Source organism: Genypterus blacodes, unplaced genomic scaffold (genome assembly GCF_046128005.1).
Source record: "Genypterus blacodes isolate CSIRO-AG114 ecotype Tasmania unplaced genomic scaffold, CSIRO-AGI_Gbla_v1 ptg000015l_1, whole genome shotgun sequence".
Taxonomy (NCBI): domain Eukaryota; kingdom Metazoa; phylum Chordata; class Actinopteri; order Ophidiiformes; family Ophidiidae; genus Genypterus; species Genypterus blacodes.
Genome location: NW_027466829.1, coordinates 3054634 through 3326703, shown reverse-complemented (window position 1 = coordinate 3326703; position 272070 = coordinate 3054634). Strand labels below are relative to the sequence as shown.

General features: G+C 45.1%; 30 protein-coding genes, 3 long non-coding RNA genes and 1 pseudogene across 58 annotated transcripts in view; 17 read left to right on the top strand and 17 right to left on the bottom strand.

Annotated features, from left to right (window-relative positions):
• The first annotated feature begins 4808 nt into the window (after positions 1 to 4808).
• Positions 4809 to 8507, top strand: LOC143015642 (uncharacterized). Of its 2 annotated transcripts, XR_012965459.1 has the most exons (4): positions 4809 to 4957; positions 5500 to 5602; positions 7005 to 7149; positions 7404 to 8507. It is a non-coding gene; the product is annotated as an uncharacterized LOC143015642 (long non-coding RNA). The 2 variants fall into 2 exon arrangements; XR_012965458.1 differs by lacking the exon at positions 7404 to 8507 and having other exon boundaries at positions 7005 to 7268.
• LOC143015651 (uncharacterized) lies at positions 7971 to 9138 on the bottom strand. Its single transcript, XR_012965461.1, has 3 exons — positions 8899 to 9138; positions 8366 to 8481; positions 7971 to 8108 (listed from the first exon to the last, which is right to left on the bottom strand). It is a non-coding gene; the product is annotated as an uncharacterized LOC143015651 (long non-coding RNA).
• Positions 9139 to 16705: 7567 nt separating this feature from the next.
• Positions 16706 to 28217, bottom strand: slc25a22a (solute carrier family 25 member 22a). 2 transcript variants are annotated; one of them, XM_076169719.1, is made up of 11 exons: positions 28055 to 28217; positions 23031 to 23205; positions 22796 to 22921; positions 22619 to 22674; positions 22187 to 22277; positions 21571 to 21625; positions 20853 to 20913; positions 20540 to 20684; positions 20298 to 20452; positions 20132 to 20207; positions 16706 to 20028 (listed from the first exon to the last, which is right to left on the bottom strand). In XM_076169719.1, the coding sequence occupies exons 2-11, from the start codon at positions 23048 to 23050 to the stop codon at positions 19875 to 19877; spliced, it is 939 nt and encodes a 312-aa protein (XP_076025834.1). In that variant the 5' UTR covers positions 23051 to 23205; positions 28055 to 28217; the 3' UTR covers positions 16706 to 19874. The 2 variants fall into 2 exon arrangements, with proteins under 2 accessions (XP_076025834.1, XP_076025842.1); XM_076169727.1 differs by lacking the exon at positions 28055 to 28217 and adding an exon at positions 26169 to 26480.
• Positions 28218 to 30280: 2063 nt separating this feature from the next.
• Positions 30281 to 34817, bottom strand: pidd1 (p53-induced death domain protein 1). Its single transcript, XM_076169711.1, has 13 exons — positions 33831 to 34817; positions 33085 to 33498; positions 32828 to 32980; positions 32694 to 32745; positions 32391 to 32592; positions 32101 to 32250; positions 31803 to 31976; positions 31564 to 31711; positions 31347 to 31482; positions 31081 to 31231; positions 30882 to 31005; positions 30664 to 30797; positions 30281 to 30564 (listed from the first exon to the last, which is right to left on the bottom strand). The coding sequence occupies exons 1-13, from the start codon at positions 34486 to 34488 to the stop codon at positions 30403 to 30405; spliced, it is 2658 nt and encodes an 885-aa protein (XP_076025826.1). The 5' UTR covers positions 34489 to 34817; the 3' UTR covers positions 30281 to 30402.
• A 940-nt stretch (positions 34818 to 35757) lies between these two features.
• Positions 35758 to 40517, bottom strand: LOC142989437 (1-phosphatidylinositol 4,5-bisphosphate phosphodiesterase zeta-1-like). Its single transcript, XM_076138965.1, has 11 exons — positions 40401 to 40517; positions 39875 to 40076; positions 38897 to 39041; positions 38633 to 38785; positions 38419 to 38538; positions 38115 to 38271; positions 37832 to 37948; positions 37149 to 37321; positions 36500 to 36626; positions 36131 to 36280; positions 35758 to 35913 (listed from the first exon to the last, which is right to left on the bottom strand). The coding sequence occupies exons 1-11, from the start codon at positions 40465 to 40467 to the stop codon at positions 35831 to 35833; spliced, it is 1494 nt and encodes a 497-aa protein (XP_075995080.1). The 5' UTR covers positions 40468 to 40517; the 3' UTR covers positions 35758 to 35830.
• A 2179-nt stretch (positions 40518 to 42696) lies between these two features.
• pnpla2 (patatin-like phospholipase domain containing 2) lies at positions 42697 to 47972 on the top strand. The gene is made up of 9 exons (XM_076140773.1): positions 42697 to 43201; positions 43399 to 43631; positions 43787 to 43852; positions 44731 to 44940; positions 45071 to 45131; positions 45432 to 45635; positions 45906 to 46038; positions 46292 to 46414; positions 46656 to 47972. Exons 1-9 carry the CDS (start codon positions 43015 to 43017, stop codon positions 46972 to 46974), a joined length of 1536 nt encoding a protein of 511 aa, XP_075996888.1. The 5' UTR covers positions 42697 to 43014; the 3' UTR covers positions 46975 to 47972.
• Positions 47973 to 48628: 656 nt separating this feature from the next.
• LOC142990867 (protein phosphatase 1 regulatory subunit 12A) lies at positions 48629 to 60995 on the top strand. Of its 7 annotated transcripts, none has more exons than XM_076140768.1 (25): positions 48629 to 49003; positions 51399 to 51529; positions 51619 to 51737; positions 52183 to 52339; positions 52751 to 52895; positions 53058 to 53132; positions 53233 to 53312; positions 54433 to 54677; positions 54768 to 54868; positions 54950 to 55144; positions 55278 to 55363; positions 55540 to 55635; positions 55808 to 55909; positions 56003 to 56104; positions 56184 to 56274; positions 56598 to 56723; positions 56818 to 56920; positions 57019 to 57122; positions 57332 to 57391; positions 57490 to 57512; positions 57629 to 57689; positions 57779 to 57883; positions 58154 to 58204; positions 58473 to 58523; positions 59637 to 60995. In XM_076140768.1, the coding sequence occupies exons 1-25, from the start codon at positions 48728 to 48730 to the stop codon at positions 59721 to 59723; spliced, it is 2772 nt and encodes a 923-aa protein (XP_075996883.1). In that variant the 5' UTR covers positions 48629 to 48727; the 3' UTR covers positions 59724 to 60995. The 7 variants fall into 7 exon arrangements, with proteins under 7 accessions (XP_075996883.1, XP_075996887.1, XP_075996886.1 ...); XM_076140769.1 differs by having other exon boundaries at positions 48630 to 49003; positions 54457 to 54677; positions 54947 to 55144; XM_076140767.1 differs by having other exon boundaries at positions 48630 to 49003; positions 54947 to 55144; positions 55281 to 55363.
• Positions 60996 to 63292: 2297 nt separating this feature from the next.
• pgghg (protein-glucosylgalactosylhydroxylysine glucosidase) lies at positions 63293 to 67623 on the top strand. 2 transcript variants are annotated; one of them, XM_076140778.1, is made up of 14 exons: positions 63293 to 63523; positions 63850 to 64115; positions 64248 to 64458; positions 64541 to 64976; positions 65064 to 65183; positions 65299 to 65430; positions 65513 to 65624; positions 65798 to 65870; positions 65954 to 66090; positions 66177 to 66310; positions 66457 to 66552; positions 66637 to 66734; positions 66829 to 67052; positions 67190 to 67623. In XM_076140778.1, the coding sequence occupies exons 2-14, from the start codon at positions 63866 to 63868 to the stop codon at positions 67264 to 67266; spliced, it is 2100 nt and encodes a 699-aa protein (XP_075996893.1). In that variant the 5' UTR covers positions 63293 to 63523; positions 63850 to 63865; the 3' UTR covers positions 67267 to 67623. The 2 variants fall into 2 exon arrangements, with proteins under 2 accessions (XP_075996893.1, XP_075996892.1); XM_076140777.1 differs by having other exon boundaries at positions 63293 to 63617.
• A 462-nt stretch (positions 67624 to 68085) lies between these two features.
• Positions 68086 to 74891, top strand: incenp (inner centromere protein). 3 transcript variants are annotated; one of them, XM_076140748.1, is made up of 21 exons: positions 68086 to 68275; positions 69269 to 69417; positions 69537 to 69647; positions 69731 to 70362; positions 70453 to 70492; positions 70616 to 70676; positions 70760 to 70883; positions 71002 to 71035; positions 71217 to 71304; positions 71424 to 71564; positions 71879 to 71896; positions 72449 to 72558; positions 72646 to 72766; positions 72862 to 72975; positions 73069 to 73232; positions 73333 to 73453; positions 73632 to 73712; positions 73839 to 73886; positions 74002 to 74064; positions 74151 to 74301; positions 74420 to 74891. In XM_076140748.1, the coding sequence occupies exons 2-21, from the start codon at positions 69278 to 69280 to the stop codon at positions 74599 to 74601; spliced, it is 2544 nt and encodes an 847-aa protein (XP_075996863.1). In that variant the 5' UTR covers positions 68086 to 68275; positions 69269 to 69277; the 3' UTR covers positions 74602 to 74891. The 3 variants fall into 3 exon arrangements, with proteins under 3 accessions (XP_075996863.1, XP_075996862.1, XP_075996864.1); XM_076140747.1 differs by having other exon boundaries at positions 70450 to 70492; XM_076140749.1 differs by lacking the exon at positions 71879 to 71896 and having other exon boundaries at positions 68087 to 68275; positions 70450 to 70492.
• A 268-nt stretch (positions 74892 to 75159) lies between these two features.
• On the bottom strand, positions 75160 to 78589 carry best1 (bestrophin 1). Its single transcript, XM_076137690.1, has 9 exons — positions 78438 to 78589; positions 78121 to 78215; positions 77798 to 78031; positions 77348 to 77502; positions 77180 to 77257; positions 76737 to 76889; positions 76569 to 76649; positions 76345 to 76496; positions 75160 to 76261 (listed from the first exon to the last, which is right to left on the bottom strand). Exons 1-9 carry the CDS (start codon positions 78587 to 78589, stop codon positions 75199 to 75201), a joined length of 2163 nt encoding a protein of 720 aa, XP_075993805.1. The 3' UTR covers positions 75160 to 75198.
• Positions 78590 to 79767: 1178 nt separating this feature from the next.
• On the top strand, positions 79768 to 86693 carry rab3il1 (RAB3A interacting protein (rabin3)-like 1). 3 transcript variants are annotated; one of them, XM_076140122.1, is made up of 11 exons: positions 79768 to 80098; positions 82162 to 82330; positions 82489 to 82584; positions 83043 to 83120; positions 83238 to 83474; positions 84072 to 84200; positions 84288 to 84400; positions 84612 to 84635; positions 84994 to 85093; positions 85190 to 85256; positions 85358 to 86693. In XM_076140122.1, the coding sequence occupies exons 1-11, from the start codon at positions 79881 to 79883 to the stop codon at positions 85441 to 85443; spliced, it is 1317 nt and encodes a 438-aa protein (XP_075996237.1). In that variant the 5' UTR covers positions 79768 to 79880; the 3' UTR covers positions 85444 to 86693. The 3 variants fall into 3 exon arrangements, with proteins under 3 accessions (XP_075996237.1, XP_075996245.1, XP_075996253.1); XM_076140138.1 differs by lacking the exon at positions 79768 to 80098 and adding an exon at positions 81135 to 81493; XM_076140130.1 differs by lacking the exon at positions 84612 to 84635 and having other exon boundaries at positions 79769 to 80098.
• Positions 86694 to 87268: 575 nt separating this feature from the next.
• epx (eosinophil peroxidase) lies at positions 87269 to 91591 on the bottom strand. Its single transcript, XM_076137676.1, has 17 exons — positions 91574 to 91591; positions 91385 to 91472; positions 91206 to 91296; positions 90934 to 91109; positions 90602 to 90734; positions 90354 to 90483; positions 90047 to 90253; positions 89622 to 89973; positions 89379 to 89539; positions 89051 to 89309; positions 88796 to 88966; positions 88472 to 88709; positions 88160 to 88371; positions 87782 to 87946; positions 87612 to 87695; positions 87418 to 87517; positions 87269 to 87326 (listed from the first exon to the last, which is right to left on the bottom strand). Exons 1-17 carry the CDS (start codon positions 91589 to 91591, stop codon positions 87269 to 87271), a joined length of 2643 nt encoding a protein of 880 aa, XP_075993791.1.
• Positions 91592 to 93835: 2244 nt separating this feature from the next.
• On the bottom strand, positions 93836 to 101900 carry hps5 (HPS5 biogenesis of lysosomal organelles complex 2 subunit 2). Of its 2 annotated transcripts, none has more exons than XM_076170849.1 (23): positions 101708 to 101900; positions 100385 to 100514; positions 100171 to 100281; positions 100000 to 100064; positions 99699 to 99891; positions 99291 to 99421; positions 98991 to 99206; positions 98817 to 98888; positions 98628 to 98716; positions 98335 to 98513; positions 98033 to 98191; positions 97758 to 97917; positions 97205 to 97322; positions 96776 to 96928; positions 96563 to 96631; positions 95882 to 96477; positions 95674 to 95794; positions 95441 to 95590; positions 95238 to 95357; positions 95023 to 95136; positions 94824 to 94930; positions 94464 to 94717; positions 93836 to 94303 (listed from the first exon to the last, which is right to left on the bottom strand). In XM_076170849.1, exons 2-23 carry the CDS (start codon positions 100490 to 100492, stop codon positions 94220 to 94222), a joined length of 3369 nt encoding a protein of 1122 aa, XP_076026964.1. In that variant the 5' UTR covers positions 100493 to 100514; positions 101708 to 101900; the 3' UTR covers positions 93836 to 94219. The 2 variants fall into 2 exon arrangements, with proteins under 2 accessions (XP_076026964.1, XP_076026956.1); XM_076170841.1 differs by having other exon boundaries at positions 94426 to 94717; positions 101708 to 101897.
• Positions 101901 to 102021: 121 nt separating this feature from the next.
• On the bottom strand, positions 102022 to 106512 carry gtf2h1 (general transcription factor IIH, polypeptide 1). Its single transcript, XM_076170860.1, has 15 exons — positions 106350 to 106512; positions 105823 to 105978; positions 105545 to 105737; positions 105233 to 105404; positions 104977 to 105070; positions 104632 to 104781; positions 104475 to 104554; positions 104240 to 104370; positions 104061 to 104148; positions 103877 to 103965; positions 103617 to 103734; positions 103419 to 103509; positions 103158 to 103273; positions 102778 to 102870; positions 102022 to 102692 (listed from the first exon to the last, which is right to left on the bottom strand). The coding sequence occupies exons 2-15, from the start codon at positions 105974 to 105976 to the stop codon at positions 102606 to 102608; spliced, it is 1656 nt and encodes a 551-aa protein (XP_076026975.1). The 5' UTR covers positions 105977 to 105978; positions 106350 to 106512; the 3' UTR covers positions 102022 to 102605.
• A 530-nt stretch (positions 106513 to 107042) lies between these two features.
• Positions 107043 to 119037, bottom strand: LOC143016541 (uncharacterized). Its single transcript, XM_076170929.1, has 19 exons — positions 113565 to 119037; positions 112848 to 113086; positions 112406 to 112577; positions 112071 to 112315; positions 111719 to 111902; positions 111437 to 111632; positions 111159 to 111337; positions 110990 to 111059; positions 110724 to 110863; positions 110593 to 110624; positions 110345 to 110513; positions 110050 to 110154; positions 109896 to 109936; positions 109612 to 109734; positions 108677 to 108781; positions 108456 to 108584; positions 108256 to 108295; positions 108000 to 108123; positions 107043 to 107878 (listed from the first exon to the last, which is right to left on the bottom strand). Exons 1-19 carry the CDS (start codon positions 118768 to 118770, stop codon positions 107701 to 107703), a joined length of 7677 nt encoding a protein of 2558 aa, XP_076027044.1. The 5' UTR covers positions 118771 to 119037; the 3' UTR covers positions 107043 to 107700.
• LOC143016556 (uncharacterized) lies at positions 119027 to 120510 on the top strand. Of its 2 annotated transcripts, none has more exons than XR_012965535.1 (3): positions 119027 to 119102; positions 119553 to 120110; positions 120447 to 120510. It is a non-coding gene; the product is annotated as an uncharacterized LOC143016556 (long non-coding RNA). The 2 variants fall into 2 exon arrangements; XR_012965537.1 differs by lacking the exon at positions 120447 to 120510 and adding an exon at positions 120222 to 120292.
• A 274-nt stretch (positions 120511 to 120784) lies between these two features.
• Positions 120785 to 131165, bottom strand: LOC142988477 (mucin-2-like). The gene is made up of 31 exons (XM_076137664.1): positions 131030 to 131165; positions 130803 to 130841; positions 130455 to 130716; positions 130219 to 130333; positions 129763 to 129841; positions 129571 to 129677; positions 129274 to 129487; positions 129052 to 129177; positions 128777 to 128894; positions 128507 to 128645; positions 128301 to 128405; positions 128140 to 128209; positions 127906 to 128043; positions 127659 to 127823; positions 127440 to 127534; positions 127197 to 127323; positions 126858 to 127113; positions 126636 to 126685; positions 126429 to 126529; positions 126189 to 126340; positions 125966 to 126104; positions 125767 to 125874; positions 125506 to 125685; positions 125186 to 125425; positions 124931 to 125087; positions 124575 to 124703; positions 124233 to 124383; positions 123975 to 124018; positions 123591 to 123785; positions 120923 to 123428; positions 120785 to 120818 (listed from the first exon to the last, which is right to left on the bottom strand). Exons 1-31 carry the CDS (start codon positions 131106 to 131108, stop codon positions 120785 to 120787), a joined length of 6420 nt encoding a protein of 2139 aa, XP_075993779.1. The 5' UTR covers positions 131109 to 131165.
• Positions 131166 to 132135: 970 nt separating this feature from the next.
• Positions 132136 to 136190, bottom strand: LOC143016550 (intestinal mucin-like protein). The gene is made up of 17 exons (XM_076170942.1): positions 136049 to 136190; positions 135690 to 135937; positions 135394 to 135577; positions 135095 to 135305; positions 134813 to 134988; positions 134539 to 134608; positions 134251 to 134351; positions 134134 to 134165; positions 133852 to 134029; positions 133597 to 133701; positions 133464 to 133504; positions 133215 to 133337; positions 133023 to 133125; positions 132785 to 132909; positions 132659 to 132698; positions 132450 to 132573; positions 132136 to 132349 (listed from the first exon to the last, which is right to left on the bottom strand). Exons 1-17 carry the CDS (start codon positions 136188 to 136190, stop codon positions 132136 to 132138), a joined length of 2217 nt encoding a protein of 738 aa, XP_076027057.1.
• Positions 136191 to 136339: 149 nt separating this feature from the next.
• LOC142988468 (uncharacterized) lies at positions 136340 to 139733 on the bottom strand. Its single transcript, XM_076137655.1, has 4 exons — positions 139706 to 139733; positions 138288 to 139545; positions 136692 to 137285; positions 136340 to 136559 (listed from the first exon to the last, which is right to left on the bottom strand). Exons 1-4 carry the CDS (start codon positions 139731 to 139733, stop codon positions 136340 to 136342), a joined length of 2100 nt encoding a protein of 699 aa, XP_075993770.1.
• A 3302-nt stretch (positions 139734 to 143035) lies between these two features.
• muc2.1 (mucin 2.1) lies at positions 143036 to 152383 on the bottom strand (the record flags this gene model as incomplete). Its single annotated transcript, XM_076137646.1, has 27 exons — positions 152328 to 152383; positions 152171 to 152196; positions 151691 to 151946; positions 151485 to 151599; positions 151123 to 151213; positions 150873 to 151006; positions 150557 to 150773; positions 150041 to 150166; positions 149826 to 149940; positions 149595 to 149745; positions 149399 to 149512; positions 149237 to 149306; positions 148995 to 149132; positions 148515 to 148676; positions 148298 to 148392; positions 148085 to 148211; positions 147715 to 147970; positions 147422 to 147474; positions 147238 to 147338; positions 146959 to 147110; positions 146711 to 146849; positions 146415 to 146525; positions 146099 to 146278; positions 145576 to 145815; positions 145321 to 145477; positions 144767 to 144895; positions 143036 to 144651 (listed from the first exon to the last, which is right to left on the bottom strand). Coding segments are annotated over exons 1-27 (5127 nt in total), but the record flags the coding sequence as incomplete, so codon positions are not given.
• A 3552-nt stretch (positions 152384 to 155935) lies between these two features.
• Positions 155936 to 157141, top strand: LOC142988451 (uncharacterized; annotated as a pseudogene).
• A 1656-nt stretch (positions 157142 to 158797) lies between these two features.
• On the top strand, positions 158798 to 162459 carry saal1 (serum amyloid A-like 1). The gene is made up of 13 exons (XM_076140787.1): positions 158798 to 158928; positions 159101 to 159303; positions 159452 to 159553; positions 159682 to 159765; positions 159895 to 159974; positions 160060 to 160119; positions 160198 to 160313; positions 160549 to 160729; positions 160851 to 160933; positions 161022 to 161207; positions 161292 to 161464; positions 161576 to 161668; positions 162053 to 162459. The coding sequence occupies exons 1-13, from the start codon at positions 158898 to 158900 to the stop codon at positions 162128 to 162130; spliced, it is 1470 nt and encodes a 489-aa protein (XP_075996902.1). The 5' UTR covers positions 158798 to 158897; the 3' UTR covers positions 162131 to 162459.
• A 5842-nt stretch (positions 162460 to 168301) lies between these two features.
• Positions 168302 to 172902, top strand: tph1a (tryptophan hydroxylase 1 (tryptophan 5-monooxygenase) a). The gene is made up of 11 exons (XM_076138186.1): positions 168302 to 168448; positions 169822 to 169956; positions 170083 to 170266; positions 170388 to 170488; positions 170591 to 170658; positions 170749 to 170945; positions 171038 to 171173; positions 171262 to 171388; positions 171485 to 171580; positions 171714 to 171847; positions 171953 to 172902. The coding sequence occupies exons 1-11, from the start codon at positions 168359 to 168361 to the stop codon at positions 172125 to 172127; spliced, it is 1443 nt and encodes a 480-aa protein (XP_075994301.1). The 5' UTR covers positions 168302 to 168358; the 3' UTR covers positions 172128 to 172902.
• Positions 172903 to 173308: 406 nt separating this feature from the next.
• On the top strand, positions 173309 to 179703 carry sergef (secretion regulating guanine nucleotide exchange factor). Its single transcript, XM_076140730.1, has 11 exons — positions 173309 to 173338; positions 173605 to 173743; positions 174078 to 174230; positions 174308 to 174402; positions 174490 to 174550; positions 174700 to 174813; positions 174893 to 174955; positions 175416 to 175574; positions 175648 to 175802; positions 176740 to 176776; positions 178866 to 179703. Exons 1-11 carry the CDS (start codon positions 173315 to 173317, stop codon positions 179054 to 179056), a joined length of 1191 nt encoding a protein of 396 aa, XP_075996845.1. The 5' UTR covers positions 173309 to 173314; the 3' UTR covers positions 179057 to 179703.
• A 1455-nt stretch (positions 179704 to 181158) lies between these two features.
• On the bottom strand, positions 181159 to 190641 carry kcnc1b (potassium voltage-gated channel, Shaw-related subfamily, member 1b). Of its 3 annotated transcripts, none has more exons than XM_076138606.1 (4): positions 190072 to 190641; positions 186173 to 187091; positions 185330 to 185503; positions 181159 to 181625 (listed from the first exon to the last, which is right to left on the bottom strand). In XM_076138606.1, the coding sequence occupies exons 1-4, from the start codon at positions 190639 to 190641 to the stop codon at positions 181516 to 181518; spliced, it is 1773 nt and encodes a 590-aa protein (XP_075994721.1). In that variant the 3' UTR covers positions 181159 to 181515. The 3 variants fall into 3 exon arrangements, with proteins under 3 accessions (XP_075994721.1, XP_075994713.1, XP_075994729.1); XM_076138598.1 differs by lacking the exon at positions 181159 to 181625 and adding an exon at positions 184041 to 184263; XM_076138614.1 differs by lacking the exons at positions 181159 to 181625; positions 185330 to 185503 and adding an exon at positions 184041 to 184263.
• Positions 190642 to 192714: 2073 nt separating this feature from the next.
• LOC143015866 (CD81 protein-like) lies at positions 192715 to 200281 on the top strand. Its single transcript, XM_076169985.1, has 8 exons — positions 192715 to 192936; positions 194423 to 194537; positions 198336 to 198433; positions 198566 to 198640; positions 198755 to 198868; positions 198952 to 199050; positions 199316 to 199399; positions 199593 to 200281. The coding sequence occupies exons 1-8, from the start codon at positions 192871 to 192873 to the stop codon at positions 199653 to 199655; spliced, it is 714 nt and encodes a 237-aa protein (XP_076026100.1). The 5' UTR covers positions 192715 to 192870; the 3' UTR covers positions 199656 to 200281.
• Positions 200282 to 203391: 3110 nt separating this feature from the next.
• On the top strand, positions 203392 to 218531 carry pkp3a (plakophilin 3a). 2 transcript variants are annotated; one of them, XM_076169971.1, is made up of 14 exons: positions 203392 to 203471; positions 205777 to 205951; positions 209197 to 209282; positions 209769 to 210646; positions 211276 to 211399; positions 212323 to 212527; positions 213338 to 213512; positions 214415 to 214532; positions 214796 to 214960; positions 215061 to 215243; positions 215409 to 215562; positions 215651 to 215846; positions 215966 to 216053; positions 217416 to 218531. In XM_076169971.1, the coding sequence occupies exons 1-14, from the start codon at positions 203454 to 203456 to the stop codon at positions 217455 to 217457; spliced, it is 2607 nt and encodes an 868-aa protein (XP_076026086.1). In that variant the 5' UTR covers positions 203392 to 203453; the 3' UTR covers positions 217458 to 218531. The 2 variants fall into 2 exon arrangements, with proteins under 2 accessions (XP_076026086.1, XP_076026078.1); XM_076169963.1 differs by lacking the exon at positions 203392 to 203471 and having other exon boundaries at positions 205609 to 205951.
• A 249-nt stretch (positions 218532 to 218780) lies between these two features.
• On the bottom strand, positions 218781 to 225003 carry sigirr (single immunoglobulin and toll-interleukin 1 receptor (TIR) domain). The gene is made up of 10 exons (XM_076139577.1): positions 224744 to 225003; positions 222668 to 222955; positions 222186 to 222393; positions 221978 to 222105; positions 221265 to 221405; positions 221023 to 221166; positions 220791 to 220893; positions 220468 to 220618; positions 220049 to 220238; positions 218781 to 219510 (listed from the first exon to the last, which is right to left on the bottom strand). Exons 1-10 carry the CDS (start codon positions 224802 to 224804, stop codon positions 219338 to 219340), a joined length of 1587 nt encoding a protein of 528 aa, XP_075995692.1. The 5' UTR covers positions 224805 to 225003; the 3' UTR covers positions 218781 to 219337.
• Positions 225004 to 225369: 366 nt separating this feature from the next.
• LOC142990870 (anoctamin-9) lies at positions 225370 to 232634 on the bottom strand. Of its 2 annotated transcripts, XM_076140774.1 has the most exons (24): positions 232378 to 232634; positions 231578 to 231652; positions 231324 to 231446; positions 231072 to 231208; positions 230721 to 230770; positions 230551 to 230609; positions 229785 to 229864; positions 229399 to 229533; positions 229221 to 229314; positions 229075 to 229135; positions 228874 to 228956; positions 228682 to 228786; positions 228419 to 228583; positions 228302 to 228338; positions 228052 to 228163; positions 227798 to 227855; positions 227623 to 227720; positions 227304 to 227497; positions 227065 to 227217; positions 226841 to 226988; positions 226624 to 226746; positions 226199 to 226289; positions 225985 to 226097; positions 225370 to 225882 (listed from the first exon to the last, which is right to left on the bottom strand). In XM_076140774.1, exons 1-24 carry the CDS (start codon positions 232396 to 232398, stop codon positions 225867 to 225869), a joined length of 2331 nt encoding a protein of 776 aa, XP_075996889.1. In that variant the 5' UTR covers positions 232399 to 232634; the 3' UTR covers positions 225370 to 225866. The 2 variants fall into 2 exon arrangements, with proteins under 2 accessions (XP_075996889.1, XP_075996891.1); XM_076140776.1 differs by lacking the exon at positions 231578 to 231652.
• Positions 232635 to 234626: 1992 nt separating this feature from the next.
• Positions 234627 to 251118, top strand: ano5a (anoctamin 5a). 5 transcript variants are annotated; one of them, XM_076136974.1, is made up of 22 exons: positions 234627 to 234857; positions 237548 to 237606; positions 238249 to 238386; positions 239200 to 239241; positions 242932 to 243039; positions 243936 to 244004; positions 244183 to 244467; positions 244548 to 244667; positions 244844 to 244959; positions 245045 to 245179; positions 245280 to 245385; positions 245469 to 245529; positions 245878 to 246029; positions 246856 to 246930; positions 247308 to 247536; positions 247631 to 247809; positions 247902 to 247999; positions 248120 to 248250; positions 248411 to 248616; positions 248743 to 248942; positions 249113 to 249218; positions 249333 to 251118. In XM_076136974.1, the coding sequence occupies exons 1-22, from the start codon at positions 234788 to 234790 to the stop codon at positions 249561 to 249563; spliced, it is 2916 nt and encodes a 971-aa protein (XP_075993089.1). In that variant the 5' UTR covers positions 234627 to 234787; the 3' UTR covers positions 249564 to 251118. The 5 variants fall into 5 exon arrangements, 4 of the variants coding, with proteins under 4 accessions (XP_075993089.1, XP_075993061.1, XP_075993073.1 ...); XR_012960555.1 differs by lacking the exons at positions 238249 to 238386; positions 239200 to 239241 and having other exon boundaries at positions 249333 to 249979; positions 250061 to 251118; XM_076136946.1 differs by lacking the exons at positions 238249 to 238386; positions 239200 to 239241.
• A 148-nt stretch (positions 251119 to 251266) lies between these two features.
• LOC142987985 (succinate receptor 1-like) lies at positions 251267 to 253525 on the top strand. Its single transcript, XM_076136986.1, has 2 exons — positions 251267 to 251583; positions 251893 to 253525. The coding sequence occupies exons 1-2, from the start codon at positions 251512 to 251514 to the stop codon at positions 252931 to 252933; spliced, it is 1113 nt and encodes a 370-aa protein (XP_075993101.1). The 5' UTR covers positions 251267 to 251511; the 3' UTR covers positions 252934 to 253525.
• Positions 253526 to 254821: 1296 nt separating this feature from the next.
• slc17a6a (solute carrier family 17 member 6a) lies at positions 254822 to 260739 on the top strand. The gene is made up of 12 exons (XM_076139092.1): positions 254822 to 254907; positions 256361 to 256616; positions 256891 to 257009; positions 257840 to 257954; positions 258843 to 258930; positions 259073 to 259159; positions 259258 to 259400; positions 259493 to 259642; positions 259772 to 259904; positions 259988 to 260098; positions 260191 to 260318; positions 260410 to 260739. Exons 1-12 carry the CDS (start codon positions 254822 to 254824, stop codon positions 260737 to 260739), a joined length of 1746 nt encoding a protein of 581 aa, XP_075995207.1.
• Positions 260740 to 267066: 6327 nt separating this feature from the next.
• fancf (FA complementation group F) lies at positions 267067 to 268668 on the bottom strand. Its single transcript, XM_076138625.1, has one exon. The coding sequence runs from the start codon at positions 268306 to 268308 to the stop codon at positions 267265 to 267267; it is 1044 nt and encodes a 347-aa protein (XP_075994740.1). The 5' UTR covers positions 268309 to 268668; the 3' UTR covers positions 267067 to 267264.
• Positions 268669 to 269126: 458 nt separating this feature from the next.
• gas2a (growth arrest-specific 2a) overlaps positions 269127 to 272070 on the top strand; it is a 14934-nt gene continuing 11990 nt past the window's right edge. Inside the window, exon 1 of one of the 3 annotated variants that reach the window (XM_076172056.1) lies at positions 269127 to 269301. The gene's annotated coding sequence lies outside the window, so the exon portion shown is untranslated. Of the gene's footprint in view, positions 269330 to 270296; positions 270379 to 272070 lie in introns of those variants that run through there. The other 2 variants (XM_076172055.1, XM_076172057.1) reach the window with 2 other exon arrangements.

Here is a 272070-nt window from a genome sequence, read left to right as displayed (position 1 = left end):
GAGGCAGGGGAACAAGGAGAGGAAGGAGGGAGAGGAGAGGAGAGGAGAGAGAGCGAAACACACAGGCAGCCAAGCCGAGGAGATGGCAGCCATACAGTCCAATCTGTCAGTCTAAGCACCTTGCCAAATACAGGGTGCCTTACACAAAATCACACACTTTCTGCTAAATACCAAGAGACGGTCCCGGCTACACACAAACACATATAACCATACTGCGCTCTGCACACACACGTGTACACACAAATACGCTCGGCACCCACACCAAGTCTTGGAACAGGCTGTACTAAAGCAAACAGTGCCACACTTCACCTGCACACACACACAGAGATGGATGGGAGAAACGGACGCTCCCCTTTTTCTCACCGCACGTCTTTCATTCCTCAAAATGTCAGCGTTTTAATTTCTACTTACATCACCTGACAGTGTTTTAATGACCCGTTTCATCCGACCAGTCAATACCTTTTTTTATTCAAAGACGAGAACAATCCCAGTGTTCCTCTGCGAGTCCATTGTCACGGTTACTGCTGCTCTTCATCTGTGCACAATGGCGGCATGGAGAGATGAATTATACTTTGGGAGGATAATGATATCTGACAATTTTTGCTCGAAGTCGAACTGTACGCGATTATGTGACGGCGGGGAGATTAAAGGGAGGTTTGGTTGCGTCGGAAGCGATTGTGTTTGAAGTGATATGAAATTTAATTCACCGCCACGCTGGAGAAAAGGCCGCGAATACGTGAGAACTGTGACACCAATCTACAGCGGTGGAGAGTCTATAAGAGCCCGGAGTGACCTGAGGGCAGACAAACACATGGTGAACTCTTGACCGCCCTGCAAACAAAGTCATCGTACGTTATCGCTGCTCCACACACCGTTGCGGAGGGGAGATAACGTCACCCGGCGCTGGAAACAATCTTACACATCGGCACCCAGCTGTGCCGCATACAGACGCTATGGCAACTGCTCCGGCACATAATCCTCCTCTCCTGGGTGTGAGACGCAAACAGGACTAATGTGTTTGAAGGAGACGGCAGCGTTCTCAAAGAGACTCGTCAAAGCTTCCTTGATAAGTGAGTGAGGAAGAGGCACATCATGCTCCATCTCTCCCTCTTCATCGCTAAACAAAACTAGAGCGAGATACTTCTGCTGAAGCATTTGGTGCTGAAATGTGAACAATAATGCTCGATTTTTGGCTGAAAACTTAACAAACCCCTAGATTGAGACCCTTTATTCTATATTTTCCGCAAATAGTGTAATTAAGTTATCTGATTTGAAAATGAAGTGAAGTTAAGTGCATCAAAATAACATAATTGTGGTGGAAATTAAAGTGCATTGGAGTCATTTTTGTTTGTAAACCCATTAAAGCAAAACTGCTGAGTAAGACAAACACGTGAGTGGACTTTATAGGATTCCATAATTTACTCAAGGTGAGGAAACGCGGCATGTGGTGTTTGCTTCTGCCAACTGGGAGATAAAGGAGTAAATGGACTCACAATCACATCATCTCTGGAGTGCACCGACGTCGATTTATGCAGATTTGGATCAGATTGCGGTGTTTACATGACGCAGTTTGTTGCTTTAATCCGAGGGAGATCGAAGCGCAAAGTAAACATACAGAGTGGCCACTGCCACACGACAGCAGAGGTCACGGAGGAGCCAAACAACAGGGAACGGAGGAGAACACAGAAGATTACGCAACAGCTTCCCCTACATGGAAGGGTCCCTACATACACACACAACATGAGCATAAACATCACATACGCCTTTGACCCCTGCAGTGACTCAGTTTAGGTTTTTGAGAGAGAGAGAGAGAGAGAGAGAGAGAGAGAGAGAGAGAGAGAGAGAGAGAGAGAGAGAGAGAGAGAGAGAGAGAGAGAGAGAGAGAGAGAGAGAGAGAGAGAGAGAGAGAGAGAGAGAGAGAGAGAGAGAGAGAGAGAGAGAGAGAGAGAGAGAGAGAGAGAGAGAGAGAGAGAGAGAGAGAGAGAGAGAGACTACTATGGCTCTGTTGTGTTGTGTGTAAGCAGCTCCTTTCATTTCGGGCTCTCTCTCGTTTCCTCCTCCCCTTCCCTCATCCCTCCCCCCATAAAACCCTCAGTGAAACTGTCACCAACCATTCATTCTTTACTATGTAGGTCTCCCATCCCCACTGTTTGCCTCTTTGCTTTCTTTACACACACACACACGCACGCACACACACACACACACACAGACACAAACACACACGCACAGGGCTTCCTCTCCTCTGTGTGACCTTGACTGGTTAGCACTCCAGGGCTTGCTCTTTCCTCTCCTCTCTCCCTCCATCTTTTCCACGTTTTCACCTTCTTCCTCCTACTTCCCTGCGAGCCAGGGCAGCCCTCTTCCTCCTCTTCCCTCATAGGACAACAGAGGAGAGAGAGAGGGACAGAAGATGGCAGAGGAAGGAGGGAATGCATGAGAGACCTCCTCCCCCTCTCTCCTCTCCTCCCCCTCTCTCCTCGCCTCCTCTCCTCTCCAGTCAGCTGAGAGGGAGTCCGGCGTAAAAATAACCACCAACCCTGTGGAATTGTTTCAACAAGTCTCCTATATGATATGAGAGTACTTTCATCTGTTTAATAACCTCAAACTGATCTTTGTTTTTAATCCTTAGAGGAGTGACGTGACTTTTCACACGGCAACCGTATAATTTATGATTCAAAAGTGTGACACGACTTTGCTCTAATCACTCCATATCTCTCTGTCTCCTCTCCTCCTAGTGTGGATACTCTCTCTCTCTCTCCCTCTCTATCTCCCTCCCCTCTCTTTCTGTGCCTCTCTGTCTCTCTCTCTCTCTTTCTCTCTCTCCCCCCCTTCTCTCCCTCTCTTTCTATCTCCCTCCCTCTCTCTTTCTGTCCCTCTCTCTCTCTCTCTTTCTCTCTCTCCCCCCTCTCTCTCTCGAGGCAGAACGGTGAGCAGCAGGTCTAAATCCGTATCTCCTTGCAGGTGTTCCTACAAAAGCGTCTAATTGCCTCCCAACGCTGCATTGTCGCCTGATCCACTGACTCCAGCGATCCTTGAGATTCTCCTCCGCGGCTTAGCTGGCGCCATAATAAATTGGAGCGGTTAACCATTTTGACTATCCATTGAAAGCTAAATAAACTTAAGCTGAAGTGCTGGAGCGATCTATTAAATGTCAAAAGCCGGCTGATTAAGCCGGCTCTACAATTAAACTATCCCCGCGCCCATTTATGCACCGTGTGTGTCTGAGGCCCCCTGCTGTGATTGTGTTTACACATCGGAAGGCGCACGGGGCTGAATTTGACGCGTTTAATTCGAGCCTTGACAAATAATGTGACATGTTTCATCTGCGTCTGATAGCGACTGGAGGTTTCCTTTGCTTTAATCAATATCAGCCGCAAGGAGAGAAAATGGAGGGGATGGTGAACAGTCGTCTTTAGTCATTTCAGCGTAATAGCTGCGATACCTTTTATCTCGCAAACATCCAGCCGACTGCAACGAGAACAATCCACCCAAACAATTTCCCCGTCCCACATTAGTCAAATAGCCATGACGCAGAAAGACGCCGCCAATTTTCTACAGGAGGAATAATCACAGAGACATTCAAAACAAATCACAACCTTTTCTTATTCCCATTTCGCAGGTGAAAAACCTTTCCTGATGTTACACCCGGGAATCTATCCAGAGGTGTCAAAGTCCAGGCAGTAACAGAGAGGAATCACTCCTTTATATTCCCAGTGTGACTCCCGTGTGACCCGACCCGCCGTGTGAACAAGTCTCAGAGGATCAATATCAGTTCACTGCCCACAACTGAAGAGGCTACTCGTGATACGCCGTCCAGACTTAAAACAGCAAGTCGCACAAGCATTGATCCGACACTAGAAAGCCAATGAGCTGCACGATTGAGAACCTTCACACAGCTGCACACATACACATGGGCTGAAACCGCAAACATCTCCACTGTAGGTGAGCAGAGGGCAAAAGAAAATGCCCGTGAATAAATCTTTAAAGCTTTATTATCTTTATAAGGTGCTCTTACGGCGCTTCTCTTAGTGTAATTGTGTTTACTCTTTGCTTTTTCATCTTTTATGTTGAACATTTATCTTTCCAGCTGTTCTAAAAATAAACTCTACCTCTCTCCGCCGGTGCCGCTTGCCAAACTCACGTCGTTTAGATTGGTGGCACCGAGCGGCGGTTTGGACCGGAGCCCAAACCCAAGGCTGCCATAAACTTAAATCTATAGTACACTTGACCTTCTTTATTGTATATCATAATCAAGTGGTTGGCAAAGTGGGTTGCCAGGCAGTGTTTGGAAGCCACACATCAAATACGTTTAGGGCAATTTGTCACTGATGCACAAACCGGTCTGCTGAGTGATACCAAGGAGACGGAGCGGCGTGGGTTTGCAGCAATATCTCTATGTGTGACGTTGGGTTTAAACAAACTAATGATTTCTTCATTACACAATACGTAAACGGCATCCAGCCTGAGCCGCACTCGGTCAAACCGGATTGATCTGGACGGTACGACACGAAGACCTGGAGGAGAGAAATGTCCTCAGATGACATTGGTTCACCTAAGAGGGACCATAAAAGTATATTGCTGAGCCACCTCTGGATGACACCGGGCCAAGCTCTGTCACTTACTACGGTGGCCGAGAACCGCCACCGCTGCAAATAAAAGAAGCGCTGCAAAAATAAAAAGCTGGTGCAAAAATAAAAAAGGCGATGCAAATAAAAGAAAGTCTGCAAAAAAGAAACGCTACTGCAAATAAAAGAAAGTCTGCAAAAATAAAAAAGTCGGTGCAAAAATAAAAACGGTGATGCAAATAAAAAAGCCACAACGGAAGTGGGTTACCGGGGACTGTTTTTGCCGATGCACCTGTGTGAGTAGAAGACGACGCCGACGCACCTGTGTGAGGAGAAGAAGACGGCGACGACGACGACGAGAAGAAACTACGAGTAGGAAAACGAACTAGAAAGTAAGTGAACATGATAGTGTTTAATGTCGCTACGTGTACTTTTTAATGTGTTATTTGGTTAGGCCAGGTAACCCCAGGTTTGAAGGTGAACTGGAGAATGCCGGTGTATTGTTAGCTTCGGCTAACACGGGGAGACCACTAACCAGATGTCAGTTTGACATCATAGCTGGAGTTTGAGTTATTGGATGACATCGTTTTGTTAGCGTGATGCCATCACACTCATTTATTTAAGTAGCTTCAGATTCAAACAGCTTCAGCAGCATTGGAGACACACTTTCTGGACCAACATCTGACTGTGACTCTGTGAGTGAGCTCGTTTTGTGGTGACTATCTACAGTGAAGACAGCTTATTACTGTCGTTGTTGTTGTTTGTATCATTAATAATCATGCTAACAATAATCTAAGGCGTGGGTAACAGAAGTTATGTGGATGAATGTGAAGTTTAAGCTGTGTGGGGTGGCCAGGGACCTTTGAGAAAGAACCATGACCATAATGTCAGATTGAATCCTAAACTTGACTGTTTTTGCTTTGTCATTTACCAGGTCATGTTTTGTCCATTCTGTGGGGTGAACCTTCCATCCGTCCTGGTATATTGTGGCTCATGCTGTAGAAATGTCAGGTTCCTAAGGAGTCTTCAAGATGAAGGTACATTTCTTTCTGACAGTTAATGAGGTTCTTAAACATGATGGATTGCTATGCTTTTTCAGAGAATATACTGTCTGTTAATCATGAATATACCACTTCATATGGTGAAATCCATAACAGAGGCATGTGGAATACAATGAATTTGAAGACATGAAAAATTAAGAAAGTTTCTTAGTCTAGTAGGCTACTGATCCCTGTAAAAAAATCCTATGCAACAATTTTGAGTGTTTTGCACTATGCTACTTTTATATAAAGACATTTTCAATTAATTAACTTTAACGAGTGCATTGAATAGCTTGATTCCTCAATAACTAATCACTAACTACCATGTCACCCACACATGATAATCTTAACAATCTCATTTATTCACCTCTGTAAAAATTGAAAATGTTCATTATGCAGTTCATCATTTAGCCTCTAATATAGTGTCCTCCGTCCTACCCCTCAGGTCCTGAAGCTAGTACTCCAGTGGATGAACTTATCCAAAAATATTTCACAGAGGGCCATAGTTATGAAATAATAGTGGACTTACTGAAAACCAAACACAACACATCAGTCAGTTTTCGCAATCTACAAAAAAGACTAAAACATGCAAGCCTGACCAGAAGGATCAACTACACTCCAATTGCTACTGTGCAGGCAGCTATTTCCGAGGAGCTAAAGGGATCAGGCCAGCTTTTAGGGTATAGAGCGATGTTGCAGATTCTGAAACGGAAACACTCTCTTGTCGTCAGACAAGACGATGCACCTAATGGCAGAGCTGGATCCATGTGGAACAGAGAATCGCTGCAGACGTAGATTTGTTCGAAGGGCATATCATTCAATGGGACCAAACGAAACCTGGCACGTTGATGGGTATAATAAATTAAAACCTTTTGGAATTGGCATAAGTGGCTGCATTGATGGCTTCTCCAGAAAAATTATGTGGCTGAATTGTGGAAAGACGAACAACGACCCTTCAGTAATTGCTCAAAACTACATCAACTGTGTAGTTGAGCATGGAGTTTTTCCAAAGCGGCTCCGCACAGATTGCGGCACTGAAAATGGAATAATGGCCGCCATTCAATGTACCATGAGATCAGAGCATGCAGACGAGTTTGCAGGAGCTTAAAGCCACATGTATGGCACTTCAACATCCAACCAGCGGATTGAAAGCTGGTTCCGGAAACAAAGGTTTCTGTCACTTTTAATTCATTTATGTTTTACTTGACCCTGGATTATTGTATTTGCTGTATGCATTTATATTATTTCTCAGTTTAATGTATATTGCTGTGCTTTTTAAAGGAAAGGGTATATTGTAGTGAAATCTCCAAAAGGCATGAGTCAGTAGTAAGTGGACTTGTACATTAATCTAAACCTCTTGAAGAACGATGACCTGGATGAATTTGTGTTTTCTATCTAGGAGCCAATTTTGGATGGATCTGTTCAGTGACTTGAGGGAGAGGCATCTCTTCAATGGCAGCCCTGCAAACACAAAGTTCACCTCCTGGAGTCACCTTATTTATTATTAATTACGTAAAAACTGAAATAATGTGGTGCTCTAAAATGTGGGTACTTAACTGCACTTGAAAATATTTTGTAACATTTTGATTATAAAATTTAAGATTCACAATAAAGTTTTCCCTCATGTGCAATGCTTTCTCTAATATTTGATACTTAGTTTAACCTAAGATCATTGCTTGTCTTTGGGTCTCTGCATCCTTGTCCTGTAAGAAACTCTGGAGATAATTGTAATGACCATGAAAGTGAAACTTAATTGATGTGTTGCTCAGTGTGAACACTTTCCTGTACTTGCTCCTAGCAATTGTGGTTTCCCAGCATCTGCCCAAACCCTGAACCACATCACCAGCATCATGCCAGTGCCAGCAACTCCTGCTGGGGATGAGCATGAAACTCTTTTTGGAGAACTGCAACGACAGAGTGGTGTAAGAGCTCCTTTGCAGTGGGAATCAGCTGTAGAGAACTACATCACCCTGAAAAACATGGCTGGTCTGTAAAAATTTTAGGGACATATTTGTGTTGTGACAACACCAAAACAAACTTCTTTTTATGTGTCGTATTTGCTGCTGCTGTATATTGCTGCTGTCATTTTCTTCTCTCCCCTGTCATTTGGCAGAGGCTTTTGTCCAAAGCAACGTACAAATGTCTGTAATAAAGTTGTCTATGCCTGAAAAAATCTTAAAAAAAAAAAAAAAGAACAGTCTGTAGTTTTTTTATTTATTTTTTATTTAAAGAAACAAGCTGAAGCTGCAAGCACATTCCTGATATCAAATACAATAAAAATGTGCGGTCTTGACAACAGTCTAAAAATGAAATGTTTAATATAATGTACACAAACATGGATCTCTAGGTCAGAGCGTGACACATTCTTTTAAGTAGTTTAAGCCTTGATTGTGTGACAATATTTTCAGACAAGGCTAAGTGTGAACGATAGACTATGTTTCGGAGCTACAATTACCAGAGCTGCTGAATCAGTGCTTGACTCTCCATCTGCAGGTTCCCATATCTGGAAGTAAAAAACAATATATCAGTGAGCACTTCAAATTTGATTGACAGAACTAGAGCTGAACAAATTTGAACATAAATATTGAAGTTTGTAAAATATGTGTAGGCCAGGACACTGCAACATTTACTGTAATTTAAAATGCTATTTTGGCACGTTTCATCAGAAACATGGCTTCTATGTAAAATCTAGAAACATTTTCATTTTCAGACAGAACTTACAATATAATCAATGTAAGACACAACAAATGTGGCACTCACCAATGTATCAGCTGCACTGAATTCTGCAGAGCTTGGACTCATGATGATCACCTCTGAATCCGACAAAGTAGTTTCGGAGGCTGCTGGTGTCCACAAAAAGGACAATTCATTATGATCTGCAAAAAACAAACAAAAAAAACAAGTATCATTAGGTTGCTTTGGACTTAAATTGCATGAACATTTTAGCCGTCAGTTCAATACCTCAATCTGACATTATGGTCATGGTATTTTCACAAAAGTCCCTGGCCACCTCACACAGCTTAAACTTCACATTCATCCAAATAACTATTGTTACCCACGCCTTAGATTATTGTTAGCATGACTATTAATGATACAAGCAACAACAACAACGATAGTAATAAGCTGTAGCCGTCAGTTGCTTCCACTCTCGTTAGTGGTCTCCCCGTGTTAGCCGAAGCTAACAATACACCGGCATTCTCCAGTTCAACTTCAAACCTGGGGTTACCTGGCCTAACCAAATAACACATTAAAAAGTACACGTAGCGACATTAAACACTATCATGTTCACTTACTTTCTAGTTCGTTTTCCTATTCGTAGTTTCTTCTCGTCGTCGTCGCCGTCTTCTTCTCCTCACACAGGTGCGTCGGCGTCGTCTTCTACTCACACAGGTGCATCGGCAAAAACAGTCCCCGGTAACCCTCTTCCGTTGTGGCTTTTTTATTTGCATCACCGTTTTTATTTTTGCACCGACTTTTTTATTTTTGCAGACTTTCTTTTATTTGCAGTAGCGTTTCTTTTTTGCAGACTTTCTTTTATTTGCATCGCCTTTTTTATTTTTGCACCAGCTTTTTATTTTTGCACACCAGCTTTTTTATTTTTGCAGCGCTTCTTTTATTTGCAGCGGTGGCGGTTCTCGGCCACCGTAACTTACACAGATCAAGGCGATTACATGCATAATACATTAAGTCGAGTCACGTGTCCCCCTCCTGGACCGTCTCTACACAGTCCCAACCCGTTACCTGCACCGGCCCACTTCACTGGAATTAATCAATAAAGGCGTCGACTCCTGTCCAACAAATCTATTAGAGCCAGTTCATCAAAACAGTGGACAGTAGATAAAGCTGGCAGCGGCTTCGTTTACCGAGCGCCTGCGGGTTGGCGAGTCCACCTCAACGGTGTGAATCACCAGAGAGGAAACCTTTCATCGCACGGGTTTGGAGGTTGAGACAAAGAGGCGAGACTCACGGTTCTCACACGGTGCGGGCATTTCACGAGTAGGCAAGTCTTCCGCTTGTGCACGCTGCCGCTGCGCCAACCTGGCAGATTCTCCACGCTTGCCGGTGACATTCAGGAAGGAGAAAGGAAACACGTGCAGCCACATGAACTTACATTATAGATACCAGCGAGTGACCGGTAAAAGAAAGTATTTGGTCGATGTTGGGTGATTCCATTCTTTGAAACGAACGAGAACTCGATAAAATGTAACTAATTCTGTGTAAGCCACCTTATCTCCATAACACCAAACACAACAGACCTGTAATTAACTCTCTAAAAACCATTAGAGCCTCTTTCTCCTTTTATTATGCCGTTTTTTTTAAAATGGTATCAAAACCACTAATGCCCCTTATCAGTACTATAATGATTTCAATGGTTAAAGGCTGTGTTAGTGCTTCACTGACATCATCCTAAATATCACACACGTACACACACGTACACACACCACAGAGTCCGTACTCTAAGGGCAAGACGTTCGAGTTCCGTATTCAAATGAATCACTTATTTCTACATTAACGACGCACAGGATCGGGAGCGGTTGCATGTGGGATAGATGGTCCGAACATCTGATATAACCAATTGCCGTTAATGGCCTACAATCAAACCCTGCTGGAGCAGCGTTCCAACATCACTAAGTAGTCTAAATAGACGCTGAATGCTTTCCAGTGGGTATAAATAACAAACCATTTAGCTGTCAGACTGAAGAGACCATAATATGCAGCTATACTATCCCCAGCGTTCATCCCTCTCTACAGTTTACCTTTTCCTTAATTACAATACTGACCAAAAAGAGAAATCTTATAATTCCGAGTCTGATATCAGATGTGTGTGTGACAGCAGCTGGCAGTTTCTGTAATCGTCAGGCTCACATGTGATCAACCTGTTCGTCCTCACGCCCCTTTAATCCTCGGAGGCCATAATCAATACGTCCGTGGTAGACCTCTCTCGCTCTCTCCACCTTGAGACGCCTTGTGAATTTAAAGGCCACGGCGCTGCGGTGAGGGAAACACCCGGAAAACACAAACGCCCACTCAACAAAATCAATTACGGGCTGTCATTCAAGTCTGGAGCTCTTCAGTCAGTACAGTTACTCTTTAGCATAGCTCGTATTCGTCACACAGGTGCTGCTTCCTCACTACTGTGCCTGTATGAGAATCCAACGATGAAGGATCTCCTCACATAAAATGAGAAAAGTCATGTAAACTCGTGTAAATACGGAGCTAACTGTCACTTTTCTGAAGAATTATAGGCAAAGTTGCGACGCAACTGTTAGTTCCTTGACTATACACAATCATGCAAGCTGAAGATGTGTGTGTTGTGTTTCACTGTTATGATCAAATGAGTGCTAGAGCTTCACAAAAATAAAAACAAACAAAGCACTCAGAGAGCAATCACCCAAAACACACATTTCTGTGCACATCTGACAACTTTACAATCTCAAGCCTCGACCATAACAATGCACCCGGGGGACTTGAACTCCAATCAAAAATGTGTTTCTGACCATCTGATCCAGATCCAACAGCAGTGAGTGTTTTGGTTTGGATGCTGCCTGCACTGTCTGTGGCCTCTGCTACCATCTAGTGGTCACACAGTGTTAGCACAGGACAAGCAGTCTGAATGGTTGTCTATGGTTCCAAAAATAGTAACAGATTTTCTCCAAAATCTATCTTACTATTCCTTAGACTCCGACCCCAAACAACACAATCACACCTCCTTCTTAGCAGATGTGACTATAGATTACATCGACACGTTTCGCTGACAATGTATGTCAATAGACAAGCACTCTCCAGAACACGTGCCTCCGCCAAGGCCAGACAATCAGATGTGTGAAAATGTGTATGAGTGCTTGTAGAGATTCATCTTCCTCTGGATCTGACGCAGGTTTTGTGTTTCTAGCCATAAATATGAGACCTTTCCAAGCGTGAAATTTAATCCCCCCAGATCCAGATCAATACTTGGATCTGGGCTAAATTGCACCTGTTGATAGTCCGTCACAGGATACACACGGCTGGGTTTCTTTTCACACAGATTAGTGGATATATATTTTCACTCGATGTTGAGTCTTGATGTAGATCTACTAACGAAAAGCCTCCGAGCTACACAAGTTCATCAGAATCTGTTTCCTCTGACATATCTGCTGAGAGACAAACAGGCAAAGCAGAACAAACCTGGACAAAATGCATCTTTATCTCTTCACAATCTGACCTATGGAGAAGATATTAGTGTCCTGGAACTCTTCATTATTCAATCCAAACCGTGTTTATGACTCTGAATGCTGAATCTGACAAACAGAATTCTGAATCCTGAGCAGCAATTGCAGTAATGCACCAGATGTTTGTGCAGATCTGAACCAAGCTGCAGCTACTAACAAGTCTATCATGGAGCAAACATGGCAGAATGAGGCATCGCTTCGGAGGAAAATGACAACAAACACGCCAAAGCCATTTCCTACACAGACACGGATCTATACATTGAACTTTCGACTGTCTGGGATTCGATAATAGACGCTGCAACAATGTAAACAATGTCAACAACATGCATGCCTCTCTAGAAAACCCTTCTTTGTCTTTAATGGCCGACCCTGTTTGGGAGACAAAAACAAACAAACCAACCAGCAGATGCAGGTGAAAGCTAAACCTCCTCCACAGAGGTAATTATGTTTGTTTCCCCTTCAGCGTTACGCAACAGGTCTGGTGCTGCTTTCTAATGCTTCCATATTTACGTGCTTGTGTTAATGCATGTAACAGTATGGAAGCTGGTGATGCTCATGGAGCCGACGGGGGTGAAAGCTAAAAAGTCCCTCCGTCCCTGGACGCTGCAACATTTGGAGCCATTACCAGTGAGCACATACAGGCTGCTGTCATGTGGTCACAGCCAGCGCCCCCTCCCTGCACACACACACACACACACACACACACCTCAGTACAGTATCATGTCATTGCTTGTGTGTGTGTGGAGAAATCACATTATCTCACACATCAAAGGGAAATGAACCAAAAATGGCTCCACCCACTCTGCCTTTTGCCCCCCTCCCTCCTTCCCCCCCTCCTCTTCCTCCTCTTCCTCGGTAGCAGCAGGTGTTATTCAAATATAACCTGAAGATTTAAGGTGGTAATTATTAGCTGTATGACTCTTTAGCCCCAGAGAGTTATTACGCCCTCACGGTGACAGCAGGAGGGGAGGAAGAGGAGGGGGACACGCGCGCACACACACACACTCACACACACAGAGACACACACACTCTCTCTAGTTGTTGTGTGGGGTGTGTTTGTGGGCATCGGGGATGGTGGGAGAAATCACGCCTCACCAACACGTGGGAGCTCCACTCCAACATGCCCGCCTCGTCCCCTCTCTGCGCCCCGCATGCAGGGCTCTGTGTGCGGACACGCTGCCCCGCTACTCCCGGTGTATCGTAGGCTGGATGGGGGGCATGATCGGGATATAAATAGCCCCCCCCCCCTCCGTACACACTCCACTTAGGTTCGCATCGTAGCAGCGCGGCTTTGACCTTGTGTTGTGCTGTGTGTTGCCCCTGAACTAGGACTAGGAAGACAAACGCAACTGTGTCCGCGTCCGGGGCTCTGACATCGGTCACAAATCCGGGCTTTGTTGGCGGGATGGAGCTCATGACCTGCAGCCTTCCGTCAAGCAATTAACGGCACTGATCTGTTACATCATGACGAGGAACCGACACTTTCAACCCAAACATCAACCGGAGAGACGAGGCTCCTCCGCTCAATGTGACATTCAGTGATCAGCCTCAAAGAGAAGCACACACATTCACACACACCTTCACAAACTGTCAGGATATCAATAAAGAAAGAGTGACAATTACCTTTGCTGTTGTCTTCCTCCCTGTTCAGATACATGGCTGTTTGTGCGATGGCGTTTCTTCTTCTTCTTCTTGTTCTTCTTCTTCCTCTTCTTCTTCTCCGGTGCGCGTCGGTACTCCTGCGTGCAGCGCCGTGAACTCCGCGGTTATGTGTGTGTGTGTGTGTGTGTTCGTGCGTGTGTGTAGTAGCGGCTGTTTATTGTCTTGTTGCTCCTCGGCAGCCTCTCCTCCCCTCCTAGTGTGGATAGGTAAGCTCAACCAGTCTCTCCATCTCTCACACACTCTCTCTCTCCTTCCCTCACTCCCTCCCTCTCTCACACACACACTCTCTCTCTCCCTCCCTCTCTCTCTCTCTCTCTCTCTCTCTCTCTCTCTCTAATAACCCCTGTTGGTTTCCTCAGTGGCTCAGAGGACAAAATGGGTAAAAAGTGACTTCTGGGTTGGAGGAGATTCAGTCTAAGAAGTCTCTGAGCTCTGCTGCCTCTCCAGTTCGATTCCCGTTGATAGATGGAGTGATCAATTATTTGGAAATATTGCCCCCGGGGCGTCCAAGCCATTGATCTCCTCTTCCCAACAAGCCACATCACCATATAGGAGGAAACGGGAATCCTGGACTAATGCAGACCGGGATCAGCCTGAAGCCCATATAGGGACGTAACAGCAGCAGCAGGAGGAGCAGAAGGAGCAGTTTGCATGTTAAATAGTGGTTAAATCTGTGTATCCAAGGCGATAAGAGCTCTTAATCTCTGGCCTGCGCCCCTAATAATGTGGCTGGTAAAGTCCCCTGAGTGTGTGTGTGAGAGTAATTGGGTGCATCCACTAACACTGTGAGATGAGATGAGATGAGATGAGATGAGATGAGATGAGATGCGACTGCAATGCAAAAATACTCCCGCCAAGTCAGATGAGCAGGAGTGATCGTCCCGTTTGGCAATCAGGCTGGATTACGTCACATCGTCACAGCGTCGCTCCCCATTTCCTGTTTCCTGCTTCTCTGTGACCTTGACTTAGTCCCCAAGAAGGAGAATCCAGTCAGAATGTAATTTAACACATTTTCCAATTATTGTTATTTTTGTCCTCAGAGGGAAAATGTTCAATTTCTTTCTGAACTTTTTCTCTCTCTCTCTCTCTCGCTCCATGTAAAGCCTATAGACTGCAGGCGTGGAACATTAGGAAATAAATGGACAATTACTGAAATGACTCCAGGAAGAGTCGGAATCACTGCGCTGACATTTGAGAGAAAGAGTTGAATTATGAGTTTGAGGTTTAATCTTCATCATTATATATGAAGCCAATCAAGCAATGACCTCTGACCTGGAAACTGTACAAATGAAACAGTCCTTCACTTTGGAGTTGTTGTTGTTGTTGTTGTTGTTGTTGTAGATAACAAATTTGCAGATCAGCCTACAAACCTGCAAAAATAGAAAGATGATATTGAATTGGATCTCGTGCTTCTCTCATATTAAACGTCACAATCCCGTTATGAGCAGGACTGTGGCACAGATGGGAACGTTCGGAGCGTTTGAAGCGTTTGCCTGCGTTTCCTCAGCAGAGGCAAGAAGGTCATTTGCTCGCACCATCCTGTAGTGATTTCCATTTGATTGTGTTTGGTTTTTGCAGCGCTCTTCATTCGATTTCCTTCTGTTTTTTTGCCACTCGCCCATGAGAATTCCCAGCAGACTCATTTGACCAGCACACTCCATTCCCAGATTTTTTTTCTCCTTCTTCTTCTTCCCTCCTCTGCTTCCAGCATCATTGTGCCTGTCACTGATGCATCTGTCTCCACTGGTATCTATAAATACCCTCTTCTCTCCCCTTCAAAAACCTGATTCCCATTGATTTAGTGACCTATATACTCATCTCCTCCATCCCCTCTCTCTCCCTCCCTCCCTCCCTTCTTCCCTCCAGCTCTCTCCTTCTTCTATCGATGGTCCTTTTACTGTCTGCACCTCTTGATTTCCTTTCCCCCCCATCAGTTCCTGTCGTTAAACTCCACCTCGGACTGCCTCACCTTCGCTCCTTCTCTTGCCGGAGAGCACGGAGGAGCTATTAATAGTTGATTGTTAAGTCCATGCAAGGGATTTGAAAAGAGCGTTTCTGTAACTTCAATTTGGTAAACTGAGCCGTAGCTGCGTCTCCAGTGTGAGTAAACAGTGGAGTAGATAGTCTGATGAAAGGAGTCGCTCTCAGAGGGAGAAAATTCAATATGAAATCTGACTCTGGCTGAAATGAGACCTGCTTACAACCGTGTGTGTGTGTGTGTTTGTGTGTGGGGTTATATGAAGGTGGTATGATGTAATTATCCTGCTGGGTGCTACAAAACAGCACCCAGCTTTCTACAGGGGGTTAATTATAAATAACCCCCTGGAATAACATTAGTTCTAGCAACACATGCAGACCTCAATGACCCTGGACCTCATGTGTGTTAATCCACAAGAGAAAGAAACACATTCCCACCATCTTATCAGTCTGATTACTCCCACAGAGAAACATTTAAGTTATCAAATCAAAACTGCCAAGATCATATGGAAAAGCAGCATGACTGTGAGAGAGAGTGTGTGATGAGTCAGAGAAAGAGAGACACACGGTGAGAGTGCATTGTGTGCGTGTGTGATGGATCCCACCCAGGCTGAGCAGCACACCTGTAGTGTAAAGTACAGTTGATGCTCTCTCTCTCTCTCTCCCGCAGCGTCTGAGCTGCAGCGCTCCTGTGACCCTACAGCGACATCTGGTGGTTAAACTCTGCAGCAACACATCAGCTCGTCACAGCAATCAGGTGAGTTTCCCCCCCCCCAATTTTTCAAAATATGTCTTTGCTTTTTGTTTACAGTCTAAGCTCATTTATTTCATATTTAAACTTCATATTCTTTCATAAATCAACTGAGCCTTGAAAGCAAAGAAACGACAGCAGGCGACTTAAGGACAGTTAGTTTATTGAACAGCAAATTGTGACAGGGAACAAAACATCACGTTTTTTATTTTTCATTTTTTTCATTGCATTGTAAACCTTGTGTAGGACCGCTGTGTCGCTCACTATACATTGTATTCCCCTCTGAGACATAGAGACTTTGTACTTCCAAAGTGGGGTGGGGGCCCCTGGTTTAAAGTGCACAATGCACACTTCCTCTTGGAGGAAGAGAGTAGAGGCCCTGCAGAGATCTGAGACCCCCGAAGGCCTCCAAGGTCCCCGCTTGCATTACTCATGAATTGTGTAACGTTGTGATTGACAGGTTGTGTTCAAGTTGTATTTTCATGTTGTAGTTATTCTGTGTGTGTGTGTGTGTGTGTGTGTGTGTGTGTGGCTTCTATTTATTGCATATCGGTGAGCTGGTTCACGTGTTTTTCAATGTGTGTGTGTGTGTGTGTGTAAAGCTTTGGACTAAAATCTATTAAACTCTTCCCTATAATTATAATACATCTTATAATATCTAAGTTACATTCTTAAATCTGATTCATTTAGAATATGTAGGCAATATATATCTTGTGGCTAACTGCTAATGGGTAACATAGTGGACCTCATCCACAGTTCATTATGGCTCTCCCATGATAAACTGGCGCCTTAGCCCTGTGTATCAAGTTTTACAGACATAGATTTCATTTGTTACAAGACTAAAAAGAGTTTCTCTGCAGTGAAATCAATCTGGGGGTCAGACTCAATGCATCTGTGCACAACGCAGCAGCACATTGTTGCTCTCCTCTGTCAGGGTTCACACCCGAGTACAAACAAACTGGGCCACATGGTCTCTTGTGCCAAGTAATCCTTTGTGCTTTCTTTGATTGTATACACTCTAACGCATATATTTGGTGAATTTGAAATGGTGTTTAACCTGCACGCTAAATACGCATGGCAGAGGATTGTGACAGAAGGAAGAGGAGAGAGAGGAGAGGAAGAGTAGAGAGTAAGAGAGTGAGAGAGAGAGCACATGGGTCTGACAATCAAAGAGGAAAAATACCGCAGTGTCACACTAACAACTACACGTCAACTATAGCACTACACAATCAGACACGCACACACACACACACACACATACACAACCGAATGCACGACGTCTGGAAAACAAAAATTCACAGCTAAAACTGAAAAAGACTTGCACGACATTTTCATGATTCAAACCAAAACACAAGATTTTTTTTTCGAAAAATCCGAAAAAAACAAGGATGGGAGGGGGGAGGGAGGAGGAGGAAGGGGCGGGGCTTCATATATCAATCATACGTTAAGATTTCACAACATAAACAATCTGCATCAGGATCACAACACCAGCATAGAAATGAGATGACGACTGACAATAGGAATGTTTTGATAAAAGCTACAGTAGTAACTTAAAGAGATGACATCACACGGGCGGGCGTGTCGTGTTGTGTCGTGTGCCGTTTGGTGTCTGTGTGCTGGAGGGCCCGTCAGTCTGGAGCGGCGCCCTCGTCCCTCTATGGCTTTCACTTTATACATTAACAACGCTGATACGTCTGCAATTCAATCATCAGAGCTGCCATCATCATGTTCCAGCTAAATTACATTAAAGAAGCACCAATTGTGGATATAAGATATAAGATATAAGTTAAATATTCAGTCAGATTCCCTTCATTTACTGTTTAGACTGAGTCGCTGTCATGTTTAGTTTGGTTGTATAGTTGTTGACTGGCAGCAGAGTGTGAGAGAGAGAGAGCCTGCCGCCGCTTTGCATTCAGGGCCAAAACCTCCTCAGACATCGACTTTGTTTCTCGTTGCATTAAAATAAAAACACTTTCCTTCATCTGATATGTCCACAGCATCACAACGTAAAATCACTACAGCGTGGTTTGAGGTGGGCGGGGCTAGGAGAGGAGGTAGATGTGCAAATAAGCCATCACGTACAAAAAACAAATCAGAACTCCTACAACAAAAAAACAGATTTCATATCCTCTGCATATATACAATAAAGTCATGTGGACACTTTGACACAGAAAAAACGACACATACAAATATAGAACGCTTTAGCCACTATAGAAAGGAATCTGGATAAATAGGTCTCACTCCCACGAACGAGCTGCGGGAGTGAGGAAGGAATGTGACAGAGCGACACGCGTGAAGCGGCTGCAGAGCGGGGAGCTGCTGACGTGATGGGCAGCAGCTTCCCTCTCAGCTTTAAAGCAAAAATAAACCTCTAAAGCAAACAAAGCAGAGATGTTTGGGACGAAGCCCAGCGTGTCCAAAGAACACTGAAACACATCGATCCGCCCAGACGGAAGCTTTTTTTCATTTGCTCTTTGGATACTGCCACTGAATTCATCTTTCATGATTTCATCTGTAAACAATAATGATCCCATCTGGTTGAATAGTTCAGGTCTTGCTGGCTCCACAATGGCTGACTGCTGCGGCCTTAGAAGGCTTTCATGTCGACTCTTTTCATTCATTTAGTATTAGATTCAAATTCATTTCAATTTTCCAAAGCAGGTGCGTTTGTGTTCCTTACGCCTCCTCCAGACTGAACCCCGGTGAGCAGAAAGCTGCTGTTGTGTCCGGTCACAGCCCAGTCAGCCGCGTCCCAGCAGGAGCTTCCTCCCCACCGCTGTGACATCACTGTTTGTTATGTGACCAGACGCAACTTGAAGGTTTGCAGCCACCGAGCTCAGCGTAGCGGCGCCGCTCTGTGATTCTGTACGGCTCTTTGCCCTCTGTGCGCCGCATGTTCCGATCCTACGCCGACGGCCGTGAGAGAGAGGGAAGCGACCTCTCAGGGAGGGAACAGTCGGGACCATTGTGGCGCCACCAAACATCAGATGGAACCTAATCTACCTAAGCAGAGAGGCAATCTAAGAGTGCGAGGAGCGAGGCTGAATGGTTGAGTTCATTACAGCCGTTTTACAGGCATGGGGTCGGAGCTTCCCAGGGAAAGATCAAACAGGGGTGTGTGTTGCTATCACATAACACATTCCCTGGGTTTGTCTAAAAGCTTAGGCCTGTGTTTTGCTCCCATTCAGAGCATTCTATCGTTTAAGACGCCAGACCTTGAGCTATTCATTCAATTTCATCCTTGGTAAAAAAAAAAAAAATCCTATCCCAGATCTTCTGTTCTCTGCGGGGCTCAGAGTTGTGATCTGTTTGTATAATTTATGATAGCGGCTGTTTGCAAATCTCAATGGCCAAACGCTGCTTTAATAAAAACCGAGACCTGCCAGGCCGAAACGTCTGCCTCATGATTCTACAATCTCATTTTAAAAGTGATAACATCTTCTTCTGACTCAGAGGCGTCTTTTCAAACTTAAAAACTGATATTTGTGGCTTTGTTTTGCGGCGAGCTAGGCTTCCTCCTAACTACGCTCATGTCTCAACGTTCCACAGGGCAAATTTAAGATGACTGATCGCTCCTGCTTCCAAACCAAATAAGTCAGAATGAGATGAGTCCTGATGTGGTCGGTGCAATGCATTATGGGGGGGAAAGGCAGAAAAGACGTCGCTTCGCTTAGTTGTCTCTCTTAGGCAAGTGGCTGAGGATAAATTCACCCACGCCTAGGAAGTAGATCACCTGGGCGATGCCAAAGAGAGGCGCTATCACCAAGGCTCGGCAGTACGCTCCCTTCAGGAACGCAGACGGACCCTCATTACGCAGAATTTTCCTAAAATGCAAACAAAAACTCATTAAGTATACGCCAGAAACAACAGAATGAGAAAGGTGAAGGGAGTTGTTTAAAGAGCAACACACAGAGAAAGAGCCGTTACCTGATACAGTCGGTCACGCCGCTGTAAGTGTCCTCTGTGCTTCCTCGGTTCAGGGACTGCAGCCTCGTCTTAATCACTGCAACACAGAGCTCAGGTGAATACGCGCACGAGTCCATTATTACTTTGCATAATAACGTGGAAACATGCTCATTGTTCCTCTGCTCACCATCCACGGGGTTGACAGCCACAGCCGCCGTGCTTCCTGCGGCGCAGCCTGATAGAAAAGACACATAGAAGGGAGCGGGACCTTCGGCGCCTCGCTTGCCCAGGTTATTCAGGTTGGCGAAGAGGGGGAAGTAGATAACGGAGAAAGGAACATCCCTGTAAAAAGAGAGAAACAACCTCAGGAAACGTTGAGCGCAGGGAGTATCGACAGGTTGATCATGGCCGTTTCCAGGTGTGTTGTACCTGAGCAAGGTGGCACCCAGGCCTTTGTACAGCCCTGCGATGCCTTTTTCCCTCAGTAATTGTCGGGTGAGCTGCATGGCAGTTTGGGACTTGGCCTCCACGGTGCCTGGTGCCACCGTCTCTGGCATCAGTTTCCTCTGAGCAGCTGTGAGGCACAAGCAGGACAAGAAGGATCAATAAGAGCAGAGCTACAGTGGAGGGAGGGAGGCTGCTGCTGTTGTTATACATCTTTCCACCACGTGAGGCCACCATTTCTCCATTATACCACTATGCTGTTTCTCTGCACGACCGTCTGCTTTGAATTTGCTCTTACCGATTCTTCCAGCATCTTGGAGCTGGATTTTCAGCATCTCCATAGGAGTTGTGACAATAACCTACAGAAATACAATAAAAGGATTCATTAGAAATGCTTCATCACAGTCACAGACACATGTATGTTCAGGAAGCCGCTGCCTTTTCCTCCTTGTGCATGAATCTGGGTTGGATTCTTGAGGCTCTGTGCCCGTCAGACACCAAGTGTGCTGAGTTTAAATCTATTAGCTCAATCTCAGCTCCTCTTTCCCTCTGTAATCCCTGCAGTGGTCACCAGTTAACTAGATTAAGGATGAGACGGCCATGTTTTCAGTAGCACCCTTAATCCAAAGTCTGCTACTCTTAATCTAATCATGTTCCCACTGTTTGAAGCCTTTGCCCCCGTTGACAACAAGTATGACTCACTTACACACACACTCACACCCTCACAGGTCGTTTTATCTGCTCAGGACACAAACTACATAAAATACATTGGGATGTTAGGCGGGACTGTCTAATCGCTGATAAGAGACAAACAACACACAGGGCAAGGTCGTTTCTGTATCAACCCCCTCTGGTTGCCACGGCGTCTGCAGGCAGAGACAAATGAGGCGGCGGCTACGGCTGCGGCCCGGTGGCTTTTGCGTGTGTGTGTGTGCTGACACCAGCGGTGCAAAAGGCAGCAGCTTCCAGATGGAGGACGGGAGGATGCAATTAGAAGCGTTGCCTGTCTCACTCACCTGGCATGTACCTGCCCCGCACCCTGCCAGCATCTCTTTGAGCAGAGTGAGCTTCCTGCACCAAAACAAGAACAAAGAGAGAGAGAGAGAGAGAGAGAGAGAGTGAGAGGAGGAAAGAGCAGGGTGAGATGAAAGCATGCATTAATGTTTGACAGCCTGAGTGATCGTCTTCACACACACTTAAAAAAAAGGTGACATCACCGCCTGCACCCGTGATGCAAAGCTCTGTCTTCCGTTTCAACACTTAGGCAGCTGCAGATTAATAATTCACAAACTGGGCCGCGGGTCCAGACCAGTCAATCATTGATCAGTTTAGATGTTTGTCACCACGGAGATGAAGATAAATGCCCCAGAAATCATGGGGTTCAGGACACTGGGTGCTTACAGAGAGATGTAGCCGTTTATGTAATGCCTTCAGGTGATTCTGTACTTTTAAACCCAACAGTTAAACGCCTGCGGACGTGACAGCGCGGCGGAGGATTAACTGGAGCTGTTGGTGAGAATACAAGACAGCTCATGTGTCAGGTTCCATGTAAGAAAACACGCCAGCTAATCACTGTGTGAGCCAGAGGAGTGGGTGTGTGTCAGTCAGGCCGCATGCAGCCTCCTGCCTCACCCGTCCTTGGAGAGGTGGTGCCTGAAGAAGTCATTAGCGGCCAATTTGATGGCTTTCTCCGGCGTGACTAGTGTTAAGTTCACCGCCGCTCCTGTAGAGACGGAGAGAGGACGGAGAGCCACAAAGAAACAAAGCGGGAGAAAGAGAAGGGGGGAGAAAGAGACGGAGGGGAGGAAGGGGGGGCACACAATGGCTTCAGTATTCAGCTCAAAGTACAAAGGCAAAGTGCTATTAAACAATTTTGATACTGTCCTCTCTGCCTCGGCTCGGCATTCGGCCAGCACACACACACACACAGACACAGACACAGACACAGACACACACACACACAGACACACACACACACACACACACACACACACACACACACACACACACACACACACACACACACACACACACACACACACACACACACACACAGAAGCTTACCCCGGTACATCCCAAAGTACCCCTCCGACCGGATGGTCTTAATAAGGCAATCGGACCTGAAATACAACAGAAGGGTCACATGAGTCCAAACAGAGCAAACAAACGGTGCAGAGCGTTTAGTGACGGTGATGCACGGTGTCTGCGTCTGCGTCTGCGTCTGCGTCTGCGTCTGCTTACATGCTGGTGTAAAGGCGAGATCCATTTTGCTGGTTCTGCAGACGAGTCTTGGCCAGGTCAATGGGAAACACACAGGTCACTCCGATTAGGCCGGCGACTCCCCCATTGATCAATTTGGCAGGCAAACTGGACGACAACAAGGGGAAGAGGACAGAGACAGAAACATGAAGGTGTCAGAGGGAAAACCTGCAGGAAACATTTGCGCTCATTTCCTCTTCTCCCTTCTTCTTCTTACCTGATCTGCTTGTCAGCCATTTATCTCAGGCCCCGGCTGGTCAAACGCGTGTGTCAGCTAGTACTCGCTCGGATCTCCTCGTCCCTGTCTTCGCTCGTCTCGTCTCGTGGCAGCAGTGGGACTCGTGACTCTTTTTTTTTTGGCAGTTCTTTACTAGATCCGGGTTTGAGTTAATCTGTGAAGAAACATAAAGAAAGGGGGGGGGCTCACGTTAAACACTCATCGCTCAGAGACTGACCTATAAACCCACAGGATGAGTCCCTGATAAGAGCGACGATAAGGCCATCGCGTCAAACCCTAAGGCAGAGGGGCGGCAGAGACACGACCTCACTGCTGCGGAGCATCATTTGGCAACATTTGCTGACAGCGTTTTAAAAATAGAGCTGAGGGATTAAATCTATCAGACAAATCCATCCCCGCTGAAACATCTGTCTGCCTGTGTGTCCTTGACCACCCTGACCGTGCAGCGTGAGGGATCGTCCTGTTTTTAAGGGGAAAATCTAAAGGCTGAATGTTAGGTGCAGAATATAGCAGATACAGGATCGTTTGCAGTCCTTCGATTTGGCAGAAAACACACTTCATTGTAGCAAAAAAAAAGATTTTTCCCATTTCCCCTTTGATTCTCTCCACCCCCTCCATCCACCAATCATAGCCCGCCTCCTCCTCCTCCTCCTCCTCCTCCTCCCTGCTCTGCACCAGCCCTCCCCCCATCCGTTTCCCTCAGTCACGAGTCACGACGCTCAAACACACAGATTTCCGCCTCATATCTTTGCTGACCCGTCTCCTTTTTCTGTTGTTGTTTCTAAGACAACCCGTCAGCTCTTTCAGCAGACGTGTTGGATCGCCCCTGACGTCACAGCGGGGAATGCAGCGGTGGCGTGTGGCGAGTTTCAGTTTGGGATTGAGGCTTTGAGGCCCCCGCTGCTCGCTGATCCAGAGGTTGAGGAGGGGAGGGAGGGGGAGAGAGAGGGGGAGAGAGAGGGGGTCAGTGGGCTCTGTGGTCTCTGCTGGGTGGGAGTTCTCTTCTCTGCTCCCCGGTGCTTCACAGACCTTCTCCTCCCTGTTGCACATATCTCTCTCTCTCTCTCTCTCTGTCCTCCCTCTCCCCCTACATCTACATCTACAGTCCCTCTCCCAGGAGGAATAACTTCTTCTTCTCTTCTTTTTACTCTCTGCTATATTTGTTTCCCCCCCCCGCCCCTGTTTCCTGTCACAGACTTCCTCCTAAAATCTGTCCTTAGTTCTGTGATTTCACTTCTCTTTAAAACCGTGTTGAAGATAGATGACGGCACATAATCTCAGTAAAGAGCTCGAGGAGAGACAATGTATGCCGCCGCATTCTCCCAATGAGTCACCGATCAACGTGACGTCTCTCTCCTGCTTCGCTGACCCGCTGGCTTCGCTTCTCCTCCTCATCCTCACCATGCGTCTGCGTCAGCACCATGACAGTTAGAGGCCCGGCTCCACTGTCTTGTCGTGACAATTGGAGTCTTTGTGGAACCGAATGGCTTCAGTGTGCAGCGTCAACAGCTTGGAGGCATCACTCACCAACCAGGCCACCAGAATTCCTTTTCTTCCGACGGCACAAAGAGGAAATAACAAATAGGCAGGAAACCCCAGGATCTTTGGTCTCCACATAATGGCTCAATATGAAAGACGTCTTTATCAAAGTACACGGCCTAAACCATGTGTGGTTCCACACACACACACACACACACACATTTTGAGTTTGCACCTCTGTAGTAGATAAGCTGTGCTGACGAAACGATGGAAACGCTGATTGTGCAACTCGACTCGCACAAACAACCTTGAACTTACAAAGTGAGTCTAAGTGAGAAAGGTTAGCTGACTGACTGATCCTCACTCAGACTATCAGCTAATGAGGCAATAAACAGAGCGGCACTGACAGGAATGTAGAACTCATGCAGCACAAAAAGAGTCTGGAGCCTGGAATCCTCCTCAAATGTTTGTTTTCCGAAAACTGTTAAGTGTCAAATCAAACGTCTAAATACTTAAGGGGTATTTAAGGGGTTAGACTTCTTGCACTTAAAGGTTTCTGGGTCAATGTTCAAGGTGAAATGTTTAATGGCGTCCTTCAGTCCAAGGTGAGACCAAGGGTGAGTACAGGACTCAGCACAGCTGCACGGCTGCATTCCATTTCAGGTGACACTTTAAGGGAACGCAGACATTCCATTAAGGTTATTAGTGAATCAAATGTTTTGGGACGCTCCCCAGTTGTTCACATTGATTTGAAAACGTTGTAGTGACATTTTATGGATATTTGTGTTGTCACTGATGGGTAGAAAAGCCTTCCTGCTCTTTAAATTTATTTGGAAATTGTCGATATGATATAAACATTAAAGAGACGGCTGGAAGCTTGAGGGGAATTTATAACGGCTCGACATTTAGAACGATGATGTTTCTGTTATTTAAACACCGACACACAGTTTTGCATTTTATCATCACAGAAGTGTTGCTGTACTGAGTGTGTGCTGGCCTGATTAACACAAAGCTTAAGTGCCGAGCATGGATACTTATCTGATTATTTACTAAGCAAAACCCGAGCAAATGGAATTGGGATTTTACATTTACACCTCAGCTGCCTCCATGTACACCAGGACACATTCCAATAAGAGAAGTGAGAGTTTGGTGAAGGATGAAGGTGATGAAACTGTTCCGTTAAGCAACGAGGCTCACATGACCGAAGTGAAAAGACGGCAAAGGATGACAATCACACGGCTCCTCCTCATAAGCCACCGGCAGGCTGTTGTTGTTTGCGACCCATCTGTCTCACATGAGCCGCTACAATTAACACGCTTCAGACAACCAGGCCTGAACACAGAGAACTGCACTGAGGAATGTTCCTCACCACGTTTGAGTGGTGTGTTTCTGGGATGTGATGAAGAGTGTGGAGGCCAGAATTTGGTGAAGTCCACTGTGTTATTTTCCTAATGAAATATCTGTTAGAAGGTGATTTCATGTTGGAACTAGACCCGTATATTACAGCCCTTGTGGGGTTTTGAGGCATCGGTTATATCTAAATGAATATCTACATCTAACTACATCTATACAAGGGATGGAATCTAATTATAACTCCTCCTCTTCTATGCAAAAACATCAAGATTACAAACCTAATACCTATTTCTAAAAGCTTCCACCCTCCGGCAGCTTCTTATCCTTGCAGACTTCATCCTGGCTCTTGGTCTTGCCTTTGGTGCATCACTCCGTGGAGCAACTCTGGCTTTGGATCGCTTCCCCCTCAGACGTTTAATTAGAAAGACGTAGAACTACAACGTCAAACATACTGGTCAACTAAACAGTGCTGCTCCTCTGTTGCTCCATGGTCCAACGCTTGTTACGCATATAGACGACAGCGACATCATCAAAACAAACAATGTTGTCATCAGGCTAACGTAATGATGTCATCGAAACTAATGGAATTACAATAACAATGATGTTGCATTTCTACGTTACTAAATGGTTTATCTTAGAATAATGTGAACCTTATGGATTACCGGTTCGTTCTTGACTCTTACACACAGCAAAGTGTTCACACAGCAGCATTCTTGCGTTCTCCTGCTGTAAGTCTGTACTAACTGCATGCAGCCATGGCGTCCCTGCGGCGCCCAGGTGCTGAGGTGTCTGACACGCCCCTCCTCCCATACCTCAGGTGTCCCTTGTGGCCCAGTTAGTCCGCTCCCCTGGGACTCGTCTCTTGTGTCTTCCCTACTTTCCCTCCTTCTCAGCTTTCCTACATCTTGCATGGTGAAATAATAGAAGAGTGTGAATAGAATTTCCTTTAACAGAAGAAAATCAAACGCAGCATTGAAGCATCTGGTTACGATCTGCAGCCGATCGCACGGCTTTGAAGGTTAGAATGAGAGAACGTCTTTCTCCATTCAGAGCAGTGACAGTTTACAACCCCTTAACCATGAGATTCGACCTTTGCTTTCACAGAATGAGCCACTATATGATCCTCACCCTGCATGCAGACTAAATGGAACATAAGCACATATAATGACATTAGATAAACCCTCTTGTTCTTGGCGTGCTTTGAATCAGGACGCACAAAATGTCACCCTACACCCATGGAAGGCTCAGCTCATCAATTATTCGAAGGTTGCAGGAATGCTTTATTACACTGCTGGTTCCTATTATAACCAGGCCAACACACACACATACACACACACATAAGGGCCTCATCTGAGGGTACACACTGCTGTACACTAAGTTTGCATCTGTAACCTATAGATTACTCAGCACTTAAATGTTCCCTTATGTGAACAGGGTTGCCTGGCAGCTTCACAGATGTGTGGAATTTAAATAGTTTACAGATGCAGATCCTCTTATATGCTCCAAGGTATATAAGATCAGTATTAAGGGGTAAATTAAGGTGTTTTTGGTTGGAGGTAAAGGGATGGAGGGAGAGTTAAAGGGGGATGACAGCACAACCGACATCCACATCATCACAGCTGAGGCCGGCTGGAGACAGAGACGGAGCCGCTTAATCCGCGATCACATCCCGCAGCTAGCAAGCTAACACCCGCACGCACGCACACAACTCAGGCCGGTACATGGAACACTCGATCCACGGTGTAAACGGTCCACCTGCGCTGTTTACAACACGCAGAATCTGACAACCGTCCGCGTTCACACATCACCGTGACGTAACGCGAACCGTAACGCCGCACATGTGTGATTAGTGATCGTAAATATTGATGAATCTATAGTCGATAACAGGCGCGGCGTCCCGTTTGAAGCGCCGCTACACCCCGCAGGGATGGGAAAGCGGAATCTTGCCACATAACGGAAAACGATCTGCTGCTGCTCCTCCCGACGAGGCAGCTAGCACACACACACACACTCTCTCACACACACCGCACTGAAACACCGCACGGCTTCTTCATCTAACACTACCTGCACTTCATTTCACTATTCCGTATTAAAACATACATATCTGTGTTTGTGTCATCATAGGTTCTCACCCCGCCGCTCTTTACGTCCCGTTATATGTGTGTACGTACCGCGCGTGCAGGATCCCACCGGTGTCTCTGAAGATGCGGCTGCCGTATTGAAATCAAAGCTTACACACACTCACACACATACACACTATGGCTGACACGCCGAACGAAGGTAACCTGCCTACCTACCGGCGTGACTAGCGTTTGAGAATGGAAGGGGAGGGGAGGAGGGAGGAAAGGAGGGAGGGAGGGAGGGGGAGGATGGAGGAGGCGCACTGGAAAGAGGGATTTAAAGGTCCTCTAGTGGCCTGTGGGAGGAAACGCAAGAGGTGGCGGGGGCGGAGATAGGTGTGCGGGTGTTGAGGCGACGTCATCGTGACGATACCACCCCCCCCCCCCCATTTCTGACCCCGTGACCTTGAGCAGTGAAATATCAAAACCGAGATGAAACCCAAGGGGACGTGATGGAGGGCAAAGCTGCTCGCTCGCGCACGCACGCACACGCGCGCACGCACACACACACACACACACACACACACACACACACACACACACACACACACACACACACACACACACACACACACACACACACACACACACAGAGAAGTTTACTATCATCTAAACTGCAGTGTCAGCAGGAGGAAGAAACAGAATGAGCTGAAACGTTCTTTTCCATGACCCAGTTTTACTTCACACGATTACAAGACCTGGACTCTTTCACAGGGATGTTATCAAAATGTGTTAATGCGGCTAAAACATGGTTGCTTGGCGACGCATAGAGGAAATGTAATGAGCCACCGGATCAATAAATACAAACGGCACTTTGTGTCATTCTATGGAGGAAAGGCATCATGATAAAGTGACTTTGAGGCACAGAAAGCATTTCCTATATAAATATACCTCTGTAACACCTGGTGACTTCCTGTCTCCTCTGGTGTGACCTCAGTGGGAACGCACGTTGTAGAGCTGCACACTGTCCTGATCTGTATGCAGCTCCTCTGAGGCGGTCACCTGTTCCTCCTGCCAGCGTGTAGCCAGCTACAGGCCTGATCAGGAGATGTTTATGTACTCTGGGGCGCTGTGGACAGCGGGGAGAGATGAGTGCTGCATCCTAAGCAAACAGGTTACTGGAGTGCGAGGCAGCCATCTGTGCTCAGCGTGAGGCCCCTCCATCTACCGCCGTGTGTCGGGGAGAGGCTCGCCCTCCGCCTCCAGGCCCGTCCTCCTCAGTTTTTCTCTGTAATTCCGTGTTCCTATCGCCACTATGTCCTCGATCTCCTCCGCCAGCTGTGTCATGTCGCTCTTCACCATAGCAGCCACGAGCCTGGACACGGCTCCAGGACCCGCATGCTCCTGCCTCTGGGCCCAGCTGAAAAGCATGGTCAGCACCATGTTGCCCAGGTCATCCCTGGTAAGGAACAAGCAGAACACAACACAACATTCATTCAACCACAACCACACAGTAAACTCCATACTGACTCATACTTGAATATCACATTATAATAGTAGAAAGTTTTGCTAAGATTTATTACTTTTACTTGGCATTAGTCAGATTTTTGGCAGTCACCATAATCTTCCTTCAAAATACAAATTATAACAACAACCAATGAGATCTATTAGTACACGTGTCTGCATTCCTACTTCAAATCCATCTACTGATATCAAATAATGGATTCCTTCTGCTCTCTGCCTCCAGGATGCATCGTGAGAGGTTTCCTGAGTGAAAGGAGCAGGGGGAGGGATGAACATCAGTCTGTGTGTGTGTGCTTGTGTGCTTGTGTGTGTGTGTGTGTGTGTGTGTGTGTAATCTCCTGCAGCGTCCCAGATGGCTCCGTGACAGCTCGCACTGCAGATTAAAACCATCAAAATTCTCTAACTGTTCTCTCTCACTGCAGTTTGCCTCGGTGGCGTCACATCCCTCTCTCTCCATCTCGTCCCTGTGAAGGCTCAATCTAAATCCCTTGTAAATTAAATCAATTTCGTGATGATTGAAGGTCTCAAATATAATATTAGATTTGTCTAAATACATAAAAATCTGTTGCTTATTTCATAACGACAACACTAGCACACTAAATTCCGGGGCTGAAGTTTCTCTTAAATCTGCACTGCAGTTGTCGTCAAAGCGCCCTCAGACAGAACCTGGCCCGGTCCGTCGTGCCCACCTGTGCTTAAATTGGATGCGATCCAGTTCCGGTACGCTTAAACCGAGATTTATGCCAATGTCCCTCCATTCCTTTCCGATCTGGCGAGAGATGACCCACAGGTTGACATCTGTGAGGTAGCCGCTCTCAGGGTCTCCCAGGTTCAGAGGAGGGTACTGCATCTCCTCCATGATGTACCTGTTGTCTTCACCTTGAGCCTACAACGGAAAAGGTTGGTGTGACAGTGGAACAAGCAGGACAACTGAATCAAGTATGCATATAAGTCCCAAGAGCAACCAAGAAAATGCCACAGTCACTGACAGGAAGTTTTAGAGGTAAAGTTGCAAGCCATTGGTTGTGGTGTCCTTTCCTCTTTCTTGCCACTTCCTCTGGTAGATTGCTGGGAATGTCCCCTCTATAAAAAGACACCTGGAGCAGAGGTACAGAATGTATTGTTGTTGTGTTATCTGGTCACACACTCACAGTCCGATGGAAATGTTACTTTTTCTTACATCATATGTCCCTTACCTCTCCCCTTACTGGACCCTTTGGACCCTTTGGACCCTTTGGACCCTGAGCTGGACAGATGAACACTTCCTTCATATTCATCACGCTGGAGCAGAACACAAAAGACAGTCGTCCCTCCACACAATCCGGTCTGCCTGGAGAAAACAGAATAACGAGACTGTAGAACACATCAGAGACATCATAAGAGATAGAGAAGAGTCCTCAAAGGGGATTCAAACCTGTGCTGATGTCCAAGCCCCTCTCAAAGCCGGCAAAGAACTGCTCCCCCTCCAGCAGGTCGCACAGGTCTGAGGGCTGGGGTCCGTCGTAGTTGGTGGACAAAGACAGAACTCTGCTCTCCACCTGGGCAACAACCAGCGTCACAAAATCTGTCTGATCCATGCGTGAACAGAGGACAGACGGAGGGAATAAACAAACCTTATTAGAAGGTAAACACTGCAGCAGAACGTGTGAGGGGTCCGTCTTCTTTTGAAGGACAAGGAACTGGACTTTAAACTGTTTTAGCTTTTGATACACTCTCCTGATGACCCCACTCACACAGCACTTAGTCGTGTACCACAGCCAGTACCTGGAACACAGCCAGACATGAATAATAATAATAATAATAATGGAACAATACAATGTGGTTATTTTGACGCACATTTATAATATGAATCACATTTTAGGTCCTTGTGTGAACTCACCATGAAAAATGAGTGATGTAGAAAATGGCATAGACATGAGTGACATAGAGAGACACTTGTGATGTGATGTCAGTCCAGGTTTGGGCGGTCGGGTCTCCATGTAGCACATACAGATGGGACTTATCAACCGTGTGACCTGCAGAAATAACAAACATGATGAAAATGTCAATATGGTGGGTCCTAAACATATAAGAGAGGTGAATATGGCATGTTGTACCTGTGATTCCAGGAGGAAGTGGGATTTGAACTTTAATAGGCTGCAGGAAATGTATGCTGGGGGTCTGGGAGAGGCAGAGGAGGGAGCTGACGCGGGCCTGAGGATCACCACACAGCGCCTGGACCTCTGAGACGGACACCTGCAGCACCTACACAGAGACAAACAAAGACTTGCAAGCCACCGGACCACAGAGACTGACTGACAGAGTGAAGTTACATGTAGGCCTGACGTGTGTTTACCTGTAAAGTTACAGTGCGGCTTTGCAAAGTGGAGTCTGGAGGGAAGTGAAGCTTAATCCCGGGGTCAGAGCTGGACACCAGCAGAGCTCCAGCTGGTGTAAGACAGCAGCTGTCCTTTATAGGACAGGACACTGCTATAAACCAGGAGAACTGTGCAACAGAGCAGCAGGCCAGCTACAAGCACAGCAAGAGGACGAGAGTCAGGTTCATCCTAATCACTCACGCTACCAAGAAATGAAAACAGTGATTCGTCACGGTGAGGTAATGTTCTTTTGAGGTGGGAGGTGACACACATTACCCTGGCTGGACGTCCTCCAGGGTGACTGCTGTGGCCCTCACTTCCTTTCCTCAGAGTGGTAGGCAAGGTGCTCCATGACTGTCCATCAAACTTCCGCACGAGCACCTCTCTTCTTTTGGCCCGGTGGTATGGAACACACACTTCCACTGGCTGCAAGATGGAGAAGCACAAATACTTCAATTAAATGCACACAAAAAACATAAGAAATCTCTACATGTTCACAACATATAGGGATGAAAACGTTGACATAATAAATAGGCAAACTTAGTTTAATTAGAGCATTTTCATACCTTTAAAAATGAAATTCCATGAGGACTAAGTTCCAGTGGACGGCTCAGTAGGACGTCGTGCTCCTCCAGCCACACCAGCTGCTTTTCTGGCCTCTTCTCCACCCACTTCAATCGAGTGCTTGTTTCCACGCAGCCCGGGGGGAAGAGCAGCTCGGCCCCCCCCGGGAGGAACACATGACACCCAGCAGACGAAACACAGAAACTGAGGAACACAAGACATAAAGAAGAAAGTCATACATTCAGAAATTATAAAATTGTTGTCATCACTACAGAAATTCAGAAAATGTTTCTGTTCTAATTTACCTGTGTTGATTAAATGCAAGATGCAACTCTGGTAGTTTTGTTTCTGCTTGAGCTGAAAGAAAGCAGTGATATACTGTCAGTAAGTAGGTAAACAATGTCAGTATCTAAGACTATCTTTCTTGATCTGAGCTCACCTGGTGCTGGAGGCAGAGGAGGAGGGGTCGGGGGTCGTCCTAAAGGATTGTTGCGCACATCCATCTTCAGTAGAGGAAGATCATTCAGAGACTGAGGGATCAAGCGTAGATCGTTGCTGTGGATGACAAGCTCTCTGAGGGAGCGCAGAGAACCTGGAGGCCAGACAAGACATTTGATCACATTTAAATGTTGCATTGATTCATTTACTGTAAACATAAGTGATATTTCAGGATTGGGCTCACCCGTTAACCCTTACCCATGGTCTCTGGGAGCCGCTTCAACCTGTTGTGGGACATCTCCAGCTTAACAAGCTTCTCCAAACTACCAATTTCCTCAGGAAGGTCCTGGAGATTGTTAAGTGAGATGTCCAGGGTCTGTAGTGCTTTCAGGCGGCCCACACTTGGAGGGAGAGAGTCCAGCTGGTTCCCAAACAGGGACAGGTAGGTGAGGGAGGACAGCTGACCTACATCTGAGGGCAGAGCTGAGAGGAGATTGTGACTGAGGAGCAATTGGGACAGCACAGGCAAGCTGAGCAGGCAGGGCGGCACGCAGGAGAGGTGGTTAAAGGAGAGGTCCAGGTGCACCAGGAGGGACAGGGAGGACATCGATCTGGGCAGAGTGGTGAGGAGGCCAGGCAGGGGGTCACCTTGAGAGTCATAGAAACAGTGGCCTAGAAATAGAGACAGAGAGAGAGAGAGAGAGAGAGAGAGAGAGAGAGAGAGAGAGAGAGAGAGAGAGAGAGAGAGAGAGAGAGAGAGAGAGAGAGAGAGCACCACCAGAATGCATAAGGGAGATTGGAATCAGATTGGGAAGGAACAGAGAAATACAGATTAGAATGTAGAACTATATGTATTTATATGTGGTCATGTATGTGGACAGCACGGGCTATGTCAGGTTTGTGAAAGTAAATATGTAACAACACAATTAAGGAAACCAAACCATGCATTACCAAGGCCAACTCAATACTACACTCAAGTGTGAACAGCAAGTTAATAGCAGCACCTCGAATTGCCAACGACCGCAGCTGTGTCAGGTGAGGAAGGACATCCAGCGCTCCGTCCAGTCCTGGTTGATCCTCAGAGCCCAGTCTGAGGTACTGTAAGTCCCTCAGCTGCTCTGGAACAGACCCCCAGAGCAAAGGCAGAGCAGCCGCCCCTGCCAGGTAAACATCCAGGGTCAGCCTGACATCAGTCAAAACAGCAGAGAGCTCCACAGAGGGAGGCAAAGGTGGAGTCAGAGACAAGACAGAGGAAGAGGAGGATGGCGACGGTGAAGAAAAGTCTCTGAGATGATGAATAGAGGAGGAGGAAGAGGAGGAGAGGCTAGATAAAGAGGACCCACAGGTATCCAGGAGGGCGGCTGCTGGAGAGGTGACTGTGTTCTCCTCCCCATCAGAATTCACAAGTTTGTTTTGATCTTGAAACATCAGAGCACTCTTCCTGAGCAGACCTGAAGCTCTGTCTGCAGGGTTTACCCTCAGTGCATCCTCCCCTCCGGATTCCTCCTCATCCTCTAAGAACAGTCCTTCACAGCGGCTGAGGAAACCTGGGGAAAGGTCTGAGGGTCTTTCTTCATCTTGGCACCTGCTTGGCCTCATCCAGTTGCCTGCCTGGTCACCATCCTCTTCATCCCCAGCTGCCCCTTGGTTGCTCCTGTCCATTGGAGCCTCTAGGTAGGAAATTAGCAGCTGCCTGTCTTGTTACCTAAATGTGCTGTGTCCATGTTGTGCGCACTCTGCACTCGATGGGACAGGCGTTCCAGCTTTGGTTCACATTACTGCATATTTCAGATTTCGTATAGCGCCGTAACCAAACATCGGGATTTTAACATGACTGTCTTAACTTTACCAACCCATTTGTCATATTTACGTTTTCTCCCCGATAATTCGCTTGACTCGGGTTAAAAGCTCGTTGTATGTCCAACTAACTTTGTTCTTCTGTCCTCTCAGTCGTGCTCACTTCCTTGTTTTGCCCCAGTTTTTTCAAATCAATGCCAGCGTCACAGGTGTATGTTTGTTTTAAGTCACATTTCTTACCGGCAAGTCTCAGTATCTGCTCTCTCAGTATTAGCTCGTAAAGCTCCGCCTCTCTGGCTGCTCTGGTGGTCTCACCGCGCGCCTCCAAACTGGCGCCGCCAAAGTTTTAACTCTGGGCGGGACGCGGGTTGGAGCAGCGTGTCCTCTTCCTGCTATCCCCTTACTTGACCATCGAGTGGCGCTGTTTGACGCTACAATTCAACAGAAAGTCCGTGTTTCACGCTTTATGCACATTTGTACGGTAATACAAAACTGATAAACGAAATAAAATATCCTTTGCTCATTTTACTTTGTTTCTTATTTTGAACGGTGCATAGGTAATCTTTAGAACTTGACAGAACATTTCTCATTCATAGGATGTGGCCTCCTGGGTATCTACAACGATTTGCCAGCTGTCTCTCCTTTGTGTGCACACACACATAGATTGCAAACCCAAATAGTCTTTCTGACTTAAATTGTACATTTAAGTACACAGTAAGTTTGCTTCTGGCCTGATGAAGAGGCTCAAGGAAAGGAAAACCGATCCCCCAGAGCCCCAGCACCACACACACATCCAACATCCACGAAGCAGTCACCCACGTATACACCAAAAAGAGGAAGGATGTGGCAAGGCTGCATGATATTCTTTGTATTGTTCAACTGCCACCAGCTGGCAGTATACAGCGGGTTGACAACTCTTTGATCAGAGGAGGTGCTCTTATGTCTATGTGTGGCACAGACGAGCACCCTGTATCTGAAGCCAGAAATTGGGTTAAAAGTCTGTTTTATAAACTTAATTAGCACTATTCAGTGGTTTAAAATAAGGACACACAGAGCTGTTTGAAATATATACATATAATATAACATAAACACAATCTACTGTTAATATGCAAGCTTTAATTTCTCTGCAGCAAGGTGTGTGTGTGTGTGTGTGTGTGTGTGTGTGTGTGTGTGTGTGTGTGTGTGTGTGTGTGTGTGTGTGACTGATTTAACTAAGGTGGACAAGGATGAAGAGGGAGGCTGGGTCCAGTCTGCATCCGTCTTTGGACAAGAGAGGCACCCAACGGTAACCTGGGGGTGAAGAGGAGACAGTCACAACACATGCAGTCACATACCTAAGCTAATGTAGCTGATACATGTGTAGAAACATGTGCTCTATGTTCAAAAACACAGGAAACACACCAATGTTTTTGTTGAATCTCAGAGAATCTAAGTCGATACTTTGGTAACACTGACATGTCGCAATGTCGCATGATGTCATTTCACTTCTCATCTCACCCCCGCTCACCTTTCTTCATACTGGTGAAGGGCAGAGTGTACTGGCCCACAAACTCACTCTTATCAAGGGCAACCTGGTCTCGTACACTAAATCGGACAAGGCAGAGTTCAGGCACACTGATGTCGAAGCTCATATCAACTTCCCAGGAAGGAGCCAAAGCTATAAAGACAACAAACTGAATCAATCAAATACAATCCACATGAAATGAACCAGAATAATTCCTTTTCTGAATTTGAATAGAACCTGAAAAATAAGAAGTGAATGCAGGCTTCTAAATGTAAACAGTAGCTCATAGCTTTGACAAAACTGATGAAAGTAGAACTGAGTACTGATGTGTCTCAACAAGGCCACCGTGTGTTTGTTTGTTGCATTACTTACAGTTGTTTTTAACAGAATGTGTGTGTTTTCTGACGGAGTCGGACGGGATTCCCTCAATATCCACTCTGACAAAAGGGTCCAGAGGTTTGCCAGTTCTAGGCAGAGGTAGGTTTGATCCACCGATAACCTAAACGACGCACAATCACATACCACACACAAACACACAAATACGCACAAATTGGGTGTGACACGGGAATGGATTTTAGAAGGTGACTGAAGAGGAGAGCCTAGATGAGCAAAGACGAAGCGGAGAAGGAGGAGGGCTGTAATTACACTGGTCTGAGGAAACACAGGCTTATCTGCAGTCCCCTCACACTGAGCCTTTCCTCCCCTGATCAAAGACACACCTGCATATGCTCATCACAACATGTCCTGCTTGGCACTGATGGAGCTTTACTGTGTCCGGTCCCCGACATGTACAGTTCCTTTCCTCTCCTCAATGATCTCATGCCAAACTACGTATGCTGCATTGTTGTAATAAATCATTCATACGATCAGAGAAAGCTGAAAATCAATCACTTTTTGTTGATTTTATGGTAAATAGGCTCAAGGGGAAATATTTGTTCTAAGGAGATGAATTAGGAAGTGTTTACTGACTGAAATTACAAAACTCGGTTAGAATACTGAATGTGATTGATGACAGCTGTACCTTAAGCATCAGCTGTGTGGGCGTTTCACTGGGCTGGTATTGGTTGGGATCAAAACTCTCGTCACTGGACATGAGCACTGGTGGCTTAAGGACATAGCCACAGCCTCCGTTGTCCTGGAAACGACCATCATTGAGGTTCATAGCCAAGCCTGGAGTCTGGAAATTGAGAGCCACTGCAAAACACCAAGAGGCATATATAGTTCAAACTAAAAATATGAAAACAAAGAGCAGGTGCAAACGTTCGATGGAAGCCATGTTGCAATCGCCTAAAGCTTGTTTAAATAAAAATGAGTAGTACGGAGGGTTCAACCTGCAGGAAGGAGCTGCATTATTCAGTGCCTCACTGTTCCTACACCAATTGCTGACATTGCATCAGGGTCATGTTCCATGTATCCGACTGTGCAATAAGTGCACATTGAAAGGTTTTTCTGTGGTTTAAAGCTACAGTATGCATTGGTGTGTGAACTGAATACAACATGTCTTCAGTATGTGTCAGTGGGGGAATCAGTCCATGTCGGACCCCATGCCTGAGCTGGTGAGAAGACAGGTGGACTGACAGCAACACCAGTAAGGAAAGACATGAAAGTGAATCCATGAGAATATAAAGGGTGAAATCATCTTTTCAAAATTTGAGAGGAACGTCTGCACTGTGGGATGTGTGAATCTGCTCTCGTCATCCTCACCTAACTGTGAGCCCACATTCCAGAACTGCTGGGGGTTGTAGTTAGTGGACCAGACCCTGGAGCCTGCTGGGTAGATCCTGGTGAGGAACTTCTGGTTGTGTTGAACAAACTCAGCACCTGGGTCAGAGGGCACCACAGTGAGCATCAGTCTAATGTCTCCACTGACACAGACACTCGTGAATGAGAGAATCCACAAATACAGATTTTAAAATCTGACTTTAGTACAATAACGACATGCATCTTGAGTGTAGACTTTGTCGTTGGCCCCCTGGACAAATCTTACCTGAAGTTTGGGCTAGCTCGCGAGACTTCTTCTCATCCATAGATGTGTTCTCGTAGATGCTTTGGTATTCCTGGGAATGACTGAAGGTGATGAACTTGACTGAGCCGGTGTATATGACCAGGTCAGAAAGGCCCTCTGCCACCATCACCCTCCTCCTCTAATCATTACAGTCAGGGGAGAAAGGGAGAGAATAAAGGGAAGACATTGAGTGGCTTCAGCTTCAGCTACATGTTTCTGTATATATATATTAAACTATGTTGATGTAATCTGTTCTTCCACCTAACTGAGTTAACCACTGACTTACTTTCAGCTTTGCAGACTTTGATTTGGTTTGAGAGTCCTCCTCCTCTGTCTGCTCTGTACTTTCTCCAGGCTCCTCTGTCTTTATCTTTTTATTCTTGATGAGGATCTTGTACTTCAGGTCCTGTTAGTACCCCGCACATCCAATCACATACACATGGAGGTCAATGCAACTTTCCCTCTGGGCAAACCACAATTTTGGCTTGTAAGATACTTACGTTTGGACTAGGAAGTTCTCCAGATGTTAGGTGATCACAAGGAGTTTTCAGGAGCTTGTCCCCCAGGATGGAGTCGAGGTACTGGGCCATGACCTCCTGCTGCTCCAGGCAACAATGGTTTTCCAATGACAGGATCAAGGGGAAGGGAGAAACCTTCAACCAAATAACCACAAAACATGATTCAACCCATATTTTCAATAATTGTCATTAGTCTGATTAGGATGACACTCAATATATTTCTTCCAAAATACTAAGCACTGTTACATCGAAGGCATGTTGCTCCACAGTGGTGACGACATCCTTGAAGAGAAGTCTCTTGGTGAGGGTGTAGCCGTGGTAGACGATGGGGTCTGCATTTGGTCCATCCCAGCAGTCGATCTCCAGACAGCGACAGCCTTTTGTGAGCGCACTGCCACCATCAATGAATTGAGTCAGGAAAAAGGTACACAAAATTAATGCCCATACAGGAACCACATTTCTGTTGAGAACACGTGCTATCCATCTATTTTACAACAGTGACCATAGTGACGGCCCTTATTCTCCCCTTAGCCATGCCTCTTCGTCTAGTTTACCAGTAGATGGCAGTGGCTTTCATATGAAGCTCCTCCTAATGAACCCTTCCGTGGCTGAAACACTTAATGCCTCAGAAAGCTTCATTGCACTATCACTACGTTCCTCTCCCTTTTGTCACCACACCACGTGAGAGAAATGGCTATCAGGTTAAAAAGGTCACCTTTTCCGACCACTACGTTCTCCTCTCTTGATGACCTTTCATTAGCTACCCAGAGTTTCCACTGGGTTAGCGTCTTCCACCAGACCAGCCGGCCAGGAGTTCAGCACTTTGACAGAGACCATAAACACACCCCATCTGCTGCCAGTGGCCCCTTCTTTAATCATCACATCACGGGACAACGTCAATTTCACTGTCGGGCCCAACACATGAGTGTGTCAGTGAAATCAGAGAGAAAAAGATTATGCAGAAAACACTTTCATGTAGGTCTGATAGGACTCTTCAGTGAGATTCTAACTGTACATTTAGGGGTAATTTAGGTTTACAAATGTATAAGACTTCGAAATTCCACCAAATATAAGCCATTAAGAGTTATCTAAGTACATGCTTCCTGTAAGATTTTTGCATTTTGCAATAGGTGACTACAAAGGTAAACATGTTTACAATTTTAACAGTGCATAGATCTTTTAATGACAGTAGGACTGTCAGATGAACACATAAATATAGCTTACCTAATATAGGCGCTCAGGTGACTCTTGCTTGTCAGCTGATTTCCTGTTAGGTAAGTGTTGTGTGAAGAAGAGATGAAATAACTGGAAAGAGGCTTGTCCATATCTTGGTACACAGTATTGTGTGACTGGTCAAACACACAGCAGTCATTGGACTCCATGTATCTCAGGAATCCTTCAAAGGTCATGCATTTGCTTTGTATGGCTGCCAGGGACAGGAACAGAGTCACATTCTCACTCATTCAATACCATCAATAAAAAATCCTATCACCAATTGTAAAATGTAGGCAAAAAGAACAACAAACTGCTGTGAGGAGTAGGTAGAAAAGGTATTTAAAATTTGGCTCGAGCGTATCTAAAGTAAATAGAGTGAGCTGCATGGTTGAGTAAGATTTCCAGGTAAACAGTTGTGTCTGAATAAATAGTAGTAGTAATAGCAGTAGTAATAGTAATAGTAGTAGTAATAGTAGAGGTTGGAATGAGCACTAAGCATTCTGAGGAGACATAGGGCCGCTTTACTTTCACTCACCTGTAGGATCAATCTCATATCTGTCGATCAAAGCGTCTGCGGTCTCCTCAGTTGCTGTGAGCTCCATCTGCTCCTCATGCAGGAACTGGAGCAGAGCACTGAGGGGTAAGGTGCTCTGGCCTGCACAGTAGGTTTCGTACAGATGCTGTATTAAGCCTCTTCTGGTCAAGGACATGCTTTTTCCATATGCCAACCTCTTCAACTGTTGATGGTGACAACAGTTAGCTAACAAGCTACCATAAGCTCCTAAAAGTTCATGATAAAATGGTTAAAAAACAAATAAGGTGGCAGAATGTTGTTCTAACAAGTATTAAACGATTATAATGATGGAATAAAGTTTACCATCGAGGCTATAATGAATATATAACATTTAATAACTTACTTTAACTGTTAAAAGTTAACCGTTTAACTTTAACAGCTTGCAAACCTACATTATGTTGTTATTATGGTAGCAAGTTTGCTGACCTTAGCATTAGCATTAGCAAAAGAACTATCTAACAAAAAAAGAAACAAAAACAATGGCAATATCAATATTAACAAAAGAAATTCACTACTACCTTTTTTAGACAGCAGGTCCACTTCTTGTGTTGTGTTCTCTAACCATAACAACTGTTGAACTGTCAACTGATTCAAGATGTGAAGATGAAAGTGTTGCTGTTGTTCAGTTAAACAATGCTACAGAAGTTAACCAACTGTAGATGAGATTCTGGAATGTTAGACATTTAAAATTATTATTTAAAATTATTATACATTTCAAAGTCAATTTTATTTTACAATTTTCAAAAACAAAACACATTACGGCGTGTGTACGTGCATATTGAGCTGCAACAAGCACCGTTCCTCCATTCCTCCAATCAGCTCCAAACTTGTCAAAAACATTTGTTCAGGGCTCTGCGATATACAAAGGGTGCTTTGGATTTAATTCAAAATTAAAATCAGCAGTATTATTTTTTATTTACACTAGACATGAATGGAAGCAGCCTAGCTCCCCCCATAATGACATCAAGAATGATGTCACAGTTGAAATGAATATAACCACCCTAGCAATCCTCCATCATGAATGACATCACTATTTTTTCCAAGGTTCGGCTGGGTTTTCATTAGTAGAAACCTTAATCACGACATCACCCACAAAATGACTACGTGTAATTGAGGGATGAATTTGGTCTGTTAATGGCCAGTTTCTATTCAAAGTTTCCAAAGTTTAATAGTGATCATTGTGGGTGTGCGTGATTTTCTCTGAGCTGTTTCATACAGTGTGCTTGCAACCACAAAGCTGTCTCCAAACAGACAGACAGACACACACACTCCAATTATAGTGAAACAAACAAACACTCACTCTGCAATTATAGTTTAATTATACTTTTTATAATTATATAAGATTGGTGTACTGATACAGAACTGACAAAGAAAATGCCCCTTTCTCATACCAGAAGGAATGATTTTATATTTCGGGGGTTCACGTGATCATTTTCGGACACAAAAAGCTTGATAAGTTAGTCAAAAATGACAAACACAAAATCCCTGGTATAGTCATCACAAAAATAAGGTTTGCTTCTGTCTTATAGCTAAGTGAGCATTGGGAGTGACCCTACCATACCTGATGTCTTCACCTATCACTGTATCCTTTAATGCCATAGGAATCATCATAGCTTTTGAAAGGATTCACTCTTTTCTTACGCTCACATAACTGCAGCTTATATCTTAACGTGGTCGTAAATCGATGTGTTGACTTTGATGATATGCCAATAAAGGCTGCATTTGAGTTCACTGCAGTTCCATGAAAACTTCCCTCTCAGAAACACCAGAAGTGCAGCTCCTCCTGCTCACATTTCACTGTTAAGCTTATGAAACTGCACTGCTTTCATACATTAATTCAGACTTGATGAGGAATGATACACACAGGCACACTGAAAACACACACACACACTAAATATTCTTCTATTTCTTTTTCAATCACTGTCACTTTGGAAACATGCCAATTGTATCTGTTTTGCAAACAGGACAATATTTTATTTTGCTCACTGAACAAAGTTCTTCAAAGATAATATCTTATGGTGATGGATACATCGAAAGTATTTTTGTTTAGGGTTGTAAACATTTTGTGGACCGGCTGTCAGGGTGAATTTGATTTGACTGAAATGACCTTTAATTGATTTGAGGGTGTTTTCCAGCGATGTAGGCTGTGATTGGGCATAGGTCCATCAACATCGTTTATGATTGGATAGCGTGGTTATCAGTGTGGATTGTGATTGGACATATCAATTTAGACCACGCCTTCTTCCCGGTACAGCTCCAGGCGACAACAACATTCCCCACAACTCTGTAGCTGGTCTGTTGTCAAAGTAACTCTAACTTTTGCGAACAAGTTTCGCCTCAACTTAAATGAACATTTGGTTTCTCAGTTTTCATTATTGTCACGTTAACATCTGTTTTCAGCAACGGAGGACAAAAAGTGCCGTCTCGTAGTTAACAAAAGCAAGCGAACCAAATCCACGTTTACGTAGCAAAACAAAAACAACAGCTGAGTGATGACGAGCTGATTAAAATATCATTTCCTTCGCGGACTTGGACCTCGGATTCAGTCATTAGAGTTCAAGAGTTGTTCTCCGGTATGTTTCCCTTAGACTCGCCGTGGAACATTTCCTTCGCAGGCTGTGGCTTCCTGGGCATCTACCACGTTGGTGTTGCCAGCTGTCTTCTGGAACGAGCCCCCTTTCTGGTGCAGAACGCCCGGCACATATATGGAGCATCCGCTGGAGCTCTCACCGCCGCTGGTCTGGTCACTGATGTGTGTCTTGGTAGGTATTTGGGGGTAAAAAGAAAAGTAGATTATTCCACTTAAATAAAAATATTGTAAGACATTAGGAAAAATAAGACAATAGAATAACAAATGCAGCTTTAAGGGTCTGTTATTATAAGGATGAAACAACAATAAATGGCCTTTGAATGTGTCCTTCTCCAGTTGATGCTCTCCTTTTCTTTGTCGTGTTCACAGGAGAAGCTGGTGCACACATCATTGCTGTTGCCAAAGAGGCGAGGAAGAGGTTCCTGGGACCCATGCATCCTTCTTTTAATCTGATGAAGATTGTGCGCCACATGTTGGAACGCACTTTGCCTGCTGATGCCCACCGTCGGGCATCTGGGCGTCTGGGAATCTCCCTAACTCGGGTGTCAGATGGAGAGAATGTCCTGGTGTCTCACTTCAACAGCAAAGAGGAGCTGGTGCAGGTGTGTATTGTGTCTTGTGTGTGTATTTATTCTGTTCAGTAGATTATTATTAGCAGTGTAAATATGTAAACATGTGTGATGGCCAAAAGGATTGAGGCAGTATTGTTGTTTTCACATTTTATAACAATGCACTAAGTTAAAACTCTTTTATTTAGGCTTGTGTCTGCAGTGCCTACATCCCTGTATACTGTGGCCTTATTCCTCCTACCCTGCAGGGAGTGGTGAGTAGTTTGAGTACTTTCAGCCCGCATGCCTTTTCCTTGTATTGTTAAATGACAGATTGCAGGGTAGATTGACCCGTACGGTCACCGATCTTCTTTGCTGCTTCGTTTCAATTGTGTATTTCCTTTCATTGTGTTCTGTTGTGGTTTCTTGTGGCACTTTTATATGGTAGAGGCCACCCTCATCAAAGACCACCCTTCCTCGAGAATGTATTTGCTCTGAACAACACTTTTGTGGAAGTACTAGTTTAAATTTCCTCAGGAGTGCGTGTTTGTCAAACATGTCCCATGACAACGGGAAAGCAGAACATGCAGTTTCACTCGTCACATCTCTTGACACGGTGGCATTCTACGAACTCCCATTTATTTGTTCATTTATAACTGGCATTGAGCAATCCTAAGGCCCCCACAGCCCCGCCCCTCCCTCGGTGGCCTTTGCAGTTGTTTTCTAAGAGCTTGCAGGCTGTTGTTTGCATGCAGGGCTTGTGACCAAAATGTTCGACATGGCAGAAGCACATGGTACAATGTTGGCTGCGTCTCTGTGGATGTTCTGTCCCCATACCCTCGCTGGTTAAATTTCAAAGAATGATGTCACTCCAATGTTATCTGTTGACAAGCACTCATGTCACCCAGTCAGGGTTTAAAAGTGTGTCAGCTTACAGCTTAACAAACAAAGCAATACACAGGGTAGTACCATCATATCCTGTGTATTGATTCAAGTGTTCCCTTTTTCCATTCATGCCACACACACACACACACACACACACACACACACACACACACACACACACACACACACACACTTTACTCAAAGGAAGGTTATGAAAAGATTACAATGAGTTCTTGCTTTCTGTTGATTGGATCTATGTATTATTCAGAGATATGTGGATGGAGGAATCTCGGACAACCTGCCTCAGTACGAGTTGAAAAATACGATTACCGTGTCGCCGTTCTGTGGAGAGAGCGACATCTGTCCCAGAGACACTTCAACCAACATACACGAGCTGCGCTTCACCAACACCAGCATCCAGTTCACCCTCACCAACCTCTACAGGGTCTCCAAGGCACTTTTCCCCCCAGACCCAATGGTGAGACGGTTGATTACATCGTCCTTTCACACTACACACACAGAGACACATGCAAGGATTTACTGATTAGTAACCGTCTGGACCTCATTCTTGAAGCAATAACAAAGAAATGTGTTTGTTTTGGGTGCAGACAATGAAGGCCATGTGTAAACAGGGATATGAAGATACTCTGCTATTTTTAAAGAGGAATGGTAAGAATTGGTGGTTGGGTTGCAAACAAGTGTGTTGTGCTCAGTTTGTTCATAATCGGGTCCCTAGCACCAAGAGCAATCGACCACTAACACACTGGCCAGTGATTTGGCGAGGCGATGTTTGCTTGCATGCCAATGCTGATACGCAACCAGAATTTCTGCTTCGTGTGCCAACACGCCATCAAATAGACTGACATGGTTTCAAAGCTAGTTGAGTTGAGTCAATTTAGAAAAAAGTACTTGCGGAACAATTTGCTTACTTTTTTTGTCCAACCAATGCACATTTTCTTCTGTATTCAGGTCTGCTTAATTTCAACGGCCCTCTTAGACATAGACCCATGCTTCTCAAGAGAGAGGAAGGGGATGATTGTGGTGATGTTGTTGATAAAAAAAGAGATGGAAAGGAGGAAATGCCACATGTTGAGGATGAAGCATTGATCGCTCATTCCAGTCCTGCAGCAGAGGAGCATGTCGTTGGATGCCTTCCACCCACCCTGCACAGAGGTAACAACACATTCCTGAAGAGCAAATGAAAGAAGAAGCATTCACAGTGAATTCTGAAGTCCAAATGATCACTGGTGTTCACCAAATTGAATTGACTTTATTGCAGCTAAATGTCATGTTCTGATAACAGTAGAATGTGTTTTGTGGACTGAATAGTATCTATATGTAATTTGTAACACACATTATGTCCAGCATTGTACCTACAATAGTAGTGAAATTTAGTATCTCCTCATTAGAATCCATTTTGATTCTCTTTGCCTCCCTCTGCAGCTCTTTTAGAGGCCTGCATGGAGCGGAGGAGCCTGGCGCAGTCGCTAAGCAACCTGCTTCCTGTCAGGATGGCTTCAGCGATGATGCTCCCCTATACTCTCCCCCTAGAGTCGGCTGTGTCTCTGATTGTCAGGTACTGTAGGAGTTCATTCAGTCTAATAAACAACCGCAGCAGGACATTCGTTTCATGAGGGATTTTTTGTAAATACATATAGTTTATTTTTAATGTTTACAGGAACTTACTCTCATTTAACAGTTTTTTAAAATTTGATAAAAAATGTAACCAGCAATCTGCAGCTATAACAGGACAGGACTGATTAAGGTAAGTAACATTGAAGGTATTTTCCAGTACAGCCATGACGTAGTAATGGTATGTCCATCTGTAGACTCTTGGAGTGGCTGCCATATGTGCCGGAAGATGTGGAGTGGATTCGAGAGCAGATCATCAAAGTGTTGAAGCACATTTTGCGCCAGGCTTCCAAAAACATCTCCCAGCATGTGTCTGCCCGGTGGGTGACACACATACACACACACACACAACATATATTTTCAGATAGAGATTTTTCCCAGATATCAACAAAGGAAACGGTTTTCTCTTTCAAGGCAACTATTACAATGGCCAGTTTAATTCTCTGATTGGATCTAGATCACACAGCATTCTTTCATCACAATAGCTGCATTGAAAAGACAACTGTCACAGTCAAAGCCAACGCCTCCTTCAAACCTGTCTGCTGATCACGGTTTCTCCAGGTTTTCCTGTCAGCTGGTGCTGCACCATTATCGGTCCCTCCCATCTAGGATCAGCTCCACCAACCTTTTTCCCATGTGGGTGAATGAAAGCAGCTCCTCAGTCCTTGATGCTTTCATGCGGTTAGACCAGTATAAGAGGCAGCTGCTGTCTGCTGGGCTGTTTATCAACATGGACCTGCAAGGCTCCTTCAAAGCTGGATCACTGTCACCTGACAACCGCCCGCCATCCATCCTCTCATCAGAGGGCCTCACCATGGACACCAGTTGCCTTAACACTCCACCTGCTCCTGATTCTGGAGAAGGTAGCAGCAGCTCCTAAGAACTGCTGACATTGAGTGTCAGAGCTACAATATTAACAGTACATACAGAAATATTTTTGATTTGTAAATCGATTATACATTCTAAATCTGCCGTGAAATGAAATCAACCTCTCCAATGAAATGGATGTAGATATGATGATTATAATACTATGTATTAACTTAATATGGTGAAATAAGATTTTAACTACAATATGATGTACATGTACTCAAACAGTCCTGTGCAGACTCAACAACATGGCATGACAAACATGAATGCACATAGTAAGCATTTATGTATTATGTGGAATGTAGTCAAACCAGTAGTTAAGTACACAGGTGCTGTTGCGTGCAGTTCTGAGCTCAAAGCCTCTCCTGCTCCCAGCATCTGCCACACAGCCAAACAAGTGGAGAGCGACTGCTGAATAAAGGTAGAACTCTGTTACAGGTAGTTAGTGGCACTCCATATTTTATGCAAGTGTCAATGCCGTGTTTTAAGCCAATACACAGTTTGTGTTATTTCCATGTGTATAAATGTCAGTTTATCTTAAAAGTATTATCTTATTTTTATTTATATGAATCTGTTTGCCGAAACAGTTAAGTGATATCATTTATTTAATAAGGTTGGAATTCTTGAAAGTTTGAAAGTTTTAATTTCTTTTAAATGTATGTTTTGTGTTTTGACACTAATGTGAGTTTTGTGCTGTGTTTAAGGACATCAATCAAAGGTGAAATTGAATCTTAATTTATAAAAGAGACAAAGATAGGAATATTTTTTTCAATTTACTTATTTGACAAGTCATATTGCTCAGGTAATAGCTTGCCTAATTCTTTAAAAGCTAGTCTCTCTCCCTCTCTCTCTCTCTCTCTCTCTCTCTCTCTCTCTCTCTCTCTCTCGCCCCTGTTGTTTGTACAAATGGAATTTTAACTATTTTGCAACATTCACTGCTGGAGGCAGTCGAGGCTTACAACTAATTTAGTTTAATTCTATATGTAAATCGATAATTGGGGATTTCGATGCCATACCATAGTTGTGCTTCATACTCATACATCCGTTATTTATAGTTGCATTTAGGATGGCTGCATTGCAGGCAATAATGTTTGCATGATCATGAAATAAACTGGTGTTTAGTATGAACTGTGGGATAAACTGAGTCATTTCTTGTTGCTGTTCAAACTTTCTGCTAACTTATTCAAGCAATCATACACAACGATTCAAACTTAATTTACAAAATACCCTTCATACAGTTAATACAGTGATGTGATAGTCTGTGGAACAGTAAACACGACAATCTAATCATATCCATCCACTGATTAGCAAGGACCTTTTAATCAAATATAAAACAATGCTCAGCCTGGCCTCTTCAAGTACAGTATATCAGGACGGGAAATACGGAAGCTTTCTTGAACGGGGCTTTTTACATGAAAAGCTACGTCCTTTCTTGTTATGTAATCTGTTTGGAATTAAAGACAAATATTAAGGTTACCTTCACTTTTAACTTAAATTGTGACATTTGCATTTGATTTGATTTTGCATTTGTTCATTTACAATAAACTAATATGTTCGGCGAAGCTGTCAGGACATTGGTTTAGGGATTTACGAAGAGCACCTGAAGGCAGCACATGACATGACTGCCACAAGTATGTTCGTGAAGTTCCTGCCTCCGTTTCCAGTGTTTCTCCACCAGGGGGCGCAGCCCGTCGAGAGCTCCATCCAAACCATCCGCTACGTCTCTCGCCGCACAATGAGCTGAATCTCGGGACAGACCAAGGAAGATGGCGGCCACTGACCATTCCCGGTCCGAAGCTGCCAAACAACGTCGGCAGGATCAGCTGCAGCGATGGTTTGGTTCAGAAACGGACCGGACGGGATCGGATACCCGGGAAACTATGAGCGGTTCGGGGACGCGACGGGCGAAAGTCCGGTTCGCCCAGGGAGCCGTGTTTATGGCTGCCTGCTCCGCCGGAGACCGGGAGGAGGTGGCGGCGCTGCTCCGCCAAGGAGCTGACATCAACCACGCCAACATAGACGGGCTGACAGCGTTGCACCAGGTAAGAAGTTTACAGTCAAAACTAAGTTGACTTGTGCGTGTATAAGTAAAACACTGGAGCCGCCTGTTGTCTGTCTGAGCATCAAACTACAGCGACACAACCCAAACTAAGTTACTCCTCCAGGAAAGTCACATAAACTTAAGTTTAGCGGGGAGGAATTGTCGATAAGAGGCACATAAAGCTTCCCGTTACCGTCCACGCGTGTCTTCGCCCGTTTTTGGTTTTGTTTTCGAAAGTTCTTCAGTCTTTTCTGGCTTGTGTTAGTTAATTAGCGTGTTGCTTTGAAAGTTGTGTTTGTTCCTCTCGGGGTGAGGAAAGTGGAGCAGGCGGTCTAAGCGGGTCACCCTGGAGCATGTGGGACCGTTTTAGACCCGAACAAGCTCGAAGGGTTCGGTTTGTTGTTCCTTTATTGGGCCCATCTCAGTGAATATGTTCATAATCTCATCTGCAATTAGTTTCTACCACAGGAATTCACTTAGAACGACATTGTTCAGACACTCATAGGGGCTTATTGTGACAGAGTAAACAATTGGTCACATTTATCATTCAGTCAGAGCCATTTGAAGTCCTAAACACCAGCATGTCCCAAATAGGCTGCAGTCCTCCAGCTCGTCCCTCCTCCTCCTCCCCTGCACCTCAGTCATAACACAGAGGAGCAGCTCCAGTCTGGACAACATCACTGTCACACAGGCTCCTGGTGATGCACTATTTCCTCTGCTTTTATGATGCCGCTTGTCATAAACACATGGATGTCCCCCCCCCCCCCACACACACACACACACACACTCACACACACACACACTGGGGTGGATTTGACTGTAGAATAATGCTATTTGACAGCACTTGACGATGTGAAAGATTGTGTGCTGTTCCTGGTCACAGGAGCTGAACGGTGCAGCTGGCCCGTTTTCACTCAGTGATCTCATGCTCAGATGAGTGTCTTTTTCCTCCTGATCGGCACCAGAAGCTCTGATGTGATGGAGCTGTGAGCTGAGCCAGCGAGCGAGTGAGGGACTGTGGCCGTGCCTTGTGTCATCCTATGGTTGATCCACATGTTGGACCTTAGTCACCCAGTGTGGTCCCCTCTCCTTCTGCCCATCCCTCCCTCCCCTGTTGCTCATTGGTTGCCTGGCAACCAGAATTAAATATAGGCCCACACTCTCCAAACTTTCCATCCTCTCCATCCAAAGCCTCTCTGCCCCCCCCCCCCTCTCTCTCTTCCACCTCGTTCTCCTTTACCCCCCTGCTCCTCCTCCTCCTCCTCCTCCTCCTCCTCTCTGTTTCTCTCTCCCTTTCTCCCGTGTCTTTCCATCCCTTTGCCAAATCCCCATGGTAATGACTTTGGGGATTTCGGGTGAAGAAATGGAAAAAATTCCTCAAACAGCATAGCCTGTCGTTGTTAAGGCCGATCTCCACAATGAGTCACTTGATGAACCAGTGAAGGATTCTGCAGGGACGCCGTGCGTGTGTGTGTGTGTGTGAGTGAGTGAGGGTGCGAGTGGCGCCTTCTGTTCATTCATTCAGCTCTGAGCACCCACTTGTTAAGAGGGTCCCCCCCCCCGCCCCCCTCAGCTGCATGATCACAGCCGGTTTGGCTCCTGAATATACTTCTGCAAACCTCATTTTGAGGCTTTTTAAATGGAGCCATTCTGCTTCACGCACAGCAGCACCTGGGCCCACAGACCGGCTCATCTAAGAGGGGGGGAGGGGACTAGAAGCAGCTTTGTGATTAGTTGATTTAACTCCAAAGCAAAGCCTCTTATGTGGCCTTAGTTAGGCCTGATGGACATGTGCAGACACACACGGGAACTAGCTGTGATCCGTCGCAGTGTAATTGATGAGCTGCTGTCACTTTCTCACACTATAGTCGTAAAATCACAAAAACACAAATGGTCGTCCATCATGGGTCGTTCTTCTTCTGCTGTTGTTCTCATCTGGGAGACACGTGCAGTATTGTCATTTATTGTAAGTTAGAGCTGTTTGAGCTGTTTATGTCCTCTTGTACACACACTGATTTCCCTTTTGCTTAAACTCAAGCATCCCGTCCCAGCACACCGCCCTCATGGGGTCCATGTTGTTGGACGGAGCTTCAGGGAAAACTGCTGAAGAGGAACGTTGCTCAAACTGAATGTTTTGGGTAGCACTTCAGGGCTTTTAGCAGCACTCCACAAAGATACATGAAGACCAGTCGACAGTATAGACTCGGTTTTGCTTTGCTGGATTTCTAATGTTTTAAAAAACAAGTGAGGGTTTCGGTGTGGAAACGGGATTCTGACTCACATGTGTTGTGTTTTCTGTGTGTGAGCTAATGGAAACGATGACGATAAACAACAAACAGAAAACACTTGTAAGCCAGTAAGCTACCAATCGTGTGTGTGTGTGTGTGTGTGTGTAGGCCTGTATTGATGAAAATGCTGAGATGGTGCAGTTCCTGGTGGAAAGCGGCAGTGAAGTTAACAGAGGGGACAACGAGGGCTGGACTCCTCTGCACGCCGCCGCCTCCTGCGGCTTCATCCAGATCACCAAGTGAGTGGAGACGGTTTGAGCAGACACGTCGCATGGACTGTAAGTGTCATGTTGTATGCACACAGACGGTGTGTGTGTTTGTGTGGCAGATACCTGATCGAACACGGTGCTCACGTCGGGGCGGTGAACAGCGAAGGAGAGCTTCCTCTGGATGTGGCTACAGAAGACGTCATGGAAAGACTCCTGAAGGGCGAAATCAAAAAGCAAGGTGAGGCTTCACGGGTTCAACTCCCATATCATGGGAGTGTCACTGTCAAGTGTCACTGTGCTGTCCTATTATCCAAAATAAGTAATGAGTCTGTGATGGATGCAGTTGATGCTCAGTGGTTCTCTGGAGCTTTGGCATCTATTGGTCAATTGTTATGAGGAAATGTTTAAAATCCTACTTCCAAATTCCAAACCTCCAAATCGCCGCCCTCCATCTTTCCAGGCCGTGACATTATGAAGTATATGTTTAGCTCCCAGCAGCACAGATAGAACCAGACGAGGACGACCGCAAACAAACTGTGACCTTCATCGCTCTGAAGCGCACTGAGCTTTCTGGCTGAATACACACGAGATAGAGCGACTCTGACAAAACAATATACAGCCTAAAGTATTTAATCAAATTTTCCGTTGACCTTTGCGGCTGTGTGTTTGTGTGTGTGTTACAGGAATAGACGTAGACAAGGCCCGCAAGGAGGAGGAGAGGATCATGCTGCAGGATGCCACGGCCGTCCTGGCAGGAGGCGGCACGCTCACTCCTCACCCCAACACCAAGGCCACCGCTCTGCACGTGGCTGCCACCAAGGGTTACATCGAAGTGCTGAAGTGAGCGTCAACCTACACACACACACACCAGAGCCAACCGTCAGCTCTTATTCTGCTCTTTCACCAAGAATCTCTATCGAAAATCCCTAAAAAATCAAACCTACAACCTGCTGAGCCTGCTTGTGTTGCCTGTTGCTAGGACAACGCATCGCTGCAAGTGTAAATGTTCTAGACGGTGCCTGGCGGACAGCAGTGATTTAGAGACAGCCGTCCCACCCACAGCTCGTCTTCAAACATGACAAACCGACGGCGCTGGAAACACACACATGCGAAAATAGCCGTCTGCACAAACACAACAAAGGGAACAAAACTAATAAAGAGCAAAATATGGGTTTGTTAATCCACTTATTCATCTCTCGTCTCCCCAACCCATCCTTTGTCCCCCCCCCCGTTCTTGCTTGCGGCGCTCAGGGTGCTGTTGCAGTGCAGGATAGATGTGGACAGCAGAGACACAGACGGCTGGACATCCCTGCACGCGGCGGCTCACTGGGGTCAGGAGGAGGTGTGCAGCCTGCTCGTCGACAACATGTGTGACATGACCGCCGTCAGCAACGTGGTGAGGGAGGGGAATGAAACCACACACACACACACACACACACACACACACACACACACACACACACACACACACACACACACACACACACACACACACACCCATCCTTTGCCCCTGCCAGTGGTCACATGCTCTGATTATGCACTGTGAATGTCCTTGTAGGGCCAAACGCCTCTGGATGTGGCGGATGAGAACCTAGTGGACGCTCTGGAGGAGCTGCAGAAGAAACAAAATGCAGTACGCTCGCCGCCTCACCCGGTCAGATAAACCTGTTGTGATTGATGGCACCACAGCGCTGAATGTTCTCTGTTTGTGTGTGTTTATATTCCTCCTTCAGTTACGCAGCGAGAAGGAGAAACAGACTCATGTTATTGAGACCAGTCCGCCAATCTCCATGGTACCAGTCCGCACACGCAGGTCAGTGCCAATGTGATGGTGTGTGAGCATGCGTATGGGTGTGTGAATATGTGTGTGTTTTTTTTGGGTCGGGGGGGGTCACGTGCTAGGCTGTTCTGAGATCAGTGTGTGCCAGTAGTTTGCATGCAGGTGTAACGTCCACAGTGCCAGGATTTCAACGTACTAACTGTAACTGTGTGTGTGTGTGTGTGTTCACTCAACAAAGTGTAATAGAGCAAAATACTAACATGCAATCTAAAACCAAAAATGTTGTGCATCACGCCAAGAAAGTAAATAGAAAGAAAGTTAATGTTTATGGCGACAATCAGGGATCATAGAGTCCTGGAATTAAATCCTGGAATTAAGAAATCCTGTATTCCCGACCTGTGGGAATAAAACAGGAGCGCCAAAGTCCTGGAATTTTTCAAAGATAATGATTCGTATTCATATGAACCGTTCAGGATTTATTTATAATTCCATAGGCTATAATTGGATGTTAGAAACAAAACCAGGGGGCCAATCCCTGGCGCCTGTGTGCGTCACCATAGTAACGCCGTCTCGGGTCATCTGTCGGCCGCGATACAAAGAGGACAATGAGCTCGCGCACAATTAGGCCAACAGTTTGAACCAGAAATGCCAGGCCAACACGTTTGTAAACCTACTTCCAAATGTAATATCAAAGTTTATGGGTAGAAACTTTATTTAAAATGCAACAATGGAATTTTAGGTTTGCATGTTTAGGTTAAAACTCATTGGTCAACATCTGTATGAATAAGAACGATGTTAGAGCAGTGGACAGTCAAGTACGCAAACTAGTGACCTAATAAACTGGCAATGGAGTGTATTTCTGTGTCTGTATTGGCTGGGACACACTTACTGCTTCTGCTGTGTGTGTGTGTGGTCGTTGTGTCGCTGTCGAGTGTCCCGTTGTCACACACGTGTTGCGTTGAAGTACCATACAGCTAAAACAGTGATGGAGCGTTCAGAAAGTCCCAAAGCGCCCAGGCGCCGCCCCGCCCACTGATTCGCTGTCTGGCACGCGCTGGCTCTAACTTGGCTGCACGTGGAATGATCGCCCGCACTGATCGGCTCCTGCATGCCACCTTGTCGTTCCACCTCCACCTTGGCCCCGCCCCTGCAGGACCTCTATCTCTCGTATGAGCAGCAAGGAGAAGATCTGCCTCCACGAGCGGGAGAAGCACCCTCCCCCCGCCCTGCAGAGCAGCCCGGCCGAGGAGGAGGAGGAGGAGGCGCCGGGAACGGCGGTGTCGGCGGTGTCGGCGGCGGCAGCGGCGGCGCCCCCCCCAGCGGGACAGAACCAGACGAAAGCCTCCAGCAGCTCCAGTTCAGAGGAGGAGAGCGAATCTGAGAGTGACGCCGAATCTGGTGAGGGAATATTTGTTGCGCTATCAGTATTTATCAGCTTTACGAGGCCCTGAATGATTTCTGAATTGCTGACCTTTTGTGCGGTTGCAGAGAAAGCAAAGAATCGAGAGATCATAAACAACTTGAACAACAAACGCAACACCACTCTCCACGCTACCTCCATGTCAGCCAGCACCAACCAGGGGAAGAAGGTGAGACGCTCGGTGTGTCACTCATACTCCTCGCTGCTCTGATTGACAGATAAAATATAACTGAGGTTTGTTTTGTAGCAGGAAGCGAGCAAAGCTGCTCCCAGCGAGGCCCCGGGCTCCTGGAGGACGTCCCTGCGGAAGGCGGGCAGCTCGGTGACTCTGGGCACGGCCGGGCTTTCCGACTCCAACCAGGACTCCAGCAGGCCGGCAGAGTCCGGATTAGGCATGAGCCGCTCGGCCTCCAGCCCGCGGCTCAGCTCCGAGGCCGACACCAAGGTACACACACACACACTCCCACACAGCAGGCAGGCACACGCGTGATCCCGGGAATTACAGCCGTTCTTTCATAACATCCAACATGACGGGCCAATATCAGACTAATTAAAGAGGAATTTTGCTCTTTGATTAGCAGGAGCCAAAACTCGCTCGGGTCCCGCCCATCCCGACACGTAGGCTTTTCAGTATTCCAGACAACAGCCCTGACAACACCAACAGGTGAGCCCACACTCCCTCACAAACACACACACACACATGCTCCAGAAGCCACAATGTGTTTATCCACCTCACTCCAAACGTGCCCTCGTCACCCTGTCTGTCTGGGTGTCTGTGTTTATGTCTGTCTGGGTGTTTGTCTGTCTGTCTGTCTATATATCTGTCTCTCTCTCTCTCAGCTGGCCGTACGTAAGCCGTAGCTCCTCTTACTCTCGGCGCCTCCATAGTCAATCAGGGAATGAGTTCACTAGTTCCAACCCCGCTTTGCCTCACAGGTCAGTCACGCCGCTCACTGCCCATCTTAAACTTATTCTCTCTCTCCCTCTTTGTGTGTGTGTTGGAGAGAAAGACAGAGTGTGTGTCACAGCTTAATGCATGTGCCGCTGTAAAAACCAAACAAAAAGGCTCTATGTTCACAATTTCAACTGGCTTTGGTCTCATGTCCAGCTCATCCTATGGAAAGAGACTGGACGACCCCACCGTGACCTCAGCTAGCACAGGAACGACCTCTGTCGGACTGAGCCGCCTCAATAACGTCGTCCCCCAGAGGTACTACACTTTCCTCCTGTTAATCAGACAGACCAACACGTCCTCTCCTCCTCACCGGTCTCACCGCTTGTCCCTCCCTCTCTCCTCCGTAAGACTTCCTCAGGAACAGACGGAAAAGAAGGAGCCGTCCGCCATCACCACCTTCAACTCTCAGAGCACGACGGCGGGCGAGACCGAGACCAAGCAGAGGCGCAAGTGAGTCCGTGCAGACGCAGTTATACAAACGTGAGAAGGGGCCTTTGGTTTAAACGGCGTGTGATCTGATGACGTGCAGGTCCTACCTGACGCCGGTGCGCGACGAGGAGGCCGAGGCGCAGAGGAAGGCTCGATCCCGACACGCACGGCAATCCCGCCGCTCCACTCAGGTACCAAACGCCGACACGAGCAGCCGACCAGGCGCCTTTGATTCTGTGTGTGAGGCTCTGGGCTGTTATCTCTCCTTCATAAGCACGCAAACATACCTGGAGGAGTAACTGAATATTATAACGTTCTGTAACCAGGATACAAAACAAACAGACACGCTGATGAGGGGCCGGCCCAGAATTTGCTATTTGAAATTAAAGTAAAGTCGTCTTATTGATATTTGTTCTCGTCTTTTGCGTATTTGACATTGACGTAACAGAAAGTTTGATATTGTGATTCGCCGGAATACATATTTGAAGTAACCCTCCCCAACCCTGATAACAAGGGGGTCACACTAACAGAGCTGCAGGAGGCGGAGAAGACCATGATGACCATGAAGATGGACAACAAAGGGAGGGAAAAGAAGGAGGAGGAAGAGAAGGAAGCCAAGGCCAAGAAGGCCGAGGAGGGGGTGAGAGCCATATTTCACGATTCATAAGTCTGCCTTGTCTGCTCTTACATCATCTCGGGCGATATCACATAGCGGGGGAATACTGTGTTAACAGGAAGTGAGCTGGAGGTCTCGCATTGCCAGTCTGCAGAAGTCCGACCTGCTGGGCCTCACGCAGCCCGCTGGAACTCCGCGACCTCAGACCGCCGACAGGAAAGGTACGTGCTGCTGCCACGTCTCGGCGCAGTTTGCTCCACTTGTTTTTAAGAAAGGTGATTTTGGACTGACATGACGGCTGTCTGGCTTCCTCTCCCAGACACGGAGGCCAGCACGGGGGAGAGCGAGACGGAGCGATGGGCCCGGGAGCGCCGGGAACGCAGGCTGGCTCGGGCCAGCAGGAAGCCGCAGAGGACCGGAGAGGTGAGACGGAAAAGGCCGATTTACGATTCATACGTCTGGAAAAGTGATGCAGCATAAATAACAAAGTGCTTCGTTCCAAATGATTTTTTACATTGAATAGAATAACAAATACAAAAACGCAGCAGCAATAAAAAAGCACATAAAAAGGGAGCGGACGCGTTTAAAGCTAACTGAGTGAAAACACGCTGTGCTCCCTCTGTTATGTCCAGAATGATGACAACTATCCAAGCGGAGAGGAAGAGTTCTCATGCAGTGGACTGGAATCACAGGTGTGTGGGTGTGTGTGTGTGGGTGTGGGTGTCGGTCTCGGTCTCAGTGGACTTTGTAACTTCAATTTGTAACTCAATGTCTCGTGTTGTGTTTACAGACAGTGCAGCGCTTGAGCTCCAGGTATGAATCCAGACTTTAGACCTCCTCCATCAGCCCTCTTTTCTTCATGTTGTCAGCACAGTGACTATGATAGCAGTATCTCTGACCTCTGACCTCTGACCTCCACATCCACACAGATCAGACATATCCTGTAACGACTGGATCCAAAGAGGCTCTGAGACTAAGGATTACAAGAAGGTCAGCAGGCAGACTTTGGACTTTAAATCAATTTTCCATAGTCATCCCTGTTATTTATGTCTGTGTGTGTGTGTGTGTGTGTGTTTCAGTTGTTTGAGGAGGTGTCCAGAGAGAACAGCCAGCTCCAGTCTCAGCTGCAGGACACTCAGCGGACTGTCGGTCAGACCAGGTTGGATCTGGAAAAGGCCACACAGGTGAGTCGGACAAGTGGAACAGCTGTTGCTATGACTGTTGCCATGGTCACACAGCAATTCAGAGTAAAAACAAAGAGAACAGTTATCTGGCTATAAAAGGGATTATGACAGCGTCACCATCTGGTTGACTGGTACTGAAATGTAATGTTTTTCCAAATAATGCTCCACAAACCGACATGGCTGAAAACATGATGATGATGATGATGACGGTGATGATTATGATGATGATGATGATGATGATGATGATACCCGGTCTGTTCTGTCCCACAGAGACAGGAGCGCTTCAGTGACTGTTCCGCCAAGCTGGAGCTGGAGAGAAAGGTAATCCCCCCTCCACACACTCACACACACACACACTAATATAGGAGTCATGCCGTTGTCGTAGCTTCATCCTCCCACCCCACAGCCCACCCCCTGCTTTCTGTTGACTCTCTCTCTCTCTCCCCCCTCTCCCTCACCACTTCCTCACTTAACTCTGCCATCTTTGCTCTTTTTCCCCCACCCTCCTTCCCCCCCTGTCACTTCTCTCTGCTGCCACCCCTACACATCCCCACCCCCCACCCACCCACCACCACCCGGCCGGCCTTAGGAGCGGAGGATGTTGGAGCGGCGCATGGCGGAGCTGGAGGAGGAGCTGAAGGTGAGGAGACGAGCCTTTCATGGCCACACCACACACTTTTTCCGCATGCTCCCGCCTTCGCTTGCGCAGCCATCGGCGGTGAAAAGGCGCGTTGGAGCAGCTGAGCCCCGTGCAGCCGCCCTCTATCTATCCACAGCCCTGCTCGCTCCTGCCGCCGTGTTTACGTTTCGCCTCGCAGGTTCATTTGGCCGTATATCACATTAATAGCTGTTTCCGTTCATCGGGGCCTAATGGCTGCCTCCTCATATGGATGTTTCTGCCGTGACGCGTCCGCCCCCGCGCGCTCATAATTTTGGATGTGAAATGACACGGCGGCTGCGGAGACGTAAATCGTCTGTCGGCTTTAATTACACAGGCATGTTGGATGAGAGCGTAAATTCAGTTTTGTTTTTCCAGGTTCTAGTTTCATGTGACATCTTTCCATTAAGGCCCGTGTCCTGCTAAACAACTCCTCCATCCCTCCTCCAAGTCAGCATCCAGAAAGTTTAGGTTGTCCGTGTTTCTGCTTGTTGTTCTCGCAGCATTCCACGACCAAAGTTACGAGACCGTGGCAGTTATTTGTCGTCAAACATCATAGTTTTGGGCTCGTAACAAACCTTGAGTGGCCCTTTAATTACTTTACCTGATCACTCATGTCTGCTGACCTTTCTTTGGCTACTCCATATTACGTAATCTCCAATATGTTAACTTCTGATGGCTTGAAAGCAAAGCAGACTGTTCAGGTTAGTTTTATATCTTTTTTCATATGTTTGAAGTTTTCTACTCACTAAATAAAGGCAGAATAAAGCAACAATCCCCCCCCAAAGATGATAAGGGAGCGTATACAAGTAAAGGGGTTCACCTACTCAGGCAAAGTGCAATGGAGAAAAGCTAGAGGGAAAAAATTTAAGAGATAGAAAGAGAGAGGAAAAAAGGGAAAAGCAGATCCTGCAGCGCTTCGTTAATGTACACAGTAATACTATCTGCAATAAATATTTAAGAATTTTACAAGAAGGTGTGACAAGTGAGCAGAAACACAGAGTCCAGAGCTATCAGGAGATTAGTTTGAGATTCGTCTTGAAGTGGTCCCAGTTATGCGTTTGTTTTAAGCTGAGCTCCATTTCTCGCCACCAGGTCCTGATCGACTTGAGAGCAGACAACCAGCGTCTTAAAGATGAAAATGGAGCACTGATCCGTGTCATCAGCAAGCTCTCCAAATAGAGGGAAAGGAGAGAGAGACAGAGACACCACGAAGAGCAGGGAATCCCCCCTTCCTCCTTCCACACATTCCTCCCAGTGCCAAAGAGCGAGCAAGCGAGAGAGAGAGAGAGCGGGAGAGAGAGGGAGAGAGGGGGAGAGAAGCAGCAGATTTGTCCTACGTGATTCCTCTCTGTAGTCCTGAACGGTTGGAGTGGCTTTGGTGTGCCTTCACGTCCCTATCTGGCAGCGACGCCTGCGGCTACGGTCGAAGGCTCCCACAGTAGCATCATGAGATTTGACAACGTCCAAACGCCCATGGATGGTGCATCCACACACACACACACACACACACACACACACACACACACACACACACACACACACACACACACACACACACACACACACACACACACACACACACACACACATCTGCAACTGTGCGTCAGGGGAACGCTTAATGTGCACACACATTCCTATGCGTGCATCACGTACTTCCTCAATGCACATTCCACGAACGCACAAGGCGACGTCGTCCTTAAAGCTCCCACTTAAAGTGTTTAATCGTTTGTGAACACATTCACGTCACACGTTCACGAGTTGACCCCACAGCCCCCACTCACAGTCGTAACCCCCGTCCAATGTCTCGACAGTTGCAGTAGAGGTTTTGTTGTATTCACCAATACGGAACACATTTCAGACTTTACATTCAGCAGTGTCCCAATGACGAGGGAGGTCCATGAAGCTCTGTTGGGTAGTTTGAGTCCACATGCAAGTGTTTGAACCCACCTACCTCTCCACCTTTGCACTTCCCCACATACTTTGTATTTTTGTGACACACTCCATGCTCTTAAATGACCACAGAACCAGGTCAGTCGACCGCAGCACTTTACTCTCTGCAAAGCAATAACGGATCTGTGGGGCCTCGCGTCCTCCAGACAGACGGCCTTGTTTAGAGCAGCACCTTCTCACATCTGCTTGTCTTGAAGCAAGCAGAGGGAGAAGTTTTGCCAACCATAGCTGAAGGTCAATGGTCATTGCACAATATAGAAATTGCTGTTCTATCAAAGCCTATTATGCTATGCAATGTTTTAAGTATTATCATGTTAAAGATATTTTCATTGTCAATTCCTCTGTTGCAGGGGAGCATGGTTATGTATATTGTATGTGTATAAATATTAGTCTTGAATAATAACCGCCTGAATAAATTTCCATGTAGTCTGTCTTCACATGTTGGTTTTCTAATATATTAAATGGATGTCTGCACCGTAATAAAAAAAAAGTGTGTTTGTAGTGACTGGCTGGTTATTAACTACAAATTAAGGTTTTGTATCCACCCCCACATCATGAGCAGTTAAGTTAAGTATTTATATTAACTTCAGTCATTTCTTATATTAAATTCCTCTTTGTGAGAGATGCTTTATGATGATGTTCCCAGGGATTCATGGCAAGACACTGAGTGATGAAGGCATCAAATTACTCCTTTTGTGATTGGGGATCTCCTGGCACGTTGCTTCGCCCGCACCACTCGTCCCCACTTGTATCGCCTCTGCAGTCTCAGTCGCACAGTTTTCTGCACGCCAGATGTTCTGCATCACCGGGGAGAAAAAAGAGAACTAAACAGCTGCAGCACTGTGACGTTCACACACAAAGAGCCTAACATGGGAATGCTGCAACGCAGATAGAGTTACGATTTGTTTGGACTGTGACGTTGATCCAGGTGTTCACTACTTCATGAGTGACTGACATGATAGAGATTAGTGGTTACGTCTGTTGGGTGAACAGCCAGGGAAGCACAGTGGACTTGTGGGTGAAGTTGCGAGGGTCCGCAACCTGGTGTCTTGTGAGCTCCCATCCATTTACAGCACAGTATAGAAACGCCAGTCATCCATCTGTTTGTCTCATCTGAGCGCAGAGAAATGGACCACTGTCCTGTAGGGACAGAAGTGCTGACAACAAGCTGAGCTCCTAATAAGGTAGGGCAGTCTGGCTGAGGCGCTCTCTCTGTAAATATCCCTTTGCTCTGAGAAAGACAGAGAGGAAGGAGCCGGAGAGGAAGAGGGAAGCGGATGGATTGCAGCCTTATATGGACAAAGCACTGCTTTTCCCAGGGTTTGTGGCTCTGACCCCCGGCATGTTGCCAGATGCTACACAAACAGCTCCTCACTGCCACCAAGAGGTACGACCACAGCAATGCTACAGTTCAAGCAGAAAAACAGATCCCTCCTGTTAGTTATTGCATTTCTGGCAACAGGTTAACTACATTTTTTTCTAGGTTGAACAAAGACAATACCCTTCTATGATGACCAGAAAGATCATAAACAGTTCATATAAGACACAAGCTTAAGGAGTGTCCCTCCCCATGGACTCCTGTTTGATGTAAAAGGTCTAAAATAAGTTAGGAATACTTTGAGCAGTGGACACATTATATGATTTCATTTGGAGAGAGTGATGTGACATTTCTTCTTGGAAAGGATGAAAATGTAAACACTGGCTGTGAACTGGTATTCCACTTTCTCAGCCAAGTGGTGCTGCTCTGATAAATATGTACACATAAGGTGGCAGTTTTTCAGCCTGTAACAAGTGGGCGGCTGTCTGTCCAAACTGCCCGTCTTTAAAAGAAGAGCTGTATGATGTAATGATTTACCCAGGGTCAAGATCCATCTCATATTTTCTTGATCTATCTTCAAACTGTGATGACCTGGAAACTGGCATCCAAAAGACTTCACAGCCGTTTAACCGTTGAAATATTTGCTGTAAATAACAGTTAGAATGCAATAAATATTAGACAAAATAAGAAATACATAAGGCATTTAAGTTTGGGGAGAGGCAATGTGAGGCTCTTCTCAAAAACAAACCACTTGCCACAAACATTTTAGAAGCGCAAACTGGCCTATAGCACCTCCCTGAGGGTAGAACAAGAGCTATTATTATTCTTTGTGGTAAACTTTCAGCATTTCTCACTCAGTTTTTGCAATTTGCATTTACCATTCAGTTTACCATAAATCATGTTGAAAGACAAAACGATTTCATTCAATTTCATCATTCTGTGTAATTGGTTGTGATTCTGATGTGATCATCTTAATGTTCAGTATATGTAACAGCATTAATAAATATATAATCATGGTAATAATGTAGTATGTCGTATAACTGAAATGTTTATACAAAATCAGGTAAACTAAGTATTATGTCTTACAGCCTATACCCACTGAAATAACTTTCAAACCCCATTGAAACACCAACATTTTCACCACATTTAGGATATTATTGTGATGATATATGGTTTTATATTATTATCTTTTATAATTTTGGAAATATTCTGAAAGTTTGTTGTAGTTGTTGCAGATAAAAGTAAATATATGCATAGAATTAATTCATTTACAAGATAAAATTGTACATAATATTAAAATTGTCAGATTTACAATAATAAATAAAATGAATAAATATCTGTTTAAAATTAAATAAAAGTTATATAATAAAATACATATACAATTAATTCATTATTAATTAATATATACATCAATTAATGGAGAAATGTCGTTCTATCCAACATTGTGCGCTCAATAGCTCCAGATGAAACCGGTTCAATCCTGCACATAAATTCCATGACACGTTTTCCACAGACCCAGAGCTCGTCCAGGTTTTCCGTGCAGCGCACAGATTTACTGGCCTCATACAGTTGTGATATTCGACACTTGAACTTGGATCCATTTGCCGCGTCAACATTTGAGTTCCTCGTCTTGACCTGAGGCATGAATTCGAACACATAAGCTGTCGGGAGGTTAACGGCGCAGACCGAGCGGTGCTGTGGACTTGTGCAGGTTTTTTTTCCATGACTTTGTTGTTTCTCTGCTTTGATGTTCGGACCTCCTCACGTGACACTGAAACGCTCCCTTTGTAGAGCAGACATCAAAGGTGATTTTAGCTCAATGTTGACTTTTGTTAACAATGTTTACTCTTTGTCATCATGCAGGAGGCCTTACCTGCATAACAGATGTATCCAAAATGTTGATAACATTAGTGTGTCTGTGTGTGTGTGTCACATTGGAAACTGATGTGTGTGTGTATGTGTCACATTGGAAACTATGAATAATATTGTGTGTCAAGTTGGTGACTTGTGAAAAGTTCCCTTCCATATCCCTTTCAGTACAGACTGACTGACCATGGCCTGTGAATCCGACCCGTACATCTTCTCCACCCATGCGATGCCCCATGACCACCGCTTCCTGCCTCCGATGGCCAACGGGCTTTTGGGATGGAGAGTGTACAACAACATCATGCACATGGGCGGAGTCTATAACGGGGAGGGGGGGCGTTGTCACCGAGCTGACATCCCCTGTCCACTCGCCGTCACCGTCACCCCGGATACAGAGGAGCCCACCGTGCACACCTACAGTCTGGACACACACATAGGTGCAGTATTCTCCGCCATGGTGCCACACACACACACACACACACACACACACACACACACACACACACACACACACACATTCGTCTGGTTTCTTCTGTGAAGCTTGATCTGTGTGTCCTCTCCTTGTCCAGGTGTGTTCACTCACACTCTGAGCACAGCCAGTATGACAGCCTCACAGTCTCTGTACACACACCGACACTGTCCCAACTTGATGGTAATGGAGATCATGTTGGCGCGTGAAGGGACATCGGAGGAGCCAATCACTGTAAACCTGCTCAGTACATTCACACCTGAGAGCCAAGACATCGTGTTTGCGGCGGCCCCTGATTACAAGGGAGGGAGGTAATATTAACAATAACACACGCGCTCCTGCTTAAACCCTTTTTGACTACTGGGTTACATTGTGTATTACTGTCTCCTTCAGACACATACAAGGACAGACCACCGCTGCCGAGATCCCAGGGGGCCCCGTTCCCACTGTTCACCTCATCTGGACCCCCATACCACCAATTCTGACTCTGCTCTCAGGACAAACCAAGACTCGCTGGGGCTTCATCCTGGTTGCAGCTAACACCTCAGAGAGTGCAGAGGCCAGTTTTGATGAAGGTTTGAATCTGATGTCCTCTGGTACCCTGCGTCCTTCTCATGAGCAATCCTGGAAAGAGCTTTGGCTGGAGAGCTCCATCGAGCTGGTTGGGTCAGAGCCTCTCAGTAAGGCTCTGATTGGCTGCTTGTTCTACCTGCTCAGTGCCTTCCCTTCCTTACATAATGCTTCCAGGGCTTTTGGTGGGGTCAGTCCGGGTGGGCTGTCTAATGGTGGGGACGATCAGGACTACTGGGGCCATGTTTTCTGGGACCAGGTGAGTCTTGATGATATTTAATTCCCAGCCATGTCCATTGTAATTGTTTATTGCTTTGTATAGAATATATGTATCTTCCTGTGACAGGACATCTGGGTGTATCCTGGCATTGCTCTTTTCTACCCCAAGCTAGCTCGAGCTGTGCTGGAATACAGGGTGCGGACTACTGATGGTGCCAAAGACAACGCCCAAAAGCAGGGCTACAAGGTATGATTACAGGGCCATTATAGCAGGGAGGGAGATACTTTTGATGTTGTATTTGTGCAATTTTCCCTATTGTAAGAGACAATGAAACTGGGACGAAATAATTCTATGTGTACAGGGACTAAAGTTCCCATGGGAAAGTGCTGTGTCGGGCAGAGAGGTGTGCCCAGAGGACATTTATGGACATCAAGAGATTCACATCAATGGCGATGTCACCTTAGCCTTCCAGCATTATCTCTACCTCACTGAGGTAAGCCTTTATCGCCACCTGCTGTCATATCGTTTCACTGTGCCTGATGGCCTTTCATAGCTGTGCTCCTCGACTGTTGCAGGATCTGTCCATGTTCACAGAGGGCCAGGGCAGCGAGGTGATTTGGGGTGTGGCTGACTACTGGGTTTCCAGGGTAACCTGGAACCATCAGGCCCAGAACTACAACCTCTTAGGTAAAGACCAGCCGGGACAGACAGGCAGTACTTTTACCTGGAGATGAGATCAACTGAGTAGATTAAGCACAATCAAAGTCTGTGACCTATCTACAGATGGAAAAACTTACCTGACATCAGACAGACTTCTGACATGTGTCTAGTCGTGAATTATTTCCCTTTGTGCCGTTCAGGTGTCATGCCACCTGATGAGTATTATCGTAATGTCAACAACTGTGTTTACACAAACACAGTAGCCAAATTCAGGTACTGGTATTAGTACTTGAACATTGTTCTCCATATTTCTTAAATACAAATACCGGTAATACAAAATGTTTCTTATTTGTCAGTCTCCAGTTTGCTGTGGAATTGGCTGAGCTCCTCCAGTATCCTGCACCAAAAGAATGGCAAGAAGTGGCCAAACACCTCAAAATACCTTTTGATGAAGTATCCCAGTACCATCCAGAGTATGATGGCTATATCAAAGGTACATCTTTGAGAACTTTCTGAGAGTGACATACATAAGAGGTCTAGTCAGTAACCTGATGTGAAACTGTTGCTGACCTGTTACAGGTCATCCTGTGAAGCAGGCCGACGCAGTAATGTTGAGCTATCCTCTTGGATTGCAACTATCGCCTGAGGTCAGAAGAAATGACCTGGAAGCTTATGAGCCGGTAACAGACCCTCAAGGTCCAGCTATGACATGGGTAAGACAGATATTGTGTTACACTCAGTTTAAGTTGGTTGAGTTTATACAAGGACAATCATTGAAGATCCACTGTTGCTTCTGTGTCTTTGGTAATCAGTTTGTGCACCAATGCCAGTTACTCATTCACATTGCATCTGTTCGTAGGGTATGTTTGCAATTGGCTGGCTGGAGCTTGGAGAGGCAGAGAGAGCTCAGCGTTTACTTGAGAAGTGCTTTAACAACATCCAGGGACCGTTCCAGGTGCCACTTTGACTCAGCCACCCCTATAAAAACACACACACGCCTCTTTATATCAACTGAATGTGTGATGACCTCTGCTCACAGGTATGGAGTGAATCATCCGATGGCTCCGGTGCTGTCAACTTTCTCACGGGTATGGGAGGCTTTCTGCAAGCTGTGCTGTTCGGTTATACTGGATTCAGGTCTGTTATTAAACCTTCAACCAGCACACTGAAAAACACCCCTTTGAATGCACAAAAGCAATGATTCAGGTGTTTTTTTTACTCTTACATCCAGAGTTCAGAAGGACTGTCTGGTCTTCTCCCCACATCTTCCCAGTTGCATAAATGAGCTCCGCATCCGAGGAGTGAGCTACCTAGGCAGGAAGATGGACTGGCTGCTGAGGGGAGAAGAAGTCTGCATTATACTGCGGGAGCAAGCAAGTGGGGCCATGAACACCAAGCCCTTTGAGTTACAGGTTGTCCTGAAGGCTTCTGGGACCAAGATTCCTCTCATTACAGGTAATAAAGAAGCCAACAAATGCTATGCCCTGCAGTATGAGGTTTCATGACTAAAGTGTTACTATTGCAGCCTTTTATAAATATGTAGCACTCAACTATGAATTAACTTGTACTTGTGTATTCCTTTGCATTTTCAGGGCAGCCAGTGACATTTCCTCAAGCGCCTGGGTGTATTTGTAAACAGGAGTCATCATTTCCCTGCTGGCCTGTCTGAGATGGGTGCCAGTGACCAGTGACCTTTGAACCATCTCAATATTTCTCAAAACACACTGTATGGTAGCCAAGACCTGTTTATATCTAAGCTTCTGCTATATTGTATGGATATTTAACTCCACAAAGCAGGGGAACAGGTCGTCAGTGTTGTTGCCTATAACCAAATCTATGCTCAGGAAAACAATTCCATATTTGATTTTCCAGCTTTTCCTCATTTTGATGCACAAGATAACCTGTAGCAAACAACTCTTGGATTGTAGTGGGATATTATTTATAGTTCACTAACTACTTTTTTCTGTATGACACTATAAAACCAAGGAATTTATGACTTGTAAATGTATTATTCTCTAATAAAATTGTTGACATTACATGCGAAGCTGGTTTACATTTCCCTCCATTGTTTACATGTGTCATCACTGTGGCTTAAAGTGAGCAAACTTTAATAAATGACCTGTGAGGAGTAGGGACTAACAGGTCAATCCCCTTCCTTGTCCTACCATAAATGTATTTCAAGATACTTTTGTAATATCTATTTGTAATTGTTCGTATCACCAGCAGTAGAAAGCAGAAGCCATGTGTCTGTGTACTGCCTGCGGTTGTATTTCCTGGGCGGAACGCTGGAAATCCTGCCGGAAACCGATTGGTTGATTTAAATTCCGAGCAACACTGTGACTCCGCCCCAAGATACGAGTGCGTTATTTGAGTCTATTGCGTCTATCGGTCTGACTGTGAGCTCCGCCCTCGCGGAGTGTCGGTATCACGCATCGAGCGACGCCCCTTTGAGCGCGGCCTCGTGATTGGCCAGTGGAGTTTTGAACGAGTTAAACGGTTTCAGCGGGCAGGCGGGTGACGCTAGGGTGGGCATAGCTCGCAAAGACTCGAACTCGAAAGGAAGACGCTAACTCCATTATTTTAGCAGATTTAATATCACAGCACTATGCTACATATTTAGCTTGAATATCAGTGGAGCAGCGAGCATTGGATTCTCTCCTGAAAGGCGGATATTAAAGGTATTGTTCGATTTTTTCTGCATGACAAAAACATTATCGGTGTTAGCTAAGCTGACTGGTTAGCATTGTTTGTTTTCTGAAGATATTTCACAAACGCTGCAAATAAAACATCTTTCGCTCACCAAAATGATTAAATATCAATGTTTTTTTCATTTGTAGTCGTGGAAGTGATTGTTTTCGATCGACCATAGGTACTGGCCAAGTTAATTGCAGCATGCTATTCAATCGATGAAAGCTGTGTTCACATTGTAACTACTCGAGTGTCTATAACCTTATAACTTTATCTATTATAGAACTTCATGTTAAACTGCACTAAATGGTCTTTAATCGATCACGTTGTTATATGCTTCCTTCAGCACAAACGCATGGACTAAATGTGTGATGCTGCACACACTGTTACATTTGTTAGTCATGTCCGATTTTGCAAAGTTTTCCTGGTATTTAATTTAAAACAGACAAAGTCACACATTGTTTTTGTTATTAGAGTCGTGCTATTGTGAAGAGGAAGATCATGTAGCTGTCTGCTTTCATCAAGTCGATTGAAGACATTTTGTGACATCACATTTAAGGCTGCCAAGAATGATTATTGTCATTATTGATAAATCCATCATTCACTTCTTCAATCAACAACAACACGGTGTCAAATGTCAGAGATGTGTGATCAGATGTACTGCCTTGTCTTTCCACAACAGTTTAAAAGCTCAGTGGGGTTCAATTTACACTCACAGGAGGCAGAGGGGGAAAATAAATCTACAATAATGAATCCTTTATTTCAATAGTTTATCAATTTCTGGATTAATGAAGAAGAATGTTCCATTTACATACCCCTCTTATAGTTTTGGATAAAAAACTAAATAGAGGCAGTCATTGTACTTGGCATGGTTTTGTGTGTGTGTGTGCTTTCATGACTCACTGTGTTTTAGTCGACGCTCCTTACTGCTTGGATGAACTTCAGGTATTCAGGTTGATTTAACACCGCAGCCTCTCCCACAGGCAGCCACCATGAATTCCGTACTTGCATCTGTGCGGACCCTCATGCAAATGTTTGATGAGAAGACGAACGACTTCATCAGTGACATTGATAATGTGCACATGGTTTGGCTGGAAGAGATCCAGCAGGAGGCCAACCGTATGTTCTCAAGGTACGTCCTGTTTATGCAATCCATCATTTGCTGATCAGAGCACTGCTTCCTTATACTGTCTTGTGTTTTAGAAAGGAGAGATTGCTAGAAATGTTGTATTTCTGTTGTTTTCTATTCAGGGATTTTAGTGCTGAACCGGAATTGATGCCAAAAACTCCATCCCAGAAAAAGAACAGTCGCAGGAAGCGCGTCTCTTTGGGACGCCAAGAAGAAAATCCAACCAAGCGACGGTTGGTTTCTGTAAAGGTTCTTTTTTCCACCCATTTGTTGAAACGATATAAAACTTCTGTAACACAATAAATCCCTGTTTCAGGTTTTCAAAGGGAAGGCGCAGCAACCTCCGTCGCTCCTCAGTGAAATCTCTGAACCACATTGCTGAAGAAGAAGCTGTTCCTGAGGCGTCCACCTCTGAGGACATCCAGCAGCCTAAGCGGAGCGCGCGCAACAACAGAAAGGCCAAGCCGGAGGAGGCAGCAGATGAAAGCCAGTTGCCTCACGGCAGCTGCACACCTGAACAGAGAGTGGTGCAGAATAAGAAGCCGGTGATGACTGAGGAGGAGGAGGAAGAGGCTGACAAACATCAGACTGCTCCCAGCACAGAAGTCAAGGAAGAGCCAGTCGAGGCGCCGAGCAAGCCCCCGTCTCCGCCTAAGTTGGTCTTACCTGAGATCGCGGTGAGCATCTCGTCGTTGGACCGCTTGTCTGCAGAGCAGGCTCAGTATCCCGAGGCCTCTCCCGGTCGGACAGCTGCTAAGATCGAGATCGCCGGCGCCGCTCGGAGCTCCCGGAGGAGCTCGGTGCGCTGCTCCCTCAAGCTGCGTCACTCCCTGGCTGGACTGCGGCACAGCATGACCCAGGAGTCCGTTCGGCGAGCGTCGAGGCGCTCCATGCTCAAGAATAAGGCGACGCGCTTGGGCAACTCCACGTGCAGCAGCAACGTTAGCGGTGAGGAGTGAGCTGTAATGTCTCTGCTTTGAAAAACGTTAACATCTGGTTGTGGTTTTTGATGCGAATGTTCCTTCCTCATGACAGAAGACGCCTGCATGGACTCAGTTGAGGAAGATGATGGAGAACCGTGAGTAATGGTTTAAATTGTTTTTAATGCGTTGATCTCTCCGCACAATATTGTCATTTAGTTGTCTCACCTCTCCCCGCATGTGACTGGAGATGAATCCAACTTTCTGTCTTGTCCCTGTAGGATGCAAGCAGCAGAGCCCGACATCAACGCTGAATTTGAGGAACTTGAAGACAGTCCAGAGGTGAATGTCATCATATTCTATGTCACAGTTTAAGTAGACGATGAACCGTTTGAGTTGTTGACCAGCTCTCGTTGTGTCTGCAGGTGGTGAGCACACACCGCTCTATCGGACGTGTCACTCGCTCCGTGGCGGCAAACTCTCCAACGCTGGCACCGCCCGCCTTGTTTAGCAGCAATAATAAAGGAAGCGCCTCAAGCAATAGATCAGGTAAGGGCGTCTTTATTAGCCGCTCTTTTAAAATCTACATTAGGTTTGGTTTGTAGTGCAGCGTGGGTGAATTGTGTGCTACAGTTATTAAAAGTATTTTTTTTATTTGTGTTTACAGTTGCGGCTGTAAAGAAACAACCTTCTCAGTCCAGGTGAGCGGTTAGTTATAGAGTTCTTGAGTAATGATTTGGTCCTTGAGAGCCGTGTGGTCTTTGTCCTCTCAGCTGTCAGCACAGATGGCCTCATGAGTAAATGTTCAGCCTGAAACAAGAGTTGTGTCTCTCTCTCTCTCTCTCTCTCTCTCTCTCTCTCTCTCTCTCTTCGCGTCTTCAGGTCACGCCAGAGTACCAAACGTAAAGCGCCGGACACCGTCGAGGAAAGTCCCACTAAGAGAGTCTCCCCACCCAAGAAAAGCCAAAGTGTGAGTGCAACACCTGGTCGGGTGCTTCATGAAATTGTGGAATAGATTGAGTAGATATGACGAGTCCAGAGTTTCTTAACCATGTGGTCGGTAGTGATTGTTATTGTTCTGATAATTAGGCAATCAGACCCCACATGAAATCCTTCCTGCACACCGTCCAGAAGAATCAGATGCTGATGATGACCCCGTGTTCTCTGGGCCGCACCGCAGTGGTGAAGTCCTTCATCAAATATGCCACTCCAGTGAAGGTCAACACCAAGGTGAGACGCCTCAGAGCTGCTCAGGAGAGGAGGAGAGCATTATTCAAACAGTCATTAGTGTGTGAAATATGTGGTGCATCGTATTTCCCGACATGGACGGGGCAGGAGACGATCCGTTTGTCACATTTCGGGGCTTTTAAACACACGGGGACACTTTGAAATACAGTTGGCAGTGGAGACTCTGGGGTGTGTTTATGGTCGAGGGACAGAAATGTAGGGTGCAGGGTAGCGATTGTTGCCCCGGTTCATGTCTGGACTGGAATGCCATCTTGATTTATTTCTTTTCTTGTTTGGCTCCTTCTCTTCTCCCCCAGCCGAGCTCTGGTGTGGTGGTAAGTGTAACGACCCTCACTGCACTGGCCTTTGGTGCTCTAATGTCCTGCTGGGCCACCTAATGAAATGTCCATCGGTGCTCTCTCGCTCTAGCTCTCGCCTTCTCTCTCTCTCTCTCTCTCTCTCTCTCTCTCTCATATATATATGAGCAGTGCTTCATGCTGTTTCATAGCTTAGGTTCAGCTAACGTTAGTGTTTCGCTCAGTCGTGCAAAGACGCCTAGATACATTTACCTCCCAGTTTATTTGAACCGTTTCTCCCAATTTGGACACACTTTGCAACTGCGACACAAATAATTTAATAACACCTGGCCTGTGGTTGGTAAAAGGACTCTATAATGTTTAACTTTCACATCACTGGGTGCACTATAGTGTGAACACCACTTCTTAACAACACTGAAGAGACTGATTGTGTCCGGGTGGATGTTTGCTTGGTCTAACAGCTTCACTGGTGTGGTGCATTTCACACTGTGCCGTCGTTGTTTGTTTGTGCGTTCATACACTCGCACGCCAACATGCAGCCTCCTAACTGAACCCACTTCCCTCACACAGCAAAAGGAACTCCTAAAACTGGAAGCTCTTAAAAAGAAGCAAGAGCAAGAAGAAGAGAGGATGAAGAAAATGGAGGAGGATAAGAAGAAGAAGCAAGATGAGCTGAGAAGGTAAACGCCGATTGTGACATGAACCCTGAACGCAACTGGGAGTGTCCAGGATCTGATGCTGATTGATGTATTTTGTTTATGTTCCAGGAAGCGGGATGAGCGAATGAGGAGAGTGAACGAGGCCAAAGTAAAGGAGGAGCAGAGGGAGGAGGAGAAGAAAAAGAAGATTGAGCAGAAAATGGCTCACCTTGACGAGAAAAATGACAAAGTAAGTGCGTTTAAATTTGATGGCTCAGACGCTGTCGGACAATAACAGGACTCTGTTGGCTTGATGGTCATTGGCGTTGTTTCCGTTCCTCACAGCTCCGCCTGGCAGAGGAGAAGGCAAAGAAGAAGGTGGTCATGAAGCGCCAGGAGGAGGTGGAGCAGAGGCGGAAACTGGAAGAAGAGATTAAGAAGAAGAAGCTCCAGCAGGCGGTAAGAAATCAGCCGCCATCACATCACTTAGATTCAGCTCTCTGTAGGTGAAGGCAACTTCACTTCATTCTGTCCATTTTTTTTAATCCAAAGGAGGAAGAGAAGAGGCAGCAGGAGTTGCTGGCCAAGAGGAAGATGGAGGAGGAAGAGCGAGCTCGCAAACTGGCCGAGGCGCGCAGAGCTCTGGAGCTGAAGAGGGAGCAGGAGCGCGAGCGGGAGAAGGAGCTGGAGAGAGAGCGAATGGCTGCTGCTGAAAGGTCTCTGACTGTCTCTGATCTGATGATGTCACTGTGTCGTGTTGATGGTAGATTAGTCCAGAAGTTAGACCTTTACTTTAATGACTGTGTGTTTTTACAGGGAGCGAGTGGAAAGATTGAAGGCTATCACTCTGCAACGGGAGCTGGAGAGAGCAGCACGGGAGAAGCAGCAGAGAGAACTGGACGAGAAGAGGAAAGAGCTTGAAGAGAGAAGGAGACAGGTGAGCAATGCTGAAGCTGATGTAGAGGCAGCAGAAACTTAAAACACACAACACAATATTTTAGGGTGTATACCATAACTCTGGTAGCTCTGCATTGAAAATATCCCACTCTGACTTTTTCAAATGGAACCAAATCCTACTTTGAGCAGCTCCTCACTGTGTTTCTTTGCTTCACCAGGAGGAGGTGCTGCTGCAGCGTATGGCTGCAGAGGAGAAAGCTGCTCAAGACAGAGAAGCTGCTGCTAAACGTGCGGCTGAGGTGAGCAGACGGCAAAAATAACATTTAACAGTTTGGTGTCAGTAAAAGTGAACCAGACGCTCAGGTGAATTCCCTTTGGGTGATGTTAAAGCTGAACTGATTCCATTTTTTCTTTTTGAAACGAAGGCGTCTGCAAGCAAGGCCGCTGCTCTGAATGTGACAGTGGACATTGAGGTAAGTGTGCGTCTGTGATGAAGCAGTCAAACCAGTTCTATTAAGCATGAATGAAAACGTGCTGAATGGTGATTAACATGCTGACACACACCATCGTCCCTCTGAATCCTCTCAGCGCTCTGTGATGCACACGCCTGTGGGCAAAGGCGGCGGACTAAACGTGACGGTGGATATGGAGGTAAGCAGGTGGTTTGTCACACTTTAAGACGTCTCCTGTTTCTTGTTTGGGTGTTTTCTCACCAGTGGCGTTGTCTCCCTGCGCAGCGACCGTCTCCACAGTCGTACAGCATCACTCCAAAGGGCGGCAACAAACCCGTGAGCAAGAATCCCGAAGATTATGGGATGGACCAAAACAGCGACGACTCTACTGATGACGAGTCGGCGCCAAGGAAACCAATCCCCTCATGGGCAGAAGGTCTGCACCAGCCTTTTATGACTTCACCTGAATGTGGAGTTTTGTTTGTTCTCGATCTTGAGCTTTTTGTGTTTATGTTATGTGAGTTAATGTAACATTTCTCTCTTCTCCCTTCAAGGTCACAACCTGCAGCAGATCATCATGAAACAGTACTTCAACCCTCCAGATTTGGACTCATTCTTTGGAGACATTGAACCCCCAAAACTTGAGAACATCTTCTACAAGACCAAACCTCGCTACTTCAAACGCACCAGCTCGGCGGTTTGGAACTCGCCCCCACGGAAGGGTAATCACTACTGAACTGCTGAAACAGGGGCCAGGGGAGCCGGAGGTTAACTTGTACTTTCTTTTATTCTTGTCAGATTTCCTGTATAAAGATCTGTATCAATGCCTTTTTTTTGTTTTGTTTTGAAATAAAGTAGAATGTTCTTCTGAGTTGGTTTTTAAGATTTTAAGCTGTTGGGATTTTAGTATAATTTGTAAAATATAAAGAATTCCGGTGATGCATGAGTGTAAACTGATGAATACTTTATGAACATCAGAGTGCGTATGTGTTTTATTATTATTATAATAAAAAAAGGTGAAAAGTTTTTGCTCCTTCAGTCTGAGTGTTTGCCATGAGGTCATCGGCGAAATCAGGGGTTCAGAGGTCATCTGCTTTCAAAAAAATACACAGTTTTGAAATATTCTTTGTATATTCAATGATTTGTAAAGAGGAGCTGAGTGTTGAGCTAAACACCTAAAAGTTCTTGTTTCAGTTTTAGGTTAAATTTCAAACTTTTCACAAATCTCATAATAAGCTTGTTACACCATAAATACAGCAGATTAACTTCTACAAGATTAACTTGACGTCTGAGTGTGTGATTATATAAACACGGTGTGTCTCATCTTGTTTCCTCAGTCCTGCTCCCTTCCTCCAGCTGCCTTGTTCACTCCACTGTCCACTAGAACCCCCAGCAGGTCCCCCTCAGCCAATGAGATTCCAGAGTCATTGGGTGAATGTTGCTGATTGGCCTCTTGCAGAGATGACGATGAAGTTGAAACTGTGTTCGTGTTGTTACTCAACCCGCCGTTTGCCCCCCCGTTGCTTGCCCTCGTGCTGCTGCTGAAATTCCCGTGGCTACTAAAATTCCCATGTCCTGCGGCGTTGCACAGGCCGGCCGGCGTGCTGGAGCTGTTGCTGCCTGCTGCGTTGATGCTGCTGGAGCTGCTGTTGGGGTTGTTGAGAATCGGCGGCGCTGTGCGAGAGGGAGTTGTGAACGAGAACACCCGCTCCCCTCCACCTCCTGCCCCACGAGCGCTCGGGGGCCCGGGCTGGCCGTCCGTTAATGGCAGTGTGTCCAGAGTGAGGCGGGGAGGTGGACGACGGGACAGCAAGCCGTGTCCTGGTCTGAGTTTAGCTATTGGACAGAGTTCGGGTGGCGGGTCGGGGAAGGAGAAGGCGGGGCCAGCGGGCACCTCGCCGTTTTCACTCAGCCAAGGCAAAGCAGAGGAGGGCAAGGGAGGTATGTGGTTGGGGGTGTCAGGTGGTAACAACTGTGAGCCCACTATTGGAGGGGCCAGCGAGGCGCAGCTGCGATCCCAGTCACATTGCTGACGGCGGGGGGGCCGAGGGCGGTGCAGCGTGGGCGGCATGCAGTGGATGGGTGTTTGAGGGCAACTGTAGAAGCCAGGTCTCTCGTACAGCGGCACGGTGGAGAAGGCGTAGTCTGTATCTCGCTCTTGGTTTAGGCCCTGGCGCACTTGGCCCGGAGTTGGCGCCAGGTAAAGAGGGAAGCGGCTTAGAGGCGCTCCTGGGCGGCGGTGCAGCAGGGACACCCGGGAGGAGCGGGGAAAGTTAGGAGGCTGGACACCAAGGAAGCGACTCAGACCTCCCAGCAGCGGGGTGGAGTAGTTGGCCTCCTCGTTTTCTTTTATCTGTCCCAGATTGGACTGAAACTCCATCTCCTCCTTGGGAACACTGATAGATGAAGTAAACGGTTAGAGAACATTCCTTAGCACCATGTAACAGCAACATGGTGGAGACTGAACTCATAACTGAACCTGATATCCAACGCAGAGCCCATGAAGGAGGGTTTATGGTGCTCAGCGCTGGCAGCAGTATAGGGAGGCTGAGGCTCGGACTCGTCCCAGTACATGTCCCTCTCAACCACTGGCAGGCTGTCATACATTTCGTCCACACATAGCAAGGACACCTACAGGAGGCAAGAGGTACATTAAGACAGTTACTGTTGACACTGGAACAAGAAGTTCAGTTCGAACCAAACCTGCAAATTGCGATCAACTAGCCAGTTGGTTTCAAAGTCGTCGTCATCTTCACCAAAGGGATTTATAAGTTGCTCGGCCACCTGAGAGCGTCAAGAGAAAAGACTTGAAATGAAGGCTTAGAACTGAGTGGGCGGGTAAGAGCGAGATCAGAGAAGCAACCGGTTCACCTTCAGCCAGCCCATATAGAAGAAAAATTGCAGAAGGGTGAAAACGGGCAGGTAGAAGTCCACATCGTGACCCGGGTACCCTTGGGCCGGATCCAAGAACTGACGGCCAATCAGACAAGCCAGGAAGAAGCTGTAGACGGCCACGGTTGCCACCTAATTACACAAAACACTAATTAAGCTTCACACAACACAACTTCCTCTGAGAAAACAAATCTTACAATCTGAAGTCGAGTTTTTTAATCATTGTGTTGATTAAATATCAGCAGGTCAAGAGACTAATTAAACCATCTCAGGCACATGATGATTATTGAAGGACTTTGAAGGATGATTGTCGAGTAGTTGTGCAGCATCATTCGCATTTCTAATCTAATACCTAATCATTGCAAAGTTAATAATCATTTCTACTGCTAACCAAAAAACTCTAAACAGTAATTCAACAACACCTGTGTATAGACAAGAGGCAGGCTGATCCAGTCATAACCGTACAGCTTCATACACTTTGCCCGTAAACTATTTAACTCCTACACAGATGAGAGAGAAAAAAAGAGCAGGAGGTGCCAAAGGGGTTAAAAATGGTTCTCAAGATGTTCAGACTTGTGTAGCGAACCTACAGTGAGAATGGCTGTGAGTGCCACGTCGTTGTTAATGCGACCATCCGTCCGAGCTCTGAGGGCCAAGCTCACAAACCACATACAAGGGACCCAGAACTTGTTGTGAGGGGAGGGCAGGTCCTCCAGGTGCCTCAGCTCCTCTGAAGTCATCAAACCTACAGGAACAGATGGCATCAAATCTAAGGAACAAGTGATCTAAAGCCTTTAAGATGTTTGTTCCATACAAGTGCCAGAACTTGGCTCCTAATCTCAGCCGTTGCGTCACGGAGTAACAGCGTGTACTGTACAAACAGGAACACGCTGAGCCTGACGCTGTGCCGTGCCGGGTCAAAACCACCAAAAATCTTCCTGTTTGTTCGAGACCTTTGAACGGTTCTAACAGAGAGTAATTTATGCGTAAATGTGAGATGGCAGAACAATGGTGGTGGTGATTGTGGTGTCACACCGTACCTGCCTGCACCAGATGCTCCATGGTGGGGAACCTCTTGTAGACGGCCGTGCTGACAGAGCGGTAGATGAGCACTCCAGAGAGGTTGGCGTACCGCATGAGAGTTCGTCGAGTCAACCTGGAAACCTCATCTGCACCTCGGACATGTCCCCCCACTAGTGCTGCTAGACGGTCTGGCCAGGGTACGTTCTCAAACTGGCCCCACCAACGGGACACCACCAAGGTCACATAGAAACCTAGCAACAAAAACCAGTAAACAGAAAGATTGAGAGTCTTTGACCTAGAGATGTTCCACATTTAACTGACATGAGAGAATACAGCTCACCTAACACAAAGGACACAGGGATGAGCTCAGCGTAGCGGTCACAGTACATGGTCAGCTTCTCAAACAGCCTCTTCTGGTCTTCTTTTAACACAAACCTGGGGTTGGAAATATCAGCAAAGTTCCTTCCATTACAACTGAATAGGTTGAACCGGTCCTGAACGTTTTCACACACTTTCACATCAAGGACCCCAAGAGACCTCCACAAGTAAATACAAGTTTTGTCCTTAAAGAATCACCCCATTTGATTCCCAACAATGTCTCTGTGCCTATAGCCTGGATACCAAGATGCAAATATATTAGGAATCATGATGCAGTACCTATAAACAACACTGAAGAAATAGTAGAGAAGAGTGAAGATGATCAGCTCTCTGTAAAGCAGTTTGTAGATGCTGCCCTTCCATCGCAGCAGCAGGTGGAAGAAGGTGCCCAGACCTGCATTAGCAACCCTGCGAGAGTAGGTAACGGTCATTGCTGCTACTTCCTGGCCAGAGCGGGCCGACTGTGGCCTGACATGAAGGACCCAGCTCCGACTTTGTCTCGGTGCCAAATCACCAAATCTGGACGTCCGACGTGGTCACCCAACTGAAAAGGAAAAGCAACAGAAGACGGTAGACTAAAATGACACAATGGGGTAAGATTAAATACAAATCACTTATATCTAAAACATTATCAATACACAATAGGACCATTTCACAGAGGTGCACAGACTGTAAAACAGAATTCAGAGTAAGACGAGGACTGGTCAGCGTACTCACTGTGGTTGTTGACGTGTGTGGCGGCAGTCTCCATGGGGAAAGGAAATAAGGCTAATGGACTCCTACACCTCCGGTCACTTGATTTGTTAATCTGTTTCACTAACAAAGCTGTATTGTGTGACCAGGTCCTGTTAATCTGAGCAAACCTTGGGCAGCAGAGCAGATCGTGTTGTTCAGGCATAAGCACTGTGTCCACGTCAAATTTGGGATTTGAGCTTCTGATCAAAGCATTCTCATAATTTAAGGAACTTCTGTCACTATCAATGTCCCTCTTTTCTGGCATACACTCAGCTTTTGCCCAACACGTTTTCATTTATGCACTTCAATAGACTCACAGTGGGAAAAGTAATATTCTGAGATGAAGCATCCGTCATGGAAAACTCTTATCTAGGTGGAACTGTCTGTCTCCCCCTGCTGGAAGAAATGTACACATCTGCTTCTAACTTGGCCAGAAGGTGTTAGTGATTAACCCCTCCTGTGTAAGCATAAGACTGACACCAGGGCGAAGTACACACACAAGGTTGAGCCTGTTTAACTCTCAAGGTGGACATGTTTTAAACTGGATAGGAGTGGAGATTCTACTGGTTTATCTATTTTGATGCTCTGACACCAGCTGGGAATACAAGTTTGGCTGCTTTGGTAAGTAGAGCTTTGTCATTGGGTCATTACAGCATAGATTATGTCACACCTTGCATCTCTAAGGGTAATGTCAGATCACCCTTCAAAATAAGAGCATGACCTCTTCCAGCTCTGTGATGTTTAGAAAAGGAATAAGTATGTAGGATACGACAGTCATGAGTCCTGCTGTGGCTTTTGAAGGACTATAAATGAATGATTTGTTGCTCCATAACTCATCTCTTCTCTGCATTTTAGGTGCACGAGACCTGCAGGCATCATTGTCCTCAAATACCACCCACCTAACAAACTGCCTGAGGAACTCCAGGGGAGATATCCAACAAAGACCAGATCCTGGAGTGGGTGATGCATTTTCAAACTGCCTAAAACATGGATGCTTTTGAGGGACTTCACACAGTCCAGCTCTCCTCCTCTCCTCCATCTGTACCCTCAGCCGGTCCAGGATACGAAGTCCTCAAAACCGGAAGATCTGGAATAACAGTATACGCCTCGTCAGCCTTTTACAGCGCACCTGCGGTCCTGAGGCAGCCAGCAGTCAGACTCACGTCCAGCAGAGAGACTGAGGAGAGCGGCTGTGCTGTTGGAAGGTACGATACCAATATGAAATCATAAAGATGCATCTATACAATCCAAAAGAAGGTCCTTGTTGTAAATCTTACCTCTCTGAAACTGACACTGTTTAGCATCTGTTGCCATTGTGTGTTAGACAGCTGATGATTCAAAGGTAATTGTTGTGACCATAGATATGAATGGGTTTGACCCCTTTATGGCTTCCACACTTAGCACTGCTGTCAATCAACACAATGTCAACAAAAACTAAACATCATCAGCTTCACAAAGGTAGAATCAAAACAAAAGTATCATTATTATATCAGATTTCACTGGATTGTACAGGTGTGTCTTCTCAAGTAGTGAATGAATGAAACACAGCTTTGTTGTTAAATACAGGTCAACATCAGATTTACCCTGAAGATCAAACAGTAAATTAAACCTTGTTTCAGATTTGTTACCAACTCGTGACCCCTGGTGTTTAAGGTGAATTTGGTGGCACAGCGCCGAACAGTAGCGAAGTTATTAACCTTTATTTCCAATAAAAGTATTACAGCATGACCTGATAAAGAACCCTGGTGAGTTTCGTAACGTTTATTGCTGGACACAAGCTGTGAAAGTATTGATTGTTTCTCTTCGCTACTGTACCTTTTTCCAAGGTCCCTAAACGCTCGTCTCAAAGACAACAAATCGATCACCCCGGAGGAAAGAGAGGCTAACAATGTGATCGAAACTTTATTTGTGCTTTTATTATGTTTGGCTTTTTAATGATTGATTTTGGACGTGCTGATGTTTGAATCTATTGCCAACTTCCCCCGCACTGGCCCAGGAACGCAGAGGAGCACAGACAGATACTCCAGGTAGCAAACAGTCCGTCCAGGTCTGAGGTACAAACCCGTCGTGATGATCAAACCTGGACCGGGTGTATACTGAAGCGTCAGGCAATAAATCGGACCGTGATCCAGATCAGTGAATCCTCGTATTCTCTTAGTCAAATCAGTGTCGGGGAAGTGAAACATGATGCTTCAGCTCTTTCTCCCGCGGCGTTGGGGAGCGGATGCCGGATCATGTGACCGGGGAGGAGGAGGAGGAGGAGGAGAAGGACGCTGTGTTACTAAATCACACAAGATGTGGAGCAGAAAAATGAAAACAACAAGCGCCGGGACAGTAAAAGCGCTAAAGCATCAGGGGAAGTGTAAGTGATGAGGTCATCGCTCTTTACCGTCAGACCGCTGCTGTTTGCCTGCGTCAGCGTCCGCATTCCTCTGACTGAGTGACTGACTGAGATTGAAGCCTCTGATATCAGCGCCGTTCCACTTTATTTATCAGTGTAAATTAAACAAACACCGGAGCCAAACAGCAGTGAGAGCCGCGGGAGGCTGGAGGGGAGCAGCCGGAGGACGGAGCGGGAGGTTTGGCTGAACGCTGCCCGGGTGAGTGAAGTTTAGGGCGGATACGCGGAGGGTAGAAAGTTGGGGCAAGTCGCTAGCTTAGCTGCTCCGGCGACAACAACAAACTGGTTACAAAAGCTACAATTAGAACAACGAGGTGCGGGACATTTGAATGGACATCAACTTGTAATTTCCTCCACAAAATGTGTAACAGAGGAGTTCCATAGAGTGAATAAGCTTTGGAATGGGAAGTGTCAGTCTGCAGTATTCATTTAAACGAGGCGTGTAAACTTAAAGCTGCACTGGGGCGAGGCGGTATCGATCTGAAATCGATAATAATCGATCCATAAAAACCTTCCGCCTTAAAGCATTATTTAAACAAGTATTTGAACACATGTGTCTACTACTACACCGGATTGAGATCTTAGTATTTCACATTATTTGAGCTCTAATTATATTGTCAAATTCACTTCCCACATATGTAAATTGAAAAACTTGAACCAGACTTATGATGGAAATGTGATATTTGTGATGCACTGAATTGTTCCCTAAATAATCAAACACACACCCTCATCTCAAACTTATCGCCCAGTTCTGCTTAAAATGACAAATACTGGATCTTCAATTGGAACTCAAGGCAACTGAAAGGAGGCAGTCTTCATGGGCCATCCCTCCAAATGTTGATTCTTCTGCTTGTGATCCTCTTGAAGGTTGGTAGATCTGGATCCAGAGCCAGAGCCTAGAATGGAGGGTGGAAGCCAGGCAGGGTCCACCTCAGGCAGGGTTCACGCTAGCCTCGCCCGCCTACGGAGCTCCTCGCTGGAAATCAGAGAAAAGGGCTCTGAGATCCTTCGGGAGCAGCTGGACACGGCCAAGAGGGTGAAGTAGCCGACTTTACCATAGCACACACACACACACACACACACACACACACACACACACACACACACACACACACACACATGACCTGAGCTCAAACAGGGTCACACTGCAACACCCTCGATTGTCCAATTTCTCAATATCATCTTACGTTCCAGGAGCTGAAGCTGAAGGATGAAGAGTGTGAGCGTCTGTCGCATGTCAGGGATCAGCTGGAGGAGGAGCTGGAGGAGCTCACTGCCAGTCTGTTTGAGGTGAGCAAGCAGCCATTATTAAACCTGGAGCACACATGTTCCATGAATTATGTTCTGTGGATTCCATACAGGTCCATTCTATCGACTTCAGACCGGAACTGAACGCCAAATATCTCAACAATGCTACAACTTACAGATGTCAGTGACCTAGTTTGGATGTCATGTTCCCCAAAATCCTTAGATTCTGTACGATCCCTGGCGTATCACTTACATTTGAGACGCAGGAACAAGCAGACGTTTGGCCTTTGTACTTCATAAGTGACTACAATGACTTTATGCCTTCAGTAACCAGAGAATCATTGAAAAAGCTGGGATGCAAAATACAGCAAACGTCATCAGTTTGAAGTTTTTACATCAGTGTGCCTGAACGTATATAAATGTCTTCTGCTCAGAGGTTTCATGCTGTTCTGATGAAGACAGAGCAGAGTGATTTATATTCTTTAATGTCTCTACAACAGGAAGCTCACAAGATGGTGCGTGAAGCAAACGTGAAGCAAGCAGCAGCAGAGAAGCAGCTGAAGGAGGCTCAGGGGAAGGTCGGTCCCCTCGCCATGTTTGCTTTCCTCTTATAATGACACAGGTTGACGAATTGATTGATTTTCCAGCCGTCAGTCAGTCTTTCATCCCTTCCTCTCCTCCTCTGTGTTTCGTAGATCGACGTGCTGCAGGCGGAGGTGACGGCCCTGAAGACTTTGGTGCTGACGTCCACTCCCTCCTCACCAAACCGCCAGCTGCACCCACAGCTGCTGTCTCCAGGTAACCGCGGCTCCCACAAACGTGGCGGTCACACCCGCAACAAGAGCACCAGCAGCACCCTGGCACCCGGCGGAGGAAGGCTGGAGTCTTCCTCATCGCCCGCTCATCCTGCCGACGCCAAAGAGGACAGCGAGGTGACCTGGCAAACATCTTCATCGCCCCTCAAACTTGTTTTCTGTTTCTGCCACCTTGGACGCTTGCATTCTGGGCTCCAAACCCTTTTTCCTGATTCCAGTCCCTCTCGTCTGTTACTACAAACTAAATGTTTCCTTTTTTCCTCTCTATGCTTTTCTCTTTTTCCTCGCTACTAATCCTTCCCCTGTCTCCTTGTTCTTCTCTCCCTCTCTCTCTCTTCCTCTGTCAGCCTGCTGTTCCTGCTCTCCTCTCTCTGATTCTCTGCCTGGTTCCTGGATACTCTGTCAGTTTGACCTATGAACCCTACTGGCAGGGGGAAGGGATAGGGACTGTGAGTAGACAGGTAACTACATCTCATCAACCTGGTTGGCCTTGTTGCTGAGTGGACCTGAGTGTTTGTGTCACGTCAGATTGGGAAAGAATTTGTAAGATCAGCGTCATTTATTGCTTTATTGGTGTTGTTGCAGTTCCTACATGCTGCCACTAGAAGGTCTGAAAGGATTCATTCAACTACTTCACTCTTGGTTCCTTTCTGTGAGGTAATCAACCAGTAGCCTCGACACTAAAGCCTTTAGTTTTCTGTCTTCTCTCCACAGATGGACCCGACTCTGTACGCAGAGTTTCTGGCCTGGAATGAGCGTCCCAGTCTGGATCGATCGTCTGTCTTCCTGACCCGCGTCTACAGGGAGGACATCGCCCCCTGCCTGTCCTTCACCAGATCTGAGGTAAAGGATCTCACCTCACATTCATTTGTGGTAACACAGACGTTTGACCCTAAATGTGAGGTGACGTGTCCTCCTGTCCTCCTGCAGCTGTCCCAGCTGGTGCAGAGCGCGGTGGAGAGCAACTCTTTGACCATCGAGCCTGTGGCCATGACGGCGTTACCCGTGGTCAAAGCCTCAGCTGTGGAGTGCGGAGGACCTAAGTGAGTGAAGCCTGCATGAGCATCACATGTAACTCTTCATTATTCACTGCCAAATAATGATCCTCACTGTGATTCCCCTCTCACCTGGTTGTGGTTTCACCTGTTTGTTCACTGAATCACACACGATGCCTTCACTGTCGTACTGTGTGTCTGAGTGGTGTAATCAAAGGTCAAACTTCTAATCAGTCTGATTTTAAAATCTTTCTTCCAGTGGCTTTAGGGCAGCAGTGGAGACGTAAGTCCACCCAGGAGTCATACAGTCGTCACTCTTTAACCGTTTCACTAACGAGCACGATGTGAACGCATTCCAGCCTTGTGAAAGAGTTTGTCAAAGGAAATGTGACTAAATCTGTTAATAAACGACACAGATGAGTGTCCTGCACGCGTTCGGCTTTAACTTATATAACCATATTGACAAAACTCACCGTGCTGCTTTTCTGTTGCTGCTCCTCTTATACTTCTCTTCGTCTCTGTTGAAAGTCTGACATCTGTCCCTGTCATTTTAATCCTTTTAACCGTATTTAACATCAGTGTGGATCCATAGGTTGACGCTGCAAAGCTTGACGCTCCCATTTGTTTCCCCCCTTTTGTAGAAAATGTGCGTTAAGCGGCATGTCTCGCCTCTGCCGCCATCGCATCAAACTGGGAGACAAGGGGAGCTACTATTACATCTCACCGTCCAGCCGAGTGCGGGTACGGCTCCACTTTATCTCTCTGACGTCCTTCTGCTACATCGCTGCTGCTGTCTGTGTCCTGACGTTCCACCTTGTCTTTGTTTCAATCTTCTAGATCACAGCTGTTTGCAACTTCTTTACTTACATCCGCTACATCCAGCAGGGCCTGGTGAGACATGACGGTAAGAGAATACTGACACCCACTCTGTTCACATTTAAATTTAGCAATTTTTATCATATTATCTTATTTCCTGTCTTTGTCGTCCGTCTCTGCCCCCTCCAGCCGAGCAGATGTTCTGGGAGGTGATGCGTCTCCGCAGAGAGATGACCGTGGCCAAGTTAGGTTTCTACCTCACTGATCAGGGTTAAAGAGGCTGAACCATGCTCAAGTGACCCCCAACCACTGACACTAACAGGTTCTCAGGAATGTGTTAACAAAGTGATTCTCCTCGACTTTACAAACAACGTAATGATTTTTGTCCGAACTACGTCACTGAAATTGTTTCTTTGTAAGTTGAAGCAATTTTGGAAAACATCTAAGAGCTCCTCATCTTGAAGTTCTAAGTTTATTTAGATACAAATATGTTAACCACAGAATGTCTTTTGACTCTGGGAAACTATTGTAAGAGATAGTAGCATAATGCTCCATGAAGGTCCATTTAAAGTGAACTCCAAAAATCACCCAAAATGCTCCAACTTAAGAAAAAAAATCATTATATTTTGTAAAAAGGTTCAGGTTTTGTTGTATTTGACCTCTGGGGTCTGGCTGAGGTCGACAAACAAGGGAAGCATGAACATGCTTAGTGCCACTTTATAGATATGCAATAATGCAGTGTGGTTTGATCTGCACTGCTGGAGAGGAAGAGGAGGAGGAGGAGGAGGAGGAAATATAAAAGGAGGTGTTTGTGATAATGTACAGGGCAACACACCTCCAGTCCTTCTCAGCTGGTAGGAAGGACTTTGTTTTTTTTGTCTTTGATCTCTGCAGCTCCCCGGTGGAGCACCGCAACACAAGTTCTCAAGTTAACCGAATAAAATCACCTCTATGAATTATGTTTCAGGCCTTCTGAACAGTGAGTTTAACAGAGTGAAGGCAGAACAGAAGAGTTTAGTGTCTTGCCTCACAGATCATGTGATGATTTCATGCCATCATCAGTTTTACATCAGACGTTTCCTCTCAACACAGCGGTAGTGCTGTCCATGTACTCTTGCACTTCCTATTCATGATGCCTCGTATAGAAACAACCACCAAACGCCTGAATTAGGTGACATTTGAACATAACAAGCTTTAATGCAGGTGAGATGCAATCTGAACAACTCTAGTTCTGCATGTTTGCAATGCACAATATATACAAACAGTATAAGCCATAAATAACTTTGCATGAATGCAGTACGTAGCCATATTATGCAATTTAAAATGGTGGTCTTACCTCATAATGTAGAGTTTATATTAGCCCATTTGTACACAGGTGGGAGTTTGAAGGTGAAATGAAGAATATTAAGTGTCGGTGCAATAACTGCTTCTGAAGCCCAAACTGGGGCTCCGAGCTTCCTAATCTGTGTGAAATCCTAACTGATGTGTATACTTTCCACATTAAAGACGAAGCTTTGTAACCCAATGAGGTCGTCCTTACTCTGTGTCTGTGTGAAACCTGACAGCGTTCACGTGGATTAAACAGTGAGTGTGATGTTTCCCCACTGGCCTTTGTGAGAGTTTCATATGATGACTCACCGGCCTGATGTGTGTCAGACCAGTCGAGCTGGATAACACAGAGGCTTGTTTTCTCTGATTTGGCAGCAGATTGAGGTCATCGCGCTGCAGCTTCTGAAGCAGGAATCCAAAATACTGAGACCATATCAAAGCTTGGTGCCGTGTAATTTGATGGAAGTCTATTTTGGGAGCAGGCATTCCAATATGACTTTGTTTTCCAGATTCAAAAGATCTTTTATAGGCTTGTGCCGATCCGTGCCCTTCATCATACCAGATTACAGCAGGCTGACCTGTAGTTGATACAGCAGCAGGACAAGCAGAGGACAACACCTGATACTCATCCTGTGGAGGACCTTGCCTGCTTCATAATGAGAGTCTTCTCATTGATGTGAGGAGGGATGTAAGTAAAACATGACTACAGACGGTTAACATACAGATAATAGACCACAGGTAATCGTTTATTCCACGCTCTTTAAAAGATGATTAACTTTTTTCTTGGCAACATCCAGCGCTGACTAACTCTTCTTTCTTCGGGAAATATCTGTAAGAAAAGGAAAAATCAGACTCAAACATTTACATTCAAATTCATAATTCTCTATAATATCTTTCAAATGTAAGCATTGATGTCCAACCTGCGATAACAGATCATGATCCCCACCAGCGTGGCCATTCCACCCATCACTGTGACCACTGCAGCAACGATGGAGATGACAGGCGAGGAGGAGGAGGAATCTACAGGAAGCAAGAAGGAAGGCTCAAAATCATGAATCCTAAGACTCCATTGATACTGATGAGGTCCGAACTCTTAAATATGATCTGGGCTGACCTGAGCAAACAAAGGAACCTGGACTGTTGAGACACTCTGTGTTTTGTGGACAGGGGGACATTTGTCCTTCACATTCATTAATATCTGAAATAAAGAACACAGACGAATAAACACATATTATTATAAAGAGATTTTGCATTGTGATAGAGCGATAATATCAGGCTCGGCACCTTGACAGGTTGGGGGCACAGGACGCCACTGCAGACTGTCCAGATCACAGCTGACGGATGCGGAGCCCAGCAGCTTGAAGCCAGAGTGACACTGGTACAGAATCATAGAGTCGCACAGCAGGGAGTAGCCAGACTGGATCCTGGGAATGGGGCCACAGCTGGGATCTGAGAGAGAGAGAGAGAGAGAGAGAGAGAGAGAGAGAGAGAGAGAGAGAGAGAGAGAGAGAGAGAGAGAGAGAGAGAGAGAGAGAGAGAGAGAGAGAGAGAGAGAGAGAGAGAGAGAGAGAGAGAGAGAGAGAGAGAGAGAGAGAGAGAGAGAGAGAGTTAGGAGCAGCAGGACAGAGGCGTCGTCCTCTGCATTCTTGTGTTCTTCCTCACCCATGTCTGGTTCTTTCCAGGGGCTGAGGTCCAGGTGGGGGATGAGGGGATGGGAGCAAGGCAGCATGGCCTCCGGGCTCTCTGTGCGTGAGAATGGGTCAGCAGGGACGTGGGTGATGTGGCAGTTGTCGCATATGATGCGGGACAGCGAGGCGGACTGGAGGTTTCTCCTCTGGGTGCTGGTGAACACTCCCTCCCTCTCCCACCAGAACCTCAGGAGACAAAGACAGATTTAGATTTGACACCAAAATTACATCCAACGACTTTAATCAATAGTGCAAGGAGAAGTTTAATTAAAGTAGGTTGTTTTACCTGTCTCCATCTCTTAGGGCTCTGAACTGTCTCGCCAGCAGGCAGGACAGGAGTGGACCCACTCGGCTGTCGGGCAGGGCGGGCTCAGAGATGGCCCCCACCCAGACATCAATGTTATGCGGCGTTCCGTACAAGACCTGGAATTTGTGTGCCAAAGTGACGTTGGCGAGGATTTCGGCCAGTTCAGACGTGGTGTTCGGAACAGGGAGACCGCAGAATCTCCGCCAGGATCCGTATCCTGGAGACAGGAGGCAGGAATGTGACGTTACGGTAAATTAGCTGAGAACTTGAATGAATGGATGGATGGGTTCAGTTAAGTGGTACCAGGTAGGCCGTGGTCCCGTCCTCTCTGGAGGTTCAGGGCTCCGAGGTCCAGAGGCAACCCTCCCTGTGCCTGAAACAGCCGCTCCGTCAGCTCCTCCACCATCATCTGGCTCGGCGTCTGCAGCTTGGCAGGAGACAACAGCAAACCGCGCAGCACCGGGTCGATACCGCCTGAAACAACACAAGAAAGCCCAGTAGGAGACCAGCACTGCACCAATAATGTACACACACTGAGTTCCACTGCTATTCTTTTACCTTCCTGCACAATCCTCCAAGAAGCAAACAGCGAGTGATGCAGAGGCAGCGAGGGATGTTGGGAGCTCGCCGTGTATCCGGGTCCCAGCCGGGCCACGACAGGATGCACAGTGACGTGAGCAAAACGGAACGCAGCTGCTGCAAAGACGTTTGCAATGCTGGGATCCACTTTGGGGTCGTAACCCTCGTAGGCAGGCATCAGACGGGACATGGCGCTCTGCCCGAGGACCTTTGGCAGGTAGTGCTCCCATGTTAGGATCTGGAACGATAACGATGATGCAAGCAGGCTTGAGATGAATGGAGATCTAAGTTAAGTAGTTATTGGTACCTGGTGAACGGCTCCCATGATCTTGCGGGCCTCCTGGTACAGTGTGTCAGGGCTCCAGTGAGGGTTGAGCAGGTGAAGCTCTCTGACCAGCCGGTTGTGCTCTCGCAGAAACAGCGTGTGCAGAGCGATCATTCCCAGGTGCTCATTGGCCCGGGAATCACCTACAAAACAAAAAATGGGAACAGCACTTAAGTATCTCATAACATGTATCTGGATCTGCACAGGCTGAATCGTTTTGCTCACCAGCTTGGAAGCAGGAAGTGACGTTCTCTTGGTGCCTCGATCTGTCTGAGGAGTTACGAGGGCCGCAGGGGTCCAGACGAGCCTGCAGGCGGGGCAGGAAGGGCATGTAGGCCAGGTCCTGGTCTGCGTGCTGGGTGTTCAGGGCCATGGAGCCCAAAGGGGCGGACTGGTTACGCAGACCAGAGGCCAGTTCGGCGGAGCTGCCATACACCATGCTGGCATCCACAAATGAGGTGATGGCGTTGAGCTGCTCCCGCTGACGACGAGGCAGAGCTCCGCCCACGCAGCCTGGAGCAGAGCGGAAGAAAGGCATGCAGCTCTGGATGCCACTGCGAGGATCTGACTCTGGGATCTGGAGAGAGAATATTGTCACTTCTAGAAGTCTAGAGGATAGAAACAAGAAGCTGATTTCCAGTGAGACGCACCTGTATGGGGAAACAGGGCGTGTCCCTGCTGCAGGTGTGTGTGCAGTCGGCACCGGTCCTGAAGGCCGCTGTGCTGGGACTCTGAGGCGTCAGGACCACATCGTGATCTATCCACTGACCCCACTCCACCAGCAGATGGGACAGAGAGGAGTCCAGGGAGATGTTGTCATTGTGTGTGAACAGAATCTCGTGGGAGACGAGACGCACCTGGAGACAAAATGTTGGACGTTCTGGACCTGACAAGAGACTGACTGACTTACTGCATTTGTGTGTGTGTGTGTGTGTGTGTGTGTGCGTGTGATCTTACGGCAGGCAAGCTGACGTTATGATAGGTGTGCTGAGGGTCCCAGCCTCTGGGTGTTCCCCACACATCCTCGTACTCTGGAGGCAGCCAGCGGGAATACGGGATGTTGGCCGCCCCCCATTTAGGATTCTGTCTGAACAGGAAAACAACACAACAAGCACACAGTTACAATAACACTCACCTGCAGCAACCCAGAATGGAATATGACGTATGGCTGCAGGATCTTTCTCTTCCCCTGTGAGGGCTCTGACCTGTTGTTGCACTCCCCTGTGATGGACCTGTAGCGCTCAGACAGGCAGTCGCTGGGGCAACTTGGTCTGTGCAGCTCAGAGGAGCAGCCGGTCATCTGCAGCAGATTCTCCATGTCAGCTTCACTCAGCAGCTCTTTGAGGACTGAAAAAGCACAAATCAAGAGTTTAATCGCCCATTAAGACCAATTTTTAGACTCAAAGAATCCTTAAAAATGTCTCTTTGTTTTGAATCTTGAGCTCAATCATTTTAATTACGATTGATTTAGTAGTTGCTCAGAATTAACTTTCTCATACTATTTGAACAAAGCATGGTATTAATGTTCTGTTAGTACCATTAGGTCTAGGCTGACCCATGGTGTGTGTGTAGACCATCTCTCTAATCAGCTCCACAGTGTTATCCAGCAACTCGGCCGCTTGGATCTGAGCCCTGGTTCTGGTTTCGGTCTGCTTGAACTGGGCCAGCAGGTCACTGGGTCTCAGAGCGCCTTCGGACAGAGACGTCTTCACTCTGGAGACACGAGCGTTGTTCACACAGACAGACAGTTAGATACAGAAAGATATAATGCCGTCTCATGCTTGGAGATGTTTCCAGAGAAGTTCTTACCTTTCACTGGTGCGAGTGTAAGCGGCGTCTGTCAGCTCGATCGCTCTCCGCAAAGCCTCCTCCACAAATGCAGACCCCAGATACACAGATCCTGAGGTTTCACATTGAAATGGACACATTTATACCTCAGTCAGCCAGACAGACGGGCTGTTTGGCATTCTCTTTAATAGGAATCCTACCTGAGCTGTTGTCAAAAACCCTGTTCAGTGAAACATAGTGAGGGAAGAATAGCAGGACGAGAGCCAGACCAAGCAGGGAGACGGACACCTGAAACCACAAAAGCATCTAAATCCACAAAACCATCTAAATCCACAGCTCCATTCTTCTATGAAATCGAATAAACTGACCTTAAAGTAACAGAGACTCACCATGAGTGCTGTGTGCATGTAGATCTTCGCCAAAGAGGATTCAGGATTTGTGAAACCCTTCAGGCACACACACACCTGTCCATGTTCAGGATATCTCACTGCCGTGCCGACTGCAGCTCATCTTGGGAGCCAACAGGTGTGTGTGTCTGTGTTGTCCACTCTGAGCATCCAGGTTGCCCATTTATACCCCGGGGAAGCAGAGCCAACAGGTATGTGCAAAATCCTCTTATCTGTTCTTCTGGTGACAGGAAGGCAACATCAAACACACTCACTGCCGCGACCTAATAACCTTTCAAATCAAATTGTATCATCTCTCCTCTTGCACGTGATGACAACCTTCTGTCACATTCAGATAATTTCCAAATATATTAAACACATTCTTTTACATAGTTGTAGGCTATTTCAGTGATTTTCAGCCGTGAGAGATCGTCAGACATGCCGTGGGAAATAATCCAACTTCACTTAATGTGTCCGAAGAAATATTATTTAGTTACTGCAAATAATATGCCGTGGTTGTGCGTCTGTGCCTGCAGTGTAGTGACCTGTCCAGTAGGCGGGAGTAGCGCAATAATAATTTATAATTTAAGACATTAGAATTAGTGATGCGCGCGCGGGAGGTGTCGGTGTCAAGACCTCTAGCGATGGATAAATATTTGAAAAGGAATAATGAAGACTCCGAACTGCGAAAATTCTAACCCAGACGAAGAGAGTAATATGAGTGGTGGTCAAAAGAAAGAAAAACGGTGAGCTCAAGAAAATACAGCGAAAGATATGCTTGGTGTGTGTGGAAAAGCTCAACAACAACAACAACAGCAGTGTCACGGTCCCAAGCTAGCTTAAATGCCATCCCCAAACGAAACACCCGTCACTTCAAAGCAAGAACACAGACTATTTTGTTTGCATTCGAAAAAACACAGAGGAACAGGCAACTTTTATGTGAAAAACTACAACGGTGTCTACGAGAGCTGTCAAAGCTTCGTGTGTGCCTTTCATCAGTTTCTGCCAGCCAGGATATCAGCTTTGTGTTCATCTAAACAGCCCCAGGTTTCACACTGAGTGAGTACACATATATTGAGAGACTATTGACTAATTGTCTTTGTAAATGTGTCATTTTGTAACACTTTTGTTTGGTGGTGTGACTCAGGATTTTTAAAATGTAAAACTGGGCTATTTCACCAATGTTTATGAGGTGAAACTTTTAAATACAGGCAAATGAAACGCCCCTAAAGTTCGCATCATGACATTACATAAGGTTCAGTTGCGGGGATTCCTTTCTTTGTAACGTGTTTGTCAGTGTGCCAGCCGCCAGGACTCCCAATGACACACACACTACACACACAGGTGGGTTAGAGGGAAGATGGGGGGGGGCGCTTTCTGATGGCCTCAGACAGGAGAACATGAAAGGATCAGATCTAAAGGTGGATTTGCCGCAGCTCTCAGGTAATAACTGCACGGTTTATGACTCATAAGTAAGCGATTCCCTCTCTGCTTCCCTTTGATGCTCCAGGTGTGCGATACCATCAAGTGAGTCATCAATCCCATTTCATTCCACTCTTATTAATATTATCTCTGTTGACCCACAATCAGGCCTTCACTCCACCATCTGTTGTGTGTGTGTGTGCAGAGGGGGCAGAGACTCACACACATGTCCACAGGGCAGAATACAAACCCGACTGTATATCCAGGAATGATTTGAAGAAATAAAAACTAAAGCTTGACAGTGGTAACAGATGAATGAAGCTCTCTGCTTTTATCCGTTTGTCAGATTTTGATTAAATTCTGTAGATGACTTGATGAGATTTGGAGGCAAATCTGGTTCAGGTCCAGATACAGGATTGGATTTTTTTTCCATTTCCGCTACCAGAGTAACATGAGGCATTTGTGTGAGAAGCCAGTGTGTGTCGTTTGATTGGCAGCAGGTACAGGTTAGCCCAGATCCAGATATTGATCTGGATCTGATTGAATAAAGATATTACCTGCACTTGGGTGATATTTAAGTATGTGTGTGTGTGACGGGGGGGTGTCACTGTACAACATGAGATCCTATTATTTAGTCATATATTGCATTTGTCCCTCTCGCACAGCCCTTTTTGTCCTTTTCCAGAGACCATTGGCGCCCCCTAGGTGGTGTCCGTCTATATACAGTTTACGAGAGACAAAAGCAGCTGAAAGTTCCAGATCTTTGATAAATGCAATTTGTGCTACTGGAAAGCTTTTGTTCCATCAAAACAGAAGACTGGAAACAATATGGGTTTATACAACTTTTATTAATATATTACATTTAAACTTAATCACACATGCATTTTGTTCAGTTTCTTTTGTCACAGTAAATATTCTGATGATTCATTTGGGGCTTAAATGTGTCCATGCAGATATTCATGTAAAGCCTGAGCTCTGTGTGTAAATGTAGATAGATACTGCGTCTGTAAAGTGATGGCACCCTGTAATACTCAGAGGATCAGTGCAAACGAGAGAGTAGTTAGAGGTGAAACAGAAAATACTGATTGTACTTCAGAAGGCAGCTTACCGTTGGTGCGGAAGGCTCAGTTAAAAAAGTGCAGCATATAAATACGGTTTATACGGATTGCGCAGCAGTTAATAGGCAGAAAGCATTAGTGAGCTTGTTTGGCTGAGGGAAGCGACTCTTCACCGCACAGTGCCGGCCCCAGTCAGGCTTGCTGAGACCACAGGAAGCGGTCGCAGCGCTCCAGCATCGTCTGGATCAAGGCCCTGAAAATAAAACAAAACACTCAGGTGATGCAGAAATACAATTTGAACACATGGCACCCTCATTGACTCTATTTCTGGTTTCATCTTCGTCTTATAAAACATCTGTGGGCACTAGGACCCACCTCTGCCTCTTCTCGGCTATTCTCAGCAGCTCACACACCAGTTGGGAATGGGATGAGAGCACCACCTCGACCCCGCACTCCTCCAACAGTGCCAGTGCACGGTCCGGCCCAGCCGTCCGAGCCAGCCTCAGGGTCAGGTTCTCCGGGGTGACGGCTCCGCTGCAGTCCGCCTCGCCGTTGGACTTGCTGCTTCCGTTCACGCCCGCGGCCGTGACCGGCTCTGAAGCTTTGCTGTGCTGATGAGACAACTGGATCAGCAGCTTCCAGTCGTCCATAGTCTGAGGCCAAACACCTTACAGAAGAGCAGAACGTTTGTGATGATGGGCTACTTTGCAACACCTCTAACACAATAAGCCTGAATAAATGTGTCTTATTATACTGAGACGAAGCAGATTTACCATCCGGTTCCTCCAGCAGAGTGATGTCGTCCAGGTGGCAGATGGTAGAGAAGGCGTCTGAGCGGTGCTGCAGCTGGGAGCAGAGCTGCAGGTAGCCGGTCCAGTACCTGCAACAAGCGGACGCAACGGTTACTGCAACAAACAGCCACCAAGAGAAAACACGTGACCACCTGCTTTAGACAGTAAAGACTTGCGTTACCCGTGGCTGCGGCATGTCTCTGCCATTTTCTCTTTGGAGAACAGATCTGCGGGAAGATGAATCAGCAGTGACAGGAGGCGTCCGTAGCCCCAGCTGAAACAATGTGAACGCCACCTGCAACGAGTCACAAGAGTCAACAATATGAAATAAACTAAAATAATTGGACTCATGAGTCTTCTGGAGGTTTTGCTTTTGTTGCACACTAACAACCAGACCTGGGTTGTCCGTCATTGGTCAGAGTGTCGGAGAGTTGAGGAGCATCATGGGTAATTGCCAGCTCCAGCCAATCCTGTCTCAGGGATTGTGGATCAAGAAGGGATCCCAAAAATGATAATCTGGGCAAAGGGGGGAAATAACAAGTTTAAATAGAAAAAATAGTTCTGTATATGTTTATTAAAGAATGGAGTGGCAGGAGTACCTTTGCTCCTCAGCTTGTGATTGGACCAGATTATCCAGGTATGCCAGGAAGTGGCTTGGCTGGGCCATGGCCATCACATCAGCCGGCGTGATCGTGGGGTAGAATTGGGGAAATGAGCGCACGGCCGCCTCCCCGTGTTTCTCATACAGCCTGGATGTAAACAGAGTGAACAGGTGTCTTTAACGTCACAGTGATGTGGATGAAGGGTGTCTGAAGGCAACAGCAACACCGACCTGTGTAGGTGAGCGAGGAGAAACGGAGCAACCCGGGGTTGCAGCTCTCTCAGGCTTTTTAATGATCGTTGCAAATCCCCTTTGTGGATCACCTCCACCACCTTGCTGGCCTGGGTGAGATCTACAGGATGAGACAAACAAATGATTCAGGTCTAAACAAACCTGGACCTGATGCGATCGAGCAAATATATGCAGGAGCGTCTCTGACCCAGCAAGGCCTCCACGAAGGAGCTCTGCACCTCCGGCTGCTGCTGGTAACAGAGCAGACACATTCTTCTCGCGCGCTCTTGGTTCAGCAGGAAGAAGTATCGGCGCAGGAAGGTTGCGCAGTGGACGGCGCCGTCGTCTCCCCTTTCCGCCAGCTTCCCGGAGCAGCTCATCTCTGCGTACAACGTTGCCAACTGGGTGAGATCTTCCAGGAGGCCTGAGGGCACAGGTTTGGGGGACACCACTCTCAGAGGCTCTGGAGGGGTCCCGTTGGAGATCACAGCCGCCCCCTCACTGGGCTGTGATGTCAGCTGGCTCTCACACTGATCCTCCTCTGCTCCGAGCTCTGGAGGCTCCGCTGTCTCCTCTGAAACCCCTTCTGATGTTTCTCCTGATGAGCTGAGGGCCTCCTGCGTTTGCTCTGGGCTGCAGGTGAGATGATCCTGCTCCCGTCTCTCCTCACTCAGCCTGTTCACGTTTAAAGGAGGCTGAAGGTCTTCTGGACCCAGAATTCGCTCCAGCACCGGCAGCCACTTCAGAAGAGTCTCACCTAGGCAAACTGGATCCAGAAGCACGGAAGGATCTGCAATCTGGGACCTGAAGGGTTGGAGGAGAAAAAGATACCGTGCAACTTAATTCCCATATAAAATCTTACAGTGTTGTAACCTAGAACAGCACTTACGTTGCTCGCTCGGTTGCCGTCCGAAGTTCATGCATGTCGGCCTCTGCGTTCGACGTTTCATCGTAAACTCTATGAAATTGCAAGTGATGTAATCAGTGTTTTCAGTTCTTTCCATATATATTCATTTAAAAACTTCAAAATTTCAACGGTAGACATTTGAAGGATCAAAGCAGGCAGGAAATGACAGAAATGGAGAGATCAGTTAAGACTTACTCATGTTCAGTGTCGTCTAGGAAAGGCGCCGTGGTTGCTCCGGCGAACATTTCCGCCTGTCCGCCCTCTCTGAGGTCGGGCCGTTGCCAGAGGTCAGAATTCATCTGGAGGGTGTTGATCTTCTCTGTCGTCTTTTTAACAAAACTCGAGACGCTGTGAGGAAAAGGAAGAAACAGCCTGAAGTATTTCTATTCATAAACTCGTCTGTTTGTAAAGCGTGACGAGCCGAGTATAAAGCTGCCGGTGTCAAACGAGTGAACGTGACACGAATGGACAACATGCAGCAAAAGTAGAACTTAAGATGAGTGCGTTCAGTGGAAAGAGGAAGTAAGAAAAGTACCTCAAATAAGTGTGTGAGCGTTTTATAAATAAGTGCGACTCGTTCCCGTTTGTGAAGCCGTGAGCGTGTGTGCGGCGGCGTGTGTTCACCTGTCTTTAACGGCCTGCAGCGCCATGCGTGGGGGTTTGGGGCGGAACGAGCGCGGCATGTGGAACTGCGTGACCTGCTCGGGTCGCTCGGCCTCGGCGCGCTCGCCGTGCTGCGCATCTGGATGAAGATGGAGGGAAGAGCCAGAGGAGAAACACAGATGGATGGAGTACTGGTGGGGAATGATGAAAAGGTAAAATGCCAGCAGATGGGAGCGAAGGAGCCAGACGCCATTTTAGAGAGAACGTAAATTACTGCACGACACAAAACAAAATAAAAATAAAGCGATGATGTGTGAAGGATACAATGAGACAGAGAAGAAAGTTTATATTAACAACGTGAGCAGAATTTACATTTGTGTTCATGAAGCTGCGAGGCCTCAGAGTGAAACCCACCGTGCAGAACACACACGTCTACTACAATCTGAAACACACTTGTCATCACAAATCAAACATATCTGAGTGATGGTAACTGTGAGAGCACAACCACCAGGATGAGCTTCATCATGATGGTTTTGACAGATTGTGTCGTGGCTGCTCTGGTTCTTCCTCTTACCGTGGTCCACCTGATCTTCCTCCTGGCCACAGGCGAACTCTTTGAGCCGCTCCTCCTCTGACGCCGACTGATTCATGAGGGAGCTCGTCTCTTCGTCCGACTGGCTTCCCCTCCGGCTGATCACACGATAGATACCGCAGTCCAGGACGTTGAAGCTCTCCTACAAAAACAAAACAAAGCCAACGACGTGACGAGACGTGAGAGCACAAACGATGATGCATTTATACGTTGTTATACACTTTTGGGTTTTGAGAAATCCACTTATTCAGACTCACATGTGAGGAGATGCTGCTTCTGCGGCTGCTGGAGGCGGAGTCAAGGGGCTCTAGTTTAGTTAGGACCTCCTCTAGTTGGCTAATCAGCTCCTGGTGTGTGGTGGCACTGAGCTGGGACCTCAGGTGTTCCAGGCGATCGATGGGAACGGATTTCCTGGCCTGAATTGAAGAGGAATCGCGAGGAGGCTTTAATAAACTCAGTCCAACGAGGATTTAGTTGAGACGTCTGATTTATTGAGACAGCTCGACAAGACCTGAGCTGGGTTACAGTGTGAACGCAGCGTGGCTGGTGGCCATCTTACCCTGCTGGGCGTGATGGTGTGCTGGAACATACAGCAGACGGCAGCAGCCAGGAGCCAGGACTCCCGGCGCAGCAGGCGCTCCACACAGCGCTCGGTGGGTAACAGGGACAGGTGGGACAGGTGCCCGTTGCCATGGAGACAGAAGAGCTCGCTGCGGTAGACTGTGATATCGACCAAATCTGTACAAACAGGGGAAAAGATTATAAAAGGAAAAATGCTTTGCAGTTACGTAACGTGATCTTTGTAGAGTTTATGCAGAAGTTGTGCGTGCGCACACAAACACATACACACACCTCCCACTTCCGCCCACAGAAGCACCTGGCCACTCTGAGGCGTAAAAACATAAATGGCTGAATCGGTCCAGGTTATCAAGTGTTGGTCTCTGTGCACAGAAACAGAAGAAACACAAACGTTTACACTTATTTAGGATCATAACTCACATATTTGGGTCTCGACTGCATGCAGGTAGTGTGTGACATTACCCCAGATGAAGCAGTTTAGGAAAGGCCATTGACTGAGGGTTTTTCTGTGCTGGGTTGTAATGTGGCTCATATCTGAAAGTAAGAGAGGAAGTAAAGGAAATTAGGATCAAAATGCAGAAGTTCTTTGTTTTGTTTTTTTAAAGCATGTGACTTGAAAAGAGGAAGGTCCCACACCTGTATGTGATGAGAGGCACGGGAGGACAGGACAGCAGCTGTTTGAACTGATGGGTGCTCAGAACCTCTCCGCTGAAACTGGCCTCCCATATGCGAGAGCCTGGGCGGGCACAGTAGAGCAGGGGGGGCTGCCCCACCACGCCCCCCCTCTGAGGGAAGAAGCAGGCACCGTACTCGCCGTCGCGTTCCTTATTCCCCACACGCCAGAACTTCTCCCTGAGGGCAGGATTAGTTCACCACAAAAACTTGATCATCAACCGTCTGTCTATCTGATTGACAGGTCAAGTCACTGACACTCACCTCTCCGTGTCGCACAGGTAGCAGCGGCTCAGGGACGACACCAGGAGGCGGCCGTCTTGGTAGCCCAACTGAACTACTTTGGAGTCCACATTGGTGATGGTCTGAACCGGGAAGATTACAAACCCGGACCCCTGGAAACAAATCAAGACAGATAAACTGATATTTGTTTCCTGTTTGCTGCCACTATCAGTCACATTGTTCTAAAATGCCTGTAAACATATTTGCACAGTCCGTTATCTTAACTTTCAGATCAACAGTCAATCACTTAGATCACCACCATCTCTGTTGATTTAAGATTAACATCCAGAGAGGTGAGAAGATAGACAATAGTGTCCTCAAACATCGTGATAGTGATTCAATCCTGCTGAGCTATTTAAGTTCTAAACCTCAAATGTGTGGACTCATTACCTTGCCCATCTTGGAGGATCCTGCACGGAGGAAGGACACCTTGCCTCCTGTGTCCCCGACGAAAACCTTGAGTGCGTTGTTGTCCCAGCATAGTGCAGTGACGGTGTGTCCCCTGTGCTCCCAAGACACACTGACTCTCTCTGGACGTCCCCGTCGCTCGATCTGCAGCTCCCACACCACCACCAGGCCCTGACTGGACCAGAAACCAGCATGGCGCCATAAATGAATACCACAGAGAAGATACCATGAGGGCCATTTCGATTTGAAAGATCAGGATTCAGATTTCTCTTTACTCTCTAACCTTGTCGCCACAGCAATAAAGTCTTCATCGTGTGGGCAACAAGCCACCTGAGTGATCGATCCCTCCTGGAAAACAAAACCCACACAGAGTGAGTTAAGAAGAAGGGAGACGCAGAATTTGGGAGTACTAGAATAAGATAAGAACATTCAGATCCATGTGTAGATGTGGTACCTTATGGGTAAGGATGAGCCTTTGTTTCCAGCCCTCCTTCTGAATGAGGTGCAGCCCTCCTGCTGATGTTCCTAATGCCAGCCATTTCCTCGACACTGCTAAGCAGGTACACTGCACCACAACAGAACAAAGATACAGGGTAGATACTCATCTAACATTTGGTTAGTGTGCTTAGTTCCTGTTTTTCCTCTGGGTGTATGGTGAGGTGGCCTACCTTTAGTCTGCCAGAGTCTAAGCGGAGAGCAGAGAGAAGTGGATCCAGACAGTCGAACTCTGCCAGCACATGACTGTGGTTCTCCAGCACGGGAGGTAAAGGAGACATTTTCCTTGGTGATCCTCCTCAACTGTGAGAGTGAGAGAGAGACAGTTGGTGACAGAGATTAAGAATCGCTGCCCTCAGCTGTCTGGGATCATGTGACTCTCTGGAGTGCCTACCTACCCTGGCAAATTGAACAACCATGACTCCACTTTAACACATAATATGTCAGCTATAAAATGAAAACAAAGTGAGGCAGCCTAGTATGAAATGACGCGTCGTTCCTTCACACCCCATCATCATCAAAACGTGTGTGCAATATCAGTGGTTATCTATCTACTTTTGACTTCATGTTCATTTACGTTGTGACTTTGTTATGGACCCTTAAACTTAACAGACTCACAAGTATCTCTCTTTCTATTTGTTTATCTGTAACAGGGACACATTTGAGGTACACACAAAACATGAAACCTAGACACCGCTGCTCTTATCTATGCAGGTTAAACTGTGACTGATCGTGGCACACTTCCAACTTAAACTGTATTTAACACAATTACCACAGACCAGCTGACTGTGATAGCGATCAGCCTGGGGGCCTTCCATGTCCTGAGGCAGCTGTCCGCTTTGCCTGACGGGTATTCGAGCCTCAGGCCTGAACATTTGCCACATTTATAATCAGGCAAGCGACTGCAGATAAGAATATGTGGGTCATGGTTCACTTTAGGACATTTTTTATTATAGTTTGAGAACGCGCAGAGGAAAGCAGTCATATATCACAGGCGATTTAATCAACCAATACAGAGACGCTACGTCACTAATTACCATCAACAAACCCCTCAAACATGAACACTTTCACTTATGAGTTTTGTACAGTGTAAACCGGTGAAATCTCTGTATTAGCGGATCCGGTGCTTTATCTTAACAGACCCGGTGGACACTACATTGACAAAGTGTTTTAATGATCCATGTTTCTGTTCTAAAGTACCGAGCAGGGCGAGTCCGGCTCACACAGGCACCCACACACCGCATCACGAGACTCCGGTCCGCTGACACCGATGCTAACATGTCCCCACAAACTAGTGGACAAGCTTCCCCAAAACCGCTTCAGCCCTCGTTAAGAAACACGCCGCGGGGAAGCTCTGACGGGACGCTGACATGAACTATTTCGCAACAAAAACTTCCCCACAAGCGCAGACTCGTTGTTATCCGCTCATTCTCAGTAAAGCTAACAGGCTAATGGGGAATGGTCGCGTCTTTTCCGAGTCTGTCACTCAAACTCACCCGTTCCTCGTCTTTCAGCCTCGCCGACTATAAAGCCACACGAAGCCGCGGCAGGAGCGCCATCCTCGGGTTTGTTTGTTTGTTTAGACTCGGCGGTGACCGTCAGGCAGCCAGCAGCCGGTCAGAGCCGCTTCATTCAGCGTCACCCAGCAGGAGGGAGAGAACTTCCTGAACGCAGCACCGCCGCTTCCCCTCAGCTGATACGAGCTCCAGCATGTGAACGCCACATGAAGACTCATTACTAGCTGAACGCCACCCTGAGTTAGAAGAAGCAGGTCAAGATGATAGAGTCTGGAATGATGCCCAAGATGAACCAAATCCTTCGCCTTACTTTAATTCAGAGGAACATTTAGACTTCAGTGCAGACATTACAGAGCGGTGACACATCAGTGTGAAGCCTAACACACAACAATGCACCAGACTGTGACATGTCTCTGCAGTATATTGCTTCTCTTCAGATTAGCAGGAACTTTGCTCCAGCAGAGCTTTGCATCCTGAGTCCCTTTGCTCTGTGCTGGCAGTCCTCTGCTTCAATCACACACACACACACACTCACACACCTCAGCCTGGTGTCCTGAGTGTCCTTATGATTTCCAACTGAAATTTGGTCACGATACACCAGTTCAACAGTCCCTTATAATCATTGTAGGAACCAATCTGCCAACCATTAAGAAAATAAACAAAAGAGAAACAAACTAATTACAGTTAGTTGCAGATAGTATCTGATGAACATTTATGGATGTGGCAGTGTCCATTTCTGTCTCCATCCTCAGCCCCTATGCACATGTCCTCTCCGGCTGTGATGACTGGTGTCTTCACAGCAGCCTGCAGGGCCTCCGTGGGCCATATGTCCATATGTCTTAATGTCTTGTCCTCTCTTTGACAAAAGCATCAAAACTCAGGTTTTCCTCATCATCCGACGGGTTTGCCAGGCATGGAACTTGTTATAAGCTGCCTGCAACATCTCCTCCAAGTGCCCTGTAAGCTGTGGGAGTAGAGAAGACATTTAATGCCAAGCTGTCTGAATGAACAGAAGTAGAGAATTATCAGCATGAGGACACTTGACTCACATTTTTACTTAAGTACTGACGCTGAATCTTCTCTTGAAAAGGACACAGCTTGGTCATCTGAAATCTCTCAAGGTTTGACTTCATTTTGGTCACCTGATGTATACGACAGACACGTACGTTAAATATGCAGTTGATTGATTCCTTTGTGAATGAAACAACTCTGAAAAACACATCTACTGATTTATAACAAGTTAAAAATGATTAACATTACACAAACAGAAGCACGATGGTGTCAAATTTAACTGTCAACAGTGGTGAGAGGGGAATTACACACTTAAGTCAACATTTACTTTACTCGTACATTATTTTGATTGGTGGATTGCCAAGTACAGGAAAATGCTGTTAATATTTTAATCAACAATTAAGTGATAACTTCTTACCTTCTCTTCCAGAAACGATGTGTTTACAGGAAAACATGACCAGAAATGTCTCAACAATTCTCCCGCGGCTGCATAAAGATGCTTCAGCTCTCCTTGAACATCACTGGGGATCATCTCTGAACATAAACAAAAGGCAGGTCTCAGTAATTGTCACTTTGTCACTTTTCATTATCAGAATCATACCAAAGCATTGAATGTGACCGATTGTGATTTTGCTAAAGGAAGCAATATCAGCGTTATTATAACAACATGATCACTTACGATTGATGGCTTGCTGCGCTCCTGCCTGCATGAGGATGCCGCCTGGAGAAAGCGCTACGACGGCAGAAGTGGCTGTTGTGCTGGACAGAACCTGCAGGGAGCGCTACTGTGGTCAGATTGTGCATTTTGTAACATAAACAAACAGTAAACAAAATACTTTTTTGGTGAGTTATGGGACTGTGAGGCGAACAGTCTAACCTGAACGAGGTTAGGCTTGTAGTTGGCCATCTCCTGCCGGATGTGGTTGACAGAGTTGATGATGTCCTGGCTGGTGGTGTACTGTTGGGACTGAAGTGGCACCGGCCCGTGTGCGTACCTGATCAATACAGAGGAAGAATTGAGAGGAATCTGATCAGAACCTTTTCATCTGGATGTGCATACAAAAAAGAGAAAGTATAAACTGTTGAATCAATAAAACTGAACTTAACAGAGCCTTTGACCCCCAAAATGTTGCTAACCTGTCAGATTTCTTGAGGTTCAACGCAACCGTTTTAGTTCCCACTTCCCCTTGCAGATCCTCGTACTCAATGGCTTCTTGTAATTTAACCTAAGGATTTTTGCGGGAAAGCGAATCAACGCGTTACAATACAACAACTGAGTCACTTGGAAACGCTTGCAAAGATGTCTCTCGACGCATTTCACCTTCTTAACGGGAGGTTGGAAGAAGTCAGAGTCCCTGGAGTTTCCGTCCGTGCTGCTGGTCTCGCTTGCTTGGTCAGTTGGTGTGTCCCTTTGAATGCACGGTACAGTTAACACAGTGATGAACACACTGATGAACACACTGATGAACACACAGGACACGTATTGGCTCGTTTGTTTACCCTTTCCGTGAGCCTGCTGCCAGCACCATGGCACTGTGATGGTTGAACCGCTTTATAATGGCAGAGTTGCTGTTCTCTTTTACAGACTTGCTGGAGTTGGAGGTAGAGGCTGCCGTGCAAACGCCGTAACCCTGCATCAGCAAAAGATACCGGATGATAAAGGTCACCGTTACGAGCCGGGAAAGAAAGCTTTATGATTTTATGTCCACTGCTTAATCACCGCAGGGAATCTCACCTCATCTAACGTCTTGTCCTCCAGTGACAGAAGATCCACCAAGGGATTCTTCACTCCTTGAACCACCATAGACTTTAAACCTGCATGGGAGGGATTTAAACTAATTAAAAAAGAACCACACATCGTTCTTTTGAATTGTACACAGATTGGCTCGTACCTATTTCATCCTGCTTGGCACACTCAGAGAAGATGTCCTGTGTCCCTGTGTTGATGCGGTCTCTGTGGAAATAATGGGACTGGAAAAAGCGGGTCCAGAACTCCTTCTCTGTCAGGTTATGAGGCACGTTTTCGCTATACTTCTGTTTCACTGCAAGTGTGACACGGACATAAATACGTTAAGCCCAAACTTGTACACATCTGCAAACAGAGAGCAATTTGACTAAACAACAGCGTTTACAAAGCTCCATCTTCAGATTCATACAAGTGCCCAGTCCTGATCTACAATCTACAAATACTGTTAGTGTTTATAGGGAACCTTGTAATGAAAAGTGTAATTGTTTACCTGCTGGGTATGTTCTGAAGATAGATTCAATAATGTCAGCTGTTAGATTGTATCTCAAGCCATTGCAGCCGTCAGTCTGAGGTCTAATGTCTGCCTGTAACGCACAAAAACAAAAGATAAGGTCTCGGACAGTCACTCACAGTCACATGATTTGGATTCCATTTGTTGATACATTTAACAAACACAAGATCGAATGATGTGAAGTTTGAAACCATCACTTTTCACAGATCAGTTGGTATGGTCCTGATCTACTCACCAAAAAAGCTCCGGATATACCAACTTCCTGTTTGTCGTTGCATACTGCGTGGTTGCTGTTGTTGTTGTTGTTTGTGCCCAATCGGTTGGCCCAGAATTCCTCTGCGCTGATCACCTGGCTGACCACCAGATCCTTATATAACTGGAACAGCACCGGATCCTCCTGCAGCATTCTTCAGGAGAACAAAGGACATTTACACAGCAGAAGATACAAATGAATTACATCTCAATAGTCTAGATTAATTGTTCATTTCACTCATGAGGAAAAGACAACATTTAGCCTGCAGAATGTTCATTCCTAATGTTATGTGACCTGTTCTTCTCCTCCAGCTCCTTGTTAGTCTTCTTCTTGAACTTGGGCAGAAGCTGCTGCAGAAGCTCCTTGGCAGCGTCTCGATCTTTGAGTGCAGTGCTGTCATTGGCAAAGTGGAATGTGGAGCTGTCCCCGGTGTGGAGGATGAGCTGGAGCTGGATCTTGGCTTTACCGTCTGGGCTGATCTTCTGACCTGGAGGAGAACAGACATGAGACAGAGCTGGAGAACGCAATGTTGCCTTAGATCTGCGGCTGATTGGAGAGAGATGGACACTCACAGCGTATGTCTGCGTACATGTGGCTGACGGTGAAGCGGTCTTTGCCCTCCGGACTCCAGGCGATGCGCTCGGCCATCAGGTACAGAGTGCCGTCCTGCTTCCTCTGGCGAACCTTCTTCATCACCAGCAGCACCTCCTCCGACAGCGACGCCATGACTAAACACAGGAATCGTTACATCCACACAGCTGGATTACAGACGCAAGGTCGGGTAACACGATCACAAACAGACACACTGTGGCCAAGTGTGTGCGCGTCACCACACCGACAGGACAATACAACTTTAGCAGCATTAGCAACACTCAGCGAGCAGCCTACACACTACGCAGATGATTTATGCCGGACAGAGGCGCTTACAGATTGAACCGAGCGCACTGAATGCAAGCTGGTCCTCCATGCTTGTACCATTAATCACTTCATACAAAGTAAATACGAGCTGTTTGTCATCAACGTAGCTCCCCGGAGTCACGTAAGCTAGCCTGGAGACTCCAGACTAAGTATCTGAGTGAAAAGTAGGCAGTAAACTTACTTTATCTTGATAATTGTTCCACACTTCCCGGAATATCTCAACAGATATCCTCGGAGATGGACGATTCTGAATATAAAAGTAAGTATGAGAAACCGAAACAATACTACGACTCCTCTAGCAGAGAGCAGCCAGCCTCCATCGCTGACATGACTGCCAGGCTGTGTGCGGCAGTAAATACGCTCCGGTGTGAGAACGCGACAGCAACAAGGTTCCGTATCCTCTTTGGAAATTTTTAGCAAATTGTTTAAACTTACTAACTAACTAACTGCACCTTCTGTTTTTGTTTTTGTTGCTTAGTAAAACCATAAGAAATAATACCCTTTGTAGTATATATGTATATATCTTAGACTCTTGGACACATTCTACTTACATTCTATTTATTTATGATTATTATCTATTTATTTATGTGCCATGATAAAAGGTTACATCTTATATTTTATATCTTATATTTAGTATAAGTGCAGTTATTTAATTTATTCTGTTCAATCTAAAGGTAGCATAGCATTCCCTACTCTTAACATCCTGTGTGTATATATATTTTAGTACAGTATATATATTCATTGTTTTTTTCCCCTGCTGTAAATAACTATGGTGAGCCAATAACAACATAATTTTGTTTGAATGTGCACTATGTGTATAGCTTGAATGACAATAACGTTAGTCTAAGTCTAAGTCATATGCAAACACACAAAGTGAGGTACACAACATTTTTTATTTAAATCCAGATATTCCCATCATTACCAAAGATACATCATGAAAAATGCACACCAAGAAACAGAATCCATACTTTTGCCTATGTTTAATCTTTTACCACATTCCTTATTATTTCCACTATATCCAAAATCATTCCTCTGTCAGTTCGTGACTCAAATCATTCACATTAAAAGGACAAGAAACACCCTGTAAGATAGAAAACCCCAGAACAAGCTTGGACCATCTGCAGCACAGCAGTCTGTCCATGCATTAATCAAAAGCTGAAAGAGACACAATGACACCAATATGAGCTGTCGTCAACAGGCCCAACCTGGAGCTGCCCCACGGGAGTAAATGAGAAAGTGATGACAAGTATTCTGAGAGGTTCATTTACTAGAGTGTGAACGCTCATATATTCATGTTAACTGAAAGTTCTGGCTTGAGTTTCAATTCAAGTCAAAGTTTTCTGAGATGAGCCTTTGTGAATATTATTATTACTCCAATATATCTTAGATTTTATTGCCCATGGTGTACTTAACAATGTTGTGCATTTTGAGGTCATCACATATGAAGTCTTTGGTCTCTTTTGTAGTCAGTCATGGATTTCTTAAAGTTAAACTAATAGATCGATCCTTTAATAAAACTTTTCCACATTGACTTAATGTTTTGTGTTCTTTGTGCAGTCAGCGACTTGACAACCACACTTGTCAACTGAGATGTAGGAGTATTTTGTCTTGGTGCCACCAACGCAGATCATCTCCACTTCCTTCTTACTGGTGGACATTTCTTGGCAGCATGAGCATGCGTGCATTAAGGCATTGCTCTCTGCAGAGTACCTGTAAAACAAGACAAGGAAGGATTTAACATGGGGGACTTTGGGACCAGTTTCAGTCTCGTGCTGTCCTCAGCTACATGATTAAGTTGGCTTGTCATCCCTCGGGAAGCTTCCAGTCTCACCTCGATGAAGATGCTCCACAGGATCCTTCACACACCCTCATCTCCACTGGCTCAACTGACTTGCAGTTCTTTATCTGCAAATAGGTGGTGTTCTTCTTCATCTGACAGCTGTAACGCGGAGTACCTGTCAAATAAAGTCCAATACGATGAAATGTGTAATACACTTCAAGTCAAGGGTTTGTTCATGAGTTTTCCTCATAAATGTAGCAGATATGTTTGTCAAATGAGTCAAATGCACTTTCGTTAAAATACTTACATGTTTTGCAACAACCATTCATGCTACTTTGCTCAGTCCCCTGTAATTACAGACAATATGGGTTGTAACAGGCTGGACAAATACAAGGTTATATATTGAGAGCATTCATTGAGTTTGCAGCAGCTGCCAGAAATGAGAAGGTGCGAACCTATTGTGATATACAGTATAACCAAACACACAGAAATGTACTGTATACTCACAGGAACGCAGTTCTGTGGATCAAATTTAGGACACTGTGGTGTTTTTTTAGAGATGATAAACTCCTCCTTCACCTTTTCACATTCATATATGGTGCAGTTGTCATTTGGAGGTGACCAGGAATGTGAGGGCTGAAGACGTGAAGGAAAAGTCACTTATTAGAAACTGTGATAATAACACGCTTTATGTAAACCTGATTTGGTCTCCACCACACTGTCCTCACCTCAATAACTATGATCTGAGATGTCATGCCTGGCAACTCAAACACACAACTCGTCTTCTTACACGTGCCACAGCATTGTCCAGGAAGAATTTCATACACAGAGCCCTGTTTCGAAAGAAAGAAATACACACATTAATATGAGCCATAAATTTAGATGTTGATTTAGCTGGAAAATAATAACAAACAAAAGGGAAATCACAGGAAATATGAACCCCTACATGCTTCTTAATGGGAATAAATATATACAGCCTATGTGTAAGGCTGTATTCAGACATGTGGTTCCTTTGCTTTGTTCCAAGTCGGGGAGTAATGTTTACAAACGATCCTTCATGTTCACGCGAGCACATTCACCGGCGGTCCTACATTTGTAAACAAACGCCACGCAAACCGTTTTGTGATTGGTCAGATTTGACCGGAAGTGACCCCCTTACCTGGAAAAATGTTTTCTTTGTTTACCCGGACAAAATCACAAAAGATTCAAAAATGGAGCTTCGGTACCATGTGTGTGCAATTGCTTTGCTCGCCTTGGTGTTGTTGACGTTAGTTACATTGACAATACATTGATTTTGAATGAGCCTCGAGGTTACAAATCGAAAACAAAGTGTTGATGGCTCAAGTCACCTCCGTGGGAAAAGATGCGGTGTGAAGGAGGTAAACAACCAAACATTCACAATCAAACAAACTCTCTTCAGAAGACGCACCAGGTAAGCTTGGTTTCTGAATAAGGGCTCAGGTCTGAATTACAGCCTAATACTTGTCATGTACTCAAACACATGTTGACATCAAAGTTTATTATACAGGACAGCTCTATGGTTTTATCTTATCATAGATTTCTGAAAAACGAAAAAATGAGAGACTGTTAAATAATCTCATGTAACATATACACTAAATACAAAAGGACTGTGCAATACTTCAACATTGGCATGGCGATGTACCTGCGGACACCGAGTAGAACAAGGTATTTGAGTGCAGTCAATCACATTCAGCTTGCTGGTGGTATCCCGAGTTTCACCACAATGGCATGTTTTACATGACTCTTTGGGAACATCTGCACCTGGCTGTATAAGAATGCAAATGTCAATAACATCAGTGTACGTTGCACTTTGACACCAAACTATTTATTTATAGTTTAAAATGTTCATTCATGATCTCCCTGGAAAAGCCATAACATTAAATATTCTACACTTCATTTTGTCTTAAATTCAGGCATACTGCTCACCTTGTACTCAGTTTCATTGAAGACACAAACGCCTTTGGGCACTGGATGAAAAAGGTTTAAACACAAGTAAGTAATAATATAAGTAATAAGTTCCTGAGTGAAGTGTTTGTCTTTCATATACTGAGACAAGAAGTAAAGAGTTAACCAAACTTACCACAGGTATAGGACTGACAGCAACTATCATTTGATTTTTTAAATTCCAATTCAAAGCCCAGTTTGCACTTCTGTGTTGGTGATGAGCAGCGTTTGGCGTCACATTCTATAAGGAAAGTGGCAGAGTTGGTATGAATGAAATGAAAACAAAAACTTTCACGCAGAAACTCAATATAAAATCAATTTAACCTGTGATGTTACTCTATTTAGTGAGGGAGTTTGTTTGTTTGTACTTTGACTAATTATCCACAATAATTTGTAGTGAAAATATGTCAGGATAGCTTTGGATCACTCACCACATGTCAGTCTGTCACAGCAGCCCACTGTTTTGTTCACTAAAACCTCTCCCTCCTCGTTACAGGTGAGGGGTTGTTGTGTCGGACAGTTGACAGGCTCACACTGGACGCTCAGTGTGTCCTCATCACAAACACACTGCTGACAGTCACTTTGCCATCTCTCCCCAAGCTGTTTGGGGTAAGAAACAATATTAACAGTGATGAAGCTGCAAAACATAAACCGTCAGCATCAACCACAAAGAACTGACCTGTTTGGGTTTGCCATCAGGTCCAGTGCAACCTCAAACAATCAAAGGAGAACAAGGTGCCACCCATTAGTTTGTTTGTACATTTACCAACAAGCAAGACAAGTGTGAGAAAGAGCAGAACATGCACTTACAGGTAGAAACGCAGATGTCAGAGTTTGAGCTGAACAAGATCATCCCCTCTGGGCAGAAACATCCCTCCATTAATGTGTGACAGCCTGCATGCTGCTCAGTGTTTTCTAACTGGCACGGCTGCACATACTTCTCATTGTATCTATGGATGAAGACAAATAATGGTTGACCAACATGATAAATCACAATTCAGCGCAGCACAAAGTAGCAAATACAAGATAAACATACTGTATGAGTTTCAAGAACTAAAAGACTATGAAGCCATTACCTTGCATTACAAGTTGACACAGAAGTTGAACCACAGGGCTTGTAAATCTTATTTCCTTGACACTTGTAATCTAAAATGAGAGGAAAGAACATCAAAAGGATCAAATTAAGTGCATTAGTGATCTGAAAAGTGTTTGATACTGATTTATACTAAAATAAAAGCTTCCTACCGCATTGTCCATTTGTAGAACTCCTCCAGGATAAACAGACACCTACTTCAGCACACAAGGTAGCATATGCCTCCAGACTGGAACAACCCATCGTGGAATTTGGCATGTTGCAAACATCAAATTTGCAGGCCTCATAATAGGGATACGGCTTGATCACTTTTTGGCACTCCTCAAACACCCTTAATGCAAAAATGACATCACAGCAACAATCAGTCCAGGTTATGCCACAGAATGATCAGAAAGTATATTGTATTGATATTGATATTGTCCAGTCTTACTTGCTAATCAGAATTTCGCAAATTTCAGGTTTGTCACAGGGTGGTAGTGTGGGGGGCTCAGGTGTTGGTTGTGGATTATCACAATAAGGCTTCTTTAGATCTCGTACATGCCACTCATGTCCCATCACAGAGCACGAGGAATGAATTTGGCCATTTGGCAATCTGCAGTCATTGGTTCTGTTGTTGTCACAGGTACCTTGTGAATGTAATACATAAAAATGATTACAACCTTTTTATTACATCTACTTGGAAGTAATTGTACCTCCACCACTATGAGCTTACCGCACTGTCCTTCTGTATTGTTGTGGAAGAGGGAAAACGGCAGGTCGATGCTGAATGAAAGCCCTTTGAATATCACCTCTGCTTGAATCTCTGGGATTTTCAAAAGCAGCTCAATTGCAGTACTTGTGATGATAAGGTCGCTATTGGAGTAGGTTGGAAACACCTGCTTTCCATTAATGAATACCTGAGGGATTTCAAGAACTATTAGTGTCTTCCTTGTATTTGCCATATCCACGAAACAACATAAATCTGCCAGCACTAGTGTGAAACTAGATAATAGACCATTGCCAATCATTTCATACATTAAAACAGTTACTGAAAGATTAGATAATTAAAATTTAGATACTGTTACCTTGTTTGTTGTCTTTGGGAATCTCTCCTGTGTCAGAACGACTTCATAATCCTTATAATACACAATCAAGGCATGAGGACAAGTCACAGCTCCAGATTCATCACAGTTTTCGTTGTCAATAAGAACTTTGAAGTTGTGCCGAGGAATAATCTCTTTAACCAAGACATATGTGCAGTTCTTCTGAAAGCTGTAATATTGGCCATCAAATGTCACATAATGAGGATCTCCCCAGCCCATGCATTTACCTGTGAAGATTAGATCATGACTCATGAGTTTCATACCATAGAAAACAAACAAACGTGTATTTGTGAAACACTGGATTAATTTGAACTTACAGCTACACTCATAGTGGAAACAGCATCCTGCTTCATCATACACCTGGACTGGTGGATACCCATTTTCACATTTGGGTGCTGTCACTGGTTCACATGGCACATGTTTTGTGATAACTTTGCCGTTGTCACATGTTTCAGTGGAGCAGTTGTCTTTCTTCCAGGACTCCCCATCCTATTGGACAAAAGTTGTAATTAATTGATGTTATCCTTGATCAAGTTCTCTTTAGTCCTGAGTAAGTTTAAAGGAGAGATCAAAAGAGATATGTGTTGTCAGAGTCCTTAATCAAGTGATCGTTGTAATATGGAGCTTGGGAACCAATAAAACCAATATTTTAATTGACAAATTGAAGAGCAAACATAGATATTAAAATTTACATATCTTGTGATAAACATTCTCAGATTATACACACTAAAAACCTTTATGGAACAAAATGAAAATTACCTTTCTGGGTGGCTTGAGATATGAACAGTCAGTAGGAGGCTTCATTGTAGATGTAGAACTTGTAGTTGTTTTTGTTGAAGTCATTTGTGTTGTGATGCTAGTGCTTGTCGTAGTGGGAGCAGAAGTTGGTGGGGTGGTAGAGTGACAGGGTCTTCCAAGTTTCTCAATCTTGCATGTTGAATTGCAAAATGCAGCAAAACACCAGCCTGCCCCATCAGTCTTATTGTAGATGCTACTTCCTAATTTGAGGATATAGGCAGACAGTCAAAACCCAGTTTCCCCCATTTCCTTTTCTTCACTATGTAATAGGAATAGATGAAAATATATTAATCATAACGGTTTCATTAGTCAGATTGTGTTGATATTCATTACATTACATTACGATCATTTGGCAGACGCTTTTATCCAAAGTGACTTACATTACATTACCACCCTTCGCAGAGGGGGGAGCAATTGAGGGTTCGGTGCCTTGCTCAGGGGCACCTCGGCAGGGACTCGAACCGGCAACCCTCCGGTTCTTAAGCGGGAGCTCTACCCACTCGACTACTGCCTCCCACGTTCATGTCCACAAATAACTAAGTGTAGTGTGATCTAGTGTAACAGGTTGCATCGAAATAACTGGTGTATACCTTGTGCATATATATGTTAGTAAATGGCATTAGTCAGACTAATATCGGACAATGGCTGTGCATGTAAACAGCTACTGATTTTGCTCACCTGGAGAAAAGGTTGTGTCCATGTACTTGCAGAAACAAGTTGTCGTGCCTGGATATGCCGATGATGGTGAAGATTGAAGAGTTGAAGGTGCATAAGTTGTAGATTCAGGAGTTGGTTTTTCGGTTACTGTGGTTGGAATTTCTGTGGTCATAGTGGGCTTTTCAGTGGCCACTCGTGAAGTGGACTTTTCCATTACTGTGGTTGAACCTTTGGTGGATGATGTGGTAGACATTTCTGTTGTTTCTGGGTAAGTGGGCGTTTCTGAAGTTGTCGTCGTGTGTTTTTCAGTTGTTTCTGGGACTGTTGGCTTTTCTGTGGTTGTGGTCGCTGTAGTTGTGGATGCCATTGTAACCACAGTATTTGTGACTATTGTATAGGTTGTTGTAGCGATGGGCCTTTCAGTAGTTGTGACAGCAATCGTACTTGTCTTTTCTGTGGTTGTCGTAGTGATGGGCCTTTCAGTAGTTGTGACGGCAATCGTAGTGGGTTTTTCAGTTGTTTCTGGAACGGTTGGTATTTCTGTGATTGCGGTTGTGGTAGTGGGGTTTTCAGTAGTTTCTGGGATGGTGGGCTTTTCTGTGGTTGTTGTGGTTGTTGTTGGTCTTTCAGTTGTTTCCTGGATGGTTGATGTTTGTGTTGTCGTTGTTGTTGCAGGTTTTTCAGTTGTTTCAGGGACAGTTGGCTTTTCTGTGGTTGTGGTTGTTGTAATTGGTTTCTCAGTTGTTTCAGGGATGGTGGGCCTTTCTGTGGTTGTGGTTATTTTAGTCTGCTTTTCAGTTGTTTCTGGGACAGTTGGCTTTTCTGTGGTTGTGGTCGTTGTAATGGGTTTTTCAGTTGTTTCTTGGACGGTTGGCTTTTCTGTTGTTGTGGTCGCTGTGGTTGTTGTAGATGCCTCTGACACAGTTGTCTTCCCCACCTGTTTTTCTGTTGTTGATGCCATTGTAACCACAGTATTTGTGACTATTGTATAGGTTGTTGTAGCAATGGGCCTTTCAGTAGTTGTGACAGCAATCGTACTTGTCTTTTCTGTGGTTGTCGTAGTGATGGGCCTTTCAGTAGTTGTGACAGCAGTCGTACTTGGCTTTTCTGTGGTTGTCGTAGTGGGTTTTTCAGTTGTTTCTGGAACAGTTGGTATTTCTGTGATTGCGGTTGTGGTAGTGGGGTTTTCAGTAGTTTCTGGGATGGTGGGCTTTTCTGTGGTTGTTGTGGTTGTTGTTGGTCTTTCAGTTGTTTCCTGGATGGTTGATGTTTCTGTTGTCGTTGTTGTTGCAGGTTTTTCAGTTGTTTCAGGGACAGTTGGCTTTTCTGTGGTTTTTGTGGTTGTTGTTGGTCTTTCAGTTGTTTCCTGGATGGTGGATGTTCCTGTTGTCGTTGTTGTTGCAGGTTTTTCAGTTGTTTCTGGGACAGTTGGCTTTTCTGTGGTTGTGGTTTTTGTAATTGGTTTCTCAGTTGTTTCACGGATGGTGGGCCTTTCTGTGGATGTGGTTATTTTAGTGTGCTTTTCAGTTGTTTCTGGGACAGTTGGCTTTTCTGTGGTTGTGGTCGTTGTAGTGGGTTTTTCAGTTGTTTCCGGGACAGTTGGCTTTTCTGTGGTTGTCGTTGTTGTAGTGGGGTTTTCAGTTGTTTCTGGGATGGTGGGCTTTTCTGTGGTTGTTGTGGTTGTTGTTGGTCTTTCAGTTGTTTCCTGGATGGTTGATGTTTGTGTTGTCGTTGTTGTTGCAGGTTTTTCAGTTGTTTCAGGGACAGTTGGCTTTTCTGTGGTTGTGGTTGTTGTAATTGGTTTCTCAGTTGTTTCAGGGATGGTGGGCCTTTCTGTGGTTGTGGTTATTTTAGTCTGCTTTTCAGTTGTTTCTGGGACAGTTGGCTTTTCTGTGGTTGTGGTCGTTGTAATGGGTTTTTCAGTTGTTTCTTGGACGGTTGGCTTTTCTGTTGTTGTGGTCGCTGTGGTTGTTGTAGATGCCTCTGACACAGTTGTCTTCCCCACCTGTTTTTCTGTTGATGCCATTGTAACCACAGTATTTGTGACTATTGTATAGGTTGTTGTAGCAATGGGCCTTTCAGTAGTTGTGACAGCAATCGTACTTGTCTTTTCTGTGGTTGTCGTAGTGATGGGCCTTTCAGTAGTTGTGACAGCAGTCGTACTTGGCTTTTCTGTGGTTGTCGTAGTGGGTTTTTCAGTTGTTTCTGGAACAGTTGGTATTTCTGTGATTGCGGTTGTGGTAGTGGGGTTTTCAGTAGTTTCTGGGATGGTGGGCTTTTCTGTGGTTGTTGTGGTTGTTGTTGGTCTTTCAGTTGTTTCCTGGATGGTTGATGTTTCTGTTGTCGTTGTTGTTGCAGGTTTTTCAGTTGTTTCAGGGACAGTTGGCTTTTCTGTGGTTTTTGTGGTTGTTGTTGGTCTTTCAGTTGTTTCCTGGATGGTGGATGTTCCTGTTGTCGTTGTTGTTGCAGGTTTTTCAGTTGTTTCTGGGACAGTTGGCTTTTCTGTGGTTGTGGTTTTTGTAATTGGTTTCTCAGTTGTTTCACGGATGGTGGGCCTTTCTGTGGATGTGGTTATTTTAGTGTGCTTTTCAGTTGTTTCTGGGACAGTTGGCTTTTCTGTGGTTGTGGTCGTTGTAGTGGGTTTTTCAGTTGTTTCCGGGACAGTTGGCTTTTCTGTGGTTGTCGTTGTTGTAGTGGGGTTTTCAGTTGTTTCTGGGATGGTGGGCTTTTCTGTGGTTGTTGTGGTTGTTGTTGGTCTTTCAGTTGTTTCCTGGATGGTTGATGTTTGTGTTGTCGTTGTTGTTGCAGGTTTTTCAGTTGTTTCAGGGACAGTTGGCTTTTCTGTGGTTGTGGTTGTTGTAATTGGTTTCTCAGTTGTTTCAGGGATGGTGGGCCTTTCTGTGGTTGTGGTTATTTTAGTCTGCTTTTCAGTTGTTTCTGGGACAGTTGGCTTTTCTGTGGTTGTGGTCGTTGTAATGGGTTTTTCAGTTGTTTCTTGGACAGTTGGCTTTTCTGTTGTTGTGGTCGCTGTGGTTGTTGTAGATGCCTCTGACACAGTTGTCTTCCCCACCTGTTTTTCTGTTGTTGATGCCATTGTAACCACAGTATTTGTGACTATTGTATAGGTTGTTGTAGCAATGGGCCTTTCAGTAGTTGTGACAGCAATCGTACTTGTCTTTTCTGTGGTTGTCGTAGTGATGGGCCTTTCAGTAGTTGTGACAGCAGTCGTACTTGGCTTTTCTGTGGTTGTCGTAGTGGGTTTTTCAGTTGTTTCTGGAACAGTTGGTATTTCTGTGATTGCGGTTGTGGTAGTGGGGTTTTCAGTAGTTTCTGGGATGGTGGGCTTTTCTGTGGTTGTTGTGGTTGTTGTTGGTCTTTCAGTTGTTTCCTGGATGGTTGATGTTTCTGTTGTCGTTGTTGTTGCAGGTTTTTCAGTTGTTTCAGGGACAGTTGGCTTTTCTGTGGTTTTTGTGGTTGTTGTTGGTCTTTCAGTTGTTTCCTGGATGGTGGATGTTCCTGTTGTCGTTGTTGTTGCAGGTTTTTCAGTTGTTTCTGGGACAGTTGGCTTTTCTGTGGTTGTGGTTTTTGTAATTGGTTTCTCAGTTGTTTCACGGATGGTGGGCCTTTCTGTGGATGTGGTTATTTTAGTGTGCTTTTCAGTTGTTTCTGGGACAGTTGGCTTTTCTGTGGTTGTGGTCGTTGTAGTGGGTTTTTCAGTTGTTTCCGGGACAGTTGGCTTTTCTGTGGTTGTCGTTGTTGTAGTGGGGTTTTCAGTTGTTTCTGGGATGGTGGGCTTTTCTGTGGTTGTTGTGGTTGTTGTTGGTCTTTCAGTTGTTTCCTGGATGGTTGATGTTTGTGTTGTCGTTGTTGTTGCAGGTTTTTCAGTTGTTTCAGGGACAGTTGGCTTTTCTGTGGTTGTGGTTGTTGTAATTGGTTTCTCAGTTGTTTCAGGGATGGTGGGCCTTTCTGTGGTTGTGGTTATTTTAGTCTGCTTTTCAGTTGTTTCTGGGACAGTTGGCTTTTCTGTGGTTGTGGTCGTTGTAATGGGTTTTTCAGTTGTTTCTTGGACGGTTGGCTTTTCTGTTGTTGTGGTCGCTGTGGTTGTTGTAGATGCCTCTGACACAGTTGTCTTCCCCACCTGTTTTTCTGTTGATGCCATTGTAACCACAGTATTTGTGACTATTGTATAGGTTGTTGTAGCAATGGGCCTTTCAGTAGTTGTGACAGCAATCGTACTTGTCTTTTCTGTGGTTGTCGTAGTGATGGGCCTTTCAGTAGTTGTGACAGCAGTCGTACTTGGCTTTTCTGTGGTTGTCGTAGTGGGTTTTTCAGTTGTTTCTGGAACAGTTGGTATTTCTGTGATTGCGGTTGTGGTAGTGGGGTTTTCAGTAGTTTCTGGGATGGTGGGCTTTTCTGTGGTTGTTGTGGTTGTTGTTGGTCTTTCAGTTGTTTCCTGGATGGTTGATGTTTCTGTTGTCGTTGTTGTTGCAGGTTTTTCAGTTGTTTCAGGGACAGTTGGCTTTTCTGTGGTTTTTGTGGTTGTTGTTGGTCTTTCAGTTGTTTCCTGGATGGTGGATGTTCCTGTTGTCGTTGTTGTTGCAGGTTTTTCAGTTGTTTCTGGGACAGTTGGCTTTTCTGTGGTTGTGGTTTTTGTAATTGGTTTCTCAGTTGTTTCACGGATGGTGGGCCTTTCTGTGGATGTGGTTATTTTAGTGTGCTTTTCAGTTGTTTCTGGGACAGTTGGCTTTTCTGTGGTTGTGGTCGTTGTAGTGGGTTTTTCAGTTGTTTCCGGGACAGTTGGCTTTTCTGTGGTTGTCGTTGTTGTAGTGGGGTTTTCAGTTGTTTCCGGGATGGTGGGCTTTTCTGTGGTTGTTGTGGTTGTTGTTGGTCTTTCAGTTGTTTCCTGGATGGTTGATGTTTGTGTTGTCGTTGTTGTTGCAGGTTTTTCAGTTGTTTCAGGGACAGTTGGCTTTTCTGTGGTTGTGGTTGTTGTAATTGGTTTCTCAGTTGTTTCAGGGATGGTGGGCCTTTCTGTGGTTGTGGTTATTTTAGTCTGCTTTTCAGTTGTTTCTGGGACAGTTGGCTTTTCTGTGGTTGTGGTCGTTGTAATGGGTTTTTCAGTTGTTTCTTGGACGGTTGGCTTTTCTGTTGTTGTGGTCGCTGTGGTTGTTGTAGATGCCTCTGACACAGTTGTCTTCCCCACCTGTTTTTCTGTTGTTGATGCCATTGTAACCACAGTATTTGTGACTATTGTATAGGTTGTTGTAGCAATGGGCCTTTCAGTAGTTGTGACAGCAATCGTACTTGTCTTTTCTTTGGTTGTCGTAGTGATGGGCCTTTCAGTAGTTGTGACAGCAGTCGTACTTGGCTTTTCTGTGGTTGTCGTAGTGGGTTTTTCAGTTGTTTCTGGAACAGTTGGTATTTCTGTGATTGCGGTTGTGGTAGTGGGGTTTTCAGTAGTTTCTGGGATGGTGGGCTTTTCTGTGGTTGTTGTGGTTGTTGTTGGTCTTTCAGTTGTTTCCTGGATGGTTGATGTTTCTGTGGTCGTTGTTGTTGCAGGTTTTTCAGTTGTTTCAGGGACAGTTGGCTTTTCTGTGGTTTTTGTGGTTGTTGTTGGTCTTTCAGTTGTTTCCTGGATGGTGGATGTTCCTGTTGTCGTTGTTGTTGCAGGTTTTTCAGTTGTTTCTGGGACAGTTGGCTTTTCTGTGGTTGTGGTTTTTGTAATTGGTTTCTCAGTTGTTTCACGGATGGTGGGCCTTTCTGTGGATGTGGTTATTTTAGTGTGCTTTTCAGTTGTTTCTGGGACAGTTGGCTTTTCTGTGGTTGTGGTCGTTGTAGTGGGTTTTTCAGTTGTTTCCGGGACAGTTGGCTTTTCTGTGGTTGTCGTTGTTGTAGTGGGGTTTTCAGTTGTTTCTGGGATGGTGGGCTTTTCTGTGGTTGTTGTGGTTGTTGTTGGTCTTTCAGTTGTTTCCTGGATGGTTGAAGGTTGTGTTGTCGTTGTTGTTGCAGGTTTTTCAGTTGTTTCAGGGACAGTTGGCTTTTCTGTGGTTGTGGTTGTTGTAATTGGTTTCTCAGTTGTTTCAGGGATGGTGGGCCTTTCTGTGGTTGTGGTTATTTTAGTCTGCTTTTCAGTTGTTTCTGGGACAGTTGGCTTTTCTGTGGTTGTGGTCGTTGTAATGGGTTTTTCAGTTGTTTCTTGGACGGTTGGCTTTTCTGTTGTTGTGGTCGCTGTGGTTGTTGTAGATGCCTCTGACACAGTTGTCTTCCCCACCTGTTTTTCTGTTGTTGATGCCATTGTAACCACAGTATTTGTGACTATTGTATAGGTTGTTGTAGCAATGGGCCTTTCAGTAGTTGTGACAGCAATCGTACTTGTCTTTTCTGTGGTTGTCGTAGTGAGTTTTTCAGTTGTTTCTGGAACAGTTGGTATTTCTGTGATTGCGGTTGTGGTAGTGGGGTTTTCAGTAGTTTCTGGGATGGTGGGCTTTTCTGTGGTTGCTGTGGTTGTTGTTGGTCTTTCAGTTGTTTCCTGGATGGTTGATGTTTCTGTTGTCGTTGTCGTTGCAGGTTTTTCAGTTGTTTCAGGGACAGTTGGCTTTTCTGTGGTTTTTGTGGTTGTTGTTGGTCTTTCAGTTGTTTCCTGGATGGTGGATGTTCCTGTTGTCGTTGTTGTTGCAGGTTTTTCAGTTGTTTCTGGGACAGTTGGCTTTTCTGTGGTTGTGGTCGTTGTAGTGGGTTTTTCAGTTGTTTCCGGGACAGTTGGCTTTTCTGTGGTTGTCGTTGTTGTAGTGGGGTTTTCAGTTGTTTCTGGGATGGTGGGCTTTTCTGTGGTTGTTGTGGTTGTTGTTGGTCTTTCAGTTGTTTCCTGGATGGTTGAAGGTTGTGTTGTCGTTGTTGTTGCAGGTTTTTCAGTTGTTTCAGGGACAGTTGGCTTTTCTGTGGTTGTGGTTGTTGTAATTCGTTTCTCAGTTGTTTCAGGGATGGTGGGCCTTTCTGTGGTTGTGGTTATTTTAGTCTGCTTTTCAGTTGTTTCTGGGACAGTTGGCTTTTCTGTGGTTGTGGTCGTTGTAATGGGTTTTTCAGTTGTTTCTTGGACGGTTGGCTTTTCTGTGGTTGTGGTCGCTGTGGTTGTTGTAGATGCCTCTGACACAGTTGTCTTCCCCACCTGTTTTTCTGTTGTTGATGCCATTGTAACCACAGTATTTGTGACTATTGTATAGGTTGTTGTAGCAATGGGCCTTTCAGTAGTTGTGACAGCAATCGTACTCGTCTTTTCTGTGGTTGTCGTAGTGAGTTTTTCAGTTGTTTCTGGAACAGTTGGTATTTCTGTGATTGCGGTTGTGGTAGTGGGGTTTTCAGTAGTTTCTGGGATGGTGGGCTTTTCTGTGGTTGCTGTGGTTGTTGTTGGTCTTTCAGTTGTTTCCTGGATGGTTGATGTTTCTGTTGTCGTTGTTGTTGCAGGTTTTTCAGTTGTTTCAGGGACAGTTGGCTTTTCTGTGGTTTTTGTGGTTGTTGTTGGTCTTTCAGTTGTTTCCTGGATGGTGGATGTTCCTGTTGTCGTTGTTGTTGCAGGTTTTTCAGTTGTTTCTGGGACAGTTGGCTTTTCTGTGGTTGTGGTTTTTGTAATTGGTTTCTCAGTTGTTTCACGGATGGTGGGCCTTTCTGTGGATGTGGTTATTTTAGTGTGCTTTTCAGTTGTTTCTGGGACAGTTGGCTTTTCTGTGGTTGTGGTCGTTGTAGTGGGTTTTTCAGTTGTCTCCGGGACAGTTGGCTTTTCTGTGGTTGTCGTTGTTGTAGTGGGGTTTTCAGTTGTTTTTGGGATTGTGGGCGTTGCTGTGATTGCAATTGTTGTAGTAGGATTTTCAGTTGTTTCTTGGACGGTGGGCTTTTGTGTGGTTGTTGTTGTTGAGGGGCTTTCAGTCGTTTCCGGGATGGTTGGCTTTTCTTTGGTTGTGGTGGTTGGCTTTTCAGTTGTTTTTAGGGTGACTGTAGTACTGGGTGTAGCCACACAATGATTAGTGCAACATTTGACTCGTATTTCATAGTCATAACAAACAGGTGGATTGCCTTGGTCTTTGTTATTACAAATCAGTCCAACTGCTGGATCGCATGTAACTTTTTGGTCCAATTGTTCTAAAGATAAATCTTTAAATTGTGCGGCTCTACATTCTATTTCCAGAGGTTTTATGCAAGCACTCACATCTGGTTTTCTAATTTTTTCTAAGATTTCATAATCTCCGCCATCTGGGTTTGACTTAGGATAATCATTGTTGATCCAACTTGTCCAATTGCAAACACTGCAGCCAGTTGTGGTTAATGTAATGGGGTTTTCAGTTGTTGTTGGAACAGTTGGCGTTTCTGTAGTTGTTGTTGTGGGTTTTTTAGTTGTTTCAGGGATGGTGGGCCTTTCTGTGGTTGTGGTTATTTTAGTGTGCTTTTCAGTTGTTTCTGGGACAGTTGGCTTTTCTGTGGTTGTGGTCGTTGTAATGGGTTTTTCAGTTGTTTCTTGGACGGTTGGCTTTTCTGTTGTTGTGGTCGCTGTGGTTGTTGTAGATGCCTCTGACACAGTTGTCTTCCCCACCTGTTTTTCTGTTGTTGATGCCATTGTAACCACAGTATTTGTGACTATTGTATAGGTTGTTGTAGCAATGGGCCTTTCAGTAGTTGTGACAGCAATCGTACTTGTCTTTTCTGTGGTTGTCGTAGTGATGGGCCTTTCAGTAGTTGTGACAGCAGTCGTACTTGGCTTTTCTGTGGTTGTCGTAGTGGGTTTTTCAGTTGTTTCTGGAACAGTTGGTATTTCTGTGATTGCGGTTGTGGTAGTGGGGTTTTCAGTAGTTTCTGGGATGGTGGGCTTTTCTGTGGTTGTTGTGGTTGTTGTTGGTCTTTCAGTTGTTTCCTGGATGGTTGATGTTTCTGTTGTCGTTGTTGTTGCAGGTTTTTCAGTTGTTTCAGGGACAGTTGGCTTTTCTGTGGTTTTTGTGGTTGTTGTTGGTCTTTCAGTTGTTTCCTGGATGGTGGATGTTTCTGTTGTCGTTGTTGTTGCAGGTTTTTCAGTTGTTTCTGGGACAGTTGGCTTTTCTGTGGTTGTGGTTTTTGTAATTGGTTTCACAGTTGTTTCACGGATGGTGGGCCTTTCTGTGGATGTGGTTATTTTAGTGTGCTTTTCAGTTGTTTCTGGGACAGTTGGCTTTTCTGTGGTTGTGGTCGTTGTAGTGGGTTTTTCAGTTGTTTCCGGGACAGTTGGCTTTTCTGTGGTTGTCGTTGTTGTAGTGGGGTTTTCAGTTGTTTTTGGGATTGTGGGCGTTTCTGTGGTTGCAATTGTTGTAGTAGGATTTTCAGTTGTATCTTGGACGGTGGGCTTTTGTGTGGTTGTTGTTGTTGAGGGGCTTTCAGTCGTTTCCGGGATGGTTGGCTTTTCTTTGGTTGTGGTGGTTGGCTTTTCAGTTGTTTTTAGGGTGACTGTAGTACTGGGTGTAGCCACACATTTATTAGTGCAACATTTGACTCGTATTTCATAGTCATAACAAACAGGTGGATTGCCTTGGTCTTTGTTATTACAAATCAGTCCAACTGCTGGATTGCATGTAACTTTTTGGTCCAATTGTTCTAAAGATAAATCTTTAAATTGTGCGGCTCTACATTCTATTTCCAGAGGTTTTATGCAAACACTCACATCTGGTTTTCTAATTTTTTCTAAGATTTCATAATCTCCGCCATCTGGGGTTGACTTAGGATAATCATTGTTGATCCAACTTGTCCAATTGCAAACACTGCAGCCAGTTGTGGTTAATGTAATGGGGTTTTCAGTTGTTGTTGGAACAGTTGGCGTTTCTGTAGTTGTTGTTGTGGGTTTTTTAGTTGTTTCAGGACTGGTCGGCGTTTCTGTTAATTATATGCCAAATGGAAATGAATTATCTCACTTTTTTACTCAACTACAACTTACAACAACTTTTCATTCATAAGCAGCTAAATAGGGGTCAACAACAGGTTTTGCCATGGGCCCACCATGTAGAGGTTATTAGGTTAAAAGGATGTGGTTCTTACCAGAAGTGAAATTGAAGGTTGTTCTTATTGTTGGCATCTGGGTTGTTGATGGAGTTGTTACGCAAGGTTCCATGATTCTAGTAATATTTCCATTTTCTCCACAAACAGCGGTAATACAGGTTCCATCTCCATCATGTGTGTTATAGATTGTATCTTCATAATGATATATATGTCCTTGGTATGAACAATAGCAAGCTACAAAAGAAAGTGTGTGTGTTCAGTCACCATGTCAAGTCAATTTCATATAAATAGACACACATCAACAGCTCCCATCTCGAGACAGACTCCCTAAAGAAGTTTCAAGCAAACCACACTATTATTGTTTTATAACTACTATACTCGAACAGCCATAGATTTAGCTAATATGACAATTGTCTTACTCACCTTGGACTTCATATTTGCATTCCACCTTTGTTGATGAACAATAACTTAAAAGTAAAAGAAGAAAATGTTAATTAACAACAGTGCATGCATACTAGATTACTTGCAATTATCAGTACTTCATTATATTATTTTTCAGAAAGGACCAAGGATTCAAGGGCTTCAACCACAACTTCACAGTGCTATATTACTAAACATAGTTGTGAAATATCAGATTTTCCAGAACCTACTAAAGCAGTGATAAGATTGAAAGTGACATACCAGTTGTGACAGTTTTTCTCTGAAGGGACAGTCTCTCCTTCTTTGTAGTGTTTCCCTTCACCACCATAGCAGCCACACTTCTCCTGTGACACACATTTCATGGTCGCTTCTTCCAAATAAGGCCGTTCTGGTGGGCATCTCGGATAGCAACCTAGCAACATTTGGAATTCATTTAGAAATTTATCCCAGAACAACTACAAAATGAGAAAGTGCAATCCAAGTTGGAACAATAACTTTTAACTACTGTGTAAGATGTTGGCTGTACAAGAACAAAAGTCTGCATGGTAAGCCAACAGTTAAGTCTATAAACCACTCTACACATTTCAGCATTTGTAATTGTACCTTCTAGTGCTGGGATTTGGGTGTAGCATATTCCTGAGGGATTCTTGCATGTCTTCATGCATGGTTTTCCACAAGGTTCATAGTGCCACTCACACTCGCCATCGGCGTTGTAAAAATCACAGAACAGAGCTGGCAACACAAAAGGATATGGAATAAAATCAAAATATGATAAGAAAATAATCTTCATGATCAAGACTCTGAGCAATCAAAGAATGTGTAATTAGTGAATGTATCACTTATTACAAGCTTCCCCTGTGAGAAATAAGCCATTTGCCATTACTCTGTGTGATTGTGATACCGAGTCAAAATACGTCACATTTTAGTACAACTCTCCACAGGCAAATGAGCAAACTCACGGCAGATTGTGGGCGTCCTCCATTTCACGCAGGCTCCAGCTTTGTTACAGGAAGCTGCATAGGCTGCTACAGCTGAACAGAAACATTCACAATCTCCTCCTGTGTTACAGGCACACGTGTCCCGCACACAGGCATCATAATGGTTTTGCGGATCCACCTTTTTAATGGAAGAAGAATTTGTTTATGCACTTACAGGCCTTTCGACATGAACTCTGTTTATGCCCTGTGAAGTTGTTTGGTAGTTTTGACAGTTACCTTTGAATGGCAACTAGCAAATACTTTGCTGTTGATAATGCTGCAGTGTTTTACGGCCCATGCCTGCCTGTGTGAGTATAGAGAGCAGGGATTCCTTAATTTCTTTGTATCAGGGCAATTATTTGACTCTTTCCAGCTGTTTCCAAATTCAAGGGCTTCAACCACAACTTCTTTATTGCTGGTGGTGAAATCGTTCTTGATATTTCCATCGAAATTCCCACACAGACCACATACTTTTCCCTGGAATGAAATGAGATCTAGTTAATTTGTAGAATGGGAACCACTGGATTTTTTTTCAAATGTAAAGCATGCTTACAAACCTTGAATGACGCGCTGAGTTTGATCATTAGGGTTGTCTTCTTATTCCAGATGAGAACCAGACCATTCTTTGCCTCAATGACAAGATAGATGCCAATAGAGTGGAACTGATAAGGTATGTGTGCCCCTTTGCTATGTTTGATAACTTTGACATTTTCCTCCGACAGCACAATTTCTGTGTTCTAAAAGAAACAAATGTGTTAATTAATTTGTCTACCTCCTCCAGAGTGAATATTTCAACTGTCTTTAATAGTGTCATGTACCCCTAAGAAGAGCTTGATAGCCGTCGAGCAGATGCTTTCAGTTGTTCCACATGGAATTTGCTCAGTTAGCACCCTGAAGGTTCCACCTGTACTGCCTGCACAGTAATCCTATGAGATTCATATCGGGGAAATTTAATCAAAAGCTGGATTTGCATCACAGAGACACATCACAAAGACTTAGTAAAAGCATGTGGTGTACCTGAGTGAAGACGTAGCCACAGTCACCATGAAAAGAGAATTTCTTGTCATCATAAGTGATGTAATGGCCCTCTCCAAATATACTGCAGGTCCCATCACATTGACGTTCTGTGCACTCCCATTTTCTGCTTTTGCAAGTGCTATGAAGAAGAAGGAACAATGATTAATTTCAATAAAATGGGACCCAATGCTTGACTTCACCACAGAAGGATAAGAGGTTGTACCAGGTGTTACAGTCCACTGTGACGGTCTGCCCAGGCTCATAGGACTCTCCGTGATATGCACAGGGACAGAGCTTCTCTTGGATACAGCCTCCTTTACCGTCTGATGCAAGGCCAGAAGGACATACACAGCCTGATATACACTGTGTACTGATCTGTAAAACAAAGCATACATATATTTAACCCAGTTCTGATGCTTTCGTACATGTTGGCATAATACCTACAGCAGTGTCACATTCTTACGCATTCTGCATCAAGAGTCTGGCAGCTTCTTTGGCATTCAGATCCTTTTTCACCAGGCTTTGCACTTGAGCAGTTTAGGAAAACCATCGGATCCTTGCATGCTGATGGGGATGACAATGTGTTAACAAAGATTGTACTGTGCTATATGCTTGGTAATGCACGTTTCATGCTTTTTAATAGGAGACATCATATGAGCCGTGTACCTACATTCACTAATCTGGCCTCCAGTGCATCTTGATCTTCCTCCTTTGCAGGAGCTTAAAGCCACAGGAAATAAGACAAAACAGTCAAAGATGCATTTAAAGTTCTAAAGCAAAAACAGTCTAAGATGATTGTGAAAAATAAAAGAACTGCTACATATCCGCTATACTTTTGACAATTGTTACAATAACTGAATAACATTTATAATTTCAGTAATGTAATCCTCACCAACTTTGTCCTTGGAACTTGATGACCTGTCCTCCCTTCAGCACCGACTCCCCCACATAGCAGGGGCATTGTGAGGCTGACACACACTTTCCCTTCTCGTTTAGGTAAGTTCCTTCAGCACAGCCACAGCCATCAACCGGGCTAAAATCAACCTTGCATGTTAAGTCTGACTGAGTGAGAGAGCGACAGGTGCGATGGCAGCTCGTCATATGGTAGTCATACACAAAAGTTACAGGGCAGCCAGTTGCATATTTCTCTGTGGAGAAAAACAGACATTGCTTCAGTACTTGTCCATGTTTATTTTATTGGACATTGACATTTGGTTTGTCCAGAGCTTACTGCATGTGACGTCCCTCCATCCACTTATTGGGATTCCCACAGCAGCACAAGCATGAACGTATGAAGATACAGCAGCACACATGCAATCTTCACTGTTTTCACAGGCACAGGTGTCATAAATGCAAGACTGGGGAGGAAAACCGGAGATTTTGTAGTTCAAAGAACGTGGATTTGTGGTAGACACTCACATATAGTGACAAATATTGGACTTATAACATACATAATGAATAAATCATATCTTACAGCTTGGTAGACATCTGGATTTATTTCTGAATGGCACTTGGAAAAGATCCCTTTTGGATTGGACAGCAATGTGCACCAATGGTTGGCATATTTCTCTACAAAAACAAAACAAATAAATGGTTGAGTGTTTTTCCACATTATACAATACATAATTCAATTTATACAAATAGATTTTGTATTTTTGTGGACATATGCTTATAGTCTATAATAGTAACCCACCCTTTTCTATGCTCAAACTGCAGGGATTGCGAAGTGTACTCGTCACATCAGGGCAGCTTGATTTGGTCTTCCAAGTATTGGCAAATGTCACAGCCGTTCCCTCAATCAGCCCATCCCTGGTTCTGAAGTCGTCAGCTTCCACATCATTAAAATCTCCACAGAGGCCTGGACACAGACAAATTAGTCACTGACAAAAGGTCGATATAACTAAAACTACGATCGAAAGCACTGAAGAATGCTAACACACCATAGATTTTTCCTTTATTGGAAACGCTGGCTGTGATATCAACCTGCATTATGGGAGTGAGCTGTATCTTCAGATCAATCCCATATATGGTGTGGATCAGAATGTAGAATGTTGATGGGGAAAAGACTGTTACGCTGTCTGTGAAAAGATAAAGAAATGATGTTCACATTGTGGTACATTAAACAATGATGTCATGATTTCACAGGAGAATAGAAAAAGGAAAACAACACTCACCCATGAAAAGAGGCAGTTGAGAAATTGCTTTATTAGAAATGACCTTTCCATTAGCTTTAATTACAATCATCTGTAATTTAAAACAATACAAAATTACAGTTATTCCACTGTCTCAATGGGTTAAATATAATCAAATAAATGTCTTCAGGAGTTTGTTTTACCATGTGATCTGGTAGCAACAAAGTGACTGCAGCCAAACAGGTTTCCTTATCTGTTTTTCCACATTTGACGAGATCCCCAAGAACTGTGAAGGTTCCATTAGTTTTCTGAAGCCAAAGTCAAGAAATTACAAAAGTACAATTAATTCCAAACAGAATACTGATATACAGCTACAGAAAGACAATATTTTTTATTTTGAAAGCCTCACCTTGGAGAGAATGTAAGAGCAATCTCCATGGAAAGTGTATGTTTTGTCATCGTAGGTAGAGATGTGAGCCCCACCCAGTATGGAACAGGTGGCAGGGCAGTCCATATCCTTACAACTCCACTGACCCTGGGCACAGGTGCTATCAACACAGTTTAGTCAGTCAATTGGCCAGAATACAGTAAATTACCCAGTATCCAGATATATTGATTGTATTTTAATGCAACGTATAAAAGGGTTGTTGTGATCATTATGTAGATTATAACTCTTTACCATTTTTGACATGCTTTTTTGTACGATTCCCCTGTTTTGTATGGTTTGCCGTTGTGTCGGCAGGAGCACTGGCCAACAGAAACACACCCACTTTGTTTGATGTCATCAAAGACAGTCCCTTGTGAAAAACACAATTAAATACTCAGTCTTGGACCCACCATGCAAAGTGACAGCAATACAAGAGGGGGAACTGAACAATTAATTTAAAATCTCACAACCGCAATTCTTTGTGTTGTTGGGCCATTTAAGTTCATTATACAATAAAGAGAACTTACCAGATGGGCAGAAGCAGCCATCTATGCAGTGATCTTCACACACCTTGCTTCTCTGAGGGTTGCTGCAGGTGTCAGTACAGGGACTACCACATTCTTTGTACTCCATGTTGAAAGGACATGTTTTTGCTACTCAACACACACACATGTAAACATATCAAAAAATCTGAAATTCTACTATCTGTAAAAAATACACAAGAACTCAAAGGTGCCACATGTGTTTACCACATAGCAGAGCGGTCTTCCACTGCTGTGGTTTCCCGCCTGCATGAGCACACTGGCGCGAGTACTCGGATATGGTTGGACACAAGCAGGAGTTACTGCTGCCGTTACAGTAGCACAGGTCCTTCTGACAGGCTTTGATGAAGGAGCCAGAATCAATCAGGTCTTTGCAGCCGGTGAATGCAGGTCCTGACAGAAGTTCTGCACAGAGGTCCTTCTGTAGGTCAAATTACATGTTGCAGTTTACCGCAATACCTTTTACCTTAATGTTGTATTTTAAATGGTTGAAATTATTCAAACCTGATTTTTGCAAATGTGTGGTGCTGGAGTGGAGATTTCTTCACAGTTTTCTGTTGGACCGTCGACTTTCCAGAGTTCACCGTAGTCTACAGCAGTCAAAGAACTCCCTGTTTCCAGTGGATGAGTAGTTAGAATTAACGTGAATGAACATCATTTTTGAAATATGTCTTTTTGATGTCATTTTGCATTTACCTGCATCATAAATCTGCACTCCATTGAAATCCCCACACAGCCCACATGTTGTATTTTTAAATTTTGCGTCCAGCTCAACCTAGAATCCAAGTCAAAATGCAGAAATATCCAACTATAAGTCACAGGTTGTATGTTACGTTTAAGGATTGTTTTTTCCGATTGTGGTATCTCAGCCTTAACAATGCTAAAATTACTAAAACGTTGTTGTACTAAAATGTGTGACTGTTGGGATGGACCATCGCGGTACATCCTCAAGATCAGCATGTTACGATTAAATCTGGCTGTATGGGGTTAAGTTTTGGTTGATTTTACATACTTTCCATTAAACAGAAGGTGCTAGATAAAATTACGGCTGCAGTAATGCAATGTATAAACCAACAGTTTGTGTCCCTGTTATCTACCTAAAGCTAATTTATTGATTGCAGTCATTCAATGAATCACAATGAGCATTCATACCCAGAGCGAGTCTTCTTTGTTCCACATGACAACCAAACCCAACTTTGCTTCTATCTTGACATAGGAGAGAGTCTTTTCAATTGAAATGCCGGACTGGATGAACGGCACAGTGACTCTAGAAGAGGGAAATTATGGCAATGGCACAAATGTTATAGCATATTAAGAATCACTGAAACAACAAATCTGAAGGTAAAGTGAAAAAGTCACTGTCAAAGTATTCTACTCTCAAAACTTACAGTTGCTCATTGACTTTGATAGAAGAATTGGATAACTCCACCACAATCCCATCCAGTTTCATCGAAACCCTCTTAATGGTGTTGAGCCCATTTATGTCCTGACGCTGGAGCTGAATATTGAAATAGTCATAGTCGCCTTTACACTGGGACGCAAGGATGTAGTTGCACTTGAATGGAAGCTGGAAGAAATCTCCATCGAAGGTCTTGAAATGATAGTTTCCCCATGTACTGCAGAACTGCTCACTGTGAGAGAGTCTTGTTTCTAGTTTGTGTAGAAAATAGTCATCTTAACTCAGTATTATTTATTTATTTATTTAATTACCCATTGAAGCCATAAAAACAAATTACCTGGGATTGCTGGCATCGCGGTCACAGATTGCACCATGACTTAAAGAGAAGAAATACATGGAGCAAGTTATTGATCGATAATCATTCAACACATTTTACAATTTTTTCCCCCATAATTAGACTTTCTCAATTGACATTGCAGCGACCCCACAAGATTCTGTCTTAACACTGAAACTGCCCTTAATATACGTATGTAAACGTCTTTGTGTCCTAGTGAATGTACATACCACTGTGTACAGCAGGTAATCCAAGACAGAGGGTGAGCCATAGCATCACACACTCAAGTGACACGCTGGCCTTTCTCATCTTCCTCGAGTGGTACTTGCTCTGACAGGGACCTTCAGAGACCTGACTTCACAACACCAGTTTCTTGTAATATAGTGTATTGGGTGTTTGCAGTTAAGGAGGGGTACAACACCAGTTTTATCCTTATTTATTTAGTGTTCTTCCAGAGAACTTTATCTGTGTGTTATGAGATCACATCCATGAAGAGGTTAAAACAACACTTCATTAGACCCTGTCGATCATGTGCAGGCTCTTCTGGAGGCTTTGACCGTTGCAATTCAATGTTGATATTTTGTCAACATTAACAGAAAAATCATTCCATCATGTTATGTCATACTATATCAATGTATATATATTCTTCAGGTCTCGATCTTTGTGAGAGGATGATGAGTGTGTATGCATACAAGATTGATGTACCTTTTGCGCTGAACCAGAACAATGACATTTAACATGTGGGTTGTGCCTCCATATTTGTTAAGGAGGTGAGTCAGTGTTTTGACAGAACCTGCGAAAGACTTGCAGACTTCTGTCTACTGGACTGTGCCATTATATTTACCGATACACATGATGTAACCATGCATAGTATTTTGAAAAGATGGTGACCAGCATGAGGAGGAGGCCAGAGAAATAATCTACCAAGCACAAATTTCCAAACTATTTGTTCCATGTTTATATATATATATAAATATATATATTAATAAATACTATTTGTGGTATATTTTTAGGAACTAATTTTGATTATACTATTTTGGATTCACAAACCTCATTCACTTGCACAGTCGACTTAGAGTTTGCAGTTTATTTAACTTGCATGCTTTAACTGCTGGAAGATACTGGAGCACCCAGAGAACTCGTCAAAGACAGACCCCAGCAAACTGTCACAATACACACGTGGAACATAACAATGGAAGTCATGATCATGGTTGCATCTGTTTATTTGATCATTGTTATAGACTCTCTGCATTTACTTTGGATGAGTTACATTATAATAGTAAGGACACATGAAAAGATAATATGCATCCAAAATCTGTCAGTAGGATGACAGATTTTAGGACAACGTTAAGCTGCGCTTCTTGCGATGGAGTCGCCCAGAAGTCCTGGTGCAGGCTGTGTGGCTGCAGCCACACTCCTCGACATAGGTGTATGTGAAAGGCACCACATCACTATTCAGGCAATGCAGGTCAACGGTGCGATTGCTTGAGCGTATCTCCTTGCAGCAGGAGCAAGACTGTTCCACAGTAGCTGTGTCTAAGTCGGAGTATCTAAAGAAAGCAGATAAGAGGTAAATACAAGATAAGATAAGATTGTCTTCTGATATTTAACATTTCTGTGATGAATATACATTAGTAATATCATTCTTACTTTCTGAACGTGTTGCAGGCTCCTTCACAGTACGGCATATATACCTCCTTGTTAGACTGACAGTTATTGTGCCTAACATGTTTTGTACTGGGTACTATCTTGCAGGCCTTCTCCCTCTCCACACCTTATCCAAAGAGACATAAACTTTGTACATGAATACATTCATTCTAGTACCCTTTACCAAATTGAAGAAAAAACATCATACTCACAAATTTTGCAACAGCCACTTGCTGTTGTCTGGATTGTATCCTAAGGAGGATGAAGTCATTATTTTGCTCTTTTTTTATGTAAATCGATTTTGGAATAAAGTCAGTAGTCTGTTAAACAATACTCACTGGTTGACAGTTGCTCTGCTGGAACGGAGGACAGAGAACATGTGATAAGTAGGTTGTGAAAGTTGCACCATTCTTCACACAGCTGTAATGCTCACACTTATTCTCAGGTGGTGACCAGGTTTGTCCTGGCTGTTGGATAGATGGATAGATAAACACACACAAACAAACGCATCAGAATTCAGTGGCATAATGGCCTATCAAATATGAAGATATAAAATCACAGCCAACACAGTCCAACCTACCATCAAAAGCTGAATGGTACCATTGACATTGAGGACACATTGGGTCTGCACACACTTTCCACAACATTCAACTGACTCTGGTTCAACATATGCATATCCCTGAGAAAAGAAAGAGTTCAGTTATGTAACTACAACCTATGAGGAAAACTACTTCATAGAGTTTGGGATACTGGTGTACTTTCTCTTACCATTTCACAATCTTCTTTACATTGCATGAACACACAGATTACTTTCAGTAGACCAGAGTCTTGTTCCAGCTCTCTGCTACATGTGCAGTCCTGACATGCATTCGCAGGAACTAAAGCTCCAGGCTAGCAAATGCAAGGATGAAAGGAGTACGTTTTAGGTGTGTGTGTATACACATACTGTACATACACAGTATATACTGTATTTGAGAGAGATACGTACATATACGAAGTTATAAACAGATTTCTTACCTGATATTCAACATCCTTATGGACACAAACCTTTTTAGGCTCTAGGAAAAGGAAGGATATGAGCAAATGAATAGGATCTACCAGAAATATAATCGTTTTCATTATGTATTATAGTGTGAACACACAAATTTACCGCAAGTACGCTCTGGGCAGCATTTTCCTTCAGGGACAGTGACAAATGGCACATATCCAACTTGACAGTTCATGTCAATAGCTTTGCAAGTGTTGCTGTCACATTCTGGAGAGGAATGAGGAAAACAATAAAAAAGTGAATGATTTGGAGCCATCCTCAAGAATAGCCAACAACAGTGATAAACCAATTGTAGTTAAAGAATTAGTGATGTCCTGCAAACTAAACCGACAGCTCCATTCATGCTACATGTCTTACGGCAAACAAGGGCAAGACAGCAATGGTCCAGTGGATCAGGTTTGCTGACAATGATGAAGCCTGGAATGCTGCAGTCTATGATAGGTGGTGCTGGACACTCTTTAGGCTTGCAAGCGATCGCCTTAGTGGACTCTTCACAGATGCAGTTTTGGCAGTTGTACTCAAACCTATCATTAAACTGAAAGAATGATTCATATTGGTGTGTTTAGATGTATTGGTCGGTAAGCAAATATCATATGTTGGAATTTTAAATGTGGAAGAACATTTAAAGTCTTCACTCACCTTGCGTGGAATGCCTTCAGCATCAAGGCATCCTGTTGAAAAACTAACATTACTAACAGGGCTCATGATTGACAATGACTGAAGATAATGACTGAAGATAAAACACAGTAAACTTACCACATTTTCCCACACATTTGTCAGAGTGCTGGTTGAAGAGCATCATACCATCTGGACAAAAGCAGCCCTCAGTCGTATAGTGAATGGTGGATTCTTTGCGACTGTAATATTCAATCATCAAGTAAGACGCTTAACTTTGAAGTTGCTATCAAAAGGTGCTCCTGACAGTCAATTCAACACACCACATTTCTTCCACTAAGTACTCTTAAACCATTTATCCATGTCGCAAAAAAATACTAATGTGGAAAAAGTGTAGCGTAAATATATTTCCTTTGCATTCAAACTTACTTGTCTTCACAGGTTGGCTGTTCTATTGGGCCGCATGGTTTGTAAACTTTGTCTGATGGGCAATTACTGTCTGTTTGTGAAAAAGGAATTCAATCAAACCGGACATTATAAAATAGACAGTCTATTGTGAAATAAATATTTTTTTAAATGTGCAATTATTAAATGCAGTATTATGTGCGATTATTGAATTGTGTGTTAAATTCAGCAGACATAAACATGTGACTTTGCCTTTCTGATTCCAATATATACAGAGATATAGTAAGGGTTGACTTACTACACAATGTGGTGTGATTCCTCCAGTGCAGGCAAACCCCTGCCTGACCGCAGGAAGCAGCATAACTCTGCAAGCTTGTGCATTGTACTACTGGGTTGGCTACATTGCAGCTATCAAAAACACAACCTTCATAGAATTTGTCAGGAAGGACAACTGAATGGCATTCTTCAAAGACACTGTGGAAATTAAGCACAAATAAAAGTCGTTAAATACTCTACACAAGATATATTGCCAAAGTTATGCAAATGTATGTGAGCTAATAAAACATGTGAAAATGGGTACCTGCTCTTTAGAAGCTCACATATGGAGTCTTTCTTGCATGGAGTCAGTGTTGGTGGAGGTACAGGGCTGTTGGTGGGGGGCACAGATGGAATGTGGCAGCTGGGTTGCTTAATGTCTTTTGCAAGCCAATAGTCAGCCATCACAGGACAACTCTCCACCAACTGACCTCCAGGCAACATGCAGTCATCAGCCTGGTTGTTGTTACATGTTCCTGACCGTAGAATCAAACAATGGTAAGCATTCATTTTCAACTTCATCAGTGATTAACCAATATGGTAAATGGATGGAGATGCACTCACCACAGTGTCCTTGTGTGTTTTTACCAAAGTATTTAAATGGAAGGGTGACACTAAATCCAACTAGTCCAAATGTAACAATGGCTTGCAGGCGAGGGATCTCCAAAACCAAGTTAATGCCAGAATTTATTACTTTTACACCACTGTGTGAATAAGGTAGTTTCAAACTTACTCCATCTTTGATAGCCTAAAAATGAAGAACAAATAAAGAATTTCATCTTTCAACAAAAATGTGGCCTTCACTTTGATCAGTTTTTAAGAAGAATAAGGCATTCATATGACATGATATTGTATTTTACCTCTAACTCAGGTGCCTCAAGGAGGTTATGATTCTTAAGTGTAACAACTTCTGACTCATAGGATACAATTATAGATCGAGGACAAGAGACATCCACAGTTGGATCACAAATAACATTGTCAATATAAATTTTAAAGTGGTATCGTGGGGTAATTTCTTCCATTAAGACATAAGTACAGTTTCCTTGATAACTGTAGTAGAGCCCATCAAATGTTATGTAATGGGGGTCTCCCCAGCCTTCACACACACCTAAAAAGAGGGAAAGAAGAAAAGGTTATCACTTAAAATTCAGTTAAATGGAACAAATAAGAATACATTTTAGGCATTGGCTTTCATCCTTTGAACAATAAATAAACTTACAGTCACAATAATTATGACGGCAGCAGGTTTTCTCATCATACACAAGAACTGGTTCCTTTCCACTGGTACAAGTGATGTTCTCAAGGGGTGGACATTCATATGGAATTATTTCAACTGTAGTGTTCTCAATGCATCTTGCCATAGTACAGTTGCATATCTCAAAGGTCTGATTTTGCTGATGAAAAGGGAAAATATGAGAAATCATGTTCTACTGGGAAATGTTTAGCAGAATAATTGCAAGACAGAGTATAGACGGTAAAAAAAAAAAACAATGATGCACAGTTTAATGGGTTAGATAAATGTTTTTACCACAACACCCCAATCCGGACAGGTTGGAGTTGTGGTTGGTCCTTGAGTTGTAGTAGTGGGTCCTGTCGTAGTGGTAGTAGATTTTGTTGTGGTTGTAGTTGGCCCTTCAGTTGTAGTTGTGGTTGGTCCTTCAGTTGTAGTTGTAGATTTAATCGTAGTGGTTGGAGTTGTGGGTGGTCCTTTAGTTGTAGAAGTGGGTCCAGTTGTAGTGGTAGTAGATTTTGTTGTGGTTGTAGTTGGCCCTTCAGTTGTTGTTGTAGGTCCAGTTGTGGTGGTTGTAGTTGTGATTGGTTCTTCAGTTGTAGTAGTGGGTCCAGTCGTAGTGGTAGTAGATTTTGTTGTGGTTGTAGTTGGCCCTCCAGTTGTAGTTGTAGGTTTAATCGTAGTGGTTGTAGTTGTTGGTGGTCCAATAGTTGTAGTAGTGGGTCCAGTTTTTTGGGTTATAGTTGGCCCTTCAGTTGTAGTTGTAGGTCCAGTTGTGGTGGTTGTAGTTGTGGTTGGTTCTTCAGTTGTAGTTGTAGGTTTAATCGTAGGGGTTGGAGTTGATGGTGGTCCTTTAGTTGTAGTCGTGGGTCCAGTCGATGTGGTAGTAGATTTTCTTGTGGTTGTAGTTGGCCCTTCAGTTGTAGTGATAGGACCAGTTGTGGTGGTTGTAGTTGTGGTTGGTTCTTCAGTTGTAGTTGTAGGTTTAATCGTAGTGGTTGTAGTTGTGGGTGGTCCTTTAGTTGTAGGAGTGGGTCCAGTCGTAGTGGTAGTAGATTTTGTTGTGGTTGTAGTTGGCCCTTCAGTTGTTGTTGTAGGTCCAGTTGTGGTGGTTGTAGTTGTGGTTGGTTCTTCAGTTGTAGTTGTAGGTTTAATCGTAGGGGTTGGAGTTGATGGTGGTCCTTTAGTTGTAGTCGTGGGTCCAGTCGTAGTGGTAGTAGATTTTCTTGTGGTTGTAGTTGGCCCTTCAGTTGTAGTTGTAGGACCAGTTGTGGTGGTTGTAGTTGTGGTTGGTTCTTCAGTTGTAGTTGTAGGTTTAATCGTAGTGGTTGTAGTTGTGGGTGGTCCTTTAGTTGTAGGAGTGGGTCCAGTCGTAGTGGTAGTAGATTTTGTTGTGGTTGTAGTTGTCCCTCCAGTTGTAGTTGTAGGTTTAATCGTAGTGGTTGTAGTTGTGGGTGGTCCTTTAGTTGTAGTAGTGGGTCCAGTCGTAGTGGTAGTAGATTTTGTTGTGGTTGTAGTTGGCCCCTCAGTTGTAGTTGTAGGTTTAATCGTAATGATTGGAGCTGTGGGTGGTCCAGTAGTTGTAGTAGTGGGTCCAGTTTTTTGGGTTATAGTTGGCCCTTCAGTTGTAGTTGTAGGTCCAGTTGTGGTGGTTGTAGTTGTGGTTGGTTCTTCAGTTGTAGTTGTAGGTTTAATCGTAGGGGTTGGAGTTGATGGTGGTCCTTTAGTTGTAGAAGTGGGTCCAGTCGTAGTGGTAGTAGATTTTCTTGTGGTTGTAGTTGGCCCTTCAGTTGTAGTTGTAGGACCAGTTGTGGTGGTTGTAGTTGTGGTTGGTTCTTCAGTTGTAGTTGTAGGTTTAATTGTAGTGGTTGTAGTTGTGGGTGGTCCTTTAGTTGTAGGAGTGGGTCCAGTCGTAGTGGTAGTAGATTTTGTTGTGGTTGTAGTTGGCCCTTCAGTTGTTGTTGTAGGTCCAGTTGTGGTGGTTGTAGTTGTGGTTGGTTCTTCAGTTGTAGTTGTAGGTTTAATCGTAGTAGTTGTAGTTGTGGGTGGTCCTTTAGTTGTAGTAGTGGGTCCAGTCGTAGTGGTAGTAGATTTAGTTGTGGTTGTAGTTGGCCCTTCAGTTGTAGTTGTAGGTTTAATCGTTGTGGTTGTAGTTGTGGGTGGCCCTTCAGTTGTAGGAGTGGGTCCAGTCGTAGTGGTAGTAGATTTTGTTGTGGTTGTAGTTGGCCCTTCAGTTGTAGTTGTAGGTCCAGTTGTGATGGTTGTAGTTGTGGTTGGTTCTTCAGTTGTAGTTGTAGGTTTAATCGTAGTAGTTGTAGTTGTGGGTGGTTCTTTAGTTGTAGTAGTGGGTCCAGTTGTAGTGGTAGTAGATTTTGTTGTGGTTGTAGTTGGCCCTTCAGTTGTAGTTGTAGGTCCAGTTGTGATGGTTGTAGTTGTGGTTGGTTCTTCAGTTGTAGTTGTAGGTTTAATCGTAGTAGTTGTAGTTGTGGGTGGTTCTTTAGTTGTAGTAGTGGGTCCAGTTGTAGTGGTAGTAGATTTTGTTGTGGTTGTAGTTGGCCCTTCAGTTGTAGTTGTAGGTCCAGCTGTGGTGGTTGTAGTTGTGGTTGGTTCTTCAGTTGTAGTTGTAGGTTTAATGGTAGTGGTTGTAGTTTTGGGTGGTCCTTTAGTTGTAGGAGTGGGTCCAGTCGTAGTGGTAGTGGATTTTGTTGTGGTTGTAGTTGGCCCTTCAGTTGTAGATGTAGGTCCAGTTGTGGTGGTTGTAGTTGTGGTTGGTTCTTCAGTTGTAGTTGTAGGTTTAATCGTAGTAGTTGTAGTTGTGGGTGGTCCTTTAGTTGTAGAAGTGGGTCCAGTCGTAGTGGTAGTAGATTTAGTTGTGGTTGTAGTTGGCCCTTCAGTTGTAGTTGTAGGTTCAGTTGTGATGGTTGTAGTTGTGGTTGGTTCTTCAGTTGTAGTTGTAGGTTTAATCGTAGTGGTTGTAGTTGTGGGTGGTCCTTCAGTTGTAGGAGTGGGTCCAGTCGTAGTGGTAGTGGATTTTGTTGTGGTTGTAGTTGGCCCTTCAGTTGTAGATGTAGGTCCAGTTGTGGTGGTTGTAGTTGTGGTTGGTTCTTCAGTTGTAGTTGTAGGTTTAATCGTAGTAGTTGTAGTTGTGGGTGGTCCTTTAGTCGTAGTAGTGGGTCCAGTCGTAGTGGTAGTAGATTTTGTTGTGGTTGTAGTTGGCCCTTCAGTTGTTGTTGTAGGTCCAGTTGTGGTGGTTGTAGTTGTGGTTGGTTCTTCAGTTGTAGTTGTAGGTTTAATGGTAGTGGTTGTAGTTGTGGGTGGTCCTTTAGTTGTAGGAGTGGGTCCAGTCGTAGTGGTAGTAGATTTTGTTGTGGTTGTAGTTGGTCCTTCAGTTGTAGTTGTAGGACCAGTTGTGGTGGTTGTAGTTGTGGTTGGTTCTTCAGTTGTAGTTGTAGGTTTAATGGTAGTGGTTGTAGTTTTGGGTGGTCCTTTAGTTGTAGGAGTGGGTCCAGTCGTAGTGGTAGTAGATTTTGTTGTGGTTGTAGTTGGCCCTTCAGTTGTAGTTGTAGGTCCAGTTGTAGTGGTTGTAGTTGTTGTTGGTCCTTTAGTTGTAGTTGTGGGTTCATGACATGTACTACAGCATTTTACTCTGATTTGGTAGTTGAAACACTTCCATGGAGGTCTCTGCTGGTCCTCTTGTCTACAGATCAAACCATAACTCAAGTCACAGGAAACAACTTGATGAGTTTGTTTAACAAAGTCCTCAAAGGCCATGTCAGGAGCCCGTGTCGATCTGCATTGAATTTGTCTTCGGTTGTCGCACAGTTGTTTACCACTCTTTGTTATGTTAACATATGTTTCCCAGTCACTTTTGTCTGTCTCTCCATCTTGAACATCATACCATTCAGACCATTCACAAGTTATAAGGCAAGTAGTAGTGGGAGTCTCTCCAGTGGGTGTTGGTGTTATTGTTGTTGTAGTTGTGGTTGGTCCTTCAGTTGTAGTTGTAGGTCCAATTGTAGTGGTTGGTCCTTTAGTTGTAGTTGTAGGTTCAGTTGTAGTCGTAGTAGATTTTGTTGTGGTTGTAGTTGGCCCTTCAGTTGTAGTTGTAGGTCCAGTTGTAGTGGTTGTCATTGTGGTTGGTCCTTCAGTTGTAGTTGTAGGTCCAATCGTAGTGGTTGTAGTTGTTGGTGGTTCTTTAGTTGTAGTAGTGGGTCCAGTCGTAGTGGTAGTAGATTTTGTTGTGGTTGTAGTTGGCCCTTCAGTTGTTGTTGTAGGTCCAGTTGTGGTGGTTGTAGTTGTGGTTGGTTCTGCAGTTGTAGTTGTAGGTTTAATCGTCGTGGTTGGAGTTGTGGGTGGTCCTTTAGTTGTAGAAGTGGGTCCTGTCTTAGTGGTAGTAGATTTAGTTGTGGTTGTAGTTGGCCCTCCAGTTGTTGTTGTAGGTTTAATCGTAGTGGTTGTAGTTGTGGGTGGTCCTTTAGTTGTAGTAGTGGGTCCAGTTGTAGTGGTAGTAGATTTTGTTGTGGTTGTAGTTGGCCCTTCAGTTGTAGTTGTAGGTCCAGTTGTGGTGGTTGTAGTTGTGGTTGGTTCTTCAGTTGTAGTTGTAGGTTTAATCGTAGTGGTTGTAGTTGTGGGTGGTTCTTCAGTTGTAGGAGTTGGTCCAGTCGTAGTGGTAGTTGATTTTGTTGTGGTTGTAGTTGGCCCTTCAGTTGTAGATGTAGGTCCAGTTGTGGTGGTTGTAGTTGTGGTTGGTTCTTCAGTTGTAGTTGTAGGTTTAATCGTAGTAGTTGTAGTTGTGGGTGGTCCTTTAGTCGTAGTAGTGGGTCCAGTCATAGTGGTAGTAGATTTTGTTGTGGTTGTAGTTGGCCCTTCAGTTGTTGTTGTAGGTCCAGTTGTGGTGGTTGTAGTTGTGGTTGGTTCTTCAGTTGTAGTTGTAGGTTTAATGGTAGTGGTTGTAGTTGTGGGTGGTCCTTTAGTTGTAGGAGTGGGTCCAGTCGTAGTGGTAGTAGATTTTGTTGTGGTTGTAGTTGGCCCTTCAGTTGTAGTTGTAGGACCAGTTGTGGTGGTTGTAGTTGTGGTTGGTTCTTCAGTTGTAGTTGTAGGTTTAATCGTAGTGGTTGTAGTTGTGGGTGGTCCTTTAGTTGTAGGAGTGGGTCCAGTCGTAGTGGTAGTAGATTTTGTTGTGGTTGTAGTTGGCCCTCCAGTTGTAGTTGTAGGTTTAATCGTAGTGGTTGTAGTTGTGGGTGGTCCTTTAGTTGTAGTAGTGGGTCCAGTCGTAGTGGTAGTAGATTTTGTTGTGGTTGTAGTTGGCCCCTCAGTTGTAGTTGTAGGTTTAATCGTAATGATTGGAGCTGTGGGTGGTCCAGTAGTTGTAGTAGTGGGTCCAGTTTTTTGGGTTATAGTTGGCCCTTCAGTTGTAGTTGTAGGTCCAGTTGTGGTGGTTGTAGTTGTGGTTGGTTCTTCAGTTGTAGTTGTAGGTTTAATCGTAGGGGTTGGAGTTGATGGTGGTCCTTTAGTTGTAGTAGTGGGTCCAGTCGTAGTGGTAGTAGATTTTGTTGTGGTTGTAGTTGGCCCTTCAGTTGTTGTTGTAGGTCCAGTTGTGGTGGTTGTAGTTGTGGTTGGTTCTGCAGTTGTAGTTGTAGGTTTAATCGTCGTGGTTGGAGTTGTGGGTGGTCCTTTAGTTGTAGAAGTGGGTCCTGTCTTAGTGGTAGTAGATTTAGTTGTGGTTGTAGTTGGCCCTCCAGTTGTTGTTGTAGGTTTAATCGTAGTGGTTGTAGTTGTGGGTGGTCCTTTAGTTGTAGTAGTGGGTCCAGTTGTAGTGGTAGTAGATTTTGTTGTGGTTGTAGTTGGCCCCTCAGTTGTAGTTGTAGGTTTAATCGTAATGATTGGAGCTGTGGGTGGTCCAGTAGTTGTAGTAGTGGGTCCAGTTTTTTGGGTTATAGTTGGCCCTTCAGTTGTAGTTGTAGGTCCAGTTGTGGTGGTTGTAGTTGTGGTTGGTTCTTCAGTTGTAGTTGTAGGTTTAATCGTAGGGGTTGGAGTTGATGGTGGTCCTTTAGTTGTAGTAGTGGGTCCAGTCGTAGTGGTAGTAGATTTTGTTGTGGTTGTAGTTGGCCCTTCAGTTGTTGTTGTAGGTCCAGTTGTGGTGGTTGTAGTTGTGGTTGGTTCTGCAGTTGTAGTTGTAGGTTTAATCGTCGTGGTTGGAGTTGTGGGTGGTCCTTTAGTTGTAGAAGTGGGTCCTGTCTTAGTGGTAGTAGATTTAGTTGTGGTTGTAGTTGGCCCTCCAGTTGTTGTTGTAGGTTTAATCGTAGTGGTTGTAGTTGTGGGTGGTCCTTTAGTTGTAGTAGTGGGTCCAGTTGTAGTGGTAGTAGATTTTGTTGTGGTTGTAGTTGGCCCTTCAGTTGTAGTTGTAGGTCCAGTTGTGGTGGTTGTAGTTGTGGTTGGTTCTTCAGTTGTAGTTGTAGGTTTAATCGTAGTGGTTGTAGTTGTGGGTGGTTCTTCAGTTGTAGGAGTGGGTCCAGTCGTAGTGGTAGTTGATTTTGTTGTGGTTGTAGTTGGCCCTTCAGTTGTAGATGTAGGTCCAGTTGTGGTGGTTGTAGTTGTGGTTGGTTCTTCAGTTGTAGTTGTAGGTTTAATCGTAGTAGTTGTAGTTGTGGGTGGTCCTTTAGTCGTAGTAGTGGGTCCAGTCATAGTGGTAGTAGATTTTGTTGTGGTTGTAGTTGGCCCTTCAGTTGTTGTTGTAGGTCCAGTTGTGGTGGTTGTAGTTGTGGTTGGTTCTTCAGTTGTAGTTGTAGGTTTAATGGTAGTGGTTGTAGTTGTGGGTGGTCCTTTAGTTGTAGGAGTGGGTCCAGTCGTAGTGGTAGTAGATTTTGTTGTGGTTGTAGTTGGTCCTTCAGTTGTAGTTGTAGGACCAGTTGTGGTGGTTGTAGTTGTGGTTGGTTCTTCAGTTGTAGTTGTAGGTTTAATGGTAGTGGTTGTAGTTTTGGGTGGTCCTTTAGTTGTAGGAGTGGGTCCAGTCGTAGTGGTAGTAGATTTTGTTGTGGTTGTAGTTGGCCCTTCAGTTGTAGTTGTAGGTCCAGTTGTAGTGGTTGTAGTTGTTGTTGGTCCTTTAGTTGTAGTTGTGGGTTCATGACATGTACTACAGCATTTTACTCTGATTTGGTAGTTGAAACACTTCCATGGAGGTCTCTGCTGGTCCTCTTGTCTACAGATCAAACCATAACTCAAGTCACAGGAAACAACTTGATGAGTTTGTTTAACAAAGTCCTCAAAGGCCATGTCAGGAGCCCGTGTCGATCTGCATTGAATTTGTCTTCGGTTGTCGCACAGTTGTTTACCACTCTTTGTTATGTTAACATATGTTTCCCAGTCACTTTTGTCTGTCTCTCCATCTTGAACATCATACCATTCAGACCATTCACAAGTTATAAGGCAAGTAGTAGTGGGAGTCTCTCCAGTGGGTGTTGGTGTTATTGTTGTTGTAGTTGTGGTTGGTCCTTCAGTTGTAGTTGTAGGTCCAATTGTAGTGGTTGGTCCTTTAGTTGTAGTTGTAGGTTCAGTTGTAGTCGTAGTAGATTTTGTTGTGGTTGTAGTTGGCCCTTCAGTTGTAGTTGTAGGTCCAGTTGTAGTGGTTGTCGTTGTGGTTGGTCCTTCAGTTGTAGTTGTAGGTCCAATCGTAGTGGTTGTAGTTGTTGGTGGTTCTTTAGTTGTAGTAGTGGGTCCAGTCGTAGTGGTAGTAGATTTTGTTGTGGTTGTAGTTGGCCCTTCAGTTGTTGTTGTAGGTCCAGTTGTGGTGGTTGTAGTTGTGGTTGGTTCTGCAGTTGTAGTTGTAGGTTTAATCGTCGTGGTTGGAGTTGTGGGTGGACCTTTAGTTGTAGAAGTGGGTCCTGTCTTAGTGGTAGTAGATTTAGTTGTGGTTGTAGTTGGCCCTCCAGTTGTTGTTGTAGGTTTAATCGTGGTGGTTGTAGTTGTGGGTGGTCCTTTAGTTGTAGTAGTGGGTCCAGTTGTAGTGGTAGTAGATTTTGTTGTGGTTGTAGTTGGCCCTTCAGTTGTAGTTGTAGGTCCAGTTGTGGTGGTTGTAGTTGTGGTTGGTTCTTCAGTTGTAGTTGTAGGTTTAATCGTAGTGGTTGTAGTTGTGGGTGGTCCTTCAGTTGTAGGAGTGGGTCCAGTCGTAGTGGTAGTTGATTTTGTTGTGGTTGTAGTTGGCCCTTCAGTTGTAGATGTAGGTCCAGTTGTGGTGGTTGTAGTTGTGGTTGGTTCTTCAGTTGTAGTTGTAGGTTTAATCGTAGTAGTTGTAGTTGTGGGTGGTCCTTTAGTCGTAGTAGTGGGTCCAGTCATAGTGGTAGTAGATTTAGTTGTGGTTGTAGTTGGCCCTTCAGTTGTAGTTGTAGGTTTAATCGTAGTGGTTTGATATGTGGTTGCAGTTGTAGTTGTAGATCCAGTCGTAGTGGTTGGTCCTACAGTTGTAGTAGTGGGTCCAATTGTTGTGGTTGTAGGTGTGGTTGGTGCTATAGTAGTTGTAGTTTTACAATCCTCAACACATGTCTGGGTACTCTCATCAAATATGGGCTTGTCTTCTGGGCATACAGGGTAACAGCCTGCAGCAATCAGACATTCACCATATAAAGTATTTATAACACACAAAGTTTATTTTTTATACAATGCTAAATAATCAGAGGCAGCAGGGAAGTATGGCATCAACTGACATCTTACCTTCCAGGTTGGGTATGGGGTTACTACATTTTCCATCTGGGTTTGTACAAGTCTTATAGCAAGGGGTGTGACAAGGGTTGTAATGCCATTTACATTCATTTGGACCGTTGTAGAAGTCACAAAAGACAGCTGTGTAGATAGGACAGAAGCGTATTTTTAAATTGAAACAAAAACTGTAACATCAAATGAACAACTGCTAACAAAACCTATTAAACAACAAACAAAAACTAACATTTATGTAACAGTGATCTTCATCTAAATCACACTGAAATGTAGTATTTACACATTCAACTAAAAATATTTTGTACATAAAAAAATGCAATGTTTCAAAATATAATTTGCATTGTAAAACCACTCACTCAATCCACAGAGCAGGATTAAAAAAATTATATCTGGTATTCTGTAGGTTTAAATACAATCAGATTTTATCAACACTTATTCCTTATTACTTACTATATGATCAGTTTGCAGGTTTATACAATAAACAGATTAAAACTCCAGAAAAGGCAGAATAACCCTGGGATAGCATGATGGTAAATGTATTCTATACTTACGGCAGATTTCTGGAGTTCTCCATGCAACACACACACCAGCTTCAGTACAAGCTTGGGCATAAGCTGCAACTGCTGTGCAGAAGCACTCACAGTCGCCTCCAGTGTCACAGGCGCATGAGTCTTTCACACAGTTTTCATAAAATGGAGCACGCTCTACCTGTGAAGTCATTCAAAAGTGGTGATAGACTTTTCTTAAAAACTGTTGAATATTTTAATCAAATGTAAGAATAATACATCAGAGAGAAACATCTTTACCATATTGTGACATTGTTTGAAAGTGTCTCCATGAATAATGCTGCACATCATTTTAGACCACTGTTGTCGATTGGGTTTTAGTTCACAAGAGTTAGCATTTAGTTCTGCATCAGGGCAAGCACTGGACATCTTCCAGCTATTTGCAAACTCTAACACACTGCTCACTGCCAGCTGACCCTGGGTAGTGAAGTCATTCTGTCCATCACCATCAAAATCTCCACAGAGGCCACATACCGCTCCCTTTAAAGACAAACAAAAGAGTCCAGTCTTAATACTGACTGATCTGACCAATTCATGCGCAGGCATTAATATACTTATAAAATGTCAACAATTATAATATTACGCTTATGATGCTAAAAATATTTTCATAAATTCTGTTATGCCTCAGTGCCCCTTAAGATACATCACACATAGCTAAGCGTAACTAGTGCGATACCAAACTTGAAGCTGCAGCACTGTCATCTCTCTCAACTGTTAATTGTCACTGAAACACTTTTAACTGATGACTTTAATTGTGACTTACTCTGTGCTTTGGTTCCAAGATGATGCGGACTGTTGTTTTGCGATCCCACAGCACTGCCAAACCAATGGCAGATTCTAGCACCAGATACATACCAACTTTCCTTATTTTGTACCGTATATCAGTTCTACTCCCATGATCCTTTATATCAAATTTACCCTTTGATAGTTTGATTTCGGTTTGCTGTAAAATCAAATAAGTATCAGTTACATTGTAATATAAAATGTGATAAAACGCTCGATTAATTTATTTCACTTAATTTTATTTTGATTTTAAATTATATATACATATCTAGGTGCATATCCAGTGTTACTCTTACCCCAAGTTGGATTTTGACCATTTTGGAGCAAGTGGTGCCTGTAGTTCCACATGGTATATTTTCTGTAAAAACTCCAAAGTTGTCTTGAACTGTTTTATTGCCACATTTGTTCTTTAAAGAAGAGAGAAAATGTCAGCTTTTACTTGTTTCAAAGGTAATAATTTCCCAACTTTCAATTGCTATCATCCTCAGGACAAATACAAAATTTGCATTCAAGAAATATTTTTGAGTCCCTGAGATGGAGCAAACGGAAGAGAGAAAGAAAGACTTTAAAGATGTGGACATGCATTGTTTACCTTGACAGCAACATAGGCACATTTTCCTTGAAACCCATATGCCTGCTGATCAAAGGTATTATAATGACCACTTCCATAAATGACGCAGGTTCCAGGGCATGATTTTTCTGTGCACTCCCAATTCCCACTTCTGCATGTACTAGATAAGTCAGATGGGGTTAATATCAGAAGGCATTGAACACAATGAAATAAATATTATAATTTATTTATGGCGCCATACTGAACATTTTTACCAAATAAGTTCTTACCAGGTATTACACTGCTTGGGGATTGTAGTTCCATGAGTATAGAGCTTCCCATTATGCTTACATGGACATTCATTTTCTTTCACACAGGAACCTTTGCCATCATCAAAGAGACCATCTGGACACCGGCAACCGGATTCACAGTCAGTGGAGTACTGGGAAAATAGAAGGATCAATTCAATTAACAGAAATAGTGTGTTACATCTTCAAAGTCATGCCATCAACTATTACGTTCAGAAAATAAATATTGAGACTATTAAGTCATTTGAAGGCAAGGCTCACGCAATCATCATTGTGCAGATTGAGACAGGTCCGAGCACACTGCACTACCAGCTGTGTGCCTGCAGTGGAGCAGTTGACAAAAACTTTCGGAGAAGGACATGCTGTAACAGAAGCAGACACTGTGTTCCGAAATATTCTGTTAACTGAAATGCGAGCTATGCTTAAATATGCAAAAAATACTTACTTGATGAACGGGCTTTCCAAGAGCGACAGTGAAGCTTGCCATTGGTGCACACACTAAAGATAGAAAATGTAACGGCACAAAGCAAATAATTGTAGCACACCTTATACATATATGCATTTGGTACAAGGAACATCAAATAAAAGATATAAAGAGGATCTAAGCCATGTGTAACTTTATAAACAAGTCCAATGTACTTGTATGGAATTTTTCAAAATTACAGGTAGTTGTAAAGAAAACTTGTTTAACTAGAATTGTTTCGTAGTAAGTTTAATGACATAGAATCAACAACTAACCAGTGATCTTCTTTGATACTGATAGACTTTCCAGCCTTGATGTAAGCTCCATTGTGAAAACAGGGACATTTTGCCACGGGCACACAGCTGCCAGCGTCATTTAGATAAAGACCATCAGGGCAGGAGCAGCCATCCACAGGCAAGAAGTCAGAGATGCAACTGTTCTGCTCCAATCCAAGTTCACGGCATGTCAGCTGGCATCTCTGAACCTTGTAAGAGAAGGTCTGAGATACTGGGCAGCTGCTTGTGTATTGATCTGTTTTGAACACACAAGTGATAATGGTTATGTGACGGTGAAAGGACAGTGGCTAATGAAGGTGGCAAGAATCACCGGTCTGCCTCACTATGGCACAATGAATGAAATTCTTACTGCACACGTTCTCTCTCCAGTTGGTCAGGAACACTCCCTTTGATGCACAAGCTCGTGCATAAGAAGAGAAGACAGCACACAAGCAGTCTTCACTCTTTTCACAGTTACAGCTAGCATAAATGCACCGCTGCAGAAGAGTAGAAACACTTAAAAAGAGTTGCACTCTAAGGAGAAACCCATCCAATATGACTAACAACAAAATTGGTGCTGTACCTTGTAGTATATATCAGTATCAACAGCTGAATGACACTGGGCAAAGGTACTGTTTGACTTTTGTAGCAAGGCGCACCAGTGTTTGGCATACCTCTCTGAGAATAGAGGAACAAAATCTTTATTTTTTAAGTCCTCAAGCAAAGCGACACACTTTACAAATAAAAAATACACCAAAATCAGCACATTAAGCTTTCACAAAACATCCAGTGCAGTTTACCGTTTTCCATGCTGAGGGAACAGGGTTCATCATGCCTCTCCTCTTTGTCTGAGCACATGTTAGCCTTCCAGGAGTTAGCAAAGGCAGGTGCTGTACCCTCCACAATCCTCTGAGGCGTCTCCATGTCATCACCCAGGACCATGTTGTAGTTGCCACATAAACCTTCAGAAACCAAACATGATCACATTAATCTGTTTTTCTCTTGTCAGCACTGTGTGTTGGCTTCTTAAGGATTTATAACAGGACACAATAGTTCACAGAGAGCACTGCATCAGCTATTCATGCTTCATGAAGTCAAGCAGCTCAGCGATTTATTCCCTGATCGTAGCCTTAATAATCAGACAGCTCTCACTTTGCTACCCTCATGCCAGCCCAAAATTCACCATATGGTATTGCCAGCTTGCCTACTAAGACCTACATTCATATGAAGGTATATCTCCTTGAAGATGTCACATTCCACAGGACAGATGTAAAACCTACCCCGTGTCTTTGACTTGTAGCTCTGTTCCAAGCTGATATAGACTTGCATGACAGGCACATGCTGGACCTGGATCTGTAGTCCAAATCGGGTCTGGAGTAAAATGTTAAAAGATGAAGCCTGGAAAATGCTGATGTCACCTATGGATAAAGACGAATTACGTTACTATAAAGCTTAGCTGATGTAGAAATGAAGAATTAAAATGACAAGTTTCATTGCGAGGGTTCTGTTCTTTACGTCTCACCTGTGCGGTATGGCAGAGTGATGGTCTGCATGTTCTGCTTTACAGTTCCGTCAGCAGTAAATATTAAAGCCTACGCAAGTAAGACATGATCATAAGAAAGATGTTAATATCCATCCAAACTGGTTGATGACTAGTGATCTCAACTGAGACGCTCCTACTCACATTGTTTCTGTCGTTATTAAGCAGGACCGTGAGTGTTTTAAGACAAGTGTCAAACTCCTGGTTTGCACATGGTACCAACTGGGCCATGACTTTAAATTTTGGACTTGCAGAATCCTGAAACATGCATCAAGAGATTTCACTTATATACCTCATATATTTGCTGACATTTTATAGTAGCATACCGTAACAAATTTACCTTGCTGTCCACTGTAGCCAGAATGTAGTAACAGTCTCCATGAAATGTGTAGGTTTTCCCATCAAAGGTAGTTACATGTGAACCCTCTTCAACGGCACAAGTAGAGGGAGTCTGAAGCTTCTTACAAGACCAGGTCCCCTCCAAACATGTACTGAAACAAGCCACATCAGTTAAAGACAGATCGATGAGAAAACCATTTTATTCAAACTGTGCTTTGAACTTTAGCCATACCATTCCTCTCTGTCATGGCGGTAAACCTCTCCGCTGTTATAGACTCTATCATGCTTGCACTGACATTTAGTCTGAGCAATGCACCCTCTCATGGAAATATCATCAAACACCGTTCCTGAAGTAGACATTTGGGACAAAGGTGACACAGAAATGAGAAAAATATTGCAGTACTCTACATAATGAGACACTTGTCTGTACATGTGGACAGCACTTACCATCAGGACAGAAGCAACCGTCCCTTGTGTGCTCCTCACATAGTGAACGTGTATCTTGGAGTGTGCAAGTATCCATGCAAGGGGAACCGCTCTCTTCATAAACCATGTTGAATGGGCACTTTTTAGCTGTGGATGTTTGAAAACACACAGAAGGAGATGGGGAATTAATTTGAATTATTGTTTCATGAAATTGATTTTGTGCGGAAAGAAATAATTCCATTTAGTTCGGTGAGTAGAGCAGACTTTTTGTAATTGTAATATTTGCAAAAGTCTGCATGTTAAGGGTGTATGAACATTATACATTGGACATTCATAAGATGGCAAATTTTAGTCAACTGGGACGAAAAATATCTGTCAGGCACTTCACAATAAGGTTTACTTTACTAAGATAATTTGCTGCTCTACAACAAAATGTTAACAATTCAGTAAGGTAGCCACACCTCTAATCAAGTAAACTGAATGTGCTCACATCAGCCCTGTTATATTTGTAAAAGGAAAGATGACAAAAGACATTACCACAGAACTGAGGTGTCCTCCATTTGGGGGGCTTCCCACCAGCATGGGAACACTGTCTGGAGTATTCTGACAGTGTGCTGCAGCTGCAGAAGTCATCTGTACTGTTCGTACAGTTACACTGGCCTTGCACACAGGTCTTGATGTAAGGTTCAGGGTCCAGTGCACTGGTGCAGGAGCTCCATGACTTTGAACGCAGCATCTTCTCACAGGTGGTTTGCTACATTTATGATTTAAAAAATGATAACAGAGATAATGTTTTGGAAAATGTCTCATTACTCAATCTCCATTCATCATATTAGGTGGATAGCAAACTCACCAACTCCTTGCATGACTCCTGCACAGTTACAGCCTCTAGTTCCTCACTGTCATCTTCAAAGGGGTCCTCACACTTGTCATTTGGAAGATGGACTTTATGTTTGTTGCCAAACTCAATGGGGCTAATTTGACGACCTGCACATTCACAATGTCAGAGGACAATACAGCACATGACTCGATGAAACACTGTAGTGTCTGCAGTATGTGTTTTAGTGCTGCACATTATTTATTAGATAAAGCTGAGAGCAAACCATTATGAATGAACTCATTGTAGACCAAAACACGATTGAAGTCTCCACATAGTCCACAAGTGCGGTTCACATACTCTGTTTCCAGTTCCACCTACAACAAGCAAAAATATTTTTAAAGTACTAAAAATACTTTTTATGAATCTTGTGTCTTCACTGCTTTAACTGATCTCTGTCTAACATGATCTTTTATATAATATAAATATATAATACTGTGACCGTGTTATTAGAAGGTTCACAATTTTTGACAAAGAACTTTAAAGCTTCACGAAAATGCCAAGACAGAACCTTAATATTAATTCTGAGGTCAACCTATGTCAATTATTTGAAGGAAGTAGAGGAAAGCATTTCTTCAAGGCTTTTACCGTGACTGCATCATCACCGTTCCACATGACGATAATGCCAACTTTGGCTTGGAGCGTCACGTAAGCTGCACTTAGTTCCACTTTTACCCCTGCATTATAATATGGTGTCTTGATGCTATGAAGAATATCAGAAAAAAGAGAAGTTGAAATGCAGACATACCTACAAGTTACCCGATATGTCTCTGTGTTTTGTTTCTTTTACTCACGGAACGTCATTGACTTGGACGTCGGACTTGGTTAGGCGGAATGAAAGGTCATTGATGGTGACCAACAGATAACTGACTGTAGGGTTTGGACCATCTTCACTCCTTCTCATGTGCACTGAGAACTCCTGGAAAGTCTCATGGCAGTCGGAGACCAGATTGTATTGACACCTTCCAGGGAATTGGAACACATCCCCGTCAAATGTCTTGAAGTTGTCTCGGCCCCATGTGCTACACACGCTGCTGACATGGCTGTGGTCTAGGGAGACAAAATAAGAGAGAAAATTGTGAGCAGTGTTGTAAAGATTTTCAACATTAAAAAAATAGTACACACATATACAGTATAACTGTCTGCTGATATCCACTAAGAATGATTGAATATGTAAATACCATCTCCATAATTAAGCATAACGGTACTATACACTCAGATGTGTGACACCAAAGCCTGAGTAATTTCAGAATCCAAGATAATTGTGATCTTACCCTGCCAGGCTTGGGCATTGACGACCCTGGAGACACACAAAACCAGCAAACACAACCACATCCAACTCATTGTTGGCATTGTGGCGTCCAAAGCGATCAGTACTGAAAATGTCAGTGAGGACCACTTTATATTGAGTTTGCTCAATTTTGCTCACACCCACTTAAGAGCTTTATTACTGGCCCCTGGAAAGTTGCCAGGTCTCGGTAATACATTTCAACTGAATTTTCTCAATGGGACAGGAGGGGTTAGCATAGGTTTCAGGATTTCCCCAAACCCTTTTGTCTGTCTTTGTTTGTCTTTTTGTTTCTCTCTTCCTTCTTCCTCCTTCTCTTTACCACAGCCTATGATGCAATCTGTACTAACCTACATTGCTGTTGAAATGATCTCCATAATATCCTACAATTGTATGCACAATGTCATGTAAAATGTTTGCTTCAATAAAAACAAATAGCAACAGGTTTTCTCAAGATGTTTCCCGCGAACATGTTATGTAACATGTTATGTGTTGAGTAGCAATTGAAAAATACTAAACTCACAATCAAGGATTATTGAGAATAGAGAATGCAATTTTGGCTTGAAACAAATACATCTAAATTCAGAGATACAAATAAATCACTGCCACTGATTTATTTATGTTACATTTAATTCATGTGTGTATGTGTGTTTATATGCCTATCTGTAATTTACAGATAGAGGTTACAAAACTAGAATCTGACATTTTGAACATTTTTCTGGGTCCAGAGACACAGAGAGTGTTTTGCATGAGCTTTTATTATTTCATTCCTGTCTCTGGCTTTATATGTATGTATTTGTTTTAACCTTTCTTAGTTTCTGACCTTTTCCTCAAATTCAAAAGCCGATTTAAAGGTTTATGCAAACAGTGATGAATAATTTATATCATACATTGTGTACATACCGGTGTCTAAATGACACAAATGGTAGAGAGAGAGAGAGAAAAGAGAGAGAGATGCTGTAAACAGCGTTCAGCATCTGCCATCTGTTAGACCTTATGACTACATCCTACAATAGCAACTCTATTTGTCCACCTTCATCCTCTTGTCTACATGAAGCCAATAAATTCTGATAAAATTTGTGTTTCCGCTTCTAGTTAGATTCTTACCAAGGCAATAGCGAATTCACTACAAATGTATTACAGCCACATCCATCCCTTTAGCATCTGAATGGATTGCATTTTTCTAGATGTCAGACAGTACTTTCATATTGTACATATCAACACCGAACATCTCTGAAGCAGTGTTTCACCAGCCCACTGAATTCTAAAACTAAAACACTTTTCTTCTACATTGACTTAACTAAGATAAAATCTAACAAAAAATGTAAATGTCATTGCATGTTTATAACTGATGACCAAAGCCAGTTAGTTGATATCTATCAGCTATTTTTACCAGCTGACATGCAGTCTAATAATTTAACAGTTATACATTTACCCTACCAGCTTATTACTGTATTTTGATTTAGGAGGAACCCTTCTTTAATACTGATATAACTTGATGTCAGGACTGTATGCTGTCTTAAAAGGACAATCTGCAGTTGAGCAACTCTGCCCACCCAGCATCCCATCTGCAAGGTCATGCTTGTGTAACATAGATCCGTGAAGAGAACAGGATGTGCTACATCCTTGATCATGCTCATCTACTTGCAGTATCCCATCACACAAAACCTGGCACCACCACGTCAATCATCATGCCATACTGAGTGGATTGACAGCACTATGGTTTCTATAGCTACCAAATGTATAAACTCCTAATTTAACTCAAATTAAAAATCATTTGAAGCCTTACAAAACTCGAAAACCCCCATCTTTACTTAAAAATTCACTATACAGTTCAGTAAATAACCAGATCATTTCCAATTGTTACTGCACATTAACATAAACATAAATTGAGTCTTCAGATAATCACAATCTGTAACACAGTTCTGACTTAAGCAAAGTACGTATGCTTATAAATGGGAGGTTATTAAAATCACTCCTTTTTCCTGTCACATTTTTTACATTACAGAAGTAAAACAATGCTGCTGACAGAGTTCTGTTTACTTAGTTTAACTTGGATTATCTGTAAATGAACACAATAAAGATGTATTTTGCACGATCTCAAATAATAACTCCTCCAAGAGCAAACAAACTTGAGGACCGCTCCCACAGATGGACAGCTGCATGATGAGGATCTATAATCCTCGTCATCCTGCCTATTCCGCCAGCACCCACTGTGTTGATTCAGGGAGGTGAATACCAAATGACCATGATACTGTTTTGATTATGCATGCATGACTGTAAAAGAGTTTATAAACCATGTTGACATTCTAAGTAATGTCAAACACGAAATGACGTCCATTAGTTTAAAAGAGGTGGGAATAAATACAGGGTTTCCTTGTGCATTGTGTTTTGCACATGTTATGCACTTTTGTGTAATTTGTAAAGCCATATGCTGTGAATATCTTTGATATAATTAATAACATTAATATTTGTGTTACCATACCATTCCCCCTGTTGAGACATGGCTCAGCCCATGGCTCAAGAGAGCTGCATAGAAAAAAAATGCGGAATTTCCAAAATAAAACAAATCTCATTTGTTTATATTGATTGTTAATAGCTTAACAAAAAATAAGAAAGGTTGATCGTTCATACCTGAACGTAGATGCTGTGCTATCTGTTACATCAGGGTTTTGTTTTTGTCTATTTTTTTTGTTTTTCTCAAGTGCATCTCCAATATTATGGGTTTTGGGGCTTATTATCACATGATTTTATTCTAAAATCAGAATCTGAAATGAGAGATTGGACTGGAGTACATCAACTGTCACGGGCACTCCTGCTTTTCCACTTGACCCCATTGGAAACAGTCCTTTACAACCAGAAAATGGTGGTAAAATTTAAACAAAAGGTGGATAAAAAGAGCCATAACAATTTCAATTTTATGGCAAACATTTGACACCTCGTTTTTAGTAAAGAAGTACAGCAGATTACTGTACAGTTGACAAAGACAAAACAGGTTCATATTGTTGGTGTCCTCAGAGAAGCTTTGTTTTTGTTATGGTGTGGTATAATGTGTGAAGTTATACTACAACATTAATAAAAAAGCACATGTACAAAGTTGTGCGCTAAGATTCATAACATTTATCATTTAACTGTCTAAAGTATACAGCAGACTGACATATGCCCATATATAAACCCAGCGTTTTCATGTTTTTTTGAATCGCACTGTATCAATTCTGTGTTGCAATACTGAACTTGGTATCGGTATTGGAGGAAAATATGTCAAACTAACACCATGACCCTTTAAACTTGATCCCATAATGAACCATGACCTTTCTTCACTAAAGTGCCACTATAAGGTCGTGCAAATAAAACCTTATATGTTTTCCATTGTGTACTTGTCTTTTTCAGCATTGCCTACAGACGTCCAGCAGCTGTTTGTGCTGCAAAAGTGGCCCCCAGTCTGTACCAAGAGGACCCAGAACACCCACAAATTAAAGAGGAGCAGGAGGGTCTCTGGGTCAGTCAGGAGGGAGAGCAGCTTCATGGTCTGAAAGAGTCTATGAAGACTGAAGATGCTGACGTGAAAGTTCAGTCCTTACAGTTTCATCAAAGTCAAAGTAATCTGAACACTGGGGCTGAGCCTCTATCCACCATTTCAATTCTGAATGGAGACCTGAAAGTCCAAAAGAAAATCCACACAGGGGAAAAGAAACATAGGTGTTCAGTTTTTGTTGAAAACTTCACTGAAAGTAGACTCCTGACGATCCACATGAGAACCCACACAGGAGAGAAGCCATTTAGTTGCTCAGTTTGTGGAAAAACTTTTTCTCAGAGGGGAGCCCTGAATTGCCACATGAGAACCCACACAAGAGAGAAGCCATACTGTTGCTCAGTTTGTGGTAAAACTTTTTCTCAGAGGGGAGCCCTGAATTGCCACATGAGAACCCACACAGGAGAGAAGCCATTTAGTTGCTCAGTTTGTAATGAAAGATTCTCTCGCAGTGGAACTCTGATGATCCACGTGAGAACCCACACAGGAGAGAAGCCATATTGTTGCTCAGTTTGTGGTAGAAACTATACCACAATTGGACATCTGAAAAGCCACATGAGAACCAACACAGGAGAGAAGCCATATCGTTGCTCAGTTTGTGGTAGAAACTTTGCTTACAGGGTAGCCCTGAAGGTCCACATGAGAACACATACAGAAGAGAAGCCATTTAGTTGCTTAGTTTGTGGTAAAACTTTTTCTCACAGGGGAGCCCTGAATAGCCACATGAGAACCCACACAGGAGAGAAGCCATATTGTTGCTCAGTCTGTTGTAAAACTTTTTCTCAGCAGAGAGCCCTAAAGGTCCACATGAGAACCCACACAGGAGAGAAGCCGTTTAGTTGCTCAGTTTGTGGTAAAACTTTTTGTCAGAGGGAATCCCTGAAGGTCCACATGAGAACCCACACAGGAGAGACGCCGTTTAGTTGCTCAGTTTGTGGTAGAAACTTTGCTTACAGGGAAGCCCTGAAGGTCCACATGAGAACCCACACAGGAGAGAAGCCGTTTAGTTGCTCAGTTTATAGTAAAGCTTTTTCTGAGAGGAGAGCCCTGAATAACCACATGAGAACCCACACAGGAGAGAAGCCATATTGTTGCTCAGTTTGTGTCAGAAACTTTGCTTACAGGGACACCCTGAAGGTCCACATGAGAACCCACACAGGAGAGAAGCCATATTGTTGCTCAGTTTGTGGTAAAACTTTTTCTCAGCAGAGAGCCCTTAAGGTCCACATGAGAACCCACACATGAGAGAAGCCATTTAGTTGCTCAGTTTGTGGTAAAACTTTTTCTCAGAGGGGAGCCCTGAATCGCCACATGAGAACCCACACAAGAGAGAAGCCATTTAGTTGCTCAGATTGTGGTAAAACCTTCATCTCAAAAGGAAATCTGAAGCGTCACATGGGAAGACATGCTTCTGGAAAACCTTAGCGGCAATGTTCCCTCTAAACTGCGCGCGTGCGCAATTGCGCACTACTCGCACATTGTCAGCGCGCAAGAAAATCTATGCTGTGCATAAAATAAAATTCAACATAAACTGTAAATGAATTAGACCAATAACCTATTTTTCTGTACCATTTTGCAATGTAACTCAGTGAGTGACAGGTGTCACATACGTGAGGCAGTGGTAAGACCTCCCTTACCACAGCAGAGGCTGTTGTTTGGGCAATTGAGGTCCTTTTTGTTCCTCTCAGCCTTCGTCCTGCTCCTTGACATCTGATGGTGCATTAAACTGACATCTTGCTTCTCCCTGTTGTAATCCCTGCCACAAGTGCCTGGAATAATGCTGCTGGAATTATTTGTAATGGAAAATATTCTATTCTATTATAACATTGTGTAATCTTACTATATAAAATGCATGAACTGTAAAACAGAACCTTCTCACACTGATATGAAATTTGTGAAGCACTGTCCTTGTAGGTTGAAATGTTCTCACACAAGTGTTTTCAGTTACAACGTTATCATGAAGTAGATACTGCAGGCCCACATTCCACCCTGTCTCTCCCTAACCTTTCCCACAGCTTTGAACCCCCACCTTTTCTGGGCCCTGCTCATGAGAGTGTCTGCCTTTGTATCTCTGTCTTGTCCCTCCCTGATGCACCAGCTGTTCCGACCCCAAAAAACTTTGATTCCATCTCAGAAATGAACAACAAGAAAGACAAAGATCAACTTCAATTCTTTATTCACCTTCAGATTAAAACATTTCCATGACATGTTTGAATTGTGTCCCAATTTGTGATGTTGCTGTTGTATGTGTGGCCGTGCAGGAACATGTTCAACGCCTTCCTGTGTTCGTGGATACTGACATTATAAAGTGTTAAACCTCCCTAAATGTTTGATTGTGTGGGCCAGTTCTCAATCCTTGATGATAACTTCCTTATAATAAAGATAAGATTTTTTATATATATAAGTGTCTGTCTAAGTATTTCCCATGTCTCTGCCACAGCCTTGTACACACAAAAAGAAAAAGGGTCATATGGTCAGTCTTGAGAATTTGAATTAAAAGGCAAAATTATTACAGCAATAAAGTCATAATAATTTGCAAAAGACAAAGAAATGCTACAAAAGTATTAGACATTAAAACAACTTTTCAGGGACTTGGCTGTTTTGTTCCAAGATTACAACTTCATTTTCTTAGCATTTCAACGTTTTCCCTAAAAAAAAATACGATTTTATCAAATATTGTTACTTGCAACATTTTCTTTAGATCTAAATATCACTAAGAATTAATATACCTAACATTTCGATTTTCCTCCCACGAAATATTTAGACTTCATTCTCAAATTTTCGATTTTTTTCCAAAAAAAAACAACAACTTTTTTCTCGAAATGCCAGGACTTCAATCTCGTAGGTCCTGTACGTTTCTTCCCCAAATATTCGAGCATTACTCTAGAAGTGTCCCTTTATTTTATTTTACTTTTTAAAAAACGTTTTGCTTTATTTGTTTTCCCTTCTGCTCTACTAATTGAGGTTTTATACACCTATTCTTTGTTGAATCGAAGCTTGCTGATGTATTTCATTTAGATTCGTTCCTGTCATTCCCTTGGCGCCCTGTAGGTGGCGACGTCCATTTTTTTCCTGGCGCTCAACGAACAACAGAAGAAGAAGGACTAAAATGGAGGTTGTTTGAAATTGTGTTTGTGAACTCCGGCGTATTCAGAAGTTACCAGCGGCGGAACTCCGATTCATGTCTGTTCCACTTCACGAGTTGACTATGGGTGAGTTGACATGAGAGACTTTTCACCATGAAATAATAAAAGAGCATGTAGCCCGAGATACAACTGCTAGCCCAAGAGATGCAACTGCTAGCCCAACCATTCGATTATTCTGGCGCCTTTAAAGAGCGAAGAGTGAAAACGCCGCCCCTAACAATGCCTCCGTGTTTGTCAGAGCATGGCGTTAACGGAGCCGAGGACCTGGGGGACGAGGGCTCCTTGTCTCCCGCGGGGTCAGACTCTCCTGCGATGGACCGCAACCCGTCACCGCCCCCGGACTCCACTGAGGCAGAGGAGGATAAGGAAGGTGCGGACGCCATCGGAGACACCGTGTACAGCAGACACTGGCTCTTCAGCACCCTCAACCGGCTCGTCCAGGTACTGTGGGCGTTTAGTTAGATAGAATACTGTAAACAAAACAAACTGACTGAACTACTGCCGCCCCGATAAAGAATCAGATTGTAATCTAAGAGTAGAAGCGTCTGTATGGCCTTGTTTCATAATCAGAAGCGTTGGTGTCTCTCAGATGGTGACGGATCACGCTGAAGAGCACGCCGAAGGTCAGATGGAGCTGACGGAGGACGACGAGGACGATCTGTGTAGAGTTTGGGACATGGCGATGGACAAGGTGCTGTCTCATATCTTATCTTTATACATTATTCCCTTAGGATTGTCTTTGTTTACACAGAATCCTTCATCATCACTTCTGTGTGTGCCTTTGCTGTGTAAGGAGACTTGTTGATGTGTCGTGTGTAGGATGTTGCTGGCTTTCTGCAGGAGTTCAAAGCTGCTGATATTCTTCTGGGAATCATTGCCAAATCCCGTTGTCCTCGTCTCACAGTGAGTGATTTCTGCATGTCTCTGTTTCAGTGTCCTCTTTGTCTCTGGTTATAGTTCATATATTGATACTACACTCATGTTACGGCCTTCCTTTGACATTGAATTCTCTTTTGTTTTTCGCCTCTCTAGGAAATTTGTGTGGGAATCCTTGGGAACATTGCTTGTTTCCCTGGCACCTGTCAGACTCTCAGCCAGAACGAAGACTTAGGGTGAGTAAGAGTTGATAAGTTAGAACGCAAACAAGAGCTGGAACACGGATGTCAGTCATTAATGCAGTACCCGGTGTGTCCACAGGGCGGTGCTGCTGCTTCTTCTCGGGGGCATTGACCCTCCGACCCTGTTGGAGACCAGCAGGTGACATTTTTCTCTTCAGTGGACTTGTGGGGCCGAGACGCTGGGAGAAAGACGTTAACTTCTTTTCTCTCACTGCAGGTTGCTGCTGACCTGCGTCTCTCAGAAAGACGTCTGCTCACTGTGGCTTCAACGCATACGAGACCGGCCGTCTGTCCGCTCCAACCTCTGCTTCATCATGTGCAGCTCTACCAACAGTACTGTTCCTATTCAACACTTTTTTCCAATTTTTAAACTATTTCCAGCATTGGTTACACGCTTCTATTTTAGAAATTGTCGATGCTGAGGTGTGTGTGTGTGTGTGTGTGTGTGTGTGTGTGTGTGTGTGTGTGTGTGTGTGTGTGTGTGTGTGTGTGTGTGTGTGTGTGTGTGTGTGTGTGTGTGTGTGTGTGTGTGTGTGTGTGTGTGTGTGTGTGTGTGTGTGTTCTACAGCCGACCTGCTAGAGAAGGTTGGAGAGTTGGTTGAAAAGCTCTTTGACCTGGATGAGGAGCTGATGAGGACTTGGATCACAACTCAACCAAGTGAGGAGGAGGAGGAGGAGGAGGAGGAGGAGGATGGCAGAAGCCGTCTGGATGTGGCCTCGTGCCTTCTTGAAGCAGCCAAGCAGCTCAGGTGAGAACAAAGCCAAAGATTTTGAGGGTCAGTGCATCATCAGTCTCATGGTAGTCGTGGCGAATCTTGCGAGTTCTACAATTAAACTTCACCGTCAATGAACATCAAGTTGTCTTTCCAGGTCCGAGAGTCCAAATGGTCTGGAGGTTTATCTGCACGCTCTCCAGCTGCTCACTACCGTGCACGAAGGGCTCCAGACTTTAGGTCAGCCTCCATTCCAACACGCTTCCATGTTGACTTTCACTCTCAGCGACATAACTGAAGTTTCATTTCTTGTTTGTTGTCCTTCCAGCTGCAGAGGACGGACCGGGGAAAGCAGTGTGGCAGTTCCTCTGTGAGGTCGTGTGCGAGCGACTCCGTCAGCCAGATGAAGTCACGCTTGTCGTACAAGAAGAGAAGATGCTTTTGCTCCAGGCCTTTTCTGTGCTGCAGGCTGTCTTCAGATGCCAGGAGCTCTGGTGCAGCACAAGGGACACATGTGAGGGTTTCACAGCTCCTACTTCATGTCTTTGCTGTACACACACACATCAGAATATCTCACTTCCAAGTCTTTCCTCTGCAGCCGTGCCTCTCATCGGGAGCCTTCTCAGGGTGCTGCAGTGCCATGTTGAGCACCAAGCCGACCGCAGTGGCAAAGGAGGCACAGAGGATGAGGAGACTAAAGATAAAGAGCTCCTGACGCTGGCCGAGGTCACAGCAGAGTTCTTATCCGACGTCTGCGGACAGATTTCCAAGGTGACGCCAGAGGGAGACGGGAGATCGGTGCAGGATTCCTCTATTTGTTAGTAAAGTCCACTAAAGCGTTTGTTTGTTTGTTTGTTTGTTCCGGCCCTCTGTTGTTTGCAGGATGCAGTGGCAGAGTTGGTGAAGAAAGGTTACCTGACAGAGAAGACCTGTCTCACCGCAGCCCGCTGTCTGCTGCCCCAGTTTAAGACGTGTGTAAGTGAGCCTGAGCCAGGAGAATGTGGATGTTTGATCGTGTTTGTAAATGATGACACATTAGTTGTAATCATTGAATGCATGTTGTTAATGTAGTCGCACAATGACATCGAACGACTATGACTGATGAGTGTTTGATTCATGTTTGCAGTCACCAATCAAAGGGTTAATTAGTAATTGATTAACTGAAATAGTAAACAGTAGAATTGGCGACAAAAAGAATCAGGATTTGCAGCCCTGATTCTCTCTCTCACACACACACACACACACACACACACAGGGCTTTTTTTGGACAGGCGATTTATTTCTGTACTCCAGTTCCTGTGGAAAATCAACATGCCATTATGTTTCCACTCCACCTCACTTCCTCTTCCTCTTGTGCAGGTCCAGCACCTGGAGTCCATGTTGTCTCAGACTGATCCCCAGTTGGCAGACGTGGTCAGGAGACAGTTTCCAGTCTGAGATGCAGCAGCAGCAGCACTAGTGTTCCCGAATATGAACAGTGTTTCATCTCTGAAGACCTTAACTCCATTGTAAAGACTGAAGTGATGTTGACAGGTCCATGACATCACAGGTTGAAGATCGTGTTAGACAGGATGTTTCTCATGTCATCAGCTGAACATCACTTGTCCTCTAAAATCTCTTTGAGGCTTTTCCTGATTTATCTTCAGTCACATCTCTAAAGCTTCCACACTTCCCTCCCCACTCCTCACAATCACCACTGTAGATTTTTTTGGAATTCCCAGTTTTTAAAGAATATATTTGTACAACATGAAACGGCCCTGAGTCATCCTTCTCTGAGCGTATGAGTAATGGTTTTAATGCTGATGACAACATCAAGTGTTTACCAGAGGGTGACAGTCACTCAGTGCGGACAATGGTGTTAGATGAAAGGCTCCTGCCTCACAACAATGAGCTCATTTGGTTTCCAAATGCTCCATTTGGCACTCAGGCAGGAGAGCCGGACACCCTGAAGGCTGACAGAGGCTCAGTGAATATAGCAGCTTTTTAATTAAAGCCCGGATTGATATGTAGAATACTCTTTCTAATGGAAATCCAGAGAGGTGTGTGTGTGTGTGTGTGTGTGTGTGTGTGTGTGTGTGTGTGTGTGTGTGTGTGTGTGTGTGTGTGTGTGTGTGTGTGTGTGTGTGTGTGTGTGTGTGTGCGTGAGAGAGTGTGTGAGTGAGTGAGTGAGACCCACCCTGCAGGGGAACAACCCTCCTCTGATCCTCCCACCTCCACACACAGCACATCCATGTAGGCCCGGCCGATGTCAGGACTCGTTGCCTTCATCTCCTCCGTCACGTCTCGTTTGTGTCGGGAAGCGCTGGAGTGATGTAATCATGCTTGGCCTTTGCAGATTGCTCGTGGCCACACACTGACTTGCACTCCGCTCGGTGCTCCGTCCCGTCTCGTCTCCGGGCGTCGCTCACAGCCGCGTCACGTCACAAACATCAGGATGGAGGCCGGATGCTTCCTGCTGCCCCGCCAACTCCACTGACAGGCCGCCAGCAGCCTGATATGAGCCGTCACGTCAGCCGCCGCTACACGTGGAGCTCAGGCGTGTTGTTTTCGCTTTATGCTAAATGCGTTTAAACGGCAATTAACGAAGTTAGCGTGAGGATACACAAGTGACTACGTCCGTTTTACAAAATAAGCCGTTAACGCAGGATTTACAAAAACTAATTCCAGACATTGACTAAAATCCTTGAGTTCAAAACCATTCTGACTACAAATAAACACAAACTCAAGCATTTCACTGTTCTGTTTTGGAGAATGTAGAGGTGAACGTCTCATATTTCTACCTAGAAATGGTTTGGAGTCTGAAAATCTGAGAGGCTGTAAAATATTACTTCACCACAGTTACAGGCAATGACAGATATGGCGTCTTTACTATACTGTTTATAGCCCCTCAATAAAGCATTAAGCCATTTTAAGGTCCAAGTATTGGACTTTAACTTTGAAATCCCCCAAAGTTTTGCCATAAAAGTGCTTCATTTTGTATCGGTGTGTAGTTTTCTCCAAATGTTGCTGTTGCTGATTTGACCACGGAGTTACATATGACAGCTGGCTTGACCACAGTTTGATTTGGAGCCGGTCTGCTTGTTTCCACTCATGAAGCACAGAAGCACACGCCAGGCTGGTCTGACGCTGATGCTGGCTGTCAGTTACTTCCGTCTCTCTTTACCTCGCTGTTCTGACTTTTTGCCCCTCAGTGAAATCTGTTCTATTTTTGCCTCACATTGTTATGAGCATTCACATCTGATTAAAGTCTGCAGAACGGATGTAAACCTGACATCAAATGTAATTCCCATCATATACTGAAGATAAAAGTAACTCATTTATATAATCTATAAGTTTGTCCAGGCTGGATCTTCTCTTGAACCGAGTGGACCTTTGTGCTGAGAGGAAGTGGAAAGTGACTCTGCTGCTGCTGCTGCTGCTGCTGCTGGCAACATACAGCAAGGTAATGAAGGGAGGAAAAATGTGTGTGTGTGTGTGGAGTGTGTCAAGTCCCCTCTTATTCACCACAACCATCAAGGCTTGTTAATTAAGAACTATGATGTCACTGGGTGCAATCAAAGCCTCCTCCATTTCCTGCGTTTCCTGGCTTTCTGCCTCCTGTCAACAGAATCACAATGAAACTTTCCTCTTAACCTTTCCTTCATATCAGACGCTGACGTTTCTCTTGCCGCAACCTCGTCATCAGAATGCTTGAATACTCCTACCTGTTCTCCGTCTTCAGTTGGCTGATTTGTTGCATCTTGCCCCTTCAGTAGTTTTGTCATTTAAACAGTCAGAGGTTCAAATATCCTTTAAATTATTTACTTGAAAGCATTAGTTCAGATTAAACAATTTCAAATTCATAGCAAATTGCCTCTTTGCTATAAACAGCATCAATGACAGGGGATGGCAACCAGTTTATGATGCTTTAAATGTAAACAATGTGGTCGCCTCACTGAAAAACACTCATAACATATTTAGTCTTAAATGTAGTAGAGCAATTTATTAAGTTTGTGACATTGAATCCTTTTGGAAAGGCGAATGAAGTGTCTATTTTCAATGTCGCAGGTGTTTCTGGCCAGCCCTCTGTCCTGTTCTGCCCTTGTGTACACTGACGCCTGTCACCAAGTGGCATATGCTCTTGTTTGTTCTGCAATGAAAGAATCGGAGCTAATTAAAGAGACGTGGTCCTGCTGCAGGAAGCACACGTAGGCAGAAGACCATTCACTGTTCTGATTAGTTAGTTGTTCAAACACGGCTCGGTGTCGGGTGAAAGACTGGAATTCTATTGATGAGGCTCCATTGTCAGGCCTTGGATTCTCTGTGGAAATTCAAATAACATAGGCATTATGCTATAATCAGGGGTGGAAATACGACATCCTATTCACAGAAGGAAAGAGACTGGGTTCACATTTTAGCAGAGGACTTAGAAAAGGACCTGAACTGCACACAAAGCAAAGCGATTGAACAAGGCCATGTAAAGCTGTCCAATATTTGGTTTGGATCAGAATCATAGTCAAAACATACACGAATAAAAGTGAAAGTAGTGAGGTGAGGATGTAGGAGACAAGGCAGTAAAATGAGCCTGAAGCCTCTATTGACCCTGCTGAAGTGCTCTTGAACATACAAGCCTTGGGCGGTACAGTGTGACCTCTATGTAGTGTGCACTCTGAAGTTGTAATGATTCTGTTTTCTTGGTGCCACAGGTGAGATTAGGCAGAAGCTCTCTAACAGCACGATGCTCAGACACGACGAGTAAATCCCTCTGATTAGAGTGAACAGAATTGGAACAGACTGGCTGTGCGATGCAGCTCACACACACATATACATACACACACACACACACACGTCTGTAATGCAGCATCTTCTCCAACCGGTTCAAACCAGATAAGAGCTGGATCAGTTCATCTCAGAGTAATTAGTATACATATTACATAACAATTCAGTTTAGTTATTGACAAAATTGTACAAACCTGCACCAATGCTGAATAAATCCATATTTATTCTTATATTTTATATTTCCCATCCGGCAATATGGCCCAGATTTGAACCCACAACCTAACCATTACATCGGCGAAAGACAGGAAGTGAAGAAATGACAATAAGGTGATATAATGACTATAATTATAATTATCTTCTGTGGGCACTGTCTTCAAAATTCATTCAGAACTTTGTGAATGATCCTGCTGTCAAACCAACAAACCGACAGTCAGGCGCAGGCAAAAAGCGTAACCCAGTTGTCTGCGGTAATGAGATGGGTGAATGTAATAAGTGCTGCGGTGAGGAAGAGGAGCAATTAGGACGGAGAGAAGCAATGAGGAAAATGCTGCATTTGAGTACCCACAGCATGCACGAGTTACACTGCAGAATAAAGGAGAAAGAGTACATGATGACGAGGTGGAAGCGTTGGGAGGCATTATGGGTTTGTGAGCAGTCAAGACGTGAGGGGATCAAAGACAAAGCCTCAGCATCTGCAGCATGAAATGAGCGTCTGTGACTGTTTTATTACAGGCGGATGGATGCAGACCTGGGTGGGCTTGATCCTGGTCTGTAGAAGACAGAGGGTCATGAAAATGCAGCTCATTAATGAGTCATGAGCTTCTTATCAGCGTCACACCAAACAATTCAGTAGCTTCTCTGCTTCCTCCTGCTCTTTCACCCTTTGATTCAGAAAACAAGCCATTGTACCTTTAAGAAAAACACTTTAAAATCATTCTTTTATCATGTTTGTGACACAATTTTGATACCGTGATGCTCCCTCTGCCATAGAGCGTCTTTACAGAGCTTCTTCTTGTGATCAATCAGCCATTAAGCTGCAGCAGAGGCTCAGGACGCACGTGGAGCTGCTGTCAGAGGCCGACTGCTCAGAGTCCTGCTCCTGGTGTTTTGGATGGATTCTGTGGCCATTGATAATGTGTGTAACTGGCGTGTGTGTGTATGTGTGGGAGGGGGAGTTGCTTTGAAAGCTTTTGTGTTCAGTTTTCTGACAAGAGGAAGTGACAGAAATAGCCAGTGAAAGAAAATGATCAATAGTTTATATATAGGGACTGCTGAGTAAACCAGTAAGAAATGGAAGCAGAGGTATTTGGAGGTGTTTTGGGGCTCTTGGTTGCTCTTGGTTGCTCTGTAACTGCACTAAATAGGCATCCTTCTTGTGTTTGGTGACTGTGTTTGTTTTATTGCAGCCACGTGAACACCTTGGCTCTTGGATTAAAGCTTCAGGCTCTGATGAAGCTCTCCAGCTGCATGCATCCACACATTTATTCTCAAATCCACGTAAACACTTCTCAGCACCGTTCCATCTGGGTGCAAAACTACATAGAGTACAAAGGCTAATGAGTGCTCCACATGGAGACTTCTAATGTTCCATCCCAGACTTAATGGGAGCTACCTGCTGACACGTGGGCTCTCTGCACAGAAGAGAACAGGAGCCATTGTCTTCTCTGTCAGTATGAATGCTTACAGATGTGCTCACAGGTTTAATGGCCTCAGCACCAGATCAGAACAGAACAGACGCCCAGATAAATTACAATTCTGCCTTTCCTGTTTTCGTTTGGGTGCATTTTTATTCACTCAGCGCCACGACTGCACGCTCCTGCCCAACACCAGTGGGCTCCTCCATCAGAGCGAGGAGCAGCCCACCCCCCACACCCCCTCTCCCATCAGCTGTAGAGGGAGAGGAAGTGCGCCTCTTCACCTTCTCGGTTGTGTAAAGCTTGGTCATGTCACGCGTGACGGAGGCCACCTGACAGAAACATGTGCCCGGGCCACATGTACGCCAGCGTGTTGGGCCAAACGTAACAGTCGCCCATCTCGCATGTTTTCTCTCAGGACGTCTGCCCTGCTGCGATGGAGGCTGGAGGCTCTTATCTGTATAAAAGTAACGAGGAGTGTAACTTCAGTCGCCTCTCGGTCCTGGCCGCTGTGTGCTGACTGGCCTCAGGCCTTTCCCACTGATTGCTCTGATCTTACTAAGAGGCTCACGGTGTTAAAGAAAGGAAAGCACGCTGATTATTTATGTTATGTGCCGTGCATAAGAGGCCATAGGCGCTCAGAGTGCAGGGGATTTGCAAAGGGGGGCACGTTTGGATCACTGTACAATGAAGGCAAGTGGGTCTGGGTTTGAATCCTCTTAGACCTCGACCTCCTTAAGGTGTCAACAAACATTTCGAAGAATTTAATCAGGACAAACATTTATTTAACCTCAATACGAGACATCCTCTCACTTTGGTTGTGAATATTTTGAATGACAGCCTAATATTTTTTACATTAAATGCTCCGAGTGCTGCCTGTTTGATGTATTTAGGCCAAAAGCTGCATTTGATGACTTTAAAGAGCCAAAAACAGAAACAAATGTGATCAGAAATCTCTCTAAAAAATAGACTTTATCTGATTGATCTCATTAAAGTGTTTGAGGCCTTTAGGTGAAATAAAAGGTGCTCCTCTCCCCCAGTGACGTCATCGATGCTGCTGTTTTTCCATTTGCTGCCGGCTATGGGATTACTGCCCCCCCTCCTCCCCTCCCACCTGACCCCCCTCCTCTCCCCCTCGCCCCCCCTCCTCTCTCCCGTCTCGCTGTTAAATAGCAAGTCGCCGCCGCTCGCTGCTCAATTTACGTAGATGATCTTATTTAGATCCTGCACCTTTAGGAGACACATAAAAGGCCAAACGCTGCGATACTTTAACATGTATTCAAACCGACTGGAGGGGCCGCGCAGGGGCAGATCCTTCGACTCCATCAACATCGCCTTCGAGGAGAAACTGCTCAACAACGAGGTGAGACATTCTAATCAAATAGAACATGAAGAAAACAACATGAATTGTTATTTTAATGCAGTTTGGAGCTGTTTTGAAGCTGCTTAAAGCTGTTTAAAAGTTATTTTTTGAGCCTTATCGATGACTTTTTATTGGTTGGAACTATTGAAGATGACTTTTTTATTTTTTAATAATGTTGAATATTGATCTTGATTGAATGAACGAGCCTTTATTCACTTCACAGGCAGTGCAGATTAATCTAAGCCGTTTTTGTAGCGGTCTAATGTGTGTCAAAGGGTTATTAAGAGGGTTATGTCTGGACACCGTTGCAGCTCAGCGTGCACAGTGGATAGCTTTCACTCGTTTCTACCGTTATACGAGTTTGGCGATTGAACACAAACGCTGATAAATATTCTGGGGATTATTTTAGAAGATTTCTGAATCTATTATGAATTAAGAATACCCTAAACGAAGAAATGAATAAACTCCAAGTCAGGTAAATTAAGACCAAACCGCGTGTGAGAAACATGCTCGAAATTGTGACTCATTCAGCTTCAGCAGACATTTTAATCGGATTTTAGCGACCTTCATCTGAAACTAAGCTGAACATGAGCTAATGTTCAATCGAACAGCTATGAAACCGGCTGCTTCAGAATTTCACAATCATGAATTAATATAGATATTCTTTCAATAAATGAGGAATAGTTGAGGGGGAAAATCCTCAATATGTGTTTTGAAAATAACAAAAAAAGTCACTTTAAAAAAGAAAAGTGTTTGATGGATCAGCTTATTCAGTCATAAACGCGTTGTTTTGATGAGCCTGAAGCTTCCTAATGTGGTGTATCACACAGAGGGCTAATAATAGGATTCACTGCGGTATAGATAAGATTTGGTCTAAGCCGATTGATCGACACAGAGACGAGTTCATCTTCGTTAAACCGAGACAGACGCGACCTGATCCAGCCTCGGCGCACAGACGCTCTGCGACGCTGCTGTCCAGGGTCCGCGGACCAGGGTGTGCACCGCGCTCACAGGGCCGGACATGGTAACACATGAGAGGGAGAATATGAGGATGATGTGATAAAAACACGCAGCTTAACAGAGGCTCAGTCAGATGTAGGTATTCTAAATGATGCGTCCTGTTCATGTCCAAACGTGTTGATGGACGGTTCATGTCGCTCTCTCTCTGCTCTCCCTTATGTTTCCCTATTATGTTTGTATAATATATTGATTTTTATGCATGTATGATCAAGGTTGTGTGACTCTTGCACTCGATTCTTCCTCTTCCTCACTGGAGCTTCATATTCAGGTGTTTGATTGAGTTTTAAGGCCTGATTAACCCTTTAAAACCCACACTTTTATTCATTCCTGTGACAATTCTTTACTGTTTTAAGATAAACAAAGCCACCTTCACAAAAATTGAAGAAAACAGTGAAAAGAAGAACACAACAGAGAAAGGGAGAGCCACCATCATCTTTTCCCTCAAGAATGAAGTTGGGGGGCTCGTGAAGGCGCTTAAACTCTTCCAGGTACGAACCGACTGATTCTGCCTCCTCCTCTTCATCTTCATCGTCTGTTTGGCTACAGTGCATGATGTATTTAAGATAGGTACTGATGATATAAAGGTTTCATTTAAAACTTTTTGTCTCTTTCAGGAAAGCCACGTCAACCTTGTGCACATAGAATCCAGGAAATCCAAAAGACGCAACTCTGAGTTTGAAATATTTGTGGACTGCGACAGCAACCATGAACAACTGAACGAGATCATCCAGCTGCTCCGAAAGCATGTAAACATAGTGGACATGGAGCCTCCAGATAACTCCTGCCTGCTCGAGGATGGTGAGCCTGCAGCACATAAGCTCCTACACAAACAGGCTGGGATGATCAAATTAACACAACACTCTCTCTCTCTCTCTCTCTCTCTCTCTCTCTCTCTCTCTCTCTCTCTCTCTCTTCTCAGATACTTACACTGTACCGTGGTTCCCCAAGAAAATCTCAGACTTGGACAAATGTGCTAACCGTGTGCTGATGTACGGATCGGACCTGGATGCAGACCATCCGGTATGCGAATGCAAATCATTGAGCTGTGTAAGTTCTGCTTAGGTTGACTTCAAAAGACCAACAGAGTTACAGCAGTCTGACACCTCTGCTTCTCTCCATCAGGGATTCAAGGACAACGTCTATCGGAAAAGGAGGAAGTACTTTGCTGATCTTGCCATGTCCTATAAACAGTGAGTTACCTGTTATCATGATATTATTAGTCAGATTTCTAAAGTAATTCATGTCCCGGTGTAACAGAGTGATTGTGTGTGTGGTTGCAGTGGGGATCCCATTCCTCGCATTGAGTTCACAGAGGAGGAGGTGAAGACTTGGGGAGTCGTGTACAGGGAGCTGAACAAGTTGTATCCCACTCACGCCTGCCGGGAATACTTGAAGAACCTGCCGCTGTTGTCCAAATACTGTGAATGTCGTGAGGACAACATTCCACAGCTGGAGGACGTCTCACGCTTCCTCAGAGGTACATTTGACACATAAAATAAAATGTTTCCTTTTGCTTCAAAATGATGCAAAGTTTCTCATTCGTGTCTGTAATGTGACTGATCTTCACAGAACGAACTGGATTCACCATCAGGCCTGTTGCAGGCTACTTGTCCCCTCGTGACTTTCTTGCTGGTTTGGCCTTCCGTGTTTTCCACTGTACCCAGTATGTGCGCCACAGCTCGGATCCCTTATACACCCCAGAGCCGTAAGTCACATCGCTTCATGTGCTGATGAAAAATAATAACGCTCATGTAAAGCTGTGGTCCCTTATACTGCAACCTTTTCTCCCCAAGGGACACGTGTCACGAGCTGCTGGGTCACGTCCCGCTGCTGGCAGAGCCCAGCTTTGCACAGTTTTCACAGGAGATTGGTCTCACTTCACTCGGGGCCTCGGATGATTCTGTACAGAAACTGGCAACAGTAAGTGAGACTTCTGTTGAGGCAAATTCAAGACAGATCCTCTTAGAATAGAACATAAACACATTAACACTCTCTTTGTTGTGCCTGATGTTTCAGTGCTATTTCTTCACGGTGGAGTTTGGCCTATGCAAGCAGGAAGGGCAGCTACGAGCGTACGGGGCTGGACTGCTGTCCTCCATCAGTGAGCTTAAGGTAACAACCATCATTACATTGGTTTGGTTTCATTTGAACATCTTAATAATGCCACCCAGGACTATTTCCGGTGTATTGAATAATCCATGAGGTTATTTATTAAAGCTTTATTGATCCCTTCCTTCTCTTGCAGCATGCGCTCTCTGACAATGCAAGGGTGAAGCCTTTTGATCCCAAAGTCACATCCAAACAAGAATGCATCATCACAACATTTCAGGATGTCTATTTTGTCTCGGACAGTTTTGAGGAGGCCAAAGTCAAGATGAGGTGAGTTTGGCTGCTTTCAGTCATTTCCAGTGTGATCACCTGTCAAATGAGAGTAGACTGTTGTTTGATAAATAAATAAATATCTACGCTAAATGTTCCCTTCAGGGAGTTTGCCAAGACCATCAAGCGTCCCTTCACAGTGCGATACAACCCCTACACCCAGAGTGTGGATGTGCTTAAAGACACACCCAGCATCAACAGCGTGGTGGAGGAGCTGCGGCACGAGCTGGACATTGTGGGCGACGCCCTCATCCGGCTGAACAAGCAGCTGGGCGTGTGACCGCCCCATGACGCACTGAACTCACCCACCATGCTCTCCGTGTCGCCCCAACGCAACAGTGTAGAGATACTGCTCGCTCGCTCGCTCGCTCGCCCTCTTGTCAGTACAATGAATGTGCACTGCTTTCTGCCAAACGCTCTGTTGTTCCCCCTGTGTGTTCTGTGGCTTGTACACTTTACCGAGGTACATTAGGTATGTTTATCCATTAATGTTACTAAACGGCACAGACCCCAAGGACTGCTTAACCCCAGACGCTGTTGTGCTCCGGCTGCACCTGGCTCAGGTGGCTTCTGTTCTGCTTCAAACAGCTCCTGTGCTTTTATGGTATAAAACAAATATCCCTTTGAAAACATGACTGGCTGTTCCAAACAAACACAGTGTTCTGTCCTCTTAGTGTCATGGCCACTGTTGTAATTTGTCCCATTATTATCACTTTCCTTCCTATTTACTCTTCCTCATCTTGGTGATATGTAAAGATGTACCTTGTTGTCTTGCTCTGGTGTCTGTATCATGTTCCTTTGCTTTGTGTTGAGGGACTTTATGGAGCTGATTATTGGTGTTTTAAGAATGTTTTCATGATCACAACATACATACGTGTCCCGTGTTCCCGGACCTACTTTATTTTACGGTGATGATTCAGAATGCCTCCTCAAAGTGAATATAGTTGTAGTGCTCCTGAAAACAAAACAATATACTATTTTTCTACGGTAAAGAGATTATATAAGTAGGATATGTATCAAACTCTCAAAACAAAATAAAGTATTTGTTGCGTGTCAGATGGAAACTCTTGAATGATTTGTTGCTCTTCACACAGTGGGACTATGGGGGAGGAATGAGGAAGATACTGATGATGAAGATGATTATGACAAACGATCATAGGGGTAGTGATGATTTGCAAAGATCAGGCAGTGTATTAAAGATTAAATAAAGGTGGCAGCCTGCGATCTGATTTGTTGGTGTGAATGTCACATTATTGCATCATCATTCAAAGGGGAAATAGATAGATACACTACTGAAATACGTAAAAACACGCTTTATTAATTATTTTTTTTTATTAACACGTGATATTCACCAACTCTTTTCTTCAAAATGTAGAGACATTTTATTTACAGCAAAACAAAGCAAAACAAAACAAACGGGATAAATCTACCTGACATGTCTGCTTTACGGCAGTGTCGCAAACACAGATGGAGTTTTGTTTACATGCGTGGGTAGGTGCTTTACATCATAACTAAACCAAATGCAGTTGTTTGTTAAACATGTATGGAATGTGTGTGCCCGTGTGGTTCAGTAGTCTCAAATATTCGCTACGAGCTTCTTTGCGACTGTTTAACTCGGCATTTTTTGCTCATTTAGCGCTCAGTAATCGAGCTTCAGCAGCGAAAACAAATCAATAATTAATGTTTCCTCTCGTATTAACCTGAACTTGGTGGTGTTGTATTTGTTCAGTTTTCGCTTGTAACGTGTTGCTTAACAGGGAGCCAACAGCTACGGTCAGCTGGGGCAGGGACATGTGGAGGACCGGGCAGCGCCGCAGAGCTCCGATACGGCGGCTCTCCACAGCAGGACTGCCCGTGCTGTGATCGGGGGCGGCGGACACACCGTGCTGCTTACAGGTGACCACTTTACTCTCAAACTGTAACTCGTTTGTTATTATTCTTTACCTTATCCACTGTGCATTTCCTGTATGCTACTTTTCTGAGTTGTGTAAATGTACAGTTGTGTAAATGTATCCGCGGTCCTTTGGCGCCCCCCCCCTGGGCAAAGAAGGTACTGTTCAGCCCAAGACAGCCACTGCTACCAAAAATGTCAAATCCAGTATAAAAAAAGTGAATCGAATTTCATTTGTGGTGACTAAAGCATTGAAAACTACATCAGACTCAACAGCAAAGTGTCTTTTCATAAACAATTTGTTTCATGTTTACCATGTTGTATTTGTTGTTTCGTCAGAGAACGGAGAGGTGTTGGTGTGTGGAAACAATCACAGAGGCCAGTTGGGTCTGGGCCACACCGCAAACGTCCTGACCTTTCACCTCTGCTCCAGCCTGAGCCAGAGAGTGAAGAGTGTGGCCTGTGGTTGGGATTTTACTCTTCTTCTAAGCGGTGAGCATGAGAGCGTGTTACAAACTTGCACTTATTTTGAGTTCTTGTTTATTGTTTAGTTTTTCTTGTGATGGCAGTTTGTGGTGAAGTTCTGGCGTGTGGCTCCAACTCTTTTGGGCAGCTTGGCGTTGGAGAGACGCCCTCACACTCGGCCAACCTGCTGCGTGTTAAGGCGAGTATGGAGTAGTTGTGTCTTTGTTTCCATTGGCAGCATTAGTGTTTCTGAATCAGGAGTCACCATGGTGTTTATCCTCCGCAGGGTCTGAAGGAGCCGGTGTTGAGTGTAGCAGCGGGGCTCAGGCACTCGTTAGCCGTCACTGGTACGTTTATAATACAGTGGTGCTCTGTATGTCCTAATTGAGCAGATAACCACACACACACACACACACACACACACACACACACACACACACACACACACACACACACACACACACACACACACCCTCTCTTTCTCCTCTGCCTAAAGGCTCCGCTCGTGTGTACCAGTGGGGTACAGGACTTTTCCGTCAAGCCAAGAGAGCGCTCAGTCCACAGTCTGTCCCGCCACACCTAAACTCTAAGGTGCCAACTCAGGTGCCAGGTGGGTGAAACTCAACGTTATACAGGAACACACACAGGAAACCAGAGTCTGTCGTCTCTAATGTGACCACATGTTGCAGGTCTGGATCACGAGACGCCGCACACCGTCACAGCAGGCTCGGCTCACTGCGTCTGCCTCACAGGTATGATGTCATCTGAGATTTTTGTGGAAAATAAAATTGTAAGCTGAGAACTGAATGTGTGACAGTAGATGGAGAGAAGACAGCAGAGGAAAGTGACATCATCGGGTGTGTTTACAGCATCAGGGCACATCAGATTTAGATAACAAGCCACACACCCCTTGGTGACCTTTGACCTATTGAGCACCAGGCTTAGTCTGATGCCTTTTTGGATCCATGGTCCTTACAAGTGTGCCAATGTTTCACCTCACATTCTGCATGCATCAGCACTGCGGTGAAACTTTGACTTTGACCTTTGTCCTATTTGAAATCAACTCCATCACAAAGCTCCTGACCCTGACCGCCCTGCCAAATCCAAAATCCGATAATCTGTTTGATTTTTCGCTGTGACAGACCAATCCCAGTCATTACGCTACACACACTATAAAGTTAGATTTGATGTGAGATTGTTTTCTGTGTGCAGTTGAGGGCGATTTGTTTGCGTGGGGAAGCAACAAGTTCGGCCAGCTGACCCCCGGGGAGCCGTTCCAGTGCTGCCCCACTCGCCTGGATCGCTCGCTGCTGGACGGAGACAAAGTCATGCTGGTGTGGAGCGGCTGGACTCACGTCGTGGCCCAGACAGGTGAGACAACAACAACCCAGGTAAACAACAAAGCGATGGGAAGCCGCAGCAGAACGGGGTCTTCTTGTTTCAGAGGGCGGGAGAGTCTTCACATGGGGCAGAGACGATTATGGACAGTTGGGACAAACGGCAGCAACAGATCACACCGGTCAGAAGCCAGAGCGGCGATCGGCTGGTGCTTCAGTGAGCCGACCTGCAGAGGTGAAGCTCCTCTGTGGAGCAACGCAGGTAAGAGACTTGAAACCAAACCTCCACAGCACAAAAAGTGGCAGCAACAACTCTAAACCTTCACTTAAGTATCAAATTAGCGAGTTATTTTAACAACTGAAAACTGGACGTAGATGAAGCAGCAGCGACTGGTGTCATAAAGGTGAGCATATCTCTCACTGTCCAGCAGGGGGAAGCAGAGAGCTATGAGTGAAAACACTGAAACCAGTCGCTGAAGACATCTTGCATGAAACAGTTATTGTGGCTGAAAACAAGGCTGGGCTGTAAAACGCACGCACGCACGCACGCACGCACGCACGCACGCACGCACGCACGCACGCACGCACGCACGCACGCACGCGCACGCACGCACACGCACGAACACACACGCACACGCTGCCATTACCATCCCCCGGAGAGAGAACCACTTTCATTTGGCCGAGGCAGAGAGGCCTCCTCCTCTCCCATAAGGGCAATTAGGAGTGAGAAGCACGCAGATTGCTGCAGTTAACCTGAAGTCTTAATGGCGACTGCGCGCTCGGGAATCGTTGGCAATAACGCGGAAGTCAGGGACAAACAAGGGCGAGCTGGGGATCGGCGCTCCCTCTGCCGCTCTGATCATCACCGCCGCGCCGCTGTGTGACAACGCGTGAGATGGATCACCTCAGCGTGAGATGAATCTCTGAGCGTGCCACACCCTGTCAACACACACACACACACACACACACACACACACACACACACACACACACACACACACACACACACACACACACACACACACACACACACACACACACACACACACACACACGCGCGCACAGAGGAAACTTCAGCAGTGTGAATCCCTCTGCTGTGCCTCTGTTCTCTGAGGAGCAAAGGCAGAAGTCGATCCCTCAGTTTATTCTGCAGTTTTGCATAAATGTGTGAAAATGTCTTTGTTTCTAAATCTCTGCAGATCGCGTGCGGATCTGAACATAACCTTGCCATTGTAGGTGAGTTGATACACACACACACACACACACACACACACACACACACACACACACACACACACACACACACACACACACACACACACACACACACACACACACACACACACACACACACACACACTCCTGCTCTCAGATCTGTGCTCTCCTTCATATCTTTCCCTCCTTCTCTCTCTCTCTCATATTTTCATTCTGCCGCCCTTATATCCCAACACACTCTGAGTGATGTAACAGAGCAAACAAAAGCCTCACAATATGAAACGCCAGCTGCACTGAAAAGCTGCAAAGAAGAAAGAAAAGAGGCGTCTAAACCGTCTTTACGCTTCAGCCAAAGTGATGTATTGATCTTCCTCCTGATGCTTCTGGGGTTTTTCTGAGGTCGCCTCGAGCGCCGCGGCAGGAAGTAATCACGGCGCCGCGGATAGATGGGTGTCACTGACGGAAGCAATTACGCAAACCGGCCCATAAAAGAGCTCCATTTACCCCACACACGCACACATTTACAGGCTCGTTCCCCCGCTGAGTGTTTGGACAGCCATCTTCCTTTAATGCGCGTATGAATAGAATGTATCTGTAATAGAACACTAAACAAACACACACACACACAATGGTTTGAGTATTTAAGTCGCCAGCTTGCAGCACGCGGCCTCCATTAGAGAGGAAACTCCGGGCATCGCTGCAGGAAATTGGCCTGATCAGTTTAATCAATTAGCTGAATGCGTCCGTGTCGTTAGGAGACTGATGCAGATGATGAGGATTCGCTCGCTGTGTGAACGTTTACTCTGCGTAGCTTAAGGACGAGAGAGGAACAGGAAAGCAACAGGTTAGGGAGGAGTGTGGCCGTGAACCTCCTCCTCTTCATCCTCCTCCTCCAGCAGGAACAATGATATGGCAAAACCGGATTGGGAAGCCAGAGACCTGAGTGCTGCTATTTTTGGCGCTGAAGTAGGTCAGGCGGAAAGGAGCCGGGGAGTGTCGCAGTGCTGTTTGTGAAGATCTGTTGCACCTGAGGAGGTGCCAAACACGCCAGAGGCTCCGCAGTCACAGGGGGCAGAAGAAGAGGCGGAACTGTGGTGAAGATTTGGAGAGGAGCAGATTTTTCTCCCTGGTGTCTCTGAAGCGTGAAGCTGCTGCTCAGGTGTGAAGTCTTCTTCAAACGCTGGAAAGATTTGTTTACACGGAAATGACGTTTTGGTTTTGAGCGTCTTGATTCTCATCCCTTTGTCGAGGCGGGATAGTGTGAGGGCACTTTGTTGCCATGGAAACACTGATGTGCTGTATTTCGGTCCATGCGTTCAACACAGCACCAAACTGAGGCTTCTCCCCCCCACAAGGGACAAAAGGCTTCAATACATCAAAGACACAATTTCAGCTTTAAGACACGTGATTGTTTTCATGTGTGTTTGTTTGTTTGTGTGTGTGTGTGTGTGTGTGTGTGACATGCATAAGCCGTAGCTGGCACAATGTCACACTGACATAAGCTGCTGGCGTGACATCTTTTGGCCTCTTAAACGGCGAGGGGGCAGATGATGGCGAGCGCTGATCTTTCCAAACACCGCACGGAGGAAAGCAGAAAGACTGCGAAATACACGGAGAGATGGCAGGAAGGCAACGCCGCAGGACGGGGAACAGCTCGAAGATGTGTTACCCTTGAGAAAGCAAGCTCGCTTCTGTTGCCATGGGGATGGAGCCTATTAGGTAACTGTGTTGCCATGGCACGTGTCTCCTCGGTGATGCAGACCTGACCACACCCACTGACAAGCTCACCAGCTGTGAGGAGCAGCAAGGCGTCATTACCGGCCCAGTGTCGGCGACAGGGACGGAGGGGCTGTGTGTGTGTGTGTGTGTGTGTGTGTGTGTGTGTGTGTGTGTGTGTGTGTGTGTGTGTGTGTGTGTGTGTGTGTGTGTGTGTGTGTGTGTGTGTGTGTGTGTGTGTGTGTGTGTGTGTGTGTGTGTGTGTGTGTGTGTGTGTGTGTGTGTGTGTGTGTGTGTGTGTGTGTGTGTGTGTCCGTCCTCTTAGCTGCTAATTTTATCCCAGAGCTGCAGGCGGTTGCTCGCTGACCCCTGACCCCTCTGCTCTGCTCCACAGGGGGTCGGCTCCTCTCCTGGGGCTGGAACGAACACGGCATGTGTGGGGACGGCACGGAGGTGGACGTCCCCCAGCCGCGCCTCGTCCCCAGCCTCCGTCCTCTCCTTGTCGGCTGCGGAGCGGGACACTCGGTGGCGGTGTGCGCCACAAAGACTAAAGAAGAAGAAGAAGAATCTGATCTGAGGCTCTGAGCTCGTCAAGCACAAATCCACGTTTTTAACTGCAGCGTAGCTCTAAGTGCCTTCAGGTGTAACGTTTCCCCCGATGAGCTCTGTGAGGTCAGCGGGTCAGACCACAAACTCAAATCCTCATAAATCTGGTCGCTGCCTCACGTACGGGCCTGAGTTATGTGCAACGTGGACAGAGGTCATCATTTCACTGACCAGCACGTCACTTTGATGGAGGCGACGGCGGCAATACGGCTTCACAGTCGCCCGTCGGCTCCCCGTAGCCTCGCCGCATTCGTCACGCGGATCACATGAGCGATGAGCTCCGGCCGTCGCTCGGTCTCCATTTTATTGCCGTGATCTGGATTGTCAGACGGCCGTCAATCTCTGGGACGCCCCCGCGCTAAAGATCTGCTTTCACTTATTGATTTAGAGCTCACAAGTACACAGCAGGACGCACTCACACAGGTTCCACGCTGTGTGTGTGTCTGTGTGTGTCACACTCCTGCAGGTTGTTTGTCTTCATGTGTTTTTTTTATCAAATGTTATTAATTTAATCATGCAAAGTTTATGCAAATCTAACACTGATGACTCCTGTGTGAGTGATAATTATGCACTGACGAGAGTTTAAATTTGTGTTTTAACAGAAAATAAATGAACACTCACTGAAAAATGGATTATTTCTCTGTTTTCTTTTATTTATCACTATTTAATGTACAAGCCTGAACTGTATCGGTCAGAAAAGACACAAAAAAATAAAAAGAACTCATCCCTAAACAACAAACCAATCACTGAACACCTGACTGAGATAACTAACCACTACCTCACACACACAGACACACACACATACACACACACACTCTCTCTGAAGTCTCACTAAACGGCACACATTAGTTCCCCCTTGGTGGAGTTATTGATCCCATTATTGATTACAGCTGCTGTGTGTTTTTAACTCTGTGTCGTCAGGTCGATGCAGCACAGCGTCGCCTCCACACGCGTGTGCTCGGGCTCCATCCACAGATCACACACGTCTGCTCTACCTGAATGTCACAGATGGCAGCAGGTGGTCCTTGTTGTTGGCAGTGTGTTTGCGGGTGTTTGGTAAAAAGTTGGTCCACACACACATATGAAGCGGTACTTTGTATCCCATAGCTGATGTTTAGTTTAGTTTAGTTAAGCTCTTTTTTTGTAATGAGTGTCGGCTCTTCACTGCTTGTCTGTAGGTGCTGATCCATAACGGGGGAGGGGGCGGGGCCTGTTTTAGCTTTTTTTGGGATGTCTGAAGGGCGAATTGAAGTGAAAAGCAAATCCTTTAAGCGTGCTGGCTGAGAGGGATTTGTATAACAGAGGCACTTTTCCCAGTAATGAGGAGATGTGTGTGTGTGTGTAACGTACAGAAGTGCAGAAAAAGAAGAATACGCTACAATTCTACTGTGAGATTGTCGGTTGAATATGCAGCACAGAATCATGATTGAGTATATCAACATTCCAATAACATCAGAGGTCCCTTAAGGTGTCGCTTATCTGCAGACTCTGAGATCTGAATGCCTCCTTTTAAATTGAAACTCTGGCGATTATTGCAAAGTTTCAGGATTTCCAGGTCATTTATGTGCAAATGAGGTCACTGACACAGTTTAACTACTAAGTCTGAGGATTCTGGATCGATTTACCGTTCACTTACCAGGTCCGTAGGTCTTTGAATGCACCTTGATGGATCCCTGTGCCATGGAAGCTTTTATTGCGGCGTGCATAAGTTAACAAACAGTATTTGTGCTCTTGGAAGAGATGGCTCAGGGTTCCATAAGAGTTCATTCAAAGGCCTACGGACCTGTAAGCGACAAATACTGAATGTCCAGGATGCTGCAGCCTACAGTGACCTCATTTAGACAGAAACGACCTCTTAATCGTGACATCTTGCAGCTGGAGCTTCACTTGAACAGATGCAGTGATTTTCTAACTTGACCTTGGCTTCTTGCGGACGTGATTTCTATTCTTGGATGCCTGAAAACAAAAGAATGTTAAAGGTTCTCCGGTGCAAAAAGTCTACAAAAACACGACGGTGACAGTGCAAAGTTAAATCATTCGCGTCTCAGCTGTTTGTCGTCTGGGCGGACGTGTCGGGCGGCGGTGAGGAGGGGGAGGAGGAAGGGGAGGAAGAGTAGGGGAGGGAGCAACATTTTTTTTTTGTTTTTCGACAGAAGCACACAGATATTTGATGATCACTCAAAAACATTGGGTACACACACAAACTTCAGCACACACAAAAAAGCGTATTTACAGCACTGGCACACACCAAAACAAAAATATAGGCACACAAATTACAACACAGTAACCAGTGACAGATACTGAGCTTACATAAGGCTTGACAACAGAACTTCCTCAGTGCTACATCTATGCTGAGTTGTTTGCGATTTTACAGGTTGCCACTCTCACACCCATTTTCAAAAGACTAAGTAATACACAGAAACAATGCTACAGCGCTCTCAGGTGGGTGATGGGCCATTATGGGTCATACACATAGTGGTTGGGACACCATGGTTCATAACACAAACTGACTCTGTTGGTTGTCTGCTCCGGTGCTGTCGCTGGGTCTCTATAAACATATAAAGAAACAATAACAAAAAGAAATTATTACACAAATTATGTATAATGGCGGAACTGATGGATGATTGGATGATTGGATACCACGGGGGGAGGAGGAGGAGGAGGAGTAAGAAGAGGAAGAAGAGTGAAATGACGCAATAGCTTTTGGAGAGTAAAGAAAATGTGCTCCGTTAGTTTGTTCATGGTAAACGCGGAGGGTTTACCATGTTTTCTCTCCCATGCTTAGCCAAGGCGTCAGACAGAGAGGCACTGTCTGGATGTGTTTCAACTGTGAGGAGGTTAATCCACATGCCGATCATGCTGCGACCTACAGGTTGATGTACAGCGGGTCTGGTTTCATTGTCATGCGTTGGTACAGTTTTTTTTTTTTTTGCGTCATGCTCTCACAGTCCCCACTTTGTTCCCTCTGCTTGCTCTCTTTGACCCCCTGCACACGGCTGAGGTCAAGGGTCAAGCAGCAGCGGGGATGCACCAGATGTGAATGCGTGTGCTGTTGAAGAAAAACGGAGGCTAAAACGCTCATTGTGTATAAAATTTATTTCATGCAAGGACTTATATTTACATGTTTGATTTTGAATACGTTTCTGTTGCATAAATGTAAAATACATGCATTTACCTTTCCCCAAGTAGACCCACATCCCATACTGTGTTGTAGTGTACTTCTTTTTTTTTTTTTCTTCTTCTTCACTTAAATTGCATGAGCATATACTTCACCTGCATCGCTTCACATCAAATCTTCACAAGTAAGTTTTCTTTTTTTGTTAATCTTCTTAATATAACGTCCATATAATTTACCACAACAAGAGACACGACTGGAAATGTCAAAATGTAAAAAGCACTCAGAATCAAAACAAAAACTTGGAGGAGTTGCTATTACTTTAAAAGAGTTTCTATAAATTAACAATTCAGATTGGTTTGACATTAAATTGGATAAAGTGCCCTGAAAGAATAGTGCATAATTAGTGGGGATGTGTCAATACGTGTAACAGTATTGACGTTTTTTAAAGTAATAGACGTACTAAATACACACTGGGTGATCTAGGTGGGTATATTCTGGCTCTAGTTGGTCCCTGTTCAATGATCTTTGTGCTTTATCATACAAAATGTCTCTAAATGTAACTTAATATAGCTACTGTACGCTTCCCATACGCTTCCATAAGTGTTGGATGACGTAATAAGAACCAAGAGGGCGTTTTGTCTGTGATTAAGGGTAGAAAAGTGGTGCAGTAGGTACAAGCTGCACCTGATACAGTAAAGCTTTCATTACACTGTTATGAGCATGATAGAAAGTGTATCGATGCTACACTGGGAGCACTTACGTAATATCATGTCAATTGATTACTCACTTTTACTTTGCCTCACCAGGGTCTGAAGGCACCGTAGTTTGATTGTTGATGAGATCCGGCCTAAATGGAGGCGTGGCAGCAGAGAACAGAAGTGGCTGCAGACTGCTGGTGCTGTTTAAAATCTACCAGTAAATGTGTTTGTATAAAAGTGGTTTATGCTCATAACAGCATTAGTTAGGCTTTATGACAACTGATTCAAGTCCTTAACTATTTTTGTCGGAGGCCCCAGTTAAATCAATACGAGACAATAACTATGAATTTTGGGGAAAGGCAAAGAATGGCAGCTACATAGAACCCTCTGCTCTGACTGAGTCTCTTATAAAGCTGTCTGGAAATGCATAAAGAATGACAAAGCTTCTGAAGCTTTTGAAAGAAAAACTGTTTTCTTACAAGTACTGTGATACAGTTAGCTTCTTGTTGAACATAAGTTATCATGCAGTTCATGCAAATGAACAAAACAGTTTGAGTTCTGTTGACAGTCGATGTATTCAGCACTAGCATCAAATGAATTGTCATCATCTCCATATTGCATTGGACATCATGAACATCACTAATGGCCACTCGGGTAACAATGCGTCTCGTGTGGGTTGCACTTTCAGACTTCGTCTCTACTTTGCAACGTACAAAGCACTTAAGAGCTCCCTTAGCAGCGGGCAATGATACCTTTAGATATGCTTAAGAAGCCATGTGGTGTTAATGTCCAGCATATCGTTAGCAGTGGTTACATCTTGTGGAATTGTTTTCTTTCACAAATTGTTAAAAAGCAGATGAGATCAAAGTTGTAGGCAGAAGAGTATGTGAGATCAAAAGCAACAGAGCAACAGGCAATGATGTAAACACAGGGAGAGAGTGGGGTTAGCCTGTGGTCAGAGAAGAACAGGGCTCTGTCTGCCACTGAGGTGACCCATGCAGAGTGGCATGTGCCAATGTGTTCTGGTCTAGGATATGATGACACGCCCAAGGTGAACGCTTGGGAAGCTCGGCTATCAGCACAGTTAAAATACAGTTTTCCAAGAAGAAAAACAAAAGGAAAAAAAAGCAGGAGCGAAGGCAGGTGTAAAGCAAAATCGGACAGGAAAGGTAAGAGGACGAGTGGACTGGACTGGCCTTCCAATGGCATTGTGTCTGCTACTCAACCATGCTACATAATGGATGGGATGGGGGAATGTGAGTGCTGCATTAGACAGGGTGGGCTGCAGGGCAGGGCGGACACTGAGGACACTCCAGAGGCATCCCCGCTCATGCCAGACATGCTGTTAAGGCTCCAAGGCTTTTCATAACCTTCGGTTGAAAAACAGAGAACGTTCTGAGTACACGGCAGCGCTAAATCCATGACAACATGGTTTGGTGTTCCTCACTTACACGGCACCTGTTGCTTTCTTGTTTTTGTCTCTCAATAGAAACAAATCAATAACACAGACACTTTCAGACAGATTATTCCTCTCCATGCACTGAGCGCATCAGGAGTATGACAGCATGCACCGACCAACCGGGTGGTACTGGAATGGATAGGAGCGTAACACTGTGACAGACTGTAAGAGAAGGTAGGCACTGGTTTCCTCGGCTACGGCCAGAATTCACACTGAAGGCCATTTCATGTTAACGTCAAATGGCTGAGGGACTAAGACACGAGAAGAGACTACAATCATATTTAAAGAAGCCAAAGAAAATAGAGGCTCAACCCTGTTTATCTTCAGTTTAACATCAATAAATGAGTTAAATTTGGTCCATAGTTATATACAGGAAATACATTTAGCCTTCCTGCATGTGTGTTGTGCTCCGTCACCATACTGATAGCACCCATCAGCAAGACACGTCATGCACCGCTAGGGTCAAGGCTCATGTGTACTCATAGTCAGGATTCTGCATGACATTGATCATTAAAACACACACAGGTACATACAGGATACACGCAGAGCACATCAATACTTTCTCAAGCATGTAAGACAACACAATCTAGTAATCATATAAATCTGGAAAATATTCTCCTTACTGGTAAATAAATAGGCGTTTACATTATGCATGGTATCAAAAAATATATTATGTCGATGTGGACGATTACTATTAACATCTGTGGTGATTGTGCTTGGCCTTAACGCGTTGTTGTGACTTGGAATATATGTATATACACTGTAAACACACACCCGAGGGGATAAAGAGGAGAAGCAGGTGGATGAGGGGTGTAAGAGGTTTGTAGTTGTGTGTGTTTGTGTGTGTGTGTATGTGGTTGTAGCTGTGAATAACTGAGGTTTAAAGCTCAGTAAAGGGACGAAATGAACGCACGGTGTCTGGTCTCTAAGCTGTCAGTGTCTGGCGGGGGCCTGTGATTGCCTGTTACTGTACGTACCCCTCCTCACTCTCCCCCCCGTGTGGTTGGGGCGTTCGGCGGTGGTGACCAGGAAGCAGGGCCGCTCGCGCTCGCTGGGGCTGAAGATTTCCTCCGGCGACACGGCCTGGTCTATGTGGGGGCAGTCCTCGTTGGCCAGAGCCGCATTAGCCGCCTCGCCGTTCAGTTTGGAATCTGACGACAGCGTGGGAAACAAACAAACAAACAAAGGAGGAAAAAAAAAAAGGAAAAGAAAGCAAAACAAAAACAATAACAACAGAAACAAGAAGGAAATATTCTGGTTGAATATCTCGGTGCTGAACCTGCACACAGCATGAGTGTGATGGACAGATGAGCTGAGTGGAGCCAAAGTGTCAGCCGGGTGGATGAGATGGTTTGTTTTGAAATAGAAACAACCAAAACTGCCTCTTTATGTAAGACAACTGCTGCTTGCATTACATAACATCACATTCATTTTAACAATGTAGGAGTGCAGCTTTTATTTCTCTAAGTGACTTTTAATGCCGCCGTTGCCTCCTCTACATGCAGAACCATGTTATTCCCCTGTCCTCATGTACGTCCTTACAGTTTCATGATCCTCACACACTCTCAGTTAGATTTATGTGAGAGTCTGAGTGAGTCACTGCATTAAGAAGCGCAAAAATCAATACCAGCGTTACTCATCGTCTCCTAACAGAGTCAAATTTGCGTCTCATCACATGCATGTTATTTATTCTTCGGCAGGGAATCTCATTTGTTTCATGTCTTGCCTCCTGAATCATCTGAGTCAACAGACAAACAATGAGAGACAACAACATGTCAGGATGTGCTTCTTACACCCATGCGTCCGCTCTTTGTTCTTACCTTGAAACTTTATCTCGAACACGTCGTCGTCGTGGGCGATGGGGCTGGGATGTTGTGAGCCGATGCTTGACTTACAGTAGTTAGGAGAGCCTGGCTGCGGTGCCCGGGGGATGTGCCTGTTCTTTTTCTTTGGTAGTTTCTGTTTTGCCATGGCCAGGGAGTAATACATTCCAAAGTTGTTGACGATCACAGGGACGGGCATGGCGATGGTCAGCACACCTGCCAGGGCGCACAGAGCTCCCACCAGCATGCCGGAGGTCGTCTGAGGGTACATGTCTCCGTAGCCCAGGGTCGTCATGGTCACCACAGCCCACCAGAATCCGATGGGGATGTTCTTGAAGTGCGTGTGCTCGCTCGCTCGAGGGTCATTGGGATTAGCTCCGATCCGTTCGGCGTAGTAGATCATAGTAGCAAAGATGAGGACACCCAGAGCGAGGAAGATGATGAGAAGCAGGAACTCATTTGTGCTCGCCCTCAACGTGTGGCCCAGCACCCTCAGCCCCACAAAGTGACGGGTCAGCTTGAAGATACGAAGGATCCGCACGAAGCGAACAACTCTCAGGAAACCCAGCACGTCCTTAGCTGCCTTGGAGGAGAGCCCGCTGAGGCCCACCTCCAGGTAGAAGGGCAGGATGGCCACGAAGTCGATGATGTTCAGGGCGTTCCGTATGAAATCAAACTTGTTGGGGCAGAAAGTTATTCGCATTAGAAATTCAAAGGTGAACCACACCACGCAGACGCCTTCGATGTAGGTGAGGTATGCCGCCGTCTCGGTCTCCTGGTACACATGCTCCACCGTGACGTTGTCCACCAGCTCCAGCTCCGTGCGGTTGATGATGGGGTTGAAGGCCTCGTGGGTCTCCAGGCAGAAGGTGGTGATGGACACCAGAATGAAAAACAGTGAGGCCAGAGCCACCCACTGAGCGGGGAAGATGGAAAGAGCAAGCAAGGAGAAGAGAGGAGAGGAGGAGAAGGACAGAGAGGAGAGGAGAGAGGAGAAGGACAGAGAGGAGAGTGAGCAGAGTTACACATGCGGTGTAATCAAGCTTAACGGCCCGGCAGCCATTCTTAGCACAGGGCGATGCAATTCAATCTATTCTCCCAGACAAAAGCATCTGGTCTCACAATGACAATAACATTGACATACTCATAGTCTCCCTCTCTCTCTCCCTCTCCCTCTCTCTCCCTCTCCCTCTGCCCCTCCCTCTCCCTCCCTCCCTGTGTGTGCGTCTTCATTAAAGACTCATTGTAACAGGGGATAATCAATGCAGGCTTGACATTCTCCTGCCTCTGCCGTGCCTCAAGGTTGTGGCATTTTCGAGAACACGCTTTCACTCAGAATCACAAGCGGCACAGGGGACATTAGTGTCAAACCCGCGACTAAATTTAGCCCAGGCTCTGACCCCGCAGCGCTACACTGGGTCTTTCCCTTACACAAGGTCATACCGTCCAACTGGTCTCCTCCTGGGAATCACAATGAGCTCAGATTGTTCAATGGGAGCCTGTGTGTGTGTGTGTGTGTGTGTGTGTGTGTGTGTGTGTGTGTGTGTGTGTGTTTTATGTGAAACCTATATTTCCCTTAATGGAGGAAGAGCACTGTAGGCCTCATTATACTGTATATTGATTGCAGGATCACATTTCATGGCTTTAAGTTCTGATACTTCTGATGCATACATCCTTAGCGTGAGAGATATGGATATGATTTTCTCTCCTGGGTATTGATCGCAGTCCCTGAGTCCCCGTGTCATCATCTTCCCATCCTCCTTCTTTACAGAATGCGTTATTGTTTGCATACTTAAGTTTAAATGGAGAAATAGGCCTTTGCTGCAGTTTGAGGTCAATAGGTCAGAACAGACAGACAGGCAGCACTGGAGCTGGTCCTCGGCCAGGCGTGCTCAGTGTGAGACTGAAAACAGGCACTCATCATAACATCTCATCTCTGGCAATTCATCGCATTGTGCTGAGGAAATCACCGCTGCTTATGGGCGTCTGTTTCCCATCCACGCTATTCCCACGGCGCAGAGGGGAAACCGTGCTGGCAGCCAAACGCAGCACAGCACGCCTCTGTTCGCTCCGTTTGGCCCAATGAGGCAGCATCACTGTTCCCAATCAGTATGTTAGAATCTCAAGAATATGAACAGTGTCGGTTTGATATAAAGGATATCAGATTCACAAACAGGCCCTCTGATAATCTGAATGATGTGAAGAATTGAGAAGGGAAATCTGTAACTTAACTTTGCATTAGACTCGTTGCAGTTTCAATTCATTTCTTGTCATTTGTGTCTTGACTTTGATGGATTGTTTGGATCATTTCCATCTTTTAAAGCTTTAAACATATAGAGCACCAAACAATAGTAAGAGACCTGAGAGCTGAGAGCCTTTGTTTGGCTGATAATAGGAGTTGGTTGTTGTTGACACTGTGCCAGAGAGATGAATGTTTGTCTTTCACAGCATTACTCACTGCTGTTGTTGCACAGTGTGGGATTACATTACATTATCAGCCTCCCATGCATGTAGAAACCAAAACTCTAAACCACAATGTTTGGCCTCAAATATGATGCCGCTGCAGTTTCAAAAGGAAATTTAAGAGCATAAATCTTTCACAAAGGTGGATTTTATTGCCGGTGCTGTTGTGTTGGGTTGGGTTACACAACAGGCTGTGTGTGTTCTTCTGTCAGTTCTGTTGTGTATCCATAACAAGAACGCTTTAATCACAGATTCAACACATAATCTCCCAACAATACACTGTAATAAATCATCAACCGTATCAGATTCTTTCAGCTCATTTCCTGACACGCCTGTGATCAAACCCACAGACATCAAACCCAAAGATTCCACCTTAAATTCTGTCTTTGGGAGGGAAAGGACTGACGGACAAAGATGGTTTTGTCCCGATTGGTTAATTCTCACTGTCGCTCTCAAACCACAGGCCTACGCTGATCTGCAGTGACTAGGGTGAGTTTCCACTGATGTATCCACTGTGAGAAGAGTCTGTAATTAACTCAGAGGCTCAGTAGTAATTAATATTCTTGCCAGTCTTAGTGGAGATCTGTCAATCGCCGCTCTACTTCCCCTCCCTTGCTGTCACATGTAGGACACACGGCTGACATTATCCTGCAGACAGTGGACGTGAAGAATGTCTTTTCCTGGCCTAAAGGTGTTCAATAATGTTTGCTGTTAAGAGCGATTACAGGTCAATACAGTTTACTGGACGGGGGGCGGAGGAGTAATTACAGCGATCGTCCTGCCACAGCAGTTAAAGCAAAGTGGAACCCTGCAGTCTGTGTCTATTAGAGCTCAAAACATCTTCTAAAGGTGTAAAGTCATTTCATTATCGCCATCATAGAGGCATTAAGCCCAGATGGAGCGGAGCCAGGAACAACTCCAGAAATATCACCTCAGCCCAATTTCTGCTCTGGAGGCCCGCCATTAAATTCTGGTGGTGCCAAAGATCTGCTCTCCTAATGTGTGTCTGACCCATTAAAGCAAACTGCCAGCCTACAGGGATCCAGACGGTCCAAAGACCTGTGGGAATCACTTTCCTTATCTCTACCTGCCTGGTAGAAGAGGGGAGGGAATGATTGCAATGATTTGCTGAAGTCTTCTGGCTCACATTATTTACAGTCGCATCCCTGCTGTGGAAACCCTAGAGAGAGAGCGATTTCAAGGTCACCCAGAGCCTCTCTGAGCCCCATAGAGCATCACTCTCTGTCACCATTATGCTGCCTGACACACACATTCACTCCTGCCTAATTCCATCTCAATCAGACATTATTCCAGTTTCCCCAGCAGTATTTGTTTGATATTATCCAAATATGCCCTCAAATCTCAAGGATGCACACAAAGAACACATCGGCTTGTCAACACAACCACAGACCTCAGATGACAGAGCGACTCACCCTTGCATATTTAGAGGAGTAGGGGTCCTCAAACAGCGCCCAGACGTGCCTCTGCCACCGGCCCCACAGGCTCCCGGTGCGGGCATCGTGGCAGTCAGCCTGCGCCAGCCTGCGCGTCATCTCCTCCACATCGTCCCCCTCGGCGTGCGTGTCTTGATCCGGCTCCTGATCCTCGCTCCCCAGGTCGAGCAGTCCTCCCCCGCCGAAACTATCAAGCGCCTCCTCTGCCTCCCGGTGCTGGCGATAGGTCATCCAGCAGCACGGCTCCACGTCGGTCTCATCGATGCCCCAGAAGGCCAGCTCCTCCTCGTACAGGGGCCCGCACACATCCGCCGGGCAGTGCAGCTTACCTGTCCTGTAGTAATTAAGGATGTGTGCAAACACGCCCGGGTGGCGGTCGAAGAAGAATTCCTCGATCTTGGCGTCATAGTCAAAGTGGTTGGGTGCATCAGGCTCGGCCAGCAAGGACAGGCGGGTGCCAGGTAGGGTGCGCAGGGTGCTTCGGTATGTCTGATGTCTGATCCCTCCCACGTTTATCACAATGCGATCCTTGTCGTCGCTCAGGCCCATTGCGTCCCTTAGGCATTTCTCCAATAAGTTCCCTTCATCGCAACGGCAAGTCTACACGCGCAACACATGCACGGCGACGATGATAAAGGGGAGACAAGCGCGTAAAGACAGAAGCAGATTACATAAAGAAACGCAGCGCGCAAAGCAACAACTGTAAATGTGTGTGAGAGAGAGATTCGCGCATCAGGCTACATCCCTTCTATCCGCCCTGCATCAGCACCACACACACACACGCACACACACGCTACAGATGCCAGACTCACTTACTGCATGGAGGGCAACGGCGAAATCCCAAAATGAAATCGCAGCCAATGGCGCCACATGAAGGAACGGACGTCACATCGCCTGTAAACCCCGAGATGTGGAGATAAGCAGACAGACGCCGGCAGCTTCCCCCGAAACACCCAAACAAACCGGGCGCATTGGACTCGCAGGTCGCCGGTGATGGTGACGGATCGGATCACTTTGTGACTTTGACAGCAGCAAGGTGACTGCGGTGCGTGTGAGCTTCTGTCCGGAGCTCAGTCTGTCCGGAGCTCAGTCTCCTCCTCTGCCCGCGGCACCGCCTCAGCACACCGACACCCGGAACGATCTCTGCCTGCAAAACAACGCGCTGTCACCGGCCGCGTCTCTTTGTCTCCGCGCCCCAACTCCACTCCCCTCTCCTGCTCTCTCCTCTCCTCTCCTCTCCTCCCCTCCCCTCTCCTCCACTCCGCTCCGATTGGCGCCTTTTATCACCCACAGACGCGTCTTTTCATTCATGCATTTGCAGAGCGCCGAGAAGAAAACATCCGCCCACTGTTCAGCACAGAAACCATCTCACAAAAGCGAGAAACGCGAGGGGATCGAATCTCCAAATTGTTGTTTACTCCCCTCTCCTCCCTCTCCTTCTCCTCCTTCCTCTTCTTCCTCTCCTTCCTCTTCTTCCTCTTCTTCTCAGGTCTGTGTGATCACATGAAGCATGCCCAGTAAAGAACCCTGTCAAGTTCTCCCATGAAGGCTGTTGACATGGTGATCGCTGCCGCACAGGGACTCATCTTCTTCTCGCACAGCTGGATGAAGAAGGTGTGACCCTGGAGCCATTAAACGCGCTCATACTCCCCTTAATATCAATAAGAGTCCGATCTCACTGCCTGTGTTCGGTTGAAATGTTCGGTTTCAGTCCCTTTCTCTGGAGTGTGGACGCACAATGGCAATGACCGAGCAGATGTCTTCAAAACAAAGAGTTAAGTGGCTGTCTGTGCGACGTTTACCTGATGAGTAATCAACCAGCAGATGGCGCCATTGCTCACCGCAGCGTGTGTTTACTTGCTTTATGTCCTGTACGTCTGTTCACAGCTCCAAAAATATTCTCTGAGCTCGGCTGGTTGGACATCCAGGGAAGAACTCAGAACATTCCGGTACCCGTTGTCCTCCGTCATACTGAGAGGGGACGTGGAGAGATGGCAACGATTTCTGTTCTCACCCATGTTGGTTTGTCCATCTGTCCACCTGTCTGTCTTTTAGCAGGATTACTCCAAAAGTTATCAACCTATTTTCATGAAGCAGGTTTGACATGAACCAGAGAAGAAGTGTTTGGTACTGATTGGCCAGATGGTGGCGCTGTCTGTGTAATAACCGCTTTCACCTTTCGGCCTATAGCTTATCAACCACAACACTTTTGAATGGCGGCATAGTGAGAGCACTCTCGGTCCTTGGTGGTGGTATTACTCACTCTAAACCCAATACATTTTCTGTAAAGAACAAATGTGGCAATAAAACACTACACGACAACTTTGGAGTTATGACTGAAATCCAGCAGCACTCAGGCTGAGAGGAACTATGGATCTGTACACAGCATTTAGATCCAAATGAATTGGGACTGAATACATGAATACATTATACATGACAATAACACTAACTGATGCCGATTTCATCTCACAGTGAAAGGAAATTAAACTAAGACGTACTCTTTTTTATTTTTCTTTCTCTCTCTCTCAGTCTCTCTCTCTCTCACTCTCTCAGTCTCTCTCTCTCTCCTCTTCAGTCGGTGGGCTGTTCTCAGTCTCGGTTTTCACTCTTCATTATAAGGAGGAGTTTGCAGTTAGGAGCCGGTCGACTCAGCCCTCAGCCCTCAGACTCAGCCCTCAGCCCTCAGCCCTCAGCCCTCAGCCCTCTGACAGACAGCGTGTGATCCCGGCGGGCAGCAGACTGAACTGAGGACGACTCTGAGGAAACCAACCTGGCAACATGGCTGTGGCGGGTTGCACCAAATGCATTAAATATATGTTATTCTTCTTTAATTTTATTTTCTGGGTAAGTCAAACATATTTCACACTGAAGTTTGCTGTGTAACGTCTTCTTTTCATCTTTGGCTCAAACTTCCTCTCTTCTTTTTGTGATTTAAACTCACTAACTCACTAACTCTTATACTAACTCCTCAGACATGACCCATCCTGGAGGAGACGCTTCACACTAACCCACCCTGCTGCTTTAATCACGCTGCTCTGTCGCACTTTAGAGAGGAGAGCAGCATCAATACAGCAGCCACATTGTAAAGCTTTATTTGCTGCATGGTTGAGCAGCAAAGACATGAAGTGTCCCACCTAAACACAGACACAGGGACACTAACACTGTATTCAAAGTCAGTTATGTTCATGTTTATTGATTTTGGATTTAGAGAATGTTTAATTTCTGAAACCGGCTGTAAACATTCTTCTATTACATCATTTCTGGAGGATTTCCTGTTGTTTGGAGGAGATGGTATCTCGCCATACGTAGCGGAAAATGAAGAGGACTCATACTTTCTTTGGGGGAGGGGAGGAGAGTGTTTCCCTTTGACATTTCCTTTGTCCATACCTGGACGCCACACTGGAGCCTTTTGCTGCTTTGTAAGCGTAAAGTGTCCAGCTGATCTCCTGAGCGACGGTTAGAAAAGGCAGCGTAGCATTTTGTCTAGTTTGGGACTTGAAACTATGACGTCGTCTGGTGTCATTCTGCCTTTTAAACTTCACAGCACCACATCTGAACCCCAGCAGATGTGTTTGCTCACTTCACTTCCCAGTCTTGTTTGTTAGATGTCCATGTAGTTTCTGTGCTGAGAGTCATTATCTTTTTTTAGCAGAGAGTCACCATATCCTGGACACACCGACTTGATTGAGTGTTTCCTCTGTCGGTTTTTTGCGCTTGTCATTGTGAAAACTCTGAGCTGTCTCTTCCTCACTTTGCTATTTTTCATGTTGAGGATTGTGCTTCCTGTTGCTTGGGAGAACAATAGAAAGCAGCCACGGCCCCGAATGTGGAGATAGTTCAATATAAACAGTCAGGCCGTGTGAACTATAAACTGCATCTGATTGATCCGCTGTTGTGTTCATCGTCTTCCTTTTAAACCGAAATCACATTTTCACTGGGCTGTTCGATAATTGGAGATTCATGGAGGAGAGGAAGGTGGGAAGGGTTCTTGGCTCTGAGGTGGTGTGAGCCGCAGGTCACCGAGGTTTCAGGATGTCCTTTCATCGCATCACTCTAAGGTCACAGGAGAGGTCAGCTTCCTCAAACGCTACAGGACAGACACACTAGGAGCCAACACGCACGGAGGCTCAATGGGACTTTAATCAAGTCTAAAGCTCGATAAGAACGGCTTCATGTTTTTCATATTGACACGAACGTATCTCCAGACATTTGGAATTGGCTGTGATCTGTTTTCAGCAAAGTAAAGCACCATAAAAGGAAGTAATAATGATAACCCCCCCCCTGTCTCGCTCCATCCCTCCCCCCCTCCCTCTCTCTCTCTCGTCCCCAGCTGGCTGGAGGTGTGATCTTAGGAGTCGCCCTGTGGCTCCGCCATGACAGTCAAACCAGCAACCTCCTCATCCTGCAGTTTGAAGGCAACCAGGCACCAGGAACCTTCTACATCAGTGAGTGTGCATCACCAACACGCCACACACACCAGCAGACCTCCAGTCACGGCACATTTGAGCTACAATAGACTAAATCATTCATGAGATGCAGGAGTTTTCTATAGAACCAGCCACGCCCACTCAACTTTGGCAGCCAATTGAAGCAAAACCGTGAGAAAAATAAATAAACAAACTTAAAAATGTTAATTACAGTGTCACCATCTGGCCAGAAGGAACACAATTTGAATGATTCTTCATGGAAATTGACAGAGACAGAGAGAAAGAGAAGATGGAGCGCCTCACCTTTACGTTAGACTCTTTAATCTCCTCTCCTCATCACTCTGGGGCTTTAACGCTCCGTCTATTCTTCTTGCCGTAGGAAGGTCACAGTTAACGGAGCGTTGACAGTTAACTAATTGACAAAAAAAAAACGCCCATTTTTCACTCTCAGCTGAGATACAGAAATAGAAAGACTGCGTGACGCCGTAAGAAGAGAGCAGGAAACAGGACCTGCGTCAAGAGCGGCTCGGCGTGTTTTCACTCGGCTGCCGTTCTGACCCGGGTGACCACATGCTACTGTGGGACACGGCCCGGAGGAGCTGAGCACATAAACGCTGTCAGTGAGCCATGCTTTGTGTTCTTCTGGGGTTATTTTTGAAGATGTTTAACAATCCAAAAGTTCAGTTAGATGTCGAGTTCAGTTAGATGTCCCTGAATCTCAAAACCGGGTCAGGGGTCGCTGAAGGAACCATAAAACACTAAAGTCTCTTATCCTGTTTCTTCATCTGCTCCAAATCCTTTATTACTTCAGAGATCATAGAGGCCAGATGTTTGAGACAGATGTGTGAGTCGGTGTGCCGACAAATGAAGCTTTTGAAGTATCTGGTCCACACGATTGATGGTCTGAGCCGTGTGTTCTATATGTTTCTCTCATATTTGGCCTTCAGGTTGAACTATAATGACCATATATCACCATCCTCATCATCATCATCGTCGTCTCCTTTAGCGGCCTCATCTGTCCACAGATGGACCCCTGAAACCTACAATACACCAGACCAGTACAGAACAGTTTGGACTCAGCTTGTTGTGGTGTTGAACTCTGCTGAGCCCATTAATTTACATTCGGGGCGCTGCTGCTCTCCCGTACTTAGCCTCAGTAAGTATACAGAGCCGATTCAAACCCGCGCTTTTTATAGAGGCAAGGGCACACACTAGATTTTAAAGGCAGGGCGGCGAGAGAGGCCCACCCAAGGGAGATCAAGGGCATGTCATTTTTTTCTTCCTCCCTGTCTCCCGTCTTGAACATACGCCCGCCCTCGCTCAATTCAAATAACCTCCTCCATCTGCTCATTACCCCTCAAATTAGAGTTTGGAGTGGATGTTTTTAGCGCGCTGGCACAGCAAAGTGGTACTTATGTAAGAACTGAAAATACACATTCTCTTACATCTCACCAGCAGCTGAAATTATCATCATCTTCCTCTATATCATCATCACGGGCTGCCAGTTGTCAGCGGTCCAGTGTGTTCATTGTTGCAAACAGGCCAGGAGGAGATGTTTCAGTTCTTTTAAAGCGTAGGAATAATGCACAACCACAGCAGAACTTAGACTTTTTACATAATTTAAAGGAATAAAAACACGTTATCAAAGCCAAAGGACGATGTGATATAAAAGTACACGTGTACAATGTATCTAAACCTGCTCTGATGAAGTTTAAACCGCTTTATAAATGACAATCAATCATTTCCCACACTAAAGTCGATAAGAAAAACAGATTTATGAGGGATTTTCAATATCTGTTTATTGATTGTAGAGTAATAAGGCTTTAATCCAATGATGTGTGTGTGTGTGTGTGTGTGTGTGTGTGTGTGTGTGTGTGTGTGTGTGTGTGTGTGTGTGTGTGTGTGTGTGTGTGCGCGCAGCATTGGTAAGACGAAGCCCTGCTGTGCTGCAACTCCAGTTTGTGATTCATTTTGATGGATCCACAGTAGAAGAAATACTGTAATTCTAAATGTTCTCCAAAGGAATCAAGTTTAATATCTAAAGTCAAACCCTCATCCCATCCCTTCTCCTTTACACAGCGGAGACATGTTGTTGTTGTCTTGTATGCAGACGCCTCCAGTGGCTCCTTTCAGCTGGTGTCCACCTCCTTCTCCCCTCTGTGGAGACCAGACACCAAGACAAGAAATAAATGAACTTCCCTGGTGGTATAAGATTGCAGGAGCCCCCTTAAAGTCTCAATACCCTTCAAAACCTCAAAGGGTGTTGTCATAGCGATGGCAGACAGGGGAAGTAATGCTTGCTTTGCCGCATTGCTGGGTTACCGGCCATAGTAGCTGAGAGCTCAAAAGAGGGAGGAGGGCGTAAGGAATCGAGGAGGGGGGGGGAGGGGACTACTGTGTGTGTTGTGTGTCTGTGTGTGTGTGTGTGTGTGTGTTTGAGTTGTCAATGCAGCTCATCAAAGGATTTTACCATTAAAGGTGTCGCACTTTGCTGCTACAGCACACGGTTGCCAAGGCAGCCTGGTGGTTGCTATGGCTGGTGAGCGTGGAGCCGTGATTTAAGGCTTTAAATGATCATCGAACACGCCGTAAAACTCTCCCACAGTTTACCTTTTACCGCCAAGGCTTTTATTCATTCAGGACACTGAGCATGATTAATACCTGTTGGCGCTGAGCCCTGCGACCTCTGACCTCTGCTACGCCAACCCTTCCCTTTATTAGCAGCAGGTCTGCACCGTGTAATAAGCACCTCTGCACGACTTTAATTACAGAAGCTCAGGAGACCTGTGAGAGGAACGTTTCCCCTGTTTACATCCTACACATGCTGTCAGTGTGTGGAAGCAGAAGTTCCAACAGAGACCTGGCACCGTGAGAAACCCTTACATATGGAACATGAGGCATTATGGGTAAAATACAGAATAAAAGCCAAGGGTTTGATAGGTTTTATTCAAACGTGTAGTTTAGCTTCAGGAAAATAAATACATAAACATGCAATAAGAACAAAGTGAATGTTTGATGATCCATGGATTAACCCTTTAAAATCAATAAGATCACAACAAAGTTAATTTATTCATAAAATCTATTTTCATTATTTGCGTTTTACTCGTTGTGTTGTGACGCTTCCTTTTGGTCTGCACACAGCACAGCCGTCTGGAGTCACTGCAGCTCTGTTGCTATGCACAACAGCAGGACTACCTGTTGCTGCCTGCTGCTCGTTCTCTTCATCGCCATTAGAAGCAGCAGGAAAAGTGTGTTTCTGTATCACAGTGGAGGATTAATTGTGCTCTATTAAGTGATTTTGTTAGATAAACGCCTCTCGCTGTAACAGCTTCATGACTAAAAGGTGAGCGTGTATGCATGAGTGTGTGTGTGTGGGTGTGTCTGTGAGTGTGTGTGTATCAACATGGTTCCCTCTGTTTCCTGGGGAAGGGGTCTGAGCTGAGGGGGCTGTGGGGGTCTGGCCGGCATTTCCTGGCCCGGCAGTAGGACGTTGTTTCCTCCGCCCCTCTCTCTCTCTCTCTCTCTCTCTCTCTCTCTCTCTCTCTCTCCCTCCCCCTCTGATCTGCCAGCCAATAATGTCATGTCACCTTACAGCGGGGGGCAGGAGAAACATCCAGAAAGTCATTATCAAGCAATGTCTGGATCAATGAGTGGACACCAGGCACACACACACACACACACACACACACACACACACACACATATGCAGCTCTCATGCTGCCCCCTGGTGGTGTTGTGCTCACAATGCCGTCGCATTTCTTGCAAACGCCCCTATTTTGTGTTAATCGAGCGTTTTGTGTCTGTGTGTGTTTCTAGGTGTGTACATACTGATTGCAGTCGGGGCCGTCATGATGCTGGTGGGCTTCCTTGGTTGCTATGGTGCCATTCAGGAATCTCAGTGCCTGTTAGGGACGGTGGGTGCATGGAGGAGGACTCTCTTCTCTTCTCTTCTCTTCTCTTTTATTCTCTTCTCTATTCAATCAATGCATGTGAGACTTGTGGTGCAAATACTCATTGCTTCTTTTTTGTTCTTGTTGTGGCCTCAGTTCTTCTTCTTCTTGGTGGTCCTCTTTGCGTGTGAGGTGGCTGCAGCAATGTGGGGTTTCATGAACAGGGACACGGTGAGCAGGCCGCACACTCACACACTCCTACAGCGCATATGGCGTTGATCTTCCCACACACTCTTTTTTCGTTTGCTGTGTCGCTAAAACGAAACGTGCTGATTCTCCCCGCAGATCTCAAAAGAGCTGATCAACTTCTACGACTCTGCGTACATCAAGGCCGTGGACGTCTCAGGGTCAACGAGCAAGGCAGCTGCGGTCCAAGTGCTGGAAGCTTTCCACAAAACGGTACGTAGAGGTGGAGAAATGGAATCGTATTGACATATTTGCAATGTTAAACATCTCTCTTCATCCTGACTTCTCCTCTTCAGCTCGACTGCTGTGGTAAAGGAGACGACAGCCTTCTCTTCATACAACTCCGTGGCACCTTATGTCCTGGAAAGGCTACACAAGATTTTCTACAATCTCAGGTAACCATAGCACAGTAAACGATAAACATGTAAGCATTCAGTTCCGTCTATAGACTACAGAGTAAAGAATTAAAGGGGTATTTCGCCCAGACGACCCTCATGATGTCATAGAGGTCAATTTCTAGCACCTGAAGAGAAAGCTGGTGTACAAGTACTTTTTCTTTGCATACTATGACCTGAAACCAGCTCTGTGTGACTCATTACAATGTCAATCATCTCACATGCATCATAGTTTCATGGCTGATCTCCTTGTGTCTCCACTCAGAGCTGTCATAACAAACTGATCGAGCTGTTCTCAGAGAAGCTCTACCTGATCGGCCTGGCTGCCTTGGTGGTGGCCGTCATCATGGTGAGTGTCAGCGTGTACGTGGGCGGGGCTGTAAAAACAAACAGACACAGACAGGCGTGAAGAGAGACTGGCAGCGTTGCCGTCGGTCTCCTGGATGTTAATTCCGCAGCTTGTGTCGTTCTCAGCTGTGATAACAAGACAGGAAGTGGAATGAAGGCGTTGCATTAATCGCTTCTGTCCTTTTCTCCTTCAGATCTTTGAAATGATCTTCACCATGGTGCTCTGCTGTGGGATCCGCAACAGTCCAGTGTACTGAGACCAGAGCAGCAGTGACTCACATCAGCTCATTATGGAATTTTGGGATTTTTTTGTATGAAGTGTTTCTATGCAGTAGTTCTTCCTTCCTTATGATTTTAGGTTAGAAAATGCAAACTTTCATTTAATATTGCTAATATTGCTAATTGTTAACACGTGGCCATGTCAGACGTCTCTATTCTTTTACGTTTGTTGTGAAATATTTGAACTTAATGCTGATATGACTGAGGTAACATTGTTTCTGCGGGGGAGGAGCTGAGAGGACAGCGAGCGCCAAAGCAACCGCACAAGTGAATCACGAGCGATGAGGTCACGAGGGATGTGTGAACACGTTTACAGTGTATGCGGCGGTAACTGCTTGTGTGTCTGTGTGTAAGTGTGAGTCACATGTTTGTGTATCTTTGCTCATTTTGATGATGATGTCAAATCGCCGTCAATGTTCTATCTCCATCAACTTCCAACATCCTGGCAACCGCCGATGCGTGTCACGATGTCATAGAATCTTGTATATATTGAACAGATGAGTCCAGCTGATGCATCAGTGTCTCAACATGTGGAGCCCTTCTAACTTGATCCGTGGCATCGTGAATACAATCAATCACCACATCACCGTCATCAAGTACTCGACACCCGTGCAAGAGTTTTATTTTTACTGCAGGAGGGTCATGCTTGCTATCTGTCTGAATCTCCGTGCTTGTCTCGGCAACTAAAAAAAAACTCCCCAAATCTGCCTCAGCGCGTGGGGTTTCCACCTCTGTGTCCTGTCAAAGTGAGAGCCATTAGGGAGGATCTTGGTTTAGTCGTTGGGTGGGTTTTCTCCGGGTGCTCCGGTTTCTCCCACTACATATAATAGATTAAATTTTGCAAAAATAATTAATGATTGCACCCCAATGCAATTCTCTGTGCCAATTGACTAGAGAAGGGAAAAAGGAAAAATGTGTGTTGTACCTCACACACTTTTTAACAAACAAATATTATAGTTACTCTTTGTGTTGTGGCCCGGGCTCTGAACTTATCAGTCAACCCTTTCATGCACAAATCTGAAATGCTGAAAGATTGATAAGTTATGAGCCTTAGCCACAAAGCAGTGAGCAGGTTATAATGCAGTGTTAGTTGTAGGTTTTGATCGATCTGATTTGTTGTTAAAACTGATTGTTTACAAAAAACAAATTTATTCATAAGATACAGCACCTATTCAAGAATAAGCCACGCCCACTTTTTTATAACTGTCAACCTATTACATCAAGACAGTAAGGTAAAGTGATATCAACACAAATAGGCGCCATCTATGAGTTAAATTTCAAAAAATAAAGGCCATCATATAAAAGTAGCTATTATAGCGCCACCATCTGGTTGACTGGCATAAATCTAACAGGTTCTTCCTTATATCATGTTCAATATGCAGACTGAAACCAGGCCGAGACCTCTTGGAGGAGTCGGCGCAGCAGTGAGAGAGCAAGTCCCAGGTAACCCAAGCCAAACATAGGAAGCTCTGTGTTTTTTCCATAGGAGGATAGCGGGCTGTGTAAATGCACTGTGATTGCTTAATCCTTAAAAAAAAGCATAGGATGGTTGCTAAGGCGGTTGCTGTGGCAAATGGGTGGTTGCTAGGGTGGTTACGATGATGTCAGTTCTGTATAGAGTGGAGGTGAGGAGGTTTGCTTTGGAGCAGGATCCCATGGATGAGGTCATGACGGATGTTTGGACCTTTCTCCAATTTATTTGAATGGGATTTGAAGGATAAAGATAAGAAATCTCAGCGGCAGAAGTCATTCTACATACGTTCTCAATATACTGTTAGCCAGTGTTTATCTATTTATTTTGTGTGTTCATTTGTACAGGGACGGTTCACAGTAAATGTACTGTGACAGCATTAACCAAGAGTTCAATTTCAGCTGTGACCATAGTGTGACCTACATTACAGAGAGACATCAAAGAATTAAACAGACTTTATACAATATTACAAAATACTACAAATATCAAATACAGGGGATACAATAAGGCAAACAGTGTACAGTGGTTCATCAAGGTCCTTAGTTTTATACCAAAGTGCTGTCATTGGCACTGCTGGAGGGGAGCCGTTCACTTACTGGCGTCCTGACGTCAGACATGTACAGAAAACTCAATGGTCAAAAGGTTATAATATATTTTCAGTTTGTGTTTCACTTGTTTCATACCTAATAAAGTGTCTTCATATTATGCAGTGTTTCCAATATCAACCTGTGAATCACACACACACACACACCCTCCCCCACCTTAAGTCATGATTTGTAATGATACCAATAAAGGATGTCTTGTTAATTTTGGTGGAACTTGTCCAGAAGTTATAAAAAAAAATTCTCAGTGATTGAACCCAAACTAAACTATACAGAAACTCACCTTTAGACTCCTCACATGACACAACACACAACATCAGTCGTCCATTTTCAGTCACTGTATCTGTATCTCAGCTCCCCTCAGACATGGTCCTGACCGCACATCCCCACAAGAGGGCAGTCTGCATGCTGTTCTTGCTCAGGGGCCACACACTCTTTCTTATTGCTCTACATTAGGAAATATGCCAATGTGTACTAAAGCCTTCTGCCAGCAGCCACACCCTGCATGCAGAATGTGTTTGTTCTGTCAACAGGTTTCATTTGTCATCTGAGGATACAGCCGGTCATGTGTGTAAATCACAATGTCCCCCAGCTAACACACACACACCAGCATTCTGCTCATCATACTGTATATCATATATATAACGTTTGTAATAAAACTTTGGCTGGTCTGTATTTAGCTCTAACATTGCTGCTCTACAAGATCTGAAAATCACAACATGGCGATGAAGCCTGGATCTGTTTATTTATGACTGAAGAGCCAAAACAAACACATTTGAATCAGCCAGGTAAATCTGTGAATGAATCTATGGCTAAGTGCTTGGGCAGCTTTGTGTTTACTGTGATACTTATTTTATTCTTATTTCCTTGTAGTGATTGCCAGAGACAAAAAGCTGCTGTGTGTAGCATGTTAGACTGTAGGCAGAGCATGTGTCATTCTCAGTCTCATTCAATCACTTTCTCTCACACACCCAGACAGACACGCTGAGTCAGTAACCTTTGAGCTTATTTCTGTCACTCAATACCTCTGATCCCTGCTGGGAATTTGTTACTTTAGCTGCTTTGTTGTGAGTCATCGAAGAAATGCTGCATACATTCTAAAAAATCGACTCGGATGCTGATTAATACACCAAAAATAAAATACTTGCGTAACTCTGGGTTATTCTAAAAGAGAAAACTCTCATGTGAGTGAGAGTTTCCCCTCCACAGCACCAGTGGAAGTGTGTTCAGGTCTCCTCATCTCTCCTCACTTGCCCTCCCCTCACAAGTTGTCACATGTTTGCCCATATTGAATTTTCGCTACACACCCTGTGGTGTCATCTTTTCTTCTTTGACTCATCTCTTTGCTTTGTGGTAACCTGGATGCTTGTTGACAATTAAAAAATTGAAGGCGGTGACTGCTGAGGTTGTCCTTATTTCTCACGATACCCCAACAGATTTGACCTCATAGAAGAGCAGGGACGCGGATCGGAGAGGAGAAACTCCAGAATCGCTTCAGCCTCAGTGATCATGGTAAGTCAAGACTTATGAGCAGATATTGCGCAACTTTTTTTTTTTGATTTGTCACCATCCTAACTGTTATTGCAACACATGCGCATCTGCCACTCAAAGGCGGGACAGCTGTGACTGGTTGGTGTAGATTGAGTGAGAAGTGAGAGCAGACTCAGTGAACCGTGGAGGAGAAATCAGGACAAAGTCTCGCTATGAAAACCGGATTACAAGTAAGGAGGATTTGATGGGCGGTGGAGGTCAAGTTTCTATAGATGTGCTGCATCGACTTTGATCTGGTTGGAGACATAAAATCCTCAGCTTTTCTCAGGGGAGATGATTGGCTGATTGAATAACCTTTACACAGGCTGCAGTGCACTTTGCTTTTGTGATCAGAGGCATTGAAACAAAGAGAAGCTGTCAGGATTTCAGGAAAGACGGTAATTAGAGTGGACATTTTTATTAACAAATCTTTAATACCTTTTATCTAGATCCGGCAGATACTACTCAAGCTCACATATTCAGTATTGCTTCATAGTTGCTAAGCTCAAAAGGAACAAACCAGATAAAACTTAGGTGTGGCACCAAACCTACTAACTGGGACTGTGCCACACCCTGGAACAAGCCTCCATTCATGCGACTAATTCGTTTAGAAAATTGTACAGTGTCACATCAATCCTACAGTCCTACAATAGAGTTAATCACAGAGTAAAGCTTGTAAGCACCGCCACAGCTACAAATCGAAGGCCCCCTGAAAGAATATTGCTCTGGGCTCCCAATTGTAACTTGTGTTGTTTTGAAATGAAGAAATTTCTCTCGTTTGTCGCTGATTTATTATCAGACAAAAAAATGAAAATACTTAGATCCAGCAGGTTCATGTGTCATCGGGGACACTGGCATGGCGCTGATTGCATGGGGGTAAATATTAGGTTCTAGATTGTAAAGTTATTAATTAAGTAAACAAGGCAAAAGAATGTTAAACTAGATGCTTAAGAGTTAACCCTTAATGACACAAGACAGATAAAAAGGTGTTTCTTAGTCACCTGTCCATACTAGTGGCAGGTCAGCTCAGATTCAGAACAATTGTGGAAATTCTGTTATAGCGATTTATTTACAGCAGGTGTGGGAGGTTTCAGTCAGGTTAACGGTAGATTGAGAACCACTTCATGGATCAGCTTGGATCAAGAATTCTGTTATGTCTATTGTGACTAAGACCCAACCGTCATCTTGGTATGAGTGTGTGTAGTGACAGCAGGGAGGAGCGTCTGACATCTTGATGACCCTGAATCTCATGGCCAACAACCAGTAATGACGAGAAATATGAGTAATGGAGGAGGAGGTTGAGGCCCGCTGATGTTGATTTAAGAGCACTTACAGTTCATTTTTATGTAATAATCTCAAACAAGACATCTGAATATGAAATTTCTCTACAGGTGCTGTTTGTTCATGAAATAGTGGTTTAACAAGAAAAGCCAGGGATTTTAATATTATGCCTGAGGTGTGACAATGAAACTCAAATATTGACAAGACAAACAGTGATCTTTGAACAGATTAGTTCAATTAAGTGACTCTTCAGGGTTAAGGGCCAAAGGGCAAGTATTTATTTTTCTATGTCAAGATTCCATTACAGCCTCCTTCCTCTACAGTACACACACACACAAACGCACACACCTGCTTGTTCAGAATAAAAACCTCTAATGGAGCCGTGAACAAAATGAGCGCTCTGCCTCCAACATTGAGATGCTGGATTTGAACCTCTCATCAAGCTCAAACTGATGTTAATAGGAGGGGAATTAACAACATAAGTTTTCTGGAGGAATTTTCCATTTAATTCAAATGAAAAACATTCCAGCTACAAATTTGGGCTAAATTTACAAACAAAAAGCTCTGCATTTCATCTGTCAATCATCTGGACTCAGCGGGAAAATGTTCAGTTTCAGGCCAAGTTTGTATGAAATAAAAGTCAGAATGAAAGCATGACATATTAACATACTTACATTCACTCCTCCTACCTGGGAACCCCAATATTTCAATCATCCAATATTATCAATAATAACAAAAATATGAATAAAATAAATATTTCCAATATTTTCCTATATTCACGCAACTGTACGTTTATGTTTACGTTTAAATGAATGCTCATATTGCCATAAAATATAGTCAGAGTGTAAAACATTTTTTTATAAAATAATTAACATAAATAACAGTCTATTGATGGTATAATCTATTAAATGGATTGAGGAATATTCACCCACAAATGATCAAATGTGTGTGTGTTTGTGTGTGTCAGCTCACCTGAGTGTCAGGTAGTGTGTGAGCGCTCTGGCTCCTCCCCCTCCCCTCCGCTCTGGAGCTCCAGTTCGGCCGCTCCGCTTCTGACACTCAGCGTCGAGCTGCCACGACGCGCAGCGCGGATCAGCGTCTCCTCTGCGGCTCCCCGCGTTCCTCTTTCTCTTTTTATTTTCTACCATCGTCTTCCACACACTCGCCGCCATGAGTGCCTTGGCCTCAGAACACGCCTTTTTGTCCGCTTTGCAGCCCAACACCTCGGTCACCACCTACGGGCTCCCGTCTGAGATCCAGATCGGGAACAAGAGCTCCGTGACGGACGAGGTGTCGAGGGCGCGGAGGGTCCAGGAGCAGGTGAAGATGCGGCTGGCGGAGAAGTCCACGCTGCCGCGGCAGAACGGAGGAGCGCACGTCGCCATGTCAGGTAAACCACCGCGCCTGTGTGCTTTTAGTTCAGATTGAAATATTCATGAAGCGCTCCACCATCAGGAAGCTCCGGGCCTCCGCGCAGGTACAGGGAGCTTTTGTCCGACAGCAGGTGCTGACCGCCTCCTACAGGCGGGGGGGAGGCGGACTCTTATCAGACTCTCACTCTCACTGCCTGTTATCCTGTTTGCTTTGGCCTAACGAGACAGGAATTAAATGAAAGTGAAATTAAAGTATTTGTGAGCCCGGAGGTGTTTGTTCCTCTGTGAGACGAGCAAACCTGTTCTGTCCCTTTATCTCCCAAAGTATGCAGTCAACAGCTGATAACAACATGTGGAAGATCAGTGTGTCAGAAAGAAGATTAGAATTATGTGATGAGGTTGTTTGCTGGATTGGACTCCAGTCAAGTTGAATGAATTGAAAGTGTGTGTGTGTGTGTGTGTGTTTCCTTTTTCTGTTGAATTGCATTCTGCTGCTGCTGGGAGGGAAATGTGTGTATTCAGCACAGATGGTTTGTCCTGACTGAGGCAGAGCTGAATCTACTGTAACGATCAGATCTGTGTGTACCTGCGCAGGAAAGAGTTAATGTGTAACAGGCCCAAACAAGAGCTGCTTTCACCAGAGAGCAGACCAAGGCGAAAGTCTCTCTCTCTCTGTGTGTCAGAGATCAAGTTTCAGGCCTTAGTCAGCTTCAGGAGATGCAGGTTCAAGGGATTCTTGGCCAAATGACAGTGTTTGTGTGTGTGTGTGTGTGTGTGTGTGCGTGAGAAGTAAGGAGATAAAAGGTGTTTCTTAGTCACCTGAGCGTCTGGCACACCGGCCAGTCATTGTTGGCGGTGGGATTGTTGTCTAAGCAGTGGAATGAATCGGGCAGGGCACCAACGTTTTCCTGAGAGATTCGACCTGATCTCAACATTTAATGTAGAGAGACTCAGGTGTGTGAGAATGTGGCCTGTGCACCTGTGTTTGTGTGTTTGTTTGTGTGCTTCTCTGTGCTGCGTGGTGCACAAACACATTCCTCCTCTCTTCTCTTCTCTTCTCTTCTCTTCTCTTCTCTTCTCTTCTCTTCTCTTCTCTTCTCTTCTCTTCTCTTCTCTGCAGTGAACAGGCTGAGCTGTGACTTACAGCCGTTATGACCTTTAATTAAGCGAGGCAGGTTGTGCACGTCAGTAGATTTAACGTTTTTTTTCTCACTCTTGGAGTTTCGCTGTTTCCCCGAGGCGCCTACAGGACCTGCCCCGACAGCATGAGACACACACACGCACCCAAACACCCAAACACACATATATATATGCTGTACGTCCCATATTTTGAAACGTGTGGAAAGCCGGAGGAACACGCAACTCTGTGTTTGTTTCACAGGCAGTATTTGTCAAACACTAATAAAATCTACATGTTGGCGGATGTTGTCGATGTTCTCTCGGTGCGTCACTTCGCTGCGGGCATTGCTGGGAGAAAAACACACACACACACACACACACACACACACTCCTTAACAAGCATTTACGTCATCCGCCTTGCTTTGAAACTGTACCTGAGGAGCGAAAGAGAGAGAGAGAGAGAAAGAGAGAGAACACACAGTGCTGATCAGTGTAGAGGCTTGGTTCCTGGTAGAGAAGCTCATTAGCTATACAGGGAAATAGGGACCGACAGCAGACGAGGAAAACATCCCGGGACTTTGCATAAACCGTCCCTCTGAGTTTTAATCCCTGCCAGCCTGTATGTGTGTGTTTGTATGTGTGTGTGTGAGAGGGGGAAAAGAGAAGTAGGAGTGTTGTGGATTCTTGGCATTACCACTGCTTTTACTTTTTCAGATAAGAAAACAAACACAGGGGGGAAAAAAAGGGATCAGCGTCCTCGGTGGAGGGTTGTTGCTTCCCAGGGTGTGTTTTATATGCATTGTAAAGCTGTGATATGCAGGTGGATTGGGTGTTGCCAGGTTGGAGTCTGAGCCCGAGCCAAGAATTGTCAGTCACTCTCCTCCTCTCGCTCCGCCGTACCAACAGGTTTGGCATCTGGAGTGCAGTGAGAAAGCAGAGTGCCTCCTCTTTTACCTCCGTTAGTACCCATGACACACACACACAAAATACCCATTTATCCCTTTAGTTGTGTGTGGTTCTGTTTGAGGTCATTCCAGGGAAAGGGAGATTTGGTTTGTTGGACGTAATGCTGCTAATTGGCTGTCAGAATGTTCAAACGGTCTGAGGAATCCGTCTGCACTCGCTGCTGCTTGTTACTCTTTGCATTCTGGCAGGAAAACACATTTGCTGCATAGGAAAGTCAGACTTAACACAATTATCAACAATTAGCAGTGTGGTACTCTTGCGCAAATCATCCCAGCATCCCTTTTAAAGACCTAAATGTTGTGTGTTTGCCGTCTTAATTGTTTGTTTGCCCGTTGCGACCATATAAGGAAGGCGTAGCTTTATTGTAACGTTTCAATAAATGTGTATCTCAGCATCAGAGGCCTTTGTCTGAATACACACAGGGGACTCAGAATCAGGCCAGGCCTCAGGAGAAAACTGCAGCACATGAGCCTTACTTCAGTGTTTCTTGAGTAATAGTCTTATATGTTGGTGTTGCTGTGTCCCTCCCTTGTATTTGTTGTTTAGATGTTCAGGTTCTACCATATTTGAAGCTTTACAGTCTGGTAGTGAGGTGATATTTGTGTATTCTGTGTGATCTGTGTAAGCTGTCACATGCCGCTTGGTGTGTACCTGTGCAGCCGAGCTAAAAACACACACCCATGCGTCCAGAATGGCTATTTATCGATTCACACACATTCAGTTAGCAGTTGGTCTTGGGTGACCTCCAGACCCGGCTGGAACCAAAGAATGAGGAGTTGTTGACCCACATGACTTATCAGACCACACCTGAACAGCTTATTTCCATGGAAACACACCCGCTGAGTCAAGCTGAGGCGACTGCCAGAATAAAAGCCCCTGGTTTTTGTCAAGAGTTCATCATCAGTTATGAAATCAGCAGAACGTGCTGATGAGTTGAGCTGTGTTTGTTCTCTGGAATGCAACATTTCAACACATGATGGATGGCAAACACACTCTTTCAGCACTGTGGAACTGAATGATTTGCTACATTACATACATGCTCCTGCTGGATGAAGCTGTGCAGCGTCATTGCTTTCCCCTGCGCTGCGACTTTCTACTCATTATGAATTAAAAAACACAACCACAACTGTTCTGGTGAATTATCAGCGTGTAACTATATTTCCTTTCTTCCTTCCAGAATACGGCGGCTCTTCCACGATGAAATATCAAACCACTCCAGGTTACAGCACCAGATCCTACATGTACAACTCCAAAACGATCGCAGTAAGTTCTCCTCTTCCTCACAGTATGAGCACACACTCGCACACATCACCCACATATCCAGCAGATCAGCCTCTCCGACTGCGATTCCACGGCTACCCACTCAGGAAGGCGTGTGTGGTATGTCACAGTGGAGTGTGAATGGGGACCAGCTCAGGGGTTCACGTCCCTCCTCTAGATTCTTGGAAGTGTAACACGTCGTCTTTGTGTCGAGGATTTTTGAGCTGGAACATACAGAGATGGAGAGATTTGGTGTTTTGGTGATTGAACTGAAGATGCGTCTTGGCTTCTGAATCTGTATTGTGGAAGTGGAAACATGATGAAGCAATACTGAGGTCATGACTTGTGTTTGCTGGAAGAGGAATTATAACACCTTTTTGCTGAATCAGTCAGTCAGTGCTAACACACGCACACACACACTGTAAGGCTGATCAGGCGTTTGCTGGTGCAGTAACAGCTCGGCTTCTTCTTCTCTTCTCCTCTCTCCAGGCTCCACGCGTGTCTCAGAAATCCGGCTTCAGCTCCAGATCTGCTGGTCCAGATTTAGCACAGTTCTACAAGATGAGCGTCGGGGGTGGAGGCGGAGGCATGGGAGGTGGAGGCATGGGAGGTGGAGGCATGGGAGGTGGAGGCATGGGAGGTGGAGGCATGGGAGGTGGCGGCGGCGGCGGCGGCGGTGGTGGTTTTTACCAGGATGAAGTTCGCCTCGGTGGCTACCAGGGGACCACCAGGAACCATATGGACATGTCCATGAGGCGAGTGGACGCAGACACGCTCTCTCTGCACTCCATGAGGCAGCCAGCGCTGGTGAACCCCTGGTCGCTTGATAACAGCGACGCGGGCAGTTTGATCTCTGACCGGGACGCCTCCTACAACCGTCAGTACGTCCAGACCACCATGAACGGCTACAACAGTCAGATGAAGCAGGGGGGGGGAGGGGGCACCATGACCCTGCAGGGCCCAACCATGCGGCAATCACTCAGCGGCACCCTAACGCGCGGCGGAGGCATGATGGGAGGAGTAGGAGGAGGCGGCGGCAGCGAGATGATGATGACAACCCAATCGGCGGCTTACAAAGGTCCGGCTCACCGCACCATCAGCAGGATTAACCAACGGAACCGAATGAGCATGGGCTCCGTGTCGGGAACCAACACCCTGCAGCACCAGATGTCCTCAGGCGGCAGCAGCTACGGCGGCGGTGGCGGAGGGTTCATCGTGGGCGGCGTGGGCGGGCAACAGGGGAGCTACATGGTGCAGAGGCAGAGCACCCTGCCCCGCGCCATGTCCATCAAGAGCATGCACAGCGTCGGCAAGGGCATGGACATCTTTGACGGGCAAATGGGGATGAGCATGAGCAACCTGAGCGGGTAAGAAGGCGTTCTGCTCACACACTCGCACGCAAAGAGCGAAATGGTACACACACACATTTTAGATGAGATAAATATAGATACACACATTTGCTTAGTAGGCATTTGCTTTAACTCAAGCCAAATGTGTGTATACAACAGATATCAGCTGTGTGTGTGTGTGTGTGTGTGTGTGTGTGTGTGTGTGTGTGTGTGTGTGTGTGTGTGTGTGTGTGTGTGTGTGTGTGTGTGTGTGTGTGTGTGTGTGTGTGTGTGTGTGTGTGTGTGTGTGTGTGTGTGTGTGTGTGTGTGTGTGTGTGTGTGTGTGTGTTGGGAGGTGGCTCCATAGTGGCAGGACTGGTTTTGGGTGTGGCGCCTCAGTTTCAGGCTTCACATTTCACACACTTAGCAGCATGGTGCGGTTTTGGCCCTGCAGATTTACGGTGGTGGGATTATGGAAGAAGTCGAGCGAACCGAACGTCGCTTACTAGAAATAAATCAGATGGAAGTAATTACTGTCTGTGTCTGTTTGGTTTCTGTTTACCTAATCAAAACATCAGTCCAAACATCACAGTGGTTCCACACATAGCAGCCGAGCGGTGAAATAGTTGAAATGCCTGTTTTGAATCCCCACTCTCGCTCTCTGACAGGATCAACGGCCTGGACATGCAAACGGCCGTGCAGTACCTGAGGGAATCCGACCCCAACATGCAGGTGCTGGGAGCCGCCTACATTCAACACGAGTGCTACAATGACAAAGACGCCAAGAATGAGGTATGAGATCAAATGGCTTTTGGGTCGTTTCTCTGTTTGCGAAACCTTAATTGAGGAAACTCGATCATAAAAATAGTTTCCCCCCTTAAATCTAGGCGTCATTGAATAGATGATTGACAGCAGCTGTGCCCTATGTAGCAGACGTTGTGTGGAGATTAAACTAAATCTTATCTGGTGTTACAGACGGGTTTTTGCACTCCAGTTGCCTCTCTTGGCTCAGGTCCTCCAGCTTGTTGAGGCTTGTTACCTGAAGCTCAGAGGATATTCCGGTTGTGAGGGGATTTAAAAGCTGATGTGCCTCTTAGAAGTCACAAAGGAAGAGTGAGGCTGTGTTCAGACCTCGTTTGGAGCTCAGAGATCAGTTCTTTCGGGCTCACGTGAACCACAACCGCACAAACCGACTCAATAAACTGATAAAGCTCACCTACAGTGCTGTTGAAACTATGACAAAGAGTTTGCTGATGATGCCTCGACTTCTGAATATTATAAATATCTAACCAAGCTCACCTGATGCGTCTTCATGTGCTTCTCTGCCTCAATCAGAGTAAATCCTCTCCTAAAGAGGCGACTTGAAATTTAATGTGTTGTTGTGATACAGAACATTGGTCAATCAACCAGACAAGAGTAAGCAAGGCTTAATTGTTTAATTGTCTGTGACTTTGTGCAGGTGAAGAAGGAAACATTTCCCAGCTAAGGGGTTAATTTCCAAAACAGTTTGTAAGCAGGTTGCATTTGCTTTGGTCCACTGTTGTGCGTTACCGTGTGAACAAAAATCCAAGTATAAACATTATTCCGTGAATCAGAATAAAGCAAAAACAAACTCCAGGTCTGAATACATCCTCATGTAGGTTCTGACTAAAGGAAATTGTGGACTTAAATAACATAAAGCCATGAGACAAATTGACCTTTCTCCCCCTCTAAAGGTGCGTCACAGCAAAGGAATCGCCGAGCTGGTGAAGCTGTTCAACTGCAACAACCAGGAAGTGCAGCGCTACGCCACCGGCGCCACGCGCAACCTCATCTACGAGAACATGGACAACAAGGTGGCGCTGATCGAGGAGGGAGGCATCCCGCAGCTGGTGGAGGCCCTGAAGGAGCAGGACAACGAGCTGCAAAAGAACATCACAGGTACTAACAGTCGGTTGCCTTAGATGTCAATGAGTGAGGTTCAGTGTCTGGCAGTAACAGGAGCTGCCGGGCCTACAGGCTCAGTCAGTCAGAAGAGGAGCTGCAAAACACAAATATGAAAAATATGAGTTCAGCTGTAACCAGAACCCTTAAAGAACTCCTGAGGCCCCATATCACCCTGTATAATGGTTTCCAGTATGATAATTGCACTCGGGAAGTTTAGTTTTGCTGTTTTGATGGTTTCCCTTCTGCAGTGAGACTCGTCTTATTCCCCTCCTCTCCCTCTGGGGCAGCTTTACACTCCTGCCTGCAGCTTTATCTGCTCAGGGAATCTGCTGTGTGCACTTTATCCTAAACACACCTTATGTTGCAGGGAGGAGAAGTGTGTCACAGTGCAGGCGGGGCTGAGGGCGGAGCCCCCTGTCAGTCCATAGGGTGTGTGAGGAAGGGGAAGGAAGGAAGGAGGGTGGGTCTGTGTGGGAGTTGTCTGAGCATGTGGACTGACAGTATAGCTGCCACTCCCTGTGTATGATTAAACGTTGTGTCACTTTTTCTCTGGAGCCGTTACTCTGTAATCTGCCTGTCACATTGTTCAGCAATGAAGTGGACGTCTGTGTGTGTGCACCTTTTTCTGCCTTGTTTGCCAAATTGCGGGGGACATCTTGTCTCTCCAAACTCCCTAATCTTTATTTATTTTACAGATTTGTAAAGTCAAGTCTCCTCACTGGAGTCGATGTAAAACCACTAAAAATCTGCATCTTGAAATGTTAAAGTGACATATTAAACGGCGTTATTAACTCTCCCGTGCAGGTATTCTGTGGAATCTCTCATCCAAAGACAACCTGAAGGAGAAACTGGCCAGGGAGACGCTTCCCGAGCTGACCGAGAGGATCCTGATCCCTCTGTCGGGCGGCGGCGACTCCGACGTCATCAAGCAGTCCCCGTCTGAGGCCGACATCTTCTACAACACCACGGGATGCCTCAGGTGCGCTACACACGCGGCTGCCGTAGCAACCCATTGTTTGTCACACTGCTTTACCTGTTGTTACTCACGTCACAGTTGGTGTTGCGTTTAAGGAACTGGTTGGGTCAGGACACTTTGGCTCCGTGTTGCCGCGCCCATCGCGTCACTACAGTTTATTGGCAAGATGCTGAACCGACTTAACGCTCACATTTACATGTGCAAATCACCGCCACGTGCTGTGGTTCCCCTTTGCGTGCGTGTGAGTGGGTGTGTGTGTAAACCCTGAAGAGTTTTGAGTTTGAGGGCCGTTTGCTGTGATTTATAGTGTGGGAATGCCAGGATTTGGATACTGCATGTGACAAATAATGGACAAACTCCTTTACGACAAAAAGGATCAAATTACCCAGCAGCATCAGATCATTTAGGACCTTAGAAGTGAAAGCTCCAGGAAAATAACAGCCTCTGTTTGCATCTGTTGACACAAAAATGACTTCAAAGTTTTATAAATTCCAGGTTGTTAACGCACAACCTACGTCTGTTTCAAGTTGCAGCATTCTGAAGATTTTTAGCATGCGCTCCCCAGGCCCTTGACCTTCACGTGACCCTGTGCTAAACACAGTGGAAAAGCCTGTAAAGCCTACGTTTGACTCGTGTGACGTTTTACCCTGAAATGTCTGCATCTCTAACATGTTGAAAGAAACTGATTTTACTTGATGTTGCTGCTGTTTTTGTTTAACACAGTTCTGCAACATGCGTTTAGCTTTCATTGTGGAATTCTGAGCTTCTATCTTATTGGGCTGTTTAAGGCAAAGAGCAGCAGATAGCTGTAGAATGCTACAACCTACATAAAAAGGAACAATGTCACTGACCTAGTTGAGATGCAAATGACCTGAAAATCTGGCTCTGTGTGTGTGTGTGCCCAGGAATCTGAGCTCAGTGAATGAGAAGACCCGTCAGCAGATGAGGGAAACTCCTGGACTGGTAGATGCGTTGGTGGGCTACATCAAGGGATCCCTGGATGAGAACAAGGCCGAGGACAAAGTAAGACCTGAGCTCAAAAAAGTGCTGAGAAAACTGGGACTGGGAGTTTTGTGTAATTGAGCCTCACCTTTGCTTGGGAATGTGTGTGTGTGTGTGTGTGTGTGTGTGTGTGTGTGTGTGTGTGTGTGTGTGTGTGTGTGTGTGTGTGTGTGTGTGTGTGTGTGTGTGTGTGTGTGTGTGTGTGTGTGTGTGTGTGTGTGTGTGTGTGTGTGTGTGTGTGTGTGTGTGTGTGTGTGTGTGTGTGTGTGTGTGTGTGTTCTCAGGGAGTGGAAAACTCTGTGTGTGTCCTGAGGAACCTCTCCTACCAGCTGTACACCGAGCTGCCACCATCCGCCATGCGCCGCCTGGAAGGACCAACCAGGATGCAGGACTCAGGGAAGGGCGAGGCCATCGGCTGCTTCACGCCTCAGAGCAGGAAGACCAAGAACGTAGGCACACCTCAGATGTACATGTCAGCATCTCTGCCGCCACCGCGACCAGTCAGTGTTCTCACTGATGTTATGCGTCTTCCTCCCCCGCCCCCGACAGAGCAAGAACCAGGACCTCTCCACCTTCACAGAGGTCGCCCGGGTGCCAAAGGGCATGGAGTGGCTGTGGCACCCTCAGATCGTGGGCGTGTACAAAAATGTGCTGCGCCAGTCTGAGATCAACTACACCACCCGAGAGGCTGCTGCAGGAGCTCTGCAGAACATCACCGCAGGAGACAAGAGGGTATGCAGACGCCTGAGACGACCTTGTTGATTGTTGCAGCAGGAAACAAACATTTTGATAAATGTGAATCTACATGACAATCATTCTAAACCAATCCTTCTGTCTCTGTCTCTCTCTCTCTCTCTGTCTCTGCTTCTCTCTCTCTCTCTCTCTCTCGTCCTGCAGTGGGCGTCGGTGCTGAGCCGCGTGGCGATGGAGCAGGAGTACATTCTTCCCGTGGTGCTTGATCTCCTGCGTACCAACCACGAGCTGGAGCTGCGCTCGCTCACAGGCTTCCTCAGGAATCTGTCCCGTCACGCCAGAGATAAGAACGACATGGGTCAGTCGTCCATTTCTTTCACGCTGACATGTAGAATTTGTCTTGTTTATTTAGTATTAACAGCACATCTTTGTTTATTTATGATTAGCCACAAAGATAGTGAACAACCTGGTGACCAAACTGCCCGTCGACGGCCACCAGAAGGATCCGTCCAGCGAGGTGGTGGTCAACATCTGCGCCGTCCTCAACAACCTGGTGACCAGCAGCTACGTGGCTGCCAGAGACATCACCTTCTTTGACGGCCTGATAAAACTGGTGGGCATCAAGAACGCCCACGACAACAGGTGAGCTTTAACATGGCAGATGATCCAGATGATCGCTCTGAATCATTCAAAGTTCCAATGTACAATATGTTGTCTATAGTTTTGAGTTGTAATGTGAATGAATCTTTCTTTCCTTCTAGTGCCGCAAAGATGAAAGCAGCCAAAGCTGCATCCACGGTGCTCAGCAACATGTTCCAGTATAAGAAGCTGCACAAAGAGTACAAACAGGTAAGAGACAAGATCAATAATGAACTCAAAAGGAGCTTATGTGTTATTGATAAAGGTCTCATTAGAAAGGCATGTAAAAAATAATCATTGATGCACAATAATAGATGGGTTTAGTGTGTGGTGCAGAGTTTCTATCTCTCTGAATCAGTTTTTGAGTTGGAGCCTCACAGATCGTGAATGGCTTAACACACTGAATTGAGTGACAAACAGCATCTCTCTGTGTGTGTGTGTGGAGGTTCAAGGAGACATGGGAAATATCTGAGGACCCAGAATCCAAACTGTTTAGATCAGACTCAGAAAAGAAGAACTGACCCAATATCCATCAGTAATGGATGGTTAGATGCATCTATAGTGAGTCCCACTGCAGTGTGTGTGTTTGGATGAACACGTGTAATAGAGTAGAATGTCCAACACGTCTGAAAGCACAACCACAGAATCTTAATCACACTCCGCCTTGTGACATCTGTGATTAAGGGCCGAGAGAGGATTCCCGCAAGAATTCCTGCGATTTCATAATTGTTCTATCCGTCATCACAAAAACACGAGCGGGTCAACCTCTTTGTTGATCATTGCACAGCTCAGGGGGAAAGTCCAAGCCCCACCCTCATTCCTGTACCTGTGTGTGTGTGTGTGTGTGTGTGTGTCTGTGAGCTATAGTGTACGAGTGACAGTGATGGTGAGTGTTTGTTTTTGTGCAAGATGGATGACATTCCTTTCTCTGGGCTTGTGACTGTGTTGAGGGATCTTGCTCAGAAACCAAGTGTCTTCTAACTGCTCACATTATGCATCTTTCAACACACATACACACACACATATTTACCACATGGGCAGGGTTAGGTTGCTCTACTGCCTGTTACAGATCATTACTTGCCCCTCCCATAGGTGCGGTTTTGAGCTGATTTCCTAATGAACAAGTCCCGACAGAGCAAAAAATGCAAAAATATATTGCACGTCCTTCATAGTTTTTACAATTAAAGCGCATGTGCCTGCAACGTCTTGTTACAAAAATGTGCATCGTTGCAAAAATGAAGTCATTGCGCCTTCAAACTGCAGAAATCTGAAACGGTCTGTGTGTGTTTGTGGGTTCGAGTTCAAATCCACGCAAGAAAATGGGGCGTATAAGGATCAATAGGTGTTTCGTATCTCTTATCTTCTTATCTGAGTGTGTAACCTGCGTGTGTGTGTCATGTTAATACTCCTGCCAGTGCTCTTGAACCAAGGCACAAGGATATAAACCTGGAGTTGCTCCCCAGGCACCTCAGCAGGATGTAGTGTGTGTGTGTGTGTCTGTGTGTGTGATCAATAAGAAAGCTTTGAAGTGTCGTAACCTTAAACTCTTCCTCTCTTCTTTTTGACTTACAGAAAGGGTTTAACAGGACAGATTTTGCAGACATGTCCATCTAAGGGCACAGAGGTAACGTATGCAGGTGCTGTTTCTACCTGTCGCACTGTGCCACATGTGGATGGACACACACACAACTGCTAAAGGATCTACCGTATGTAAAAGGATCCCGATGCTCCCTGTGTATTTTTTTGAACTGGGTGGACATCAGTACAGTGCGAGTCACTGGAGACGTGGATCCAGTATATAGTGGACTGTTGATGGACTCGTGCACCTTATCATCTTTCCTGTCTTTGCTTGACGCTCTGTGGTTTAGTGTGGAATCAGGGATTTTCCTCTCTCGTGTATCCAAATCAAGCGGTGCATTAGCAGCAGCAGCAGAAGCAGCAGCAGTTTGTGCCTCTGCAGACAGGCAGTGAGGTGGAGACTCTGTGCCTCGTCTCGTCTTCCCGCTGTTGCATATTGCCAAGAATGCACATAGTGTGATTCTAAAATGTCAATTTTGTAAATTTCTCTTTCTCTTTTACACAGGAATTGGATGTTTTATACTGTAGCTATGCACTTGTATGTTGTTTTTGGATAGAAAGATATGTTCTATCATGGACATATTGTTTATAAGTGAGCGATAATTATAACATGAAGTTATAATTGAATGTATACATGGAGTTGATTTGTAGAAATACAAAATGTGCATTTTGGTGTGGATGATTCATACATCTGGGGTTTGTCATCTTATTGTGCTATTCAGACTTTGGTAATCTGACAGCTGCTAGGCTCATGTTTGCTCTTCAGTTTGTCAAACTAAACTCGGTGTACTGCTTATGATATTTTTACATGACTGCTGTTTGCTTAATGTGTCATGAAACACAAAGCATTCAGGCTAACTTCTTATTCCGAGCTTATTAGAGTATTTGTACTTAAGAACTGTCTCAGATTTGGTATTGCAGATAAAGTATATTTTTGGAATGTATTTGTTGACCTTGTATATAAATATACAAAAACTTAATTTCATTTAAATCATGATAATTCTGATTCTATCTTTGCATCGCACTGTAATGCGTTTCTAAACACTGTTCACTGTTTTTTGTGTTGTATACAGATTTTTCAGCTAATAAAGAGACGGATATAGAATGTAATATCTCTAAGCATTTTCTGTGTGAGTTGTACAAATGTCCTCCAGCATTTGTGGTGGCTGTAGCAGAGCGGCATTGACGTAGTGTAATGCCAGCCACTCCCTGTTTACATATTTGCTCCTGCTCAGACAGGAACAACACCAGACATTCCCTACTGCGCCCTTACATAGGCTCTATTCCTCTACAAGCGATCATTACTCTGCCAGGGTACAGATCATCAGCGCTCACGGAGACAAAGAGCAGCCTGCTACCTTCATGTCAAACTGTTTTATTAGTGAGATTGTCATGTTATTATCGCAGTTGTAAAAAACCCCAGCATGCAGAGAGACGAGTCATGTGACATCTTCAGTCCTGGTGCCTCAGCGGGCTGAGCTGTGATCATGTAAACACACAGGTGTGGCTCCAAATCTGACGTGAGGAATCCAGTACATGTCGTCTAATCTTTACAAAGCATCCCTACTGTCAAATATCTGAAGTTACTCTGCTCTCTGCTGCGGGATGAAAAGAAATATTACAGATTTCTACATGGTTTGAAAATGAACAGAAATGGCACAACTTGTGTCAGCGTTTCCCCTGATTGATCATTATTCCATTTCTCATCAGACTAACCAATGTTTCACCATAGTGCAAAATACAAAAATATCTTAAAAAATCAGTCTTTGGTCAGTGAAAATATCAAAGTAAAAACATTTTGGTTAATTTTCTGTACTATTTAGAAAAGAGAAACATATTAGACAAACATAAATATACATCTTTGGTCATTGGAGCTGTAGGTGTTGATGCTTAATGATCCGTAGGCGTGAGGGGAATCACATGTCCTCTGTCACCAGGCAGTAGAAGTCCGAGCGGGCTGCGTAGTTGCGAGATCCCAGATCGGACACGTCGATGTCTGCTCCGGCTTTGTGTTCCACAGCTGCGATGGGAGCAGCGGGGAGGACAGGAGCCGTACACGCCAGGGCTTTGTACACAGGGAGGCGGAGTCCTGGAACACAGATGGGAAGAGAAAAGAGGATAAATCCATGCAAATTACAAAATAATCCCACAAGGGGGCCTGGAATGTTGTAGTTGTTAGAGAGGATTTAATGTAAAAACTGCACTTCAAGATTAAATTGTAGTTTTACTTTTATTCTGTACACATCTACCACTAAAGAAAGCCAAAAATTGGTAAAATCCTGTTCAAACATTTTCCTAAGCGGCCTCATCCTTGTTTGAGCCCCTTTAATGTGGATGAGTAATGTCCCGCTATTTACTGGAAAAGAGAAAGGAGGCTCATCAAGTGGCAGCTTGCATAGGCTGTTATTTATTATGTACACTGAAGTAGAAGAAGAAGAAGAAGTGCCATGGAGCTGAGGAACGTTGAGATTCCTGGATCGTCGTCAACTCTTAAACGTAAGCACGCTGGGAGCATTTTGAGCAACAAAAGATTTAATAGCTCCTTTAAGCAGCTATTACGTATGCATCTTCACCTCAGAGAGTTCATGTTTGGATTGCTGTAGCGTGAGTGATTGAGCCGTCTTTACCCGTGGCGTTGCCCAGATCTCCAGCGGGGTCGGTGTCCGAGCGGCAGTCCAGGTAGTCGGGGTTGACGGTCAGCATGGGGTCCTTGTCGTCCTGCAACATGGTCTGAGGGTCTCCTGCAGAATCGCTGCGGAAGAAGACCTTGCGGGGCATCGCCAAAGCCAGCTCCTTCCAGAAGACTGAAGAAGGAGTCTGTGGACCCCGAACGCACCACAGGACGCCGTTAGTGGTTAAATGTTGTTATGGACAAAGTGCAGATGCCTTATTTGCTTTTACTATAGACTCCATTTTAAACTGTCACTTAAGTCTGTACTGTGTAGTTTTCTATTCAGATTTATCTTATCTATCTAATCTTATCTATTAATTACTTAGTTTATTTAATGTAAACAATGTTGATATCATGTGTTTGTTGTGTTGTTACCACAGAGTTGTATCTCCAGGTGAGGATGGTGAGGTTTGTCTCTTTCTCTCTGAGCTCCTGCTTGACTTCAGGTCTCATGCGTTTACTTTGACCCTCCAGCACGATGAGGATGGGCTGCTGGCACAACTCCAGCAAGTGATGAAGGCCCTGCCTGGAAACACACCCACGCACACAAACAAACACACAGGTAAGCACTATAGCATGGTAACGCAACACTGACACCAAGTGGTAAATGGCAGTAGCTTCACTCAGTATTTCACAGCATGTAAAGAAACATTTCATCTACAGTTTTGTTTGTCAATGAGAGATGTGAGACTCCTGACCTGAAGTTGTCACAGCACCAGTCCTGTTCCAGGTAAGCGAAGGAGAGCACAACGATTAGACGCCGGGAACGACTCATGTTCATTAACAGCTCTGCAGAAGGCTCTAGGAAAGGAAAACAAAACATGTTGTTGGTTTAATATTGAAACGATCCTGATTCAGAATGAAACGTGAAATAAGTATACTTTATTTTGGTGTCCCTATTGTGGAGGAGTGAAACTAAACTCGTGTTACCTGAGCCAGGCAGGATGTCGTTTTCATTGAGGTGCAGCTTGTACCCGCTTTTATTCTCCAGGTGCGGCTTGAGAATAAAGTTAACAAACTTCCTGTCGTATTCGTTGTTCACGTAGGAGACGTAGGCGTCGTATAATTTACCATCTGCAGAGACAGAAGAGGCAAACAGACCAGTGGAGTCGGTGTTAACACAGCGATCGTGTGTCACAGCCTTCAGATTCATCGCGTCGCTGAAATCTCACCGTTGACTTCGTAGTCTCCGTACGAGTTCTTGTACCAGAGTTTGATGTTCAGGTGACACTTGGTGTAAATGATGCCAGCAACAGCCAGGAGGAGGAGGAGGACGATGGCTGCTATGACGGCGGCTGTGTGGTTGGGGTTGACTGAGCACACACACACACACACACACACACACAGACATCACCATCACTTCTAGCACACAGAATTCTGCCCATTCTAACTCCATGCTTCCCACTTTAGCACTGTAACCTGACATGGCTGTATAGTGTATCTGTACCTAATGGCAAAGTAACGTTTCAGGCCTCTTCAAACTTGTAGCAGCTCAGGATCTTACCAAGGATGTGTGTGAGCCGTTTCATTTAGCCTCTCTGATCCATGGAGCCGCAGGTGATCATATTCTGTATATCGTTCATTCTGTTCTTTGTTTGTTTTTGTGTCTGTCTTCTCTTTATATGGACTCGTTTCAGGGTGAGGCACTGGGTTTCTGTGTCTTTGTAGCTCTGGAGAGGCTCTGGCCGGGTGTGTTTCAGCTTTGTAGTGAACTCACTGTGTAAACTAGTCTAAACTGAGGCCAGAGGCTAAGAAAATAGTGCCTTGGTGCATTTCTGGATATTTTTAGAATTTCCTCAGGGTGGACTATGCAAACTTCGATACACTCCCTATAAAACACAAGAAATGTCATGTGTGTGTGTGTGTGTGTGTCCAGGGGCCTTACTTGCATTCTGCAGGCTGAAGTCTGAGGAAGCGTTCCTCACCGTGCAGCTATAAAGCCCAAAGTCTTGCTGCTGTTTGAGGTCAATCAGCAGCAGACTGCTCACCATCAGCTGGTCCACACCTGGAGACCTGAACATCAGAATGAAAACCTTCTACTAACCTCCACTGTTCAAATATACTTTGATACGATGAAAAGAGCTTCAACTCACCACGAGGAAGTATCGAGCGAGCTGAGGGAGGCGTTGGTGAGAGGTTTCCCGTCTTTACTCCAGCGTAGCATGGTGTCACATCCCGGCTCGCTGGCGTCCCAGTGGAGGAGGGCGGTGCAGTTCAGAGTCACAGTGGATCCAACCTTTTCCAAAAGACTGTGCAGGCCCCCGCAGGGTTTATATTCAGGGGGTTTGGCGCACTGGAACTCTGCGTAAAAGACAAACCACTGTTATGTGTGGACAATGGAGGCCTTCATATGCACTGAAACAGAATGCCTCCTCTGCAGGTGAAGCCAATCCCTCCAGCTGACCCCTTCACCCCATATGAAGACTGTGAGTGTCCCACAGGAAGGAAACCGAACAATAGCCTTCTGTGAGAGCCACCTTGAGGACATCGAACACAATGACAGGTAGCACGTGTCTTCATTCCACTCACAGGGTGATTTACATGGTGATGGCAGGTTGAAATTATGAGCACTGACCTTTAACTGTCAGACGAACGGTGTATGAGGCTGTGCGGTTGCGCTCGTCTATACAAGTGTAGTTCCCTTGGTGCAAAAGGATGAGGGAGGAGAACTCCAGGAAGGCCCGGCCATCCTGGGAAGCCGGGACCGGGTCAGGACTGGAGGGGGACGGCTCGGGTAGCGGCTTACACTCCTTCAGCCAGGTCACCTGAGCGAGGTCCAGGGGGCAGTAGAGCCGGTACGGAGGGCCCTGACCCGGGTGCAGCGCCGTCTCCTCAAGCCGACTTTCATCCACACAATGCTGAGCTACAGACAGGAAGAAAGGTCAAACATTTGCTTTGTTTTGAGCTTCACCACAGGTTTTGCATAGAGTCTGTGGATCTACACTCAGCTGCCACTTCTAATCTAATCTAATCTGAACTAATACAAACACAATCCAATGTAACACCCTTGCTGTAAATCCTACATTTGTGAAGCTGATGAAAGTGAAGTATGTGGAAACTCTGAAGTTATTTCACAAACAAGGAAATACCAGATTATCATTAGTATTAGGAGAATGGGGAATGGGGAGGCAGTAGCTCAGTGGGTAGAGCTTCCGCTTGAGAACTGGAGGGTCGCCGGTTTGAGTCCCTGCCGAGGTGCCCCTGAGCAAGGCACCGAACCCTCAATTGCTCCCCCCTCTGCGAAGGGTGGTAATGTAATGTAAGTCGCTTTGGATAAAAGCGTCTGCCAAAATGTTCGTAAAGTAATGTAATGAGAATTCATCCATTTTACATTACAGCATGTCCCTAGTTAGTGATGCTGTCATAAAGACTGGATTGTGTAGGATAGTGCAGGTGTTTCTAACAAAGTGGCCTCTGTGTCGTAGACTGAACCCTCCATAGTTTGTGTGTGGTGAAGGTAATGATGCATGTACGGGGTCGTCACAAAGGTGAACCTGTTTACTCTGTCAGGGCAGGTGGCTGTTTGCTGAGTGAGAATGAAAAAAGGCTGAATCTGCTTTTCTCTCTCACATTCAATGTAAACACCCACACGTCTCTCAACTTCTGTCAGGATTCATTACATACGTCTCCGGCATTTTGACTTTTAATCCTCCCTTGTGTCTGTTTGTCTTTGCTCGAATTAGAAACCAAACATGGTGAATCTGCCTTCAGCTATCAGGCTGCAAAAATGTGGAACCAAATTCCAGACGTAAAACAGAGCCTCCCAAAGTGTAACAGCTTTTAAATGCAAATTCAAAACATTCCTGTTCTGTGCTGCCTTTGAATTAGAATTTTGATAATCATTTTAATTCTAATGGTTAACCTGTTTAACGCTTTGGATTTGGTTTTATGCTTTTTATGTTAAGCAGATTGAAGGGTTTTACATATCACGTGTGCTACATGGATAAACTTGCTAAACTGCTTGCAACTGAAACTCTTCACCACAAATCAATATTTACTCGTAAGAATATGAATGAAAGATCTCGTGACATGACGTCATTCACATTTTGGATATGCGGGATTTCAGGTGTCTGACATGTAGCTGTGGATATATATAATTCAGCTTCGACGGTTAAGAACCAAATGATATGTGCAACGCGGTTCATAAAAACTGGAGTTTCCAATATCTATTGTATCGTAAATATTTTGTTCCGTCTCGTCAACCTGGACCAGTTCTTCAGCATTCGGCGCATGCGCACTTTGGCACGGCCGTGACCGAAACCTGGAGAGACCTGCGAGGCTGCACGCTTGTCCTCCTTCCTCTTTCAGCTCCATATCCTCCTCTATTCGTCCTTCTGTTCCCGACCAAACACCGGCTCACAAAGATCCGGGGCCGAAGTCCACGACTCACAATATTGTTGCTAGGCAACAGCATGTGACCGTGACAGACACAGTGACCCTGCGGACTCACAGCACGAGCACTGACCTGGATATTTGCGCTTAACATCCCGTAAACACTTGCTTCTTAATAATGCATCCGTGAGGTCAAACGAAACGAAAACAATAAGAGTACTCAAATTCGCGCTTTTTAAAATTAAACTTAGATTTCTTTTCATTCTAAAGCATCCGAAACAAATAGTTAATAAGCGCGAATGAAGTTGCTGATTCTTACCGAAACTTCTGTCACATAAACTGGCACACAGAAGTGTGACGGCGACCAAAACCAGAGCCATGAGCCACAGTTTGCCTCTCCCTTTTTCGCTGGTTAACAACAAGCCGGAGTGCGCGTTACTTCTGCGGTAATCACGTCACTACGACAGAGATCATGTCTGCCCGAGTCCCTGTGTGGTGGCAGAGTTCAGGCCGGCAGTGGTGACGAGACGACGCAGACGTCACGACTTCACGCTCGATCAACCGCAACGCACCTGAAAGACCTGAATCCCCAAACTCGCCCGTCTATTGGCTGCGCTCGGTCACGTGGTCTCACCGGCTCTCACCTGGCTTGTCCTGTTGAACTCCCCTTATTACACACACATACAGTGCATATATGCTGCCATTATCTTACTATATGTTTATTTATATATACATATATATACTGGAGATAATAGCTATATTATCTATATATATATCTGCTACTGAAATCACTCAATGATAAACAAGGTGTTTGGCACCAGCACAATGTTTTATTCATAAATCTGGAGATTGCCAACATTTTCTGAATAACATTTCAAGAGGACAAAAGTTTCCTCTTTTGCGTAAAATTATAAAATACAATGCGCAACATTTTTGTCGGAGACACACCAGCAGTAGATTCTGTGTGAATAATATATATGCTTCTTCATCATCATCTTCATCACCATCACGGCACCTTTGACCATATAAGGCAACATCTCAACACACAGGGTTTGTACAATTAAATAGTATAAATAAACTCCGTCAAAAACAAATACACAAACAGTAGGAGTCACAACACAGTGATCAAACAGAAAGCTGCAAGTGCAATTCAATAAGAATAAGAGAACAATAATAATACAAATAAAGATAACAGGAATAAATTCACAAAGGATGTGTTCTTTTGACTCAAGCAAACTTCTTTTGTCTGAGCAACACTTCTGCCTCACCAGGCTCCTTTTCATTAGACCAGGAATCAGCACTTAGACCTGAGTGCTGAGGGACCGTGGAAGACCTCTGCTCCAGCTCCTCAGAGTGCCGATGACTCACATACGTAGATTCACATTGTAATGCACCTCAAAGCCGTCGCTGCTCGTCTGCAGCATTAAAACGTCTGGATGTGTTCAAGCTTCGAATGACCTGTAAGCAAAATGTGGCTATTTGTGACATTTATTTTATAAAATTAAAAGGGGTTACAACACTGCAAACACATCCCAGATGAGCACTTTGTCCTTTACGCACCTGAGCTCTTGTTTTAATCGCTCGAGTTTATCAAAGAGTCTGTCGTTCTTCACTTGCATGGGAGCGCTCGGTACAAACCAGGCGGCCACAAACTTGCAAATCACCACAACGTGCTGAAAGCAGACATAACAAAGTCAATCCTATATGCTCCTGTACATATTTGTGAAGATGATAGATGAAGATATAGTGACTTTAATGACCTCCAAAGCTTTACCTCAAACAGGATGACGAAGGCAAAGCGCACAGCTAAGATGAGCCAGAACTGTGGGGTGAGGCTGTAATCGCTGCGCCTGTAGTCTTTATAGCTGTGATAAAAACAAAAGAACTAAATGCTCATACAATTTTGTCTTTACAGATCTCCCCTTTGTTTATATGTCATTACTATGAACAGTCTGACAGACACAGAGATGCAACACTATCAAGATGATTCCAGCATAGAGAGTTGACTGTGAGGACAGAGTAGTGGTTATTAACACAGCTTGTGAGCAGTAGCAGTTCTTCCCACTATGTTATTACCCACAGGTCATATGCTTTGTGTTTGCTCTCTACCACCGCAGAACCTTGGGAGGATGTGAGAGTCACGAGCCACTGAAATGTTCTTTAGTAAAGGCCGCAAATGAGATCAAAACGGGAACAAACCTGCAGGATGTGACATTCAACCCACTGCTAGTCACCATCTGCTCGGCTGAAAACTCCTTACTGATGCCCAGGTCATTCACTCGTGCGATGGACAGGGTGTTCTGGATGTAGCCGACCATGCAGCTAGAAGAAGGAAATAGAGTGTTAGGTGTGTGAGGGAGTGCTGCACTTCTAAAGCAAAGTATTCAGATGAAGCTGACAGAATCCGTGTTCTCACTCTGTATCTGTTACTGTTCCATTAGCACACGGGCCGTAGTAGTAACTGTACACAAGTCGAGGGATGAAGTCAGAGGATACGCCGATGACAAGCCCGTTGGCGATGACAGCTAGGACGCCGATAGCCTCCAACACGTCGATCCACACGCCTGAGAAGAAGCAACATTCAGATCAGGAGAGTTCAGAATGAGGTTTATGAAGTTGAGGTTCACCGCTGATTCTCACCAATATCGTTTGTTTTCTTAGGGACCATTCTCCTCTCCAGAGTGACCATCTTAATGGCATCCAAGCGTATCTCAATGACGTTGTTGATGAGCGCCAGCAGAGGGGCGAGAGGGAACGCCGCCACGAATATGGTAGTAAAGCTGAACTGGATCACTGTCGAGAGAAACAAGGTGCCAAAATGAGTCTATAGTGTTTGTTCCTTATTTTGTGGTTGTTGGGGTATAGCAGCTGGTCCGTACCCATCTCCAGGAACTCATTGAACAGGCTAAAGGAGTCCACATCCCCCAGACGGTAGTTGTTCAGCCAGTCCTTGAGCTTGCAGTTCTCGCAGAGCTCACCTCCACGTTCAGAATCCTCGTCTTTCAGGTAGCAGTGTGCACACTTTCTCTGCAGCTTCTTGCTTTTCCGCCTTTTCATCCACCTGAAGAACCAGCTAATGCAAAAAAGGAGAGAGAGAGAGACAGCTTTGACCGACCCGAGCCCAGGTTGGGAATATGAATTAGATACTGTATAACGAGACAAGTCCAACGACAAGTCCAACTCTGGGTTTAGACTTACGGGCCTGCAAACTCAAAGACATTGTTGATGGTTTGCTTGAGTACCATGATGATGGCCATTTGGATGAAGAGATCTGTGAGACAACCACTCGGGTGACACTGCACAGGGGCAAGAAGGACTTTTTTGTGAAATCAGATACACCCCAAATATTTCCATGCATCAAAAATGAACTCACTTCCTCCAGCCTCCATTTCCCAGCGATTCGCACGTAATCTCCAGGATGTCCATTTATCCTGTCAATAGGTTCAATTAGGAGTCCTTTTACATATGCTATTGTTTATATGAATGACTTTTTTGAATGCAAATCAGACCTGAACAACTGCACTTTAGTTAAATTATGCTTATAGGGGAGCAAAAACTGAATCCCATTAACATGTCAGCGGTCGTTTTGTTGTTGTTTCTGCAATGACTGCATTAAAAGACGCTTACCTGCCGAGAAAAAAGGCCACGTAGAAAAGTGAAGAAAAATAGGTGAAGAACTGGAAGGTGAACATCTTGACAGTGAAACTTTTCTCTGTGGCAGCAAATGATCGAGTTTCCTCTGGCAAAGATAGAAGAATACAAAGTCAGTGTGTACGCAGTTCATTAAGTGGCCTATAGGTAGAACACTGTTGCAGCTTAGGTTTACATCTACTTGTGGTTTTGTAGGTAGAATATAAACATGGAAAGTTACCCGTACCTATTTGACAGAGCTTCATGGCTACAATCCGGTTGATCTGTTAGGCAAGAGAATTGGTCAGAATCACGGTAAGAAGACAAGGAAATGCAGCGTCTCGTTCTCTTTCACTTTCTGTACCCGTGTCATGACAGTGATGATGAGGTAATGAGCGAAGGCCCCCAGCATCATCGCTCCGCTGTTGGAGTGGGTGCTCAGGAACTCCCATGATCCCTTAGCCAGGAACACAGCAGCCATCACCCTGAACACCACCAAGGCGTGTGTGAGCCCGATGATCACCAGGATCTGAAAACGACACACATGGACTCAAATCTATTAACAAGACACCCAGAGAGCCAATAAAAACCTTATTGAGTAGCTAATGACTTCACACAATAACCTACCATTAGTGTGACACAGACCAAAACCAAAGTGCTGCGCATGTAGGAGTGTTTATATTCTTTGGGCTCGCAGTCGGGATTGTTCACAATTTCTAGGATCAGTTCTTCCTAAAATATAAAAACATATGTACATAAATATTTGTTTAAATACATAAATAAATGTTGTACGTGTGTTGTATCTAAACGTAAACATACCTCCTCCTCACACCAATCAAACACTTTCCATTCACACACATAGGAAGCTCGATGTCTTTTCCAGAACTCCAAAAACAACGTTGCTGCAGAAAACAAGGAATTTAAATGAGCTGATAAAATATAAGCACTAGAGGAGAATTCAAACATTTAAACACGCATGTCCACTGTAAAAACGTGATTTGATATAATACACAAACTCACCCCACACTGCCATGAACATAGCGAACAGCACAGTGCCGTTATTGTCAAACAGCTGGCTCACCTGCAGACAAAGCAGATCAGGAGTGAGCACAAACACACATTGACGCTCAGCACTCAGCTCTGTAATGGAGGAGGCACTTATGTACCTTAGCATATGTGCAGGTATCGGAGAGCTGCCAGACTTTGCATTTGTTGTCACACAGAGGACACATGACCGTTGTAACGTTGCAGACCTCATGTCTGTAACACAACAAAACACATCAGGCATCACGGCATCAGTGCGCTGTCCCAACGCCGCTGCTTTGGAATTGTGGGTAAACTCACATGAGGGGTGAGCTGTTGAAGAAGGCGAGTCCATAAAGGAAGATAATAATCCCGATGAGAGCAGGTGGTAAGAGCAGGTATGTGTACCAGCCCAACCACAGGTAGTACAAGGCAACCTTCTCCCCAAAGTAGTTCCTGCCACACACACACACGTGTATCCACAGACAAAGGAAGCAAATGTAATGAGTACTGGTTTAAAGTGCATAATTTAGATAATTAACCCAAACAATGGGCTGGATCATGAGTGGTGCTTGACATTTGTTGTTGCTTTTGTCGATAATTGAACCTATTTCATGTATGGAATCCAAAGGAAACCCTCATGCTGTGCTAACCGCATCAGTAAGAACCACAGAATAGCGTGGCGTGTGTTACATTACAGTCCTAACCTGACAGCAGTGATGGGTTGCCCTTGGAGACAGGCTGTCCAGCGTGCCCAGCTCTGCTTCAGCTCTCTCTGTTTCCTTTTCTGAGAGCACAAACACATGAAATCAAAGGAACCCGCCAACGTACAGCAGAGCTTCTCAAGCCAAAGGAGGATTTACAATTCGATGAATGCAGCTCACAGTGAGAACAGAAGCTTACAAAGGAGTGAAGAACCTACAGCAGATCTTTGTGATTTTTGATGTGCTCAGCTTATGCATGTAATATGTTATTTTTCTTATATAATCTTTGGACTTTACTGTATAATGGTTACATTACATATTCCTGCATACACACCCATGCTCCCTTCCTCCAAACAATGGCTGACTCAGAAAACTGGTGTGACTCAAACCCACCGCTCTGTAAACATTCTTCTGGCATAGTAATGCATTGTTTGCATGGCCATTGCCAAGTTTCACTTCATAATTGTAATAGTATTTAAAAATAGGAAAACACTTTGGTAACAGTGTGAGAAGGAGGGTAACAGTGGATGATGGTGCCATGTTTAGTATGAGTCTGGGTAAGCCCGCAGGGAGGGAACTATTATAGATACGGGTTTGAGTCTTATCGATGTAACCTGACCTTTGGAAAGGTTGATTTGGCTCTGACTGCTTTAACTCTCTTCAATACATTCCTTTAGTTATCACTTGTTTTTATCACAACACTCAGAGGTCAATGCAGGCAAAGACAATAACCTAAAATAGACAGAGCAACGTTTTGTCAATGTCATACCTCATGCAAGCAGAACTTTGCATCAAACACCTTTTTCCTCATGAGAGCTCGCAGATCCTCTGTGGAGATGAACAGATAAGGGAACGACAGGAGAGGTTATGAGCTCCAGTTACCTGTGGAGCTGCAGTATGCATGCAGATAGTGACATTATAATCTGTCATCTTTCTCACCTCCTGATCGGAGTGGTGTGTGATTCAAGATGAAATGAACGATTCTTATCCTGAAACACAGAACGATGAACTTGGAATAATTGATATTTTACATTTGAAGCTGCTAGAAATAGACAGCTAAACATGGCTTATAGGTCATCTTGATAATCTGATTTATTCATAGAGAGAGGCTGTTTTTCCTTTTCCATATCACAGACAGCATCTAGACTAAGCTGATTCGTGCCAGATAAATGCCTTCATACATGTACAGGCTTTATAGATAATGCTATATATGTACAACAAGAATTGGCAGTGGATTAATGTGTGTGTATGAAGCATATACAGCCTCTCCGCAGACAGCAACATGTTTACCTTGTGCTGAGAGGCACACAGTTCTGATCAGAGCTCCAGTTGCAGGCGTCAGACACTTTTAGCAAGTATCTGTACCTGTCAAAAATCTCTTTAGGCGCTTGTATCCCATAGAAAACGAGATCTTCATCTATGATTTTCTAGCAGAAACAAATGCAAACAAGATAAATATGTGAAATGTATAAAGCCTTTGCAACACTCAACCAAATAGGGAAAAAGGGTATAGATGATCTATAAAGTTCATGACAAACTTACTGTAACTCTTAGGTTCTTCTTTTTCAGCTCTTCAATGAATTCCGTTTGCTTGAGGAAAGCCCCCCTCTCCTGGTCATCACGCATTTTGGCAACCAGTATGTAGTCGTATGACAGTGGAGTGTACTGTGAGATCCAAAATGACATCATGGAGATTCACTTCTTCGGACATAATGTGGAGCAAACATCATCTGTATTGTGTATTTGATGTGAACAGGGTTTGTGTACATGTTATCATTCAGTTTATCTGAGTTTACCACAGGAGGAGGCGATGGCTGACCGTTGCCATTCTCTTTTACTACTCCGATAAATTCCAGCAGTTCAATACTGGGCTATACAACAAAGTAAGGGCAAGAAAATGACACACAAACATTATTCACATGGCACATGGATACATCATTCACAAGAGAAACTATTTATATGAGTCTATCATCAAGGAGAACTGGCTATGTCATTAATCTGAGTATGATATGCAGAGAGGTCATAATGACGAAATGTATCGTAAATAGATATGCAGTGGGTGTGTCACTGTACAGCGAAACCCAGGTTGCCTGATTCTGACTCACCTTTAGTCAGTGAAGAGTTAATTTTACCTGACTTACCTGCTGGGCATGAAGACTTGCTCTCACTCTAATGCCAGTCCCTGCTAATCACGTCAATGAATGTCTACTTGCGTTCGCTCTATTCTAGGACAGCAGAACTACAATTGGAATTGTAAACATCATGACACCGCAGGGATACAAACACACCCCTCTATCAATCAGACCTACAACCTATAAGTAATATATCTGATTTAGAGGATCATTTACTATTCAAAGTGTGTGTCATAATCGTAATGTACAAAACACTGGAATAAGCTTCTGGTGGAGCTACAAAGGCTGACAAGTGCACGGTTTGTTTCTATTTAGACTAAACCAATACAGCCTCATGTAGCAAAATGCTGCCAGTGCAGCTTCTGAATATAGTAATTATACAGATACATGTCTCCTATCCAGCCTACAATGTGTGCTGGCTGCTGGAGCTATATGGAGAAAGCTACATGCATAGGATCACCTACCTGCCTCCTATGGCCCTTCATGTTGTGTTGGTGTTGAAAGCAGATCCAGCCTCACAATAACAACAACAACAACAACAACAATACAATCTCCAGTCAGCGCTCTCTGGTCCCAAAGCCCTCCTGTGGGCTCACCAGTGTGTCCGAGCTGGAAAATGACATGATGGCTCCTCAACAGGCAGCAGGCAACTTCCGCAGATGGAACAAACGTGTGTTGTTTTACAAGCTGAGGAATGTGGAAAGCGACTCTACCTGTTGCTGCTGTCACACGGTTTATCTTTATAGCCTCGTGGTGCAACGGCCGCCCTTTGGATTCAAGCCGATCAGCTGTGCGGTGAAGGCAAACGCGTTCACTAACAGACACGGATGTATATCGCGGCGGCTATAGGCTTAAGTAAACCCTGTATGGATTATCAGGTGCGATGCAACGACACATTTTGTTGTCTCCTCCTTAATGATGCATTATGGCGTTACTTGGCCGCTAGATGGCAGCACAAACGCTGACTTCAAACATTGTTGACTTGGCATGGAGCTGCTGAAAATGACTGTATCCACCTACACACCGACCAGCACACAGGAACAGGAGAGTTCAGCAGCGATGCCTTACGTTCAGCTATTAAATGCATGTCTCGAAGAATCATTGGTGCATGATGAATATGCAGACGACACACTTTTTGAAGCTCTAGTTTTGGTGCAAAGAGTGCAGATCTTAATACTTGAATGTGCACATTTTTGCATCTACAAGCTGCTTCCATAGCGACTGTATTTTATATTTATATAGGATTTTACAATGCAATAATGAAGATCACCCAAAATTAACACGATTTGGGATTGACCTTCATTGATGCATTATAAAATTCTGCATTTTTTTAAATCAATCTAATCAGTTTAATCAAATTTTATTCAGCATTTTGCTTTCAATATTGTCATAATTAATAATAATTTGCAGCAGCATTTATTTGATTCACAAATGATGCAATTTCACTTGTGCAGATGGGATGAATCTACATCTAAACCCAACGCTGAGTCCATTGCAGAATTGTATTGCTGCTTCACGTCCTCACTATCCCTGTGCTGAAACGTTTATTAAAAAGGGAAGAAAACTAAACATTTCAAAAGGACGGCCACCCATGCCTTGTTATTACAGGAGATATTTACCATTAATTTTGGAAACCCTGGAAAAAAAACAGTGCACACCCAAGAGCCATATGTCCAGGAAGAGTTGTGATATGAGGCTGAAGAAAAAGTGGTCACACAAATAAGCAGCTGTTATTTCTGCACATAGCCGCACCCCACAGAGGAGGATAACATAATTACACCAGTACAGGACTTTGTAAACCACTTGAAGGGCATCAGAAGAGGCCGCTGCTTCTAAATTTGGGCGGGCTGGAAGCTTATGGGAAAGAGGTGGCTGGGAGGAGCAGGGAGAAGCTGCAGACATGCTGTGTTTTAACACACACTTGACACTAACTGGGAGGAGCCTCAGTGTGACCTCTCAATTTTCCTCAGACTTCTTACAGGAATGTACCATTTTAGAAGCAAATAACTACACTATGCTGAAGTCAACAACTGTTATGTGGCCCCTTAACTAGGCTCCAGGCTGCTTTTGGATTCCCTGACAATCATACGGGCGACTCAGAAATAAGTGTCATTTAGCGTCGATACACAGCATATAGTCTTCATTAAATAAATTACATTACATTACATTACAATACATTTTCTTCGGGCCTAAAATACACAAAAGTAGATGGTTGTAGGTGTGTGTGTGCATACATCGGGCCAGATGTGTGAAAGTAAGATGGTCATTGATTTACAGATGAATGAAGAACGAGAGAGAGAGAGAGAGAGAGAGAGAGAGAGAGGGGGGAGTATTGTTTGCGATATTTGGCTGTTGAAATAAAGTTGACTTGAATTGACTAATAAGAGTGACCTCACAGGTCAGAGGTCACATTGACTGCGGTATGAGGCCTTACCTGACTAGGTAGTCAATATATTTCGTGTGAAGTGAGGCAGACTTGAATGAGGTGAGTGTTATTGGTGGAGTTATATGTTGTACATTCAGCAGGATAAATGTATATTACACGACGTGGCTGAAGAAGTTTTTACCCCAACGGGTGATTAGCATGATGTAGCACTAGCATGAGTTCGTATACAGCGGTTCCACGGGCTCCGGCTATTGGCTGGCGCGTTGTGGTCACGCCCACACACACACACTCACTGACCGACCCCCTCCGCACTGAAGTGATGCGGCAGCACGCAGCAGTCAGCGGGGGAAGCAGGGCAGTGTGGCGCCGGAGCCGGGAAGAGTCTCCAGGGGACGAGCCTGAAGAAAAACAGCCCAGAGTTCCAGGCGTGAGAAGGCGGGACAGCAGGCAGTTTAGCCCGGTGTGGATGAAAGCCGCTTCGACTCAACATGAACCGAATATCGGGGAGAGCCGGAGGGGACAATTTAATAGAGATGAGCCCGACAGACTCTTACAGCGGTGAGTAGAAACTGCAGTAAGAAAGGAGGAAAGAAAGAGTTTGTTTTTGTTTTGTTCAACTTAACCGGGCTGTAAAATCAAAGCTACATTGAGTTTAATGTTGCCCAAGATCATTTAATCTGAGAAAGAGGGAAATAATCCATTTCTTACCAAATCCTTTTGAGTAAAATCACAGTATTATGGTTAGAAATTCGTTTATACAACCTTAGATTTATTCAAGAGAAATAGCTCTTGTTTAAAAATAGATTACGATTTTTTTTTAATGGCGATCTAAAAGTCTTTAACGACCCTAAAGTACATTTTTATGTACGTTTGTTAGCATTCCAGTTTCGTTATTTGCGTGTACAACAGCGACACTGCTTTCACCAGCTTCACCCTGACACAACAACGTCTCCCACCAGGCTAAGATGAAGTTTGCTAAACAGTTTGCTAAACAGTAAATCCGCACTCTTCCCCCCCTTTAACGCCATATTTAGGTCCCAGTCTGGATTTCTTTCCATGGCTGCAGCAGTGACTTACAGGCAGCCTCTCTCTCTCTCTCTCTAAGTCACACCACAGCCCAGGCCCTGACAGCTGGCCTGCCTACTGGAAATACTCAGTCATTTACAGGCAAACAGTCCCTCTCCACCACCACCACCACCACTAACCCTCTGAAATCCCTCCACTTCTCCTCAGTTGTGATCTCAAACAAAGGCGCAGGCAGAAAGTTGTGTTTTGTGGCCATGTATGGTGCTGAAGAGTGCAGGACCAGTGGATATGATTTCATCTCCAGAGTGGAGGGGAATCATATTATATCTGCTTGCCTGAGACCAAAGTATGAGAGATTATTGCATGATCACACTATTGTGCTCTCCTGTCTATTGTCTCTCTATGTGTTTACAGAGCAGGGAGATAACAGCGGGGTTAAACCTCAGAATAAAATGAAAGCCCATTTAAATAAATAGATCATAAAAGAGTGACACGACAACGGTTCCTTTGAACTTCCACATCCCCTCATAATTAAAAAATATGCGGTAGTTATATGTTCCTGTTGATTCTGATGATTTAGTTGAGGCTAGAACATTCCATACAACATATTCAGTGGTATCCTACAGCACATTGCTTGCTTACATAGGACATCCCTCTCTCATGTTTGAACATCAAGCTGTCTGGTCCACACACTCTTCTGATTTCAATATTTAACTTTTCAGTCAGCAATCATTTCTCAAGCTTTATCCACGGCCTGCGCCCCTGTGTGAGGTCTTTCTCTGCCATGCATCTGAAAACAACTCAGCTCGGTACAGTTTTGTGTGATGACATAAGAGTCGGTGCTTCCTGCCACAGGAAAGCAGACAAACCCACCTGTACTCTACTTTAAGGTCTGAACAGCAATGAGCCAAATGTCAGTACAGCTACAAAAATGCAAAAATCAGGACAGAAGTAGCTTGTGGCATTATTTCCTCTGTGATCAGCTGCTCGCTGTGGAACAAAGCTGTGACTGTGAGGGCGACTCATGGTGAAAAGAGACTTAAGCCGGGCAGCACAAGTGCTTCAATACTGTGTCCAACTGTGTTCAGCTGTTAAGCTTTCTCATATGCTGTGATAAGAAACACTTATTGTGCAAGAAATCACTTCAGTCCTAACACATCTCAGCAGATAACTGAAGGAAGGCAGCACAAGAACTATAACACAAAGCCTGGCTGTGTCTTTTTGTAGTTATAAAATAATGTTTTAAGTGCACTAAAGTACAAGGAGGAGATTGAGGTTTGGCCACAACGCTGCAAACTTTCACATCCTACCGTTACCGAAGCTATACGTACATAAAAGTATTACAGGGTGGAATTGATAGGAACAAGCTTGATTTTCAGATTCTAAATAATAGTTGAAACAAAGATCCACAGAGGGCAAAGATGCGTCAGAGATTGTGCTGCAGTGAAGTTGTGGAGTGGAGCTTTCTATAATAAACCTTTTCTTTTGTACAACACCAGCTTGTAGTGCATAAACAAAGTCGAGACAGAGAAGATTTACAATAGTTAAGTTCATACTCTTGTTCCAGGTCAGGAAAGTAAGCGCATATTATGTTCGCAGCAGACTAAATATAACCTCAGAGACACCATCAATTAGGACTGTTGCATTTCTATTTAAAACCAGGAACATAGAGGCTGAAACCCTCTGCTTTATTTATTTTAGCATGGTGGCAGGAGAGTGTCTTCCTTTTCCAGCTGCCCGGTTTGTTCATGGAAATCCAGAATTCCATGAATTCTGCTCTGTAGTGTTTTAGTTATTGTTCTTCGCAGGAACTGTAAAGTGAAATCTGAACTTTTTAAAGTTTCCAAAATGTTTCATCACTCTCATACAGGAGTTTTTTCTCACAGAAGTCTCAGTCTTGTTTCCTGTTGTAACTCTCAGGTTGGAAGTGCACCGCCACAGCAACATGGCTACGTGTGTGTATGTGTGTGTGTGTGTCATATGAAGTCACTCTGCCTGGCTTGTGTGGGTGCAAACACAAAACTCAGTATAAATATAGACCACAACACTGGCTGTCTGTCTGTCAGCGCTCGGAGACCACACCAGCTGTTCATTTGCCTGAAACTTTGTGACGCTTTGACCAGTCTGTTTGTGTGAGATTTGCATTTACAATTGTCATCCCTTTGTTATATTAAGGTTTTCCTTTTTACAGCGTCATTTCCTTTTATCTTTCCATCTTACAGAAGACAATAATGGCTACAACGCATCCAGCGGAGGAACCTCCCAGCACGGCCTGTCAGGGGTAAACACTTAACACACTCTTCACACTACTTCCACGTTTCCTGAAAGCAAACTTCTTTGCCTTTGGTTGTTCAGCAAGCAGTCAGGGACACACACTCGCTTCAGCCAGTAGCGATCAGTAGTTTCTCTGTCCCTTCACAATAGGACTTACAGTTACATGTGCTCCTGATTAGTTTGCATATCCTCAAATGATTTAAATTGAATTAAAGTAATGTGGGAGTAAACCGCTACATTAACTGTGTGTGTGTTAATCAGTATTTATATGCAGCAGCTTCCCTCCTGTTAACACAGGAGCAGGAAGTTCAAAATGTCTCATAGAAATGTGCTGCTCACATTTCCTTCCTTCCCTGGTTCCAGTCCCTGAGCCTGACTGATTGTATAATTGAGGCACTGGTGCTGGTGTATAATTATGAAGTGTGCCATTATTACGCTCAACTTGTAATAATTGTGGATGCTTTTGACTTACTCTGAGGAATGAATAGTGTGAAAACGGCATTTCATTGGCTTGTACCTGTACTTGCTCTTTGACAATAAAGTTCAATCTGAATCGGACTTGGAACAATAAACAGGGTTTCACTTAACGGAGAGACTCAGATTGGCCCTAACGCTCCTCTCTCTTCTCCCTCTGTATGTTGTATTTAAGTCTGTTTATGCCCCTGGTATGTGTTTTGAGACCTGTGAGTCGCTCAGCAGCAGTCTGGCCTCGCTGGCCTCCTCTCAGCACACCGACGTCCCACACTGTGAGGATCAGGTCTTAGGTCACAGCAGTGACATGACTGGGGTAAGACGCCTGGGGTCTGTTCTCGGTACGTCGACTAATGAGTCTGCAGGATTTTATTGTTGAGAATTTTTCCAAATCACAGCGACACATCCCTAAGCTCAAACTTCATTCAGTGTAGACAGGAGTAGATCTTAGCGCCGCACAGCTTTAGCCATGATCGCTTTGCCTTGAAGAGAACAACAAATTGGCATCGCTGCATTATTAATAAGGGAATATAATGCTTTCATAGCTTCCCTGAAGATCTTTTGCTCCGCTGGGGTGAGGATTTGCGTCTCCTCGCACAACATTTCCATCAGCCAATCAAACACTCGTCGATAAATACAATTCAGTCGCAATTATCCTGGATTCCTCAATCCAGCTTTTCCAATCAAGTTCTAACGAGCGGTGTGAGGAATGGAAATATCCAGCCAGATCTCGTATTTGTTAAGCGACATACCGAGAACCCCTCCCCCCACCGGGCCAGGTGCATGCTGCTGTGTGAGCATCTGCGTGTTTGTTTCACCTCACACTGTCTCTGTACTCAAACCTGGAACCGAGCAAGAGCAGAGGAGCGCCGGCGTCAGTGTCGCGCCAGCTTCTTACTGTGGTTTTCAGATTGTTGGATGGATTCGCCACCATGCCAGTAAAATGTAAACAGGATACAGTAGTTGAGTGACTGTTTGATCCATCCCTTATTTGTTTTGACTTGTGTGTGTGTGTGTGCTTTCCCCTCTGTCAGGGTTCTGTTGTTGTAGTTTCAGGGCTATGATGTTGGTTTTGACGTGTTGTTAGGTTTCCCCCCCTGACTTGCTTCTACACTCGATTCCTCCACAGTTCTGGAGGAAGCGGGCTCTATTCCTGAAGTACCGTTCCCGGGTATGGCATGGTAAAACAGGCTTTTGATGTGATGCCACTTTTTGTGCTTATGCCTGCCTGTTTGACAATCTATACATCTCCTTGTTGTGAAACATCTGCTGGACTGGACTAGGAACTTGCTTTAGATTTCAAATCAATACACACATCCTGGTAGAGAGCTTGTGGCAGCTTCTGAATAGCATGCCTGAGTTGTGCAGAGAGTAAGATTGAAAACATGCCGGCATGAGCTGTGTGTGGATGCATCGTGAGCGCTCATTAAAAAATGGAAAAAGCTCTTTCACCTCCTTTTATTCTCACCTGTGATAACGACACGGCTCACTGACGGAACAACACATGCAGACAAACAGCCTCACATGTATGTTGTTAAGTAGTGGCAGTGTATGGCTGTATGTTTGGCTGCCTCTTTATACTGTGTGTGTGTGTGTGTGTGTGTGTGTGTGTGTGTGTGTGTGTGTGTGTGTGTGTGTGTGTGTGTGTGTGTGTGTGTGTGTGTGTGTGTGTGTGTGTGTGTGTGTGTGTGTGTGTGTGTGTGTGTGTGTGTGTGTGTGTGTGTGTGTGTGTGTGTGTGTGTGTGTGTGTGTGTGTGTGTGTGTGTGTGTGTGTGTGTGTGTGTGTGTGTGTGTGTGTGTGTGCGTGCGTGCGTGTGTGTGCGTGTGCGTACGTGTGTGTACGTACGTGTGTGTACGTACGTGTACACATGTAGTCCATACTGTAATCATGACCCTGTCATGACGTCAGCTTGAACTTTGGTGTGGCTAACCATACAGGCGTCTTCCTTTTTAGATACAGTCTATCTCTTAAGATGTGGTCTGGGTTGAGCAGCATTTCACCTGTTTTAATGAGAGGAAGAAGCATTTACTTTTTAACCCTCAGGTTATAAATTGAACCTAAGTATACAATAAGTTTCCATATTAATGATAAAAAAATCTCTTTCCTTTTACTGTTTTTACTCCTTTCACTCTTTCTCTTTTTAGAGATAAGCCTCCACACACACATTAAACCTTTCCACGTGTACTCACTCTGCCATTTCCTGCCTAATATGTTATTTACACACTCGTAGCTGTAAACTTAAGCTACATTTTCTAGCATAAGTACAGACTAACACAAGGCAGAGAATCTACCACTGCCTAGGACCTGCAGCACACAGTCCAAGTGCTAATGTGGGACCACCATTTTCTCTCTATCTCACAGTATTCAACCCCAAAGCTGTTTAAGAGACGCTGGAGCCACGAATTTGCGTTCCAACATGGAAATGAGGTCTTTGGCAAATCACAAACGGAAACCAAACAAAAACAATGCAATCTACAAATCTTTCTTTTTAATCAGCATCATGCAGATGTTGATGCATGGAAACTGAGACCAGCTGTTTTTAGAATGTAGGGACATGACATGACATGTTTAACATCAGTTCGGTTTCTCTTTCAACCAAAAATCCCATAAATAGTATCTGAAAGAACCCCCACCTCCCTGTAAAGAGCAGCCTGCCTCGCTCTACATTTACCCTCCTTAATTAAGATTAAAGACATACACATGTTTACACACCCAGTAGTTTGGGGTTAGTCAGTAAATGTATGGAGCTCTGCGGCCTGCAGCAGCCTCACTGAGGAGGGGCGAGGACGTGCAGCCTGCATCTGTAATTACAGCAAATTAGAGAGTTTCTCCAGCGCCATGCTCAGTCTAAGAAAGCAGCCGCTCTGCCATGTTTGCCGTGGTCCTACGCCGGGAGGTAACGCAGACCTATGCTTAGGACCTATGCATCAATTGGTGGTAAGAAAGCTATAAAAAGGTCGGACACATGGACGCGGGGAGCAGCCAGGGTGGGTCAAGCTGTTGATCTGTCTCAGACCTTTCTCATGTCACTGTTTGTGTTTGTTTGCACTTTGCTCATCGGTGTCAGAATGTCACTCGATTATTTTGATCGATTGGTTGAAGATGTGAGACTGATGAGCTTATGCAGCATTTATCAGTTAATCTCTAGAGGTCGGCCTTATCAGTCAGACAGGCCAGATTTCTTCACGTATGTCCAGTTGGGTAAATATCAGAGATTCTATTCTGTAACATGTTTGTTCCAGGCTTTTATGCTGCTGGGCCGTGTGAAGCTGTACAGTCACTCCAGCGGCCCTCATTGTGATGCTCTTATTACATTAGCCGGCCAATGGTAACGTCCACAACCCTGGCATGCTGATGTCATCTGTTCGATCTCTCTCTCCCCCTCTCTCTCCCTCTGAATGGATGTCTGAGCGAGTGAGGGCTTGTTGTGGGAGGCGAGTGTGTGTGCTGCATGGAGCCGCTCTGGCTGCGAGCTCAGAGGAGTCAAAGCGCTGTGCTCAGGATTGGACTGCGTTCCCTGGAGAAGGGCAATTTTGCTCTATCGGGCGGGCGGCCTTTCCGCTGATGCTACTTAGCCATAAAGGAATCTGGCCATGGAGGTAAAGTGCTCTTCCTCTCCTCCCTTCCCCTGCAGTGCTGTGCTGCAGAGCAGGGAATCTGCGAGTCCAGCAGGCGTACATGTGGCAACTTGGGAGCTGTAGTTTTTCTCGCGCTGCTTCTCTGAGTTCCTTGAATTCTCTGCGGTCCTATCTTTGTGTGTGTGTGTGTGTGTGTGTGTGTGTGTTGCTAAGGACCTATGTGGACCAAGATACGAGCCGGACGTAGCACAGTATGAAGTTATTTTTAGCTTCCTGAACAGCTGAACCAGCAGTGACCTCAACACTCGTATCATTCTTTGCTCTTTTAAAGCGTTTCTGTGGAGCTTATATCCTCTCAGGCCTCTCAGATCTCCGCGTGGCCGCCGTTAGCTCATTAGCACACGGCTGGAGTGCAAGAACACGTGGTTTGTTCTAGAGCTGTCACTGTCGGTTATTTAGAAATCGATTAATCTACTGATCCATTTCGATTATTGTTGGAGTTGTTGACTATTTATGTATTGTATGTACTGAGGATATCTGACCAGCAGTCTGTTAGTTACTGTCATAAAAGAGAAGTTAAGACTACAATTTTCCTATCTCAAGTAATACTCATTTTAATTTTCATTATAATCACAAGGATATGATACTGCTTACATCTTAGACAAAGATGGCAGTATTGTCACTTCAAGACACAATGATGTGTTACATTTTGTGTTGTGCAGAAAGAGACTCAATGTTTGGTTGCTTATTCATTAAACCCATTAAAAAGTGAGGCTGCCAGGAGGAAGACTCTGAATTTATTTCTCATGACAACTCTCGTTATGGATTCCATCTAATCTGCAGCAGATGAAGTAGAGTGAGATCGGAGGATTATGGGCGTGTGGCTGCTGGATCTGCCTGTTGTGTGGAGAAGGAGACGGAATCAATCCAAGTTTGTGTGTATCAAGATCAGTTGTTGCAGTGAAATCACATTTACAGGAACCTGGTTATGAGCCGCTCAGCTCTCCGCTCCCGTGGAAACATATTGTCATCTCGTTCAATCAATCCTACGAAGCGGACATGAGCAACATGAAAGCTTTTACGGCTGACCATTAGCATGGCGTTTGTGTTTGGAGTGAAAATACAAGTCTCTCACCAATTTGGGGTTTTTGCCACATTAGCCACTAACACTTAGCTTTTTGGCGCCTGCTGTGGTGACTGCATCCATGGACTCCTTCAGCTTAGATATGTATGTGTTTATGTTTCACTGGTGTGAGCTCTTTCCTGTTTTGTCTTCTCAAAGATTGACAAGCACCAGCAAAGTAAAGACTCTGTGTTCTTCCGCGACGGAGCACGCAGGGTCGACTTTGTCCTGTCGTATGTGGAAGATAAAGACGGCGAGAGGAAACAGGTAAGAACCGAAAAGCTGCTGTGTGTTTATGGGTTTATGTCATAATTGATGTTTTGATTCTTTGTAGACGTTTCTTCAGTCTCTGTGCCGGTTTTTGCCGAATGAGCAGACGAGAGACTGATTATCATTCATCCCCACAGTAGTTTAGCTAAAGTCATCTCAGCCTTGTGCTCTCTGCTGTATGAACCTGATGTGATGTGAGATGAACAGCTGGTTCTCACAGGATATCCTCACAGTGCTGATCACATACCCCAAATACCACAACGATGATAAAGTTAGATAAAATTTTATTCTCAGCCCGCCTCTGTAAAGCTTTAAAGGATTCCTCTGCGGATGCCACCTTCACTCTGAGATTGAACTCTTTAAAACCTGATTTGTGTATCATTTCCATAGTGCTCTTGGCCAGATGTCTTCCTTTTGGCAGGCGTCTTGGTCAACAGCCGAGTGTTGAGTGAGTCGGTGCGGTCGGCCCTCGCACCTGAGCGTCTGTGCTGTGTTTACCGTAGCCGACTCCCCCGAGCCGCTGCCCTCTGAATTCGGCCCCGGCAGTGAGTCAGCGCTAGCACATTCTTTCCGCGGCGAGTGTGTGTGGAGGGGTTTCCTGTGTGTCACCCAAATATGTGCGATAGCAAATGTGAATCCTACTTGGAGATACATTTGTAAGAATCAGACAAAGTAACAAGCACACTGAAGCAACAGAACGGTCTATTATCTACATTCACCTCTCGAGTGTGTGTGTGTTTAATGATCTATAAGTAATAGTATTTTGATCTGTATATCTCACAATCTAGAAACTGTATAAAGCTATTTCTTGTCTGATGTATTTGTTTATATTTTGAACCAAAATGCTACTAAATTGCATGAAATGAATAACTTGATGTGTTGTTGGTCTGAAGGAGCGGAGGAGGGAGTATGAGGCCAATCTGGTTAAAGCCGGCCTGGAGCTGGAGACGGAAGATAAATCGGTGAGCTGCTTACTGATTTGGTTGTGTGTTAACTAGGAGGGAAGAGGGAAAGCAGTGTCCTGATGGTGTTTCTTAATAAAACAATAGGATTTCAAGATAAAGCAAAAGCAGATTGTCTTAATTAGGAACTTTCACACTGATTAAACTGTTTCTCTTTCCCTGATGTCATTCCCATCAGGAGTCCGATGATGGAAAGACTTTCTATGTGAAGATTCACGCTCCGTGGGAAGTGTTGGCCACTTATGCAGATGTGCTGAAGATCAAGGTGCCGTTCAAGGCCAATGACATCACGGAGCACAGCGACATGCCCATGAACTGGCTGTCCACCCCCTTTCGCCTGCCGGACCACATCATGAATCCCGAACCGGACTACTTCACGGCTCCCTTCGACAAGAGCAAGTCCGACTTCTTCCTCATCGACGACAAGGAAACATTCTTTCCCCCGTCCACTCGCAACAGGATAGTGAGTTTGCCCCTGAGCGTGACTTTCACAGACATACGAGTGACCAACCCTTCGACTAAACTCTCCTCCTCTGTGCTCAGGTCTACTACATCCTCGCCCGCTGTCCGTACTTCAAGGGCGAAGGTTTGGACAAGGACAAGAAAGGAATCAAGAGGTTGCTCAACAATGGCACCTACACTGCTGCTTTCCCTCTACACGATGTGAGCCTCTTTGAATTTGTATCGCTGAGGTTTTTAATTGGTATGTGCACTTTCCAACACTAACATCCTGTTGCTGGATGGAGGTGTTGGATGGACGCATTAGCGAGGGCGAATAACATCTCAATAACGCTGTGAATGTGGTTGTGTCATCGCCGTGTGTGTGTCTGTGTGTGCAGTGTAGATACTGGAAGAGCTCGAGGGATCCTAACTGCGAGAGTGAGAGATACAGTCTCTACAAAAACTGGGCCAGGTTCTTGTGTTTCTTCAAGGAGCAGCCCCTCAACCTCGTCAGGTAAAACAGGGAACAGATCACAAGAGGCACCAGACAAGAGAATTCACACTGTTTTGAGTGTCTCTTGTGTTTTTAATGGTAACAGGAAGTATTACGGAGAGAAGATCGGCATTTACTTCGCCTGGCTTGGTTTCTACACCGAGATGCTGCTGTTTGCCGCGATAGTCGGCGTGATCTGCTTCCTGTACGGATTCATCACCTATGACGACAACGAGTGGAGGTGAGTCCCGAAGCGCTGACCTACATTTAAATCTGATGTACAGTAGTTTGTTCCATGTGTGATCTGTGTGTTCTGAGCTAATCCCCTCATTCTCCTTCAGTAAAGAAATATGCGACGAGAAGATTGGAGGAAACATCGTCATGTGCCCGCTGTGTGATAAGAAATGTGGCTACTGGAAGCTCAGCTCAACGTGCCAATCGTCATGGGTAAGAAGCTTGAGTTGATTTTGGTACTGTTCTGACTGTGATGGCAACTCTCTTACCATTTGTCCAAAATGTTTCTCTTTCAGCAATCCCACCTCTTTGATAATGTGGCCACGGTGTTCTTCGCCATATTCATGGGGATTTGGGGTGAGTGAGAGCTGTGTTTGGTGTTTTCTGTCCCAGTGCACCGCCCAGTGGGAGCAGTCGGTACTCATGCTACTCCCTCTATATTTAGGAAAACACAGACATGACTCAGCTGAGAAAACACTTAGTGGTGCAGAGAGTCACAGTTTAAGAATGCAGGTCATGTTCTGAAATCAAACAGAGTACCAGGCCTCTTAGTCTGCTCAGCAGTCTGGAGGCTGTGGATGTTTCAGTCTTTTTAGCCCAAGCCAAGCCTAATCGGCACTATTTCTTTGCTTAGATTCAGGTAATATTATTCAAACTGATACCATTTTGCCAGCTGTGTTTAATGGGGATCTCTCGCTCTTGCAGTGACGTTGTTCTTGGAGTTCTGGAAGCGACGGCAAGCCCGTCTAGAGTACGAGTGGGACCTGGTGGACTTTGAGGAGGAGCAACAGCAGCTGCAGCTCCGGCCCGAGTACGAGAGCAAGTGCACCAACCGCAGGATGAACCGCGTCACTCAGGTGGTTGTGTGCCCATGAACTCCACATGTTGATTCAGTATGTGTGTAACACCCAGTACAGAATCTGAAGCTTTTGTAAGGCTTTAATAAGCAGATCCAGTTTATGGCATGAACAGGAACGTTCATAGTTTACTGCTGAGCCAGCTGTAAGTATTAATTGGGACAGTTTTTGAATTGATTCATGGCGACTTAAGCTTATTTAGTTTAATGTTTCCAGGGATTCTGACCTAATTTGAGTTTGCAGATAGAGATCCTTGGTTTAAGTTTATCCTCATTAGTATTAGTAGAACTGGTATTTGCTCTGCTTAATGAAATTATAGGGGTTGTAATTTGCTTTTGACCCTCTGCTATAATCTATTCATCTGTAGGAAATGGAGTGGGTTGTTGACAGGACTACTGCTGATATAATGGGGAAACTAGTTCTGTGCTGGGCCTCAGTGATGCTGTGGGTAAGGGCGGCACTGCACATGGAGTGTGACTTTGCTGAGGATGAGGCTTTGGTGTGATTTAGCTTGTGTGGATAACAGCTTTTGTTTCTGGAAAGACTCAGAGGCAGGAGTGTGTCTCTGTCTGCAGCATCATGTCAGTGGGGGGGGGTCAGTGTCTTGGAGTTAGTCTGAAAATGTCTTCACCAGGAGACTGGATTGGGCTCAGTGTGGAATGCCCTCAGAGAGCTCTGATTGGGCCGCCGAGCTCTGTTTGGGACCGCAAGCTCTATTTGGGCTGCGGAGCTCCGTCCGTGGCCTCATATGTCTTTCCCGGATGTAACAAAGGGGATGACTGACTGACTGACTCCTGTGTCCATGCTTTGCTTGGTTGTGCTGTAGGAAATGGAGCCCTACTTACCCGTAACAAGCCAATGTGCGCGCACGTTCCTGTCTGCGGCCACCGTCATATTTTGGGTGAGCACAGCATTTTCAATTCCATAAAGCTACCTTCATCTTCCATCAGCTGGTACAACCTCAACCTTTTTTACTATCTTCTACGTCACCAATACCTCTATTATGTGACCTCATAATAAAGGTCAGTGGAATATTTTGTAGATTTAAATCGTCTACTGATAAAGAATTGGGTTCTTAGGTTTATATGACATATAGAAGTAACAATAGTTGAAAGTTGTGCGTCCCTCAAGCTTGCTTCATCCACGTCTGTCTGCATTTTGCCTTTTGCGCTTCCTGCACCTTCTGATTTGACGTTTGCACCAACTGTTTGTCTTGAGATGTGCGTCACCGTGTCGTTCTTTCACCGTGCACCCCACCGCTGTCTCTGTCCCCTGAAGGTGTCGTTGATCATTGCCTGCATCATCGGGGTGATTGCGTATCGCCTGGCCGTGTACGCCGCCTTCGCCAGCATCATGAAGGACAGTCCCACCAACAACCTGCATGTGGTGGGCTCCCTCATCACACCACAGCTGGCCACCTCTGTCACTGCCTCCTGCATCAACTTTGTCATCATCATGATCCTCAACCTCATGTATGAGAAGGTGGCTGTTTGGATCACTGACATGGGTGAGAGCAAAACCCAGAGTGAAGCCCAGATGCATTGATTCATTTTTAATGTTGAGGCTTTGAAGTAATGTTTTGTTTAAATCTCACTTGACAGAAATCCCAAGGACCCACCTGGAGTACGAGAACAAACTGACGGTGAAGATGTTCCTCTTCCAGTTCGTCAACTACTACTCCTCCTGCTTCTACGTGGCGTTCTTTAAGGGCAAGTTTGTCGGCCATCCAGGAAACTACGCCTACATGTTTGGCAAATACAGCAAGCTGAGGAATGAGGAGGTACGAGATTACACAACTAACATCACCAGAGGTTCACTAACCAGCAGCTGAACTCAAGGTCATCTTGTTTTCTTCTTCCTTTCTGAATTCAGTGTGACCCTGGCGGCTGTTTGATTGAACTGACCACTCAGCTGGTTATCGTGATGACCGGTAAACAGGTGTGGGGAAACATCCAGGAGGCTCTGGTCCCGTAAGTAATCTGAGCTGAGCTGAATTTACAGCTTCCTTCAGCCCAGAAATGAAGAAATGAACTGTGTCTCTACTGTTCTGTTGGAAAACTTGGAAATCTCTTTTGCCCCCACTTGCTCAGGTGGTTGATGAACTGGTGGGGCAGCAGGAAGGCACGGAACCACCCGGAGAGTCTGTACAGCCGCTGGGAGCAAGACCATGACCTGCAGGGCTTTGGGCAGCTTGGCCTCTTCTACGAGTACTTGGAGATGGGTAAACACTCTTATTTAGCCTGAAATCAGGGGTGTAGCGAGGTCAAATCACCTCCAGCACAAATAAATGTCAGATGGATGGGCTGTAAATGCAAGGTGCAGTTCCTTCATAGATCCTGCAGGTGGTGTATGTCCCTCACGCTCGCCTCTCACTCCTCCAGTGATTCAGTTTGGCTTCATCACGCTGTTCGTGGCCTCCTTCCCCCTGGCTCCTCTGCTCGCGCTCATCAACAACGTCATCGAGATCCGCGTGGACGCCTGGAAGCTCACCACTCAGTTCAGACGGCCCGTGGCGTCCAAAGCCCACAGCATCGGCGCCTGGGAGGAGATCCTGAATGGGATGGCAGTCCTCTCTGTCGTCACCAACGTGAGTGTATTCATGAAGTCAATAATGGGAGATGACTGATGAGTCATGTGGCGCCCATAACACAAAATGTTCTTCCAATTCTCTCTCAGCGATTCCCTGACCTTCCTTCTTTTCCCTGTTTTGCAGGCGTTCATCGTGGCCTTCACCTCTGACATGATCCCCCGGCTGGTGTACATGTACGCCTACAACCCCGACGGCGAGCACAACATGATGGGCTACATCAACAACAGCCTGTCTGTGTTCAGTATCTCTGCAATCCCCCTGGTCAACAAGCCTGACGATGGAGAGAACCCCATGTGGTTCAACAGCTCCATCACTACCTGCAGGTACGTGTGCGTCTGGGGCAAATGAATGGACTGAGAAAGTAAGGGGGCGACTGTGGGTGAAAATGGTGTGTTTCTGTGTTAATATGTGAGATGGCTGTTCTGGTGTGAAGCCTCTTTAGAAAGCCATCAGGATATCTAGTGTAAGGTTCTTAAATGTTTCTGTTTTGCAGGTATCGTGACTACCGTTACCCTCCGGGCCACGACAAGGAATACAGCCACACCATGCAGTTCTGGCACATCTTGGCTGCCAAGCTTGCTTTCATCATCATCATGGAGGTACAAGCAGGCCTCAGGGTTTCAACCAGAGCCACCAAGACTCAAACTCTCTCTTAGACAGTTGTCGTCTTGGTACATTTATTGTAAGTCATCTGTTCTGTTCTTTCTACATAGCATGTCGTGTTCATGGTCAAGTTCTTCGTCGCCTGGATGATTCCAGACGTCCCCTCTGAAGTGAAGGCTCGAGTTAAGAGAGAACGTTACCTGGTCCAGGAGTATCTCCATACCTACGAAGTGGAGAAGCTGAAGATCCAACTGAGCCTCAATGGGCACGGTGAATGTAACTGCACGCCTGAGATATATCCATCCTTACCCAAACACGAGGTGCTGGCAGAGTGCCTCTAGCCCCGCCCGTCTCAGAGGACACGGTGATGTAAGATGCCCTGCTTGTGTATTATATTGACCATCTCTTTACTGTAGTGCCTGTTATTTGTGCAACATGAGCATGTAGCTTTTATTAAAGAGCTACCGGTTTCCTTAATTTATCAGCACGCTTCCACCGTCCAGCTGACTGTGGAGGCACACACAGGTGACAGACTTGGTCTCTATGCATGCTGAACATGAAGCCACCATGCACTTGAGTTTAAATCTACAGTTACTCTTATTTATTTGAGGATAATCAAAATTTGATGCAAAGAAATGAAGGGGAAATCCTGCACACTGTGCACACTTTTATTATAAGACTATTTATTTTAAGTGCCATTATAAGTAACCAAAGACTGAAGGCCTTAATATATAACATATAAGTGGATCTATATTTGGTTTAAATGGTCATTAATTTAATTTGTAGGCTGGCAATGTGGACACTTTAATCTGAACACATCTTTTATTCTGTGCGTGAGGAGCAGAATCAAAACGGATCACAAATCAACCAAACGTTTTCCTGGTTACTCTTCTTCACACCACTACAGGAGGAGCGGCTCACAGGTCAGCCAGTCTGACACCTGAGGCCAAAATCTGACATGTGAAGTATCTTTTTATGAAGTGAATCAATCAGAAGGCGGCATTGTGATAGTGTGGGAGAGAGACGGTGCTGTTAGTAATGTGAGTAGGGTGAGATTATTTAAGAGTTGTCTCGCCCTGCCTCGGCCAGTAGTTTAGCATCAGAGCCCTTTGGCTGTTGGAGCCACACAGCAGCAGCAGCTGGTGCATGTTGACTGTTGACATTGAGTCCTCTTCCTGGATTTGAGAGCCCGAAGCCCTGAGAGAGTGAAGAGATCCCTTTTTAATGTGCTTCTGTTTACCAACACATTGGAGCTAATGAAATCCTGCCCCCACCCACTGAACCCTGTGTGCTCCATTAAACAAAGCCCGTCAGCCAGCACCTCCAGTAGAGCCGTCCTCCTGCTTCTGCTCTCCTCCGCTGGGTCTGCAGAGAAGGAAAGACTAATGTTCTTTTTTGATTTAGCACAAAGCACTTGATGAATCCTGAATATCTAGACACTCTAATTACACTCCATGTTCTAATCAACACTTTGAGGCAGGAAGGTGTGATCACATTCAAATCTGTGTTCATGTGAATTGAACTATGGTTGTGCTTTAACTGTATGAGGGCTCCCTGATCTGACTTCCTGTTTTATATTGCGTAAGGACAGACGATGTGGCCTTAAGGGTTTTTGGTTTTGGAATCATACGAAGGACATTTCAGGTTTATGAACCGAAATTATGTGAGAAGTCTCTGTTGTTGAAGTATATTTGAGTTCTCTGTTAAACGCTGGATGGTTTTGCTTCAAACTCAGGCAGGTTCATTGTGAATTGTGATGTAAGTTTGAGCTGCATGTAGCCAATCACCATTACCGGACTGTTCCACTCTGCCTTCTCAGCTAAACTAACGCCTGTGGTTGCCTTAACACTTGTAATACGATGAGATTTCTCGTAATCTTCTTTTTTTTAAATATTTCTTTTAAATTCCCTAGTTTCCTGAAGTTTGTCCAGCTTTATTATTCTGTATTTGTTTTATACTGTCTAAGTACATGGGAAAAGGTTCAACCTGTTTTATGTTTTCTTTGCCTTTTTTGTTCTGTAATTTTATACAGCACCATGTAACTCAATGTGTTATTCTGTGCAACCAAAAAAGAAAAATACAGAATAAAGTACCACTGCAATCGGAGTAATTGTTCCTAGATTAATCCTAATTACTGTGTTTCCACATGCAGTCTATGTTCTGCTCTTCATTATCAGCTCCCTTTCCTGAATGAAGTTGCTGCTGGTGTAACAGATGGCCGCATGCAGTGAACGCTGATAACTATTTCATGTTTGTTCACACTGGTGGGTGTGTTTTACACCAAAAAATATGCTGCGTGGTTGTTTCACTTGGCACACAGGAAGCCACAGTAACAAAGACATGGGCAACAATCAAGTTCAGGTAGGTTGGAAAGGTTCATTCGGTGTTTTGAAGGTTAGATTTTAGAATATTGTACCCAGCTAGACGGCAGTGATGAGTGTGTGTTGGGGTGGAGGAATCATGAGTGTGTCCTGATTATGTCTAAAGCTCAGTGGGTTTAATATGAGGGAACTTAATAACTCATTTATTATCTTGCCTGTCTATCAATGGGTTAAATGTAGCTTTTTAGCGAATCAATTAGCAGATTTCCCTTTTCTAACTAACCCATTTGGATACAAAGTAATGGTCCTGTAGTAGTAATGTCCTCAGCTGCTGATCCTGTCCCCTCAGCCTCCGGAGGAAGCTTTCTGCCAGCTGAACAGAGACCCTTTGGCGGTGGCTCAGCTCTATCTGATCCCGTCCTTCTTCCTGGTGGTCCTGATCCTCGGCTTGCCCCTCAACCTGCTCTCCCTTTGGATCTTCTTCCACCGCATGCGTCGCTGGAGCCGCAGCACGGTCCTCCTCTTCAACCTGACCCTGGCTGACACCTCCTGGCTGCTGGCCCTGCCCGTCCTGATCCAGTACCACCTGGGCCGCCTGTACTGGACCCTGGGCCTGCCCATGTGCGCGGCCGTGAGGATGCTCTACCACAACTACTTCTACCTCAGCATCTACTTCGTCACCCTCATCAGTGCGGACCGCTACCTCGCCATCGTTCACCCGCTGCGCTCCCTGGTGCTGCTGGGCCGGAGGCCGACGTGCCTGCTGTGTGTGGCGGCCTGGCTTGTGACGCTGCTCCTCAGCGTACCTGTGGCCACCATGACTCGCGTCCAGACGTGCCCCGGGAGTAACCGCACGGTGTGCACGCTGTACACGCTGCTGAACGACACCGGGCTGAGTCTCCCCTACACCCTCGTCTGCTCCGTCACCGGCTTCCTCCTCCCGCTGCTCTTCATCTGTTACTGCGGCCTGCGGAGCGTCAGAGAGCTGCGCCAGCGGCCCTGCTGCAGCTCGGACCCGCACAACAAGCGGCGGAGGCTCCGGCGGGTTCTGAGCGCGGTGCTGGTGCTCTTCGCTCTGTTCTACCTGCCCTACCACATGAGCCGCAACGCCGCCATCGTGGTGCGTAGAGTCTACCCCGACACCCCCGCGTCCTGGCGGCCCGCAGACCTGGCCTTCGCCCTGGAGATGTGCCTGTGCAGCCTGAGCACCTGTGTTAACCCGCTCTTCAGCTCCTTCATTGGCCCGCAGTTCAGGCGGGAGTTCCACGGCAGCTTTGCGTCGCTGTTTCCCCGCTGCCCTCCGGTGTTATCGAACCGAAACCGGAGGGTGGTGAGGCCGCCACCGGGACCGTCCACCGTCACGCCCATGTGCACGCAGCCGGGGCCGTGATGGGCAGGTCCAATGTAGCTTATTGATATTCTGTGGCAATGATTTGTCTCGTATCATAAAATGATATAAGAAACGCGTGTTCTGCTGTTTAATCACCTCGTTTGAATCGACAAGTAGTTGAGCTACTAACTCAACTACTTAGCTACTTACTCAACTACTCTTAACTTAACCCTTCCTCAGCAGCTTGGCAGAAGCTTAGCTATTTTCAAAACATTGTAAGGTTTCCAATAACTTAGCAATAACAACTAGCTTTGTAGCTTGATACAAGCTACAAAGCTTCTTGACATGTGAGTCCAGAAGTCTGCAGCCAATATGTAGAAACTTCCCTCAGCCTCAAAGTTTGTTCATTTTGAAGCTGAGTGAAGGAGTAACATTGAACATATCCCAGCATGCATCTGTCCTCCTGGTCACCTTGTTAAGCCTTATGGGGGGTCTATACAGACACATCTGTCACTGCCCCCACTTATATTTTACGCTTTGATATTCAAATTTTACAAAATGATTTTCTGTGATCCAATCGTATTATTCATAACTATTCTGATCTTTTTTTGTTTTGTTGTAATCTTACTCACATGTGTGTGTGTGTTGTTATGCTGACAAATAAACTTAAAGGTAAAATAAGCAAAATACAGGTTTTTATATTTCTTTAAACCTTTTCCACATTTATCTGCTTTGAGAGTTCCACAGCAATAACATTTGATATTACCCCCTGAAGAAGCTTCAATGTAATTAGCTACTTTTTCCTCATGAGCTTGTTGTGTATCTAACTACTTTATTTTCAGAGAGGTGTGGATGCAGCTGAACTACTTTAAATCGTAGCTTAGTTAAAATAGTTGTAGCGTTTGAATGTAGCTTCACTCAAATGCACTCCAAGGTGTAGCTTTTATCTCCACATCTACATCAGTGTAAAAATGGCTTCCACGTCTCCGCTACACAACAGTGCCTCTGTGTGGTTGGCTGCACATCCGCTACTTACAGAGGCTGAGAGATTCACACCAGCACCAATCTGTTATTATAGGGTGTTAAGATTCAATCTATAGGGGGAAGATCTACACAATTTAGGCTCTGATTTTACCATAATGTCAAAATTAAAAACACAGGGGTGGTGGGTTACAGAGGGTGTGTGTGTGTGAGAGGGAGTGTGTGTGTGTGTGTGTGTGTTATGGAGGGGGTTGGGGGTCTTCTCGTCTTCCTTGATTTATTAGTGGACGGAGTTCATCACGGAATCCTTTTCCGCCGCTCAGCCTGACATAAGTGGAGGAAAGAGGTCACACACAGCTCCGTGGTGACAGATTTTTTAAAGTAGTAATTGAATTAAGGAGGGAGGAGGAGGAGAAGGAGGAGGAAGAGGAGGAGCTGCACGGAGCTGCTGACAGGTAGAGGATCCGCGCTCTGTCCGTGGTGCTGAAACCTCCTTCGGCTGCTGCTGCTGCTGCTGCTGCTGCTGCTGCTCACCTCACACACCCGGAGCTCCACAACCCCGAACCCTCTTCCTCCTCCTCCTCCTCCATCACCTTCATCATCATCCACCTGAAAACCTTCAACTTTTTATACATTATCTTTTTCTATATTCTTCTCTCCCAATCTGCCTGGATCTTAAAATGGCTCTGCGCTGTGGATTTACATTGAGCACGAAGGCGAAAGCGGATTTATTTGACTGCTGCTGTTTGACTGTGAATCTGTCTCACTGAGCCGCGGTCCGCCTTTTTTTTCTCTTCCAGCTTCGCTCGTCTTTTTGCGGGACATCGAAACGTTTTCATCCAAGCCACAGAGAGAGAGGGAGAGAGAGCGGCTCTTTGTTCTGGAATATTACATTAACAATATGCTCATTAATGTTGCACTTATATCGGTTATAATCTTATAGAAATTTTAAAGAGAATCCTTGGATATGGAGCCCGGAGCGGAGAAAGCGATGCCCTCCGCCAAAGAGGGAGTGAAGCAGCTGGCAGGAAAGGCCCTCGGCAAGCTGTACAGGTAAGGTCAAAGAATACACACTTACGCTTTTATGCATTATAGTGCCACACAATTTTTTTTAAAGGGAAACATATCCAAGTGTACACACACACAGAAAACCACTGGTGCTTTGTCTGAGTGTGTATTTCTGAATGGATCCCAGTCTGAGTCAGGAGGGAAATCTCCTCTCCATCAGATGAATTACAGGCAGGATGTAACAAAACCACAGTTGTGTGTGCGCGCGTGTTTGTGCGTGTGTTTGTGTGTGTGTGTGTGTGTGTGTGTGAGCGAATATTTAAGGATCCCATATTTCCCCGGAGGATCCCAACACACTGGCAGCTGTGGGTGTTTTTAATAATTAATGAAACGGAGCGAGTCGTGACATAAGGTCGGAGGAGATCTGTTACCTTCTGTATCCATCTGGATTAAGATCCAGATCGATGTTCTGCACATCAGGAGAGTTACTACACGATCCAGTCACGAGCTGGTCATTGGAATCTGATTGATAACTGGTTACACAAAGCAAACATCAGATGGTTTAGGGATTACAGACGGATCTAATTCTGCTCCTTATTATCAGATCGTGAAAAATTCTATTAATTATTTATTCCTTGTGGTTATGGAATTTTTTTTTGTCACATTTTGATCGATTTTCCCATCGAAAATACGTGAAAATCCGAGGCGTCCGTGAACGAATCGTGACACATTCACAGCTGCAAAATCCCTTCTTTTTTTTTCTCGTAGGAAAAATGTGATCGACTTGAAATTGATCGTTGAACTTGATTCGAAGCTGCATAGAACCGTCACGTAAAGCAAATAACGAAAAGGGGGGGAAAGCCTCGGTGAAGCAGCAGCTGCTCGGGCCTGGATGAGGCCTGTGCGCTCACACTCTGAATTAAACCGTTTTACGATTAAAAAACAAGTGAATGCGGTAAGAAATGAAACACAGACGCCATATTTAAAGCCAGCTAATTAAACAGCAGCGGGGCGACGAGGAAGTCTTAACGAAGATGATGCTGGTGATGCTGCAATGCGGTATGAAGGTCATTTAGTCTCACACACACAGCCGCTGTTTGTGTGACGCGAAGGAGCCAAGCAGCAGGAGGAATTAGACTCTTTATAACTTTGATTAAATGGTTCCTATAGGGAAAGTGGCTTGTATGGAGGAAAAAAAGGAAATTAAGATTTTGGCGAGGCCTGATGTTGAAACACACACACACACACAGACACACACACACACAAAAGACAGTAGTTGCCTCTGTATAGCACGAGCCTCCAATACAAATAATCAATACGAGGCACATCTGGATAAATACATTTAAGATTTTGTAAATTTTTGTGCTGTTTTTTCTTTTTAAAATCCCAATCAGACTTTCAGTGAGATGTTTGATGTGAACCATCCAGGAGAATTTAACCACACACACACACTCACACACTCATACACACACTCCGATCGTGCCGCCCTGTCACGCAGAAAGCTGGAGAAGCGTCAGCAGCCAGGTGAGGGCATCGAGCTGACGGAGGACGGGAGGCCCCGGGAGGAGCAGGAGCGCAAGACCCCGCTGTGTGACTGCACCTGCTTCGGTGCGCCGCGCCGCTACATCATCGCCATGCTGAGCGGACTCGGCTTCTGCATCTCCTTCGGCATCCGGTGTAACCTGGGCGTGGCCATCGTCAGCATGGTGAACAACCACACGATCCACAAGAACGGGAAGATCATCGTCCTGGAGGTGAGAGGAGCGGAGACCACGCCCCGATAGAACACACACACACACACACACACACACACACACACACACACACACACACACACACACACACACAATTTTTAGTGAATGACGTGACACCTGGTCAACTTCACACACACACACACACCATCTGATTTTCGTTTGTATTTCTTTTCGTTCGTTTCTTATTGGGGTTTTGATCTCCAGATCTCTAATTGTAACATAAACACACAAAGTTATTTTAATTCTGTCTTCTTCTTTTTGTGTTTTCTGACAGAAAGCAAAATTCAACTGGGACCCAGAGACGGTGGGGATGATCCACGGCTCCTTCTTCTGGGGTTATATAGTCACGCAAATTCCGGGAGGATACATCTCATCCAGACTGGCAGCAAACAGGTAGAAGCTCAGTCAATGTCTCCTGGAAATCAGATCAAATTAAAATAGAAATAAACTTAAAAAACGCTGCATTCTTCCCTTAGAATTCAAAATGATTATTAATGTATGGGCCAGTGTAATGTATGTAGTAGTCTGGGGGGAAAGAAAGGGGGTCTGACCCTACAGAGGATAAAGGGGGGGCTTTGGTTGATGCCCTCCAGGCGTGCCTCCTCATCTTAATGAGCCCCCATGGGACCGGCGTGTCTAATCCTTTATGTTCACAACCACACCAGCCAAAACCACCAGCCAGCCAGAGAACATGATACCAATAACCATAGACCAGCACACCAGGGCTTCATTTACAGGCCTCAGTTAGAGGAAAATCACGTGATGCACCAAAATAAAGAATAATAAGTGTAATAATAACTGACAGACAGAAAATAATTAAATTCTGCCTCCATACAAGAGAGAAATAGTCCAACAGAAGCTTCAGGTTTATTCCTGATGGCTGCTGAGCCTAAATCGGGAGCAATCTTCCTCCTCTCAAGTCAGCTGAGCTCACTGACACCTTCTGTTCAAACACTTCATGTCCTCGACGCCCCGCACACTGAGGAAGAGCTTGTTATTCCTGCACATTCAATTAGAATTGATTGACTGTGTGCCTCATGAAGTATAGGCTCCTTTATTATCGCATTAGACGGCAGAACGTAAAACAAAACTTTTACTACTATTAAATAAGCTTTCAATTATAGCACTTCTATTCATTCACGCCTGCGATGATGACGTCATGCCTTGTTTTTGATGAGGTAACCCAGGTGATGAGGTTTGTAATGTTTCCCGTCTGTCTCCAGAGTGTTTGGTGCAGCCATCGTGCTGACATCCACCCTGAACATGTTCATCCCTTCCGCCGCTCGCTCACACTACGGATGTGTCATCTTTGTGAGGATACTACAAGGCCTGGTGGAGGTATACTGACGCATTGTTTACACACATTCATCCATTCATAATGAGGCCGCCCTGACACTGCACTTCACACAGACCCTCAGCTGTACTCGGCTCCCCGGCTTCCATTTAGAAGTTCTATTCATAACCGCAAAATGCAATTTTCGCAAATGGCCGACAGCACAAAACACCAAATCCCATCGTCTGTACACGTTTGGCTTACGGGACAAAAACAACTCCGTGTTCACAGTGAAACATACAACAAATGCGACTGAAAGCTCTCTAGTGGGTGGATACCCCAGCTCAATAGAGACGGAGCTTTCAGAGAGCCTGAAGGTCGTCCTCCTTTGTCACTCGGTATAATTGTTTGAATAGTGGCTCATAACCACAGAGAAAGAGCGGCCTGTGTTCCACACCCATCGACTTATTACTGCAAATTAAACATTAGCATTTCAGGGCGTCTCCCTCAGCAAGCCCTAGCAATTTGTGTCTATCAATAGTTGATTGTATGCCACTTAGTGTGTAATGAAGATTTAATGGGAGCAATTCAGTTTTTTTTTCTGTGGAAGTGGCCAGTCGGCTCGAATTTGCACCGATACACACCTGAGCCATTACTCTCTATTAGAAAGGCCAGCGTCAATCTGTGTCACTTTGTTTGTTAGTTATTAGACACAATTTGTCTTATATTTCTCCCCGCGAAATGGGAACAGACTGCATCAATCAACTCATGCAAATGCTACTGACTGAACTATAACTGGGATACAAAAGGTGATGAATTCAGCGGATCAATGAGCTCGTGCAGGCAGAATAAACAGGTTAGAATTACAGGGAAAGGGAATTATGACACGTGCATTGATCAGGTAATTGAATCTCCACTCTGGTGTGACTGTGATGTGGTTGGTCTCTGTGCAGGGAGTGACTTATCCAGCCTGCCATGGAATCTGGAGTAAATGGGCTCCGCCGCTGGAGAGGAGTCGTCTGGCAACCATCTCCTTCTGTGGTACGTTGCCTCCACACACACACGCTAGACTTCCCACGTGGCGTAGTAACAGTGTGAGGTACCTCATACTGAGATGCAGATCAAGTCTTCCCGCCCACAGAGCTCAGTTCCTCTCTCATTCATTCATGATATCCTCCTGCAGGGTCCTACGCCGGAGCTGTGATCGCCATGCCTCTGGCTGGAATCATGGTCCAGTACACAGGATGGTCCTCTGTGTTTTACGTCTACGGTGGGTATGACCGTTACAAATCTACGACTCCAGGTTCATCTGCTGATTAGATGGATGGCGTTTCTCAAGGTGCCGTCGCTCTGGTGTTTCTCACTCAGGTACCTTTGGGATCGTGTGGTACATGTTCTGGGTCCTGGTGTCCTACGAGAGCCCGGCGGAGCACCCGACCATCACCGACGAGGAGAGGCGTTACATCGAGGAGAGCATCGGAGAGAGCGCCCAGCTGATGGGTCCATCTGAGGTGAGTCTGGAAAACAGGTTTCGGTGGCTTCGTCTTACCTGGTTGAGTCTATCCAGCTGACTTTCCTCTGTGTGCTGCGTGTGTTTGAACAGAAATTCAAGACTCCCTGGAGGAAATTCTTCACCTCCATGCCCGTCTATGCAATCATTGTGGCCAACTTCTGCAGGAGCTGGACCTTCTACTTGCTTCTCATCAGCCAGCCGGCCTACTTTGAGGAAGTGTTTGGCTTTGAAATCAGCAAGGTAGAGAAAGTGTCCAAAGTGGAATTAACTCTTTAATCGACATCCATTTCTTTAACCTAACAATCAAAATGAACCATTATCCAAGCAGTCGATTCTTTGTACTTCAGACGAGTGTTTGATGTTTCTCAGGTTGGGATCGTGTCGGCGCTCCCTCACTTGGTCATGACCATCATCGTGCCCTTGGGAGGCCAGTTAGCCGACTACCTGCGCACGCACAACATCATGTCCACCACTACGGTCCGCAAAATCATGAACTGTGGAGGTGGGTGTGTGTTTTCCCTGCGTCATATCGTAGCTCTGCTCTTCATCCATGTTGTCTGCTGACCTTTGTGTCTTTGTCTCCAGGGTTTGGAATGGAAGCCACTCTCTTATTGGTGGTTGGCTACTCTCACAGTAAGGGCGTGGCCATCTCTTTCTTAGTCCTGGCTGTAGGTTTCAGCGGTTTTGCAATATCAGGTGAGGCCGAGAGGATTTTTTTAACCCCGATTTGCTCAAATTTCACTGCAAAGATCACAAATGTGAACAGATTCTCTCTTTTCGGCTTTTAGGTTTCAATGTCAACCATCTAGACATCGCTCCTCGCTATGCCAGCATTCTCATGGGCATATCTAACGGCGTGGGGACCCTGTCAGGGATGGTCTGCCCTCTTATAGTGGGAGCCATGACAAAGAACAAGGCAAGACAAATTCATTCAGATGGTGTTTGCATGGTTTGCGTTTAGAATCGGATGGAAACTTCACTTCACTTCCACTTGTTACTGTCTCCAGACCCGTGACGAGTGGCAGTACGTCTTCCTCATCGCCTCCATGGTGCATTACGGCGGCGTGATATTCTACGGCCTCTTCGCATCCGGTGAGAAGCAGCCGTGGGCCGACCCGGAAGAAACCAGCGACGAAAAGTGCGGTTTCATCGACGAAGACGAGCTGGCCGAGGAGACGGGCGACATCACGCAGGGTTACGGCGCCGTGGCCGGCCCGGCGAAGAGCTACGGTGCCACCTCGCAGCTCAACGGCGGCTGGGTGCAGGACTGGGATAAGACGGAGGAGTACGTGCAGGAACCGGCGGGAAAGGTCTACGCCGAGCGCGGCTACTCTTAGAGGCGGAGTCACATGAATGGCGGTAATGGCGAGTCTGCCCTCCAAACCAGACTCTCCAACACTGATTGCACAAATAAGCATTATATTAGATATTACAAATTAATTCTATGTATTCAAGTAAAAATGGTTACTAGTTCCTCAAAGCCAATGTAAAGAGATAGTTGAAGTTTATCGCAATGCAGAACAATCCTCATTAGATTCCTGTAGGTTGTCATCTCATCCACGTAGGGCTTCCCTCTACACTTAGCGGCTGTTTGTAAAAGCTGCAGGCTCTCACGGGTCGACCGGAGCGCCAGGAGGCCAAACATCACCGCAGTCGACCGCCATAGGGTCTCACACACTCTCTCTGATTGCACTGATAATAGAAGTATTCGAAAAACCAGATTCTATTTCTGTTTCTCAAGCGTGTTTTATGTATTGTATATACCTGTATACTGTTTCTGTGAGACTATCGTGGATTTGGGTCGTTGATCTGTGTTGACATTGATATAAAAAGGCCATATTTTTCATGGACAGTACCTTTTCAGGGAGACGTCTGCTTGCAAAAAAAAAAGGTCTTCTTCTTCTTCTTCTGCTCGAGCGAAGGCCTGTAAACACACAGTTAAGACAAAAACATTAGCGTGAGTGAAGTTGAACTGAAACGTAGAACTTTAGTGTGTGTCGTTGCATGAATTTGCTCAGATCAATGTTGAGATGCAGCTTCTCCTCCTCCTCCGGCAGTCGCTGATAGTCCTCATTCAGCCCCGCTGCTGCTTTATTCTTAGCTGGGTGTCTTCTGCCATTATAAATAAGAAAAATAAAAATCTTTCATAATCAGGTTCCGGTTTGTGAAAAAAGGAAAAAAAAAATCGTTTTGGAAGGAAAAACGTTGAGGAGCCGTTTTGTTTATCGGTGTTTGGTGTGCACTGCAATAACGCCCCTGTACCGGGCCGCCACCCATCACTCTGTTTTGTAATGTAACACTGGCTTGCTGTACCTAAGTGTAATTGTTTTTGGAGTCACGTGATGATCAACATAAGGTTTTAAAGAGAAAAAAAGAGTCCAGCTTTAGTGGAGGAAGAACGCTGCGCTGGTGTTCTTGCAGACCAACTCCCCCTCATGTCGTGATCGCTTGATGTTTCTCGGTTGTTCTCATCGCCAACGTTCCTTTATCCACACTTTGATATTGACATATTGGAGCGGAGCGCGTTAACAGACGGCTCTCCCATCCAACACTTTATTTGCTATCTGAAAATTTGATGATTTTGCTGTATGGAGTCTGCAAGGATGTTTAAAAAAAAAGAAATCTATGAATATTTAAGAATGTTTAAGATGACCAAAAGATGCTATAACGGCGTTGTGCCTGGAGTTTATGTAAACAGATAAATGTGATTTTATGGCTTCTAATATTGTGTTTAATGGAGAGGTATGTTGATGTCAAAAAGTGTTATAAATACTCATATCATTTTATATAAAAACAACCAAAAGTCAAGTGACTGTCCGTGGTCTTTTCCTCTCTCCTCTCCTCTCCTCTCCTCTCCTCTCCTCTCCTCTCCTCTCCTCTCCTCTGCTGGCAGCTGGAGACCGCAGACGCACCACCAGACCAGTTAACCACCTTCTCTCTCCCATCAATCCTGCGGCTCCCATTCTCTCCACGTTTCTCATTAGTAAATCAATGCCCGGGGTCTCCGGAGTCCAGGGGCGGAGTATTGGACCCTGTAGCTCCGTAATTAGTTAAAGAAAAAGGAAACTCAAACAGCCGTGTTAACGCCATTACTGGAGTTTACACCCATACAAGCCCAAATCACCTCTTCTTACCCTTTTACACACACTCCACATGTAAGTCCTCTCTGTGTATCCTCTCCTATACACACACACATCCTGAGGTCAATTGTGCTGCATGTAGCACATTCAGCTATTGACCCGGGTGCCAGGATTGCAAACGACCTTATGCAAATTCAATGTTGATTCACAAAATGAATCAATGCTGCTTAACTCTGCTGTGCACTGGAATTTCTTTAAAGCCAAAAATTCCCCTGTAAAGGTTTTGGATTCTGTGTGTGTGTGTCAGTGTGTGTGGGTGGTTAGCAAGGTCGTTGTACTGTCCCTGTGTTACCTGCTGCCTATCGGTATTTTGTGCTAAACGTTTCAGAAAGATGGTGTATAAGAGTTTGGCGGCGATTAGAGCCAAGACATCGAAATCAGGAAGTACTTTGACATTCTGGAGTTCGGATGGTGTAAGATGTTTGAATATGACGATGATGTGCAACTATTTTCTGCATCCGGCCTCTTGACGGTTCTCTTTAACATATTTCCTTCCCCAGGTGTGATTGGCAGGCCTGTGTAATGTCGGGGGAGCGAGGGGGAGGCGGTGGCGCTGACCATCAGGTCTGTGCTCGGTGATGGACAGCCTAAACCAATTTGGCGAGCTGTAGCCGTGTTCAGTCTGCTCTGGCGTTGTGCTGACTGATGGTCGGATCACAAGAGGCTGTTCCTGTGTCTGACGCGTTCCCACCAGCAGTGGCAGCAATTACAATAAATCTCCTGGTTCTCCTCCGATAATCTGCCCCGGCTGACTGAGGACGAGAACCATTACCGCTCTCTGCCGCCGTTGCCGCCGCCGCCTACTTCCGTGTGCACTGTGTTAATTTGACAGGAAACACAATCGTGTCAGCGGCCACGCGGAACATGTTTTCTCACGCCTAACCAGCTGGAATGGTCATGGCCGTTGCCCCGGCGACGCCCTGTTGTGGTAGCTGTAATTGTACGAAACTTAGGTGTCGAGCGCCAGAGCTGAATTCTCCAAGCAATCACCTCCATGCGTCCTTCCATCATTTAGGCTTTTGGATTGTTTCCCATATGGACTTGGTGCATTTGTGTGTGTGTGTGTGTGATTGTGAGGTAAAGCTGGATTGAGAGGTTGTCAGCACGCGTGTGTGTGTGGGGCAGGTGCAGTTTGGCTCCTGGGGGACAGTAATGGGATGAGGCCCAGCCAGAATGAGTGTTTGATGACGGGGCTGCACTCCTCCCCTGGGACGCTGCCTCCATGCAATTATCCTCCTGATCCCTGCTTCCCTCCCCAGCACGCCCCTCACACACGCTCACACACACTGTCGACGCTGTCCCCCCCAAGACCCCCCCCCAGTCCCGCCCGGATACACACTCATCTGCAAGCTGCGTTAAAGCCTGAAAATGTAAAGTAGCGTTGGAGTAATTACTGTTTTATGACACCATGCGGCGTTGCTTTACACACCACCTCAGGCCAAATCAAGTCACACCTTCCCCTCCCATGCTTTATGAATGGAGAGCCCGGCGCCGCAAATCAACCTGTCTCACACCTAATAACATGTTGTGTACGGCTGCGACGGACAATTAACAAACTGGTTTCTAATTAAAGGGATATCTGAATTCTTTCCTGATTATATTTGGGAAAGAAGCATCTCTTGGAGCCCATGTGTGTGTGTGTGTGTGCTTACACTCTCCTGTCTCACCCAAACATCTATGAGTAGCAGATCAGATTACGTCTGATCCTCCCGGCGGGGGTGAGTTACATTTTTTTCAAAGGTGGGGTGAGAATTGCATCTTCCACACTCGGAGGAAGATTGGTACGTTCCCAATTGTTTCCCCCCCGACACACACACACACACACACACACACACCCCCCCCCCCACACACACACACACACACACACACACACACAGAGCTGGTTTTCTACAATTCTCCATGAGATGATCTATCCCAGGTCCTTCCACTTCCCCTCCCCCATATCACATTACGTTGACAGCTTCATACCCCCCCCCCCCTCACACACACACACCTCCTCCTCCTCCTCCCCTCTACACAAGATGTAGTATCACACACAGACAAAGGACGAGATGCTGATAAGATTTCACAGGATGCGATAGTGAGATGTGAGTAATGTGGAGGAGAAAATGATGGAATTTGCAGATAATGGGACATTTTTGATCCTCGACAGGTTTTCATCTTCGTCTTTTTCTTCTTCTTCTTCTTCCTCTTTTTAGCTGCTGGGAGCCAAAAACATATTCCAACCCTTTCTTCACGAGCCGCTTTTACTTCTTTGCCTCTGCTGCATGCCTGATGGTTGATGTGGATCCTGCGAGTGGGGGGGGACACAGGTGTGTGTGTGTGTGTGTGTGTGTGTGTGTGTGTGTGTGTGTGTGTGTGTGTGTGTAGGAGGGCCCCTCCTGCTTGTGCGATCTGTCACGAAGGCCAGACAAGGTCCAGGCTGGAGCGGCTTTAGGCACGTGCCAAGGGTGGGCTTAACCCCCTCCCTCCCTCCCTCCCTCCCTCCCTCCCTCCCCACACACACACACACACACACACACACACACACACACACACACACACCGCCCCCGCCTCTCTGAGGACTCCTCTCTATTCACACCACCAGATGGGGGTTGGATCTGACTTTTAATGAATGCTACCCTCCGTCACCCCGTATAGGAGCCACCCGTCTCACTGCGGCCCGTTTCCAACTGGCACCAGAGAACAATAAAATTTAATTGAGCGAGCCGAGATGAGATGACATGTTCACACAAATATGCTGAACCCAGTCGAGTTTATTCATACGGGCCAACGTCACGTATACATACTGGGTCTCAAATGGCTTTACAGGGCCACACCACAAATGGCTCCCGACCCAGTCTATAGGAGAGAGAGAGAGAGAGAGAGAGAGAGAGAGAGAGAGAGAGAGAGAGAGAGAGAGAGAGAGAGAGAGAGAGAGAGAGCTCTAGTTTACAGCTCTGAGAGATCCCTGTAATTTTACCAGGCAGGTTAAGGACCCTGAAGGCAATTTACTCAAATTTTACGAGTGGAGGTGATTGGAGGGTAAATGGCTGCTTTGCTCTGCGCGGTCGCGGTGGTAACAAGTGGATCCTCTGTGTTCATCCTCTCAGACTGCACACACTCCTCGTTTCATCTCTGCTGTGGCTGCTTACCTGCTCTAACGGGGATGTGTGTGTGTGTGTGTGTGTGTGTGTGTGTGTGTGTGAGAGGCTGTGAAACACAAAATCTAAAAAGAAATCTTGACTGACAACCTGCCAGCACCAGAAGCTAAATGCTAATTTGTTACCTGGCAACACACAGGCCCCGTCAAGGACTCTCATTATTTTGACATAAGAATCAATTGTTGTTGTTTCCTTCTTTTCACTTGTTTGTTACTGATTGAACATGAGCTGAACCCAGTTGTTGTGTATTTCTTGTTAGTGAGGGAGTGTGAGGCCTCTTCAGGCGTGGTTGGTCTCTATCCAGCCTGATGCAGATGTTCTTCATTGGTTAGAAATAAATTGGTTGTGTACCGGCGGCCCCTTACTCAGTGACCCCTGTCTGTCTGTGTGTGATTTGCTTTCACGGTGTGTTAAACGAGCCGTGGCCGTGTTGGTGTTCCCCTCCACTGTCTGTCCGCCTGAGTCATGTCACACACACACCGCCCAGGCTATTGTGGAGGCCTTTGATTGAAGATGCCCAATGCCGCTAATTGATCCCTCGCCGCAAAGGTGCAGCGCCACACGGGCCAGGTTGGACATGTGTGAATTGGCAGTCGGGGGTCACATGACTGGCACAGAGCCAATGGGATGTTGAGTTTCAGAGCCCGGCTTTGTGTCAGAAGAGAAGAGGCGAGGCTGACAGATGGTGTGCGAGGAAATGAAAATGATTTTGAGGTGTAAACAGTCAGAAAAACAGCAAATTGGATGGGGCGGTGTTTGCTTTCTTCGCTTGTCATTTTTATTCGTTGCCTCTCGTTGACGCACTTCCACTAACCTACTATTTTTGCGAATAATCTTCTCATTTGTGTTTATATTAATCAATGAGACATGTCTGAATTGTTGTATCTTGCCGGTGATAATTTGTGATTTCATTGTAGTTTCTGCTGCTAAATGAATCCTTGTATCTCCAGGGACTGATTAAGAGAAAACTGCTCACTGACTGACAATTACATTCAGTTTAATTCAGTCCGGTCGTGTGCCACCGCTCATTACAAAGCAGCATGCGACGCCACCATCTGTCCGTCGCCAATAAGCTGTGCGGTTCAAATGTCCTGGTTGGATGTAATGAGAGAAAAACATCAATAACCTCCAAATAATGAATAGAATGGCTGCAGCTAATGATTTTAAGTATTTAACAACCTGTGTTCTTGGGACGACTTCATCATTTAGGATAGAGAATGAGCAGAAATAGATGGCAGCTTGTAACACAGTCTGCCATCTTCATGCAGCTCAACACAATGTTCATCTCCACACTGAATATATTACAAGGTTATTTACATCTTCGCATTAACTGGAAAAGAAACAGCTTTGTAGAGGCTTAACATATTCACTAAGGCTTTTATTTTGGTGCAGTTCATCACATTTTCACTTCTTTATCCACCCCACAACTTTATCTGACGTGTTGCTTTTGTTTTCTGGCAGTTTATCATCACAATAATTGTCAACACAACATTTTATTGCAGAAACAGAGGAAGTATGCAGCGTGAAGAATCGACAAACAAGATAAAGAAGAAACCAGAGAACTGTTACAGCATCATAACTAAAGCCTGATGTCTATTTTCCACCTGTGTATCTCTGACAGCACGTCTCCCCAAACACTCAGACCTTCAACATCATAGTCTCCATCTTTCACCTTCAGAGCCTTTAACTCCTTCTCTAGGTCGTCCCTCAGAGACGGACAGGCCTCCAACAAAGCCACAAAGTGCTGAGTGAGTTTCTGGAAGGACACTGTTGGCTTTGAGCTGGTTTGACGCCACTCGCCCTCGTTGATGTCATACTCCATTTCTGATGCCCACTTTTTGAGCGTGTCGCAGTATGCGACCTTGAAGTTAACATGCTTCTTGGAGAGGTCAGTCAGCAGTGCGGCGGGCAGGGCGGAGCACAGGTCCTGCAGCAGGGAGGGCTTCCTCTGCAGCCAGGACAGGAGGAAATCCTCTGCAGCGGTCTGCGTTGTGTTTGTCCTTGTCAGCAGAGCTGCGGCGATGACCAAACAAAAATGCTCCGCCGTTCCTGGACATCCTCGGGGGACAGAGTCTAAAAAGTTCTCTGCCCGTTTGGATTGGCCACTTGGGTTCAGCAGAGCGTCCAGTCTCTCCATCAGCATCTCCCCCTGCACCTCAGCATCAGCACCAACAGCTTCCCCGTGTGAGTCTGTGACAGGAGCCAGGATTTTACAGGCAGATCTGCACTGGATGAGCTGGGAGCAGAGGCCGGTGACACCCTGTTCATCACCGAGACGACCGGATGTGCTGAAGAGGATTTTGATGATGGAGAAAGGCAGAGCGGGGTTACTCAGCAACCTGCCCAGCAACAGGTGCTGGCACTGGGACAGATCCAGGAAGGAAATGTCCCTGTGTCCCGGAAAGGCCGCTCTCAGCCTTTGGTTTGTGACCTGCAGCTGTTTGTCCATAAGCGCCCTCACAGTGGGATTGTGGTGGAACTTGATGAAGAGCTTCTCGCAATATGAAGCCCAGGCACAGGCTCTGGACACCGTGTGTTCATCCCACTGCGACACCGACCCGCAGCTCTCACACACGGCCAGCAGCTCTACCGTGTGAGCCACCTCCTCCAGCACCGCCTCCATGTGGCGCTGTGTTCGTTTGCAGGAGTTCAGTCACCGAAAACCGGGGAAACAGACACTCAGCGTGGGGATAAGAACTACAACCAGCACCACAGTCTCAAATCCGCCATTTGGCAGGTTTGGAGTTCACGCGCCACCACGTCTGCTAAAAGAAAAGTCTTCCTGTAACTCTTTTCCGCGACAAAGCGACGCTGTCAGACGCGTTTTTTAGTGTAACTAAACCCGAAAGCGGAGTTTATAAATGCATATTATGCAAACATAAAGTCACAATTTAAGTATATAAACAAATCTCTTGTCTTTGTTAGCTCACTTTGCATCTGTGTTTACTTTCGACCGGCAGCTTGTTGTGTGAGCTCGCGCGTCTTCTTACGGCGCATGCGTACTACAGCAGCCAACTTTCCCTTCAAAATAAAAGATGACGTGAAACTTTCTTACATTTTCTTACAGCACAAACGTCGTAACAACCAGGCAGGAATCTGGACTTTTTAACGCAAAACCTTGCACTTCACGTTCATTGTTTAGTAAGATTTTCATTTTCCTTTCCTAAATCGTTGTTCTACGTGTCGAGTCCATGCCTGCCAGTTCCCCTGGATCAGTCAGTGCAGCACGGAGCATTAAATCATTAAATCAAATTGCATCGGGAGGATTGAATTTCTCGGATTGGCTTTCTGACTCCAGCCCAGAAATGTCACAATGAATGTGGCAACACAAAATAGACGAGAGAGGAGGGAGCCAGAGCTACTGGCAGCAGGATGAAACTTCCCACCCATCAGCAGTGTGTGTGTGCGCGCGCGCGTGTGCGTGCGTGTCTGTGTGTGTGTGAGAGAGAGAGAGAGAGAGAGAGAGAGAGAGAGAGAGAGAGAGAGAGAGAGAGAGACCAGATTGCCCTCGTCAACATTGGCTCATTGTTTTGGACGCCTAACCTGTGGGTCGGTGCACCGCTGTGAAAAGCATGAAAAGTGGGACCCTGGACTTCAGAGGAGCAGCGAGAGGAAGGTGCGCACCGCCGAGCTGAACCCTCAGGGTGAGCAAACACATCACGGGCTTTGGGTCGATTCATCTGTGCACGACATTTCCCTGCTTTCTGGGCGCCAAATGCGACTTTTGGTGGGGGGTATCAGTATATTATCAGTATATGTCAGTATATTTGATTCTGTGCAGCACAACACCAGCTGCTTTAACTTCTAACACTCTGTGTGTTCAGCTCTGTCGTTCTCCCCCTGACTGCTCATGTGAAGAAAACTGCTGGTTTTTTTTTTACTTCAATTAAGTCAAGCCAAGCTTTTTAAAATAGCCTGCTCAGCTGGATTTCGCTCATAACTCATCACACACTGTCCCTTGATCTTGTTTCCTGGATGATATAATGGCTGTTGTGGTCGTTTGGAATTTATGTTAAACTAGGAGACATCTTTAAAATGTAGTTAGAGCTGTAAATAAACTGCATCGCCTCGTGTTTTGGAACGCAGAAGCAGGCAATAGCAGCAGAGCCACGAGACCAATATGGGCCAAAACCAGATATAATGAAGATTTGTGTTTATTTGACTTTATATGCATATAAGGTGGTTGTTGATGATTGCAGGATGTGTAACAATATTGTGTTTCAACGGCTCACAGCAGTTCATTTCATCACCTCATAATTTATTTAATCTAAGTGAGAACACTGCAGAATTTATGACATTTATTGTGGTGAGCTGTCCTTATTAGTAATGTTGAGTATGTTAAACTATATCGGAGAATAAACCGTTTTTTGCTGACTATTTGACGTATAGATGCATATATATTCCACTCTACCTGTTATATTTGGACCAGACTTTGCACTTGATCACGCTCTGACCTCTGCTGCAGATCTATTAGATGTAAATCTGATCTGAAAACGTCGCTCTTTAAAGTGCTCATCTGTGGCAGAATGAGGTTGAGTTTCGAGCAAACTCCAGATCGGTTTACTCCTGTGGAGGCGAGAGGCATGAAGGGCAGTGAGGGGCAGGACCACAGAGCAGCTCTTGTATTTGCTAATTTGATGTGACTCAGCAGTAGAATTCCTCATCCAATCGCTCCTCTTTGGAACCAACTGTGGTATGTCATGATGGCTTTGCTGTGGGGTCATGAGGCCTTTGCAGACTGAGAGAACACATATTTGGATATCTTTATCTATTTGAACATCTCCGTGCTAAGTTTTTTATCAGACAAAACCTCAACACAAAGATTAGACAGAGGTAAAACAGCTCTGTTTGTCTCTGAGTCTGCAGTGTGGTGTGATTGTGATCAGCTGGTGTACAGCAGCGGCGCTCTCAGGGAACGCTACACGCCGCGTGAATCCTGTTACTGCAGGGCTGGACTGTGTTTTTGGCTGGCTGTTAAAGAGGTCAGGCTACAGTGTAGGGAGAGGATCAGGTGTGTTTAATCACAGCTGGTTGTTTCTTTGGAAAGAAGTGAGGACAAACCGGGTTGTTTATTTGTTATGATCTGGAGCGCAGTGGTTTCAAGTCAGTATTTAGATCTCAATGCACATTCTTGATTCTCTATGAGTAAATGAAATGCACAATAATGATTTGTATTGATTTGCCGGTCATTCTATCCCTGTATTTACCGCTAAAGCAGTGAATGGGCCGTTCTGTGAGGCGATGAGAGTTTGTCCCAGTGCCCTTGTTCTGTCTGTCAGCTTGAGCCAGAGTGGACGTGGGAATGTGGCACGTGTGTGTCAGTGCTGAGCTCCGGTGTTGAGTGTGTGTAGGCAACCAGGACCCCTTGTCTTTTGGGAAGATAAGATGACCTTGGTTGGACATCAAGGTCCTGACGTGCGGCGTTGCACCACAGTGTGATTTGGTTACAACCGATCCCTAAAAGAGCCTCGATATGTTGTACAGCTCCAAAGGTCAGATTCCTCCCATGGTGTTACACTGCCTTGGTATTCATAGGGAATTTCAAGGCACTACACAGCATTTAGTATTGTTCAGGGCAGCGTCACAACCTTGTTTGAATATGCTGCTCGTACAATTTGCATCACGTAACCTGTCGCCCATTTGCCTACCCTGGTTGAAGGTTCTATATAAAGACGCACAGACAAGGTGGACAGTCTAGAGGTTGTGGTTTCCAGATGCAACAATGAGTCTCCTGTGTTATTCAGTGTGTTATCTTTTGTCGCAACACGCAAACACACAAACAGGAAGGATCCAGTGCGTTCAGAGAGACTCGATCGCAGCTTCCCAAACATGATTCCTGGTTGAGGATGATTGAGTGACAGCTGACATCAACCCTGTCTGTGAATATTAAGCAACGATGGGGAGATTTAGGTCACACAGAATTCCATGATTTTCAGGTTGTTAACATCTGAACTACAGGTCACTGACTTCACAGCATTCAGGAGATATTTGTCGTCCACTTACTGGAGCCTTAAATATGGATTTGTGTGCTATTACCTGGGGGTTATGAACACCAGCATAGAGGCTGAATGTACAGTATGTGCTAGGTTCCTTAAGAGTTCCGTGTTCTGCTATAATGAAGGTAACGCCTTGTAAAATCACTTTTCCTTGGGTGCTGTATTTCCTTTCAACACCTTGCATGTCCTGTATATCTCTGCAGTCTGTTCTCTCAGCTGCTTCAGGTTAAAACCACAGATGTTTCAGTGTAAAAATCTCCTTCTTAGGCAATAGTGAACACGTTTGCATCTAACTAAACTTACAACATCACGCAGAGGAGCTTTTAGAGGCGTTTCAATGTAGCCCAGGGATCCATAAGGCTCCATTCAAAGGCCTTACAGACCTGCTT

Bases quoted from the DNA above. Each gene is read 5' to 3' on its own strand.
- LOC142990870 (XM_076140774.1), bottom strand. From the start codon at position 232,398: ATGAAGGGCCATAGGAGGCAG. The intron at 228,787-228,873 runs GTATGTTTACGT...TTTATATTTTAG, and splicing joins TTGATTGGTGTGAGGAGGAG to GAAGAACTGATCCTAGAAAT. The intron at 228,339-228,418 runs GTACAGAAAGTG...CTTGCCTAACAG, and splicing joins TCATCACTGTCATGACACGG to ATCAACCGGATTGTAGCCAT.
- LOC142988477 (XM_076137664.1), bottom strand. From the start codon at position 131,108: ATGAGAAAGGCCAGCGTGTCACTTGAGTGTGTGATGCTATGGCTCACC. The intron at 130,717-130,802 runs GTAATTTGTTTT...TACACAAACTAG, and splicing joins CGCGATGCCAGCAATCCCAG to AAACAAGACTCTCTCACAGT. The intron at 129,842-130,218 runs GTATGAATGCTC...CTTGGATTCTAG, and splicing joins ACAAAGAAGACTCGCTCTGG to GTTGAGCTGGACGCAAAATT.
- pkp3a (XM_076169963.1), top strand. From the start codon at position 205,732: ATGAGTGCCTTGGCCTCAGAACACGCCTTTTTGTCCGCTTTGCAGCCC. The intron at 210,647-211,275 runs GTAAGAAGGCGT...GCTCTCTGACAG, and splicing joins AGCATGAGCAACCTGAGCGG to GATCAACGGCCTGGACATGC. The intron at 215,563-215,650 runs GTCAGTCGTCCA...ATTTATGATTAG, and splicing joins CAGAGATAAGAACGACATGG to CCACAAAGATAGTGAACAAC.
- LOC143015866 (XM_076169985.1), top strand. From the start codon at position 192,871: ATGGCTGTGGCGGGTTGCACCAAATGCATTAAATATATGTTATTCTTC. The intron at 198,641-198,754 runs GTGAGCAGGCCG...TTCTCCCCGCAG, and splicing joins GTTTCATGAACAGGGACACG to ATCTCAAAAGAGCTGATCAA. The intron at 199,051-199,315 runs GTAACCATAGCA...GTCTCCACTCAG, and splicing joins AAGATTTTCTACAATCTCAG to AGCTGTCATAACAAACTGAT.
- kcnc1b (XM_076138598.1), bottom strand. From the start codon at position 190,641: ATGGGCCTGAGCGACGACAAGGATCGCATTGTGATAAACGTGGGAGGG. The intron at 185,504-186,172 runs GTAAGAACAAAG...CGCTGTCGTCAG, and splicing joins GTTCGAGATAAAGTTTCAAG to ATTCCAAACTGAACGGCGAG. The intron at 184,264-185,329 runs GTACGTACAGTA...TTTCAACCGAAG, and splicing joins GGGGGGGAGAGTGAGGAGGG to GTTATGAAAAGCCTTGGAGC.
- pidd1 (XM_076169711.1), bottom strand. From the start codon at position 34,488: ATGGACAGGAGCAACCAAGGGGCAGCTGGGGATGAAGAGGATGGTGAC. The intron at 32,746-32,827 runs GTGAGCTCAGAT...GCTTTCTTTCAG, and splicing joins TCCTCTGCCTCCAGCACCAG to CTCAAGCAGAAACAAAACTA. The intron at 31,483-31,563 runs GTACAACATGCC...TTATTTCTGCAG, and splicing joins ACTTCCTCCTGGAATCACAG to GTCACACGGTTGATAAGTCC.
- LOC142989437 (XM_076138965.1), bottom strand. From the start codon at position 40,467: ATGGAGCTCACAGCAACTGAGGAGACCGCAGACGCTTTGATCGACAGA. The intron at 39,042-39,874 runs GTAAGCTATATT...TGATGGTGGCAG, and splicing joins CACCTGAGCGCCTATATTAG to TGCGCTCACAAAAGGCTGTC. The intron at 36,281-36,499 runs GTAAGTAATGCA...TTGTCTTTATAG, and splicing joins ACATTCTGTTAAAAACAACT to CTTTGGCTCCTTCCTGGGAA.
- LOC143016550 (XM_076170942.1), bottom strand. From the start codon at position 136,190: ATGGCAAGATGCATTGAGAACACTACAGTTGAAATAATTCCATATGAA. The intron at 135,578-135,689 runs GTAAAATACAAT...CTTCATTTTTAG, and splicing joins TTGAGGCACCTGAGTTAGAG to GCTATCAAAGATGGAGTAAG. The intron at 134,166-134,250 runs GTAAGTTTACTG...GTTTTTCAACAG, and splicing joins CAAATGTGTGGGAAAATGTG to GATGCCTTGATGCTGAAGGC.
- LOC142990867 (XM_076140766.1), top strand. From the start codon at position 48,728: ATGGCGGCCACTGACCATTCCCGGTCCGAAGCTGCCAAACAACGTCGG. The intron at 52,896-53,057 runs GTGAGGGAGGGG...ATGTCCTTGTAG, and splicing joins TGACCGCCGTCAGCAACGTG to GGCCAAACGCCTCTGGATGT. The intron at 55,145-55,277 runs GTACACACACAC...CTCTTTGATTAG, and splicing joins GCTCCGAGGCCGACACCAAG to CAGGAGCCAAAACTCGCTCG.
- LOC142988468 (XM_076137655.1), bottom strand. From the start codon at position 139,733: ATGGAAGTGTTTCAACTACCAAATCAGA. The intron at 137,286-138,287 runs GCCAACTACAAC...TACAACCACAAG, and splicing joins CCTACAACTACAACTGAAGG to AAAATCTACTACCACTACGA. The intron at 136,560-136,691 runs ATCTACTACCAC...TACCACTACAAC, and splicing joins CCAACTACAACCACAACAAA to TGGACCCACTTCTACAACTA.
- hps5 (XM_076170841.1), bottom strand. From the start codon at position 100,492: ATGTCTCCTTTACCTCCCGTGCTGGAGAACCACAGTCATGTGCTGGCA. The intron at 96,632-96,775 runs GTAAGTCTTAAC...GCAATTTCATAG, and splicing joins CTAGACGACACTGAACATGA to AGTTTACGATGAAACGTCGA. The intron at 94,718-94,823 runs GTAAATCTGCTT...CTCTTCTGTAAG, and splicing joins TCTGCTGGAGGAACCGGATG to GTGTTTGGCCTCAGACTATG.
- LOC143016541 (XM_076170929.1), bottom strand. From the start codon at position 118,770: ATGGCATCAACAACAGAAAAACAGGTGGGGAAGACAACTGTGTCAGAG. The intron at 109,937-110,049 runs GTAAGTTTGGTT...TTTTTCATCCAG, and splicing joins CTGTCAGTCCTATACCTGTG to TGCCCAAAGGCGTTTGTGTC. The intron at 108,782-109,611 runs GTACATCGCCAT...CTTTCGAAACAG, and splicing joins GTTCTACTCGGTGTCCGCAG to GGCTCTGTGTATGAAATTCT.
- pgghg (XM_076140778.1), top strand. From the start codon at position 63,866: ATGGCCTGTGAATCCGACCCGTACATCTTCTCCACCCATGCGATGCCC. The intron at 66,311-66,456 runs GTAAGACAGATA...ATCTGTTCGTAG, and splicing joins AAGGTCCAGCTATGACATGG to GGTATGTTTGCAATTGGCTG. The intron at 66,553-66,636 runs GTGCCACTTTGA...CTCTGCTCACAG, and splicing joins ACATCCAGGGACCGTTCCAG to GTATGGAGTGAATCATCCGA.
- slc25a22a (XM_076169719.1), bottom strand. From the start codon at position 23,050: ATGGCTGACAAGCAGATCAG. The intron at 22,675-22,795 runs GTAAGCAGACGC...GTTGTATTTCAG, and splicing joins TCTCGCCTTTACACCAGCAT to GTCCGATTGCCTTATTAAGA. The intron at 20,029-20,131 runs GTAACGGCTCTT...TTTGCATTTTAG, and splicing joins GGCGTGACCGACTGTATCAG to GAAAATTCTGCGTAATGAGG.
- sigirr (XM_076139577.1), bottom strand. From the start codon at position 224,804: ATGGCTCTGGTTTTGGTCGCCGTCACACTTCTGTGTGCCAGTTTATGT. The intron at 220,619-220,790 runs GTCAGGAGTCTC...GTGTGTTTCCAG, and splicing joins TGGTGCTGTGACAACTTCAG to GCAGGGCCTTCATCACTTGC. The intron at 219,511-220,048 runs GTAAAGACGGCT...TCTGTGTTCCAG, and splicing joins AGATCTGGGCAACGCCACGG to GACTCCGCCTCCCTGTGTAC.
- tph1a (XM_076138186.1), top strand. From the start codon at position 168,359: ATGTATTCAAACCGACTGGAGGGGCCGCGCAGGGGCAGATCCTTCGAC. The intron at 170,489-170,590 runs GTATGCGAATGC...TCTCTCCATCAG, and splicing joins ACCTGGATGCAGACCATCCG to GGATTCAAGGACAACGTCTA. The intron at 171,848-171,952 runs GTGAGTTTGGCT...TGTTCCCTTCAG, and splicing joins GAGGCCAAAGTCAAGATGAG to GGAGTTTGCCAAGACCATCA.
- rab3il1 (XM_076140122.1), top strand. From the start codon at position 79,881: ATGGATGCTTTTGAGGGACTTCACACAGTCCAGCTCTCCTCCTCTCCT. The intron at 83,475-84,071 runs GTGACCTGGCAA...TTCTCTCCACAG, and splicing joins ACGCCAAAGAGGACAGCGAG to ATGGACCCGACTCTGTACGC. The intron at 84,636-84,993 runs GTAAGTCCACCC...CCCCTTTTGTAG, and splicing joins TTTAGGGCAGCAGTGGAGAC to AAAATGTGCGTTAAGCGGCA.
- epx (XM_076137676.1), bottom strand. The intron at 91,110-91,205 runs GTAAGAACTTCT...TCGTGTCTCCAG, and splicing joins TACACTCGCACCAGTGAAAG to AGTGAAGACGTCTCTGTCCG. The intron at 88,710-88,795 runs GTACCACTTAAC...TCCTGTCTCCAG, and splicing joins ACGGGACCACGGCCTACCTG to GATACGGATCCTGGCGGAGA.
- fancf (XM_076138625.1), bottom strand. From the start codon at position 268,308: ATGGAGGCGGTGCTGGAGGAGGTGGCTCACACGGTAGAGCTGCTGGCC.
- ano5a (XM_076136974.1), top strand. From the start codon at position 234,788: ATGAACCGAATATCGGGGAGAGCCGGAGGGGACAATTTAATAGAGATG. The intron at 234,858-237,547 runs GTGAGTAGAAAC...TCCATCTTACAG, and splicing joins CCCGACAGACTCTTACAGCG to AAGACAATAATGGCTACAAC. The intron at 244,005-244,182 runs GTGAGCTGCTTA...CATTCCCATCAG, and splicing joins TGGAGACGGAAGATAAATCG to GAGTCCGATGATGGAAAGAC.
- LOC142987985 (XM_076136986.1), top strand. From the start codon at position 251,512: ATGCTGCGTGGTTGTTTCACTTGGCACACAGGAAGCCACAGTAACAAA. The intron at 251,584-251,892 runs GTAGGTTGGAAA...CTGTCCCCTCAG, and splicing joins TGGGCAACAATCAAGTTCAG to CCTCCGGAGGAAGCTTTCTG.
- best1 (XM_076137690.1), bottom strand. From the start codon at position 78,589: ATGACCGTTACCTACTCTCGCAGGGTTGCTAATGCAGGTCTGGGCACC. The intron at 77,503-77,797 runs GTACGGTGTGAC...CTGTTCCTGTAG, and splicing joins GGAGCATCTGGTGCAGGCAG to GTTTGATGACTTCAGAGGAG. The intron at 76,262-76,344 runs GTTCAGTTATGA...TTCATCTATCAG, and splicing joins GGCTCTGCGTTGGATATCAG to TGTTCCCAAGGAGGAGATGG.
- slc17a6a (XM_076139092.1), top strand. From the start codon at position 254,822: ATGGAGCCCGGAGCGGAGAAAGCGATGCCCTCCGCCAAAGAGGGAGTG. The intron at 259,643-259,771 runs GTAGAGAAAGTG...GATGTTTCTCAG, and splicing joins TTGGCTTTGAAATCAGCAAG to GTTGGGATCGTGTCGGCGCT. The intron at 259,905-259,987 runs GTGGGTGTGTGT...CTTTGTCTCCAG, and splicing joins CAAAATCATGAACTGTGGAG to GGTTTGGAATGGAAGCCACT.
- incenp (XM_076140747.1), top strand. From the start codon at position 69,278: ATGAATTCCGTACTTGCATCTGTGCGGACCCTCATGCAAATGTTTGAT. The intron at 70,363-70,449 runs GTGAGGAGTGAG...TCCTCATGACAG, and splicing joins GTGCAGCAGCAACGTTAGCG to AAGACGCCTGCATGGACTCA. The intron at 73,887-74,001 runs GTAAGTGTGCGT...GAATCCTCTCAG, and splicing joins ATGTGACAGTGGACATTGAG to CGCTCTGTGATGCACACGCC.
- sergef (XM_076140730.1), top strand. From the start codon at position 173,315: ATGGAGTTTTGTTTACATGCGTGG. The intron at 174,231-174,307 runs GTGAGCATGAGA...TTGTGATGGCAG, and splicing joins TTTTACTCTTCTTCTAAGCG to TTTGTGGTGAAGTTCTGGCG. The intron at 174,814-174,892 runs GTGGGTGAAACT...CACATGTTGCAG, and splicing joins GGTGCCAACTCAGGTGCCAG to GTCTGGATCACGAGACGCCG.
- gtf2h1 (XM_076170860.1), bottom strand. From the start codon at position 105,976: ATGGCGTCGCTGTCGGAGGAGGTGCTGCTGGTGATGAAGAAGGTTCGC. The intron at 105,738-105,822 runs GTGAGTGTCCAT...GTTCTCCTCCAG, and splicing joins CATGTACGCAGACATACGCT to GTCAGAAGATCAGCCCAGAC. The intron at 105,405-105,544 runs GTCACATAACAT...GTTCTCCTGAAG, and splicing joins GAGCTGGAGGAGAAGAACAG to AATGCTGCAGGAGGATCCGG.
- saal1 (XM_076140787.1), top strand. From the start codon at position 158,898: ATGTCTGTTCCACTTCACGAGTTGACTATGG. The intron at 159,975-160,059 runs GTGAGTAAGAGT...GTGTGTCCACAG, and splicing joins AGCCAGAACGAAGACTTAGG to GGCGGTGCTGCTGCTTCTTC. The intron at 160,934-161,021 runs GTCAGCCTCCAT...TTGTCCTTCCAG, and splicing joins CGAAGGGCTCCAGACTTTAG to CTGCAGAGGACGGACCGGGG.
- pnpla2 (XM_076140773.1), top strand. From the start codon at position 43,015: ATGTTTCCCTTAGACTCGCCGTGGAACATTTCCTTCGCAGGCTGTGGC. The intron at 44,941-45,070 runs GTGAGACGGTTG...TTTTGGGTGCAG, and splicing joins TTTTCCCCCCAGACCCAATG to ACAATGAAGGCCATGTGTAA. The intron at 45,132-45,431 runs GTAAGAATTGGT...TTCTGTATTCAG, and splicing joins GCTATTTTTAAAGAGGAATG to GTCTGCTTAATTTCAACGGC.